The following is a 256,549-nucleotide window of genomic DNA, read 5'->3' as shown; positions in this document are numbered from 1 at the left end:
CATCCTTAATAAACTAAGCCTGGCAACCAATTTTGTATCCATGGAGAGTATATGCACTGTTCTTCACAACAAACAAAAAATAATTCACAAGTCTGAGACCATTATGCAATTATTACATAACAAAATTGCATTTTACCCTCCTAAGAATGACAGAATTTACAGAAATTCTTAAATATTAGGCTGATAATAAAATCTGCATCTGGTCAATTTATGTTCCAAATAAAGCCTAGGTACTTGTCTACAACCTGCTATGCAGAAGTTTATCTAAAAGCTGTGTTGTAACACAGGGCAGTCCAAATGATATCAGCATCTGGGGAGGTTCTGGACAGCTCTGATACTCCATTAAACTTGCTTTGATGATAAGAAAATGGAGAAAACAATTCAGATGTAATTTATTGTTGTGATTTATGTAACTGGCTTTCTCTGCAGACACAAATTAGCCATGAAATTCCAATTGAACATACATAATTATTCTCTTTTCATTCAATTACTCAGTAATTTCAAAGATGTTTGATGAATTTGCATGATTAATTCAAGATTACAGCTTTTTGTTTCACCAAATTTACATAAAAATTCAACATTTAAATTCAAAAATATAAATCTTAAACATTTTTATGGGTCTTAACACTTTTAAATGTGAATAAATGCAACAAATAAACTAATATCAGGCCATCCTCCATGATTCTTGGAGGTGGGTGGGTGTACAAAAACTGCTGATAAAATTTATAGGAAGTGACAAAAGAAGAACAGGGCACTTTATTAGCTGAATTATGGTTATTCTGATATTTTGATTGTGTAAATATGTCAAATTTCTTCATCACTTTAATTTGTAATTTATTAATATTTCAGTACATTAATGTGCTTGACAAATCATGCTAAAATAAACATCCTGACTGAGACTTAATTTAAAAGAGAGGGTCAACACCTACATAAAAGTGGTAAAATGACAAAAAACATTCTCCGGCAAACTGAAAAATCTTGAATGTCAGCTGCGAAAGCATGGAAAAAGTCTAGAGAACCATAACAGGCATACCATGGTGCTAAGTGACATTCTGCACTATATGTGTGATGCATGGTTGGGACTCAGAATAAGTATTCACTCTCATGCCCTGACAGTATTTATGCATTTTTGGTCATAAGCTTCTTATTTTTGAAAAATTCTTAATAAATTTTATTTGTACTTTACTTTTATTAGACAAATTTAACTCATTTCATTATTTCTATGCCTCCATTCCAGTAATAAATGAATCACTTAAGGTGAATAAAATGAAAGTAAACCCAGTCTCTGTAAAATTTAACACTTTTTAAAAACATGTTTTACTTCTTCACATTTTATCGCAGTTGTTGCTTTTGTTGAAAACTCATTCGCAAACCCAGAATTAGTTTTTTCTTGAAAAAATCAGCCTAAAGCGCTTTTACGGCAAAGTCTGTAGACACTATAATTGACTGCGGTCAGGTGGTGCACAGAGTTTAAAGTCATCTAAAATAAAAAACCAACATTTTCTAACTTCTTTCTACATGTCAGATGCATAATCCTACTTTGAAAGTCATAATTTGGAGTTCTGAGGGTAAAACATGACATATTATTAGTATTTTACATAGAAATCTGTATAAATTAATGTCAACCCTGCTTCTAAATCTAAAAATATGTGCTTTCACACAGAAAGTTAATAAAATGACATATTTTGTTGAAATATGCCTTCATAAAATTAAAATTGCCTTTAATATGGGTGTAGATGATTTTACACAATCACCTTCAAGGTATCACACCGGTAATTGTTTTCACTATGTAATTCTATATAGAATAAAAAATCATTAAAAATCAGGTATTCGAATTCATGAAAAAATATTTAGCAGAAAGTGTTAAACGTTACCAGTCACATCAGCTGACACCAAAAAATAGGGTACCTACACGGCATTTTCTGATTTTTTCCATCCGCAAACAGGAATACCCTCAAAACCACGTGTATTCAATGTGTTTATAAACATCCTGTGTGCACCCCAGGAAGTGGCCTCCTATGCCCCGAAAGAAATAGTTCCTGTCAAAAACCTTTAATATTTTACAAAGTACATAAAATATCCTAAGCACAGATACCAAAAATGTAAAAATAGAATAAGGGAAATTAAAAAAAATTCTCACAATAAAAAAAATATTTCTTTATTGTGTATGGAACTACAATTGACTAAGTTCATTTTGATTGGTCAATTACCGGTGTGATACCTTGAAGGACCTTTGAAGTTGTCAGATTTTTTTCATTTTTGCACCTGAGATTTCTTAAATAACTGTCACTAACATCCTGAAGTCTGGGGATCTAATTCCCATTATTGCTGGAGATATGATGCATTTATCTCCCTTACTCCAGAGCTGTCAAGAATACACACTGAGCACTCTGACAGAAGTTTTTTGTGCATATTTTGAAGCAGAATTTCATCCTTAATAAACTAAGCCTGGCAACCAATTTTGTATCCATGGAGAGTATATGCACTGTTCTTCACAACAAACAAAAAATAATTCACAAGTCTGAGACCATTATGCAATTATTACATAACAAAATTGCATTTTACCCTCCTAAGAATGACAGAATTTACAGAAATTCTTAAATATTAGGCTGATAATAAAATCTGCATCTGGTCAATTTATGTTCCAAATAAAGCCTAGGTACTTGTCTACAACCTGCTATGCAGAAGTTTATCTAAAAGCTGTGTTGTAACACAGGGCAGTCCAAATGATATCAGCATCTGGGGAGGTTCTGGACAGCTCTGATACTCCATTAAACTTGCTTTGATGATAAGAAAATGGAGAAAACAATTCAGATGTAATTTATTGTTGTGATTTATGTAACTGGCTTTCTCTGCAGACACAAATTAGCCATGAAATTCCAATTGAACATACATAATTATTCTCTTTTCATTCAATTACTCAGGAATTTCAAAGATGTTTGATGAATTTGCATGATTAATTCAAGATTACAGCTTTTTGTTTCACCAAATTTACATAAAAATTCAACATTTAAATTCAAAAATATAAATCTTAAACATTTTTATGGGTCTTAACACTTTTAAATGTGAATAAATGCAACAAATAAACTAATATCAGGCCATCCTCCATGATTCTTGGAGGTGGGTGGGTGTACAAAAACTGCTGATAAAATTTATAGGAAGTGACAAAAGAAGAACAGGGCACTTTATTAGCTGAATTATGGTTATTCTGATATTTTGATTGTGTAAATATGTCAAATTTCTTCATCACTTTAATTTGTAATTTATTAATATTTCAGTACATTAATGTGCTTGACAAATCATGCTAAAATAAACATCCTGACTGAGACTTAATTTAAAAGAGAGGGTCAACACCTACATAAAAGTGGTAAAATGACAAAAAACATTCTCCGGCAAACTGAAAAATCTTGAATGTCAGCTGCGAAAGCATGGAAAAAGTCTAGAGAACCATAACAGGCATACCATGGTGCTAAGTGACATTCTGCACTATATGTGTGATGCATGGTTGGGACTCAGAATAAGTATTCACTCTCATGCCCTGACAGTATTTATGCATTTTTGGTCATAAGCTTCTTATTTTTGAAAAATTCTTAATAAATTTTATTTGTACTTTACTTTTATTAGACAAATTTAACTCATTTCATTATTTCTATGCCTCCATTCCAGTAATAAATGAATCACTTAAGGTGAATAAAATGAAAGTAAACCCAGTCTCTGTAAAATTTAACACTTTTTAAAAACATGTTTTACTTCTTCACATTTTATCGCAGTTGTTGCTTTTGTTGAAAACTCATTCGCAAACCCAGAATTAGTTTTTTCTTGAAAAAATCAGCCTAAAGCGCTTTTACGGCAAAGTCTGTAGACACTATAATTGACTGCGGTCAGGTGGTGCACAGAGTTTAAAGTCATCTAAAATAAAAAACCAACATTTTCTAACTTCTTTCTACATGTCAGATGCATAATCCTACTTTGAAAGTCATAATTTGGAGTTCTGAGGGTAAAACATGACATATTATTAGTATTTTACATAGAAATCTGTATAAATTAATGTCAACCCTGCTTCTAAATCTAAAAATATGTGCTTTCACACAGAAAGTTAATAAAATGACATATTTTGTTGAAATATGCCTTCATAAAATTAAAATTGCCTTTAATATGGGTGTAGATGATTTTACACAATCACCTTCAAGGTATCACACCGGTAATTGTTTTCACTATGTAATTCTATATAGAATAAAAAATCATTAAAAATCAGGTATTCGAATTCATGAAAAAATATTTAGCAGAAAGTGTTAAACGTTACCAGTCACATCAGCTGACACCAAAAAATAGGGTACCTACACGGCATTTTCTGATTTTTTCCATCCGCAAACAGGAATACCCTCAAAACCACGTGTATTCAATGTGTTTATAAACATCCTGTGTGCACCCCAGGAAGTGGCCTCCTATGCCCCGAAAGAAATAGTTCCTGTCAAAAACCTTTAATATTTTACAAAGTACATAAAATATCCTAAGCACAGATACCAAAAATGTAAAAATAGAATAAGGGAAATTAAAAAAAATTCTCACAATAAAAAAAATATTTCTTTATTGTGTATGGAACTACAATTGACTAAGTTCATTTTGATTGGTCAATTACCGGTGTGATACCTTGAAGGACCTTTGAAGTTGTCAGATTTTTTTCATTTTTGCACCTGAGATTTCTTAAATAACTGTCACTAACATCCTGAAGTCTGGGGATCTAATTCCCATTATTGCTGGAGATATGATGCATTTATCTCCCTTACTCCAGAGCTGTCAAGAATACACACTGAGCACTCTGACAGAAGTTTTTTGTGCATATTTTGAAGCAGAATTTCATCCTTAATAAACTAAGCCTGGCAACCAATTTTGTATCCATGGAGAGTATATGCACTGTTCTTCACAACAAACAAAAAATAATTCACAAGTCTGAGACCATTATGCAATTATTACATAACAAAATTGCATTTTACCCTCCTAAGAATGACAGAATTTACAGAAATTCTTAAATATTAGGCTGATAATAAAATCTGCATCTGGTCAATTTATGTTCCAAATAAAGCCTAGGTACTTGTCTACAACCTGCTATGCAGAAGTTTATCTAAAAGCTGTGTTGTAACACAGGGCAGTCCAAATGATATCAGCATCTGGGGAGGTTCTGGACAGCTCTGATACTCCATTAAACTTGCTTTGATGATAAGAAAATGGAGAAAACAATTCAGATGTAATTTATTGTTGTGATTTATGTAACTGGCTTTCTCTGCAGACACAAATTAGCCATGAAATTCCAATTGAACATACATAATTATTCTCTTTTCATTCAATTACTCAGGAATTTCAAAGATGTTTGATGAATTTGCATGATTAATTCAAGATTACAGCTTTTTGTTTCACCAAATTTACATAAAAATTCAACATTTAAATTCAAAAATATAAATCTTAAACATTTTTATGGGTCTTAACACTTTTAAATGTGAATAAATGCAACAAATAAACTAATATCAGGCCATCCTCCATGATTCTTGGAGGTGGGTGGGTGTACAAAAACTGCTGATAAAATTTATAGGAAGTGACAAAAGAAGAACAGGGCACTTTATTAGCTGAATTATGGTTATTCTGATATTTTGATTGTGTAAATATGTCAAATTTCTTCATCACTTTAATTTGTAATTTATTAATATTTCAGTACATTAATGTGCTTGACAAATCATGCTAAAATAAACATCCTGACTGAGACTTAATTTAAAAGAGAGGGTCAACACCTACATAAAAGTGGTAAAATGACAAAAAACATTCTCCGGCAAACTGAAAAATCTTGAATGTCAGCTGCGAAAGCATGGAAAAAGTCTAGAGAACCATAACAGGCATACCATGGTGCTAAGTGACATTCTGCACTATATGTGTGATGCATGGTTGGGACTCAGAATAAGTATTCACTCTCATGCCCTGACAGTATTTATGCATTTTTGGTCATAAGCTTCTTATTTTTGAAAAATTCTTAATAAATTTTATTTGTACTTTACTTTTATTAGACAAATTTAACTCATTTCATTATTTCTATGCCTCCATTCCAGTAATAAATGAATCACTTAAGGTGAATAAAATGAAAGTAAACCCAGTCTCTGTAAAATTTAACACTTTTTAAAAACATGTTTTACTTCTTCACATTTTATCGCAGTTGTTGCTTTTGTTGAAAACTCATTCGCAAACCCAGAATTAGTTTTTTCTTGAAAAAATCAGCCTAAAGCGCTTTTACGGCAAAGTCTGTAGACACTATAATTGACTGCGGTCAGGTGGTGCACAGAGTTTAAAGTCATCTAAAATAAAAAACCAACATTTTCTAACTTCTTTCTACATGTCAGATGCATAATCCTACTTTGAAAGTCATAATTTGGAGTTCTGAGGGTAAAACATGACATATTATTAGTATTTTACATAGAAATCTGTATAAATTAATGTCAACCCTGCTTCTAAATCTAAAAATATGTGCTTTCACACAGAAAGTTAATAAAATGACATATTTTGTTGAAATATGCCTTCATAAAATTAAAATTGCCTTTAATATGGGTGTAGATGATTTTACACAATCACCTTCAAGGTATCACACCGGTAATTGTTTTCACTATGTAATTCTATATAGAATAAAAAATCATTAAAAATCAGGTATTCGAATTCATGAAAAAATATTTAGCAGAAAGTGTTAAACGTTACCAGTCACATCAGCTGACACCAAAAAATAGGGTACCTACACGGCATTTTCTGATTTTTTCCATCCGCAAACAGGAATACCCTCAAAACCACGTGTATTCAATGTGTTTATAAACATCCTGTGTGCACCCCAGGAAGTGGCCTCCTATGCCCCGAAAGAAATAGTTCCTGTCAAAAACCTTTAATATTTTACAAAGTACATAAAATATCCTAAGCACAGATACCAAAAATGTAAAAATAGAATAAGGGAAATTAAAAAAAATTCTCACAATAAAAAAAATATTTCTTTATTGTGTATGGAACTACAATTGACTAAGTTCATTTTGATTGGTCAATTACCGGTGTGATACCTTCAAATCAGAGAAGACAAAAGTAATTTGTACTAAGTAGATATATATTTGTTATTTTATAATTTCTCGATAAGAAATCATAAATATATATGAACAAAATATTTAGCAAATTCGAGTCTATTATTTTAATATAGTAGTATAGATAAGAAATCATAAATATATATGAACAAAATATATAGCAAATTTCCAATGAAAATTTACACGTTTCTGAGTTTATCCATGCATGGCCGTAGGAACCGGGGGGGGGGGGCCGTGCCCCCCCCCCCAATAATTTTGCCGATATATAGATTACTATAGTAAACATAGATACTATAAGCATGTGCCCCCTCAATAAAACCGCCTGATGACCTTTTTTTTTTTTTTTTTTTTTGCTTGTCAAGGAATATTTGGTAGTTGACGACCTTTTTTTTTTTTTTTTTTTGCTTGTCAGAAAATTTTTAGTAGTGCCCCCTCAACTGTCAACTGAAAAATGTTTGGCTGTGCCCCCCCAAACTGAAATTGCTTCCTACGGGCCTGCCATGCAAATGTGATATTATGGGCACGTGGGTAATCATTCGCCATCTCGGAGACACATTTATTATAATTATGTTATTTATGTCTCTGGCCATCTCAGCGGAGGCAAAAAGCTCATGATCGTAGAAGCAATATTAATGTAACTACCCGATTTTATTTTATCCTTCAATTCCTTTCTTTTATGCTTTTTTGAGGCGAAAAGGTGTGTGTGTGTGTGTGTTACAACTCCAGCTAGAATCACATTTTGGTGAAGTAGGCATTCTTTTTCCGCCAAAAATTACAATAACATTATTTTCATTTCTTAGCTTTGAAATAAATCGAAATAATTAAATAACGTCAATATAACCGATATTTTCAATTTGAAATGTGTCTAAATGATTGCAACTTGAATTTGTTCGCCATGTCTTCTATTACCTTCACAGCTGAGATTTATAACTTCACCTCCAAAAATTTCTTTAACTTTAAAAAAAAGTGGGTGAAATATGCAAATTATTGTTATTGATCTTCAGTACGTTATATAGAAGGGACAGCCTGTTCTAGGCTAGATCTTCAAAATATGTAAAGGTTGTCATGGTTACTACGCTTGATAGGTAGTCTGAAGTCAGCCCTTGCGGCCCGTACAGTTCATTCTATCAATGCTGCTAAAATATCGATCGTTTGAAAAATATAGGGTGAGTTAACCATGCATTCTCATTGGCTGTCCCAAAATAAAATCGGTCAAGGTCCGTAAACTTTAAAGTTTGCGCTAAACTCAGACTTTACTAAATATTTTGGAAAAATTTATGCTCTGAATAATTAAATAAGAAACATTTATTTTAAAATGTTTCTGATTACATTGTATGATTTCAATTAAAAAATGGAAATGATATTGTATGATCCAAAAAGAGTTGACCCCCCCCCCCCCCGGAAAAGACTTCATTATTGCAGCAAGAAGTACCTTCAAGTTCCTACTTTCCTACCTTTGCTTGGCTTATCTAAGATAATGATAATTTTGTATCCCATATATTTTACACTTAGCATAAACAAGAGGCCCATGGGCCACGCCGCTCACTTGAGCAACTGATTTTAATGGTCAATTACTCTAACCCAAACAGCTTTAACAAATCAGAAATATCTGTACAAATTTAGTTTTTTTATATTAAATTTTTGAAACATATTCTAACTTTTTTCTCCAAAGATTTTCATATGTAAAATTTACAGTAAATATTTTGCTCCCCCCTCTCCCATTGTGGTTGTACCCTATTATGACCCCTGTGATCGTCATCATCAAATTTGAATGTACATTATATGAATTTACATTTCAGAAAGCCTCTCTGGTCAAATAGTTTTGGAAAAGAAAATTACTAAAAAAATTTCCTATAAATACTCCCATGGATACCCCTCCCCCATTGTGGCCCCACCGTACCCCCAAGGGTCATGAAAGGTCATGATAAGATTTAAACAAAATTGAGAATGCTTCCACATAAGTTTCAACATTCCTGGCCGAAAGGTTCTTGAGGAGAAGATTTTAAAGAATTTCCCTATATATTACTATGTAAAATTTCACCCCCCCCATTGAGGCCCCACCCTACCCCTTGGGGTCATGAATTTAACAATTTAGAATCTACACTACCCGAGAATGCTTCCACATTAGTTTCAACTTCCCCGGCCAAATGGTTCTTGAGAAGAATATTTTTAAAGATATACCAAAAAATTTCAATATTTCTTAATTATCTCCCCTTGATAAAAAAGGGCGTGGTTGCTCATTTTAACAATTTTGAATCTCCTTCACCCAAGGATGCTTTGTGCCAAGTTTGGTTGAAATTGGCCCAGTGGTTTTGGAGAAGAAGTCGAAAATGTGAAAAGTTTACAGACAGACGGACAGACAGACGAACAGACTGACTGCAGATAAAATGTGATCAGAAAAGCTTACTTGAGCTTTCAGCTCAGGTGAGCTAAAAAGTAAAACACATTACATTTGTTGAATCATAAAAGATGAAAAAAACTTTCAAATTGGTTACTATTTATTTCGAATTTTCAATAACTATAACAGGTTTAAACACAACTGAAGCAAACATATTGTTTCCAAAAATCGAATCAAAATTATTCAAAAACTGAGGTTTGAATTTTAATCGAATCGATTCAAAATATTACTAATTCAAGGATATTAATACATTAATTTTTATCAAAACAGACAGTCATGAGAGCATTTTCTTATATCATATATTTGATAAAGTACATTCGATAATCTTAATTTTTATTATGATCTCTTGAACAACCAGTATGTTTTGGTTTTGTTTTGTTTTTTTTGGAAAGGGGGGGGGGGGTATTTGCAAGATAATCTATTCTGCTTCACATCTGCTAAATTGTGTAGAAATACCAGTATAGCACATTTGTCCATTTTCATTTCTGCTTTTACAGATTATATACATGTCTATTACCTGTGTATATATAAAGTATATGTAGTAGCAGTGCTTAATAACTCTTTTATTGTTGAGGTCATATTTTGAAGAAGTTGAGACCTGAGGTGTTAAAATTGTTACAAAATTTATTACACCTTTAGTTTAATAACTGATTGTGATACCAGCTTAGCACATTTCTTCATTTTCATTACCTTGCTTGATATGTATCAGCAGTGCTTAACTCTTTGTTGTCATATTTTCAATAAATATCCATCATTTCTTTTATTACATTTGTTTGGAAAGGTGAAATTAATGTAGGCTCCAGCGTGATTCGAACTCATCACTTGATTTATAGCTAACTGGGGGGTCAAACCCATTCTGCGCTACGCCGTTACCTAGCACATTTCTTCATTTTCATTACTTTGCTTGATATGTATCAGGTGCTCAATTCTTTATTGTTGTCATATTTTCAATAAATATCCATAATTTCTTTTATTACATTTGTTTGGAAAGGTGAAATTTATGTAAGCTCCGGCGTGATTCGAACTCATGACTTGATTTATAGCTAAACTTGGGGTCAAACCCATTCTGCGCTACGCCGTTACGCACCAATTTTATTTGTTTGTTTGTTTGTATATTGTTTAACGTCCTTCTCGAGAATTTTTCACTCATATGGAGACGCCACCACTTGCCGGTGGAGAGCTGCAAATTTTGTCCTATACTCGGCACTTATGGCCATTGAGCAGTGAGGGATCTTTTTCGTGCCAGCACCTACTGCGACACGGTACCTCGGTTTATACAGTCTCATCCGAAGGACCGGTCTCCACGTCCCACAGTGGGATTCGAACCCGCGGCGTAAGGATCAACTCCTTACTCCGCGACTCTAGAGCAGACGCTCTAACCACTGCGCCACGCGGGCGACTCGCACCAATTTTAAGAACAAAAACAAAAAAAAAAAACCAAAAAAACCAAAAAACAAAAAACAGAATTATATTCACATTCATTGTTTATTTCAAAAGTACCTTACAATATGAATGTGTCGATGTATCTATTTTGTAAATGTCCGATATGCACATGGATGCATTCATAACAATGTCAACCCGTGCACGCACGGGTCAAAGTCTAGTTATTTTTTAAAGTAGTCCTCTCCGATTTTAATGCACATCTGCCATTGTTCTGCCCATGCGCGAATCACATGATTCAGGCGGTCACGTGATATGCTTCGTAGCGGTCTCTTCACGGAAGGTAAGAGATTTTTCCGAGTCTTATATTTCTTACCATGCAAGTAATTTTTTATAACAAGAACAGATCATCTGTCAGAAATGGCCAAATCTCGGCAATAAGTTGGATGGATAAGGATACTCCTCCCCAGAATTAGCATGGCGACCATCATAACCCGAGTCCTCTGTCTCGGGAGCGTCGTTTATCCAATGTGGAAAAAGTATGGACGCCTTCATTTTTTCATATCTCATATGTTTAAAGTCTAAAGTAAACGATATTTTAGAGGTTTAATTATTATATTATTGCTCAGATATTCAACTATTTTTCTTACTGTAATTTGGCGATCTTTCAAAACAAATTGCTCAACTAAGGACATATCTTTTTACCTGTTTCATTTCGCTTGACAACAGAACAAACATCATTTTTAACCATCTCCCTGCCTTCACTAAAACATTCAATCCAATTAATGACTGAACTTCTGGTAAGTCTTTTGTCTTCATAAACCATGTACAAATTATCATATTCTACTGCAAAGGAATTTCCGAGATATACGTTAAACTTTACAGCCGTTCGTTGCTCGAGTACGACTGAGTCGATCATTTTTTTGTCACAAGTGACCTACATACTGACGTCATTTTCACATTGTGACGTCACAAACACTTAGCAAAACATTATTTTAAATTAACATCTGCTATTTATAGAACATGTGTATGCATGATATATGTGTGCCGAATTTCATTCTGATCTGAATTGTGTTTTTTTAAATATAGAGATAGTTCGCAAACTTTTTGATCACCCCTCGTACACATAGTTTCATCAGAATTCAGACTGTCATTTAATAATACCCGATCTAGGTTCATACATGTACGAGGTTTACGTGCAATAGCATACACTTTGAATTAATCTATACTTGATTCGTACCTGTAGACTATTTATGAAGTTATTTTCAGAGAATTATACGGGACACAACGCAACGTCGCCTTTGTGACGTAACTGACGTCATAATCAAATGTGCACAAAACAACCGCTCGAATCGTCGAAATTGTGTACCAAATTTGATGACAAAAGCAAACCCGCGACCTACCTTAAGGGAGCCGACAGGGGTTTTATTGTGTGAAAACTACTATAGAGAAACTCTTTAATTTTATACCATATGTACCTTACATTGACTTCGGTATACATGCCAAGTTTAGTGAAAATCTACCGTCTGGTTATTTTTCAGGGACCATCTCAAAATACAGGACTGGTACATTTAATATAGGATTATATAGGAAAATACCATTTTTTCGCACTTCGGAGCAAATTATACAAATGCTACTTTAGACTTTTTGCTCAAATTATATTATTTGATGGGTAATACTATATTGTACATTTTGTGCAAGAAACACAAAATTCTACCGTCTGGTTTCCAGAGGGGACATCTCAAAATGTCAAAACTCATGATATTTTCCTGTTTTTATGGAGTCCAACAAAACATGACAGATATCACAGATTTACATAACAAATGATAAAAATGATTGTGATATTCTCAATTTCCTATGTTTAAAATTTCAAGAGCACGTATTTTATACTTTTTATTTTATGGCATGATTAAGGACATTGCTTAAAGAACTTCGGTTATTCATAACGTCAAAAACACACTATTACGACGTCTATCTACCCATCATTCGAAAAATCGTTTAAAAATCAGTTATTTAAAACGTAATTACAGATTTTTTAATCTGAGATTTCCTAAATTTGTTAATTTTTATAAATTATCTAAAAATAGTTGCTTTAAAAGGGTAAATACGCTTTATTTTACTATGCTGCGCAAAGTATTGCGAAATTAAAACCCCAGTCGGCCCCCTTAAGGTAGATCGCGGGATTGCTGACGTCACAATAGGATTGGACGTAGAAAGCCTACCGCGTTTAGAGTATTAAACTACAAACAAGCGAAAAATATCTTCAGCAGTATACATTATAAAACGAAAGATACAGTAAAACTTGTGTGGTCTGTCAAATATTTTTATCATATATGATTAAAAATAAAGGATGGATTAATAATTAAATTAAGAGTTTTCATTTTGTTGGAAAATGCAAGGGTTTAAACTTATTCTGTTTATCAAAGTAAAACGCAATAATTCATCATTCTTTGCATATATAATTGTAATTCAAATTATTTTTGCGGAATTTAAAAATTACATCATTTTTAAAAGAAAAATTGCGTCACAATCAACAAAACATCAAAACCTTTTCGCAATTCGGGAAAATTATTTCCGGTATGGCTTTTTCTAATATAAAATATATTCGATCCCGATGTAATATACATATGTAAACATTATCGTTATGATTATGTGTGGTATCTACTGATCTAGTACGAACAATAAAACTATAATTGGAGATGCAATATTCAGGCGAATGGTCGGCTCTCATAATGATTGTTATATTTAGTGCTTATAACTTACATATAAATCAACAGATTACGTTTTATAGCCCAGTAATGATAATAGGCCTAATTAAACAGTTAAACTAGTAAGAATATAGTACGAAATAGATTTCTTTTTTAAATCTTATTTGAGATGTTAATCATCCTTTGGAAGATCCGGTAAGGCATGGGGGTACAAAATATCCCGCCCGTAAAGAAAGCATATAAAAAAAATTTAATGAACAGATGAGAAAATCTGAACTGCACTTGATCTGAAGGTTTACAAGAAGTAATAATTGTTTTAATTTGACACTTGTTGAAAACAGTAAACTGGTCACTGGACATAACCTGATAATGATGACATAAGCTAATCCCTGAACAACACAATCCAGTCACAGAAAAACATAACCCAGTCACAGAACAATTTACATACCCTACTCACAGAAAAACATAACCCAGTCACATAGAAACATATCCCAGTCACAGAGAAACATCACCCAGTCACAGAACAACAAAACCCCGTCATTGAAAAAAATAACCTAGTCCCTGAACAACATAACCCATCAGTCACAGCTAAACATAACCTAGTCACTGTCCAACATAACCCAGTCAATGAACAACATAACTCAGTCACAGAACAAGATAACCTAGTCCCTGAACAACATAATCCAGTCATGGAGAAACATAACCCAGTCATAGAACAACATGTTACCCTGTCACTGAGAAATACAACCCAGACATTGAGAAACATAACCTAGTCCTTGAGGAACATAACCCAGTCATTGGGAAACATAACCTAGTCAAATAGAAATATAACCTAGTCCCTGAACAACATAACCAAGTCACACTGCAGTGAAACATAACCCAGTCATTGAACCACATAACCCAGTCACTGAGCAACATAACCCAGTAGCTGAACAACATAACTCAGTCACAGAGAAACATAAACCAGTCACAAAACAACATAACCCAGTCACAGAACAAGATAACCTAGTCCCTGAACAACATAACCTAGGTCCTGAACAACATAACCCAGTCACAGAGAAACATAACCCTTTCACTGAGAAACATAACCCAGGCACGAGAAACGTAACCTAGTCCTTGAAGATCATAATCCAGTCATTGAGAAACATAACCTAGTCAAATAGAAATATAACCTAGTCCATGAACAACATAACCCAGTCACAGAGAAACATAACCCAGTCACTGAACAACATAACCCAGTCACTGAGCAACATAACCAAGTCACAGAATAACATAACCCAATCACAAAACAATATAACCAAGTCACAGAAAAACATAACCCTGCTATTGAAAAATATAACTAGTCCCTGAACAACATAACCCAGTCACTGACCAACATAACTCAGTTACAGAACAAGATAACCTAGTCCCTGAAAACATAACCTAGTCCTTGAAGAACATAACCCAGTCGTTGAGAAACATTTCCTACTCAAATATAAATATATCCTAATCCCTGAACAACACAACCCAGTCACAGAGAAACATAACCCTGTCACTGAGAAACGTAACCCAGGCACTGAGAAACATAACCTAGTCCTTGAAGAACATAACCCAGTCATTGAGAAACAATACCTACTCAAATAGAAATATAACCTAGTCCCTGAAGAACAAAACCCGGTCACTGAACAACATAACCCAGTCACTGAGCAACATAGCCCAGTCACTGAACAACATAACTGAGTCAAGTGAAACAGACTTAAGTCAAAAATCTGATTTTGAACATCTTGATTTTTATTTAACATATTGCTTAAGAACTTCGTTTTGTATAATATTTTAAATTCAAACATATGATGTAAATTTTTTCTCATTATCTTAAATATTTCAAAAGTTAAAATTGCTTGAAATTTTGATTTAAGTTTGATCTCAGTTTATGGTCTTGTGACCTAATCAACTAAATAATGCAACCCATTCACCAAACAACATAATCCAGACCATATCACCCAGTCATTTAACAAAATATACCTTGTAAAGTGAACCCACCCTTACCAAAATAAAAGCCTTCTGGCACACAGTTGCTGCAGATTTACTGCAAAGTTGCCGCAACCTTGCGGCAAATATGTGCGGCAAACTTGCCGCAAGTAAATTTTTCGTATGCAATTTTTTTTCTGGCACACAGTTTGCGGCATATTTGCGGCAAAGTTCTGGCACATTTGCGGCAAACAATTCGAATCCTTACATTATGCAGTTTGCTGCAAGTTTGCGGCACACACTTGTGGCACATTTCTGGCATATAGTTAACTGCAAGTTTGTGGCACACTTTTGTGGCACATTACTGGCATACACAATGCCATAAGCTAACATACCTTACTTAAACAAATTAATTTTAAAAGAACATAATTAAACATGACAGCTAATAAAAAAGAACATTCAAGCAAATTTTAAAAAATTATTTATGAAAATTTCTAGGTAACTATTAACACTAACTATAAACTCAATGTTTAAAAAAAACTTGCACAGCACGAGAACAAAATTTGTTCGTTGAACATTTGCACTGTATACATCAGAGAAAGAAACAGAACAAAAATAAATTAATACATTTACAACCTTTGGTGCATAGAAATCACTGAGTATGACACAAATCCTGCAAAATGAATACAGGATTTCTGGTTAACAACAACCATTAAACATTTTACAACAAAGAAAAGATTCACCTCTTACAATGAATTTCAACTGCACATATCAATGCAATAGTGCTGCACAAAATGAATAAAAATCACAGAGTATTTTAAAATATAAACTTGTTAAATTCTGACTTCCTCATCCTCAACTTTTTTGATTGTATACACTCAGAAGAAAGATCATGAGGGAAAAAATCATATACAAACTGTGATCTGTGAACTTATTAAAATATTAAATAAGCAATGCTATTCAATTCTTATTCTAGCACAATGCATGTATAATACAATCAGAACTGTTTTAGGGGCCACTTGAAATCAATGTCCACTCATGACCAGCAATAACTTTCAATTCCCCCTGACAACATATACTATATATTTAACTGGAATAAATGGTCACTTGTCCAACCCGGTCAGCGGCCACTCAAATCCTCACCCACAAAGTTATTTACACTGTAAAAGGCAGCCATTTTGTCCAGTGCCGTATTCTATCACTTTTTTTAAATAAAAAAAAGCGTTCGCTTGAAGAATCCATGTCATGATGAAAGAGTGTCCTTAGCCGTTGCATTTGCCGGGAATTTTTATTAACTACTTTCTTGGTACTTCAAGTTCACTCATTTCAACTAACTTCTCATAATTAGGAGGGGCTTCCTTTCCAACATCAAGTATCTGTTCAAAAGATAGAGAGAAATTACTTGCATTGCATTCACTGAAACCAAAATTTATTTAAGCAATGAATTTAACCTAATTTTGACCTAGTGATCCCACATTTGTATCTTGTTTTGTGTCACATCATGGCATTATACAGGTCTGGTACAATCACTAGATTTAGCTATGTAGCTTGAATTACCTACATAGCTTTATTTACCTACCTGAAGTAGCTTTATTTAGCTACCAAATCAAATGTATTTCTTAAATTGGCATTTTTCTCAGGAAGTGCAGAAAATTGCACTTTGATGCAGTAATAATTTTCAACTTTGATCTCATCTGAAAATAATTCATGAAAAAATCACTCTTAGAGATATATCTTTTTCTGCACAATTGCAATCAAAGTTCTGAAAGTTTTGGGGCTATATACAACAGTTAACTTGTGACCAAACAGTTACTTCCAGAATGAAATAACAAAGAAAAAAAGTGTTCAAATGCAGCAATGTTTAAACTGTTTGGACTGCCTTTTAAATAATCCCTAGAATAAATATTAGTAGATATTTACTTGTGACTTTTTGTCTTTTTAAAATAAAAAGCAAAATTGCCTTGAAATAGCTAAATAAAGCTACCTGAGGTAGCTAAATAAAGCTACCCGAGGTAGCTAAATAAAGCTACGGCAGGTAATTCTAGCTACGTAGCTAAATGTACTGATTGTACTGGACTTGTTATAGGACAGATTGACAAACAAGGATTCAAATACAACAATTGCATTATTTTAAAACCACATGCTTCTCTGATACATTACTAAAATTTTGTGTATTTTGTGACATAGACATTTAAATATGGACCCAATGATTAACTGTGATTTATTTACTAACACAATTACTTTTAGTCCATGTTCTCAGCTAGCAGAATCTTTGCCTGATAAATGCCCGTCTGAATATGGAGCAAGACATATCGCCGACTACAGGTTCTTCATCCCATCCAATCCCGAATTCTCATCATTTATCTATTCTAAGTGGAGTGCTTACTAATTCATCATACGGATTTAAATATAAATCCATCTGGATAAAACAAAACATTAAAATATACTGACCCATTTCAATATGAACAGGGACGTATATACTAACAACTGGCTCTGCAAATGCAGCCAAGTCTTACTTTTTCTTATGTAAAAAAGAACTCAGTGTTATGCAATGTACTTCAAAATAATCACCTCTATTCTTCATCCAAGTATTGTTGCCGATTTCTCCTTTCTCTTTGTTCATGCCATGACCAGGCTTCGGGGCCACCAACGCTGAGATTTTTTCAAATCTGAGATTTCTCAGAAAATCTGAGTTTTTCTCACCGAACTGTGCCACCAATGAAATATTTTCTCAAACTCAGACTTATCTTTTGAGTTTTTTCTTAAATCTGAGATTTTTTTCAAATCTGAGATTTCTCTGAAACGTGTGTGCCACCAACGTTTTTTCCGACTCAGCTGAGAAAAGAATCTGAGATTTCTCAGAAAATCTTGAGATTGGTACATAGTAGTCTCAAATAAAATCTCACAGAATTATTTTATGGTAAAATGGTTGCAAATGTTATGACAGTGCACAGGTTAATCCATGAATACATGAAATTAACGTGCAAGCACAGAGAGCATGTTAATTTCTCCCAAAACAACATCATCCTGATACCTATGTTTTTAAGGGGGGGGGGGGGTCTTACGCACGCGTAAGAAATGTTATAATATTGTCCATGCATTGAAACAATGCACTTGAAACTATATCAGGAAAAAAGAATAAAAGCAATATTCTTGTGACACGTTTTACATACTGTAACATGTATATCTTCATTCATACAAGAATTATTTTCATTTATTAATTAAATTCATATTAACTGTGCTATTTATGGTTAGGCAAATTTATTAATTCACAATATATATACATGTATATCAGAAAAGAAAATATGATTAGATAATATTAAACCTAGATCCACGGCCTCTTCTTTGTTCTTTCTCTGGTAGTTATTTTTTACTTGTACAATATACGTACCTATTCCTGTAAATTATACACAAATAATAAAAGATCACTGTCTAACATTCTGTGTAAAAATATTGCTATGCTTTCAAAATAATTTATAAATCACCATTTATTAATAACTGATGATAGCAATCTGTCTAATTTGGATCTTCACTAAATCTATAAAATTCTTAATTGAGAATAGGGATCCAGGAATTCTTTCCAGTGGGGGGGGGGGGTTCCATCCAAGTAAAAAAAATCCAACCCAGAAATTTCTTGACAAGCAAAACTGCTTTCCCAAAAGTATCAAACCCCGAAAATTTCTTGAAAAGAAATAAAAAATCCGTTTCACAAACGTGAAACAACCGGCCTATTTCATTGTGGTAGTGGTGGGGTCCACGTTTTCAGGGGGATGTGTCCAAAATCAATTTTTATTTGATTCAGTATTCTGCAAATTCCAGGGGAGGGGGCGACCACCTCCCCCCCCCCCTCTATATCCGCGTATGGGGATCTGCTATATACTCACTATGCATAGCACACAAAAATTCCTGACCGTTTATATTTAATTATTTGTAAGAATAAGCCTGACTTTTTTTTAATACGACCAGCTACATATGTACATTTTGAGATTAAAAAAAAAACAAGTATGGTCCAAAGTTTCAAATAGTACATGATTTCACCGTGAAACTTCAGTTAATCGTCACTTGATAAGTGATTGTTATATTGATTTAGGTTTCCAGTATAACAACGAATATTGCTCACTATATTCGTTGTTATTATCTATGAAATTAATTATATATATATATATATCATATCTGAAAAGAAGAATATTTTTCCTGTGACATTTTCTCACAGGGGATCGTGGAAAATGTGATGTATTATTTAGCCTCGTCCCTACATACACGTCCGTAGTTCAATTTCAGTTTTTTTTTTTTTGTTTCTTCGGGGGAAGGGGTGTGTGTACCTGAAATTACCTGACCAAGCATACATGTATATTGAATTGAATTGTAATTATGTTGCTCGCCCTGGACATTTTTTTCTGTCGCAACTTATGCACGAATTTTACGGAACACTCAAGAAAATTATCATGTGAGAAAATTAGCATTTAATCAGCTAGAAAAAAATTACTCGGTGTTTTCTTAATCACTGTAAATGCCGAGTTTGCAGTATTAAGATCATCATTTCGGCGGTAAAATTTATTTTCTTTCATCGCTTAAAATGATTTTTTCTTTTAAATTATTCTAAATAGGAACAAAAACTCCCTTATATTAAAAACATTTTAGCTATATGGAGAGTAAAATGTAATAGAGATATCTGACAGTGTACAAAATAAAATTAAAAAATGTGTAATCGGCCTGTAAATATATTTTAATCCCATACTACATGTTAAGTTCTATTTTGATAATATTCGGTCGGTAGCGTGGTGAATTCACCCTATATAATTATCCTAGTCACTGATCCGCCTAAATACTCTTTGCAATCTTTCGACACGTAACGTCACAATGGCGGAAGTGACGCCTCGGTGAATATTTTTGTGTGTTTATGTAGACAGACGAACCAAGACTATAAAGTTTGGATATGTTTTGTGTTTTTCTTCTGTAGGGATTACATGTATTTTACGGAGACTCGGTGGATATTTATTGTCGCAAAGATCGTAATAGAATCCTTTCCGCCGAGTGACTCGAAACAGCAAATAAAAGACGAAGGAAGTAAAGAATGTGTATTTTCGAGATTATACACCAAAATATTGTATAAACAACTATCTGAAAGGTGAATTCAATCATTGATTCAACAACTTCGTGCATTATAAGGAAAAAGAAGAGTGTGACAGACGGACGGACGGACGGACAGACATGAGTAACAACAATATACCCGAACTTTCTTTAGAAAGTGCGGGTATAATTAACACTATGTTGTAATGAAGGTTTCACATCAGTTTCAACTTTTTTTTGCCAATGGTTCTTGACTGAGAAGAAGATTTTCAAAGATGACATCAAATTTTCACCAATTCATAATTATCTCTCCTTGAAAGAGGGCATGGCCCTTTATTTGAATAAATTTGAATTCCCTTTACCAAAAGATGCTTTGTGGCAAGTTTGCTTAAAATTGGCCCAGTGGTTCTTGAGAAGAAGTCAAAAATGTGAAAAATTTACAGACAGACAAATGCAGACAAAATGTTATCAGAAAACTTCACTTGAGCTTTTAACTCAGGTGAGCCAAAAATGTTTGCTTGCTCTCTCCTGACTCAGGATAAAAAAAATGTGTAGGCACATAGGGGCAATATTTTTTAATTCAAAAAGTGATTGCGAATATGAGGTTCAAATAGTTCTTTATAACTGAGATAACTTCGAAATTAATTTTTTTTAAAAATTGTTTCCGGGGGGTTAAAAAAATTGAGTCAGTCCGTTTTTAGTCAGTTGGTTGGGAGAAGGCAAACAAACAATTTTTTTTTTAAAGATGGCCTATCATACTTAATTTCCAGTGCTGCCATCACCTTTCCATTTTTGGAGTCTTTCAAACTCAAAATCCTAAAGAACTGTGGAGAGTCTTCACTGGAGAGACCTAAAATAAAACAAAGACATCAAGTAAACTGAAGGATGCTGAGTGTTATACTTAAGCCTATCTGACTGCTAAAAAAGTAAGAGTGGCATTTGCTTTAAGATACAATGTCTATTTCACGAAATCCATGCATTAATTAGTTTCACTATAGTAGACAAGCATACAAATAATGATCTTACTCATATATACCGTATAACGGGTATTTTCTGCCTTTGTCCATTTTTTGCGGAATTTTGCGGATAGGACAAATCCGCAAAAATTACAATCGCAAATTTTTTTTAAAAAAAATATTTAATCAGATATTTTACATGTTTTATACATGCAATTATGATAGACCGCGGAACATTAACTGGCAAAATTGGAAATATGCAGCTTACGTCATTTACCTCTGTTTCAATTAAAACATTTAATGATAGACAATGGAATGGGCGGGTACAATTCGGCACGGACGTCCGAGAAAACATTGGATTGAAATTCTAGTTTGAAAATCATTTTCAATCCACCTCTGCTACGCTAGAAGGCAATGAGTTACTGATTGACCCAGAAGACAAATAATTTCAATTTCAGAATATTTTGAAGTTTAAATATATAAATCAGAATTTCTGACCAGTGTTTTTAAAGAAATATGAGGGGACAAATATTTGATTTCTGTTACAAGCATGTGTTGGAGGGGGGGGGGGGGCTGAACGATCTTGGAAATAAAAAAGAAAGATTTTTTTTTTAGTTTGGACAACCCTGTTTTTGTTTGTCAAACATTTTTCAGTGAAGACAAAACTAAAGGAAATACCTCTTGTCATCCTAGAAATAAATACATTTTGTCATGTGAAGGCATTATCTGACGCGACAATTTTACCCCCCCCCCCCTTCTAGAATCAAATAGCCATCCCCTGAAAAAATAATGTCTTCTATGACTTTTACGTGTCCTTAAAATTATAGGCTAAAAACTCATGTAAACAAATATGAATTTCAAACAACAGGTATTTGGGAATTGAAATTATTTGTCTTTTGGATCATACATTCACACCTCTACGTTTGAAAACAGCTCAGGTGGATTGAAAATGAATTTCAAACTAGAATTTCAATCCAATGTTTTCTCGGACGTCCGTGCCGAATTGTACCCGCCCAATTCATTGCCTATCATTAAATGTTTTGACTGTAACAGATGGAACAAGAGCCCCATGGGCCACATTGCTCACCTGAGCACATTGGCTTGGCAAAAACACAAATCAGTTCAGTATTGAAAAGATTACCGGGAGGGGGGGGGGGGGAGGCTTGTCAATATAACAAATGGCTTTGTTGTACTGGAGAAGATTTAAAAAAAAAAATTCCCATATATTCCTTTGTAAAAATTTGATCCTCCATTATGGCTCCTCCCTATCCCAGGGGTCATGATTTGAACAAACTTGATTCTACGCTACCTGAGGATGCTTCCATATCAATATGACTAAACAAAGCTTTTCTGTTCTTGAGAAGAAATATTTTTTCTATATATGTTCTTATGTAAAATTTTTGATCCCGCATTGTGGCCTGACCCTATCCCAGGGGTCTTCATTTTAACAAACTTGAATCTACAATACCTGAGGATGCTTCCATATCAAAATGAATAATCATGGCTTTGCAGTTCTTCAGAAGAAGATATTTTCCTATATATTTCTATTTAAGACTTTGATCCTCCATTGTGGCCCCACCCTATCCCCGGGGTCAAGATTTGAACAAACTTGAATCTACACTACCTGAGGATGCTTCCACATAAATATGATAAATCATGGCTTTTCTGTTTCTGAGAGGAAGATTTTTGAAATTGTTCCTTTATATTTCTATGTAAAACTTTGATCCTCCATTGTGGCCCCGCCCTACCCCCGGGGGTCATGATTTGAAAAACTTGAATCTACACTACCTGAGGATGCTTCCATATAAATATGAGTCATCATGGCTTTGCTGTTCTTGAGAAGAAGACTTTTAAAGGTTTTTCCTATATATTTTCTATGTAAAACTTTGATCCTCCATTGTGGCCCCGCCCTACCCCCGGGGGTCATGATTTGAACAAACTTGAATCTACACTACCCGAGGATGCTTCCATATAAATATGACTCATAATGGCTTTGCATTTCTTGAGAAGAAGATTTTTAAAGATTTTTTCCTATATATTTCTATGTAAAACTTTGATCCTCCATTGTGGCCCCACCCTACCCCCGGGGCTTATGATTTGAACAAACTTGAATCTACACTACCTGAGGATGCTTCCATATAAATATGACTCATCATGGCTTTGCTGTTCTTGAGAAGAAGATTTTTAAGGATTTTTCCTATATATTTCTATGTAAAAGTTTGATCCTGCATTGTGGCCCCACCCTACCCCCGGGGGTCATGATTTGAACAAACTTTAATCTTCACTACCTGAGGATGCTTCCATATAAATATGAGTCATCATGGCTTTTCTGTTCTTGAGAAGAAGATTTTAAAGGTTTTTCCTATATATTTCTTTGTAAAACTTTAATCCTCCATTGTGGCCCCGCCCTATCCCCGGGGGTCATGATTTGAACAAACTTGAATTTACACTACCTGAGGATGCTTCCACATGAGTTTCATCTTTCCTGGCCCTGTTGTTCTTGAGAAGAAGATTTTTAAAAGATGCTATAAATTTTTCAGTAATTCTTTATTATCTCCCCTTGAAAGAGGGCGTGGCCCTTCATTTGAACAAATTTGATTCCCCTTCACCCATGGATACTCTGTGCCAAATTTGGTTGAAATTGGCCCAATAGTTTTGGAGAAGAAGATTGTGAAAAGTTTACAACGACAACAACAACGACGACTACAACGACGACAGATAACGGACAAATTTCGATCAGAAAAGCTCACTTGAGCCTTCGGCTCAGGTGAGCTAAAAACGTAAGCTGTATATTTCCAATTTTGCCAGTTAATGTTCCGCGGTCTTAAGTAGGTCTTAAGTATGTCTGACAGGGTTCTAATTAACGCAAGAACCTGCGTACTGGACGTAGCAAAATTATTTGAAACGCAAGGTTTTTAAAATCGATGCGTCCGCAGACTCATGAGTGGCCACGTCCTCGTTAGCGAGAAAATCCGCGTGTCATCGAAATTCGAAGATTTTAAATGTCAGGATTTGTCCAAAACATATTGATTCAAAACCTTCCTGTAAATAATATCAATTAAATAAGTTGATACAAAAACATCTGTTCTTGTACCTATTTCGCAATTATTAGTCCAAACTCCGATAGCTGCAAACAACACTTGGTAGCTTTTCTTCTTTAAACACTTTTTTCAATCTTGTGTTTTATATTGAGACAATAATTACTGATTGTATATCAAATCCCACTGTGGGACATGGAGACCAGTCCTTCGGATGAGACCGTATAAACCGAGGTCCCGTGTCGCAGTAGGTGCTGGCACGAAAAAGATCCCTCACTGCTCAATAGCCGCAAGTGCCGAGTTAGGGCAAAATTTGCAGCTCTCCACCGGCAAGTGGTGGCGTCTCCATATGAGTGAAAAATTCTCGAGAGGGACGTTAAACAACATAAAAACAAACAAACTGATTGTATACACAATGTGGATCGATTGTCTCGTGAATTTCACCTAATGCATACGACTGACAGGATTAGTTACGCCTCAATCCACATGACACCTGTGATAGTTAAGGGTTTGGTTTTGTGTGCAGCCAAGTGAGACTCACTAAAAATAAAAACCTTAATATCTCAAAAATTAAGCCTTGCTAACACTTGAAAACTGGTCCATGTCATCTTCATAATGAAAACAATCTCCGGGTATATGCAGCTTAATTGACACTTGCAGTAGTTTGCAGCTATGAAGTGCACAATACACCTGCAGGACTGCGCAGCCACAGGTTTTAGTAGTGCACCAAAAAATACAAAAAAAATATGAAATAGTTAAACCAATTAAGTGGCTACAACTATTTGTGAAGAGCCCTTGTTTTAAATGTAAACTCACTACAATAGGTACAATTCTTTAAATGCATACATGTTAGTTCAACAAGAAAATGTTAGCCATGAAAGTAGTCCCAACCACATGGCAATGTGTTAAAAATAGAATTAAAGAGACTCACTCTTGATCTAAAAATAGCACTTTATATGAAAGCCCAGATATATCTAAAGTATTACTCTATGGTCTGTACAAAATACAGCTAAATTAATGTTAGAAAAATAATTTTCTACTTAAAAAATATGCCAAAGAAGATGTTAAAAATCTGCAGGTGGAATGAAAGTGTGCAATTTAAATAAGAGGCCTGGCCCACAATGTTCACTTGAGTCACCTTGGTGTTCTTCAGATTTCTAAGACATTCTTATCCCCCTTAATTCTCATAAAAACTTTGAGCCAATATTGTGGCCCCACCCTGGGGTCATAAAGCCATGTATAATCCAAAACTGATTCCACAACATGAGGATATTATCATTATCAATATGGCTAACATGGCTTATATGTTTTCTAAAGTTTTTTTTCACATGTATACATGCATTTACCAATTTATATATAAAATCTTATCTCAGATTTATTTGAAGAAGAAAAAAAGTGGAAAAAAATACAAATAGGAAATATTGTAATATTATTACCAGTATAATTACATTAGGTCTGGTCCATGATTTAGACCAACTTGATCTTCACTACTTGAGGATGCTTGCATTAAATTATGAGTAAATCATTACCTTGTTGTTCATTAATAGATGATTTTTTCCTATCTATTCCCATGTCAAACTTTGATACCCCTATTTTAGGGTTTAATAAGACAGATGGACAGACACCAGAGACTCTTTGATCAGAAAAATTCAATATAGCCTCTGTTCAGATGAGCTAAAATGTAAAATGTCTTTGATTATTGTAAAAAAGTCACCAAGAAGAACAAAAGAAAAGGATGATAAATGAACTTTTTTAATTCTTAATCACTTCCAGGATATATTTTTTCTTTTAACGTGCATATGCAAGTTTGACTACTTTTTAGAAAGTTTCTTTAAAGATATAAGGTATAATTCTATAAATAAGCTTCAATTCTAACAATATAACTAATATAACTTTAAGATATTTGAGACCTGTGTTCTAAGCATGTGTTTCACAAGAATGACTTTAAAACATTTTTTTGCATTTAATGCACTAAACAATAAATTAGATAAAACATTATCAAATATCTTGTTTCAAGATCCCAAAATGTTCCTCATTGTAAACTTGCGGAAAGTTCAAATATGTACTTTTGTTTATGGTCATCATGTTTTTTTCAGTGATGTTTGGAAAGTTCAATGTATTTGTACATACAACCATGAAATCAGAAATATCAATTTTCTCAAGTCATATCGTACGAAACTAAATCACAGACTTCACATGTTGCTGATATTTTCTCCAACACTGCTTTCCAAAAGATTAACTGTTGAGACAAACCAACATGGACCAAAACCACTATCGTTTGAATGATCTCCTTAACTTTGAAATCTGTAAAATATTAAATATAAATAATTTATAACATACCACTAAAAAACCAATACTGTTGATCACTCTCAAAGAAGGAACTTCATGACTAAGTAAAAAGCATGCAAAGATAGACATGTAAATTTCAGGGTCAAAACTACACATCCCTAAACAATGATGGTCATATTGTAAATGCTGGTCAACACTGATTGTTGCATTTAATATACATGTATCTCATTTTAATTTACAAATGTGTAGATCAGAGTAGTTTAATCCATATAAAGATAAATGAGTTTCATCTGTTTATAAAGAGGTCAACCATAAATAAGATCAAGGTAAACCCAAGTCATGGTCATGTCATCCTGCCTTGGGAAGTAGATGAGACAAGCATATAAGATCATAATTAAATAAAGCAAACAAGTATCGGTACAAAATTTGAAGCTTAAATGACAAGGTAAGGATTTGATGGCAGAATTTTAAAAACCTGATATGATGACATGTGTGTTAGTAAGCTACAAGAAGATGATCAGACACAGTTCCTTCCAAAAGAGATTGAAGTTTTCAATTATTTAAAAATAACCTCTGATGCGACTTTTCTTTTTTCAGTCACTGTTTACCTAACATTTGTTTTTTATCATTAAAGTCAACTGCAATATAAACAATTATTTTTATATCTATTTGGTTTATAACGTGACATCACACATAAGGTTTGATTATTCATGATTACGATACTTTATTCGCTCAAGCAGCCACGGGTAGGAGAGAGCTGTAGGCGGACTCCAACCATGGCTTGAGACAATGTGATGGACACATACACAACATTCACTTAAACAAGATTTTTCTTTTCATCCAACCGCATATATATTTCTCATCATAAAAATTGTGCATTCTTTCATTCATTACCCATAGAATAACATCTGAATCCAATCATACAAAATGAAAATGACTAGTCAGCTCACTGTGATTATACATTGTAACACCTACCTTATACCCTTATACACGTCTATTAAATTAACAGAATCATTTCATTGTAATATAAAACTCATCTTACAGAGGAGGTTCTTGGGAGGGCTCCAACACAGGTATCACATGAAATGCAGAAATTGGCAGTCCAGAGAAAATATCTGAGCAGTGTTCTTTTTTGTGAAACAAGGCATTCTGTAAACATGGTAAACATAATTACAATAAATTTTAGGAAAAAAAGTTCAAAAACAATTCTTTTAAATCTAGATATTAATATTAACCTTTGTTAAAGGTGTCAGTATTTTAACTGAATGGTATTTATTTCCTGAAACTGGCCCAATAAAACTTTTTTCTCAGACTTTATAAGAATTTTAATAGAGTTTAGCTTCAATCTCGAGAACATCAATAGATGTGAATTTCAATTTGAATTTGATTATAGTTTGTTATCTTCATATTTCATTGAAAGTCACTTTTTTCCTTTAAGCATTTTAATCTTAATGTGTCAAACTATCGGATATCTCGATATTTTTTATTGGTACCATATCAGGATAGTCAGGATAGAAATAACAAGGTTTATCTGTACCATTAAAATGCAGGTCCTCAAAATAAATAAATAAATAATAATAATAATAACCTTTGAGATAAAGTGGTGGCTACATGTACATTCATTAGTTTTTTTTTCAATTTTTATAGAAAAGTCTTAAAGGTTTCTACAAGAATAAATTCAATATCATGGTATTTATGGATCAATACCAAGATTTACCCCCCCCCCCCCCCAGCACCTTATCTCTTCCTTACTAGTGCAACCAACAACCTATGTCTGATTGAGCATATGAAAAACTTTCATAAAATGACCATTTAATAAAAAATAAATATGCTTGGTAGCATTTGATTCAGCATGCTCAATGGTAACTTAAGATCAGGTAAGACCCCCTTATTGCTCCCTATTTGATGAAATCAATGCAGTTGCAGAAATTCAATTTTCAATCTTAACCATTTCAACTAGAAAATAATACTTTACGCAATTTTCTTATAAAAAAAATAATTATTTTTCAATTTTGCTGCACTCTTCATTTGATAAACAATTTACATATCAAGCAAAAACCAAATTAAGTTGACATCCTTGAAAATTTTTATCATTTGATTTATACTTTTCCCCATGAAAACTTATATGTATACTGCACTAATCTGCAAATTAGAATGACCAAGTCCAAAATGCTGGTTTGTATACATAGTACAAACTTATGTGACTATTATTATATAAATGTAAATAATTAACTATATATATATATATATATATATATATATATATATATATATATATATATATATATATATATATATATATAAATAATATTAAACATTTCGATTGATACATTCTAATAGCTGGAGATGTTCTACGAGATGTATCTCTAATTGTAGCGTGAAATCTAATAATATAATAACAAATAGCAGAGGCGGCTGAATTCCCCCAGTTAACTTTCTGAGGACCTGGCAGGATCAAAATATACAAATATGTGATTAAGCAATATATACAGATAAATGTTTAGACTACTTGTCTTTAATCAATTAGGTACAATAAATCAAAGTGACGCTGACTCCTAAGCGATCGGCTCTTACAGCTCGGCTCTTCTGGTTACTAGCTCTTACAGCACGGCTCTTATGGTTACTGGCTCTTACAGCTCAGCTCTTATGGTTACTGGCTCTTACAGCTCAGCTCTTATGATAACCGGCTCTTACAGCTCGGCTCTTACTGGCTCCCTCGGTAGCTTTCTTGGTAATAAATAATATTTAAAGCCAGGAAAGACTTGTTCAGTCACGTCTAACGCTTTAAATATTTATTTATTATCATTAACTAAAAGTTACCTCTGATCATTAATGGTCCGCCGCTTGTGTTGCCACTTCAGCATCAACTTCGCAATTAACACAGCTCTGCCGCTTCACTTGTATTTATACCCTATGTGGCCAACAACGCCATCTAGCGGAAACATGACTAAAATACCGCTTGTACCGGAATAACTTTTCCCGGATTGTTTCACTTTGTGTAATTGGGGTACTAGAGACACCAGATTACGGAAATAGTCAGTAGGTTTCAATACCGGAATGGCAGTCAATAGATTTCGCATGGCGGACATGCCTAGTTGATGAAAAACAGACAGATATGGAAAAAGTACGCACAGAATTGCTAGGAACGAAACAAATAGTTGTACCCATGACGTTCAACTATCTGCACATATACAACAAATGTCGTGTTATTGTTCTGTTAGACCTGTAGCTGTGCAGTCCTGCAAGTGTAATGTGCACATTATTGCTGCAAGACACTGCAAGTGACAACCAAACTGCATACATGTCAAGACAGCTTTCACATGGAAGATGTCATAGGTCAGTTTTCAAGAGTAAGCAAGAAGTATTTATTAAGATATAGAGATTTTTATTTCATACGAGTTTCAGTTGGATGAAAAGAAAACCAAACCCTTAACCGTCAACTTTAGGGTACTAGATTATGCACCTGTTTGTTTTAGCTTAAAATGTAAACACCAAATTAATTTTGATGGCAATTAACTAGAAGTGTATTTTAAAATATGGCTTGGGTGCATTTATTATCATTATCTATATATTTAAATATTTTAATAGATCGCATAGAACGTCTGTTAGAATAAAGATTTTTATTGTTGTTTGGGTAGACTGACACTGGATTAATTCATTTCAATTGGTATACTCGACATATTTTTACAAAAACTAACTGAAAGATAGAAGCTTAATTAATCTTAATAGCTTAATACCAGTTCTCATGCACCTTTGATCAATATATCTTAATGAATTTATAAAACGTAAACATGACAGCGTTCTGATAATTCATAAAGTTTAGTGCATGGTCATACTCCGTAAATAAATTTTTGCGGTATAATGCAGAAATTGAAAACGCAGAAATTAATTTGCTTCCTTTTAGGGGTTAAATCGCAAAAATTTCCAACCGCAGAAAATACCCGTTATACGGTATTTATTTGAATGTTAATGACATTTACAGATACAAGAAGTACGACTTTTTATGAATTTGTCTACCAATCTTTATGACAATTTAGCTAATTCAAAGGCTAAGTTAAACAATTTTGTCTTCCATGTTTACTTGTTAAGTAGCTAACTAAAGAATTACAAATTAAGATAGAAATTTACATTATTGTATTTATAATTTATGTTCGTTTGAGTGAAACGAATTAGAACATAAAAATACGAATTCCAAGTGGGTAAGAATATCAGCAATTTAACTGATATATCTCTATGAATCAAAACATCATGTAATGTAATCTCATTGGCAACAGTGAGTACAATTTAACTTAATTTAAGGTTGCTTTCAATGTCTATCATTAATTTTCATCACTAAACTAATTCAAATATTTTTGTCAGGTTTGCTTTGAAATCTTTAGCAAACTATTAAAGAAGAAAAGTTTTAGGAACATTTTACTGACTCTCAAGCAAAGGACTGTCAAGGATATTATGTAGATATTATCTTCATATGTCCAGAGTGGTTTGACCTTGACCTTCTCAACTCAAAATTGATAGAGTTCAATATTTGTCAAGCACTATGTTTTGAGAATACTGAGCAGACAATATCTACCTATATGTCCATAGTACAGATCAGTGAATTAGTTATGTTGTTTAGTGACTGGATTATGTGTTTTGATTACTAGGTTGTGTTGTTCAGTGACTGGGTTATGTTGTTCAGGGACTAGGTTATGATTCTCTGTGACTGGGTTATGTTGTTCTGTGACTGGGTTATGTTTCTGTGTCTGGGTTATGTTATTCAGGGAACTGGGTTATGCTGTTCTCTGACTAGGTTATGTTCCTCTGTGATGGGTTATGTTGTTCTGTCTTGATATGTTGTTCTGTGACTAAGATATGCTGTTCAGTGACTGGGTTTTTTGTTCTGTGACTGGGTTATGTTGTTCTGTGACATGGTTATGTTGTTCTGTGACTAGGATATGTTGTTCAGTGACTGGGTTATGTTGTTCTGTGACTGGGTTATGTTGTTCTGTGATTAGGTTATGTTGTTTTCTGACTGGGTTATGTTGTTCTGTGACATGGTTATGTTGTTCTGTGACTAGGATATGTTGTTCAGTGACCGGGTTATGTTGTTGACTGGGTAATGTTGTTCTGTGATTAGGTTATGTTGTTTTCTGACTGGGCTATGTTTCTCTGTGACTGGGTATGTTGTTCTGACACTGGGTTATGTTTCTCTGCGACTGGGTTATGTTTCTCTGTGACTGGGTTATGTTTCTCAGTGACTGGGTTATGTTGTTCTGTGACCGGGTTATGTTTCTCGATGACTGGGTTATGTTATTCTGTGACTGGGTTATGCTGTTCAGTGACTGGGTTATGTTATTCTGTGACTGGGTTATGTTGTTCTGTGACTTGTTTATGTTGTTCTGTGACTAGGATATGTTATTCAGTGACTGAGTTATGTTGTTCAGTGACTGGGTTATGTTTCTCTGTGACTGGGTTATGTTTCTCTGTGACTGTGTAATGTTTTTCAGTGACTGGGTTATGTTGTTCTGAGACTGGGTTGTGTTTCTCTGTAACTGGGATATTCTGTGACTGGTTTATGTTGCATTTTGACTGGGTTATGTTGTTCTGTGACTGGGTAATGTTGTTCAGTGACTGGGTTATGTTATTCTGTGACTGGGTTATTTTATTCTGTGACTGGGGTATGTTGTTCTGTGACTTGGTTATGTTGTTCTGTGACTAGGATATGTTGTTCAGTGACTGGGTTATGTTGTTCAGTGACTGGGTTATGTTGTTCTGTGACTGGGTTATGTTGTTCTGTAATAAAGTTATGTTGTTTTCTCACTGGGTTATATTTCTCTGTGACTGGGTTATGTTGTTCTGAGACTGGGTTGTGTTTATCTGTGTCTGGGTTATGTTTTTCAGTGACTGGGTCATGTTGTTCTGTGACCGGGTTATGTTTCTCTATGACTATGTTATGTTATTCTGTGACTGGGTTATGTTCAGTGTCTGGGATATGTTATTCTGTGACTGGGTTATGTTGTTCTGGGACTTGGTTATGTTGTTCTGTGACTTGGATTCTGTTGTTCAGTGACTCGGATATGTGACTGGGTTATGTTTCTCTGTGATAAGGTATATTTTTTTTAAGTGACTGGGTTATGTTGTTCTGTGACTGGCTTATGTTGTTCTGTGACTGGCTTATGTTGTTCTGTGACTGGCTTATGTTGTTCAATGACTGGGTTATGTTATTCTGTGACTGGGTTATGTTGTTCTGTGACTTGGTTAAGTTTTTCTGTGACTAGGATATGTTGTTCAGTGAATGGGTTATGTTGTTGACTGGGTTATGTTTCTCTGTGACTGGGTTATATTGTTCAGTGACTGGGTTATGTTTCTCTGTGACTGGGTTATGTTTCTCTGTGACTGGGTTATGTTTCTCTATGCCTGGGTTATCTTGTTCAGTGACTGGGTTATGTTGTTCAGTGACTCGGATATGTTTCTCTGTGACTGGGTAATGTTGTTCAGTGACTGGGTTATGTTATTCTGTGACTGGGTTATGTTATTCTGTGACTGGGTTATGTTGTTCTGTGACTTGGTTATGTTTTTCTGTGACTAGGATATGTTGTTCAGTGACTGGGTTATGTTGTTCAGTGACTGGGTTATTTTGTTCTGTGACGGGGTAATGTTGTTCTGTGATGAAGTTATTTTGTTTTCTGACTGGGTAATGTTTCTCTGTGACTGGGTTATGTTGTTCTGTGACTTGGTTATGTTGTTCTGTGACTAGGATATGTTGTTCAGTGACTGGGTTATGTTGTTCAGTGACTCAGATATGTTTCTCTGTGACTGGGTTATGTTTCTCTGTGATAAGGAATATTTTTTGTAAGTGACTGGGTTATGTTGTTCCGTGACTGGGTTAGTTTCTCTATGACTGGATTATGTTGTTCTGTGACTGGGTTATGTTTTTCTGTGACTAGTATACATGTAACACACTAAATAGGATATACGGGGTCATAACTCCCCAGAGGTCATTCCCATCCCTAAAACCTCAAATGATCATATACATTGTATCTTGAAAATGGTTGAAAACTCTCCCCTTAACCATATATAATATTGTCCCTTGAGTCATTATGCATTAAATGGTATAAAGGTTATAACCCCTTGAAGTCATCCTCATCCTGAAACTGGAAATGATCACGATATGGCCTGCGTCAAAAGCGTGTTAGTGATAATCTGCTTGACATTTTATTCAGGACCCCCTAGGGTCAGTCCACCCTCCTAGAATTAGAAAATGAAAATCATTCAGAGACCCGCCATTATACTTTGTGTACATGTACATTTTTGTATTATTTACAATTTATTTTATACCTAAACAAGTTATAAGTAATTTGTATAAATAAATGAACCTGGGGCTGGGAAGTGAGAAAAGGGGAAGGAATTATGTCTGCATGGTCTTAAATGTTGAAAACTCCTAAAATTTGTGAATAATAACCCGACCGTTTCCCACTTGTCATCATTATTTACTGATCTTCTCACAACATACGTGTGTCTTTATTAAATCAATAGATCATGGACTTTTTTGGTCATATGCCTAGCTCTCCCTTAAATCAGGAATGGTGATATAAATATTTTAAGAATGATTAAGAATTAAAACAGGTCTTGCACAATTAATCTGTTAAAATTGATTAAGCTCTGTAGTTGAATTAGCTATACTGGTGTAGCTTAGTTTTGCTATTCAAAACACTTTGATTAAGCTATTTAATCATACTTTTTTTCATGTACATTTTTATCAATAAAGATAGAAGTTGCACTATGTTGACATGGGTATAAATTTTAAATTTTCAGCTTTGAGTTTTCTGAAAACAATGCATGAAGGAAAATTGCTTTTCAAAAATTGTTTCCTGAGAATTTGCTATCACAGATATATATATACCGGTATATATATATATATATATATATATATATATATATATATATATATATATATATATATATATATATATATATATATATATATATATATATATATGGAGTAATCTCTCTCTCTCTCTCTCTAACATCTACTTGAGTCAAAATTAAAGTGGAATTATAAGACATTTTTTTAATTGATGACTTTTTAGGATTTTACACTAATTCATACTGCAGCAAGAATGTTATCCCTCCCATAAAAAAATAAGTTTACTCACTATCTTGTCTTTGATCTATAGATATCTATAATTACAAAAGGACACAGCCAGAAGTCTTTTAACGTGATTTGTTACAAATTTCACTTGGAACTCCTATTAATTTGCTCAAGATCAGTATTTTCTGTAGGCAGAAATGAACTTGATCAATTATGCTTGAAAAGTACTCCCTGTGAACAATCACCTGACTTGTTGAAGACAGGTAAACATACCCCTCAGGGTATAATTATCATACAAAGGCCTGTACAAAATTGAAGTCATAATTAAATCATAATTATCTTAGTTAAAATAAGAAGAAACACACTAGAGGTGTGATGAAATATTTAGAAGCACAAAGAGTTAAATTTATGTCTCATGCAAAATATTCTTTCTTGCATAAAACAATTGTTCAAATGAAGGGCCAAACCTTCTTTTAAGGGGAGATAAGAATGAGTGAAAATTTAATGTTATTTCAAAAATCTTCTTCTGAAGAACCACTGGGCCAGAAAAGTTTAAAATTATGTGAAACTTCATTACTTAGTGTAGATTCAACTTTGTCCAAGTCATGACCTTCAGGGATAGGGTGCGGCCACATAGGGGATCAAAGTTTTGTAAACATGGGAATGTACAGTAAAACACGCTTATAACAAAGTGCCTCGGACGGACGATTTTGCTTTGTTATAAGTGTAATTGCTTATATCCATTAAGTTTCAATATATTTTAAAGTCACGGGGAATGAAAATCGCTTTGCTGTAAGTGTCAATTCATTATAAGCTTGTTTCGCTATAAGTATGCTTTACTGTATAAGAAAAAAATTCCATTTCAAGAACCACTAGGCAAGAAAAGTTGAATCTTATGTGAAAGTTTCATTACATAATGTAGAAACAAATTTGTTCTTTCAAAACTACTCCTCCTACAGGTTTGATGCAACCAGTAGATTATACTAGTCTACATATTGTTATTCTCAGTTTTCTTCTTCAATCAAATTTTGTCCAGCCTTAACTTAACAACCCTTTGACATTAAGACTTGAAACATGGAGAGGTGGTATGGAATTGGGGTTGAGGCCACCAAACTTTTTTACCTTGACCTTTCGATAAGGTCAAGGTCAATCTTTGCATAAAATATAGTCCAGGCTATAACCTGAGAACTCTTTGACATTAGGATTTCAAATTTGTAACATAGAAAAAAGACATTTACAAAAGATGCACTGCACTAAAATGTTGACCTTGACTCCTTTCTTCATTCAAGGTCAAATTGAGAAAAACACCTCCAAACCATAACTTAAGAAACTTCTGACATTAAAACTTCAATCTTGGAACATGGAGAGGTGGTATGGAGAAAGGGTGCATGCAAACAAAATTTTTTAGCTTGTTTTTATGCCCCACCATGAATTTGGCCGGTGCATATAGTGTTTGTTATGTCCGTCTTCCGTCCTTTCATCCTTCCTTCTGTCTTCCCGTCATGCTTTGCATTTAGCTCTGTTCAAAGCTCAGTTTCAAAGAAACTATGGAAGATATTTTTATCAAACTTCATATGCTGATAGATATTGATAAGAGCTATGTAACTGCATCAACATTTTTTGACATTGACCTTTACTTTGACCTTGACCTCACTTTTCTTAAGTTAGTGTTTAGCTCTGTTTTAAAGATACCATTCAAGATAGTGTAATTAAACTTCTTACGTTGATACACACTGATGTAAGCTTTTCAACTGCATCATTATTTTTTTTACTTTGACCTTTCCTTTGCCCTTGACCTCACTTTTTTAAATTAGTGTTTAGCTCAGTTTTAATAAAATCATTCAAGATATTTTTATCAAACTTCATATTCTGATATGCTGATAGATATTGATGAGACCTATTCAACTGCATCAATATTTTTGGCCTTAACCTTTCATTTGACCTTGACCTCACTTTTCTTAAGTTAGTGTTTAGCTCTGTTTTAAAGATACCATTCAAGATAGTGTAATTAAACTTCTTACGTTGATACATACTGATGTAAGCTATTCAACTGCATCATATTTTTTTACCTTGACCTTGCCTTTGCCCTTGACCTCACTTTTTAAATTAGTGTTTAGCTCAGTTTTAATGAAATCATTCAAGATATTTTTCTCAAACTTCATATGCTGATAGATATTGATGAGAGCTATTCAACTGCATCAATATTTTTGACCTTAACCTTTCCTTTGACCTTGACCTCACTTTTCTTAAATTAATGTTTAGCTAAGTTTTAAAGATACCATTCAAGAAAGTGTAATCAAACTTCATATGTTGATACTGATGTAAGCTATTCAACTGAATCAACATTTCTTGACCTTGACCTTTCCTTTGACCTTGACCTCACTTTTCTTAAATTTGTGTCAAAATTCATATGCTGATACATACTGATGTAAGCTATTCAACTGCATCAATATTTTTTGCCCTTGAGCTTTGCTTTGACCTTTAAAGCTTCATTTATTTTTAATTAGTGTTTAGCTCAGTTTTAATTTAACCATATTTTACATATAAATGTAAGAGGAGTTCATGGAACCAGGGCCTTTTTGCATAAAAATGTCATTTTTCGACCCCCATTTGACCCCCAGGGTGAAAATGAAAATTCCAAAACCTTACTGCACATCAACATGACACCACCAACCATCTCCCAAAAGATGATTAGGTTACTGGGTAAAATGTAAGGAGAGGTTAGGGAACCAGGGGCTTTTTGCATAAAAAAATGTCATTTTTCGACCCCCATTTGACGCCCAGGGTGAAAATGAAAAAATTCCGAAACCTTACTGCACATCTACATGACACCACCAACCATCTCCCAAAAGATGATTAGGCTACTGTGTAAAATGTAGGAGGAGTTCAGGGAACCGGGAGCTTTTTGCATAAAAAACGTCATTTTTCGACCCCCATTTGACCCCCAGGGTGAAAATGAAAATTCCGAAATCTTACTGCACATCTACATGACACCACCAACCATCTCCCAAAAGATGATTAGGCTACTGTGTAAAATGTAAGAGTAATTTGAGAAATAACAGTGTGACCGACGGACGGACGGACATGAGTAACAACAATATACCCGAACTTTCTTTAGAAAGTGCGGGTATAAAAATATGAATATATAAATATATGAAAATAATATCACATCCAATTCCATTTGAATTGGAGGCTTTTATCGAAGAAAGTGTTCATTTCCCATATAATACAATATATAGATCCGCCCGTTAAGTTTTATTAACAATTAGAGTTATTCCCCCTGAGTCTACTTCCGTTAACCCCCCCCCTTTCATTCAAAGACTCAATGAATGAGGTTGGTGCAAATTTAAAGGGCAATTTGTTGCAGATTAAGATAAGTTAGGAAAATAGTTAATGCATGTTATACAGGTATATGTTTTTGTTATCTATTCGGTTGTTGTCTGCTGCAATCATTTTAGGCGTATCTATTAATGATTTCCCGATGATCCTTGATTTTATCTCTGCCAATTTTGCTAGCGTCTGCTGTGGCCATCTTGTATTTAGTCGACCACTTGATAATTTAGTTATCACTTAAACAGTTTGAATCTTGTAAGTATGTGGCATTGTAATTATATTTCACCTCGATCGTCACGATTTAACAGATTGCAGAGTGGATATTTACACATATTAAATTATCTTAGTTTTAAATAACTGATCCGTCACTTTTTACATCAAGGGGAGGTAACCATTATTTAAAAAAAAAACTTAATTGTTGGTAAGTTATCTCTCGTTTAACAATATAATGGATAACTTTTAATTAACAAAACAGATATGTAACAATGAACGACCAATTAATTTAAGTCGTTTTTATACAAAGATAAATAAATATATTTTTTATAAAAATGTAAGTTAATTAGTTTTTCTTTTCTTTTCTTGCCCTAAATGAACACAATGCCACCGAGATCGAAGAAGCGAAGAATGGCCCAGCCATTAATGACTGTCTCAGGGCCGCCCAGAAGTACCTCTAGTAGTCAGGCACCAGTGACTTCCCAGACGCACTCGGCAGTTTCCACAAGATGCCCAGAACCAATCCCACCAACTCAGGCTCCATCAACTTCCGTTGAAGAGCAGGGTCAGCCAGTGTTGACAGCAAGTGCGGGGCAATCCATTGCACCAACCACGCAAGGAACATTAATTTCGACTTCCTCAGATGCTGGCACCACTCCTGTTCCTGTCCCATCAATCCATATGATTGGTACGCATGTTACTAATGCTATTAAGCAACGCATTATTGGTGGGCAGTTTATTGATTTGGCCACGTTAAGCACACCAAAATCTGGGTCTGATGAAAAGAAATTGGTTATCAATAGTATGGGTGAAATAATTTCTAAAGATGTTAACTCAAAAAAGGTAGAAACTATAGAACAATGACCTTATGCTCATATTTGCAAGTGTGTACTTGAGTGCACATCCCGTTAAGACTCTTGATTTGCTTAAGTACATTCAGACCGTTAGAATGGGAGTAAGCAGGGGGGCTATATCTTGGAAGGAATACGATACTCAGTTTAGGCTGCGTAAAGAGCAAAATCCTGCTTCTTCCAGGGGTGAAGTTGACTCAGAATTATGGTTGATGTATATGAATTCTGGTCCTGCTTGTAATGCAACAAATGCACCCAAACCCACTGTTGGTAAATGCTACAATTTCAATTTCAAGGGTTCTTGTGACAAATTCCCATGCATTTATAAGCACAACTGTATTCGTTGCGGTAGTAACCATCCAATGATTCATTGCATCACACCAGTCCCAAGCACTGTGTCTGCTCAAACATTTCGCCCACAAAATCCATACGGTCAATTCTATGGACAGTCAAGTTCTCGTCCATAAACCACCAATGCAAATGTCAACTACAAGGGGTATTCCAACAGTGGTACCCTGCGCCCAACCTCCTCAAGACCAAGATTCCGCAGCTCCCAATCTATGGCGTCTAGGTTCAACACCCATTAATGTATACGCCCTTAAAAAATATCTCGTCCATTATCCTATCAAAATCGGGGCAAATAGATTAATTCAAGGATTCTCTCAAGGGTTTAAACTTCATTATCATGGGCCTAGATTACCAACTCAGTGTAATAATTTGAAATCCGCGGATGATCATCCCAATGAACTGAAAGAAAAAATATACAAAGAAATTGAAATGGGGAGGATACAGGGTCCTTTCACACAAATACCAATATCTAATCTTAGGTTATCTCCAATTGGGTTAGTGCCTAAGGGGGATAATTCCGGCTGGCGTCTCATAACGCACCTCTCTTTTCCGAAGTTTAGTAGTGTTAATTCCTATATAGATCCTTGTGAAACTGCTGCACAATATTCATCTTTTGACTCAGTAATTCAGATGATTGCAAAATTAGGGAAGGGGGCCTTTATAGGAAAGCGGGACATAAAATCTGCATTTCGACTTCTCCCAATATTTCCCGGCGAATTTGATCTCCTTGGTTTTAAATTTCAGGGTAATTATTTCATAGACAAATGTTTACCTATGGGGTGTTCCATTTCGTGCAAGGTTTTTGAGGAATTTTCAACATTTTTGCAGTGGGCTACTATACAGCGTTCTAAAGCATCAACAATCGATCACTATCTTGATGATTTTCTATTTGCTGGAAGGGATGCCCTTTCTTGTCAGGAACTTATGTCAAATTTCCAAGGCGTTTGCAATGAAATAGGTGTTCCTATTGCCGAGGACAAATCTGAAGGTCCTACTACTGTTATGACTTTTCTAGGTTTTGAGATAGATACTTATCATATGCTAGTTAAGATCCCCAATTCAAAATGCTTAGAGCTACAGGGTATTTTACATAATCTCGTTGTTCAACGCAAGACAACACTTCAACAAATACTATCTGTTATAGGTAAACTGAATTTCTTTACAAGAGCTATAAGTCCAGGTAGGGCATTTCTGCGTCGGCTACATAATGCTACAATAGGAGTTTCAGAATTACATTATCACATTAGGATAACTCAATCAATGCGCCAGGACTTGTACATGTGGATTAGTTTTCTTGAGTCATTTAATGGGACTGTGTATTTTTTGGATAATGAGTGGACATCAGATAAGAACATTAATTTCTACACAGATAGTTCCGGTTCGTCTAACTTAGGCTGTGGTGCTTATTTCAATGGGGAATGGTGTTTTTACCCTTGGCCAGAAACTTGGGCCTCCACCGAAGTGCTTAAAGACATGACGTTTTTAGAATTAGTTCCAGTGGTCTTGGCCATTTATTTATGGGGTAACAAACTACCTAATAAAAAGATGATTCTCCATATAGATAATCAAGCTATAATTAATAAGCTCACCTCTAAATCAGAATGGGTAATGACTCTACTTAGATCATTTGTACTTGCTTCTATGAAATATAATATTCTGTTTCGTGCAGTTTACATACCAAGTAAAGACAATGTAGTAGCTGACTCAATTTCTCGTAAGCAGTGGGCCAGATTCCGACAAGCAGCTCCACATGCCAGGACACATCCTTGCCCAGTACCCCTTTCATTCCGCAATATCATCTCCAGTCTGAGTTTGCTAAACTTTTAGATGCTTCAGTATCTGAAAACACACATAAATCTCATCGTGCTGGAATGGCAGCTTATTACAAAGTATGTAGACTGCTTGATTGTACGCCATGGCCTCCTTCATTAAACTCGGTTGTGCAATTGTTTTGCATTCATCATCATCCGGTCTTGCATATTCTACGGTGAGGTCATATTTGTCTGCCATTTCATTTTATTGTAAATTGCAAAATGTACCTGATTCAACCCCGGAGTTCTTGGTAACAAAGTTATTACAGGGCATGAGACGTTTGAAACATAAAGCAGATACTAGATTGCCAATAACAAAAACAAGTTTGCTTAGTATTATTCAGGTTCTACCCATAATATGTACTAATGCTTTTGAAACTGCTCTTTTCTCTGCTGCATTCTCCCTGGCCTTTCACGGATTTTTAAGAGTGGGCGAACTAACAGTTAATACAAGCAAAGGTCGTCAACAAAACGCAATTCAAATAGACAATTCGTCCATAAATCATGAAACACAATCTCTCTTATTGACTATCCAGTTTTCAAAAACGGATCAGTTTGGTAAAGGTATAGTATTACAAATAGACAAGCAGGGTGGTGTAGCATGTCCATATCAGCTCGTTACCAACTACGTCAGCATCCGTCCAGAGGGTTCAGGTCCAATTTTTCGACATTTCGATTTATCCCCACTCACCCGATATCAGTTTACAGGGGTACTTTGTAAAGCAGTTAAGCACCTTAACTTACCTGGTAGCTCAGGATACAAATCTCACTCTTTTCGTATCGGTGCGAGTACTAATCTCGCTTTAAAGGGTTTCTCAACTGATGACATTCAGAGATCTGGCCGTTGGAAATCTTCTTCTTACAAATCTTACATTCGCATACGAAAGTTTTAATTCAATTTTAGATACACAGACAATATGGTTGCTGGGTTCATCAATAATTAAGCATGCCTTTTTGGAAGCTGTATTAAGACCAGGTGGTACAAATTTGACACTAGAAAGAAAACACATCTCCCTGTGGTGGCAGGGTTATAGTGGCCTCCAGTTAAGTAAAACAAGGCAAAAGATTAGAACACTTGAAAAGGTGGGTCCTGTACCGAATTTTATTTTTATACATTGTGGGGGGGGGGATGATTTGGGTAAGTTATCGATCAGGAAAATAAGAGTTGTTGCAAAGCAGTTGGATTTGTTTATAAGAAATCGCTTTCAAAACATCAAGATTATATGGTCATTTATCCTTCCGCGTCTTCAATGGCGCTATTCAGCAAACTTAAAAGCCATGGAAAATGCACGCAAACGGCTAAATTCTTGCATAGCTTCAATTGTCTTGCAATCTGGGGATGCAATAATCCGCCATACAGATATAAAACCTGTTCCAGCTTTGTTTTTACAGGATGGGGTACACATGTCCTCGTTGGGGAATAACATTTTTCTAAACTTCCTCCAGGGGGGACTTGAGGCTATCGTTGTGCATGGCCAATCCTGCTTTCCCAATTAGCAAGGGTCCTGGGTACGGCTGTTCCTATATGCCGCTTTACCCCCACCATGGTGGCGGAGTTCCCTGGATGAGTCTCATTCTGAACCTTGTCTCAGGGAACTTGTGGCGTAAAAGCGGCATTCTGGTAGTAAATATTATAAAGTGAGCTTTGACCTCTGCACCTCCCAGGGTCAATGCTTTCTATATATACGGTGAAATTTGAACTTTGATGTTGTTGTGAACTTTGAACTTAGTTGGTTACACTAAAATGTGAACTTTGAACTTTGATGTTGTATGAACTTTGACCTACCATTATGAACTTTGACCTTTGGTCATGACCTACCTATATGATTGTATTTGTTGCTTAAATGTTGAATGTTGTTGTATATGCATTTGTTTTGGGGCATGCTCGTTGTTGGCGGCCCATTGCCCATATTGTATTTCATTTCAAGTTATTCATAACAGCCGTGCCCATAATATCGCCACACTTATTAAAATAAATTTAAAGTTACCATTTGTTTGAGTTACACTTTTCTGAGATAATATTTACTGACGTACCTATTTAATTCATTTTAGAAAACATAATGAAGCGTTGCTTTTTAAATCAGAACATCACATTGATTTCTGTTCTTGTAAAATTAAAATGCATCCATCTATAAGAATTATCTTTCTTCGGATAATTTTAAGAGAAAAAATATTTATTTATTGATTATAAAAATTCTTCATCTGAAATGCCTTAAACACTTAAAAGAATTATGTTAAGAGATAGAAATATATGAATTTAAACAGTTTATAGAATTGAGTAAAAATGTTATAGGCAAACTATTATAAGTAATTTATAAAAATATTGGCAATAGAAAATAGAGATTAAGATTTGTAGTTCAGATTTGATCAAATTTACTATTATAATATAATTGTCCTCATTATTAAACTCTGGTACATTTAAGACAATTCATTGAATTGCTACGAATAATTTCCTAGGACAGTTATCTCTCTTATCAGAGGGACATGACACCTTAAATCTTTAAAAAAAATCTACAATACGCAATAAAAATAAACTCCCTTTAAATATATTCAGAATTTGTGTTCCTAACTGCGTCAAAATACACTGAAATTGAACACACATCTGAAATAATTTACTTGTTATATAAATAGAAAAATTCTATTCCCCGAAATTCAGGGGAAAACTATATCTCGAAATGTAACAGTTTAATTATTTTCTATAGGGACAAAGAAACATAACACAAAATGTTTAACTCAAGCGAAACTTATTCGATTAATAGAAACTATTATTTTGAAGCATAAATGTGGGACGATGATTAAAAGCATGAAACCCTCCCAAATTCTGAAAACATGGTTATTATTCAAACGAGTAAAAACAAAAAGTAAAAGATTTATGTCATTTTGTATCGATAAACATTGCCTTGAAATGAATGCAAAGCGTACAGGGATTACATGGATATTTTAGATAAGGGAGTTTGCATTTAGAAAACTCTCTTGCAATTGATTGCAATAATTTATATTATCCATTTCCAAGCAAAAAGGCATTTATTTATGTAGCTAAAGACGTTTATTAAATTTTTGTTTTGTTTCTTTTTTAGGTAAAAGTCCCTTGGAGAATTTTTCACTCATGTTGAGATCCACCATTGCCGTTGACAGACTGCAAATTTAGGCCTGTATTCGGCATATAGGAACTTTGATTAATGAGGAATCATTTTTCATGCCAGCATCCACTATGACATGGGACCTCGGTTTATACGGTTTCATCTGAAGGACTGATCTCCACGTCCCGCAGTGAGATGCGAACTCGCGACATAAGCTTAAGGATCAATTTCTTCCTATCTGCGACTCTAGAGCAAACGCTCTTACCACTGATTTCACATGGTGTCTGATAGCTGTGCATAATGTAATAACGCAAAATTAAATGAACTTATCTTGACATTGGAATGAAGTGTAGGACTTTATATATGGACGAAAACACTCCTGAAAGTCTTGAACTCGCGTTCTGTTTGATACTAACTTGTGCGCAAGAACAATTTCCGGAAGTAAGGAATTCCAATCGGCTTCAGAGTTCGCTGTTTTCTGTAATGAACTTTTCAGGGTCTCGTGTGAACGTTCAACTGGGTTAGCTTGTGGTCGTACGATAGGAGTAAAACTTTGTTTTACATTCCAACTGTTGCAAAAAGATGCAAAGTCATTCGCTTTAAAAACAGATCCGTTGTCTGAATGTAACACACGAGGTGGTCCCAGAATGGAAAACAATCCATCCAAAATTGTTATAGTCATATAGAGAGTAGCAACACGCAAAGGCCAATGACGAATCGGGTAAGGTCATCCAATAATGTACGTAAAAATGTATTCGTAAGCTGTCTTAGATTTAGGAAGCGAACCAGCAAAGTCACTGTGAAGAACTTTCCATGGGGTAGATGCTGTAACGGTCACACCTAAAGGACTCTTTGGAACATAATGTGGTCCCTCTACGCAAGTTTTTCACTGCATAATGTATTGTTAGACTTCCAACAGAGTGATCCTATCATTAACTTATTTGGTTTGTTCCCAAGTTCTTTGAGCACCAAAATGTCCTAAGGAATGACATCGCTCAAGTATTTCCTGTTTTGCTCGCATCAAACGGGTCACTGCCAAAAGAGGTAACTTGGTCTCATGATCTTCTATTCCTGCACGACTCAATGCCTCACTGACAGCATTGTCACATCCTTTCGCATGCTCTATATCAAACTGATATTCACTTAATTCTAGTGCCCAACGAGAACATAATAAAAGTCAATTGTTTGTGATCGGTCCGAAGGAGAAACTTTCGGCCATACACAAAATCTCGAATTGCCAAGATAATAGCCAGTGCTTCACGGTGTATGGTAGAATAATTGCGTTCTGTCTTTGTGAGTTTTTTTAAGCATATGTTATTGCATGTTCAAGTCCATTGTCATCTGCCTGCGTGTAATAAAACACCAGTAAGTCCAGTATCACTAGCGTCAATCTGAACAATGAGTATCACTAAAATCTGGATGTTTCAAAACAGGTGACGACATCAGACACTGTCTGAGATTTTGAAATGCTGATTCGATGGACGAATTCCAGGCATATCTATGGAACGCCACAGCTGTCTTAAGGGTACAAAATATGCATCATAGTGTCAATTCGATATAACATTAAGGCTATCCTTTATATCATTAAGTCAACATTATATAATATGTAGTCTTTTCTTTATATCATTAATCCCACTTTATATATTATGTAGTCTATTCTTTATATCATTAAGTCCACTTTATATAATATGTCGTCAAATCTTCATATCATTAAGTCCGCTTTATATAATAAAGCAGTCTATTCTTTATATCATTAAGTCCGCTTTATATATTATGTAGTCTTTTCTTTATACATGTATTATTAAGTCCACTTTATATAATACGTAGTCTATTCTTTATATCATTAGGTCCACTTTATATATTATGTCGTCTATTCTTCATATCATAAAGTTCACTTTATATATTATGTAGGCTATTCTTTATAGCACTAAGTCCACTTTATATATTATGTAGTCTATCCTTTATATCATTAAGTCCACTTTATATATTATGTAGTCTATCCTTTATATCATAAAGTCCACTTTATATATTATGTAGTCTATTCTTTATATCATTAAGTCCACTTTATATATTATGTAGGCTATTCTTTATATCACTAAGTTCACTTTATATATTATGTAGTCTATTCTTTATATCATTAAGTACACTTTATATATTATGTAGTCTATCCTTTATATCATTAAGTCCACTTTATATATTATGTAGTCTATTCTTTATATCACTAAGTCCACTTTATATATTATTTAGTCTATTCTTTATATCATTAAGTCCAATTTATATATTATGTAGTCTATTCTTTATATCATTAAATCTGCTTTATATTATGTGTAGTACAGAAGCTTTACTATGCTGACAAATCAATGTACTACAAAGTCAGATGCAAGCAGCCAAAAAGCAAAAAACAAAAAAAAAAAAAAAACTAAAAAAAAAGAAAGAATTTTTATCATTTTTGACCATTAAAGAAAAAACAAACATTTTGGAATGGTTTACTTCCGGGAGAATTCTTTTTAAGCTCTTTGACGGGTCTCAGGAACATCACAGGCCCAATTAGCTAACCTGAAATTTGCTTACTCTTAGTATTGAAAACTGAAGGTAAGCTATTACTCAGCTTAATTCTCGTTGACTGGTTATCGGTACAAAGGTGCCATACGACTATTATATACGGCAGTTTGAGGTTGTAGTGGTACCATCAAGTGGTGACAAGGGCGGGTACATATTTCAAGCAGTTATTGTACCTCTAGTCTTTGAAGTGTGTTTTTCATTATTGCTGGGAGTTTCTTACCTAGTGTTGGTTTGCAATATTATTCAAAGACGGTGGAGAAAAAAGGTGCTTGAAACAACAATTGGTGGAAACCCTACAGCTCCAACTGAAGAGCTGGAATGCCCTATAGCCCCTAATTCTGCCACAATAATTGTGTTTTCATGCACGCTTCGAGGGAAAAGGGGTAATAAGCGAAATTTAAAGATGTGCGTATTTGGCGTGTGATATACAAGAATCATTTTACTAAACATTTATATATAGTTTAAATGTCCACGATTTCACTGACCAAAGCTGGACACACTTTACAGAGTAACAAGCATAGGAAAAAAATGTTAAATTTAGATTGAAATATCTTTTAAAAATGTTATATTAAAGTCCGCTTATCTTTAAAATTACTAAGACATAGTAACGCTTCCCAAAAATAAACAACACTTATCAGACAATAGGGGATATTTAAATGCAATTTTAAGTACATGTGCATATCAAAATTTCAGTAGGATGGAAGAATTGCTTTCGCTCTCAGTAGAATGGGACCGAAATTCATCCATTTAAAAAAATAAATCAGTACATAAAATTAAATTGCTAAAAGAATGGAATGATTGTATTTTTTTTAAAATCTCAATGCTACATGCGAGGGTCGAACCAAAAATTTTCTTTTCCATTGCACTGGTCGGGTAACGCATCTTCTAAGCCACCATCGCTACACACAATGTGGATTTTAAAAGAACAATTACACATTGGAATTTGGGGGGAAAAGTTCATTTTTTGTAGTCCCTGTGTCTTCTCTCCATTTTTTAACAAATGTTTGTTTCTTGGAATTAAAACATACAAAAATAACGATTCAAATTCATGGGGAGATGACCCAGAGATTGAAAATTTTTTGAAAGACATGTTTAAAAATTGTAACATTTGGTACCAAATTTCTCATCTAGCCACTTTTCAAGTTATCTTTTAGCAAATCAAAACAAAACATCGAGAAAATATTTCCCTTTCCTATTTCACAGGAACCTGATACATCATAAGAATGTTAAAATTTCATGTGACAGATCAATGACATTTTCACTTTTCAAGTGCGCCCAGATTCCTGCCGAATACCAATCAAAAGCGCCCTCGTTCTTTCTGGGAAAATGAACATGAAAAAGAATAGAGTTTCTGTCAGTATATTTCCCCTTCAAGTATTTGTTTTATTAAGTAATTAAGCGTTGCATTGATTCTTGAAGTATTAATTATTAATTGACAAAAAATATTCCACCTGAGTACTCTCAGTCTTTTAATGAATTTCTTAGTGGCTGTTGTTATTGGCTGCTAACTTCAATCTTGTATTTTGACTGGATGCTATATGCATCCCACTTTATAGTACATTGATTTGTCAGCATGTTATAGCTTCTATACTACATATTATATAAAGTGGACTTAATGATATAAAGAATAGACTACATAATATATAAAGTGGACTTAATGATATAAAGGATAGACTACATAATATATAAAGTGGACTTAATGATATAAAGAATACACTAAATAATATATAAAGTGGACTTAATGATATAAAGAATAGACTACATAATATATAAAGTGGACTTAATGATATAAAGAATAGACTACATATTTTATAAAGTGGACTTAATGATATAAAGAATAGGCTGCATAATATATAAAGTGAACTTAATGATATAAAGAAAAGCCTACATATTATATAAAATGGACTTAATGATATAAAGGATAGACTTAATGTTATATCAAATTGACACTATGATGCATATTTTGTACCCTTAAGACAGCTGTGGCGTTCCATACATATCGTCTCGACTCAACAATCTTGCTCAATGGTAACGCAATGTCTAAGAAATTTGGTATAAGACACATAAAGTAGGTACAACGACCTAAGAATGATCGGACCTCTTCCCTTGTCCTGGGTATTGGGTAATCTTTGATTGCTGTCAGTCCTTTATCTACAGGTTGGATACCTTGTTCAGATAACTTGAATCCTAGGTAATTCACACAGTGATATCCATGAAAAATGGAACTTGTCTGGCCATAATGTAAGTCCGGTATGTTTAAAACAGTTAAAGTTTGGAGATGTTCCTCAAATATTGAGGTGTGGATGAGGCAGTCATCCAGGTAGATGAGTACAAGCTCGAATCCTAAGCCTCGAATTCTCTAGATCATACAAATTCTATGGATGTAATTTTGGTCACATTATAGCCTGATAATAAAGAAAACATCGTTGTCAATGCAATTTTTGAAAGCCAAGAAATTGCCGTGCGCCGACCAACGATACTTAACACCCTTTAAATGTTGTTTCTTAATGCAAATAAAATTACAACCTTATATTATAATATTTAGTCAAAATGATGAAAATATCTGTTCCCAACATTGTGCTTAAAAGGAATAATTTTTGTCAGGTAATTTATGAAATATTTAAAAAGTTCGCGTTTTTCTGGGACAAGCCTCGTATTGTTATTACAAATTTACACAAACTTTTTTCAGCAATGTTCTGAATCTGTACATTATCATATGAATATTCTACAATATATTGATACGTGTTCAAAGATGATTTAACAAAATTATACAAGGAATCTTTGTTACAAGTTGTATTTGTTAATATACACTTCATCTTATGTTTATTTTTTTTTTGAAAGCAATGAAGGATATTAATATATATTCATACCATCAGCAAAATCTATTTTCATAAAAACCTATTACAGTATGCTTCCAACTTATCTTGAAACCTACAATTGAACTTATTTTAAGCCATATAAAACTTGAGTCATTGCAGTTAAATAAAAGTTGTATTATATTTTCTACATCTCAGTTATCAGAAGATTTTTGTACATTTTGATTCCATTTCCTCACACTCAGGCTATTGTTTAATAATTTATGAAGTAATTTATATTTAAATTCTGCAATATGCTTATCAGACATTTTTCGCGATTTTCATATAGTAGATAGAAGTCCATAGATCAAACAATTCACTCCAGTAATTATCCGTTATTGGTCTTAAATATTTTTTCTCAATGACTATATTGTAAAATACAGATGATTTTATTTTATTTATATGAGTATATCCGTTTCCTTTTAAGAGAACATAATTAGTGCTTCTTATATAAATATATTGTGGCTTTTCACAAATATACTCGTATATATTTGAAAATTTATTAAATATAGTCTTCATAACGATGTATTCACACAAGATATTATTCGTGCATAAAATTTGATTATAAAAATACCTAATATCATGGAACAGACCATTTTCATTATAAAGGTCTCTTGTGTACATAGAATTCCTGATTTAATCCAATTTTCAAAATAAATTGATTTGTTTTTATGTGTAAAAAGCTTGTTTTTCCATATTGGTAAAGATAAAAAATCGTCTGTGGACAGTTTTTGGAAAATCTTTAATCATTTTACAGGCATTGAATGCACAAATTGATTCTTTGTAAAAGATAGAAACGCTTTTTAGTTCTTTGTAATAATCTACATTTATTAGCTTAGCTTTTAAAATGTATTCTAATGACAATGTATCTCTATCAAATAAATGGTTTATGAATGATATCAGACTAGATTTTGTATTAAGTAACCTTGGAACCCAAGATGCCTTGGATGCCTTGAGTTTAGATTCAACGTTTATAATGTAAATACCTCCTTGTTTTTCATCTCCAATACGTGTATTTCTTTTTATACGGTCTTTACTATTCCATACAAAGTGGAATATTAATTTATTTATTTGTTTAATAATTTCCTCACGTGGATTGGAAAGAATCGTTGCATTATACTACAGTCTGAAATACACAATGTGTTAATTATTTCTTTTTTCCAAAAATTTTCTCTTTTCCATGATTCAGATATTTTGGTCATTTTATCAATCCTGCAAATTTTCTTTCTAAGCATATTTTTTTTGGTGCCCTACATATATCCCTAATGTTTTTAAGGGTCATTGGTCACTTTTATCCCCTCTATACTATTGTATGGATTTCTTAAAGGTCCTAGTAATATACATTCCGATTTATTAATATTAAGATTTGGCAAAGCTACTTTCGAAAAATTTTGTACTACTCTAATCACATGGTTTACAGATTCTATATCTCTAAGAGGATTTGTAGAATCGTCTGCATGTTGTAACATTTTAATCTCACTATTATTCTCAATTTTAAAACCGTGTACATGTATGTCATCCGAAGAGTTGATGCGTATAGCTAACATTTCAACTGTAACAGTTATAATAAAAAGTAAAGCAGATATTGGACTGCCTTGTCGTATACCTCTAGTCATATTACATGTTTTGGAAATAAATCAATTATTTTTTACTCTAAATTTGGGATTGTTATACAGTATTTTTATCCATTTCATAAAATTCGGTCCAAATTTTAGAGCTTTTATTGTCTCAAACATAAAGGTCATTCTATAGTATCAAAAGCTTTTTCAAAGTCTAACAATAGAAGAATTCATTTTGATCTTCACAATAGTCAAAAATATCCTGAATTAATCTGGCGTTACATCCAATATATCTACCTTTTATGTAAGCTGATTAGTCATTGTTGATGAGTTTTGAGATAACTTTTTGTAGTCTTCTAGCTAGTACAAATGCTAAGATCTTGTAGTCACAGTTAGTCAGACTGATAGGTCTATAATTCTTGAAAACAAATCTGTTCTCACCTTTTTTTGTGTATGAAATATTGATAAATTTTGTGATGTAGTAAGCTCTTCAGCCTCAATTGCAAATAATTTTAATAATGCATCATAAAAGTATGTTTTTATATAAATCCAAAATAGTTTATAAAACTCGACAGGTATCCCATTTAACATTCTTTCAAAGTGGGAATATCATCATAATAACTTTTTTACTATCTGTTAATTTTGATGAAATTTCTGTTTCCGAAATATAGCTTGTGATTTCTTCTTTTTGTGGGATTTGAGATGAATAAAGGTTTTCATAAAAAGAACTACGCACGCTAACTCTCGATTCCCGCCTACATTTTACACCCATTTAATTCAATACTAATGACAATTTGGCCGTAAAATCTATGTTGAATGCAAAGAACAGTTCAATGGTAATTGACTGATAATATTAATACCAGTGTTAAATAGATAATTTCTCCTAATTCCACCTCTTTAAATAAGGGGGATAGACAATTTTTTCATTGAAATCCGACTCTAAAGCATCACCACATTTTAAAGTATTCTTGGATTTGAATAAATGTTCCTCAAATGTTTTCTTATATTTTACTCATATAAAATTAATCATATATTATTAATAAAATAAAATGTTTTACTAGTAAACCCCTTTGAAATTGGTGAAAAAATAAACATTTCTTGTTGTTGTTTTTTTTGTCTGTAAACATATGTTCCCCCCCCTCCCCATGAAATACAAAAAGCTTTGGTCAAATTTGTGAAATGACAGTCCATATTACCCGTAAAAAGGAATTTTTGTTATACGGGGTGGGGGGTCGGGGTGGAAGATGTTTCACCAAAATTATAGAGTTATCTCTCTTTGTTTTACCAAAGAAGTAATGTTTTATGAAAATTCATATAAATATCTATATGAAAAATCATTTAAAAGCGTTAACTTTTGAAGATTGACTTAGAGATAGGCGAGAGAACAATACTATCGTTCTCAGTTCTTACATAACATTCCTAAAATTTCATTGTAGTTATATGAATTTTTTCCCTCTTCAGTTATTTTTTCAATACATTATTTTGCTGTCGCTTGATCTAAATGCAATAAGTATGGTGTACACTTTTCACCATGTTTGATCCTATTAGCTCTAGATCTGATATATGCACATTGTGATTTTTCTTTTTCAAGCTTTTTTTTTTTTTTTTTTTTTTTTTTTTTTTTTTTTTGTTATTTATTTCATAAAAGGGTCGATTTTCGATGTCTTTGATTTTTCTTTCTATCGTCTGAAATTTTTGTTTCAGGCTGCCTTTTGTTTAGAAAAGTCTATTGAAAATTCATTTATTAAGTATTTTAAGGTTTCCCATCGCTCGTGCGGACAACCAATCTCTTTTATTAAGGTCTTCCGTTCCAACGGAAGACCTTCTACTGATTCTGCTGGTTAAGATTATCATTCTTTTTAAGGTCTTCCGTTTCCAACGGAAGACCTTCTACTGATTGTGATGATTAAGATTAATAAGGTCTTCCGTTTCCAACGGAAGACCTTCTACTGATTGTGATGATTAAGATTACTCTTATTATTCTTTTTTTTTTACCTAGACACCAACTTTGACGCTTCATATCTTCCTCATTTTTAAACAGATTTTGTTCAAATTTTCAGAGCTTTTAGACTTTACAAAACACTGTCAGAATACAGTAATACAATTCGAAAATTACCTTCTGTTCACGAGTTATTCCCCTTTGATTGAATTTTGCATGCCTCCGATTTCCAGACAAAGGCTCAGAAATGGTTATAATTGGAGCACAAAACCCTTTGAAATTGAAAAGAGGAAGCATTGAAGTTGTGCACATCGGTTTTTGTTTTTTGATTTTTGCATTAAAAATGGCGCTAGAGAGGGGTCAAAAGTTAGAACGCGGAAAACAGCAAAAAATTTGACATATTTTCCTTTATATCTCGAAAACTAGAAATATTTTGTTAAGACATTAGAACAAAAGTTGTGCATAATTGCAAGGGCTTTCATATTATACTATTTAAAAGGGGCTGGCCCCTATGATTAGGGATCTTGGGCCCTTAAAAGTTTTTGCTTTATAACTCAAAAACGGTAAATATTTCGATCTGGATCTTGGGAACAAAATTGTTCTTTTACACCTTTTGGATCTAATGAAAATGTTGTTTTGTTCGAGTATACCATGGGTATTGCGTAATACGTATTAGAAAGCAGGCCAGGTACACAGGTAACGTTTATTTGATTCGGCAAGGAAATCAGACCTCTTCATGTGTATAGCTTAAACAGACTTGCTATCAATAATATACCCTGCGGTATTTAATGTTAATTTTCTTTTTAATAAGGTTTAAAACGTGGTTTATGGTTCACTATTAAATTATTTATTACAACTAGTCTTTCTGTTCTTCTTTTTTAAATTAGATTAATAGTGTTCAAAAGCGGAGAATATTAAATCTATCTTTCTACATTTATTATTACAACAAACTTTGTAAGTGATTTTAAACTGTATGCATTGAATAATTCACGGTCATTAGCTGTATGCATATTACGGTCTCCATGTTCAGCTCGATGTTTAGTTATGTAACCCAACGCGCGAATCCCACGCTGTTGATCGAGGTCACCAGTGTACTAGCCACCTGTGGCCATAAACAAAGCTAGTATTTGTGATCGCGTATAATGTCAATTTTGTACAAAGAGCTATTAATTAATGGAAAGTTATGTTTTTAATTATATCGAATCAGTAAGATTACTTTACCGATCTTTTATAATCTTAATTCCAAACACTGGTGCATAAAAATCATTTTGAATTTTAATCGCTGTTTTTGTCTGTTCACGCAACAATACATTTAAAAAAAAGTATTGCTCTATCCCGTGTTGTTGTATTTTAATTCATCTGCAATTGTAATTGAATGGGGACTTCGGTAAATAATTGTAATTACTACGCATGCTACGCACATATTATTTTTACCATCACTCTTGTGAATGTCCATTTATTATTTATAGAATTAAATAAACATTAGCTAAACATAAATAAAAATTCCTTCAAATATACATGTACTATAATTCAAGTCTTTGTAATATAGCAAACAGTTTCATCCATCTCTGCCGCTTTGTGTCTTTAAGTGTTGTAGTCCAGTCCTCGTTTACATACACGTGGCCACAGAGAGCCGCGGGCACCTCGATGTTGAAATACATTGTGTACTCTGAGAGTTGCTCTACACCGCACAAACAACTAACGTGTACATGCAGTGTAGTAATTGGCAAAGATTGTTTGAAAAATATAAACTCGCATGTGTTCGCTACGAAGCATTCATTTTAAAATTTTATTTACATGTAGATACCTTATAAGAACAAAATAAAGTAAATGTATAACACCTAGAACAATGTTTAAAAATTAAAATACAAATATCGTGTGCTCGGAAGGGAAGATGGCTTGAAAGGGTGTGTCTGTGAATGCTTAGATCTAGCAACACACTTCGCAAAGTTAAGCATACTTGTGTCCAAATCCTTTAAAAGTGGGGCAATCCCCAATCCTCGCACCCTTCCTTTTTGAATCTAAAAATATATACCATACTGAGAGTTGTATATAGAGCGGGAATGTTATTTTATTAGTCCTTAAAGGCACAACTTAAGAAATGACTTATAAATTTTTTTTAGATAAGATTGTTTCGCGATACAGCTGTGATAAATCTTAGGAACTTCTAAAGTTATAACTTAGGCATATCTTAAGATAACTTAGGAAACGTTTTTGAAACAGGCATGTCAAGCATTCAGTCAGATCTATTACGACGTCCATATTACCATATAAGAGAATGAAATTTTGTTTTGTATATAAAGTGGTTATTATAAATATGCGTGTTACAAAAATGTATGTTGAAATCTTCAAAAGCTATCGAATTATTTGCATACGTGTACTCGTACATATGAACATTGATCAACACTGATCAAGTGTATATCGGGACCCGGGATAGTCTAATTATAGCTCTTGCTTTGTCAAATCATTACTTTCATACCCCTTGCATTTAAGAAAAACAATGTTATAAAAAAAATAATAATCTGACATATAACAAGTATACATGTAGCGTGTGCAATTTATTTGGCTAGGGGCATGTACACACGTGGTTCGAAACTGTAGGGGGCTACAAATGCGGCCATAACTAGTATATTTTTGAGGTGTTATAAAAAACAAATAATACTCACAAAAGCTTATAAAATTGCCGTTCTATCGATACCTTATATGCCATGTTTCATCCACCAACAACGCCACGACATCGATGAGAAATACGTTTCTACACGGGCATTTTCTTCGAAAAGGATAGGAAGTTAATGAATTAAAATAATTAATTCTTTTAGTTAACGCATTATGTTTACCTCTTTATTTGTTGTATGCAATAAGTATAGACCTTACTAATAATGACTGTTTGGTTGTCACACCTGTGCATGTGTCGTGCGAGGTACAGCGGTAAGGTAAATTACCGAGAGTCGCGATGTGCGGGGTGATTCGGAATACCAATATATAATAACGATTTGATATCAAACAAATATATTATCCGTGTTATCGGAGGAAGATAAAAAAGATTGTGAGAATTTCCCCACAATGCAAGAATTTTCAGAGGCAGTACTTGGAATGAAAAATAACAAATCACCAGGTCTCGATGGGTTGCCTGTCGAGTTTTATAAAATATTCTGGAAAAACATTCGTTATTTCCTACTTGAAGCTATATCTGATATATATATAGACGAAGAGCTGACTTCAACACAGAAATGTTCAGTTCTCTCTCTTATACATAAAAAAGGTGAACTAGATAAGTTAGAAAATTACCAACCAATAAGTCTCACTAATTGTGATTACAAAATAATTGCATTTGTATTTGCAAAAAGACTACAAAAAGTGATTGATAGATTAATAAGTAGAAATCAATCAGGTTATATAAAAGGACGGTACATAGGTAACAATGCTAGACTTATTCTTGATATATTTGAATACTGTGAAAACACAAATACGGATGGAATTCTTTTATTTGCTGATTTTCAAAAAGCGTTTGACTCAATCCAGTGGAATTCTTTATTCAAAACATTGGAAAAATTCAACTTTGGAGAAAATTTTATCAAATGGATAAAAATTTTATATACAAATCCGCGATTCTCTATAAAATATAATGGCTGGATTTCGAGAAAATGCAAAGAGGAATACGACAAGGATGTCCTGTTTCAGCTCTATTATTTTTATTTGCAATGGAAGTTTTAAATGAAAACATAAATAGTTCAATGCTAGTTAGAGGTTTTAAGCATGAAAAGATGGAAAACGAAATAAAATGCATACAACATGCAGATGATAGTACTTTTCCCTTAAAAGATAAAAACTCTTTGAAAAATGCCATTAAAATTATAGAGAAATTTGGAAATATATCAGGAACAAAACTTAATTTATCAAAAACGGAATGTATATTACTAGGAGAGCTAAAGAACATGTTTAAAGATTGATTGATTGTATATTGTTTTACGTCCCATTCGAGAATTTTTCACTCATATAGAGACGTCACCATATACCGGTGAAGGGCTTCAAATTTTGACCTTTACTCGGCACTCAGGGCCATTGAGCAGTGAGGGATCTTTATCGTGCCAACGCCTGCCGTGACACGGGGCCTCGGTTTTTAAGGTCTCATCCGAAGGACCCGCAACTTTCACTTCAAAGTGCCGAGCGCATGGCGAAGGAACAGTTGCTACCTATTTTTTATCGACTTAGGTCTGTCGCGGCCGAGATTCGAACTCACGACCTCCCGATCACGGAGCGAGCGCTCTACCAACTGAGCTACCGTGAACGGTGCACATGTTTAAAGATAAAGCATTTATAGGAAATGTTAAGATAAATCTAAATTCTGTAAAATGTCTTTGAATTCATATTGGGCACAACAAAACAGAGTGCAATGAAAGAAATTGGCCATGTAAACTGAAAGAGTTTGAAAAAATCTTAGACTCTTGGAGAAATAGAAAATTGACGATTTTCGGAAAATGTCAGATAATCAACTCCCTTATTGTTTCTAAACTTTTGTATGTGGCAACTATACTTGAAAATCCAGATCAAGATATTACAAAGAAGGTAAATAAAATCATTTTCTCGTTTCTTTGGGGGGAAAAAAAGAAAGAATTAAACGTAAAACGCTTATCAGAAAAGTATCAGAAGGGAGAATAGGAAAAGCTTTAAAAGCATCATGGGTTGCAAAACTTGTTGAGGAAAATAAGGATTCAAATCAATTATTAAGTGCTTGTTTAGGAAGATGTAATTTAGATATCCCATATTTGTTGAAGACAAATATCACTAGAATACAAGATCTCAATATCAAATATCTCCCACAATTTTATAAAGAAGTTATATGTGCATTTAATGAATGTAAACAAAATAATCAAGACAAATTCCAGTTACAGAATATATGGTTTAACAAAAACATAACGTACAAAGGAAAATCACTTTTCCTTCCAAACTGGATCAAAAGTGGTTATGAATATGTGAATGATCTTTTTAATGAACACGGATTTAAAACAATAAATGAAATCAAAGAAAATTTAATATGTTCACAAAACTACCTTTGTGAGTACGTGATTGTAAAACGTGCTCTTAAGAAACATATTCCAAAAATAAACCTACAGAATAAAGCCAAAGCTAGTAATTCACAGCTCTGCTTCAACTTTCACGGATATTTTGAATAAATTGAGGGTAAAAAATCTAAGTTCTTCTACAATATCTTGTTACCCAAAACATAAAAAAAAACCTTTAATGGAAAGATTTTGGTCTGAGCTATTCTGTATTGACGACTCCCACTTATGGGAAAATATCTACCAGGAAAAAGTGAAAGAAATATTTGATAAGAATGTGTCCGAGTTAACTTTAAATTGATGCATAACTTACTTACTTGTAACAAGTATGTAAGTAAATGGAAAAAAGACTTAGATAAAAACTGTTCGATTTGTAATGCAGAAGAAGACATAAAGCACCTTATTTTTGATTGCCGTGTAGTACAACCTATTTGAAGTAAAATATCATTGTTTCTAAATATAGATGTGTCATGGAAAGTTATTGTCATTGGTTTTCCAGCATATTGTAACAAAAGTACCTTTATTTTAACAATATATTGTCTTTCATTGCCTACAAAATTTATAAATATAAAATGAAATGCAGACTTTTAAATGAGAGTGTTACTAATGAGAGTTTAATGTGTTTCTTAAAAAATGCACTTACTCAGTTTTATTTCATAACAAAATTAGCAAAAAGTATTGCATGCGATTTCAAAATCATCAAAGAGTTGTCTGAAAAATTGTGATATTTTTTATTTATCCAAAGGTGGCCTGGCCTTTGGAGTATACAATCGTAGGGGGGGGGGGATTGTGGACTCTATGCGTTGCGGCTTGGTGCCCCCTACGATTATCTCTTGTGAAATTGCTATAGTTTTTTCTTTTCTTATATATAACGCTAAATATCTATGAATATTCTTTTTAAAACAATGTGCTATTATCTATACATGTAGTTGTGTATTTTTCCTATCGTTTTATCTTATTGAAGTGCACTTTAATACATATTTATTAATTTTGATATGATGTAAAAATCTCAAAATATATGTACACCTAGATATATCATATATCAAATTTTTCTATCTGATCTAGGGAGCTCCTGGCACCCCAGGTGATGATATATTTGTGAGGGCCTCTGAGGAGGCATTACCTCTACCTTTTTGTTAAAGGGTTATTGTAATATATATATATATATATATATATATATATATAAAACTTTCAAAAAAAAAAAAAAAAAAAAAAAAAAAAACTATTCAGAAGTTTCGTTTTGTTTTCGAGATATGTAGACTTGAAATTTTTAGGGGCCGTCCCTTCAAGTCCTTATAGGGGCTGTTTAGGAAAAATTAAAAGGATGCACATTGTTGAGAACATCATTCTAAACAATTTTCAATATTGCTTTTCAAAATGTTTCCCTATTTCGAGATATAAAGCGTCAAAGATTAAGCATTCTGGCCCTTTGTGGCCCCTATTTATGTGACCTATGACGTAAAAATCATAATATATAGTTGTAGTTTATTAAAATAAATATTTTTCCTTCAGTAATGTATACAAGAATATTGCTTGTTTAAGAGTTATCGATTAAAGACTTTTGGCCCATAACGGCCCCTAATGTGATGAGTCAGTGCTTTTTTCTTGATATCATGTTAAAGGTCTTGTCATTGTGCACAAATATTGTTCAATATGTTTGAACAAAAATAATTATACTTTAAAATATATGAGACAAAATGTCTCAAAAGTTCATTCATGATTGGTGTCCTAAATTTTTACCCCTATCGAGCTTCCATACTAGGCACTTCCGGAAAATATCTAAACCCAGGTGCATAATGGCAACATGTCCTCTATCATCGCTGAAAATTTCAGTGCTCTAGCTTAAGCCGTTTTTGAGTTCCATCGCAGACAAGGAGGTCCTCTGAATTTTGATAAAAGGGAGATAACTTCCGACCGAAAGTGATTTTCAAAAAATTGAGAAAAAAATATACGGTTTAGATAAAGATACATCTTCCCTGAAAATTTCAAGTAAATCGGTCGAGCCATCTCCGAAAAATTTTCTGCACAAAAAATTGTAAAGAAAAAAAAAGAATAATAACTAGATGGTTCTCGTTGCGATCAACGAGTGGGTCTTTCGTCTGATTTTGGATAAGATTAAGATCTTGACTGAGATATTCGTCTATAAAAATTGAAAGGGTGCATATTGATTAAAACATTATTCTGAGCATGTTTTGTTCAATATATCAAAATATTTCCCCTTGTTCAAGGTGTCAAAGATTTTGCATTCTGGCCCCTTATAACGCAACATTTCATCAAAATTTTATAATATATAGTTGCAGAATGTTAAGATGAACATTTTTGCTTCAGTAATTTATAACAAAATATTGATAATTAAAGAGTTACAGATGAAAGACTTTTCCCCTTCTGAGCCCCTAATTTGAGGGGTCAGCCCCTTTTTCTTGATATCAAATGAAAGGTCTTCTTATTTTGAAGACTTTTTGTTCAACATGTTTTAACAAAATACTTCTATTTAAAATGCTATTATAAATTCACTCATAAATTACGTCCTAAATTTCGACCCCTACTGAGCTTCCATACTTCGCACTTCCGGAAAATTTGAAAACCAAGGTGCACATTTAGAACATGTCTTCTATCACCACTGAAAGTTTCAACACTCTAGCATTTGTCGTTCTTGAGTTTTTGTGCAGACACAAAGTCTATCTAAAAATCGATCAAAGGGCGATAACTTCCGACCGGAAGTGATTTTTCAAAAACTGAAATACCATTATAAACTTCAGATAGCAACGCATTAACCATGAAAATTTGAAGCAAATCGATCGAGCAATCTTCGAGAAATCTTCTGCACAAAATCGGAAGAAAAAAAAAGAATAATAACTAGATGCGATCTCGTTGCGAGCAACGAGTGGGTCTTCCGTCTGACTTTTGATAAGATGAGATAAGAATTTGATTGAGATTTTCGTTCAAATATAATGATATAAATAAATTGTTAGGACAAACAATTTCGCCTCAGTGACGTGTAACAATATATTGATCATTACAGAGTTATAGATTAAAGACTTTCAGCCCCTCTAGGTCCGTATTTTGAGGGGCCAGCACCTTTTTCTTGATATCACCTTAAAGCTCTCATAATTTGGAACAATTTTTGTTCAACAACTGTTCAGAAATTCTCTTTTGTTTCCGAGATATTTGCAAAAAGGAATATTTAGGGGTCGGCCCTCCAACTCCTTAATGGGGATATTTAGCAAAAATTAAAAGATAGCATATTGTTCAGAACATTATTTTGAACATCTTTTGTTCAGTATTGCTTATCAAAATATTTCCCGCTTTCGAGATATAAAACATCAAAGATTTAGCATTCTGGCCCCTTATGGCCCCTAATTCCGAAACATATGATGTAAATATCATAATATATTATAGTTGTGGATTGTTAAGATAAACATATTTTCTTCAGCAATGTATTACACAATATTGATCTTTAAAGAGTTATAGATTAAAGGCTATTGGCCCCTTTCGGTCCATAGTTTGAGGAGCCAGCCCCTTTTTATTGATATCACCTTAAAGCTCTCATGATTTTAAACATTTTTTGTTCAAAAAATATTCAGAAATTCTTTTCTGTTTCCGAGATATTTGCGAAAGAAATATTTAGAGGCCGGCCCTTCAACTCCTTTAGAGGGACGTTTAGCAAAAATTGAAAGGTTGCGTAGTGTTAAGAACATTATTTTAAACATCTTTTATTCAATATTGCTTATCAAAATATTTCCCGCTTTCGAGATATAAAGCGTCAGAGATTTAGCATTCTGGCCCCTTATGGCCCCTAATTACTAAACATATGATGTAAATATCATAATATGTAGTTGTGGACTGTTAAGATAAACGATTTTGCTTCTGTAATGTATTACACAATATTGATCGTAACGAGTCATAGATTAAAGACTTCTGGCCCCTTTCGGTCCATAGTTTGAGGGGCCAGCCCTTTTTCCTTGATATCACCTTAAAGCTCTCATGATTTTAAACACTTTTTGTTCAACAACTTTTCAGAAATTCTCTTTCATTTCTGAGATATTTGCAAAAGAAATAATTAGGGGCCGGCCCTTCAACTCCTAATGGGGGCGTTTAGCAAAAATTGAAAGGTTGCGTAGTGTTAAGAACATTATTTTAAACATCTTTTATTCAATATTGCTTATCAAAATATTTCCCGCTTTCGAGATATAAAGCGTCAGAGATTTAGCATTCTGGCCCCTTATGGCCCCTAATTACTAAACATAAGATGTAAATATCATAATATGTAGTTGTGGACTGTTAAGATAAACAATTTTGCTTCTGTAATGTATTACACAATATTGATCGTAACGAGTCATAGATTAAAGACTTCTGGCCCCTTTCGGTCCATAGTTTTAGGGGCCAGCCCTTTTTCCTTGATATCACCTTAAAGCTCTCATGATTTTAAACACTTTTTGTTCAACAACTTTTCAGAAATTCTCTTTCATTTCTGAGATATTTGCAAAAGAAATAATTAGGGGCCGGCCCTTCAACTCCTAATGGGGGCGTTTAGCAAAAATTGAAAGGTTGCATATTGTTAAGAACATTACTTTAAACATCTTTTATTCAATATTGCTTATCAAAATATTTCCCGCTTTCGCGATATAAAGCGTCAGAGATTTAGCATTCTGGCCCCTTATGGCCCCTAATTACAAAACATATGACGTAATTATCATAATATATTGTTGTGGATTGTTAAGATAAACATTTTTTGCTTCAGTAACGTATAACAAAATATTGATTGTTAAAGAGTTAAGGATTTAAGACTTTTGGCCCCTTTTGACCCTTAATTTGATAAGACAGTCCTTTTTTTCTTGATATCATATAAAAGATATTGTAATTCTAAACAATTTTTGTTCTATGTGTTTTTAGAAAATATTCATAGTTTTAAAAATACGATAAAAAATGTCTTGAAAATTCCCTCTTGATTCATGTCCTAAATTTTGACCCCTACCGAGTTTCCATACTAGGCACTTCCGGAAGATTTGAAAGTATAGGTGCACAACTACACATGTCGTCTATTATTGCTGAAAATTACAGCATTCTAGCTTTTGTCGTTTTTGAGTTTTTGTGTAGACAAAATGGGAACTAAAAATTCGATAATAGGGCGATAACTTCTGACCGGAAGTGAATTTTCAAAAATTAAAAAAAAACGGATAAGGTTTAGATCATGATACATTATCCCTGAAAATTTCAAGTGAATCCATCAAAGCATCTCTGAGAAATCGTCTGCCCAAAATATGTAAAGAAAAAAATAATAAAAGTTAAAAAGAAACAATAGAATAATAGAAGGGTCTTCCGTTGAAGACGAAAGACCCTAAAATAATAATAACTAATGAGATCTCGTTGCGAGATTTTCGATAAGATGAGATAAGAATTTGACTGAGATTTTCGTTAAAAAATTAGTTATATAAATAAATTGTTGCGACAAACAGTTTTCCTTCAGTAATGTCAAACAAAATGTTGATCATTAAAAAGTTACAGATTAAAAAATTTCGGCCCGTCTTGGCCCCTTATATGAGTGATCAGCCCATTTTTCTTGATATCATCTTAAAGCACTCATAATTTTGAACACTTTTTGTTGAACAACTATTCAGAAATTTTTTTTCGTTCCCGAGATATATGCAAAAGAAATATTAAGGGCTGGCCCTTTAAGTCCTAAATGGGGACGTCTATCAAAAATTGAAAGATTGCATATTATTAAGAATATTATTTTGAACGTGTTTTGTTAAATATTGGTTATCAAACTATTCTTCCTTTTCAAGATTTATTGCGCCAAAGATTATTCAATCTGACCCCTAATGACCCCTTATTGCATTAGATATGATGTAAGTACAATGTCATATAGTTAAAGAGTGTGAAGATGAACTATTTCGCTTCAGTAATTTATTACAAAATATTGATCATTAAAAAGTTATTGATTAAAGGCTTTCGGCTCCTCTAAGACCCTATTTTGAGGGGCCAGTCCCTTTTTCTTCATATAACTTTAAAGCTCTTATGATTTTGAACACTTTTTGTGCAACAACTATTCAGAAATTCTTTTTCGTTTCCGAGATATATGCAAAAGATATATTTAGGTCATTTTTTTGAACATCTTTTATTCAGTATTTCTTATCAAAATATTTCCCACTTTCGAGATATGGAGTGCCAAAGATTTGGCCTTTTGGCCACTAATTATGTAACATGTGATGTGAATATCATAACATATAGTTGAAAATAGATGAGATAAACATTTTTGCTTCAGTAATGAATTAAAAAATATTGATCGTTAAAGTGTTATTGATTAAAGACTTTTGGCCCTTCTCAGCCCCTCTTTTGAGGGGCCAGCCCCTTTTTCTTCATAACACATTAAAGCTCTTATGATTTTGAACACTTTTTGTTCAACAACTATTCAGAAATTCTTTTTTGTTTCCGAGATATTTCCAAAAGATATATTTAGGCGCCAGCCCTTCAACTCCCTAATGGGGACGTTTAGGAAAAATCGAAAGGTTACATATTGTTTAGAACATTATTCTGAACATATTTTATTCAGTATTGCTTTTCAAAATATTTCCCACTTCTGAGATATAGAGTACCAAAGATTTGGCATTCTGGCCCCTTATGGCCCCTAATTATGTAATACATGACATAAATATTATAAAAATATAGTTGTAAATTGTTAAGATAAACATTTTTGCTTCAGTAATGTATACCAAAATATTGATCGTTAAAGAGTTATTGATTTAATACTTTTGGCCCCTCTCGGCCCCTAATATGATGAGTCAGCCCTTTTTTCTTGATAACATATTAAAGATTTTGTCATTCTGCACAAATATTGTTTAGTATGTTTTAACAAATAATTATACTTTAAAAGATATGATACAAAGTGTCTCAAAAATTCACTCATGATTTGTGTCCTAAATTTTGACCCCTACCGAGCTTCCATACTAGGCACTTCCGGAAAATATCCAAATATGCAATATGGCAACATGTCCTCTATCATCACTGAAAATTTCAGCGCTCTAGCTTAAGCCGCAGACAAGGAGGTCCTTTGAATTTTGATAAAAGGGCGATAACTTCCGACCGGAAGTAAATATCTCTTAACGGAATTGCTGGAATTAACTTCAGATGTCAACGCATCCACCGTAAAAATTTGAATGAAATTGAACAAGCCATCTCCGAGAAATCGTCTGCACAAAATTTGTAAGAAAAAAAAAAAACTAGATGAGATCTCGTTGCGAGCAACGAGTAGGTCTTCCGTCCGATTTTCCGATGAGATAAAATTTTGACTATGATCTTTGTTAAAAGATAATAATATATAGACTTCCCTAATCAGATTTCATTCGTTTGATTTATATAACATTGTCAAAGAGCTATAGATGACATGCTTTTGGCCCCTCTGAACCCCTAGTTTGAGGGGTCAGCCCCTTTTTCTTGATATCAATTGAAAGGTCTTGTGATTTTGAAAATGTTTTCAAGATATATTCAGAGATTTCCTTTTGTTGTGGTGATATGCTGAATGGAAATATTTAGGGGCCACCCCTCCATGTCCTTAATGGGGCCGTTTGACAAAAATTGAAAGGGTGCATATTGTTGAGAACATTATTCTGACCATCTTTTGTTCAGTATTGCTTATCAAAATATTCCCCCTTTTCGAGATATAAAGTGTCAGAGATTTAGCATTCTGGCCCCTGATGACCCCTTATTAGGTAACATATGATCAGAATCTTATAATATATTGTTGTAAATCGTTAAGATAAACATCTCTGCTTCAGTAATGTATTACAAATTATTGATCGTTAAAGAGTTATAGATGAAAGACTTTTGGCCTCTCTCAGCCCCTAATTTGAGGGGTCAGTCCCTTTTTCTTGATATCAAATGAAAGGTCTTGTGATTTTGAAGACTTTTTGTTCAACAACTATTCAGAGATTTCTTTTCGTTGTGGAGATATGCTAAATGGATATATTTAGGGGCCACACTTTCAAGTCCTTAATGGGGCAGTTTGACAAAAATTGAAAGGGTGCATATTGTTTAGAGCATTTTTCTGACCATCTTTTGTTCAGTACTGCTTATCAAAATATTCCCCCTTTTCGAGATATAAAGCGTCAAAGATTTATCATTCTGGCCCCTTGTGACCCCTTATTACGTAACATATGATCAGAATCTTATCATATATTGTTGTAAATCGTTAAGACAAACATCTTTGCTTCAGTAATGTATTACAAATTATTGATCGTTAAAGAGTTAAAGATGAAAGACTTTTGGCCCCTCTCAGCCCCTAATTTGAAGAGTCAGTCCCCCTTTTTCTTGATATCAAATGAAAGGTCTTGTGATCTTGAAGACTTTTTGTTCAACAACTATTCAGAGATTTCTTTTCGTTGTGGAGATACGCTTATTGCAAATATTTAGGGGCCACCCCTTCAAGTCCTTAATGGGGCCGTTTGACAAAAACTGAAAGGGTGCATATTGTTTAGAACATTATTCTGACCATCTTTTGTTCAGTATTGCTTATCAAAATATTCCCCCTTTTCGAGATAAAAAGCGCCAAAGATTTATCATTCTGGCCCCTTGTGACCCTTATTAGGTAACATATGATCAGAATCTTATCATATATTGTTGTAAATCATTAAGATAAACATCTTTGCTACAGTAATGCATTACAAATTATTGATCGTTAAAGAGTTAAAGATGAAAGACTTTTGGCCCCTCTCAGCCCCTAATTTGAGGAGTCAGCCCCTTTTTCTTGATATCAAATGAAAGATCGTATCATTCTGCACAATTTTTCTTCTATATGTTTTAACAAATTCTTAACATGTATGAAGATATGAGAGAAAAGGTGTATAATTTTGTGAGATGTTTCTGTGACATTTTTTGAGCCCTACCGAGCTTCGGCGCCTTTTGCGCTAGAGAGATTTGGACACCTGCCTGCAAATCTACAAACCTTCCCCTACCTTCACTTAAAATCTTGACTCAATATCTTAACATGCATTCTCTGTAAGCACCAACAAATTTACTATAGGGCTTGGAAATGACATGTCTCGGATTTTGATGAAATTTGCACCACAGGTGTGTCTTGGTACAAAACTAGCAAATATGGTGTCGGAAGTTCCACACGTGCACACGGTTGCCATGGAGACGGATCCATTGAATTTGGCCATTTTTGACCCTTTTGACCAAGCGAAAACATGAAAATTGAGGATATGTAAACGAATTTTTTTCGGTATCTAATACACTGTAACAAAAATCATTGGATCATATGATAACATGAACTTTTAAGGTACACAGGCCGTATAGTCATTTATTCTAAAAAGATTCCCATTCTAGGAAAAAGGTCATGCAAACTGACATGGTTTCTGAAAATTTGAAAAATGGGAAAATTAGTATTTTTCAAGATCTTTAAGGCTATATAAGAAAAATTGTCCGTGGAAAATTTCAAAAACATATGTGTATTTTTATACTTGACAACTAGTAGTGTCATCTCATGAAAAAAATCGGTGGGCTTTTAATCCTATTTTTAGTAACATGTATCTATAAATAGATAGATTTTAGAAAAATGTAAAAACTCAAATTTTGGCAAAGTTTTAGATGTCATTGCTGGATAAATAGGACGTATATTGTAAAATTTAAGATATTAATGACAGCAGCTGGACACCCCTAGCTAGAGTGGACAATGGTTGAGGGGTATTCCCATTTTTATTTATAGTATCAAGCACCTAAATATAGATATGTCTCTGAATATTAGGAAAAATGACAGTTTTATGCTAATTGGAAGCTTTATAGAAAAAGTATTAACAAATATAAAGCTCTCTACAATATGCCTTCATAAAGAACAAGTGTTTGTACAATAAATGATACAATATTGAGGGTGGACTCTTGTTTCCTGTTATAGCAACAATGGTCTAAAAATAGATTCCTCGAATAATCGAGAAAATGTAGATCCTTGCACTTTCTCGGGGTAATGTCGGATGGAAAAAATGCAGACTAATTGTTATAAACATATTATAACTGACATGTACTGGAAACCATTTACTGAAATACACACTATCTGAAGGGGGTTCCCTTTTCTATTTATAGCACCAGACACCCATAAATAGAAACATCTCAGCATATGAGGAAAATGACAATTTTCCACCAGTTGTAAGCTTCATTGAAAAAGTATTTACAAAAGATACTGCTGTATACAAGATTTCATGAACAAGAACATTTGAGCAATTAATAATTGACACAATATTGAAGATGGACTCTTTTCTTTTTAAAGTAACAGTTGTCTAAAAATAGATGCAGTGAGCTATTTAGAAAATATACATTGCAATATTTTAGAGACATTATGGATTAAAAATTTTAATACTCTCTATTATAAACATAATGTGACTGACAAGTACTAGAAACCAATGACTGAAATGCAAAATGTTTCAAGGATTGCTATCTACAATATTTTAACAACAGGAACTGACAAGTACTAGTGACCATTCACTGTTATGCCCTGTATTTAAAGGGGGGTTCCTATTTCTATTTATAGAATCAAACACCTTCAAATTTACATATCTCAATATATGAGAATAAATAACAATTTCCCAGTAAGAACCTTCACAGAAAAAAATATTAACAAAATAAACTGCTCTCTACAATATGTCATTAACAAGAACAGATAGTCAATTAATATTTTAAAACTATTTATTTTGACACTGTTTTAGGGGTGAACTCTCTTTTTTATAATAGCAAAAATTGTCAAAAAATAGCAAAATGTTGTGAGTTATTCAGAATATATAAATTATTGCATTATTTCACACATAACAGATGAAAACTTTGCATCCTAACAGTTACTGTTATAACCATTATGTGATTGTCAAGCACTAGTGACAATTTACTGAAATGTACACTATTTGAATGTGGTTTCTTTTTCTATTTATAGCACCAAACACCTAAAAAAAATTCTGTCTTAGCATATGAGAAAAAATGACAAAGTTCCACCAATAATAACCTTCATCTTAGAAGATATTTACAAAATAATACAACTGTATATATACAATCTGTCATGAACAAGAACATTTTTTATTTTCATTTGTTTTTATGGCAACAATTTTCTGAAATTAGAAACCCTGAATTATCAAGAAGATGTAGATTCTTGCACTATTTCAGACATTAATTAGGATAATTTTCCACCAATCAGAAACTTCAAAGAGAACGTGTTTACAAATAAACTGATCTTTACAATCTGTTAACATCAAGAACATGTGGTAAGACAACACTTTGTATATTATTGAAGCTATGTTCTCAATTCTTTTTATAGCTATATTTGTCTGAAAAGAGATGCTGTGAATTACAGAAAAAATGTAGATTCTTGCACTATATCAGATATTGTTAAGGGCAAAGAAGAAGGTACAGTTTAAATACAAATTTAGCCATGTATTTTTAGCTCACCTCGACGAAGTCGAGATGAGCTTATGCTATACTCCCGGCGTCGGCGTTAGTGTCGGCGTCCCGGTTAAAGTTTTAGGAGTAAGTCCCATTCCTAAGTAACTATAAGCCCAACCAGGACCAAACTTGCATGGATGATGCATCTAGAGATGGACACTACCACACTTGCTTCGGATGCTGGATCTGACCTAGATTTTCCAGATGAGTGACCAGGTTAAAGTTTTTGGAGCAGGTCCGTTCCCAAGGAATTATAAGCCCAACCTGGACCAAACTTGCATGGATGATGCATCTAGGGATGGACACTACCACATTTGCTTCGGATGCTGGATCTGACCTATATTTTCCAGATGAGTGACCAGGTTAAAGTTTTTGGAGCAGGCCCATTCCCAAGGAACTGTAAGCCCTACCTGGACCAAACTTGCATGGATGATGCATCTAGGGATGGACACTACCACACTTGCTTCGGATGCTGGATCTGACCTATATTTTCCAGATGAGTGACCTGGTTAAAGTTTTTGGAGCAGGTCCATTCCCAAGTAAGTATTGGCCCTACCTGTACCAAACTTGCAAGGATGATGCATCTAGGGATGGACACTACCACACTTGCTTCGGATGCTGGATCTGACCTAGATTTTCCAGATGAGTGACCAGGTTAAAGTTTTTGAAGCAGGTCCATTCCCAAGGAACTGTAAGCCCTACCTGGACCAAACTTGCACGGATGATGTATCTAGGGATGTACGCTAACTAACCTGCTTCGGATTCTGGATCTGACCTAGATTTTCCACATGAGTGAATTTTAGCCATATTTTAACCAAATTAGCATGGATGATGATGTATCTAGAGATAGACACTTCCAGACTTGCTTTGGATTCTGAATCTAATATTGATGGATATTAGTCTTGGGATGTACACTAACTAGGAAAAAAATATGATGTAAGATTTGCCTTACTTATAGATAACATTCGTCGAGGTGAGCTTAGTAATCTTTGATTACCTATGTTTTTTAATATGAAATTGTGGTCAGAAACTAATGCTTTCTCAACCCTTTAAATTCTCATGCAGAGAGATCATGCAGTTTTTAGGTGAACTGGTCAGAGACCAGAAGAGCTTATGCGATAGTAAGGTGTCCGTCGTCTGTCCATATGTCTGTCCGTCTATCAGTCAACAATTTTTCAAAATGCTACTACTCTTACAGTTTTGGTCTGATTTCAATATAACTTGGCACACAAGTGGACTACTTTAAGATATATAATTCTATTTATCAGTTTTTGATTTCGATGAACGGTGTTGCCATGGTTACTAAAAATAGAAATTTCTTTGAAACACTTTCAAAACGCTGCTCCTCCTACTGTTTTGGTTTGATTTCAATATAACCTAGCACACAAGTAAATTACACTAAGATATATACAATTCTATTAATTGGTTTTTGATTTCGATGAACAGTGCTGCCATGTTTAATAAAAATAAAAATTTCTGTTAAATACTTTCAAAATGCTACCCCTCCTACAGTTTTGGTCTGATTTTCTTATAACATGCAAGTAGACTACACATAGTACAAATTGTCTTTATCCTTTTTTGATTTTGATGTTGCTATGTTTACTAAACATAAAAAATTCTGTATATTTTTCTAAAGGCTACTCCTCCTACAGATTTATAGTCTGATTGCGATAATTCTTGCCACAAAAAGAGACTAAACCAAGGATCATTATTCTACAGAATGCTATTCCAATGTTTCATGTCAAGGTGCTTCTTGCCTCTTCCTTTGTTATAAGTATATACCGGGAGAACTACATGTACAGTGTAGAAGTTGAAAATGTGAAAAGGTTACAGACGGACGGGCAAACAGCTAAACAGACAGACGGACAAACGGACGGACGACAGACAAAAGAAGAACCACTGGGCAGATAATCACCAAACTTTAATTATATGCTAACATGGATGAAAATATATTGTAGATTAAAAATAAATTGTTTAAGGTATCACCCTGGGGCATCATTATATTGCCCAATATAATGACTGGAATTACGATTTTTTTTTTCAATTCATGCATCTTAGGACCTCATGTCAAGTTGACTCAAAAGTAGATCATGATGACCTTTTTTTTTAATTTTGCAGGTATTCATCTTTCAATTGATTTTGATGCATATCTCGGACACTTTGAAGCCTATAATCATCAAAACCTACCGGTCGATGTATCATGTGGCTTTAAAATGTGTCAACGAAAGAGTAGAAAATTAAGTCACCGTGACCTACTTTCTGACTTTTATGGTAATCATTTTCAAAAAAAAATTACTGTCATTATTTTAGATACTGAGAGGTTTAGACTCATTAAACCTTGTAAGTTGATGCATTTGAATTTTGCTGGTATTTATTTTCAAATCATTTTAGAGGCATATTTTGGACACCGTGAAACTTAAAATCATCAAACATTGTCAGTTGTTGCATCTCGGGTCCTCGGAATGTATCAACTAAAAGGTAGATCACCGTGACCTACTTTTAGAATTTAAATATTTCAGAACCAGTTCGCTTAGTTTCATCAAACTTTGTCAGGTTATGCATTTTTAGTCCTCAGGATGAGTCAAACAAAAGTAGGTCACTTGTAGTTTTAAGGGAATATCTTAATATTTGAAATAGTAAAAGGCTAATAATCATCAATTTTCTAATTTTATGCATTTGGGATCACGGACTATGTTAACCTAAAAGTAGGTCACAGTGAATTAATTTTGGAATTTCACAGCTAAATCTAAATATTTCTGATAATAAGAGGCTTAGACTCATCAAACTTTGTCAGTTAAAGCATCTTGGGTCCTCAAAATGTGTGCAAAAAATGGGTCACAGTGACCCAGATTTGAATTTTTAAGGTTGCTATCTAAAAGTAGGTCACAGAGCTACTTTTGGGATTTCAAGGCTTACCTAAATATATAAGATGCTTAGAAGCTTAGAATAGAAGTGATATGGTTGTAAAATTTATCAGGAGAGCGATTCTGGCCCTTGGGTCTCTTGTTAAATTGCCGTTTCATTGATCCGTTACAGGGTTATTCTCAGATGACTGTTAAAGCCCTCTGGTCTCTTGTATTATTTTGTTGCTATAAATAGAAATGGAAATCCTCATTGATTTTGTGTATTTCAATTATAAATAGAACTGAAAATCCTCATTGTTTTTGTGTTTGTCAGTAAATGGTAACTAGTACATGTATTTGTCAGTCACATTATGTTTTCAACATTCAGTTAGTCTGCAAATTTTCCATCCTTGATATCTCAAATAGTGCAAATTTACAGCATCTATTTTTAGACAATTCTTGCTAAAAAAAAAAAAAGAATTGTGAGCCTACCTTCAATAATACATATATGTATGTGGATATTTTTTATTTTACCTCATATACTAAGACGTATCATAGTTTTTATTTTTTGTGCTATAAATAGAAATGGGAATCCCCTTGAAACATTTTGCATTTCAGTCATTGATTTCTAGTACTTGTTAGTCACATTATGTTTATTATAGAGAGTATTCAAATTTTCAATCCATAATGTCTCAAATAGTGCAAGAATGTATATTTTCTAAATAACTCACTGCATCTATTTTTAGACAACTGTTGCTATAAAAAGAAAAGAGAGTCCATCTTCTATATTTTTGTAAATATTAATTGCTCAAATGTTCTTGTTCATGACATATTGTAGAAAGTAGTATATTTTGTAAATACTTTTTTCAATGAAGCTTACAACTGGTGGAAATTGTCATTTTTCCTCATATGCTGAGATGTTTCTATTTATGGGTGTCTGGTGCTATAAATAGAAAAGGGAACCCTTCAGATAGTGTGTATTTCAGTAAATGGTTTCCAGTTCTTGTCAGTCACACTATGTTTTTAACAATTAGTCTGCATTTTTTCCATCCGACATTACCTGAGAAAGTGCAAGAATCTACATTTTCTCGATTATTCGAGGAATCTCTTTTTAGACCATTGTTCTATAATAGGAAACAAGAGTCCACCCTCAATATTGTATCAATTATTGTACAAACACTTGTTCTTTATGAAGGCATATTGTAGAGAGCTTTATATTTGTTAATACTTTTTCTATGAAGCTTCCAATTAGCATAAAACTGTCATTTTTCCTAATATTCAGAGACATATCTATATTTAGGTGCTTGATACTATAAATAAAAATAGGAATACCCCTCAACCATTGTCCACTCTAGCTAGGGGTGTCCAGCTGCCGTCATTAATATCTTAAATTTTACAATATACGTCCTATTTATCCAGCAATGACATCTAAAACTTTGCCAAAATTTGATTCTTTACATTTTTCTAGAATCTATCTATTTATAGATACATGTTACTAAAAATAGGATTAAAAACCCACCGATATTTTTTCATGATATGACACTACTAATTGTCAAGTATAAAAACACACATAAGTTTTGGAAATTTTCCACGGACAATTTTTCCTTTTTAGACTTAAAGATCCCCAAAAATACTAAATTTTTCATTTTTCAAATTTTCAGAAACCATATCAGTTTGCATGACTTAGAGTGGGAATATTTTTAGAATAAATGATTATATGTCCTGTGTACCTTAAAAGTTCATGTTATCATATGATCCAATGATTTTTGTTAGAGTGTAGTAGATAGCGATAAATATTCGTTTACATTTCCTCAAATTTCATGCTTTCACTTGGTCAAAAAGGGCCAAAAATGGCCAAATTCAATGGATCCGTCTCCATGGCAACCGCTGTGGAACTTCCGATATCATATTTGCTAGTTTTGTACCAAGACACACCTGTGGTACAAATTTCATCAAAATCCGAGACATGTCGTTTCTAAGATTTTTTGGTGCTTACAGAGAATGCGTGTTAAGTCGTTTTGGAGGAGTTTCCAGGACAAGCCGACTCTCTAAAAATCAGAAAATCCTAAATATCTCGAGATGGAAAGTGACATCATCAACGAAAAAAATTTCCAATAAGGTTCAGATCAATACCTATCAGATCTGAAAGTTTCATGAAAATCGACCCAGACGTTACCGAGAACTTGCGTGCACAAAATCGGTAATAATAATAATAATAACTAGACTCTTGTTGCCATGGCAACAAAAAAGTCTTCCGTTCTTCTAAATCTGTAAGAATTTGCTTTTTTTCTGTTTAAAAAACATACATATCATATTTACTGTGAAAGAAAAAAGTAACTGGAAAAAAGTCCTTTCAGTACTTAAGGTACTTTGATTTTCATGATCAATCTTGTATACTGCGTTTGGCACCTATAAGAGATATACGTATATCATAGAGCAAGGATAATTAGCAATTAAAAAAAAAATGTTTGCAATCATTTCTAAGACAAACAAACAGACGAACAAACACCGCACTATCATAAACTTCTCTGTGTATACGTTCTGGCATAATTGTGATGGTGTTATAAAAAAATATAATGAATTAAGTTAGTATCACATTAAACGTAGAGTCACTGTGTTTTGTAAAGTTATAATATCAAGATTTGACAGCATACCTGTAAGAAAGATTATTCAGTTACAGTTATTATTCAGCAATCGATTGATTGATTGATCATATGTTGTTTAACGTCCCTCTCGAGAATTTTTCACACACATGGAGACGCCCTTACTCGCCGGTGGAGACTTAAAATTTTTGTCCTATACTTTGGCAATTTTTGCCATTGAGCAGTGTTGAATCTTTTTTTGTGCCAGCACCTTCTGCGACACGGGACCTCGATTTATGCGATCTCAAAGGACCGGTGTCCACGTCCCACAATCGAAGTTCATAATACCGAGATGTTTTATTTTGTATTTTATTGTATATTTTCACAAGTTATTTGCATCAGATTTACTTAAAGATCATACTCCAAGATCATATCGAACTCAGGCTACTTTATTGCAGTGCATAGAGCGTCAAGTGATTTTGATTGACAGGTCAACACAAGTGCACTTCGTGCGATACTTTTTAAGCAGAAAAATAAACAGGATGTGACCATGACTGACTGTGAAATCAGAAAACATTTAATAAAGAATGGGTGTGACTGATATAGAAATATATTTGGGTCTATGTAAATGGATAGGAGGATCGGGATTAAGAGGGAATCTCTCTATCTCTCCCTCTCTCTCTCTCACAGACATGTAAATTGAACATTTCAGTGTCATAATGACAAATGTACCATTATAGAATATGAAATTCTGTACACATGACATGTAAATGGTAATTATAACCACGTTCCAGATTTAAATCTAAAACGAATATATAATTCAAATGCCTAGCTGCACGAACGTCTCCAAATATTAATCAAGACAGGGGGGTTCAAAGGAATTAGATAGTTTTAAGTTTTATGAATTATAAGGAAAAGTAGGGACGTCAGTTGCATGTACATAATTATATATCATTGCATAAAATTGTGCTCATTCAGGTATACTTATCCCACATATCAACAGACCTGTGCAATTTTTTTTATCATGTTTTTTTTTTTTTAAAAGAAACATATAGCGTAGCATTATTTCACACAGAATCGCGTTTTCACATATTTTTTTGTTTAACTCTGAGTATTTCACAAGAATGCAAGAATCGCCTTTTCACATCTTTTATAACCTTGGGTATATAGAGTATAGATCATGTGTCATAAATAATTTAACTTTTTATCAAATATACATGTAAGAACCAAATCTAATCTATAAATTGATTTTCTTTCTTTTAAGTGGCAGATATCAATTTATTTCCAAAGGCTTTAAAACAGTACTGTATTACGATTTTCAATCGCTCAGTTCCTTTTCGAGTGTATGTAATATTTCTTAATATTAAAAATAAAACTCGGAAATCGAGATTAATTTGCATTCAAATAATAGAGAAAAATAAATCGTCTGCATTTTAGAAGGCTTAGTAACTATCTTATTCTGACCTTACTACTATACGAGATAAATAAATCTGCATGCCTGTCCATTACTATAAATGTATATTCAGTGCTTATAATATATTTACTTGAATTAGCTACCTAGCATATAATATAGTAATTTTTTTTAGATATGGAAGCGGTAACTAACGTATTCTTACATTTAGAAGAGTGAATATGGAACGTCTAAATATGTTGATATGGAGAGTGTATATGTTTCTAACGTCATCAATACTATTTCCGTCTTAATCTCGAAAGTTCTATTCTCACTTACAAGTCAGAGTTATCATTCTTTGCCCACTAGGTAAATAGGGAAAATGACTGTACCGAAAATCTACAAAATGTGGAATCTGATTTCAAAACAAATTATATATTAAGTATTTGTAGAATAACCTCTGTTATACATAATAATATCTTGAAAAAATTTTAAAAAACAAAAAAGTTAAAAAATTGACCAAACACAAGTTCACTTCCGGTTCGGACAGGAAGTACCGGAAACACATGAAAACAACTTCGAAACAAAGAGAATGTCATGATCTAATACTCCTGTAAATTTCACATCTTTACCTCAAACCGTTTCCGAGAAAAACGCCGGACAAAAGTCCATTTTAAAATTTAAAATTCGGCCATAACGTCGGACCGGAAGTGAATTTTTCAAAAAACGGAATTTTATATAAACTTCACATATCAACCTATTATCCTGTAAAAAATTGTGAAAATCTATCCAGCCATCTCTGAGTAATCGCGCTCACAAAATTTGGGAGGAATAATAATAATAATAATAATAATAATAATAACTAGACTCTTGTTGCCATGGCAACAAAAAAAGTCTTCCGTTCTAAATCTGTAAGAATTTGCTTTTTCTGTGTAAAAAACATATATATCATATTTACTGTGAAAGAAAAAAATAACTGGAAAAAAGTCCTTTCAGTACTTAAGGTACTTTGATTTTCATGATCAATCTTGTATACTGCGTTTGGCACCTATAAGAGATATACGAATATCATAGAGCAAGGATAATTAGCAATTAAAAAAAAATGTTTGCAATCATTTCTAAGACAAATAAACAGACGAACAAACACCCTACTATCATAAACTTCACTGTGTATACGTTCTGGCATAATTGTGATGGTGTTATAAAAAAAAATATAATGAATTAAGTTAGTATCACATTAAACGTAAAGTCACTGAGTTTTGTAAAGTTATAATATCAAGATTTGAGAGCATACCTATAAGAAAGATTATTCAGTTACAGTGATGTAATGGTTATTGGAAACTGAAAACGCAAAGAAGACCCAGATGTAAGGTTAGAATGGAATAACCTGTCCTCCCTTAAGCTTAAAGTAGACTAGTCCAAAGGGTATAAATAAGACTGCATTGAGAGATTCTGAGTCTTTTGGGGAATGCAGAGCTGCAGTTAAGTAGAAGCAGGAGAAATATTTGGGTAAGAATAACGGATAAGAGAAAGGGAAAATAAAAGAAATAGATTTGCACCAGTGATAAGAATCTCGGGGAATTGAGGCGAGATACTGGGGGCTGTAGATCTGTATAAGAACGAAACTCCTAGTATCCGCTATCAATAGGAACCTGGGGCAAGGTACACGGTGCTAAGTCTAACAGTTACCAAGTCATAAGAATTCATCCCACATTATATATTCTTTGATTAAATATAATAGAAAAACCCAGATAGGTTTAAGAAAAATTATTATACTGTACATAGTCAAATTATTAGATCATAAACTCAGGTAGAGTAAGAGAAAAATTCATCCCCTGAGAACCCAACGCAGGGGTACACGTTACAGTAATTATTCAGCAATCGATTGATTGATTGATTGATCATATGTTGTTTAACGTCCCTCTCGAGAATTTTTCACACACATGGAGACGCCACTACTCGCCGGTGGAGATTTAAAATTTTTGTCCTATACTTTGGCACTTTTCGCCATTGAGCAGTGAGGAATCTTTTTTGTGCCAGCACCTTTTGCGACACAGGGCCTCGATTTATGCGATCTCAAAGGACCGGTCTCCACGTCCCACAATCGAAGTTCATAATACCGAGATGTTTTATTTTTTATTTTATTTTATATTTTCACAAGTTTGTTGCATCAGATTTACTTAAAGATCATACTTCAAGATCATTTCGAACTCAGGCTACTTTATTGCACTGCATAGAGCGTCAAGTGATTTTGATTGACAGGTCAACACAAGTGCACTTCGTGCGATACTTTTTAAGCTGAAAAATATACAGGATGTGACCATGACTGACTGTGAAATCAGAAAACATTTAATAAAGAATGGGTGTGACTGATATAGAAATATATTTGGGTCTATGTAAATGGATAGGAGGATCGGGATTAAGAGGGAATCTCTCTCTCTCTCTCTCTCTTTCTCTCTCTCTCTCTCACACACACAGACATGTAAATTGAACATTTCAGTATCATAATGACAAATGTACCATTATAGAATATGAAATTCTTTACACATGACATGTAAATGGTAATTATAACCACGTTCCAGATTAAAATCGAAAACGAATATATAATTCAAATGCCTAGCTGCACGAACGTCTCCAAATATTAATCAAGACCGGGGGTGGGGGGTGGGGGTGGGGGGTCAAAGGAATTAGTTAGTTTTATGTTTTATGAATTATAAGGAAAAGTAGGGACGTCAGTTGCATGTATATAATTATATATCATTGCATAAAATTGTGCTCATTCAGGTATACTAACTCACATATCAACAGATCTGTGCAATTTTTTTATCATGTTTTTTTTTTTCAAAGGAAACATATAGCGTAGCATTATTTCACACAGAAGCGCGTTTTCACATATATATTTTTTAACTCTTTGAGTATTTCACAAGAATCCAAGAATCGCCTTTTCACATCTTTTATAACTCCTTGGGTATATAGAGTATAGATCATGTGTCATAAATAATTAAACTTTTTATCAAATATACATGTAATAAACAAATCTAATCTATAAATTGATTTTCTTTCTTTTAAGTGGCAGATATCAATTTATTTCCAAAGGCTTTAAAACAGTACTGTATTACGATTTTCTATCGCTCAGTTCCTTTTCGAGTGTATGTAATATTTTTTAATATTGAAAATAATACTCGGAAATCGGGATAAGTTCGCATTCAAATAATAGAGAATAATAAAATCGTCTGATTATAGGAGGCTTAGTAACTATCTTATAAATATTCTGAACTTACTACTATACGAGATAAATAAAACTGCATGCCTGTCCATCACTATAAATGTATTTTCAGTGCTTATAATATATTTACTTGAATTAGCTACCTAGCATATATAGTATTTTTTTTTTTTAGATATATACATGTGTAAATCAATTAACTGTCAATACAGACTTACACTACACTGGTAACTTTAAACTATACATGCACTGGAAGCGGTAACTAACGTACTCTTACATTTAGAAGAGTGAATATGGAACGTCTAAATATGTTGATATGGAGAGTGTATATGTTTCTAACGTCATCGATACTATTTCCGCCTTTATCTCGAAAGTTCTATTCTCACTTACAAGTCAGAGTTATCTTTCTTTGCCCACTAGGTAAATAGGAAAAATGACGGTACCAAAAATCTACAAAATGTGGAATCTGATTTCAAAAAAAATTATATATCTAGTATTTGTAGAATAACCTCTGTTATACATAATAATATCTTGAAAAAATTTTTAAAAAACAAGAAAGTTAAAAATTTACGAAACACAAATTTACTTCCGGTTCGGACAGGAAGTACCGGAAACACACGAAAACAACTTCGAAACAAAGAGAATGTCATGATCTAATACTCCTGTAAATTTCACATCTTTACCTCAAACCGTTTCCGAGAAGAACGCCGGACAAAAGTCCATTTTAAAATTTAAAATTCGGCCATAACGTCGGACCGGAAGTGAATTTTTCAAAAAACGGAATTTTATATAAACTTCACATATCAACCTATTATCTTGTAAAAAATTGTGAAAATCTATCCAGCCATCTCTGAGTAATCACGCTCACAAAATTTGGGAGGAATAATAATAATAATAATAACTAGACTCTTGTTGCTATGGCAACAAAAAGGTCTTCCGTTCCTATATGATACCGTTTGCATTGATTTTTGTTGTAGAGAAACGTGTACAGTATGTAATATTTAAGTTGTAAAGAATCTAAAATTTGTCCCTTCGGTACTTGCAGTCCATTGATTTTTACTGCAAAAATGAATGTATCTGTTGTCCTTACATAAGATATTCTATGCATGTTTTTTTTCATTAGTAGAAGTATATTTAAACTATTTTAAATTTAAAAGTTAAAATGGGGGAGGGGGTTTTATCTAGAAAACAACTTGTCAGTTCTTACAGTACTTTGATTTTCACTACAAAAATGAAAGTATCCACCGTCCTTATATATAAACATGACAAATTTAATACATGTAGTGTATGAATTGAATTTTGCATTTAGAGAAACATCTATATATAAGTCGAAGTAAAAAAGAATAGTAAATATCCTTTCAGTCCTTGCGGTACTTTGATTTTTATTGGCTAATGAAAATACCTTCCATAGGTAACTTATTCTATGCATTGATTTTTATGTATAGAAAAACATGCCTGTTTATACTACATTGTAGTTTGAAAAAATTGGGTATCTAAAACAGTCCTCTCAGTACTTCAGGTACTTTGATATTTACTGCAATTAAATGTAGTCTTCATTCTTATATATGATACTGTATGTATTGATTTTTGTATGCAGAGAAACATGTAAACATAACCTTCATGTAAGTTAAAGTAAGAAATGCGCTATCAGTACTTTTAGTACTTTGATTTTTGAAAGGAAAAAGAAAGTAGCTGAAATCTATAAAACGGGTGACCTGATTTCAAAACAAATTATATATTTGGCACTTATAGACCTATCTCTATTACGCCTAAAAATATCTTGAAAATATGTTTAAAAACAAAAAAGTCGAAAATTGACCAAAACACAAATTCACTTCCGGTTTAGACAGGAAGTTCCAGACACAAACGAAAATCACGTAGAAACAAAAAGAATGTCATGATCTATCATTCCTGTAAATTTCACATCTTTACCTCAAACCCTTTCTGAGAAAAACACCGGACAAAAATGCAATTTAAAATTTGAAATACGGCCGTAACTTCGGACCGGAAGTGAATTTTTCAAAAAACGGAATTTTATATAAACTTCATTTATCAACCTATTATCCAGTGAAAAATTGTGAAAATCTATCGAAACATCTCTGAGTAATCGCGCTCACAAAATTTGGGAGGAATAATAATAATAATAATAATAATAACTAGACTCTTGTTGCCATGGCAACAAAAAAGTCTTCCGTTCTTCTAAATCTGTAAGAATTTGCTTTTTTCTGTGTAAAAAACATACATATCATATTTACTGTGAAAGAAAAAAATAACTGGAAAAAAGTCCTTTCAGTACTTAAGGTACTTTGATTTTCATTATCAATCTTGTATAATACATTTGGCACCTATAAGAGATATACGTATATCATTAGCAATTTAAAAAAAAAATGTTTGCAATCATTTCTAAGACAAACAAACAGACGAACGAACACCGTACTATCATAAACTTCACTGTGTGTATGTTTTGGCATAATTGTGATGGTGTTATAAAAAAATATAATGAATTAATTTAGTATCACATTAAACGTAAAGTCACTGAGTTTTGTAAAGTTATAATATCAAGATTTGACAACATACCTATAAGACAAATTATTCAATTACAGTAATTCTTCAGCAATCGATTGATTGATTGATTGATTATACGTATGTTGTTTAACGTCCCTCTCCAGAATTTTTCACTCACATGGAGACGCCACCACTCGCCGGTGGAGACTGTAAATTTTTGTCCTATACTTTGGCATTTATCGCAATTGAGCAGTGGGGAATCTTTTTTATGCCAGCATCTTCTGCGACAAGGGACCTCGATTTATACGATCTCATCCAAAGGACCGGTCTCCACGTCCCACAGTCGAAGTTCATAATACCGAGATATTTTATTTTTTATTTTATTCTATTTTTTTCACAAGTTTGTTGCAGCAGATTTACTTCAAGATCATACTTCAAGATCATTTCGAACTCAGGCTACTTAATTGCAGTGCATACAGCGTCAAGTGATTTTGATTGACAGGTCAACACACGTGCACTTCGTGTGATACTTTTCAAGCTGAAAAATATACAGGATGTGACCATGACTGACTATGAAATCAGAAAACATCTAATAAAGAATGGGTGTGACCGATAAAGAACTAATTTTTGGTCTGGATCGGGATTAAGAGGGAATCTCTCCTCTCTCTCTCTCTCTCTCTCTCAGACATGTAAATTGAACATTTCATAATTATAAAATATGAAATTCTGTATACATGTAAATGGTAATGTTATTCACATGTTCCAGATTTAAATCTAAAACGAATATATAATTCAAATTCAAGACGGGGGGGGGGGGGGCTTCAAAGGAATTAGATAATTTTATGAATTGCAAGGAAAAGTACGGACGTCAGTTGCATGTACATGATTATATATCATTGCATAAAATTGTGTTCATTCAGATATACTTATCCCACATATCAACAGACTTGTACAATTTTTTTATCATGTTTTTTTTTTTTTCAAAAGAAACATATAGCGTACCATTATTTCACACACTCTTTAACTCTTTGAGTATTTCACAAGAATCCAAGAATCGCCTTTTCACATCTTTTATAATTCCTTGGGTATATAGAGTATAGATCATGTGTCATAAATAATTTAACCTTTTATCAAATATATATGTAATAACCAAATCTAATCTATAGATTGATTTTCTTTCTTTTCAGTAGCAGATATCAATTTATTTATAAAGGCTTTAAAACAGTACTGTATTACAATTTTCTATCGCTTAATTCCTTTTTTGAGTGTATGTAATATTTTTTAATATCGAAAGTAAAACTCGGAAATCGGGATAATTTCGCATTCAGATCATAGAGAATAATAAATCGTCTGCATTATAGAAGGCTTATAACTATCGTATTCTGAACTTAATATACGAAATAGATAAAACTGCATGCCTGTCCATCACTATAAATGTATATTCAGTGCTTATAATATATTTACTTGAATTAGCTACCTAGCATATATATATATTATTTTTTTTTTTAGATATATTCATGTGTAAATTAACTAACTGTCAATACAGACTTACACTACACTGGCAACTTCAAACTTTACATGCACTGGAAGCGGTAACCAACGTCCTCTTAAATTTTGAAGAGTGAATATAGAACGTCTAAATATTTTGATATGGAGAGTGTATATGTCTCTAACGTCATCGATACTATTTCCGCCTTTATCTCGAAAGTTCTATTCTCACTTACAAGTCAGAGTTATCTTTCTTTGCCCATTGTCTACACACTAGGTAAATAGGGAAAATGAGGGTACCGAAAATCTGCAAAATGTGGAATCTGATTTCAAAACAAATTATATATTTAGTATTTGTAGAATAACCTCTGTTATACATAATAATATCTTGAAAAAATATTAAAAAACAAAAAAGTTGAAAATTGACCAAACACAAGTTCACTTCCGGTTCGGACAGGAAGTACCGGAAACACACGAAAACAACTTCGAAACAAAGACAATGTCATGATCTAATACCCCTGTAAATGTCACATCTTTACCTCAAACCGTTTCCGAGAAAAATTCCGAACAAAAGTCCATTTAAAAATTGGAAATTCGGCCGTAACTTCGGACAGGAAGTGAATTTTTCAAAAAACGGAATTTTATATAAACTTCATATATCAGCCTACTATCATGTGAAAAATTGTGAAAATCTATCCAACCATCTCTGAGTAATCGCGCTCACAAAATTTGGGAGGAATAATAATAATAATAATAATAATAATAATAATAACTAGAAGCGATCTCGTTGCAAGCAACGAGTGGGTCTTCCGTCCGAATTTTGATAAGATGAGATAAGAATTTGATTGAGATTTTCGTTCAAATATAATGATATAAATAAATTGTTAAGACAGACAATTTCGCTTCAGTAGCGTGTATCAAAATATTGATCATTACAGAGTTATAGATTAAAGACTTTCAGCCCCTCTAGGTCTGTATTTTGAGGGGCCAGGCCCTTTTTCTTTATATCATCTTAAAGCTCTCATGATTTTGAACAATTCTTGTTCAACAACTGTTCAGAAATTCATTTTTGTTTGCGAGATATTTGTAAAAGAAATATTTAGGGGCCGACCCTCCAACTCCTTAAGGGGGATTTTAGCAAAAATTAAAAGATAGCATATTGTTAAGAATATTATTTTGAACATCTTTTGTTCAGTATTGCTTATCAAAATATTTCCCACTTTCGAGATATGAAGCATCAAAGATTTAGCATTCTGGCCCCATATGGCCCCAAATTACGAAACATATGACGTAAATATCATAATATACAGTTTTGGATTGTTAAGATAAACAATTTTTCTTCAGTAATGCATTACACAATATTGATCTTTAAAGAGTTATAGATTAATGGCTTTTGGCCCCTTTCGGTCCATAGTTTGAGGGGCCAGCCCCTTTTTCTTGATATCACCTTCAAGCACTCATGAATTTAAATACTTTTTGTTCAACAAGTATTCAGAAATTCTTTTTCATTTCTGAGATATTTGCAAAAGAAATAATTAGGGGCCGGCCCTTCAACTCCTGAAAGGGGAAGTTTAGCAAAAATTGAAAGGTTGCATATTGTTAAGAACATTATTTTAAACATCTTTTATTCAATATTACTTATCAAAATATTTCCCGCTTTCGAGATATAAAACGTCAGAGATTTAGCATTCTGACCCCTTATGGCCCCTTATTACGAAACATATGACGTAAATATTATTATATATAGTTGTGGATTGTTAAGATAAACATTTTTTCTTCAGTAATGTATAACAAAATATTGATTGTTAAAGAGTTAAGGATTTAAGACTTTTGGCCCCTCTTGGCCCTTAATATGATTAGTCAGCCCTTTTTTCTTGGTATCATTGAAAAGATCTTGTAATTCTACACAATTTTTGTTATATATGTTTCAAGAAAATATTCATAGTTTTGAAGATATGATAAAAAATGTCTCGAAAATTCCTTCCTGATTCATGTCCTAAATTTCGACCCCTACCGAGCTTCCATACTAGGCACTTCCGGAAAATTTGAAAGTATAGGTGCACAACTACAACATGTCGTTTATAATCGCTGAAATTTACAGCACTCTATCTTTTGTCGTTTTTGAGTTTTTGTGTAGACAAAATGGTCACTTAAAATTCGATAAAAGGGCGATATCTTCTGACCGGAAGTGAATTTTCAAAAATAAAAAAAATTGAATAAGGTTTAGATCATGATACATCATCCCTGAAAATTTCAAGTGAATCCATCCAAGCATCTCTGAGAAATCGTCTGCACAAAATATGTAAAGAAAAAATAATAATAACTAGACGAGCTTGTTGCAAAGCAACAAATAAGTCTTCCATCTAAATTTGAAGGAGATGAGATTGAGATCGAGAGACTTCTACGATCATATGTGCAAAAATGAGCCATTTACCATTACTCTCAGGGTGACCGGAAGTGACGTCATTTTGACGACTTTTAATGGTCTCCTTAGCTGCTACTTATCATTTTGAACAACTTTGCTTCTATGATGCTATACAAACTCTCAATACTTTTTGAGATATCAGGAACACACTTTTGGCCCCTCTAGCTCCCTAATGATAGAGGCCAGGCCCTTATTGTTGGTATCTTTTGAAAGATCGTAACATTCTACACAACTTTTGTTCTATATGTTTTAACAAAATATTTACAGGTGAAAAGATATTATAGAAAAAGTGTAAGAAAATTTAAAATTCCCGATAGGACTTTTTTCGGGCCATAGCGAGCGCCGATGCGCGGCACTTCCGATAAAAATGAAACGCCTTCCGCATATCTACAGAGATAGGTCTACCATACCTGAAAGTTTCACGTTTCTAACTAAAGCCGTATATGAGAACATCTGCGGACAACCCGACCCTTCGAAAACCATTAAATCGGCAATATCTCCGGACCGGAAGTGACGTCATCAAAACAGAAAAAAACGCATAAGGTTCAACTGATGTTACATATGTCCTGAAAGTTTCATGGAAATCCATCGAGCCGTTTTTGAGAAATCGCGTGCACAAAATCGGTAAGAAAAAAAAACAATAATAATAACTAGATGCAATCTCGTTGCGAGCAACGAGTGGGTCTTCCGTCCGATTTTTGATAAGATGAGATAAGAATTTGACTGAGACTTTCTTTCAAATATAATGATATAAATAAATTGTTAAGACGAACAATTTTGCTTCAGTAATCTATAACAAAATGTTGATCATTAAAGATTATAGATTAAAGACTTTCGGCCCGTCTTGGTCCCTATTTTGAGGGGCCAGCCCTATTTTCTTGATATCTTCTTACAGCTCTCATGATTTTGAACACTTTTTTTTCAACAACTATTCTACATTTTTTTTTTCGTTTCCGAAATATCTGCAAAAGAGATAATAGGGGCCGGCCCTTCAACTCCTTAATGGGAACGTTTAGCAAAAATTGAAAGGTAACATATTGTTCAGAACGTTATTGTGAGCATCTTTTATTCAATATTGCTTATCAAGATATTTCCCACTTTCGAGATATAAAGCGTCAAATATTTAGCATTCTGGCCCCTATTGTCCCCTTATAACGTAACATATGATGCCAACAACGTTATATAGTTAAGGAGTGTGAAGATGATCTATTCTGCCTTAGTAATGTATTACAAAATATTGATCGTTTTGAGTTATTGATGAAAGACTTTCGGCCCCTATCAGCCCTTATTTTGAGGGGTAAGTCCCTTTTTCTTGATATCACCTTAAAGCTCTTATGATTTTGAACACTTTTTGTTCAACAACTATTCAGAAATTCTTTTTCGTTTCCGAGATATATGCAAAAGAAATATTTAGGGGCCGGCCCTTCAACTCCTTAATGGAGACGTTTAGCAAAAATTGAAAGGTTACATATTGTTCAGAACATTATTGTGAACATCTTTTATTCAATATTGCTTATCAAAATATTTCCCACTTTTGAGATATAAAGCGTCAAAGATTTAGTATTTCTGTCCCTCATGACCCCTATTTATGTAACATGTGATTTGAATAACATAATATATAGTTGTAGTTTGCTCAGATAAACATTTTTGCTGCAGTAATATTTTACAAAATATTGATCGTTAAAGAGTTATTGATGAAAGACTTTCGGCCCCTTTCGGCCCCGATTTTGAGGGGCCAGCCCCTTTTCTTGATTTCACCTTAAAGCTCTAATGATTTTGAACACATTTTGTTCAACAACTATTCAGAAATTCTTTTTCGTTACTGAGATATATGCAAAAGAAATATTTAGGGGCCGGCCCTTCAACTCCTTAATGGGGATGTTTAGCAAATATTGAAAGGTTGGATATTGTTTAGAACATTATTTTGAACATCTTTTGTTCAATATTGCTTATCAAAATATTTCCCACTTTCGAGATATAAAGCGTCAGAGATTAAGCATTCTGGCCCCATATGGCCCCTAATTATGTAACATATGAGATTTTTATTATAATATATAGTTGTAGATTGTTCAGATAAACATTTTTGCTTCAGTAATGTATAACAAAATATTGATCGTTAAAGAGTTATGGATTTAAGACTTTTTGCCACTTTTGGCCCCTAATGTGATGAGTCAGCCCTTTTTTCTTGACATCATATAAAAGATCTAGTAATTCTGCACAATTTCTGTTCAATGTGTTTTAAGAAAATATTTATAGTTTTGAAGATATGATAAAAAATGTCTCGAAAATTCACTCCTGATTCATGTCCTAAATTTTGACCCCTACCGAGCTTCCATACTAGGCACTTCCAGAAAATTTGAAAACTGAGGTGCACAACTAGAACATGTCCTCTATTATCACTGAAAATTTCAGCACTCTATCTTTTGTCGTTTTTGAGTTTTTGTGTAGACAAAATGGTCACTAAAAATTCGATTAAAGGGCGATAACTTCCGACCGGAAGTGAATTTCCAAAAAATAAAAAAAAATGAATAAGGTTTAGATCATGATACATCATCTCTGAAAATTTCAAGTGAATCCATCCAATCATCTCTGAGAAATCGTCTGCACAAAATTTGGACAGAAAAAAATAATAATAATAATAATAAAAGTGAAAAAGAAACAATAGAATAATAGAAGGGTCTTCCGTTGGAGACGGAAGACCCTAATAAAAAGAAACAATACAATCACTATAAGTCTTCCGTTGTGAACGGAAGACTTAATAAAAAGAAACAATACAATCACTATAGGTCATCCGTTGTGAACGGAAGACCTAATAATAAAAAGAAACAATACAAACACTATAAGTCTTCCGTTGTGAACGGAAGACTTAATAAAAAGAAACAATACAAACACTATAAGTCTTCCGTTGTGAACGGAAGACTTAACTAGATGCGATCTCGTTGCGAGCAACGAGTGGGTCTTCCGTCCGATTTTCGATAAATGGGATAAGAATTTGACTCAGATTTTCGTGAAAAAATAATGATATAAATGAATTGTTAAGGCAAACATTTTTCCTTCAGTAATGTGTGACAAAATATTGATCATTAAAAAGATATGGATTAAAAACTTTCGGCCTTTCTTGGCCCCTTATATGAGTGGTCAGACCCTTTTTCTTGATATCATCTTAAAGCTTTCATGATTTTGAACACTTTTTGTTCAACAACCATTCAGAAATTCTTTTTCGTTTCCGAGATATATGCGAAAGAAATATTAAGGACCGGTCCTTTAAGTCCTAAATGGGGACGTCTAGGAAAAATTGAAAGATCGCATATTATTAAGAATTCAATGTTATTTTGAACGTCTTTTGTTCAATATTGGTTATCAAAATATTCTTCCTTATCAAGATTTATTGCGCCAATAATTATGCAATCTGACCCCTAATGACCCCTTATTGCATAAGATATGATGTAAACACCATGTTATATAGTTAAAGAGTGTGAAGACGAACTATTTCCTTCAGTAATATATTACAAAATATAGATCATTAAAGAGTTATCCATGATTAAATACTTTTGGCCCCTCTGGACCCCTATTTGAAGGGATCAGACCCTTTTCCTTGATATCACATTAAAGCTCTCATGATTTTGAACACTTTCTGTTAAACAACTATTCAGTAATTCTGTTTCGTTTCCGAGATATATGCAAAGTATATATTTAGGTGCCAGTCCTTCAACTCCTTAATTGGGACGTTTAGCAAAAATCGAAAGGTTACATATTGTTCAGAACATTATTTTGAACATCTTTTATTCAATAATGCTTATCAAAATATTTCCCACTTTCGAGATATAAAGTGCCAAAGATTTGGCATTCTGGCCCCTTATGGTCCCTAATTATGTAACATGTAATGTGAATATCATAATATATACTAGTTGAAGATTGTTGAGATAAACATTTTTGCTTCAGTAATGAATTACAAAATATTGATCCTTAAAGAGTTATTGATTAAAAACTTTCGGCCCCTCTCCGCCCCTATTTTGAGGGGCCAGCCCCTTTTTCTACATACCACTTTAAAGCTCTTGTCATTTTGAACACTTTTTGTTCAACAACTATTCAGAAATTCTTTTTCGTTTCCGAGATATATGCAAAAGATATATTTAGGGGCCAGTCCTTCAACTCCTTAATGGGGACGTTTAGCAAAAATCGAAAGGTCAGATATTGTTTAGAACATTATTTTGAACATATTTTATTCAATATTGCTTATCAAAATATTTCCCACTTTCGAGATATAGAGTGCCAAAGATTTGGCATTCTGGCCCCTTCTGGTCCCCAATTATGTACCATACGCCAAAAAAAATCATAATATATAGTTGTAAATTGTTAAGATAAATATTTTTGCTTCAGTAATGTATGCCAAAATACTAGTAATGCTTGTTTAAGAGTTATCGATTAAAGAATTTTGGCCCCTATCGACCCCTAATGTGATGAGTCAGCGCTTTTTTCATGATATCATGTTACAGATCTTGTCATTCTGCACAAAGTTTGTTCAATATGTTTTAACAAAATAATTATACTTTAAAAGATATGACACAAAATGTCTCAAAAATTCACTCACGATTCGTGTCCTAAATTTCGACCCCTACCGAGCCTCCATACTAGGCACTTCCGGAAAATATCTAAACCCAGGTGCATAATGGCAACATGTCCTCTATCATCACTGAAAATTTCAGCGCTCTAGCTTAAGCCGTTTTTGAGTTCCATCGCAGACAAGGAGGTCCTCTGAATTTAATAGAAGAGCGATAACTTCCGACCGGAAGTGATTTTCAAAAAACGATATTGCCGGAATTAACTTCAGATGTCAACGCATCTACCATGAAAATTTGAATAAAATCGAACAAACCATCTCCGAGAAATCTTCTGCACAAATTTTGTAAAGAAAAAAAAGAATAATAACTAGATGCGATCTCGTTGCGAGCAACGAGTGGGTCTTCCGTCCAATTTTCGATAAGATGAGATAAGAATTTGACTGAGATTTTCGTTAAAACATAGTTATATCAATAAATTCTTAAGACAAACAATTTCCCTTCAGTAATGTGTAATAAAATATTGATCAATAAAAAGTTATAGATTAAACACTTCCGGCCCGTCTTGGCCCCTTACATGAGTGGTCAGCCCCTTTTTCTTGATATCATCTTAAAGCTCTCATGATTTTGAACACTTTTTGTTCAACAACTATTCAGATATTCTTTTTCGTTTCCGAGATATATGCAAAAGAAATATTAAGGGCCGACCCTTAAAGTCCTAAACGGGGACGTCTAGCAAAAATTGAATGATTGCATATTATTAAGAATATTATTTTGAACGTCTTTTGTTTAAATATTGGTTATCAAAATATTCTTCCTTTTCAAGATTTACTGCACCAAAGATTATACAATCTGACCCCTAATTATCCCTTATTGCATAAGATATGATGTAAACACCATGTTATATAGTTAAAGAGTGTGAATATGAACTATTTCGCTTCAGTAATATATTACAAAATATTGATCCTTAAATAGTTATTGATTTAAGACTTTCGGCCCCTCTCGACCCCTATTTTGAGGGGCCAGCCCATTTTTCTTCATACTACTTTAAAGCTCTTATGGTTTTGAACACCTTTTGTTCAACAACTATTCAGAAATTCTTTTCCGTTTCCGAGATATATGCAAAAGATATATTTAGGGGCCAGCCCTTCAACTCCTTAATGGGGACGTTTAGCAAAAATCGAAAGGTTACTTACTGTTTAGAACATTATTTTGAACATCTTTTATTCAATATTGCTTATCAAAACATTTCCCACTTTCGAGATATAAAGTGCCAAAGATTTGGCCTTCTGGCCCCTAAATATATAACATGTGATGTGAATATCATAATATATAGTTGGAAATTTTTAAGGTAAACATTTTTGCTTCAGTAATGAATTGCAAAACATTGATCGTTAAAACGTTATTGATTAAAGATTTTTGGCCCCTCTCAGCCCCTATTTTGAGGGGCCAGTCCCTTTTTCTTCATACTACTTTAAAGCTCTTATGATTTTGAACACTTTTTGTTCAACAACTATTCAGAAATTCTTTTTCGTTTCCGAGATATAAGCAAAAGATATATTTAGGGGCCAGCCCTTCAACTCCTTAATGAGGACGTTTAGCAAAAATCGAAAAGTTAAATATTGTTTAAAACATTATTTTGAACATCTTTTATTCAACATTGCTTATTAAAATATTTCCCACTTTCGAGATATAGAGTGCCAATGATTTGGTATTCTGGCCCCTTATGGCCCCTAATTATGTAACATATGACATATTTTTTATAATATATAGTTGTAAATTGTTAAGATAAACATTTTTGTTTCAGTAATGAATTGCAAAATATTGATGGTTAAAAAGTTATTGATTAAAGACTTGTGGCCCCTCTCGGCCCCTATTTTGAGGGGCCAGCCCATTTTTCTTCATACCACTTTAAAGATCTTATGATTTTGAACACTTTTTGTTCAACAACTATTCAGAAATTCTTTTTCGTTTCCGGGATGTATGCAAAAGATATATTTAGGGGCCAGCCCTTCAACTCCTTAATGGGGACGTTTAACAAAAATCGAAAGGTTAAATATTGTTTAGAACATTATTTTGAACATCTTTTATTCAGCATTGCTGATCAAAATATTTCCCACTTTCGAGATATAGAATGCCAATGATTTGGTATTCTGGCCCCTTATGGCCCCTAATTATGTAACATATGACATACATTTTATAATATACAGTTGTAAATTGTTAAGATAACATTTTTGTTTCAGTAATGAATTGCAAAATATTGATTGTTAAAAAGTTATTGATTAAAGACTTTTGGCCCCTCTCAGCCCCTATTTTGAGGGGCCAGTCCCTTTTTCTTCATACCACTTTAAAGCTCTTATGATTTTAAACACTTTTTGTTCAACAACTATTCAGAAATTCTTTTTCGTTTCCGAGCTATGTGCAAAGGATATATTTAGGGGCCAGTCCTTCAACTCCTTAATGGGGACGTTTAGCATAAATCGAAAGATTAAATGTTGTTTAGAACATTATTTTTCCACTGTGGTCACATGACATATGACCTCATTCCTAATGTAAATAAACCAGACGACAACAAATATGCCAATCAGTTGTAAAATGCGCCTATAAATTGACTGTTTGTGACATTTTTACAATGCAAGGTATGAGGACTGTTACAGGTAAAGTTTAAAAATGTGTCCATCCAATGTAATTTTTGATAACTTACAAGACTTTGCAACATTTTAAGATCTAAAGCAAAAGTAATGACAACGAGGGATAACGAATCTTTTTCTAAAAATTTCTGGCCACCAGGCGTTGCCTATAGCAAGTGAATTTATGAATAAAGGGATACCCCGGTACCGTAGAACCACCGGTATCGTAGGAATGGAGTATACAAAACATTCGCAAGGTTCAGTATATTAAACTTTTTATCTATATAAAACAAATACTATTAACTGCAAACTTTGATTCAAATATGTACATGCCAATTGCAAGTCATCCATGGAAGATTCCATATGTATATCGTCCATTTTTTCATTGTTTATTGACAATACGTCGTCGATATATCTAAATGTCGAGTTCAAGGCCACAGCAAGTGTTTTCTTTTCACGTACAAGATTTTGAACAAATTCTGCTTCATATGAATACAAAACAAGAGGCCCATGGGCCACATCGCTCACCTAAGTAGCTTTGGCCATGCTGTTCTTTACCAGATTTCCCCCTTTTAATATACCTATTGTGGTCCCGCCCTACCCCCGGGGTTCATGATTTCAACAATTTACAACCTGCACTACCTCAGGATGCTTCCAAATATTGGTCCAGTGGTTCTTGAAAAGAAGATTTTTTAATATTTTTCTTATATATTTCAATGTAATACTTGGATTTCATATTATGTCCCGCCCTACCCCCGGGGGTCATGATTTGAACAATGGATGCTTCCACTTAAGTTTCAGCTTTTCTGGCCAAGTTGTTCTTGAGAAGAAGATTTTTAAAGATTTTTCTGATATATTTCAATATAAAACTTGGATTCCCTATTGTGGCCCCGCCCTACCCCCGAGGGTCACGATTTTAACAATTATCCCAATTAACTATTTTAACAATTATCCCAATTAACTATCCCAGGATGCTTCCACATAAGTTTCAGCTTTTCTGGCCCAGTGGTTCTTGAGAAGAAGATTTTTTAATGACCCCACCCTATTTTTGTCTTTTCTTGATTATCTCCCCTTGTAAAGGGAAATGGCCCTTTATTTTAACAATGTACACCCCCCTTCACCCAAGGATACTTTGTACTAACTTTGGTTAAAATTGGCCCAGTGGTTCTTGAGAAGAAGTTGAAAATGTGAAAAGTTTACAGACGGACGGACGACGGACAGACGGACGGACGACGGACAACGGGTGATCAGAAAAGCTCACTTGAGCTTTCAGCTCAGGTGAGCTAAATAGGTCTGCTAATAACGGGGCGCAATTGATACCCATGGAAATTCCAATAAATTGTTGGAAGACCTGATCTCTTAAAACCATATATATATTGTCAATCAGAAATTCAAGCATCTTTTAATATCAATTTCAGAGTACATGTGTTTACAATCAGAATGTTTTTTAACAAAATAATTTTGCAAATGACCAATGAGAAGATAAGTAAATTTACGAGTTCCATTTTTATTGAAAAAGCAGCTGTTAATGATATCAAAAAGCCTGGACTTTAATTTATCGTGTGGAATGGTTGTATATAAAGTTGAAAAGTCGTAAGTTTTTATGTTGTTGATTTTGGTAAAATTTTGTGATTTAAAATTTTCCAAAAGTTCCATGGAATTTTTAAGTATCCACATCTGATTTAACCACTTCTCGAATATATAGTTTCACAGTACTCCTGAAGTTTCTCCTTCACTGCTGTTAATATTTTAGTGAGGAATAAAGAAAGAGGCTTGGTAGAACATTTACTGGAACCCGCTAAGTATCTTTGTTTGTTAGGATTTGTATGAAGTTTCAGAATCAAATATAAATATGGTAATTCAAATTCATTTTGGTTGTTGGGAATATTAAAAATATTCCAGTTTGTTCAAATCATGTCCCAGGGGATAGTGAGACTACAATAGATATGGAAGCACCCTCAGGTTATATAGAATCAAGTTTGTTCAAAACATGACCTCAAGGGGTCGGATGGGGCCACAATGGGCGTTCAAAGTTTTACATTAAAATGCACAGGAAAAATCTTTTTAAATCTTTTTCTCAAGAACAGCAAAGCTTTGATTAGTTATAATGAAATGGAAGCATCCTCGGGTAGTGTAGAATCAAATTTTTCAAATCATGACTCCCAGGGGAAGAGTGGGGCCACAATAGGGGATCAAAGTTACACAAAAGAATATAGAAGATGTATCAATAAATTTTTTTTCTCAAGAACATCAAAGCTAGGATGTCATATTGATTCAGAAGCATCCTCAGGTAGTGTTAACGTTCAAATAATGTCCCCTAGAATAGGACAAGCCCCCCCCCCCCCCAAAAAAAATAAAACAACCTTGCAATACCATACTGATTTTTGCCAAAATGCTCAGGTGAGCGATGTTGCCTATGGAAGCAAAATAAAATTCTCAAGGATCTGCATATGTCAAAATACAAGTGATATCAAATCACTATAATATAAATTACTAAGTGAGATCAAATGATATATTATAAGGTGGGCTAAAGTGCTAAAAATGAAAAGAATATTGAACAAAAGAAGTTCAGAATTATATCTTGACAATAAACTCTTCAAATTTTGCTCAATAATAATGGTTCTATTTAGGACTTGAAAGATACATACCCCTGATCTTCCTCCACCGAGACAGTCATTCACACCATCCAAATTCAGGTCGGCGTTACAGTTTATACCAAACAATTCATGATCGGAATAATGTCTCCATAATTCTTTCCCGTTTCTGCCATCAAGGGCAATCATGCCACCAAAGCAAGGATACGTACCGTTAAAATAGATATCACAAACAATTCTCGGTATAAAATATCCATCCACGCCTGTTGCAAAACCAAATGCAATGTCCAGAATTCCATCTTGATTAACATCTAATAATCTAAACGCGGATTCAGTAAGCAGCTTTGGTAATGATGTTATCCACACATCTTCAACCTCAATATGGTTACATCCTTTAATATTTAACTTTTCGATATAAATTTCTTTCGGTATTTTTTTTAAATGAATTTTTTTCTGCAAGAAGTCAACAAATACAAGCGTCAGGATGATGACAGAAATGCTACAGATCAAAAGGATTATATTTCGAAGATTTATTCCTTTGTATGAAGTGGACTTTTTATTTTTGGGGAAAACGAACATTTTTGGTAAATTGTTGCTTTTTGCCGGATTTTCCTGAAAAACTTCGTCTTTCTCTACATCTCTTTGCGTCTGCCAGTTTCTTAGATTTGGTGGGAGTTCACAACTTTCCGCAAAATTTCCACCCGATTTGTCTGTTTTGTTTTCTTTTGCATGCTTTGAATTGGAATATGAATGAGCTGAAAGAAAAAAAATCTTAATATATATGTAGCTTAAATAAAATACACATTTGGAAATTATGAATTAGCTGATGGGATCCCGAAAAGCTATTTCAAATTTTTGATATTCAGTCAAGCCTTAGATGTACTGAGATATGGTTTAATTTGACCCCACTAAATGTTTTCAACAAGGAAAATATTTAACAATAGACCCATGAGTCATAAAGCTCATCTGATTAAACTCAGACCTAATTTTTAGAGAAAAAACTTTTTTTCTCCTTATCCCTACAAATATTGTGGCCACCATAGTTTAAAAGGCTCAGGACATAAGGATGTTTTAAGGATGAAAATTTAAGATGCCAAAATATTTTTTTGAAAAAAAAAATCACTATTCAGTGGGGATGGCAATCGAATACAAAATTGGTTAACCGCAAGACGTTCCGACCGATTAGTCGGTTAATCGTATCAAAATGCACATGTTTTTAGTAGCCTAAAAAACTTTGAAAGTTTGAAACTTTCTGTTTATCTTGATCTGGAAACTACTTGTTCATGTATTTTATTTCAATTTTAATAGACAAGAAAAAGACTAGGGTTGCTCTTAGATGGACACCCAAGGGAAAAAAATAGAGGCCGGCCAAAGGAGTCATGGAGAAGAACTGTCCTCAAAGACCTGAAGAGCAGAGGTCAGACCATATGGAGACAACACCACGAGCAGCTGCAGATCGAGCCAGATGGAAATCCCTTGTAGCCGCCTCAAGCACCTGATTGAGTGAGTGAGACAAGAAAAAATTAAGGAAAACATGAAACATGCATGCCTGTAAATTCAGACATTGATAATTTTCCAGAGTCACACAAGTTCATTCTGCATTATCACTATAATCAAGACTATGTTTGAACTTACACTTAATTTACAATGTTAGTCTTATAATATAATTTAATAGATAACGGCAAAAGTTAGACATACTAATTCAGTGCTCAACGGTGATTAATTCTATTTAAGAAGTACAGGACTGTCGGGGGTAAGGGCATAGTGTTTTTAAAAACAGTAATTAACACTTCGCATACTTACCAACCATCCTGAGAGACATAATTAGCTCCAAATTAGCTTAAATAGATATCTGGAAAAGCTTAATTATCAACTTGTATGCAGAGGTTTCCTTTTATTTTTTCCGACTAACCGATTACAGATTTTATAACCGATTACCATCGTTCCGACCGAGTAATCGGTTAACCGGTTACAAATTGCCATCCCTACTATTCAGTAGGGGGGGGGGGCTTTATTTACAAATTTACACTTCATTATCTATCATCCTTTTTGTTATAACACTGATTGGTATATGCACTGCGTTGACAGATCTACGTGTTGTTTATCTCCATGTAGAATACTTACACATATTGACTAAATATTTCCAGATAATTATCTATTAGTATTTCTTCTTTTTTAAAATATTCTTAAAAATGATAAAATAAAACCAACCTAATGGGAAAGGGGGTGTATATATTAACGAAAGTCGTGATAGGCTTTTTAAAGGTTTATCATAAATCAAAGTGGAGGCACCAAACTTCGATGAACATTTGATTTCGTAGATCGACTTAACAACAAAATCCAAGAAAATTGGCGTTCCACGAATAAAGATGAAACCACAGTATTTTGTATGCTGTTGAACCTTTCCTTTGCGTCGATTTGGTCCTTCCCTTTGCTCAGTACCAAATCTCATGGTTCTTAGGAAAAGTTTTCCAACATACATTTATCCTATGCATCCAAATTTTGGGAAGGAACATGAATTGAGTATTTTGTTAGGCAAGTGCTCCATCTAAAGTCATCCCCACCACGCCCCCCCCCCTCCTTTAGTTTTAGCTCATCTGAGCCTAAGGTTCAAGTAAGCTTTTAATCCTGATCAAAATCTCTGTCAATATTGTTGTCTTTGTCGTTAAGTTTTCAGAATATCATCTCAAGAACTACTGGTCCAATTTTAACAAAACTTCCTCAAAGTGTCCTTTGGTAAAGTGGATTAAAGTTTGTTCAAATGAAGGGTCAAGCTCATTTTAAGGAGAGATAAGAATGGCTAAAAATTTCCAAAACTTTCCTCTCAAGAACCAATGCGTCAGAAAAGTTTAAACATATTTGAAAGCTTCATTACATAGTGTAGATTTATTTGTCCAAAACATGATCCTCCAGGGAAAGGGGGGGGCATAAGAGGAGTTAAAAGTTTAACATGGGAACCTTAAAATCCGAGGTCCCGTGTCACGGCAGGCGTTGGCACGATAAAGATCCCTCACTGCTCAATGGCCCTGAGTGCCGAGTAAAGGTCAAAATTTGAAGCCCTTCACCGGTTATGGTGACGTCTCTATATGAGTGAAAAATTCTCGAATGGGACGTTAAACAACATACAATCAATCAATCAATCATTACGCAGTGTGGAATAAATATTGTTCTTACAAAACAATACTCCTTCCGTTTTATCCGATTTTGAATAAGACATCATGAGTACATATTACTAAGATACATTATTCTGTTTATCTTCTTTGATTTCCTTGAACAATGTTGCCAACGTTACTAAAAAGATACATTCAAACCTTTTATCTGAAACTAGATGGGTGGTAAAAGTGGTAAAGTTTAAGATATCAGATGATTCGAGATAACCTTGAATTATACATGATATAGGTGGATTCTGGAAACCACAGGAACCCCTATTTGACCCCTAGGGTGAACAAGAAAATTTTAAACTTTATTGCAAATCTTTAGGACACTACCAACTATCATCCAAAAGAATATTAGGCTACTGTGTAAAATGTTACAGGAGTTCTGGGAACCAGGGATTATAGCATAAAATCATCATTTTCAACCCCATTTGACCCCCAGGGTGAAAATGAATATTCCTAAACCTTATTGCACATTTGCAGACACCATCAACCATCTCCCAAAAGATGATAAGGCTACTGTACTGGGTAAAATGTTAGAGGAGTTCTGGGAACAAGGGGCCTTTTGCATGGAAAGCGCTATTTTTCGACCCCCATTTGACCCCGTGGTGAAAATGAAAATTCCTTAACCTCATTTCACATCTACAGGACACCACCAATCAACTCCTAAAAGAGGATTAGGCTACTGTGTAAAATGTAAGAGGAGGTCTGAAAACCAGGTCTTAGTAGAAAAACATCATTTTCGACTCAAATTTGACCCCCATGGTGATAAATGAAAATTCTGAAATCCTATTGCACATCTACAGGACACCACCAATCATCTTCAAAAAGATGATTAATCTACTGCGTAAAATGTTATAGGAGTTCTGGGAACCAGGGTGTTTTTGTATAAAAAATTTTTCGACCCCAGTTTCGCCTCCAGGATGAAAATGAAAATTCCATCTTATTTCACATCTATAGGACTCCACCAATCATCTTTGAAAAGATGATTAGTCAACTGCGTAAAATGTGATAAGAGTTCTCGGAACCAGGGTGTTTTTGTATTAAAAAACGTCATTTTTTGATCCCCATTTGTTCCCAATGGAAAAAAAAATGAAAATTTCGAAACCTTATTGCACATCACCAGAACACAGCCGATCATTTTCCAAAAGATGATTAGTCTACTGCATAAAATGTAATAGGATTTCTCAGAACTAGTTTTTTTTGTATAACCTGGTGAAAATAAAAAATCCTTAACCTTATTGCACATCTACAGGACACCACCTATCATCATCCAAAAGATGATTAGGCTACTGCGTAAAATGTAAGACGAGTTCTGGGAACCAGGTTTTTGTGGGGAAAAAAGTCAGTTTTGGCCCCAGTTTTGCCCCTGGGGTAATATTTAAAATTCCAAAACTTTACTGCACATCTACCATATTCCAGAAGATTAATTGATTACTGCTTAAAATAAAAGAGGAGTTTGAGGAAGAAGAAAGTGTGACAGACGGATGTACGGACCAAGGTAACATTAATATATACCCGAACTTTCTTTAGAAATTGCGGGTATAAAAAGAAATCCTCTAGCAACCATTAATTGTGGAGCGACAATATGTTCAGTGAGAGTACAGAACTGTAGGCAATAAGGCGACAGTACATTATTTTTCAGTCGGCAACAATATGTGCAAACAGAATAAGTGATGCACAGGACGTCAATATGTACCGTCACATATATATCAGTGTGACTTTAAGATCAATTCAAGAAAAAAAAAATGGTGTTGCATTCCTCCTTTAAGAAACGAGCAACCATCTGTCCAAAATTTATAGTAGACTCAGAGACCGTAAAAATGAACTTTTCCCCTAAAAAGAACGTGACATTTTTAAATTCTCTGATTAATTGTCGTTTTAAAACCAAATTCGGTGTGTTGCAACGAAAGCACGGTGATACATAGCTATGACCATGAAAACAGTTAGGAACTGATGCGTTTTGGTTTGATCCTGGTTTTCGGCGAAATATTTTTTTATAGACTATTCATTGTTTAGTTTTATTTTATTTACTGATTGATGGAATTTGAATTTGATTCTGTTGCAGCGAGAGCAAATGAAATTCTTGTCACCCACTTTTTATTTTATACATTTACATTAACTATAACATTTCAATTTTTTTCTCCCATTTTTTCCATGTAACATAACGTTTTGCTAACTGCATGAAATATATGGAAATAACGAACAGTATTCAAGCTCAAAAGTCCATTAAACAATACAAAATAGGAGCAGAGCAAACACGGACCTCTAAACATCAGAGGTGGGATCAGGTGCCATGGAGGAGTGAGCATCCCCTGCCGACCGGTCACACCCGCCGTGTGCTCCTTGTCATGATCGGGAAATAACGGAAAAATCCGTCGAAAATTCAGTGTGTAAATAATGGCCTAACAATTAGTATGAAAAACGTCAGTCAGCATTTGACTCAATGATAAATTGTATTTGCTGACAAGGTCATTGTATCGACCATAGAACTTACGAAATGATGACTTTAAACGAGACAGCTGATATTCTTGTTTCATCAACTTGTTTGTCAATAATTTACCTCGTTTTAGAAATTGTTCATACGTAGAGCATGCTCTTGCGTATCGAATCAACTGAGAGATATATACCCCGTATGCAGGTGATGAAGGTATATTGCTGCATAAGTAAGGGAAGTTGACGATTGAAAAGTTAAAGTCATCACGTTTATCATAAAGCTTGGTTGTTAGATTACCATTAAAGTCTTTTTCAAGTAAAATATCCAAATATGAAACAGATGTGTCAGACTCTGTGGTATCCTTTATCTCAAGCTCACCAGGATATATCGTATCGACATAAGAATGAAAATAGCCATTGTTAATTGACAATACATCGTCGATATATCTAAATGTCGAGTTGAAGGCCACACCAAGTGTTCTCTTCTTTTCACGTACAAGATTTTGGACAAATTCTGCTTCATATGAATACAAAAAAAGGTCTGCTAATAACGGGGCGCAATTGGTACCCATGGGAATTCCAATAGATTGTTGGAAGACCTGGTCTCCAAAAACCACATAGATATTGTCAATCAGAAACTCAAGCATCGTTTTAATGTCAACTTCAGAGTACTTGTGTGTACAATCAGAATTTTTTTTTAACAAAATAATTTTGCAAATGACCAATGACAAGGTAAGTATATTTACGAGTTCCATTTTTATTGAAAAAGCAGCTGTCAATTATATCAAAAAGCCTGGACTTTAATTTATCGTGGGGAATGGTTGTGTATAAAGTAGAAAAGTCATAAGTTTTTAAGCTGTTGATTTTGGTAAAATCTGGCGATTTCAAATTTTCCAAAAGTTCCTTGGAATTTTTAAGTATCCACATCTGATTTACACCACTTCTCGAATATATTGTTGCACAGTACTCTTGAAGTTTCTCCTTCACTGCTGTTAATATCTTAGTGAGGAGTAAAGAAAGAGGCTTGGTAGAACATTTACTGGAACCCCCTATGTATCTTTGTTTGTAAGGATTTTTATGAAGTTTCGGAATCCAATATAAATATGGTAATTCAAATTCATTTTGGTTGTTTGGAATATTAAAAATAATCAAAACTGACATATGATTTTCCTCCTTAGAAAGGGAACTACGAGTATAAGTTGGATTACCACTTGTAGAATTAAATCCAAGTTCCTCTAAAATACATTTAATATAATGAGCCTTACAAACAAAGACAATGTTGTTACCTGCTTTGTCAGCAGGGACCAGTACGTACTGATCATGTAATCTATCTAATTCTTTTTTCACATCATTCCTAAAGTCTGCTGAGCTGTGGTTAACCGACCAAATCGTCTTTAACCATGTTTGATCCTTACACATGATGACTGCAGATCATCAAATACACCCATCTTTTAAGAAAGTGACATTGAGAAAAAATTGCACATACACTTTTCGGGCATAGGTGCCCCTTGAAACCCTTTTTAACACTGAGTATCGTTGTAACCTCGCGAATATCTAACATATATATAGCTCTTTTGCGATGAAGCCAAGAAAGCTCTAAGTCTCGCGTTATTTTCAGGGCATAACAATATTGCTCACGCTAGTGACAATCGAATGATTCGAACAATGAGTAACCGAAAGCACAATGCATTGCCAGAGTTTACACCCCAGAAAGCAAGTCATCTTATAGGAATATTTAGACTTCCAAACTAAGATATTTCACCAGGAATTCTTTCTTTTATGTCCTTTACAATCAGTAGTGATCGGTTTATTGTATTTTAAAGCACATTGTGTCCAGCTAATTAACGTTTCCTACCTCCACAGCGAAGGAGTTCCGTTAAATTAAGTAATCGCGTGTAGTTTGGTAATGACGCTACTTGGGTATTACGGGATGTAAATATCAGTGTTTTGATAGCACAGTAGGTTTATTAATTTGGAGTGGAACGATCAGAAACATTCTGCAAATTAGCTTACTAAGACTGGATATAAATTACATTCGAGTAGAATATCTTGCATATAGCATAACCCAACTACACTTGTTTACAACTATAAAGTGCGTGTCGTGAGTTAAAACATATCAAATAATACTGACAAAAGATGGTTATCATATCCTCAGACATACATAATTCAACTACATGCAGGTCAAAATAAGAAGATTAATGTGAAGACGCCCAGCAATGACGATAAAAAACATGTACTCACGATCAACATATTGGTTTGGATGGAGCGGTAACCTGCAATGAGAGAAAAAACACACTCATTCTCTTCTTCAGTATTTGAGACGCATCGATTATTTCCTACGCACATCAAACATATTGCTGTCACAGATTTACGATCAATCTTTTTTATATTCAATGTTCAAAGAAAGCTATCAGATATTTTGCCGTGGAAGATTTATTTGCCCGCAAAATCAATGGGTAGATAGAATTTTATGTACCCCGAAGGTACGTCAATTATTAAAATAATCAACGACATATAAAATATTATCTGCTATTTCACCAAATGAAAAAAATAAGGCAACTTAATATTTCAGAACCTCTCTTATAAAGGGGCAATTGTATTCTAAAAATCGAAAAACAGTGTACCGAAAAATGTCCGAAAATATGGAAACTGTACGTGTATTTAAGGAAGCTCTAAGCACTGCACACTAAAGAGTACGGTACTATTTGTAGGGTAGTTTTATTGAGTTAGAGTGCCCTTAGAAGAAAAATAGAATAAATGGGAATCTCAAGTTAATGACACAATTTGTTATGAATTAAGGACAGACGATACGTTCCTCAACAATATATAATTTTTTTCTAAGATTTTGTCATTGAAATATTGCTACTTTAACATGTTTACTCACAAAAAATTGAAGTATCTTACCAGGAATTTGTGCAAGATACCAGAGGATAATTTTTCTTATATAATCCTTTTGGAAAAAAATTAATTTGACAATATCAATTCTTTTAGAGCTTGGTCTTAATAAAGACAATTAGAAACTGGTTTAGAAATCAGAAGGTAATTAAAATTTTGAATATTTTTCATACTTTACGAAGATATACATAACAGATATTTGAGGAACGTATCATCTGACCTTAAAGTATTCTTAATGTTATGTTAGACCAAGATTAAGTAAGTGAATACATCATTTCCATTGATTTTCCCGATGTAAGTAAACAACAGTGATTTCTGTTCACAGATAGTTCATTGTCTTTGAACATTTTTCCTGCAGAAATAGGGCAGGTACCCTATGTTGAAAATGAACTAGATACACTAAAAATGTGCACCTTTATATGATATATTTTTTTCAAAGTCCAAAAAGCATTTTTGATTATAGTGTTTAGAGCTTCCTTAAGATGATAAAATAACATGTGTCAGGAGTTATCTATATTTTTGTAGAATACATAATTAAGCTTTGTCAATGACAATGACAGTGAATTTATTCTCATAAATTGACATTAAGTACAGTGCAGAGAAAGATTACAGATAAAGTTAAATATATGTTCATGCGTAAAAATGAAATAAAGTACCAAGACAAAATACTTACAATGAGCAAACCAGGAGAGCCAAACCTCTCAGTGATATTTTTTACAAAAATAAATTTACACAGTTTTATAATTTTAACTGTATTTTTTTTAAATGTTGATCAAATTTATACACATTTGGATATAAATAGTACTTTGATATTAATGATAATCTTGATTTCAAAATAAATGATTCATTACAATTAAATAAGTAATGATATTCATCACCAATTTCATTTTTGGAACATAACTTACAAATTCTATTTTCTCGTGGTACATTTTGCCTTCTCCCAACTTCAATCGGTAATTCATTATTACAAGTTCTAAACCTACAAATATTTCCAATACTTACAGGCAAATATATTAAATACGTTTCTAAACAAAATGAATTTTTATATAATTATTCTATAATTTATAGACTTTTAGATGAATTAAACATTTCACTGTACCATGACTGTTTAACCTGATCGTACAGAGTGTTAAAAACTACCTTCTTTAACTGGTTGGAAGTTTGCCAGATATAAGAAAGCCCAATCATTCAGTATAATAGATTTGATAAAGTTACACTGTGGATTATTGTAGTTCTTTAAAACACTTAACAGATTTGATGATAATTTATCATCTTGTAAAAAAGATCATTTACACCAAAAACTTATCATTCTTACCTTTACATATTAAATGAAATAAGGTATCTACCTAATTCACTGTATACCATAAAATTTGGTGTAGATGATTTTACATGCATAATATGTTAACAACATTTTAAATGCAATTTTTCAAGTAATGGTGACCGATTATAACCCCGTACTTCACATCAATTATATGGAATATTTTCTATGTTGGATTCACTAATTCAGATGCAGTATATATATATTCTCATATTTACCGTTATTTGATTATGCACATCTGATTACAATGTAGAAAAAGGTAAGGCAGACATTTCTGAAACATGTATCATCAGGTCTTATGGACCCTCTGATATATTTCAGAATAAACTTTATTTAATAACAATTTGAATAATTTATACTTTTTTTTATTATCAATATTTAATTTCCATTTGACATCTTACAGAGCTTTCCTCATTTAACCCTTTCTTTATTTTGCAAAGAACCGTTTACACTTATTTTTCCCCGGTGATAATTTGTTGGAGATATCCTAAGGGTATAACACCCGGGACTGCTGCATATATTTTGTAGCAGTTGGATCCTGAGTATCAGCAACTGAAGCGAGTTTCCCCAAGACGGACAATAACTTCAACCTAAAGAATACCATGTAACCCAGGAAGATCGGTCACGTGACGAGCTCCGAGACGGGCGTGATTATGTGGGCTCTGTCTTTTTTACAAAATATTCTATTAAACTCGGGATTTTAATCGAGTTTTTGCACTATTAAGTGCTATTCTGTTTTTAGCTCACCTCGACGAAGTCGAAATGAGCTTATGCTATACCCCCGGCGTTGGCGTCCCAGTCAAAGTTTCAGGAGCAAGTCTATTCCCAAGTAACTATAAGCCCTACCTGGACCAAACTTGCATGGATGATGCATCTAGGGATGGACTTATCCAGACTTGTTTCGGATGCTGGACTTGACCTACATTTTCCAGATGAGTGACAAGATTAAAGTTTTTGGAGCAGGTCCATTCAAAAGTAACTATAAGCCCTACCTGGACCAAACTTGCATGGATGATGCATCTAGGGATGGACACTATCAGACTTGCTTCGGATGCTGGATCTGACCTACATTTTCTAGATGACTGACCAGGGCAAAATTTTTGGAGCCGGTCCATTCCCAAGTAACCAGAAGCCCTACCTGGACCAAACTTGCATGGATGATGCATCTAGGGATGGACATTAGCAGACCTGCTTCGGATGCTGGACCTGACCTACATTTTCCAGATGAGTGACCAGATTAAAGTTTTTGGAGCAGGTCCATTCCCAAGTAACTACAAGCCCTATCTGGACCAAACTGGCATGGATGATGCATCTAGGGATGGACACTAGCAGACCCGCTTCGGATGCCGGATCTGACCTACATTTTCCAGATGAGTGACCAGATTAAAGTTTTTGGTGCAGGTCCATTCCCAAGTAACTGTAAGTCCTATCTGGACCAAACTTGCATGGATGATGCATCTAGCGATGGACACTACCAGACTTGCTACGGATGCTGGATCTGACCTACATTTTCCAGATGAGTGACCAGGTTAAAGTTTTTGGAGCAGATCCATTCCCAAGTAACCAGAAGCCCTACCTGGAACAAATTAAACTTGCATGGATGATGCATCTAGGGATGGACATTAGCAGACCTGCTTCGGATGCTGGATCTGATCTACATTTTCCAGATGAATGAATTATAGCCATACTTTAACAAAATTAGCAGGGATGATGTATCTAGGGATGGACACTTCTAGACTTGCTTTGGATGCTGAATATGACCTATATTTTCCAGATGAGTGAACAGGATAATTTTTGTAGTAGCTCTATGATTATATGGCTTGTTATGACTAAGCTTGCATGGATGGTGCTTCTAAGGATGGACACTTCCAGTCTTGCTTCAGATGTTGGAACTGGCCTACATTTTCGTGATTAGTGAACAAGTAAAAGTTTTTGGAGTAGGTCCATTCTCAAGTACCTACAAGTCCTACTTAAACCAAACTTGCATTGATATTGATCCTGGGATGCACACAAACTAGGAAAAAAATTTGATGTGAGATTTCCAGGTACTGAAAGATTTCATTCGTCGAGGTGAGCTTAGTAATCTTTGATTACCTATGTTTTGTGTATATGTTAAATTACCTTTCTTCATATTTTTGTGTATTATTGAATGATTCAGTGATTTCTTCATTTTTCCATTGTGTATATAATTTTGTTTACCCCGTTATCGAGTGTACGGGTGAGTAACTTCTCATTTGTGTTTACCTGTCTGATCAGCGTGATCATTGTGATCACTGAACAATGGATAACAAGACAGATAAACCGATGTATTTCAAAAACAGTAAATTGCTTGCTGACAACCAAACTATAATAGACTATGATATTCTTCAGTCAGTTATAAGGAGTGTTGGAGGCAATGTGAAATGTCTACAACTAGATAGAGATCTTTGGCGTATCTACTTAACAAAGAATGCAGACAAAAACTGCTTCGCGAGGGTTTCCAGTTCAAAAACCAAACCGTTTCAGTGTACGTTTCAAACCCATTTTCTTCTGGTGCTATGAATCCAAGTGATCCTTTGCTGAAAGAAACAGTGTCTGGTATTCCTCTGTCAGTACAAGACACAGAAATCATAAAAATACTACATGGTTTCAATGTTGAACTTTAAAGTAAACTACTTTATAAAAATACAAGAAATCCAGTTACAGAAAAAATGACCAGCGTTCTTAACGGTAATCGTTTCGTGTATATTGTACCGTTATCTGAAGAAACCCTTTTGCCTAGGATTGTATACTGTGTCGGTCACAATGCCGTATCTATCACTACGGTCAAAATAAGTCAAAATAAGATATAAAATGTAAAAACTGTTGGGAAACCGGCCATCATGCGCGCAACTGCAAAAATGAACAACGATGTAAAGTGTGCAAGCATGCAGGCCATGAACCAGGCTCGGAGGACTGTCAATACCACGGGAAACAAAATGATCGTGTCGTGGCTTTCCACGACCATAAAAATGTTCTTTCAAATTTCTATACAACAGATATAAAAGTCAACAGTGAGACCCAAAGATTCGCCAAACACGCATTCCAGTCACGAGGGGTGATCAAAAAGTTCGCCAACTAATTGAATTGCTTCCATAAAAAGATATAAAATTAGATTTCAGTGTTTATATTTTTTAAACTAGTCCTATCCGATTTTAATGCACATCTTCCAACGTTCTGCCCATGCGTGAATCACGTGATCCAGGCAGTCACGTGACATGCTCCGTAGCCTGCTGTTCACAGAAGCTTAAAGATTTTTCCGAGTCTTATATTTCTTTCCCTGAAAGTTATTTTTAATAACAAGAACAGTCCATTTATCAGAAATGGCTTTGTTTCGGCAATAGGATGGGTGGATAAGGATATCCTTTCCCAGAATGAGCATGGTGACCATCAAAACCCGAGTCCTCTGTCTTGGGAGCGTCGTTTATCCAATGAGGATAAAGCATGGGCGCCTTCTTCTCATCATATCTGATATATTTAAAGTCTAAAGTAAACGATGTGTTAGGGATTTAATAATTATATTATTGTTAAGATATTCAACTATTTTTCGAATTGTAACTTGTAGATCTTTCGTAATGGATTGCTCAACTAAGGACACATCTTTTCCCGAGCTTGCTTTCACTGGGCAACAGAAAAAAACGTCATTTTTAACCATCTCCCTTCCTTCACTTAAACAATCAATCCAATTAATGATTGAACTTCTGGCAAGTCTTTTTTCTTCATAAACTTTGTACAAATTATTATTTGTTTCTGCAAAGGAATTTCCAAGATATACAAAAAACTTTACAGCCGTTCGTTGCTCAAGTACGACTGAGTTAACCATTTTTTGTCACAAGTCGTCTACACATAGACGTCATTTTCACATTTTGACGTCACAAACATGGAGCAAAACATCACATAACAGCTGTTAAATCTATCTAAAGAATATTTGTATGACTGTACGTGTACTATATTTCATTCTGATCCAAATTGTGGTTTTGTAAATACAGAGATAGTTTGCGAACTTTTTGGTCACCTCTCGTAACAAAAGCGTTACGCAGTGGCGACGTTATCGCCGCAGAGAGAGTAAGAACAGCGACTACTTTCCTTGAAGCAAAGCGTATTGGTGATACTGTAACAACAAATTCAACTTGGGAAGCTGAAAAGACGTGGGTCATGTAAAACATAATTGAAGCCAAATTCAGCCAAGTTGAGATGTTTCGTGAGAAAATTACAAAATGTGGATCGAAGCGACCTATGACGACTTCTGGGGAAGTGGACTCGATGAACATGCTACACTGAATACTAAACCCAAAGCATGGCTTGGCTTAAATAAGTTGGGTCAGATAATCGTGTCTGTGGCTTAGACACACCGTCAGAAGACTCGCCCTAGTCGCAGCTTCTCAGGCCCGAAACAACCTGCACGAAAAGCATCTAAAAAATATACAGCAAGAGATCACTACTTTCGTCAGTCGGCTGAAAGATGGGCCTACCAAACGCTTACGCGATAGCCTCTGTGCAGATGATGACAGCCAGCATCCTGACAGCGAGTAAGGTATCTCTGTGAACTCAGTCTAAGTAAATCTTTTATACCGAATAATGAACACTGACCTATTGATATTTTTTCCCTCAATCTAAGGGGTATGAATGATTATAAGAAACGAACAATTTTGTATGATGGGCTACAAAACCTAGATATTGATATTGTTCTCCTACAAGAAACTCACTATATTGAATCCAGGGATGGGGTCAATTACTTTAAAAAGGTAATTAATTAAAGTACAATTACTTTGACTAATTCTCTTCAATTAAATTACAATTAAATTAGAGGCTTTCTAAGATGTGTAATTAGGTCTTCCGTTTTCGACGGAAGACCTATAGTGATTCTACTGTTTCTTATTAGGTCTTCCGTTTTCAACGGAAGACCTATAGTGATTCTACTGTTTCTTATTATTATTATTTTTCATTTTTATTTTTTTGACCTTTTCAAATCGCGATATCTCAAAAACTACTCATTCGTTTTCAGCCAAATTTTCAGGAATGATGTCTTATCTCATGCCATTTTGAAATATTGAAAAAGTTTGGAAAAAGTTACTTCCGGTCGGGAATTATTACGATTTTTCACTTTTTCCACTAAAAATCTGGTCCGTGAATGTTCTCAGAAACTGTTAAAGGTAAGATTCTGAAACTTTCAGGTATGATAGAATTTGGTTTGTAGATGTGTGATGGAAACATTTCGTGTGTCGTCGTCACTTCCGGTCGTCACAGGAAGTGATTTAAAAAGGGTAATTTTTTTAACTTTTTTGTTTTTCATTATTTTTTTATGATGTTGATATGCTAAATAAAGAGTCTTACAAGAATGCTAAATATGCAATTTGTTTAAAAATTGATTAATCAATACTGTAAATATTTATCATTTTTCAATTTTAAGCGATGATGTTTGATAGCATAATGGTTAGTATGTTGAATTTTCACGTGGGCGATCCGAATTCAATCCAAAGAATGTCCGAATTTTTTTTCTCACTTTTTGGGGCTCAAATATAAGATTTTATCTTTAAGGGGGGGGGGGGGGAGGGCGCTATGTCGTTCGACGACAGAGCAGCGGTGTTTGACGGCACAATATCAGCGTGTCTTTTTACTCCCTCATAAAGAGTTTGCAGTTGAATTTTGCACTAATCAATGTGCATAGATGCAATTGTGATATGACAAAACGAGGAACACATGTTGGTACAAATGTATATGTACATGTAGCTAGATAACTATGCAATTGTATCATAAATTGGAGATTTGCCGAATTGTATTTTGAAAGTAGAATTTGTTACTTTCTCATGTTGATTGAATAACATATAGCAATTTCAAATGAGAGAAAAATAAACTTCAATGATATTTTTCTTTGATTTTAGTAGGATAATATTCCTTTATAGATGCAAGTTACTGAACATAATAGGTATCAGATTCCTTGAGCGTCATATGGCGAGAAGTGTTTTGTTGCGAAACATTCCAGTCTTTTCATTAATGTGTTACTAATCGGAATAATTCACTTTGGGGGTAAAGAGGAATATAACATGCGTAAGAAAACTTAGCGCTGCCTTTATGTTACTTGCTCGTATACGATATGTTATATGTACAGTGTGATAAATATACATTCTTAGGCTCGAAAATCAGGCTGATAGCAACATATTTTTTTTCTTTTGAATTTCATTGAAGCTATCACGTACACTTATTCAATTGAAGACGCATTCCAAAGAAAAAGCGCGAAGATTTACTCGTGACGTTTAGCGCGAAATAATGTATCTTGACTCGCCTTTCACAAATGGTCTGATGCAGTAGTGTAGAAGTACAGAAAAAGATTACACGGATATGTCTGTATTTGGAATTGCATAGAATAGAAAGTTGAATGCATAAAGAATAAAGGAAATAAACACAACAGGTTTTTTTTTTTTTATAGTTTTTATCAGTAACAGATTATTTTCTCTGCTATCAGTTATTGTTAAAACTCAAGTAACAAATCCGATGTAAATCTACTAGCACTTGCACAAAATTTAGCTGGCTAGTTTTCATCCTATAAGTCCGCACTATAAGAAAAAAAAATAACCTGCCCGACACTCGTTACTTGAGGGAATGAGTGCAAGGTAAACATCGATGATGGCTGGTACATTGCGCTAGTGTAGTGGTTTCAATATTAAAGAACAAGGTTCGCTTAGGGCCTTTTTTGGCCCTGTGAATTTCAGAAAAACTGAAACTGCTTGGTTTTAGTTGACAATGCATTAAATATTAATTAGACCTTTGATGACTGCGTATATATAAAAAATGACGTAATTTTCTGGCTACCCTATGCATTATGACGTCATGAAATGTGTCATTTTCCTCGTATCTGAAAATTTCTACAAAACAGCCAATTTTTAAAGCTATTTTTCGATATTTAATATAGGACGTAACCTCTGATCTTAAATATGCAACTATTAAATGATAGAACTATTTCTGAGGATTACAAAACCTGTTTTATTTTTTAGAATCAGAGGATGCGCTCATATTATTTCTCTTCCTTTTTTTAACTAGAATTTGCATCACTTTATTGCCTCTCTTTCGCTGTTTTGAAATATGTTAGATTCCACCGGGAAAAAAACGTCAACTTCCGGTCTATTGCTCGGCAACAGTAAACGACTGAAGTCTAAAACTTTCAGGACTGATAGTCAGTCACCAGTTTATTTGAATCGTGACAGAATCCTTGTATCGCCGTTATTTCCGGTCGTGACAGGAAGTGATGCAAAAAAGGAATGGTTAATTGTTAGCACGTTGGACGACCAGGGTTAAATCTCCAGAGTGTCTGAATTTCTGTTATCACTTTTTCAGCTTGAGTTTTCTTTTTTTCAGAATCGGACGGAAGACCTCTCATTGCTCGCAATGAGTTTCTAGTTATTAAGGTCTTCCGTTTCAGTCGGAAGACCTTATAGTGATTGTACTGTTTATTATTATTATTTTTTTTTTCCCCATTTTTTGTCCAAGCGATTTCTCAGAGATGGCTCGATGGATTTTCTTGAAACTTTCAGGGATTATGACAAATAAAATAAACTAAAAACATTTTGAAGGATTTTGCAAAATTCACTTCCGGTCGTCAGATATGTCCGATTTCCGTTTTTTCAAAAGAGTTCATGTCCGGACGTTTTCTCAGAAAGGGTAAAAGATTAAGACACCAAACTTTCAAGGATTATAGATCATGACAAGTACGTTTGTGGAACATGTTTAAATTTGTCAGCCGTCACTTCCGGTCGTCACAGGAAGTGACCAAATAAATCGAAAATTTCAACTTTTCTTATTTTAATTAATTCTCGCATCACATTATTGCATCTGTTTTGCAGTTTCGAAATATGTTGGTCTCACCGGAAACAAAAACGTCAACTTCCGGTTATAAGCGAAAAACTACATAATTTGAGTATTTAACTTTCCCATAAATATCGCTTATAGATGAAGTATTTGAAATGATTTTAAGATATGTTATTTAGACTGCAAATGTCTAGAGTAACGTCAAATATCTTGGTAAAAATCACTTCCGGTCGCGTGTTTTACTGTCCGCAAAATAAGAACTTGTCAAAGTGAGATCTCAGAAACGGTAAGAGATTAAGACACCAAACTTATATAAGTAATAGAACTTAATGAGTAGGCAAAACCCTTTGAATTATTAGCGTCAGCCGTCACTTCCGGTCGTTACAGGAAGTGATCAAAGAAATCAAAAATTTCAACTTTTCTCTTTTGAAATAAAACTTGCATCATATAATTGAATTTCTTTCACAGTTTTAATATGTGTTGGTCTCACTGGAAACAAAAAACGACAACTTCCGGTTATAAGAGAAAAACACGCGACCGGAAGTGCATTTTCCTAAGATTGTTGACTTCACACTAGACAATTGTAGTCTCAATAATATATGTAAAAATCATTTCAGAAACTTTATCAATAGTGATATTTTTGGGAAAGTTAAAAATAGCAATTCTGTCCTCAAATTGAGATTTTGTTCACCTAATTGCTCAAAAACAGTACTTGACTGAAGTCTAAAACTTTCAGAACTGATAGTCAGTCCTCAGTTTATCTACATCATGTAAAAATCGTACGTTGCCGTCACTTCCGGTAGTGACAGGAAGCGATGAAAGAAAGTGAATTTTTAAAGTTTTTTTTCTTTTTACAGAAATGTTTGGCTAATGCGGATGTTAGATAGACCATAACCTTGCAATTTATTTTCAGCGGAAGTGCTAACCGAAAAACCGGAAGTTGTCTCAAACATGAGTAGTTTTTCATGGAAACTTTTAGGGAGGATCAGTTGTGAATAATTTAAGTGTAGAATGAACATTTTATTCGTTTGGAGCACTTTTGTTCATGATGAAGTACATAAAGAAAACAGGAAAGTATATCCGTTTGTTTTTATTTGTATTTACATATCTTTGGAAGCCTTGAGATAACTTTTGTTAATTATTTAGAGTAATTTTATTGACAAGATTGTGGTTTTTTTTCGAAGAAGTCAAGAAAACGGAAGACCTGTTATTGCCTACGCAATAAGTATCTAGTTATTATTATTATTATTATTATTTTTCATTTTTATTTTTTTGACCTTTTCAAATCGCGATATCTCAAAAACTACTCATTCATTTTCAGCCAAATTTTCAGGAATGATTTGTTATCTCATGCCATTTTGAAATATTGAAAAAGTTCGGAAAAAGTTACTTCCGGTCGGGAATTATTACGATTTTTCACTTTTTCCACTAAAAATCTAGTCCATGAATGTTCTCAGAAACTGTTAAAGGTAGGAGTCTGAAACTTTCAGGTATGATAGAATTTGGTTTGTAGATGTGTGATGGAAACATTTCGTGTGTCGTCGTCACTTCCGGTCGTCACAGGAAGTGATTTAAAAAGGGTAATTTTTTGAGCTTTTTTGGTTTTCATTATTTTTTTATGATGTTGATAGGCTTAATAAAGAGTCTTACAAGAATGCTAAATATGTAGTTTGTTTAAAAATTGATTTACCCATACTCTGAATATTTATCATTTTTCAATTTTAAGCGATGATGTTTGATAGCGTAATGGTTAGCATGTTGAATTTTCACGTGGGCGATCTGGATTCAATCCAAAGAATTTCCGAATTTTTTCTCACTTTTTGGGGCTCAAATATAAGATTTTATCTTTAAGGGGGGGGGGGGGCTATGTCTTTAGACGTCAGAGCAGCGGTGTTTGACGGCACAATATCAGCGTGTCTTTTGACTCCCTCATAAAGAGTTTGCAGTTGAATTTTGCACTAATAATGTGCATAGATGCAATTGTGATATGACAAAATGAGGAAAACATGTTGGTGCAAATGTATATGTAGCTAGATACCTATGCAATTATATCATAAATTGGAGAGTTGCCGAATTGTATTTTGAAAGTAGAGCTTTATGACTCATGGGTCTATTGTTAAATATTTTCCTTGTTGAAAACATTTAGTGGGGTCAAATTAAACCATATCTCAGTACATCTAAGGCTTGACTGAATATCAAAAATTTGAAATAGCTTTTCGGGATCCTTTTGCAAAGGCATAATAACGCCTTTTGAAAAGGCGTAATAACGCCTTTTTGATAGGCGTAAAAACGCCTTTTTGATAGGCGTAATAACGCCTTTTTCTTTCAGCTCATTCATATTCCAATTCAAAGCATGCAAAAGAAAACAAAACAGACAAATCGGGTGGAAATTTTGCGGAAAGTTGTGAACTCCCACCAAATCTAAGAAACTGGCAGACGCAAAGAGATGTAGAGAAAGACGAAGTTTTTCAGGAAAATCCGGCAAAAAGCAACAATTTACCAAAAATGTTCGTTTTCCCCAAAAATAAAAAGTCCACTTCATACAAAGGAATAAATCTTCGAAATATAATCCTTTTGATCTGTAGCATTTCTGTCATCATCCTGACGCTTGTATTTGTTGACTTCTTGCAGAAAAAAATTCATTTAAAAAAAATACCGAAAGAAATTTATATCGAAAAGTTAAATATTAAAGGATGTAACCATATTGAGGTTGAAGATGTGTGGATAACATCATTACCAAAGCTGCTTACTGAATCCGCGTTTAGATTATTAGATGTTAATCAAGATGGAATTCTGGACATTGCATTTGGTTTTGCAACAGGCGTGGATGGATATTTTATACCGAGAATTGTTTGTGATATCTATTTTAACGGTACGTATCCTTGCTTTGGTGGCATGATTGCCCTTGATGGCAGAAACGGGAAAGAATTATGGAGACATTATTCCGATCATGAATTGTTTGGTATAAACTGTAACGCCGACCTGAATTTGGATGGTGTGAATGACTGTCTCGGTGGAGGAAGATCAGGGGTATGTATCTTTCAAGTCCTAAATAGAACCATTATTATTGAGCAAAATTTGAAGAGTTTATTGTCAAGATATAATTCTGAACTTCTTTTGTTCAATATTCTTTTCATTTTTAGCACTTTAGCCCACCTTATAATATATCATTTGATCTCACTTAGTAATTTATATTATAGTGATTTGATATCACTTGTATTTTGACATATGCAGATCCTTGAGAATTTTATTTTGCTTCCAAAGGCAACATCGCTCACCTGAGCATTTTGGCAAAAATCAGTATGGTATTGCAAGGTTGTTTTATTTTTTTTTTTGGGGGGGGGGGGCTTGTCCTATTCTAGGGGACATTATTTGAACGTTAACACTACCTGAGGATGCTTCTGAATCAATATGACATCCTAGCTTTGATGTTCTTGAGAAAAAAAATTTATTGATACATCTTCTATATTCTTTTGTGTAACTTTGATCCCCTATTGTGGCCCCACTCTTCCCCTGGGAGTCATGATTTGAAAAATTTGATTCTACACTACCCGAGGATGCTTCCATTTCATTATAACTAATCAAAGCTTTGCTGTTCTTGAGAAAAAGATTTAAAAAGATTTTTCCTGTGCATTTTAATGTAAAACTTTGAACGCCCATTGTGGCCCCATCCGACCCCTTGAGGTCATGTTTTGAACAAACTTGATTCTATATAACCTGAGGGTGCTTCCATATCTATTGTAGTCTCACTATCCCCTGGGACATGATTTGAACAAACTGGAATATTTTTAATATTCCCAACAACCAAAATGAATTTGAATTACCATATTTATATTTGATTCTGAAACTTCATACAAATCCTAACAAACAAAGATACTTAGCGGGTTCCAGTAAATGTTCTACCAAGCCTCTTTCTTTATTCCTCACTAAAATATTAACAGCAGTGAAGGAGAAACTTCAGGAGTACTGTGAAACTATATATTCGAGAAGTGGTTAAATCAGATGTGGATACTTAAAAATTCCATGGAACTTTTGGAAAATTTTAAATCACAAAATTTTACCAAAATCAACAACATAAAAACTTACGACTTTTCAACTTTATATACAACCATTCCACACGATAAATTAAAGTCCAGGCTTTTTGATATCATTAACAGCTGCTTTTTCAATAAAAATGGAACTCGTAAATTTACTTATCTTCTCATTGGTCATTTGCAAAATTATTTTGTTAAAAAACATTCTGATTGTAAACACATGTACTCTGAAATTGATATTAAAAGATGCTTGAATTTCTGATTGACAATATATATATGGTTTTAAGAGATCAGGTCTTCCAACAATTTATTGGAATTTCCATGGGTATCAATTGCGCCCCGTTATTAGCAGACCTATTTAGCTCACCTGAGCTGAAAGCTCAAGTGAGCTTTTCTGATCACCCGTTGTCCGTCGTCCGTCCGTCTGTCCGTCGTCCGTCCGTCTGTAAACTTTTCACATTTTCAACTTCTTCTCAAGAACCACTGGGCCAATTTTAACCAAAGTTGGTACAAAGTATCCTTGGGTGAAGGGGGGTGTACATTGTTAAAATAAAGGGCCATTTCCCTTTACAAGGGGAGATAATCAAGAAAAGACAAAAATAGGGTGGGGTCATTAAAAAATCTTCTTCTCAAGAACCACTGGGCCAGAAAAGCTGAAACTTATGTGGAAGCATCCTGGGATAGTTAATTGGGATAATTGTTAAAATAGTTAATTGGGATAATTGTTAAAATCGTGACCCTCGGGGGTAGGGCGGGGCCACAATAGGGAATCCAAGTTTTATATTGAAATATATCAGAAAAATCTTTAAAAATCTTCTTCTCAAGAACAACTTGGCCAGAAAAGCTGAAACTTAAGTGGAAGCATCCATTGTTCAAATCATGACCCCCGGGGGTAGGGCGGGACATAATATGAAATCCAAGTATTACATTGAAATATATAAGAAAAATATTAAAAAATCTTCTTTTCAAGAACCACTGGACCAATATTTGGAAGCATCCTGAGGTAGTGCAGGTTGTAAATTGTTGAAATCATGAACCCCGGGGGTAGGGCGGGACCACAATAGGTATATTAAAAGGGGGAAATCTGGTAAAGAACAGCATGGCCAAAGCTACTTAGGTGAGCGATGTGGCCCATGGGCCTCTTGTTTTGTATTCATATGAAGCAGAATTTGTTCAAAATCTTGTACGTGAAAAGAAAACACTTGCTGTGGCCTTGAACTCGACATTTAGATATATCGACGACGTATTGTCAATAAACAATGAAAAAATGGACGATATACATATGGAATCTTCCATGGATGACTTGCAATTGGCATGTACATATTTGAATCAAAGTTTGCAGTTAATAGTATTTGTTTTATATAGATAAAAAGTTTAATATACTGAACCTTGCGAATGTTTTGTATACTCCATTCCTACGATACCGGTGGTTCTACGGTACCGGGGTATCCCTTTATTCATAAATTCACTTGCTATAGGCAACGCCTGGTGGCCAGAAATTTTTAGAAAAAGATTCGTTATCCCTCGTTGTCATTACTTTTGCTTTAGATCTTAAAATGTTGCAAAGTCTTGTAAGTTATCAAAAATTACATTGGATGGACACATTTTTAAACTTTACCTGTAACAGTCCTCATACCTTGCATTGTAAAAATGTCACAAACAGTCAATTTATAGGCGCATTTTACAACTGATTGGCATATTTGTTGTCGTCTGGTTTATTTACATTAGGAATGAGGTCATATGTCATGTGACCACAGTGGAAAAATAATGTTCTAAACAACATTTAATCTTTCGATTTATGCTAAACGTCCCCATTAAGGAGTTGAAGGACTGGCCCCTAAATATATCCTTTGCACATAGCTCGGAAACGAAAAAGAATTTCTGAATAGTTGTTGAACAAAAAGTGTTTAAAATCATAAGAGCTTTAAAGTGGTATGAAGAAAAAGGGACTGGCCCCTCAAAATAGGGGCTGAGAGGGGCCAAAAGTCTTTAATCAATAACTTTTTAACAATCAATATTTTGCAATTCATTACTGAAACAAAAATGTTATCTTAACAATTTACAACTGTATATTATAAAATGTATGTCATATGTTACATAATTAGGGGCCATAAGGGGCCAGAATACCAAATCATTGGCATTCTATATCTCGAAAGTGGGAAATATTTTGATCAGCAATGCTGAATAAAAGATGTTCAAAATAATGTTCTAAACAATATTTAACCTTTCGATTTTTGTTAAACGTCCCCATTAAGGAGTTGAAGGGCTGGCCCCTAAATATATCTTTTGCATACATCCTGGAAACGAAAAAGAATTTCTGAATAGTTGTTGAACAAAAAGTGTTCAAAATCATAAGATCTTTAAAGTGGTATGAAGAAAAATGGGCTGGCCCCTCAAAATAGGGGCCGAGAGGGGCCACAAGTCTTTAATCAATAACTTTTTAACCATCAATATTTTGCAATTCATTACTGAAACAAAAATGTTTATCTTAACAATTTACAACTATATATTATAAAAAATATGTCATATGTTACATAATTAGGGGCCATAAGGGGCCAGAATACCAAATCATTGGCACTCTATATCTCGAAAGTGGGAAATATTTTAATAAGCAATGTTGAATAAAAGATGTTCAAAATAATGTTTTAAACAATATTTAACTTTTCGATTTTTGCTAAACGTCCTCATTAAGGAGTTGAAGGGCTGGCCCCTAAATATATCTTTTGCTTATATCTCGGAAACGAAAAAGAATTTCTGAATAGTTGTTGAACAAAAAGTGTTCAAAATCATAAGAGCTTTAAAGTAGTATGAAGAAAAAGGGACTGGCCCCTCAAAATAGGGGCTGAGAGGGGCCAAAAATCTTTAATCAATAACGTTTTAACGATCAATGTTTTGCAATTCATTACTGAAGCAAAAATGTTTACCTTAAAAATTTCCAACTATATATTATGATATTCACATCACATGTTATATATTTAGGGGCCAGAAGGCCAAATCTTTGGCACTTTATATCTCGAAAGTGGGAAATGTTTTGATAAGCAATATTGAATAAAAGATGTTCAAAATAATGTTCTAAACAGTAAGTAACCTTTCGATTTTTGCTAAACGTCCCCATTAAGGAGTTGAAGGGCTGGCCCCTAAATATATCTTTTGCATATATCTCGGAAACGGAAAAGAATTTCTGAATAGTTGTTGAACAAAAGGTGTTCAAAACCATAAGAGCTTTAAAGTAGTATGAAGAAAAATGGGCTGGCCCCTCACAATAGGGGTCGAGAGGGGCCGAAAGTCTTAAATCAATAACTATTTAAGGATCAATATTTTGTAATATATTACTGAAGCGAAATAGTTCATATTCACACTCTTTAACTATATAACATGGTGTTTACATCATATCTTATGCAATAAGGGATAATTAGGGGTCAGATTGTATAATCTTTGGTGCAGTAAATCTTGAAAAGGAAGAATATTTTGATAACCAATATTTAAACAAAAGACGTTCAAAATAATATTCTTAATAATATGCAATCATTCAATTTTTGCTAGACGTCCCCGTTTAGGACTTTAAGGGTCGGCCCTTAATATTTCTTTTGCATATATCTCGGAAACGAAAAAGAATATCTGAATAGTTGTTGAACAAAAAGTGTTCAAAATCATGAGAGCTTTAAGATGATATCAAGAAAAAGGGGCTGACCACTCATGTAAGGGGCCAAGACGGGCCGGAAGTGTTTAATCTATAACTTTTTATTGATCAATATTTTATTACACATTACTGAAGGGAAATTGTTTGTCTTAAGAATTTATTGATATAACTATGTTTTAACGAAAATCTCAGTCAAATTCTTATCTCATCTTATCGAAAATTGGACGGAAGACCCACTCGTTGCTCGCAACGAGATCGCATCTAGTTATTATTCTTTTTTTTCTTTACAAAATTTGTGCAGAAGATTTCTCGGAGATGGTTTGTTCGATTTTATTCAAATTTTCATGGTAGATGCGTTGACATCTGAAGTTAATTCCGGCAATATCGTTTTTTGAAAATCACTTCCGGTCGGAAGTTATCGCTCTTCTATTAAATTCAGAGGACCTCCTTGTCTGCGATGGAACTCAAAAACGGCTTAAGCTAGAGCGCTGAAATTTTCAGTGATGATAGAGGACATGTTGCCATTATGCACCTGGGTTTAGATATTTTCCGGAAGTGCCTAGTATGGAGGCTCGGTAGGGGTCGAAATTTAGGACACGAATCGTGAGTGAATTTTTGAGACATTTTGTGTCATATCTTTTAAAGTATAATTATTTTGTTAAAACATATTGAACAAACTTTGTGCAGAATGACAAGATCTGTAACATGATATCATGAAAAAAGCGCTGACTCATCACATTAGGGGTCGATAGGGGCCAAAATTCTTTAATCGATAACTCTTAAACAAGCATTACTAGTATTTTGGCATACATTACTGAAGCAAAAATATTTATCTTAACAATTTACAACTATATATTATGATTTTTTTGGCGTATGGTACATAACTGGGGACCAGAAGGGGCCAGAATGCCAAATCTTTGGCACTCTATATCTCGAAAGTGGGAAATATTTTGATAAGCAATATTGAATAAAATATGTTCAAAATAATGTTCTAAACAATATCTGACCTTTCGATTTTTGCTAAACGTCCCCATTAAGGAGTTGAAGGACTGGCCCCTAAATATATCTTTTGCATATATCTCGGAAACGAAAAAGAATTTCTGAATAGTTGTTGAACAAAAAGTGTTCAAAATGACAAGAGCTTTAAAGTGGTATGTAGAAAAAGGGGCTGGCCCCTCAAAATAGGGGCGGAGAGGGGCCGAAAGTTTTTAATCAATAACTCTTTAAGGATCAATATTTTGTAATTCATTACTGAAGCAAAAATGTTTATCTCAACAATCTTCAACTAGTATATATTATGATATTCACATTACATGTTACATAATTAGGGACCATAAGGGGCCAGAATGCCAAATCTTTGGCACTTTATATCTCGAAAGTGGGAAATATTTTGATAAGCATTATTGAATAAAAGATGTTCAAAATAATGTTCTGAACAATATGTAACCTTTCGATTTTTGCTAAACGTCCCAATTAAGGAGTTGAAGGACTGGCACCTAAATATATACTTTGCATATATCTCGGAAACGAAACAGAATTACTGAATAGTTGTTTAACAGAAAGTGTTCAAAATCATGAGAGCTTTAATGTGATATCAAGGAAAAGGGTCTGATCCCTTCAAATAGGGGTCCAGAGGGGCCAAAAGTATTTAATCATGGATAACTCTTTAATGATCTATATTTTGTAATATATTACTGAAGGAAATAGTTCGTCTTCACACTCTTTAACTATATAACATGGTGTTTACATCATATCTTATGCAATAAGGGGTCATTAGGGGTCAGATTGCATAATTATTGGCGCAATAAATCTTGATAAGGAAGAATATTTTGATAACCAATATTGAACAAAAGACGTTCAAAATAACATTGAATTCTTAATAATATGCGATCTTTCAATTTTTCCTAGACGTCCCCATTTAGGACTTAAAGGACCGGTTCTTAATATTTCTTTCGCATATATCTCGGAAACGAAAAAGAATTTCTGAATGGTTGTTGAACAAAAAGTGTTCAAAATCATGAAAGCTTTAAGATGATATCAAGAAAAAGGGTCTGACCACTCATATAAGGGGCCAAGAAAGGCCGAAAGTTTTTAATCCATATCTTTTTAATGATCAATATTTTGTCACACATTACTGAAGGAAAAATGTTTGCCTTAACAATTCATTTATATCATTATTTTTTCACGAAAATCTGAGTCAAATTCTTATCCCATTTATCGAAAATCGGACGGAAGACCCACTCGTTGCTCGCAACGAGATCGCATCTAGTTAAGTCTTCCGTTCACAACGGAAGACTTATAGTGTTTGTATTGTTTCTTTTTATTAAGTCTTCCGTTCACAACGGAAGACTTATAGTGTTTGTATTGTTTCTTTTTATTATTAGGTCTTCCGTTCACAACGGATGACCTATAGTGATTGTATTGTTTCTTTTTATTAAGTCTTCCGTTCACAACGGAAGACTTATAGTGATTGTATTGTTTCTTTTTATTAGGGTCTTCCGTCTCCAACGGAAGACCCTTCTATTATTCTATTGTTTCTTTTTCACTTTTATTATTATTATTATTATTTTTTTCTGTCCAAATTTTGTGCAGACGATTTCTCAGAGATGATTGGATGGATTCACTTGAAATTTTCAGAGATGATGTATCATGATCTAAACCTTATTCATTTTTTTTTATTTTTTGGAAATTCACTTCCGGTCGGAAGTTATCGCCCTTTAATCGAATTTTTAGTGACCATTTTGTCTACACAAAAACTCAAAAACGACAAAAGATAGAGTGCTGAAATTTTCAGTGATAATAGAGGACATGTTCTAGTTGTGCACCTCAGTTTTCAAATTTTCTGGAAGTGCCTAGTATGGAAGCTCGGTAGGGGTCAAAATTTAGGACATGAATCAGGAGTGAATTTTCGAGACATTTTTTATCATATCTTCAAAACTATAAATATTTTCTTAAAACACATTGAACAGAAATTGTGCAGAATTACTAGATCTTTTATATGATGTCAAGAAAAAAGGGCTGACTCATCACATTAGGGGCCAAAAGTGGCAAAAAGTCTTAAATCCATAACTCTTTAACGATCAATATTTTGTTATACATTACTGAAGCAAAAATGTTTATCTGAACAATCTACAACTATATATTATAATAAAAATCTCATATGTTACATAATTAGGGGCCATATGGGGCCAGAATGCTTAATCTCTGACGCTTTATATCTCGAAAGTGGGAAATATTTTGATAAGCAATATTGAACAAAAGATGTTCAAAATAATGTTCTAAACAATATCCAACCTTTCAATATTTGCTAAACATCCCCATTAAGGAGTTGAAGGGCCGGCCCCTAAATATTTCTTTTGCATATATCTCAGTAACGAAAAAGAATTTCTGAATAGTTGTTGAACAAAATGTGTTCAAAATCATTAGAGCTTTAAGGTGAAATCAAGAAAAGGGGCTGGCCCCTCAAAATCGGGGCCGAAAGGGGCCGAAAGTCTTTCATCAATAACTCTTTAACGATCAATATTTTGTAAAATATTACTGCAGCAAAAATGTTTATCTGAGCAAACTACAACTATATATTATGTTATTCAAATCACATGTTACATAAATAGGGGTCATGAGGGACAGAAATACTAAATCTTTGACGCTTTATATCTCAAAAGTGGGAAATATTTTGATAAGCAATATTGAATAAAAGATGTTCACAATAATGTTCTGAACAATATGTAACCTTTCAATTTTTGCTAAACGTCTCCATTAAGGAGTTGAAGGGCCGGCCCCTAAATATTTCTTTTGCATATATCTCGGAAACGAAAAAGAATTTCTGAATAGTTGTTGAACAAAAAGTGTTCAAAATCATAAGAGCTTTAAGGTGATATCAAGAAAAAGGGACTTACCCCTCAAAATAAGGGCTGATAGGGGCCGAAAGTCTTTCATCAATAACTCAAAACGATCAATATTTTGTAATACATTACTAAGGCAGAATAGATCATCTTCACACTCCTTAACTATATAACGTTGTTGGCATCATATGTTACGTTATAAGGGGACAATAGGGGCCAGAATGCTAAATATTTGACGCTTTATATCTCGAAAGTGGGAAATATCTTGATAAGCAATATTGAATAAAAGATGCTCACAATAACGTTCTGAACAATATGTTACCTTTCAATTTTTGCTAAACGTTCCCATTAAGGAGTTGAAGGGCCGGCCCCTATTATTTCTTTTGCAGATATTTCGGAAACGAAAAAAAAAATGTAGAATAGTTGTTGAAAAAAAAGTGTTCAAAATCATGAGAGCTGTAAGAAGATATCAAGAAAATAGGGCTGGCCCCTCAAAATAGGGACCAAGACGGGCCGAAAGTCTTTAATCTATAATCTTTAATGATCAACATTTTGTTATAGATTACTGAAGCAAAATTGTTCGTCTTAACAATTTATTTATATCATTATATTTGAAAGAAAGTCTCAGTCAAATTCTTATCTCATCTTATCAAAAATCGGACGGAAGACCCACTCGTTGCTCGCAACGAGATTGCATCTAGTTATTATTATTGTTTTTTTTTCTTACCGATTTTGTGCACGCGATTTCTCAAAAACGGCTCGATGGATTTCCATGAAACTTTCAGGACATATGTAACATCAGTTGAACCTTATGCGTTTTTTTCTGTTTTGATGACGTCACTTCCGGTCCGGAGATATTGCCGATTTAATGGTTTTCGAAGGGTCGGGTTGTCCGCAGATGTTCTCATATACGGCTTTAGTTAGAAACGTGAAACTTTCAGGTATGGTAGACCTATCTCTGTAGATATGCGGAAGGCGTTTCATTTTTATCGGAAGTGCCGCGCATCGGCGCTCGCTATGGCCCGAAAAAAGTCCTATCGGGAATTTTAAATTTTCTTACACTTTTTCTATAATATCTTTTCACCTGTAAATATTTTGTTAAAACATATAGAACAAAAGTTGTGTAGAATGTTACGATCTTTCAAAAGATACCAACAATAAGGGCCTGGCCTCTATCATTAGGGAGCTAGAGGGGCCAAAAGTGTGTTCCTGATATCTCAAAAAGTATTGAGAGTTTGTATAGCATCATAGAAGCAAAGTTGTTCAAAATGATAAGTAGCAGCTAAGGAGACCATTAAAAGTCGTCAAAATGACGTCACTTCCGGTCACCCTGAGAGTAATGGTAAATGGCTCATTTTTGCACATATGATCGTAGAAGTCTCTCGATCTCAATCTCATCTCCTTCAAATTTAGATGGAAGACTTATTTGTTGCTTTGCAACAAGCTCGTCTAGTTATTATTATTTTTTCTTTACATATTTTGTGCAGACGATTTCTCAGAGATGCTTGGATGGATTCACTTGAAATTTTCAGGGATGATGTATCATGATCTAAACCTTATTCAATTTTTTTTATTTTTGAAAATTCACTTCCGGTCAGAAGATATCGCCCTTTTATCGAATTTTAAGTGACCATTTTGTCTACACAAAAACTCAAAAACGACAAAAGATAGAGTGCTGTAAATTTCAGCGATTATAAACGACATGTTGTAGTTGTGCACCTATACTTTCAAATTTTCCGGAAGTGCCTAGTATGGAAGCTCGGTAGGGGTCGAAATTTAGGACATGAATCAGGAAGGAATTTTCGAGACATTTTTTATCATATCTTCAAAACTATGAATATTTTCTTGAAACATATATAACAAAAATTGTGTAGAATTACAAGATCTTTTCAATGATACCAAGAAAAAAGGGCTGACTAATCATATTAAGGGCCAAGAGGGGCCAAAAGTCTTAAATCCTTAACTCTTTAACAATCAATATTTTGTTATACATTACTGAAGAAAAAATGTTTATCTTAACAATCCACAACTATATATAATAATATTTACGTCATATGTTTCGTAATAAGGGGCCATAAGGGGTCAGAATGCTAAATCTCTGACGTTTTATATCTCGAAAGCGGGAAATATTTTGATAAGTAATATTGAATAAAAGATGTTTAAAATAATGTTCTTAACAATATGCAACCTTTCAATTTTTGCTAAACTTCCCCTTTCAGGAGTTGAAGGGCCGGCCCCTAATTATTTCTTTTGCAAATATCTCAGAAATGAAAAAGAATTTCTGAATACTTGTTGAACAAAAAGTATTTAAATTCAAGAAAGGTGATATCAAGAAAAAGGGGCTGGCCCCTCAAACTATGGACCGAAAGGGGCCAAAAGCCATTAATCTATAACTCTTTAAAGATCAATATTGTGTAATGCATTACTGAAGAAAAATTGTTTATCTTAACAATCCAAAACTGTATATTATGATATTTACGTCATATGTTTCGTAATTTGGGGCCATAAGGGGCCAGAATGCTAAATCTTTGATGCTTCATATCTCGAAAGTGGGAAATATTTTGATAAGCAATACTGAACAAAAGATGTTCAAAATAATATTCTTAACAATATGCTATCTTTTAATTTTTGCTAAAATCCCCCTTAAGGAGTTGGAGGGTCGGCCCCTAAATATTTCTTTTACAAATATCTCGCAAACAAAAATGAATTTCTGAACAGTTGTTGAACAAGAATTGTTCAAAATCATGAGAGCTTTAAGATGATATAAAGAAAAAGGGCCTGGCCCCTCAAAATACAGACCTAGAGGGGCTGAAAGTCTTTAATCTATAACTCTGTAATGATCAATATTTTGATACACGCTACTGAAGCGAAATTGTCTGTCTTAACAATTTATTTATATCATTATATTTGAACGAAAATCTCAATCAAATTCTTATCTCATCTTATCAAAATTCGGACGGAAGACCCACTCGTTGCTTGCAACGAGATCGCTTCTAGTTATTATTATTATTATTATTATTATTATTATTATTATTCCTCCCAAATTTTGTGAGCGCGATTACTCAGAGATGGTTGGATAGATTTTCACAATTTTTCACATGATAGTAGGCTGATATATGAAGTTTATATAAAATTCCGTTTTTTGAAAAATTCACTTCCTGTCCGAAGTTACGGCCGAATTTCCAATTTTCAAATGGACTTTTGTTCGGAATTTTTCTCGGAAACGGTTTGAGGTAAAGATGTGACATTTACAGGGGTATTAGATCATGACATTGTCTTTGTTTCGAAGTTGTTTTCGTGTGTTTCCGGTACTTCCTGTCCGAACCGGAAGTGAACTTGTGTTTGGTCAATTTTCAACTTTTTTGTTTTTTAATATTTTTTCAAGATATTATTATGTATAACAGAGGTTATTCTACAAATACTAAATATATAATTTGTTTTGAAATCAGATTCCACATTTTGCAGATTTTCGGTACCCTCATTTTCCCTATTTACCTAGTGTGTAGACAATGGGCAAAGAAAGATAACTCTGACTTGTAAGTGAGAATAGAACTTTCGAGATAAAGGCGGAAATAGTATCGATGACGTTAGAGACATATACACTCTCCATATCAAAATATTTAGACGTTCTATATTCACTCTTCAAAATTTAAGAGGACGTTGGTTACCGCTTCCAGTGCATGTAAAGTTTGAAGTTGCCAGTGTAGTGTAAGTCTGTATTGACAGTTAGTTAATTTACACATGAATATATCTAAAAAAAAAAATAATATATATATATGCTAGGTAGCTAATTCAAGTAAATATATTATAAGCACTGAATATACATTTATAGTGATGGACAGGCATGCAGTTTTATCTATTTCGTATATTAAGTTCAGAATACGATAGTTATAAGCCTTCTATAATGCAGACGATTTATTATTCTCTATGATCTGAATGCGAAATTATCCCGATTTCCGAGTTTTACTTTCGATATTAAAAAATATTACATACACTCAAAAAAGGAATTAAGCGATAGAAAATTGTAATACAGTACTGTTTTAAAGCCTTTATAAATAAATTGATATCTGCCACTGAAAAGAAAGAAAATCAATCTATAGATTAGATTTGGTTATTACATATATATTTGATAAAAGGTTAAATTATTTATGACACATGATCTATACTCTATATACCCAAGGAATTATAAAAGATGTGAAAAGGCGATTCTTGGATTCTTGTGAAATACTCAAAGAGTTAAAGAGTGTGTGAAATAATGGTACGCTATATGTTTCTTTTGAAAAAAAAAAAAACATGATAAAAAAATTGTACAAGTCTGTTGATATGTGGGATAAGTATATCTGAATGAACACAATTTTATGCAATGATATATAATCATGTACATGCAACTGACGTCCGTACTTTTCCTTGCAATTCATAAAATTATCTAATTCCTTTGAAGCCCCCCCCCCCCCCGTCTTGAATTTGAATTATATATTCGTTTTAGATTTAAATCTGGAACATGTGAATAACATTACCATTTACATGTATACAGAATTTCATATTTTATAATTATGAAATGTTCAATTTACATGTCTGAGAGAGAGAGAGAGAGAGAGAGGAGAGATTCCCTCTTAATCCCGATCCAGACCAAAAATTAGTTCTTTATCGGTCACACCCATTCTTTATTAGATGTTTTCTGATTTCATAGTCAGTCATGGTCACATCCTGTATATTTTTCAGCTTGAAAAGTATCACACGAAGTGCACGTGTGTTGACCTGTCAATCAAAATCACTTGACGCTGTATGCACTGCAATTAAGTAGCCTGAGTTCGAAATGATCTTGAAGTATGATCTTGAAGTAAATCTGCTGCAACAAACTTGTGAAAAAAATAGAATAAAATAAAAAATAAAATATCTCGGTATTATGAACTTCGACTGTGGGACGTGGAGACCGGTCCTTTGGATGAGATCGTATAAATCGAGGTCCCTTGTCGCAGAAGATGCTGGCATAAAAAAGATTCCCCACTGCTCAATTGCGATAAATGCCAAAGTATAGGACAAAAATTTACAGTCTCCACCGGCGAGTGGTGGCGTCTCCATGTGAGTGAAAAATTCTGGAGAGGGACGTTAAACAACATACGTATAATCAATCAATCAATCAATCGATTGCTGAAGAATTACTGTAATTGAATAATTTGTCTTATAGGTATGTTGTCAAATCTTGATATTATAACTTTACAAAACTCAGTGACTTTACGTTTAATGTGATACTAAATTAATTCATTATATTTTTTTATAACACCATCACAATTATGCCAAAACATACACACAGTGAAGTTTATGATAGTACGGTGTTCGTTCGTCTGTTTGTTTGTCTTAGAAATGATTGCAAACATTTTTTTTTTAAATTGCTAATGATATACGTATATCTCTTATAGGTGCCAAATGTATTATACAAGATTGATAATGAAAATCAAAGTACCTTAAGTACTGAAAGGACTTTTTTCCAGTTATTTTTTTCTTTCACAGTAAATATGATATGTATGTTTTTTACACAGAAAAAAGCAAATTCTTACAGATTTAGAAGAACGGAAGACTTTTTTGTTGCCATGGCAACAAGAGTCTAGTTATTATTATTATTATTATTATTATTCCTCCCAAATTTTGTGAGCGCGATTACTCAGAGATGTTTCGATAGATTTTCACAATTTTTCACTGGATAATAGGTTGATAAATGAAGTTTATATAAAATTCCGTTTTTTGAAAAATTCACTTCCGGTCCGAAGTTACGGCCGTATTTCAAATTTTAAATTGCATTTTTGTCCGGTGTTTTTCTCAGAAAGGGTTTGAGGTAAAGATGTGAAATTTACAGGAATGATAGATCATGACATTCTTTTTGTTTCTACGTGATTTTCGTTTGTGTCTGGAACTTCCTGTCTAAACCGGAAGTGAATTTGTGTTTTGGTCAATTTTCGACTTTTTTGTTTTTAAACATATTTTCAAGATATTTTTAGGCGTAATAGAGATAGGTCTATAAGTGCCAAATATATAATTTGTTTTGAAATCAGGTCACCCGTTTTATAGATTTCAGCTACTTTCTTTTTCCTTTCAAAAATCAAAGTACTAAAAGTACTGATAGCGCATTTCTTACTTTAACTTACATGAAGGTTATGTTTACATGTTTCTCTGCATACAAAAATCAATACATACAGTATCATATATAAGAATGAAGACTACATTTAATTGCAGTAAATATCAAAGTACCTGAAGTACTGAGAGGACTGTTTTAGATACCCAATTTTTTCAAACTACAATGTAGTATAAACAGGCATGTTTTTCTATACATAAAAATCAATGCATAGAATAAGTTACCTATGGAAGGTATTTTCATTAGCCAATAAAAATCAAAGTACCGCAAGGACTGAAAGGATATTTACTATTCTTTTTTACTTCGACTTATATATAGATGTTTCTCTAAATGCAAAATTCAATTCATACACTACATGTATTAAATTTGTCATGTTTATATATAAGGACGGTGGATACTTTCATTTTTGTAGTGAAAATCAAAGTACTGTAAGAACTGACAAGTTGTTTTCTAGATAAAACCCCCTCCCCCATTTTAACTTTTAAATTTAAAATAGTTTAAATATACTTCTACTAATGAAAAAAAACATGCATAGAATATCTTATGTAAGGACAACAGATACATTCATTTTTGCAGTAAAAATCAATGGACTGCAAGTACCGAAGGGACAAATTTTAGATTCTTTACAACTTAAATATTACATACTGTACACGTTTCTCTACAACAAAAATCAATGCAAACGGTATCATATAGGAACGGAAGACCTTTTTGTTGCCATAGCAACAAGAGTCTAGTTATTATTATTATTATTATTCCTCCCAAATTTTGTGAGCGTGATTACTCAGAGATGGCTGGATAGATTTTCACAATTTTTTACAAGATAATAGGTTGATATGTGAAGTTTATATAAAATTCCGTTTTTTGAAAAATTCACTTCCGGTCCGACGTTATGGCCGAATTTTAAATTTTAAAATGGACTTTTGTCCGGCGTTCTTCTCGGAAACGGTTTGAGGTAAAGATGTGAAATTTACAGGAGTATTAGATCATGACATTCTCTTTGTTTCGAAGTTGTTTTCGTGTGTTTCCGGTACTTCCTGTCCGAACCGGAAGTAAATTTGTGTTTCGTAAATTTTTAACTTTCTTGTTTTTTAAAAATTTTTTCAAGATATTATTATGTATAACAGAGGTTATTCTACAAATACTAGATATATAATTTTTTTTGAAATCAGATTCCACATTTTGTAGATTTTTGGTACCGTCATTTTTCCTATTTACCTAGTGGGCAAAGAAAGATAACTCTGACTTGTAAGTGAGAATAGAACTTTCGAGATAAAGGCGGAAATAGTATCGATGACGTTAGAAACATATACACTCTCCATATCAACATATTTAGACGTTCCATATTCACTCTTCTAAATGTAAGAGTACGTTAGTTACCGCTTCCAGTGCATGTATAGTTTAAAGTTACCAGTGTAGTGTAAGTCTGTATTGACAGTTAATTGATTTACACATGTATATATCTAAAAAAAAAAAATACTATATATGCTAGGTAGCTAATTCAAGTAAATATATTATAAGCACTGAAAATACATTTATAGTGATGGACAGGCATGCAGTTTTATTTATCTCGTATAGTAGTAAGTTCAGAATATTTATAAGATAGTTACTAAGCCTCCTATAATCAGACGATTTTATTATTCTCTATTATTTGAATGCGAACTTATCCCGATTTCCGAGTATTATTTTCAATATTAAAAAATATTACATACACTCGAAAAGGAACTGAGCGATAGAAAATCGTAATACAGTACTGTTTTAAAGCCTTTGGAAATAAATTGATATCTGCCACTTAAAAGAAAGAAAATCAATTTATAGATTAGATTTGTTTATTACATGTATATTTGATAAAAAGTTTAATTATTTATGACACATGATCTATACTCTATATACCCAAGGAGTTATAAAAGATGTGAAAAGGCGATTCTTGGATTCTTGTGAAATACTCAAAGAGTTAAAAAATATATATGTGAAAACGCGCTTCTGTGTGAAATAATGCTACGCTATATGTTTCCTTTGAAAAAAAAAACATGATAAAAAAATTGCACAGATCTGTTGATATGTGAGTTAGTATACCTGAATGAGCACAATTTTATGCAATGATATATAATTATATACATGCAACTGACGTCCCTACTTTTCCTTATAATTCATAAAACATAAAACTAACTAATTCCTTTGACCCCCCACCCCCACCCCCCATCCCCGGTCTTGATTAATATTTGGAGACGTTCGTGCAGCTAGGCATTTGAATTATATATTCGTTTTCGATTTTAATCTGGAACGTGGTTATAATTACCATTTACATGTCATGTGTAAAGAATTTCATATTCTATAATGGTACATTTGTCATTATGATACTGAAATGTTCAATTTACATGTCTGTGTGTGTGAGAGAGAGAGAGAGAAAGAGAGAGAGAGAGAGAGAGATTCCCTCTTAATCCCGATCCTCCTATCCATTTACATAGACCCAAATATATTTCTATATCAGTCACACCCATTCTTTATTAAATGTTTTCTGATTTCACAGTCAGTCATGGTCACATCCTGTATATTTTTCAGCTTAAAAAGTATCGCACGAAGTGCACTTGTGTTGACCTGTCAATCAAAATCACTTGACGCTCTATGCAGTGCAATAAAGTAGCCTGAGTTCGAAATGATCTTGAAGTATGATCTTTAAGTAAATCTGATGCAACAAACTTGTGAAAATATAAAATAAAATAAAAAATAAAACATCTCGGTATTATGAACTTCGATTGTGGGACGTGGAGACCGGTCCTTTGAGATCGCATAAATCGAGGCCCTGTGTCGCAAAAGGTGCTGGCACAAAAAAGATTCCTCACTGCTCAATGGCGAAAAGTGCCAAAGTATAGGACAAAAATTTTAAATCTCCACCGGCGAGTAGTGGCGTCTCCATGTGTGTGAAAAATTCTCGAGAGGGACGTTAAACAACATATGATCAATCAATCAATCAATCGATTGCTGAATAATTACTGTAACGTGTACCCCTGCGTTGGGTTCTCAGGGGATGAATTTTTCTCTTACTCTACCTGAGTTTATGATCTAATAATTTGACTATGTACAGTATAATAATTTTTCTTAAACCTATCTGGGTTTTTCTATTATATTTAATCAAAGAATATATAATGTGGGATGAATTCTTATGACTTGGTAACTGTTAGACTTAGCACCGTGTACCTTGCCCCAGGTTCCTATTGATAGCGGATACTAGGAGTTTCGTTCTTATACAGATCTACAGCCCCCAGTATCTCGCCTCAATTCCCCGAGATTCTTATCACTGGTGCAAATCTATTTCTTTTATTTTCCCTTTCTCTTATCCGTTATTCTTACCCAAATATTTCTCCTGCTTCTACTTAACTGCAGCTCTGCATTCCCCAAAAGACTCAGAATCTCTCAATGCAGTCTTATTTATACCCTTTGGACTAGTCTACTTTAAGCTTAAGGGAGGACAGGTTATTCCATTCTAACCTTACATCTGGGTCTTCTTTGCGTTTTCAGTTTCCAATAACCATTACATCACTGTAACTGAATAATCTTTCTTATAGGTATGCTCTCAAATCTTGATATTATAACTTTACAAAACTCAGTGACTTTACGTTTAATGTGATACTAACTTAATTCATTATATTTTTTTTTATAACACCATCACAATTATGCCAGAACGTATACACAGTGAAGTTTATGATAGTAGGGTGTTTGTTCGTCTGTTTATTTGTCTTAGAAATGATTGCAAACATTTTTTTTTAATTGCTAATTATCCTTGCTCTATGATATTCGTATATCTCTTATAGGTGCCAAACGCAGTATACAAGATTGATCATAAAATCAAAGTACCTTAAGTACTGAAAGGACTTTTTTCCAGTTATTTTTTTCTTTCACAGTAAATATGATATGTATGTTTTTTACACAGAAAAAAGCAAATTCTTACAGATTTAGAACGGAAGACTTTTTTTGTTGCCATGGCAACAAGAGTCTAGTTATTATTATTATTATTATTATTATTATTATTCCTCCCAAATTTTGTGAGCGCGATTACTCAGAGATGGCTGGATAGATTTTCACAATTTTTTACAGGATAATAGGTTGATATGTGAAGTTTATATAAAATTCCGTTTTTTGAAAAATTCACTTCCGGTCCGACGTTATGGCCGAATTTTAAATTTTAAAATGGACTTTTGTCCGGCGTTTTTCTCGGAAACGGTTTGAGGTAAAGATGTGAAATTTACAGGAGTATTAGATCATGACATTCTCTTTGTTTCGAAGTTGTTTTCATGTGTTTCCGGTACTTCCTGTCCGAACCGGAAGTGAACTTGTGTTTGGTCAATTTTTTAACTTTTTTGTTTTTTAAAATTTTTTCAAGATATTATTATGTATAACAGAGGTTATTCTACAAATACTTAATATATAATTTGTTTTGAAATCAGATTCCACATTTTGTAGATTTTCGGTACAGTCATTTTCCCTATTTACCTAGTGGGCAAAGAATGATAACTCTGACTTGTAAGTGAGAATAGAACTTTCGAGATTAAGACGGAAATAGTATTGATGACGTTAGAAACATATACACTCTCCATATCAACATATTTAGACGTTCCATATTCACTCTTCTAAATGTAAGAATACGTTAGTTACCGCTTCCATATCTAAAAAAAAATTACTATATTATATGCTAGGTAGCTAATTCAAGTAAATATATTATAAGCACTGAATATACATTTATAGTAATGGACAGGCATGCAGATTTATTTATCTCGTATAGTAGTAAGGTCAGAATAAGATAGTTACTAAGCCTTCTAAAATGCAGACGATTTATTTTTCTCTATTATTTGAATGCAAATTAATCTCGATTTCCGAGTTTTATTTTTAATATTAAGAAATATTACATACACTCGAAAAGGAACTGAGCGATTGAAAATCGTAATACAGTACTGTTTTAAAGCCTTTGGAAATAAATTGATATCTGCCACTTAAAAGAAAGAAAATCAATTTATAGATTAGATTTGGTTCTTACATGTATATTTGATAAAAAGTTAAATTATTTATGACACATGATCTATACTCTATATACCCAAGGTTATAAAAGATGTGAAAAGGCGATTCTTGCATTCTTGTGAAATACTCAGAGTTAAACAAAAAAATATGTGAAAACGCGATTCTGTGTGAAATAATGCTACGCTATATGTTTCTTTTAAAAAAAAAAAAAACATGATAAAAAAAATTGCACAGGTCTGTTGATATGTGGGATAAGTATACCTGAATGAGCACAATTTTATGCAATGATATATAATTATGTACATGCAACTGACGTCCCTACTTTTCCTTATAATTCATAAAACTTAAAACTATCTAATTCCTTTGAACCCCCCTGTCTTGATTAATATTTGGAGACGTTCGTGCAGCTAGGCATTTGAATTATATATTCGTTTTAGATTTAAATCTGGAACGTGGTTATAATTACCATTTACATGTCATGTGTACAGAATTTCATATTCTATAATGGTACATTTGTCATTATGACACTGAAATGTTCAATTTACATGTCTGTGAGAGAGAGAGAGGGAGAGATAGAGAGATTCCCTCTTAATCCCGATCCTCCTATCCATTTACATAGACCCAAATATATTTCTATATCAGTCACACCCATTCTTTATTAAATGTTTTCTGATTTCACAGTCAGTCATGGTCACATCCTGTTTATTTTTCTGCTTAAAAAGTATCGCACGAAGTGCACTTGTGTTGACCTGTCAATCAAAATCACTTGACGCTCTATGCACTGCAATAAAGTAGCCTGAGTTCGATATGATCTTGGAGTATGATCTTTAAGTAAATCTGATGCAAATAACTTGTGAAAATATACAATAAAATACAAAATAAAACATCTCGGTATTATGAACTTCGATTGTGGGACGTGGACACCGGTCCTTTGAGATCGCATAAATCGAGGTCCCGTGTCGCAGAAGGTGCTGGCACAAAAAAAGATTCAACACTGCTCAATGGCAAAAATTGCCAAAGTATAGGACAAAAATTTTAAGTCTCCACCGGCGAGTAAGGGCGTCTCCATGTGTGTGAAAAATTCTCGAGAGGGACGTTAAACAACATATGATCAATCAATCAATCGATTGCTGAATAATAACTGTAACTGAATAATCTTTCTTACAGGTATGCTGTCAAATCTTGATATTATAACTTTACAAAACACAGTGACTCTACGTTTAATGTGATACTAACTTAATTCATTATATTTTTTTATAACACCATCACAATTATGCCAGAACGTATACACAGAGAAGTTTATGATAGTGCGGTGTTTGTTCGTCTGTTTGTTTGTCTTAGAAATGATTGCAAACATTTTTTTTTTAATTGCTAATTATCCTTGCTCTATGATATACGTATATCTCTTATAGGTGCCAAACGCAGTATACAAGATTGATCATGAAAATCAAAGTACCTTAAGTACTGAAAGGACTTTTTTCCAGTTACTTTTTTCTTTCACAGTAAATATGATATGTATGTTTTTTACACAGAAAAAAAGCAAATTCTTACAGATTTAGAAGAACGGAAGACTTTTTTGTTGCCATGGCAACAAGAGTCTAGTTATTATTATTATTATTACCGATTTTGTGCACGCAAGTTCTCGGTAACGTCTGGGTCGATTTTCATGAAACTTTCAGATCTGATAGGTATTGATCTGAACCTTATTGGAAATTTTTTTCGTTGATGATGTCACTTTCCATCTCGAGATATTTAGGATTTTCTGATTTTTAGAGAGTCGGCTTGTCCTGGAAACTCCTCCAAAACGACTTAACACGCATTCTCTGTAAGCACCAAAAAATCTTAGAAACGACATGTCTCGGATTTTGATGAAATTTGTACCACAGGTGTGTCTTGGTACAAAACTAGCAAATATGATTTCGGAAGTTCCACAGCGGTTGCCATGGAGACGGATCCATTGAATTTGGCCATTTTTGGCCCTTTTTGACCAAGTGAAAGCATGAAATTTGAGGAAATGTAAACGAATATTTATCGCTATCTACTACACTCTAACAAAAATCATTGGATCATATGATAACATGAACTTTTAAGGTACACAGGACATATAATCATTTATTCTAAAAATATTCCCACTCTAAGTCATGCAAACTGATATGGTTTCTGAAAATTTGAAAAATGAAAAATTTAGTATTTTTGGGGATCTTTAAGTCTAAAAAGGAAAAATTGTCCGTGGAAAATTTCCAAAACTTATGTGTGTTTTTATACTTGACAATTAGTAGTGTCATATCATGAAAAAATATCGGTGGGTTTTTAATCCTATTTTTAGTAACATGTATCTATAAATAGATAGATTCTAGAAAAATGTAAAGAATCAAATTTTGGCAAAGTTTTAGATGTCATTGCTGGATAAATAGGACGTATATTGTAAAATTTAAGATATTAATGACGGCAGCTGGACACCCCTAGCTAGAGTGGACAATGGTTGAGGGGTATTCCTATTTTTATTTATAGTATCAAGCACCTAAATATAGATATGTCTCTGAATATTAGGAAAAATGACAGTTTTATGCTAATTGGAAGCTTCATAGAAAAAGTATTAACAAATATAAAGCTCTCTACAATATGCCTTCATAAAGAACAAGTGTTTGTACAATAATTGATACAATATTGAGGGTGGACTCTTGTTTCCTATTATAGAACAATGGTCTAAAAAGAGATTCCTCGAATAATCGAGAAAATGTAGATTCTTGCACTTTCTCAGGTAATGTCGGATGGAAAAAATGCAGACTAATTGTTAAAAACATAGTGTGACTGACAAGAACTGGAAACCATTTACTGAAATACACACTATCTGAAGGGTTCCCTTTTCTATTTATAGCACCAGACACCCATAAATAGAAACATCTCAGCATATGAGGAAAAATGACAATTTCCACCAGTTGTAAGCTTCATTGAAAAAAGTATTTACAAAATATACTACTTTCTACAATATGTCATGAACAAGAACATTTGAGCAATTAATATTTACAAAAATATAGAAGATGGACTCTCTTTTCTTTTTATAGCAACAGTTGTCTAAAAATAGATGCAGTGAGTTATTTAGAAAATATACATTCTTGCACTATTTGAGACATTATGGATTGAAAATTTGAATACTCTCTATAATAAACATAATGTGACTAACAAGTACTAGAAATCAATGACTGAAATGCAAAATGTTTCAAGGGGATTCCCATTTCTATTTATAGCACAAAAAATAAAAACTATGATACGTCTTAGTATATGAGGTAAAATAAAAAATATCCACATACATATATGTATTATTGAAGGTAGGCTCACAATTCTTTTTTTTTTTTAGCAAGAATTGTCTAAAAATAGATGCTGTAAATTTGCACTATTTGAGATATCAAGGATGGAAAATTTGCAGACTAACTGAATGTTGAAAACATAATGTGACTGACAAATACATGTACTAGTTACCATTTACTGACAAACACAAAAACAATGAGGATTTTCAGTTCTATTTATAATTGAAATACACAAAATCAATGAGGATTTCCATTTCTATTTATAGCAACAAAATAATACAAGAGACCAGAGGGCTTTAACAGTCATCTGAGAATAACCCTGTAACGGATCAATGAAACGGCAATTTAACAAGAGACCCAAGGGCCAGAATCGCTCTCCTGATAAATTTTACAACCATATCACTTCTATTCTAAGCTTCTAAGCATCTTATATATTTAGGTAAGCCTTGAAATCCCAAAAGTAGCTCTGTGACCTACTTTTAGATAGCAACCTTAAAAATTCAAATCTGGGTCACTGTGACCCATTTTTTGCACACATTTTGAGGACCCAAGATGCTTTAACTGACAAAGTTTGATGAGTCTAAGCCTCTTATTATCAGAAATATTTAGATTTAGCTGTGAAATTCCAAAATTAATTCACTGTGACCTACTTTTAGGTTAACATAGTCCGTGATCCCAAATGCATAAAATTAGAAAATTGATGATTATTAGCCTTTTACTATTTCAAATATTAAGATATTCCCTTAAAACTACAAGTGACCTACTTTTGTTTGACTCATCCTGAGGACTAAAAATGCATAACCTGACAAAGTTTGATGAAACTAAGCGAACTGGTTCTGAAATATTTAAATTCTAAAAGTAGGTCACGGTGATCTACCTTTTAGTTGATACATTCCGAGGACCCGAGATGCAACAACTGACAATGTTTGATGATTTTAAGTTTCACGGTGTCCAAAATATGCCTCTAAAATGATTTGAAAATAAATACCAGCAAAATTCAAATGCATCAACTTACAAGGTTTAATGAGTCTAAACCTCTCAGTATCTAAAATAATGACAGTAATTTTTTTTTGAAAATGATTACCATAAAAGTCAGAAAGTAGGTCACGGTGACTTAATTTTCTACTCTTTCGTTGACACATTTTAAAGCCACATGATACATCGACCGGTAGGTTTTGATGATTATAGGCTTCAAAGTGTCCGAGATATGCATCAAAATCAATTGAAAGATGAATACCTGCAAAATTAAAAAAAAAGGTCATCATGATCTACTTTTGAGTCAACTTGACATGAGGTCCTAAGATGCATGAATTGAAAAAAAAAATCGTAATTCCAGTCATTATATTGGGCAATATAATGATGCCCCAGGGTGATACCTTAAACAATTTATTTTTAATCTACAATATATTTTCATCCATGTTAGCATATAATTAAAGTTTGGTGATTATCTGCCCAGTGGTTCTTCTTTTGTCTGTCGTCCGTCCGTTTGTCCGTCTGTCTGTTTAGCTGTTTGCCCGTCCGTCTGTAACCTTTTCACATTTTCAACTTCTACACTGTACATGTAGTTCTCCCGGTATATACTTATAACAAAGGAAGAGGCAAGAAGCACCTTGACATGAAACATTGGAATAGCATTCTGTAGAATAATGATCCTTGGTTTAGTCTCTTTTTGTGGCAAGAATTATCGCAATCAGACTATAAATCTGTAGGAGGAGTAGCCTTTAGAAAAATATACAGAATTTTTTATGTTTAGTAAACATAGCAACATCAAAATCAAAAAAGGATAAAGACAATTTGTACTATGTGTAGTCTACTTGCATGTTATAAGAAAATCAGACCAAAACTGTAGGAGGGGTAGCATTTTGAAAGTATTTAACAGAAATTTTTATTTTTATTAAACATGGCAGCACTGTTCATCGAAATCAAAAACCAATTAATAGAATTGTATATATCTTAGTGTAATTTACTTGTGTGCTAGGTTATATTGAAATCAAACCAAAACAGTAGGAGGAGCAGCGTTTTGAAAGTGTTTCAAAGAAATTTCTATTTTTAGTAACCATGGCAACACCGTTCATCGAAATCAAAAACTGATAAATAGAATTATATATCTTAAAGTAGTCCACTTGTGTGCCAAGTTATATTGAAATCAGACCAAAACTGTAAGAGTAGTAGCATTTTGAAAAATTGTTGACTGATAGACGGACAGACATATGGACAGACGACGGACACCTTACTATCGCATAAGCTCTTCTGGTCTCTGACCAGTTCACCTAAAAACTGCATGATCTCTCTGCATGAGAATTTAAAGGGTTGAGAAAGCATTAGTTTCTGACCACAATTTCATATTAAAAAACATAGGTAATCAAAGATTACTAAGCTCACCTCGACGAATGTTATCTATAAGTAAGGCAAATCTTACATCATATTTTTTTCCTAGTTAGTGTACATCCCAAGACTAATATCCATCAATATTAGATTCAGAATCCAAAGCAAGTCTGGAAGTGTCTATCTCTAGATACATCATCATCCATGCTAATTTGGTTAAAATATGGCTAAAATTCACTCATGTGGAAAATCTAGGTCAGATCCAGAATCCGAAGCAGGTTAGTTAGCGTACATCCCTAGATACATCATCCGTGCAAGTTTGGTCCAGGTAGGGCTTACAGTTCCTTGGGAATGGACCTGCTTCAAAAACTTTAACCTGGTCACTCATCTGGAAAATCTAGGTCAGATCCAGCATCCGAAGCAAGTGTGGTAGTGTCCATCCCTAGATGCATCATCCTTGCAAGTTTGGTACAGGTAGGGCCAATACTTACTTGGGAATGGACCTGCTCCAAAAACTTTAACCAGGTCACTCATCTGGAAAATATAGGTCAGATCCAGCATCCGAAGCAAGTGTGGTAGTGTCCATCCCTAGATGCATCATCCATGCAAGTTTGGTCCAGGTAGGGCTTACAGTTCCTTGGGAATGGGCCTGCTCCAAAAACTTTAACCTGGTCACTCATCTGGAAAATATAGGTCAGATCCAGCATCCGAAGCAAATGTGGTAGTGTCCATCCCTAGATGCATCATCCATGCAAGTTTGGTCCAGGTTGGGCTTATAATTCCTTGGGAACGGACCTGCTCCAAAAACTTTAACCTGGTCACTCATCTGGAAAATCTAGGTCAGATCCAGCATCCGAAGCAAGTGTGGTAGTGTCCATCTCTAGATGCATCATCCATGCAAGTTTGGTCCTGGTTGGGCTTATAGTTACTTAGGAATGGGACTTACTCCTAAAACTTTAACCGGGACGCCGACACTAACGCCGACGCCGGGAGTATAGCATAAGCTCATCTCGACTTCGTCGAGGTGAGCTAAAAATACATGGCTAAATTTGTATTTAAACTGTACCTTCTTCTTTGCCCTTAACAATATCTGATATAGTGCAAGAATCTACATTTTTTCTGTAATTCACAGCATCTCTTTTCAGACAAATATAGCTATAAAAAGAATTGAGAACATAGCTTCAATAATATACAAAGTGTTGTCTTACCACATGTTCTTGATGTTAACAGATTGTAAAGATCAGTTTATTTGTAAACACGTTCTCTTTGAAGTTTCTGATTGGTGGAAAATTATCCTAATTAATGTCTGAAATAGTGCAAGAATCTACATCTTCTTGATAATTCAGGGTTTCTAATTTCAGAAAATTGTTGCCATAAAAACAAATGAAAATAAAAAATGTTCTTGTTCATGACAGATTGTATATATACAGTTGTATTATTTTGTAAATATCTTCTAAGATGAAGGTTATTATTGGTGGAACTTTGTCATTTTTTCTCATATGCTAAGACAGAATTTTTTTTAGGTGTTTGGTGCTATAAATAGAAAAAGAAACCACATTCAAATAGTGTACATTTCAGTAAATTGTCACTAGTGCTTGACAATCACATAATGGTTATAACAGTAACTGTTAGGATGCAAAGTTTTCATCTGTTATGTGTGAAATAATGCAATAATTTATATATTCTGAATAACTCACAACATTTTGCTATTTTTTGACAATTTTTGCTATTATAAAAAAGAGAGTTCACCCCTAAAACAGTGTCAAAATAAATAGTTTTAAAATATTAATTGACTATCTGTTCTTGTTAATGACATATTGTAGAGAGCAGTTTATTTTGTTAATATTTTTTTCTGTGAAGGTTCTTACTGGGAAATTGTTATTTATTCTCATATATTGAGATATGTAAATTTGAAGGTGTTTGATTCTATAAATAGAAATAGGAACCCCCCTTTAAATACAGGGCATAACAGTGAATGGTCACTAGTACTTGTCAGTTCCTGTTGTTAAAATATTGTAGATAGCAATCCTTGAAACATTTTGCATTTCAGTCATTGGTTTCTAGTACTTGTCAGTCACATTATGTTTATAATAGAGAGTATTAAAATTTTTAATCCATAATGTCTCTAAAATATTGCAATGTATATTTTCTAAATAGCTCACTGCATCTATTTTTAGACAACTGTTACTTTAAAAAGAAAAGAGTCCATCTTCAATATTGTGTCAATTATTAATTGCTCAAATGTTCTTGTTCATGAAATCTTGTATACAGCAGTATCTTTTGTAAATACTTTTTCAATGAAGCTTACAACTGGTGGAAAATTGTCATTTTCCTCATATGCTGAGATGTTTCTATTTATGGGTGTCTGGTGCTATAAATAGAAAAGGGAACCCCCTTCAGATAGTGTGTATTTCAGTAAATGGTTTCCAGTACATGTCAGTTATAATATGTTTATAACAATTAGTCTGCATTTTTTCCATCCGACATTACCCCGAGAAAGTGCAAGGATCTACATTTTCTCGATTATTCGAGGAATCTATTTTTAGACCATTGTTGCTATAACAGGAAACAAGAGTCCACCCTCAATATTGTATCATTTATTGTACAAACACTTGTTCTTTATGAAGGCATATTGTAGAGAGCTTTATATTTGTTAATACTTTTTCTATAAAGCTTCCAATTAGCATAAAACTGTCATTTTTCCTAATATTCAGAGACATATCTATATTTAGGTGCTTGATACTATAAATAAAAATGGGAATACCCCTCAACCATTGTCCACTCTAGCTAGGGGTGTCCAGCTGCTGTCATTAATATCTTAAATTTTACAATATACGTCCTATTTATCCAGCAATGACATCTAAAACTTTGCCAAAATTTGAGTTTTTACATTTTTCTAAAATCTATCTATTTATAGATACATGTTACTAAAAATAGGATTAAAAGCCCACCGATTTTTTTCATGAGATGACACTACTAGTTGTCAAGTATAAAAATACACATATGTTTTTGAAATTTTCCACGGACAATTTTTCTTATATAGCCTTAAAGATCTTGAAAAATACTAATTTTCCCATTTTTCAAATTTTCAGAAACCATGTCAGTTTGCATGACCTTTTTCCTAGAATGGGAATCTTTTTAGAATAAATGACTATACGGCCTGTGTACCTTAAAAGTTCATGTTATCATATGATCCAATGATTTTTGTTACAGTGTATTAGATACCGAAAAAAATTCGTTTACATATCCTCAATTTTCATGTTTTCGCTTGGTCAAAAGGGTCAAAAATGGCCAAATTCAATGGATCCGTCTCCATGGCAACCGTGTGCACGTGTGGAACTTCCGACACCATATTTGCTAGTTTTGTACCAAGACACACCTGTGGTGCAAATTTCATCAAAATCCGAGACATGTCATTTCCAAGCCCTATAGTAAATTTGTTGGTGCTTACAGAGAATGCATGTTAAGATATTGAGTCAAGATTTTAAGTGAAGGTAGGGGAAGGTTTGTAGATTTGCAGGCAGGTGTCCAAATCTCTCTAGCGCAAAAGGCGCCGAAGCTCGGTAGGGCTCAAAAAATGTCACAGAAACATCTCACAAAATTATACACCTTTTCTCTCATATCTTCATACATGTTAAGAATTTGTTAAAACATATAGAAGAAAAATTGTGCAGAATGATACGATCTTTCATTTGATATCAAGAAAAAGGGGCTGACTCCTCAAATTAGGGGCTGAGAGGGGCCAAAAGTCTTTCATCTTTAACTCTTTAACGATCAATAATTTGTAATGCATTACTGTAGCAAAGATGTTTATCTTAATGATTTACAACAATATATGATAAGATTCTGATCATATGTTACCTAATAAGGGTCACAAGGGGCCAGAATGATAAATCTTTGGCGCTTTTTATCTCGAAAAGGGGGAATATTTTGATAAGCAATACTGAACAAAAGATGGTCAGAATAATGTTCTAAACAATATGCACCCTTTCAGTTTTTGTCAAACGGCCCCATTAAGGACTTGAAGGGGTGGCCCCTAAATATTTGCAATAAGCGTATCTCCACAACGAAAAGAAATCTCTGAATAGTTGTTGAACAAAAAGTCTTCAAGATCACAAGACCTTTCATTTGATATCAAGAAAAAGGGGGACTGACTCTTCAAATTAGGGGCTGAGAGGGGCCAAAAGTCTTTCATCTTTAACTCTTTAACGATCAATAATTTGTAATACATTACTGAAGCAAAGATGTTTGTCTTAACGATTTACAACAATATATGATAAGATTCTGATCATATGTTACGTAATAAGGGGTCACAAGGGGCCAGAATGATAAATCTTTGACGCTTTATATCTCGAAAAGGGGGAATATTTTGATAAGCAGTACTGAACAAAAGATGGTCAGAAAAATGCTCTAAACAATATGCACCCTTTCAATTTTTGTCAAACTGCCCCATTAAGGACTTGAAAGTGTGGCCCCTAAATATATCCATTTAGCATATCTCCACAACGAAAAGAAATCTCTGAATAGTTGTTGAACAAAAAGTCTTCAAAATCACAAGACCTTTCATTTGATATCAAGAAAAAGGGACTGACCCCTCAAATTAGGGGCTGAGAGAGGCCAAAAGTCTTTCATCTATAACTCTTTAACGATCAATAATTTGTAATACATTACTGAAGCAGAGATGTTTATCTTAACGATTTACAACAATATATGATAAGATTCTGATCATATGTTACCTAATAAGGGGTCATCAGGGGCCAGAATGCTAAATCTCTGACACTTTATATCTCGAAAAGGGGGAATATTTTGATAAGCAATACTGAACAAAAGATGGTCAGAATAATGTTCTCAACAATATGCACCCTTTCAATTTTTGTCAAACGGCCCCATTAAGGACATGGAGGGGTGGCCCCTAAATATTTCCATTCAGCATATCACCACAACAAAAGGAAATCTCTGAATATATCTTGAAAACATTTTCAAAATCACAAGACCTTTCAATTGATATCAAGAAAAAGGGGCTGACCCCTCAAACTAGGGGTTCAGAGGGGCCAAAAGCATGTCATCTATAGCTCTTTGACAATGTTATATAAATCAAACGAATGAAATCTGATTAGGGAAGTCTATATATTATTATCTTTTAACAAAGATCATAGTCAAAATTTTATCTCATCTTATCGGAAAATCGGACGGAAGACCTACTCGTTGCTCGCAACGAGATCTCATCTAGTTTTTTTTTTTTCTTACAAATTTTGTGCAGACGATTTCTCGGAGATGGCTTGTTCAATTTCATTCAAATTTTTACGGTGGATGCGTTGACATCTGAAGTTAATTCCAGCAATTCCGTTAAGAGATATTTACTTCCGGTCGGAAGTTATCGCCCTTTTATCAAAATTCAAAGGACCTCCTTGTCTGCGGCTTAAGCTAGAGCGCTGAAATTTTCAGTGATGATAGAGGACATGTTGCCATATTGCATATTTGGATATTTTCCGGAAGTGCCTAGTATGGAAGCTCGGTAGGGGTCAAAATTTAGGACACAAATCATGAGTGAATTTTTGAGACACTATGTATCATATCTTTTAAAGTATAATTATTTGTTAAAACATACTAAACAATATTTGTGCAGAATGACAAAATCTTTAATATGTTATCAAGAAAAAAGGGCTGACTCATCATATTAGGGGCCGAGAGGGGCCAAAAGTATTAAATCAATAACTCTTTAACGATCAATATTTTGGTATACATTACTGAAGCAAAAATGTTTATCTTAACAATTTACAACTATATTTTTATAATATTTATGTCATGTATTACATAATTAGGGGCCATAAGGGGCCAGAATGCCAAATCTTTGGTACTCTATATCTCAGAAGTGGGAAATATTTTGAAAAGCAATACTGAATAAAATATGTTCAGAATAATGTTCTAAACAATATGTAACCTTTCGATTTTTCCTAAACGTCCCCATTAGGGAGTTGAAGGGCTGGCGCCTAAATATATCTTTTGGAAATATCTCGGAAACAAAAAAGAATTTCTGAATAGTTGTTGAACAAAAAGTGTTCAAAATCATAAGAGCTTTAATGTGTTATGAAGAAAAAGGGGCTGGCCCCTCAAAAGAGGGGCTGAGAAGGGCCAAAAGTCTTTAATCAATAACACTTTAACGATCAATATTTTTTAATTCATTACTGAAGCAAAAATGTTTATCTCATCTATTTTCAACTATATGTTATGATATTCACATCACATGTTACATAATTAGTGGCCAAAAGGCCAAATCTTTGGCACTCCATATCTCGAAAGTGGGAAATATTTTGATAAGAAATACTGAATAAAAGATGTTCAAAAAAATGACCTAAATATATCTTTTGCATATATCTCGGAAACGAAAAAGAATTTCTGAATAGTTGTTGCACAAAAAGTGTTCAAAATCATAAGAGCTTTAAAGTTATATGAAGAAAAAGGGACTGGCCCCTCAAAATAGGGTCTTAGAGGAGCCGAAAGCCTTTAATCAATAACTTTTTAATGATCAATATTTTGTAATAAATTACTGAAGCGAAATAGTTCATCTTCACACTCTTTAACTATATGACATTGTACTTACATCATATCTAATGCAATAAGGGGTCATTAGGGGTCAGATTGAATAATCTTTGGCGCAATAAATCTTGAAAAGGAAGAATAGTTTGATAACCAATATTTAACAAAACACGTTCAAAATAATATTCTTAATAATATGCAATCTTTCAATTTTTGATAGACGTCCCCATTTAGGACTTAAAGGGCCAGCCCTTAATATTTCTTTTGCATATATCTCGGGAACGAAAAAAAATTTCTGAATAGTTGTTCAACAAAAAGTGTTCAAAATTATGAGTGCTTTAAGATGATATCAAGAAAAATGGGCTGATCACTCATATAAGGGGCCAAGACGGGCCGAAATTTTTTAATCTGTAACTTTTTAATGATCAACATTTTGTTTGACATTACTGAAGGAAAACTGTTTGTCGCAACAATTTATTTATATAACTAATTTTTTAACGAAAATCTCAGTCAAATTCTTATCTCATCTTATCGAAAATCTCGCAACGAGATCTCATTAGTTATTATTATTTTAGGGTCTTTCGTCTTCAACGGAAGACCCTTCTATTATTCTATTGTTTCTTTTTAACTTTTATTATTTTTTTCTTTACATATTTTGGGCAGACGATTTCTCAGAGATGCTTTGATGGATTCACTTGAAATTTTCAGGGATAATGTATCATGATCTAAACCTTATCCGTTTTTTTTTAATTTTTGAAAATTCACTTCCGGTCAGAAGTTATCGCCCTATTATCGAATTTTTAGTTCCCATTTTGTCTACACAAAAACTCAAAAACGACAAAAGCTAGAATGCTGTAATTTTCAGCAATAATAGACGACATGTGTAGTTGTGCACCTATACTTTCAAATCTTCCGGAAGTGCCTAGTATGGAAACTCGGTAGGGGTCAAAATTTAGGACATGAATCAAGAGGGAATTTTCAAGACATTTTTTATCGTATTTTTAAAACTATGAATATTTTCTAAAAACACATAGAACAAAAATTGTTTAGAATTACAATATCTTTTATATGATATCAAGAAAAAAAGGACTGTCTTATCAAATTAAGGGTCAAAAGGGGCCAAAAGTCTTAAATCCTTAACTCTTTAACAATCAATATTTTGTTATACGTTACTGAAGCAAAAAATGTTTATCTTAACAATCCACAACAATATATTATGATAATTACGTCATATGTTTTGTAATTAGGGGCCATAAGGGGCCAGAATGCTAAATCTCTGACGCTTTATATCGCGAAAGCGGGAAATATTTTGATAAGCAATATTGAATAAAAGATGTTTAAAGTAATGTTCTTAACAATATGCAACCTTTCAATTTTTGCTAAACGCCCCCATTAGGAGTTGAAGGGCCGGCCCCTAATTATTTCTTTTGCAAATATCTCAGAAATGAAAGAGAATTTCTGAAAAGTTGTTGAACAAAAAGTGTTTAAAATCATGAGAGCTTTAAGGTGATATCAAGGAAAAAGGGCTGGCCCCTAAAACTATGGACCGAAAGGGGCCAGAAGTCTTTAATCTATGACTCGTTACGATCAATATTGTGTAATACATTACAGAAGCAAAATTGTTTATCTTAACAGTCCACAACTACATATTATGATATTTACATCTTATGTTTAGTAATTAGGGGCCATAAGGGGCCAGAATGCTAAATCTCTGACGCTTTATATCTCGAAAGCGGGAAATATTTTGATAAGCAATATTGAATAAAAGATGTTTAAAATAATGTTCTTAACACTACGCAACCTTTCAATTTTTGCTAAACGCCCCCATTAGGAGTTGAAGGGCCGGCCCCTAATTATTTCTTTTGCAAATATCTCAGAAATGAAAGAGAATTTCTGAAAAGTTGTTGAACAAAAAGTGTTTAAAATCATGAGAGCTTTAAGGTGATATCAAGGAAAAAGGGCTGGCCCCTCAAACTATGGACCGAAAGGGGCCAGAAGTCTTTAATCTATGACTCGTTACGATCAATATTGTGTAATACATTACAGAAGCAAAATCGTTTATCTTAACAGTCCACAACTACATATTATGATATTTACATCATATGTTTAGTAATTAGGGGCCATAAGGGGCCAGAATGCTAAATCTCTGACGCTTTATATCTCGAAAGCGGGAAATATTTTGATAAGCAATATTGAATAAAAGATGTTTAAAATAATGTTCTTAACACTACGCAACCTTTCAATTTTTGCTAAACGTCCCTCTAAAGGAGTTGAAGGGCCGGCCTCTAAATATTTCTTTCGCAAATATCTCGGAAACAGAAAAGAATTTCTGAATATTTTTTGAACAAAAAATGTTTAAAATCATGAGAGCTTTAAGGTGATATCAATAAAAAGGGGCTGGCTCCTCAAACTATGGACCGAAAGGGGCCAATAGCCTTTAATCTATAACTCTTTAAAGATCAATATTGTGTAATACATTGCTGAAGAAAATATGTTTATCTTAACAATCCACAACTATAATATATTATGATATTTACATCATATGTTTCGGAATTAGGGGCCATAAGGGGCCAGAATGCTAAATCTTTGATGTTTTATATCTCGAAAGCGGGAAATATTTTGATAAGCAATACTGAACAAAAGATGTTCAAAATAATGTTCTGAACAATATGCTATCTTTTAATTTTTGCTAAATATCCCCATTAAGGAGTTGGAGGGCCGACCCCTAAATATTCCTTTTTGCAAATATCTCGGAAACAAAAGAGAATTTCTGAACAGTTGTTGAACAAAAATTGTTCCAAATTATGAGAGCTTTAAGGTGATATCAAGAAAAAGGTGCTGGCCCCTCAAAATACGGACCTAGAGGGGCTGAAAGTCTTTAATCTATAACTCTGTAATGATCAATATATTGTTACACGTCACTGAGGCGAAATTGTTTGTCCTAACAATTTATTTATATCATTATATTTGAACGAAAATCTCAATCAAATTCTTATCTCATCTTATCAAAAGTCAGACGGAAGACCCACTCGTTGCTCGCAACGAGATCGCATCTAGTTATTATTCTTTTTTTTTCTTCCGATTTTGTGCAGAAGATTTCTCGAAGATTGCTCGATCGATTTGCTTCAAATTTTCATGGTTAATGCGTTGCTATCTGAAGTTTATAATGGTATTTCAGTTTTTGAAAAATCACTTCCGGTCGGAAGTTATCGCCCTTTGATCGATTTTTAGATAGACTTTGTGTCTGCACAAAAACTCAAGAACGACAAATGCTAGAGTGTTGAAACTTTCAGTGGTGATAGAAGACATGTTCTAAATGTGCACCTTGGTTTTCAAATTTTCCGGAAGTGCGAAGTATGGAAGCTCAGTAGGGGTCGAAATTTAGGACGTAATTTATGAGTGAATTTATAATAGCATTTTAAATAGAAGTATTTTGTTAAAACATGTTGAACAAAAAGTCTTCAAAATAAGAAGACCTTTCATTTGATATCAAGAAAAAGGGGCTGACCCCTCAAATTAGGGGCTCAGAAGGGGAAAAGTCTTTCATCTGTAACTCTTTAATTATCAATATTTTGTTATAAATTACTGAAGCAAAAATGTTCATCTTAACATTCTGCAACTATATATTATAAAATTTTGATGAAATGTTGCGTTATAAGGGGCCAGAATGCAAAATCTTTGACACCTTGAACAAGGGGAAATATTTTGATATATTGAACAAAACATGCTCAGAATAATGTTTTAATCAATATGCACCCTTTCAATTTTTATAGACGAATATCTCAGTCAAGATCTTAATCTTATCCAAAATCAGACGAAAGACCCACTCGTTGATCGCAACGAGAACCATCTAGTTATTATTCTTTTTTTTTCTTTACAATTTTTTGTGCAGAAAATTTTTCGGAGATGGCTCGACCGATTTACTTGAAATTTTCAGGGAAGATGTATCTTTATCTAAACCGTATATTTTTTTCTCAATTTTTTGAAAATCACTTTCGGTCGGAAGTTATCTCCCTTTTATCAAAATTCAGAGGACCTCCTTGTCTGCGATGGAACTCAAAAACGGCTTAAGCTAGAGCACTGAAATTTTCAGCGATGATAGAGGACATGTTGCCATTATGCACCTGGGTTTAGATATTTTCCGGAAGTGCCTAGTATGGAAGCTCGATAGGGGTAAAAATTTAGGACACCAATCATGAATGAACTTTTGAGACATTTTGTCTCATATATTTTAAAGTATAATTATTTTTGTTCAAACATATTGAACAATATTTGTGCACAATGACAAGACCTTTAACATGATATCAAGAAAAAAGCACTGACTCATCACATTAGGGGCCGTTATGGGCCAAAAGTCTTTAATCGATAACTCTTAAACAAGCAATATTCTTGTATACATTACTGAAGGAAAAATATTTATTTTAATAAACTACAACTATATATTATGATTTTTACGTCATAGGTCACATAAATAGGGGCCACAAAGGGCCAGAATGCTTAATCTTTGACGCTTTATATCTCGAAATAGGGAAACATTTTGAAAAGCAATATTGAAAATTGTTTAGAATGATGTTCTCAACAATGTGCATCCTTTTAATTTTTCCTAAACAGCCCCTATAAGGACTTGAAGGGACGGCCCCTAAAAATTTCAAGTCTACATATCTCGAAAACAAAACGAAACTTCTGAATAGTTTTTTTTTTTTTTTTTTTTTTTTTTTTTGAAAGTTTTATATATATATATATATATATATATATATATTATTACAATAACCCTTTAACAAAAAGGTAGAGGTAATGCCTCCTCAGAGGCCCTCACAAATATATCATCACCTGGGGTGCCAGGAGCTCCCTAGATCAGATAGAAAAATTTGATATATGATATATCTAGGTGTACATATATTTTGAGATTTTTACATCATATCAAAATTAATAAATATGTATTAAAGTGCACTTCAATAAGATAAAACGATAGGAAAAATACACAACTACATGTATAGATAATAGCACATTGTTTTAAAAAGAATATTCATAGATATTTAGCGTTATATATAAGAAAAGAAAAAACTATAGCAATTTCACAAGAGATAATCGTAGGGGGCACCAAGCCGCAACGCATAGAGTCCACAATCCCCCCCCCCCTACGATTGTATACTCCAAAGGCCAGGCCACCTTTGGATAAATAAAAAATATCACAATTTTTCAGACAACTCTTTGATGATTTTGAAATCGCATGCAATACTTTTTGCTAATTTTGTTATGAAATAAAACTGAGTAAGTGCATTTTTTAAGAAACACATTAAACTCTCATTAGTAACACTCTCATTTAAAAGTCTGCATTTCATTTTATATTTATAAATTTTGTAGGCAATGAAAGACAATATATTGTTAAAATAAAGGTACTTTTGTTACAATATGCTGGAAAACCAATGACAATAACTTTCCATGACACATCTATATTTAGAAACAATGATATTTTACTTCAAATAGGTTGTACTACACGGCAATCAAAAATAAGGTGCTTTATGTCTTCTTCTGCATTACAAATCGAACAGTTTTTATCTAAGTCTTTTTTCCATTTACTTACATACTTGTTACAAGTAAGTAAGTTATGCATCAATTTAAAGTTAACTCGGACACATTCTTATCAAATATTTCTTTCACTTTTTCCTGGTAGATATTTTCCCATAAGTGGGAGTCGTCAATACAGAATAGCTCAGACCAAAATCTTTCCATTAAAGGTTTTTTTTTATGTTTTGGGTAACAAGATATTGTAGAAGAACTTAGATTTTTTACCCTCAATTTATTCAAAATATCCGTGAAAGTTGAAGCAGAGCTGTGAATTACTAGCTTTGGCTTTATTCTGTAGGTTTATTTTTGGAATATGTTTCTTAAGAGCACGTTTTACAATCACGTACTCACAAAGGTAGTTTTGTGAACATATTAAATTTTCTTTGATTTCATTTATTGTTTTAAATCCGTGTTCATTAAAAAGATCATTCACATATTCATAACCACTTTTGATCCAGTTTGGAAGGAAAAGTGATTTTCCTTTGTACGTTATGTTTTTGTTAAACCATATATTCTGTAACTGGAATTTGTCTTGATTATTTTGTTTACATTCATTAAATGCACATATAACTTCTTTATAAAATTGTGGGAGATATTTGATATTGAGATCTTGTATTCTAGTGATATTTGTCTTCAACAAATATGGGATATCTAAATTACATCTTCCTAAACAAGCACTTAATAATTGATTTGAATCCTTATTTTCCTCAACAAGTTTTGCAACCCATGATGCTTTTAAAGCTTTTCCTATTCTCCCTTCTGATACTTTTCTGATAAGCGTTTTACGTTTAATTCTTTCTTTTTTTCCCCCCAAAGAAACGAGAAAATGATTTTATTTACCTTCTTTGTAATATCTTGATCTGGATTTTCAAGTATAGTTGCCACATACAAAAGTTTAGAAACAATAAGGGAGTTGATTATCTGACATTTTCCGAAAATCGTCAATTTTCTATTTCTCCAAGAGTCTAAGATTTTTTCAAACTCTTTCAGTTTACATGGCCAATTTCTTTCATTGCACTCTGTTTTGTTGTGCCCAATATGAATTCAAAGACATTTTACAGAATTTAGATTTATCTTAACATTTCCTATAAATGCTTTATCTTTAAACATGTGCACCGTTCACGGTAGCTCAGTTGGTAGAGCGCTCGCTCCGTGATCGGGAGGTCGTGAGTTCGAATCTCGGCCGCGACAGACCTAAGTCGATAAAAAATAGGTAGCAACTGTTCCTTCGCCATGCGCTCGGCACTTTGAAGTGAAAGTTGCGGGTCCTTCGGATGAGACCTTAAAAACCGAGGCCCCGTGTCACGGCAGGCGTTGGCACGATAAAGATCCCTCACTGCTCAATGGCCCTGAGTGCCGAGTAAAGGTCAAAATTTGAAGCCCTTCACCGGTATATGGTGACGTCTCTATATGAGTGAAAAATTCTCGAATGGGACGTAAAACAATATACAATCAATCAATCTTTAAACATGTTCTTTAGCTCTCCTAGTAATATACATTCCGTTTTTGATAAATTAAGTTTTGTTCCTGATATATTTCCAAATTTCTCTATAATTTTAATGGCATTTTTCAAAGAGTTTTTATCTTTTAAGGGAAAAGTACTATCATCTGCATGTTGTATGCATTTTATTTCGTTTTCCATCTTTTCATGCTTAAAACCTCTAACTAGCATTGAACTATTTATGTTTTCATTTAAAACTTCCATTGCAAATAAAAATAATAGAGCTGAAACAGGACATCCTTGTCGTATTCCTCTTTGCATTTTCTCGAAATCCAGCCATTATATTTTATAGAGAATCGCGGATTTGTATATAAAATTTTTATCCATTTGATAAAATTTTCTCCAAAGTTGAATTTTTCCAATGTTTTGAATAAAGAATTCCACTGGATTGAGTCAAACGCTTTTTGAAAATCAGCAAATAAAAGAATTCCATCCGTATTTGTGTTTTCACAGTATTCAAATATATCAAGAATAAGTCTAGCATTGTTACCTATGTACCGTCCTTTTATATAACCTGATTGATTTCTACTTATTAATCTATCAATCACTTTTTGTAGTCTTTTTGCAAATACAAATGCAATTATTTTGTAATCACAATTAGTGAGACTTATTGGTTGGTAATTTTCTAACTTATCTAGTTCACCTTTTTTATGTATAAGAGAGAGAACTGAACATTTCTGTGTTGAAGTCAGCTCTTCGTCTATATATATATCAGATATAGCTTCAAGTAGGAAATAACGAATGTTTTTCCAGAATATTTTATAAAACTCGACAGGCAACCCATCGAGACCTGGTGATTTGTTATTTTTCATTCCAAGTACTGCCTCTGAAAATTCTTGCATTGTGGGGAAATTCTCACAATCTTTTTTATCTTCCTCCGATAACACGGATAATATATTTGTTTGATTTAGATATGTTTGGATATTAGCAATTGGTACATCGTTAGAGGAGTATAAGTTTTCATAAAAAATGCATAACTGGTTTGAAATATCATTAGGTTTTACAAAAGTAGTCCCCGCATTCTTAATTTTATTAATGACGTTTTTGGACTGATGTTTATTTTCAAGTCTTAAAAAGTAAGATGAATTTTTCTCTCCTTCGTCTATCCATTTAGCTCTTGATCTTATTTGCGATCCTTTTGCTTTGTTTTCATATAGTTTATTGAGTTCATTTTCTAATTCCTTTTTATGTAACATATTGGTATTTAAATAATGTTGATTTTCTATTTGTTCAAGTTCACTTTCTATTTTTTGTTTTATGTTTCTACTTTTTTCCTTGCAATAGCTAATGCTAAGGTTTTTTTTATTTTTAATTTAATTAAATCCCACTTAGTTCTCGAATTTTCTTCTATTTTAATATCATTAGGTAAGTTCGTGAAAAAAGAGTTTATCATTTCACAATAATTTGGTTCAAGAAGTACAGATGTATTTAGTTTCAGATATCCCTTTCCCTTACTGTTCGATGAGATTTCACATTTAAATATAATTGCAATATGATCACTCATCCTTGTATTTGAGACGGATGGTGGCCTACGTAAATAAAGATTTTCAGGTTTATAACAAAAATTTTGTATTAAAAATACATAGTCTATTCTGCTTTTCGGAGTGTTACTTCCATCACACCAAGTGAAACCATTTTTTTCTGCTTTTAGAGTTTTCCACAAATCAACAAGATCAAAATGAAAGTCTAAATTTTTCAAAACGCTTGAACTTTTGTCGTTATCTTTAATAATAGAGCAATTAAAATCGCCCACTAGAATTATGTTTTCGTCATTCATAGAATATTTAGAAATCCACTTATATATTTTTCTGAAAAAATCAACCCTACAATTTTCAGTATTCGGTGCATAGATATTTACCACTGTAATGATTCTACTATCATGTTCGATGTTTAACAATATCATTCTACTGTCTGCTGATTTGTGCTGATTTAGGAGCTTAAAGTGAAATTTATCATTTATCAAAATTGAAACACCTTTACTGTGTGACGATGTGGAAAAACAGTGAAAAGATGTACCATTCCACCTTGAGTTGTATATATACTCTCTTTCTACTACAAAATGAGTTTCTTGCAAAAATGCGATGTCACAATTATTATTATTTAACCAATCATAAAATTACTCTTTTTTTATAATCATTCAAACCTCGGCAGTTCAAAGAAACAAATTTAACAGAAGACATGAATAGTTATAAGTCTGACTGATAGGGTTATTATCTTAACTCATAAAGTTTTCAATACCTTGTTGTCTGGTTTTTCTGGATCTTGGGAGGGAAACAGAGCGTGGTTTCGTTTTTCGTACCTTGTCCGCAAGGCGCTGAATTATCTTACCGAACTTATTCTGCCCGGGCCAAGCATCTGGATCAGTGTGAGCTGTTTTCAAGGAATCCAAACCGGTACCCCAGTATAGATCGTAAACAGAATGGGAAAACACTGTGTCCGGTCTGAAAGATGTAAGCAGATCTTTCATATCTTTGAGTTGGTCGATCTTTGCGCACAAGATTTGCTCCATGACCTCGTCAGCATCATTTTTCCATTGCGGAGTACTGGTAAGGGTATTGTCGATTAATTTGCATTGTAGAGCTGACTTGGCTTCACGAATCCTTTCAGCAGCAACAAGGTTTCCGGTGCGGACGGCTTTGGTGAGTTGATATGCCTGCTCTGCGGAATTGAAATTTTCCCCAAACACTTTTAGATCACAGGGATAGAAATTTGATAGATCATTTTTTTCTCCTTGTATATTCACAACATTCTTTTGATTTTGAACAAATTTAGGACAAATTTCTGAGCCCGGTTCATGTCCTGGCGTTTTACAAGCAGTACATTTTTTTTCGTTCGAGCAGTTTCGGGCATGATGGTCGCTCTCCCAGCACTTTGTACAGGCTAGTGGGGGTTTCTCAGATTCTTGCCCACGATGTAGAATTTTACATTTTAGCCCAGCACAGTAGCTAAATCGTGGGAGTGGTTTGCACATAAGTGGCTCGACATAGATGAAGCGATTGCCATTTAAAACATTTGTCATTTTATTATTGGAGGGGTTTCTGATTTTCTCGTACTTCAATGCACTTTTTGGGCGTGCACCTAATTTTGTCAACATTTCTAGTATTGCACTGTCGTCTACTGACAATGGAACACCGCAAATGGTAGCTTTTAGGGCCTCATCACTGGGGTTTTCAAGACCAGCGGAGTATGGGTTTGTGTCATACACCTCAATGTGAAGGTTTTTGAATTCAAAGCCATCAAGTAAAACAGAATCCCTGTTTTGCTTGTCATTAAAATGTATTCTCCACAAATTTCTGTCAAGCTGAATGCATTTTATCGCGTCTGCACATACGCTGTGGCTGACGGCATCCAGGTCAAAATTGGTTACCCGCTCGTTATCTTCTTTGGGTAGATCACTCTCTTTTAAGTAAACGGGTTTTAGCATTTGTGCCATTTTGTAATAAAAATGAAAACAAACAAATCTGTTCAAAGTTGAACGTATTCACAGGTAAGAATCTATATACACAAAAGATATTCACAATAGCCGATGAATGAGTAGGACTGAGTACGTACTCACTGTTCAGCGCAGATTTAAATTATTCAATTTAATCCATAAATCCAAAAAACACCACAAAAAAACACACAAAAATGCATCCAGATCACACCGAATCCCCTTCTTTCAATAATTCGATTAAATTTTGGATACACAGATTGCAAATAATGCAAATGGTCAAAAATGACTGAGAGCAGTGAAAACACGTCCACTCTGCTCAGTGCCCCGTGACCTTCTTTGAACTTCTGAATAGTTGTAGAACAAAACGTCTTCAGAATTACAAGACCTTTCATGTGATATCAAGAAAAAGGGGCTGACCCCTCAAATTAAGGGCTCAGAAGGGCCATAAGTCTTTTACCTATAACTCTTTAACGTGAAATATTTTGATATTAATTGTTGAAGCAAAAATGTTCATCTTCACAATCTGCAACCATATATTTTAAATTTTTTATCAAATATTACGTAATAATGAGCCATAAGGGACCAGAATGCTTAATCTCTGATGCTTTATATCTCGAAAAGTGGAAACATTTTGAAATGCAATATTGAAAAAAAAGTTGTTTAGAATGATGTTCTCAACAATGTATTTCCTTTTTATTTTCCTAAACAGCCTCTATAAGGACTTAAAGGGACGGCCCCTAAATATTTCAAGTCTACATATCTCAAAAACGAAACGAAACTTTTGAATAGTTGTTGAATCAAAAGTCTTCAGAATTACAAGACCTTTCATGTGATATCAAGAGAAAGGGGCTGACCCCTCAAATTAGGGGCTCAATGGGGCCAAAAGTCTTTCATCTATAACTTTTTAACGTTAAATATTTTGATATAAATTATTGAAGCAAAAATATTCATCTACACACACAGCAACTACGTATCTTAAAGTTTTCTTCAAATATTACGTAATTAGTAGCCATAAGGGGCCAGAATGGTAATTTTTTTATGCCTTATATCTCGAAAAGTGGAAACGTCTTGAAAAGCAATATAGAACAAATGATGTTAAGAATGATGTTCTCAGCAATGTGCATCCTTCTAATTTTTCCTAAACAGCCCCTATCAGGACTTAAAGGGTCGGACCCTAAATATTTCAAGTCTACATATCTCAAAAACGAAACGTAACTTCTGAATAGTTGTTGAACAAAAAGTCTTCAGAACTACAAGGCCTTTCATGTGATATCAAGAGAAAGAGGCTGACCCCTCAATTGAGGGGCTCAGAGGGGCCAAAAGTCTTTCATCTGTAACTCTTTAACAGTAATGTTCATCTTCACGATCTGCTACTATATATATTTTAAGATTTTCATCAAATATTACGTTTTAGGTGCCATAAGAGGGTCCAAAAACCTTTTTATTTATAACTCTTTAATGATCAAAATTTTGTTTAACATTGTACGTTTTGACTATTTATATATTTATAAACGGAAATCTCATTCAAATTCGTATCACATCTTATCAAAAATCGGACGGAAGACCCACTCGTTGCTCGCAACGAGATCGCATCTAGTTGTATTTCTTTTTTCCAAATTGGACACTGTTTAGAAGACGCCATATGGTTTCCTTTGCAGTTTTTACATTTTGGGTTCCCCTATTACAACTGTTTCCGTCATGTTCCTCTTCACCACACCTGAAACAAGCATCAGAGCCTTTACAATTATTTCCATGCCCAAATCGCTGGCACTTAAAACAGCGCAGTGGATTTGGGACAAACATTTCATTTTCATCCGGTATAACCCAACTTTGATGTTTGTTGATCTAAATATATATATTATGTAGAATATAGAAAACAAATATATGACAGAAAAATAACGAATCATAGGGGAATCGAATGCCATCAATGGCTGAAGAAATAATAGATGAAATGTATATTTATTTTCTCCAATCATCAGCAGAAATAAATTAGCTACTTCCGAAGATGTTCTTTCTTGCCGTTTTAGTTCATCAATGCGAGGTACATGGAACAAACTATCCAGGAAGTTTTTTTTTTGGGGGGGGGGGGTATCAGTAGTCTGAAATTATGTGTATATCCGAGGTCTGGTTAAAGTGTAGAAATATTCTACGTCCCCAGTGGCCTATAATCGTTTCTTTGGCTAATGTGAAGTAGAAGACTTCGCATGAGGCTTTTAGAACTGAATATCCCCCCACCCAGGTGTGTTGAGGGGGGCTCTCCCGAGAATTACACAATCTTATATGATACAAAATAAAGTGAATTTGCTATGTTATGATTTTTCTTGTCTTAGTACCACAAGAACAAACAGTTAATAGCAATTTTGATTTTTTTTCTGCACACTTGAAGACATCTATAATTATCATTTGACCAGTTATTTAAAAAATAAATTTATTTTTCTTTACTATGCTATTAATCTTAAGTAGCCATAAATTTTAACCCCGCATAGCTGAACCCTTTTACAGTGCTTAGTAAATCATGGAAAAGATTCTTTTTAGGCTATATACACAAATATGATAGAATGTATACTTCGGCTTGTGCGTGTAATACAGTTTATATTTGTGTGATAGAATTACAATTCATAGTCCGTTGTCCAGCTAAGGACTTCGCTGCTGTTGATTTTTTTTTAAATAGTCTGATATTGCTTTATAATAATATTTCAATGTCACTATAAATGACTTAACAGTATCCGAATTCGGATAAGCAACTGTATAAAATGCAGGTTGCTAAGAATACTTTTTTGGAATTGGGTGGACAAAATTTGAAAATCTTTTTTCCCCTTTAAAAAATGTTTTTATATTTTAAAAAAAAGGATTTACAGGCTACAACCTTTTTGCCTATATGGAATATACGCCACTGGCCCCTATTGTGGTGAAGGAAAACTCAATGATACTTACTTCCTTTATAGACCCTGTTTGTTTATACATGAAACATTTCAAAGAGTATATTTTCTTTTTTCAGAGATAAGTTTCATCAACTGCTTAACTATATTATCTCTTGTTTGATACTCGGGTATTATATATTTGACTACATACAGGTTTTTGTTGCGGTGAATGGACGAACTGGAGATTTACTATGGAAGTTTGAGAATGAAAACGTGAGAAACCGAATCATGAATCTGTATACTGCTCACATTATTGACGATTTAAACGGGGATTCTGTAGTAGACATACTGGCAATTCACGGCGGTGATCCTCTAAGTAAACCAGGTATGTCTTTTGATAGAGAAAATAAAAGTCATATAGATGTATATGTTGATCAACATAATTCATTATGTGCCCCAAAAAAAACAGCCTTACTTTTGAACAAGAACTTGAAATTCAAACTGGTATTTATTAGCACATTTACAAACTTGAAATTTCAACTGACATTTATTAAAGACTTCATTTTATCTTTTTCTTACACATCATACAGCTCCGTTTCATTGGTAGCTAAGCCATTGCTGTCTCCCTGTTTTCATAATGAGGACTACATTTTACGCGAAAGTATAAATCATTAATAATTTATTTTTTTACCAACTAAACTAGCTTAAGTTTATACATTAAAAATATATATCAATTTTCTTCCTTCATTTCTAAACTTTAAAGTTTAGCAGACTTCAGCAGATGTATTGATATATTTTCTAGATAGATACATGTAAAAAAAAAAAAAAAAAAAAAAAAAAAAAAGAGAGAGAGAAAAAGAAAAAAAAAACTGATCAGAAATCAGATGTTCCCCAAATTGCTCACATCTTCCCCTTTTGGTACTCTATTCCATTGCTTAGTTATGCAAAATTCTGCATTATATATATATATATATATATATATATATATATATATATATATATATATATATATATATATATATATCCCCGGGTTGGAGCGGAAGTGGGTATCCTTGAAAAACTGAATTTCTTTGTGCTTTCTACGTTAATATTTTTTCCACTTAGGAGACGTCTCTATATGAGTGAAATTTTCTCAAATGGGACGTAAACAACATACAATCAATCAATCTTCACTTAGGGAAGTTATGTTATTTTAAGAGTTGTCGTAAAATGTGCTTTACAAATAAAATCAATTCATTACAATGTGTATCGGTAACGATCCTCTAATAAAACTAATGTTCAAATAACTGTATCTCACTTCCATTCTCGTCGCCCGCGTGGCGCAGTGTTTAGAGCGTCTGCTCTAGAGTCGCGGAGTAAGGAGTTGATCCTTACGTCGCGGGTTCGAATCCCACTGTGGGACGTGGAGGCCGGTCCTTCGGATGAGACCGTATAAACCGAGGTCCCGTGTCGCAGTAGGTGCTGGAACGAAAAAGATCCCTCACTGCTTAATGGCCGTAAGTGCCGAATTTAGGACAAAATTTGCAGCTCTCCACCGGCAAGTGGTGGCGTCTCCATACGAGTGAAAAATTCTCGAGAGGGACGTTAAACAACAAACGAACAAAAACACTTCTATTCTCAATGACCGCGTAGTGTAGGACAGCGCCGCGAGAATTCCATCGGCATCGAAAGCAAGTTTTATGACGCCTAGATGGCCGAGCGGTCTAGCGCGCTATTATTGTACTGCTAGGAGACAGATTCCGTAGGTCGAGAATTCAACCCCGGGTTGAGACGGAAGTGGGTATCCTTGTAAAAGTGAATTTCTTTGTGCTTTCTATATTAATATATCTTCACTTAGGGCTGAGGTTTTCTGATAATAATAAGCATAACACATTGGTTCCAGAAACAAGTATGCGTATAAGTTGGGCAATAAAAAATCCACAAAAGCAGCATACAGAAATCAACTTTTACTCAGATTTTTTCGAGGGACTTTCAGCATATGCTCTTCAAATATTCCTGAAATATTTACATTTTTTTAATGTTTCAAGAAGTTTTTTTATCATGGTATCGATGTCAATTTTCTATATTTTCAGCGGTTCTGCGATAACTAAATAGTTTCCTCATTTATAATATCAGGATGTATTCAACTAGGAAAAGATAGATCATACTTTCTCATCTCTCCTTCTTGAATAAATAAACCAATCAACAACCTGCTTTTGCATGCGCTCTGGGACACTCTAAAGATTTTTTTTTTTTGGACAGGTAGTCAACATCGCCTATCTGGTCGAATAATCTTCTTCTGTGGGAAATCAGGAAAGGTCCTCAGCTGGTCAGGGGTGCCTGATGAAAAAGAATCTTACTACTCACCACAAGTCCTTACTAGAACAGACGGGACAAAACTTGTTATGTTCGGGACAGGAGGGGAGACACATGGAGGGGGTCTTTGGATAATCAAAATTAATGATTTGTTCTATCACCGGTTAGAAAAAGTAAAAATGATGAAGAAAATTGTTTTCGAACTTCAATTAAAATATGGATATATATATATATATATATATATATATATATATATATATATATATATATATATATATATATATATATATATATATATATATATAAGCACTAAAAACCAACAACACTGTATTTCCTAAGTGTTGGATCTACTAAGTAGCTAGATACAAGGTCAAGGATGGAAATTTATATAAAGCACTAAAAATGACCAACGACACGAACAATAAAAATTGTCAAATTTTCGGGACGACCTGTCCTATATATATATATATATATGTGTGTGTGTGTGTGTGTGTGTAAGAGTCCAAAGTCCGATGGTGACGCCAAAGTCCGATGGTCTCGCCAAACCCCGATGATCTGCGCCAAACCCCGATGGTTTGATGTCGGTACGGACGCCAAAGTCCGATGGTCACGCCAAAGTAGGATGGCTCTTTTCATATGAGACGCGCTGCGCTAAAGTGCGATGGTCTGACACGCCAAAGTCATCCGATGGTACCAAGAAACAATCAAGGTTTATGACGTCACAATATTCCGACGTCAATCCTTGACGCCGTTGTCCTGCATTCAAAAGCCATCAGTTCGGTATTCGTCCTCGCATACAATTTTACTGATTTTGCTTATTTCTTGCACCCACAAGAGATATTAGGGTTAGTCCTCGCACACAACTCGACTGACTTGAGTTAGTCCTTGCTTCGCAACAACCCGAGAGATTTAGGGTTTGTGACGCCAAAGTCCGATGGTCTCGCCAAACCCCGATGGTTTGATGTCGGTACGGACGCCAAAGTCCGATGGTCACGCCAAAGTCCGATGGTTCGTTTCCTATGAGACGCGCTGCGCTAAGTGCGATGGTCTGACACGCCAAAGTCCGATGGTGCCAAGAAACAATCACGTTTATGACGTCGCAATATTCCGACGTCAATCCTTGACGCCGTTGTTCTGCATTCAAAAGCCATCAGTTCAGTATTCGTCCTCGCATACAATTTTACTGATTTTGCTTATTTCTTGCACCCACAAGAGATATTAGGGTTAATCCTCGCACACCACTCGACTGATTAGGGTTAGTCTTTGCTTCGCACCAACCCAAGAGATTAAGGGTTTGTCCTCGCACACTAGTCGAGTGATTAGGGTTAGTCTCGCACCCACCCAAGATATCTAGGTTATAGTTGTTACACACTTTTCAAGCGATTAGGGTTAGTTTCGCACCTATCCGAGAGATTAGTTTTCGCATAATGATATTTATTTATACTTATTTAAGACCTTGGCATGGCGCGGCATTGCAGTTTGGCGCAGTAGTACTATGACGTCACAAACGTCAATTGTTTTTCCGCACCATCGGACTTTGGCGTGTCAAACCATCGGGTTTTGGCGTGACCATCGGACTTTGGAGTTCTATCGCACTTTGGAGTCCTACATGTATATATTTATTTACAAGTCCCCTACCGGTAAAACCGGAGGGGACTATAGGTTTCCTCTGAGTCTGTCCGTCCGTCTGTCTGTCCGTGTGTCCCTCTGTCTTTCTGTCAGTCTGTCCCACTTGATTTTCCGCACTTTTTTTCTAAACGCTTGCAGATATTGAGCTGATTTTTGGTATGTGAGTGTATCTTGATATGAGTTACAGATCAAGTTTGAGTTTTGTTCCGCTTCGATGATTTTTGACGGAATTACGACCTTTTCAATTTTTCAGGGTTTTCCCCAACTTTTTTCTAAATGCTTGCAGATATTTTTCTGATTTTTGGTATGTGACTTTACCTTGATGAGTTATAGATCAAGTTTGCATTGATTTTTGACGGAATATGGCATTTTCAATTTTTAATGGGAACCAGATTACACTTGCCGGTAGGGGACTAGTATTGTTAATGCAATACTCTCAGAATGCTTGTTTGTTTATTAGGGATGGCAATTTGTAACCGGTTAACCGTTTACTCGGTCGGAACAATGGTAATCGTTTTGAAAACGTGTAATCGGTTAGTCGGGAAAAAAATGAAATATGTGTAGATTTGAACGCAATTTCTTGAAAAAAATTATATTAAAAATTGTACAAATAAAAAATTCTGAAATGGTATATATATATATATATATATATATATATATATATATATATATATATATATATATATATATATATATATACCCCTTGGTTCTGGGGGGAAATCCTATATCCTTTCATGCATTAAACTTTTGTGGCATTAGTTATATTCTAGCAATTGTGTACTTTATATATAGGCATTAAATCATAAACTCTCCTAAAATATTAAAACAGGATCATATATAGATCCTCGGTTAAAATGATGAAAACGCCAATTTACGATTTCACCCAATGTTCACGCCAATACTGTACATAGCATTTTCCAGTTTCAGGTTTGCTGTCTTCTTATACATATTATAATATTAATTAATTGACTACTGTAAAAGTATACATATAAAAACTTACCTATAGTGGTTTTGTTGTTGATATCAAAAACGCCCTATGAGTTGCGTTTTCCAGTGGTCACTTTTGATGGAAAGGCACTGGGAACTGACACACTGAATATATAAAAAAAACTTCCCAGGCCACATATCTTCTCACCAACATTGACAAGTGAAGGGGATGGATGCACTTGTCGCTGAACATTTGGTCTGCTAAATGTTTTATTTCAATTATGCGCCGCCCGTCTTTCCACGAAATTTCGCCTTCTGTTTCGACACACAACTCCGACGGCACTATGTCTACTATCGTCTGGAGCGGATCATCTGCCTCTTCTTGTTTGTAATACGAATGTTCTGGGCGCCCGGTTTTTCGCAAATCAGTATTAACATTGTTGAAATATTTTAAGCTCTTTGATTTACCTTTCTTGACAAATTTCCCATTTAATCTATGACATTGTGCTGCAGCCTTTTCGTCCGCGATATATATCGCGCTCATGCGCGTGGCTTATTCCGGAAATGGTTACCGTAAACAATTTTATTTTATGACGCCTTGCAATCTCTTCCTTAAAGTGATTTGATAATCTTCATTCTTTTGGGAAATCACTTCATTGGCGTCGCCGGTATGATTTCTGACGGTCTTTTATGACCGCTGCGGTGCCTAGGGGACACTGTGCGGTTTGGCCACATGTAATTGACAATATTCTTAATTTATTTTTAAATGAATGAAATAAGGAATTATTAGTGAAAATTGTCAGAAATCCGTGATTTTAAATATGTCTTTATGTGAATTGATTTTTCTGTTGAGCTTTGATGGTTTTGTGTACTAGGGCAGTAGGTCAACCCAAACTTTAATTTGTTGTCAGTTAAGTGCTGAAAAGGAGTTAAGAGTGAAAAGCAATGGTCATTTGGTTGATGTATGGAGAGTCCCGAGCTCATGAGTGGCATGGGTGTCCTGGGATTTGGAGAGGGGCAATGTAGCTAGGCCATGTGGTTTGCCAGGGGCCCATGGGCAGGATGTTAATGGCTGTGGTGGATCTCAACCTGACAGGTTGGACCAACTTTTTGGGTTGTTGACTCCGTTTAGACCACCAGTATTTAGTACCCCAGGCATTAGGGAGGGTGAGAACAGTACTGTAGTTGCGGAAGTAGATATATGTCCCTCACTCTTCGGAGTAGTGATAGGCCTGTAATAAATACAACCACTACCATGGGGACAACCGGGGTGAACAGTGCCGGAGTCTGGGGGCTGTACCAAGCAATGATGAGGTCATGGCCAGGTTGGTAGAGGTTAAAACGCAAATAAACGCTCAATTGACCCAAATACTGATGAGAATGTCAGATTCAGCTGGTGGTTGCCACTCCCTGGAATCTAGTTTTAGGGAGGATAGCTGGAACACTGCAATGAGCAGGCACAATATTATAACCCCCTTGAGTAGTCCCAGGTCAGGTGTCCCCACTTATTAGACAAGTGTACCCAGCAACACTCAGGTTACATGTACCAGTAGCAGTGTAGTTTTCTCACTAGGAGGTCAATTGCAATCTGAGCAGGGGAATTAAAAGTGTCGGGTTTCCTTTTCAAGTGGGTATGGCAGTAACCCAGTGGTAGTTTCTCCCAGTGAAAGTGTTAGTCAGGTGAGTTGGGTTAGCCATGCCTTGAGCATTAAGAAAGTCAAGACACAGTCACACAACAGTAAGGGGGCAGTGTCCTTGACTGAGCCTTTATATGGTGTTGAAGGTTCACCACTTCCGTGTAAGTCAGATTACTCTATGTCTCAGGAGGCATATGCACATACAAGTAGGGGATACCACGGGACTCAGAGCCGCATATGCACATACAAGTAGGGGATACCACGGGACTCAGAGCCACTCATGTTCTGCCTCGGGACAGATGTATCGTAGGCATCAGACAGGAATTGAGGCTGTGCCAGTTGTCATTTGGGGAGTCCAGCTGTGGAATTGAGGCCAAAGGAGAGTAATGTCTTATTTGGTAGAGAAAATGCTTCTCTAGGAACCCCTGGAAGACTCTTTGGATCATCTCATAATGAATCGTTAAGGTTTTGGCGTAATATCCCAGCAGAGGCTAAGAGTCTAAAATACACTGGAAGCTTAGAGTGGGGTTTGTTCTATGCTAAGTTTAGGACATTGGCTAGGTATTATGGGTGGAACGATGATGACAGTCTGTTAGGTCTTAGCATCTCAGTAGAGGGGCCTGCACTTATATTTTCACCTTCTCTCCTCGCGTGGTGAGGATATGACTTTTAGCTAAATAGCATCCCGAATTGAACAACGATTTAAGAAGGGCACACTGCAAGTTTCCTCACATGTTGAGTTTAACTCCATGACCCAGAAGACCGAGGAGAGTTTAGAGCAGTGGAGTGATCGACACATGGAGACAGCGCAACAGGCTCTAGGGGCGAAAGTTCCGGGACAAGTGCTCCAAGAGCAGGCAGTCCTGCGGTTCGCGATGGGCTGTCAGGATGCACTGCCGGTTGGAGACTGATAGACAGTCCTCCTGTAAATTTAGATGAAGCTGTTCGGCGTGTTAAGATCTATCAGCTAAGCCACCAAACCCTTATCCCTCAGCATAGAGGGGTGCGCTCTGTCTTGTTAGACAGTCAGTTGTGAGGTGCGGAGCGGTCAAGGTCTCCCCAAACCAGCTCCACATAGGACTACCTATGAAACCTGTAGCCGCAAGAACTCGCCGAAGTCAAAGCTAAGTTCTTATGATAAGTCGTTACGTAGTAATGAGCAAAAGACCTCTCAAGGCAAGCATGTGGGTTCCTTTCCCAGGCCACGTAAGCGTCGACGACGGTGTGGTTTATGCTTCAAATGCCATCGGCCTGGGAGTGCCCAGACCGATTCAGGTCTGTGTCTTCAGCTCCTTCTTTTGAAGGGTGACCATGGCGGTAGGCGCTCTGGGTTCTTGTATTAACAAGAGCACCGCTAAGCGGAGCATCCCCTCGCGCCAGGAACTTCACCGGTAATGGCAATGTCTCAATACAAGAGAAAATTCTCCAGAGGGACGTTAAACAAGATACAATTATCTAGGCCTAGTAATCAAGGGTACCCAGTATTACTCTATAAAGATTAAAATAAGGTAAAGAAATTAAAATGTATTGCAACACTAATTAGATTTTAACAAAAGTCAAGGTTGATATCGTCGGGGGGGGGGGGGGGGAGGTTGGGTCATAACAAGCATACGTGATTGGGCAGTTTCCCTTATTCCTAGCAGAAACATATCACGTATGCTCTAAATTTCATTAATTTACTTACCTAAGTAAACCTCACAGTAGCATGCAATATGCATCAAATCTGAAAATACCAATGGAAGTAATATTTTTGTAGTGAAAAATGACAATATACCCGTGTTGAGATGTCAATGAAACTTGTGAAACTTTATATTTATAGCTTTCAAGAATTACGTGCCCCTCAAGATTAAATTCCACAGGCCCCTATTGTAAACACACACGTGTGGTAATTTGGTATTGAAACCGCGACGTCCATCAGATTATTTTAGTATTCAGTGACAGAGATGACACTTTTATTTCATACAAACTTTCTCAAGATACGCACAATAATATTACAATACGCAAATACAAAGTAGAACTTGCCGAAGCGGCTCTATCGAAACGACCCAAATTTTAACCTGGACAAGGTATGGTAACGGCCGAATCTGGCCCCTTATTTGATGTAAAAATCAGAACACAGTTAAAATTGTGATAGTCTGTAATTAAGAACTTAAAATGAAGCTTGTTTTAAAATCAGGACTAATTTTGATTCAAAGCTTACACAGAGGCCACAAGAGGGTGCAGAAGTAGGACATTTTCCTGAATTTCCTCAATTCTGGTGGAATTTTGTCAAATTTCAGATACTTTACACTTCGGGAAAATTAGAGCACAAGCTTGCCTATCTGAGATTTTTATACATAAGATGCATCTGATACTAGTGTGTGAAATATATAAATTTGGTAGATAAGCAAGCTTGTGCTCTATGTTTTCTGAAACAAAATGTGCTGTAAAATAGATGAAAATTTGCATAAAAATGAGAAAATTCGGAAATAGACATATTTTCTGACCTTCTTGTGACCTCTGTGTATCCAATAACTTAAAACCAATACTCATTTTGTGGCAGGGGTAACAACAGGATTCTATTTAGAAAACTGTTGCATCATTCTAAAACAAACCCCAAACCAGGGGCCAGAAAGGGGTCTTAGCCTATCTTGTCCTTTACCGGAAGTGAGTATTGTCAACTCGTACATAAAATTGCAGGGTTTGAAGGTAGTAAAAACGCGATATTTTAAGAACTATTTCATCGATTAACTTGAAAATGAACAAGGTTCGTTCTTTTACATTGCCACATAAGTATGTGAAGCTGAAAGATGATAGTGCAAAGGTTTTCTTTAAATCTTGCCCACAAGCTGTAACGGACACACTAACACACACATACGCACAGTAGCGATGCTATATCCCCTCCGCAACTAGTTGCGCGAGGGGATAACAAGGGTACTGCAAAGCGTATCACCCCCTCGCAAAGAGCAGATCTATAAATCAAGGGAACATTCTACATCGATCCCGATGCAGATTACGTCACTTCCGTTTCGCACAGGACAAACTAAAACACACACGAGCGCGTTACTTTATCTCCTCCGATTCCGTTCCGAGCTCGAGGGGATAATAAAATTTAGAAATGCTGTAAATGAAATTCAAAAATATTTTGTCTGACTACCTCTCAAATGAGGGATGGGGTTGGGGGTTAAATGCCTATAATTATGCTCTGTAAAGCTACAGGTTAGCTTAAAATATATTTTTCATGCAGTGTATATAGTCGTGACCGTTTGACACCACTTCCGCGGTTGTGATTAGATGTTTTATTCCATCTTTTCCTCATTTTCATTCTTAGTGAGTTTAATATGAGGATCAATATAAACACTTGCAATTTTGTAAAGTTTTCTTAATACACACACAGGAATATTAAAACTCATTAAGAAAATTTTTCATCATATACATCGCACAAGTACCGGTACTGTATTTCATCAAATAATTCACATGCCATAATTAATGAATGCAGGGTAGAAGATTAAAATAATAATAAAGAGATCATGATCAAAAAGAGTAGAAATACAAGACTCTTATCATCCAAATATTTCTTGATGATGTTGTTCATAAATGATATTTTGCAGAAAATTAAAATATTTTCTTAATCATTGCCAGCATTTAAATATTTAATTTGTCCTAACAAATAATTATTTCGTCCGAACAAATTTATGATTCGTCCTAACAAGTATTTAATTCGTCCGAACGAATTTCTAATTATAATTTGTCCGAACAAATATCCAATTCGTCCGAACGAATTTCTAATTTGTCCGAACAAATATCCAATTTGTCCAAACGAATTTCTAATTTGTAATTTGTCCGAACAAATATCCATTTCGTCCGAACGAATTTCTAATTTGTCCGAACGAATTTCTAATTTGTCCGAACAAATATCTAATTTGTCCAAACGAATTTCTAATTTGTCCGAACGAATTTCTTTTTCGTACGAACAAGTATCTAATTCATCCGAACAAATTCAATTTTTTTGGCCCTCCAGCGGCGCTGTATAGATGTAAGATATGTCAAATCACGGAAATGTCATAAAATGATAAAAGTTCTTATGGTTAATGTGATGCTTGTACACCTTTAATCTGGAATCAATACAGACATATAAATGCATGTACTTTTATTATTCGTAAACCGTTTCCATAACGTATACTATGTAAAATTTTATTGTAGGCAATTTGTATTTTCTCTGACAATGAAAAGGGTGTGATGACACCGCCTGTTTTACTTGACGTCAATGGAGATGGTGAGGAAGAAATCATCATGTCTATGTTCAATTCCATTGTAACAGCATTTGATGGAAAAACTTTCTCTCAGCTTTGGAATTTTTCCTTTCCATCTTCTGAATCCTACAAGTAAGAAAAAAAGTTGTAATTTAAGTTTCCATGGATTCTTGTCCTATGGCTGCTTTTTTAGTTGATGTTTCATGACTAATAGGGTGAGTTCAGTATGCATCGGACATCCTCCTACAATGTACTTCAGGAAGTCCTAGCGATATCGCTCCCGATCGATTATTATCAAAGAGGAGCTTGACATGTAGTATGGGATAAGACTATAAATTTATGATACAATTGTATGCTATTTATTGAGAAAATATCATTAAAATGATTTTTTAAACGAGTGTGAATTCATGGACCGGACAATATTCAACATGCATCGGACAAACGGTATTTTAAACCGGAAAATGTCAAACCTTCATCTCGGTGCATTTAAACTAGTAAAATGAAACTATTTTTATCTTTTATTAAAATCAACTCTGGTTTAACTGACGATATCGACCCACAATTAGTTGCATATGGTAAATTCACCGGACGAGTTAAAAAACTTTAAGTAGTTCGAAGCAAGGGATGTGTCCGAGGCTTTTTAACTCACCCGGTGAGTTTACCTTACATTGGAAACCCTCGTACTTGAACAAGTTCTAGCGATATCGCTACCGACCGAATATAATTGAACGGAGCTTTTTTGAATTATGAATTTGTAACACAGATTAATGATATTTATTTAGTTTGTTTGTTGTTTAACGACCCTCTTGAGAATTTTTCACTCATATGGAAACGCCACCACTTACCAGTGAAGAGCTGCAAATTAGACCTATATATACTCGGCACTTAGGGCCATTGAGTAGTGAGGGATCTTTTTGTGCCAGCACCTACTCGACACGGGGCCTCAGTTTATATAGTCTTATCCGAAGTATCGGTCTCCACGTTCCGCAGTGAAATTCGAACCCGGGACGTAATGCCTGCGACTTGGCGGTATATAGGCATAGCATAATAAAATATAATATTTTAGGACAAAAACTCATGCGGTTTTTATATATAAAAAAAAAATCCCGTCACTCAGGTGTCCTTTTGCTGTCTATAGGTATCTGTGGTGAACACATATAACTTCTCCGAAACCTCTGAACCAATATCAAACAACAATATCAAAAGCCAGTGTTCCAGCTAGGGAGAAATGGAGGGGCGCAGCGCCCCGCCCTCAGATCAGTGCGCCCCTCTGCCCCCACAGGCGCTCCTGTGTCCTCTGTTTGTGTCAAGTATTATTCTGACTGTCCTTTTCCCTCATTAGAATAATTAATGTGTTCCAAAGCAAATTACCCAAGGACAATCAGCAATTCACACCTGCTGCAATGGACGATTACGCTATGAAACGCATTGCGGTACCTCTGTACACTGCATGCATGTACAGGTGCCCACCTTCAATTTCAGGTGATTCGGTAATTACTCTGATCACTTGACAGTCTGAATAGGGGTTAAAAACTGAAATACTTTGAGAATGTCCAAGCTATCCGTTTTAATATAAAATCTTATAGCGTTCTAAAAATAAATCACGAAGTGAAAGTAGCATTAACATTGACCTTCAATTCTATTTATAAATTGTTGACTTTTTTCCTGAAAAAATGAAGGAATTTTAAATTAAATGGCACAGAAACAAGTAAAAATATTCAATTATTTTCTCCTTAATTATGATTTTTGACACTCTGGAAGGTATTATGAAAGGTTACAGATAATATTGTAACTGCATGTGTTCCATTTCCTTGCAGAAGTTTTAATCTAAATTTAATTAATTAGTTATCTGCCACTAACATGACCATATATGATAAATAAAGCAAAATGGATATTGTTTTAAATTGTAAGTTTAAAACTAATATTTTACTTATGACCTACAAATACTGTATCTATTTTATACAATCTGCCAAAAACAGACTCGATTAATACATGTAGATCTACATGTACTGCCATAATGTGAGACACCAGCTAGTTTATATGAATTATGGTGCTATTATTGAAAAATAGGAAATTAGAATAGAAAATGATTGAAAAAGAGGGGGGAAAAGTAACATTTACGTTAGTTTATTTTTTTTTAAAATTCTTTTATAATATATGTTTACTTATTAGCTATAGATTAGTGTACATGTTTTTATAGAACTTTCAAATCAATAAGATTAAATAAGTTAATAATATTTGAAGGAGATCATTATTATAAGGGTGAAGTAGGCTAAATGAGATACGCTTATGTAACAAAAGCTTGCGACAAACGGTAAGTTGCGAAAAAGTGCTCTTCTTTTGCACCCCTCCATTTTCACATCCTACAACTGTAGCTGGAACACTGAAAGCGAACAAAAATAACTTTAAAACTTCTTGGTTAAAATCTTCTTTTCTTCTGGATATCAAGCAGCCAAACTTTTGGCATGAATTTAATAGAGCCCTGTAAAGTTAAAAAAAAATTCGAGTCAATCGGAGTAAGCATTATTACATCATATACTTGTATCATTACAATTATGTTTTGTGAAGTCCCGTCCTGTTGCAAGAAGCCTCCGTTTTTTACTAGATTTGCGTCAAAATGTTTTTTGTTGTCCCTGAGATAATGAAAATAAATATAAAAGTTAGTAGCATGCATTCATGTTAAGTCTAAGAATTATCTTTTATTTGTAGTACACCAGCTCCTGGCTTTTACAACAGCGATGATACACCGGATTTTTTGGTAAAATTTGCCCATGGACCAGGTTTTCCGGTCTATTATTACTCAGAGGTATGACAAAATGTTGAAGAACATAGATAATTAGCTGAAGACGGAAGACCTTGTTATTCTTAGGTTTCTTTTCCACTGTTTTTATGACTTTTCGCTTTCAGGCAAAAAGCCCTATTGTTTTCGTCTTGTTCTGTTATTATTTTTAGATCTTTCCACCTTTCTGTGGAAAGACCTATTGAAATTGTTCTGTTTATTAGGTCTTTCCACCTTTCTGTGGAAAGACCTATTGATTTTCTTCTGTTTCTTTTTAAGGTCTTCCGTCTCCAACGGAAGACCTTATTGTTTTCCTTCGGTTTCTTTTTCCCTATTATGAGGGTCTTCCGAACTTCCTTCGGAAGACCTGTTATTCTACTGTTTCTTGTTATTAATTTATTTTTTTTTCCCGCCGATTTTCAGCAGGCGATTTCTCGGAGACCTTTTGTCCGATTGCTATGAAACTTTCAGGGTAGATACAATGTATTATTGCCTAAAAATGGTTTTTTCAAATTTTTGATATGTACCTCCGTTCATGAGTTATTGCCCTTTAATCGATATTTGGAGGGTCTCTTGTCCAGCAGAAATCTCAGTAACGACATATGATATTTGCATGAAAATTGGAGAACTTGTAACTAATACATTGTAGAGGTGCAGAACATTAAAATTGTAGGCTAATTGTTTTAAATTCGGAAGCTTTGTGACGGCAAATTTTAAGAATTATTTTTCCATGAAATTTTGCTGCTTTTTGTTTAATAACTTTTAAACTGATAAAAATTTGGTAAGACATATTGAATAAAAGTTGTGTCTAATTACGAGAGCTTTCAGATAACATCAACAAAAAGGGGCTGGCCCCTACATTTAGGGAACAGCAGCTCATAAAAGTATTTTTTGGATAGCTAAAAATATTAAAATATTATGAAAAAGTTTGAATGACATAATTTCTAACATATTAAATCTTGTCATCTGGTATAAAGAGAAACAAGTTCAGTGCTATATTTTATTCTATTTTATAAAATAATTATTTGAGAATCGTACACGAACAAGTTGTCTACAAACTAGCCACGCCTTTTGGGGCATCGTAGCACATGCTTGTACGGTTTTAGATAGCTGTTGTGTTTTAAATAAATTGTTTTGATTCGATTTCTGTTTTCTTTTATTTAAATCATTTATAAATGCAAGTTATTTACACCAATAAAGGTAAATCAACATGTAATAATGCATCCGTATAGAAAAAGTCTTAATTGGGGCCTCTTGTTTGTAACCTGGATGTGAACAATCACGAGCGACATTGTGGGAAGGAAGATACTAAAGACCTGATATACGAAAACGAGATGTGATCTGAAGCTTTGTTAGTAAATATTACAAAAAAGTGTAGTTTAGTATACCATATTATGCTTTATAATCAATATTTTTTTAAAAATAAATCATGTATAACACTCAATCTGACGGAATTACAGTGTACAGAAAATGAGAAATTATGTGAAGTTGACAGTTGTACATTTTCTCAACGTACGAGCCGTATGTAGACATGCACATTTAATTCACATCTACGAAGCACATGAAATCCTTGGCTGCGTACAGGGGGCATTAAGTCTTAAGGGGATACATATATTCTTGCGCAAATTGTTTACGAGGAAATTCTGACGATCACATTAACAGCGATGAACAGTCTGTGTCGGAGTTTTCAGTGATAAATATACAGCGAGTGATGAAAGAGTTCACGGTGACATTTTAATTAATATGTGATTGGCGTGGACCTTGGAAATGAAGGTTAGAATTTTTCTTATCTAAAATCTAATAGCTGCTTACAGCACTGATGTTTACCTGTTTACATGTTAATCCGAGATTCCTCTGACTCCTGCTTTTATATTTTGACATGTGGCAGTTGTGCACATGTCAAAATATAAAAGCAGGGGTTAGAGTCAGAGGAATCTCGGATTATTTACACCATGCCAGCCACTGTATAAATGTACGCACAAACACTGATGTATGTTATCTATCTTATGGTTCAGACTCTGTCTATTAGCCCTGACATGACATTGTCAAATCCCCATTGATTTACCTTATATTTAAATACATGTGAGCATGTAATTTCACCAAGACTTATTTTTTTGATTGAAACAGAAAAATGCAAAAATTCAACAAATATTACACTATCTAGCATACTACATGTGTAAACATGATAATTATTGTTATATATTCTTCAACAAGTATAACTAGCTGTTAGAACTAGGGCCTTAATTAATATTACAATTTTTTATACCTTAAATTTGTTCCTAATATTAATCTATACCAGCTGTATACTTAAAATGTCTAACATTTCCAATGTTTAAATAGTGGTCATAAAATGATTTCATAAAATCATAAAATGATGTTGGATCGCGAAGTGAGATATTGAACCTGTCGATGAGATCATTGGACCACTTACATCACACAATGGGGGGGGGGGGGGGGATTAGTTAAATCTCATTTGCATTCCTTGGTGTTCGACAGCTACGGAATTGACGGAGTTTAACCTCAGTGCTGGTAAAGGAAATTTACATCACGGAAGCCAGCACAAAATACATGCATGTCAAACAAAAAAAAAGAAAATAAGAGGTATAACGAAACATTTATTGACTGTGTTCTCGGGGTAAAATGCAATTTGCTGTGCCTTTGAACGAAACTGTTTTCCTTCCTTCGGCCTACAGCCTCAGGAAAACAGTTTGGTTCTTGGGTCCGACAAAACACATGTTGCCCTTGAACCCTGTTAATAAATGTATTATTATTGGAAAATCTCAAAAATGTCGCACTGTTAAATTGCAAAAGAAATTTGGAAATATTTTTATACATAAAAGTTTGAATTATTTCTGTGATGAGACTTCAGGATAGGTTTGTGTTTTGTTTATTGCCCCTTCAAAATTTTTTTTAGTCATATCTTTATGCCACCACTTGCTGCCAGGTGGAGGCCTGCAAATATAGTCCTTTAATTGACACTTGTGGCCTTTTGGAAGTGAGGGATCTTTTTCGTGCCAGGACCTTCTGTGACACTGAACCTCGGTTTAAACGGTTTCATCCGAGGAACCTATCTCCACATCCAGCAGTGGGATCCAAACTTGCGACGTAAGGATAGATTCTTACTGACACTTTGATTGATTGTATGTTGTTTTACATCTTATTTGAGAATTTTTTACTCATATAGAGACATTACCACAGGGCTTCAAATATAGACCTAAATACTTGGCACTCAGGCCCATTGAGCAGTGAGGGTTCTTTATTGTCCCAACATCTATTGTGAGGTTTTTAAGGTCTCATCTTAAAAACCTTTGACTTTCACTTCTAATGCTGGGCGCTTGGTAAAGGAACCTTCACTACCTATATGTTTATGTCTTAGGTTTGACACAGCAAATGAGAATCAAGGCCAGGCCTCCTGATTACAAAATGAATGACCTACAACTAGGCTACCATTACAGGATAATGAACTAGATTAATTACCATGTAAAACATTGTTTAGTAAAAAATTAGTTCTTGAAATTAGAAAATAGAATTTTTTTATGACTGGGGTATGTAAACTTAGTGTGGTATCTGGGTTACACAGTAAAACATGCTTACTGCGAACATACTTATAATGAATTGAAACATATAGTGAAGTGATTTTCATTCCCTATGGCTTTAAAACATACTGAAAACTAAACTGAAAAATGAATACATTTATAATGAATCAAAATTATTTGTCCCTGGCACTTATAAGCATGTTTTACTGTAATGACAAAATAATAGGGATTTGTTTTCACAGTGGCTGTATATTGTGAATAATTTAATTTGTCAATTGCGAATAATTTAATTAGTTGGTTGCAACTTTTCAGTTTTAAACTAATCTCGTTCAAGCAGATGTTTGTCTGTCTCTGTAAACTCCAACGAGCAGGAGGTTGTGGAGACAGTCGAGCATCTGCTTGAATGAGACTTCTTTTTAATATTCTATCTACATGATCTAAGTGGTAATTAAAAAAAAAAAATATGTATACTGGTATATTATTTAAAAAGTACGTATTATACAAAAAATACTGACTAACGGGTTATGAAAATCATAACCCGTCAACCCATACTAAACCGATTTCCATATTTCTGACTGATTAGACGGTTACCCAGTTGACCATTGCCATCCCTAAGGCCATCATTAAAAATATCTTTGTTTCCCCTAATCCGACCCTCAAATCACAAGTTGGGTAGGTAGGTAGGTAAATAATTTTTTTTTTAGATAGCAGCTTTGAAAATACCTTCTAAAATTTAATGGAATAATACCTTTATAAATAAGAAGAGTATAAAAGAAAGCGATTTGTTAACAGATTAATATCGCACAAAGGCCGTTGGAAAGTTAAGTTTAAGGTAAATTAAATTCACAGGTATTTTTCAATTGAACTTGTAAAATATCTCAAGCCAGTGTAAATTTATTGAAATCGAATATTTAAAAAGACGATTCTCAGATACGCAAAGACAGGGCATTCGAGTATTTTTCAAATCTACTATCAGCTTCCAGTGCTTAATGCAATGTACTTTTTCAATATTTAATTGAACCAAACCATATCTAAAAATTCCATATACAATGTCATAGTCACAAAGTTTAACCCATGAATAGAAGGCATAAAGAAAGGACATTCATCAGGATGAAATATGCAGACATATTACATCTCCTATGGAACATAGTTGAACTGTATATTAGATCAAAACTCATATTAAATAAAACGCAATGAAATTGATTTATGTAGGATTCGGGTAAGGTAAAGGCATAAGGTTGATACATCGCCGTTGTTTTATAACACCGTATATAGTATTCTTCTGTTACCACATGATATGGGCACCAATTTTGTTTCCAGCAAACGCTTGAAAATCACAGTAAAACAATATCGACCTTTCTGATAAAAACGGGTTTTTATCAAATTGTATTTTATAAAAATTAATAGTCATAAAAAAAATGTTTGAATAATCTTATTAAAAAACTTTTCAGTCGGCGCTATTTAATCGGGTCGGTTGCATTAGGGGAAACAAAGGTATCCCTATATATTAATTTATTACGTCCTGAAATGACTGCATGTAAACATCTATTTAATAGAGGACTTTTTATAAATAATACACGGAAAATGTGACAGTATCTTTGAACTCTGTTTGATGATTTCATTAGGGATGTCAATAAATATTCGAGTACTCGACTATCTCATATAATGCAACTACCAATTAATGAAGAATGATAAAACAGCTGATACATATTTATAAATACATGTAAATTGGGGGACAGTTATGAGTGTAATTTAAAGGTGTTTCTTTCTGATATTAATATCAATCATTTTAGAATTGAATTGATTGTTTGCAAAAATTTCATAATTAAAATTTATCGCAAGCTCTCTTTGTTTTTATAAGAGTAATCAGTTACAATTTAATTGTTTAACAATCATGGGTCACTGAAAAGACAAATTCAATTGGCTTCATGTCAGAAATCAATAACGGGTACATGTACTAGCAGCAGGAAAAGAAAGGATAAATGCGAGCATTTGATGTTCTGTTTATAGATTAAATGTGCAGTAAATATTATATTTGAATCAAATACATTTGATACATATATTTATTACTACGTAAATGTTAATGATTCAATAATTTTGTTGTCTAATGGTTATAATGTAGATTAAATATTGTACAGGCTAGCTGTCTTAAAGACGAATAGGAAAATGACATGAAAAATTAATTTAAATTTCAACGGGTACTCGACTATCATTCGACTAAAGCCTCTGACTGTTCGACTAAGCTGTCCGAGTAAAATTAACATCCCTATTTTGCACAGTTTTTTTTTTTTAATTTTAAATGAGAAATTTCAATTTCTTTTTGATAGGTATGACTGCCATCTGATAACTGAAATTTGATACCAAGCATGACCATATTTGCCAGAAGAGCATCTGTTGGGAGATGAAAAAGAATATATAAGCAGCATATTGAAATTTAAACAGTCACACAAGGATAAAAGTCCTTCCATCTATGATTATGGACACATCAGGCCTTAATACATTAAGAACTTTTAATATATGCATTTTTACAAAATAACTTAGAGAGAGCTGCTAATTTGGCATATACAACAACATATGTGCATGTTTCAAATGACTTCAGTGCTAAGGGCATGTACATGAATGAGGGTTGTCAGAAAAGTTTGCGGACACATTGATTTGCGGAAAATTTACTGTGCACTTTAAAAAATGACATTTGTCTGATTAAATTCTTCTATTTTGTTTATCTGTTTATTAGTATGTAAAAAATCAGGTTCATTTACTAAAATTTTGAAAATATACAACGATTTTTACTGTGCAGTCATAGGATTCTCGGAGCAATCATTTGATGTTTTTTTGACGTTAGGTGATGTGACAACCTGATTCCAAACCTGTTAAGCATTTCACAGCTATAAGTACCTTTCAGTTCTATCAATTTACATGTCTTTTCCCTACTTTAAAATTGAATAACTCTAGCAAGTCATGTTACTTTTTTCTATTGTTGCGTATCAAATATTAGTGAGATCTTAAAATCTTTGTCTACGCAGTAAAGCAATAGGTATGGAAACAATGCAAAAACCATAGGCGCAATGTCCATGCGATAAGCGGTGTACTGGGATATCGCATGGACTGGGTCATCAAAAATGTTAATCCTTCCATTAACAAAGCTACTACTATTTGAAAACTTTTGTCCTAGATATGTATAAGCAATCCCTGAAGCATCTAAAAACAATTAGTTTCTTTTGGGTATTTTCCTGTCTGAAAAAATAATTATTAACAGCTCTTGCTCTCCAAGACTTTCAATGACATTTCAATTCTCAACTTTGTTTTTTTTGCATTGATCATCTATAATTAGCGATGAAACAGTCATAACCCCTCTAATTTTAATAAAAATTTTGCAACATGACCTCTCATGAATATTGTAGCGACATGTAAAATATCATTAATCTTTTTGCACTACAACATTGCAATTTTTAGCTCTTCTGAGCCAAAGGCTCAAAGAGCTAATGCTATGGCCATTTGTGCGGTGTGCGTAAACTTTTCAGAATATGCGTTATAATTCAAGAACCCCTTGACCAATTATTGTCAAATTTACCACAGAGTATTCTTGGCCCAAGGTCTCCCGTTTATACTAAAACTAGGGTTGTGACCCTTAAACAAGGGGATGTAATTAGGAAAATAGAAACAAAAGTACTGGTTGCTAAAAAATCTTCTTTTCAAGAACCACTGGGCAGATTATCACCAAATTTACACAAAAGGATGAGGATATGTTGTAGATTAAAATTTGCATGAGGATTTACCCTGAGGCAAAGGGCGTGGTCTCAAGGTCACTTCAAAGTTGACCAAATATTAAACTACATTTTATTAAAATGTTGATATTTTGCTTACTATAAGGACTAGGATCATCAAATCTTGTCAGTTGATACATCTAAGGACTTCATATCATGTTGACTCAAAAGTAGGTCATAGTGACCTACTTTTTAAATTTTGCAGCCATTCTTTTTCAAAATTATTTAGAGGCATATTTTGAACAATTTAAGGCCTATGATCATCAAACTTTGTCAGTTGATGTATCTTGGGAACTTGGAGTACATCAAATAAAAAGTAGGTCACTTTGACCTACTTTTTTGAATTTTATGGCTAATCTTTTCCAAAACAATTTAGGTCATTAATTCAAATACTGAGAGGTTTAGAATCATAAAATCTTGTAAGATGATGCATCTTGGGGCCATAAAACATATTTATTAAAAAGTAGGTCACAGTGACCTACTTTTTGAACTTTGCAGGCATTCGATTTCAAAGCGTTTTAGAGGCATAATTTGGACATTTTAAGGCCTATGATCATAAAACTTTGTAAGTTGTTGCATCTTGGATCCTCAAAAAACGTCAACTGAAAGGTAGGTCATTGTGACCTACTTTTCAATTTATATGACTTATAATTAAATATTTCAGGTACAAATTTGGCTTAGAATCATCAAACTTTCTCAGTCAATGCATCTTGGGTCCTAGGAGTACAACAACTGTAAAGTAGGTCACTGTCACCTACTTTTGAAAAATTATGGCTTTAATTAAATATTTCAGGTACTAATTGGCTTAGAATCATTAAACTTTGTCAGTTGATACATCTTGGGTCCTTGGAGTACGACAACTGAAAAGTATGTCACCTTGACCTACTTTTGAAATTTTATGTCTGTGTTTAATATTTTCGGGTACTATTTGGCTTAGAATCATCAACATTTGTCAGTTGATGCATCTTGGGTCCTCAGAGTAGGTCAACTGAAAAGTAGGTCACTGTGACCTACTTTTGAAATTTTATGGTTATAATTTTAGAAATATTTTAGGTATTAATTTGCGTAGAATCACCAGACTTGGTTGATGCATCTTGGGTCCTCAGAGAATGACAAGTGATGAGTAGGTCACCATGACCAACTCTCAGGTACTAATTGACTTAGAATCATCTTGGGTTCTCATAGTGTTTCATCTAAAATGTAGGTCATGATGACCTCCCTTTGGAATTTCAAGGGTTTATCTAAATATACAGGATACTTAGAGGCTTCAAATAGAAGTGATAGGTTGTACAGTTTATCAGGAGAGTGATTCAAGGCCCTTGGGTCTCTTGTTTATTTCAAGAAATTGGTCTGATTTCAATATAACTTTGATTACAAATAGACAACCCTAAGATACATAATTTTTTTTTTTATCTTTTTAGCTCTTGTGAGCCAAAGGCTCAAAAAGTTAATGCTATGGCCATTTGTGTGGTGTGGGTAAACTTTTTAGATTATGGATCATAACTCAAGAACCCTTGGCCAATTACATGTATTGTCAAGTTTGTCACAGGGTATTCTTGGCCCAAGGGCTCCCATATATACTAAAACTAGGGTTGTGACCCTTAAACAAGGGGATATAATTAGGAAAGTAAAACCAAAAGTACTGGTTGCTAAAAAATCTCAAGAACCACTGGGCAGATTATCACCAAACTTACACAAAAGGATGAGGATATATTGTAGATTAAAATTTGCAAGGGGAATTGCCCTTGGACAAAGGGTGTAGTCTCAAGGTCACTTCAAAGTTGACCAAAAATTAAACTACATTTTATTAAAATGTTGATATTTTGCTTACTATAAGGACTAGGATCATCAAATCTTGTCAGTTGATGCATTTTAGGACCTCATATCATGTTGACTCAAAAGTAGGTCATAGTGACCTACTTTTTAAATTTTGCAGCCATTCTTTTTCAAAATGATTTAGAGGCATATTTTGAACAATTTAAGGCCTATGATCATCAAACTTTGTCAGTTGACAAATGACAGAATGAGACCACTATTCCCTAAATTTGCTTGTTGTGTCTTAGGCTCATAATTCACATTCTATCCACTGCAATCAACTTCAATGAATTCAAATATTTTTAATGAATTCCTATAAAAAAAATTACTTGAATATATGTGTAATATACATGTACATGTGAAAGATTATTTAAACATGTTACAAAAATTTAAATATTTGTCTTTTTCCCCTTGTAAAACATTTAAATAAATGAACCCAAGAAGTACATTAAAATCATTTTATCTCAATTTCAACTGGAGCAAGAATAAACATCAAGATATTCAATGACCCCAGATAACCATGTAGGGTAAACAACTTAAAGAATAAGCAGTTTGGAGTACCAATTCACTTCAACATATAAATGGTATTTAGATATCAGTTTTTGAAATAATGAAGTTTAACTTTAAGTTAAAGGCTAAAAAAAGGTTATGTTAAAATTTTCCACAAGTGACACCGTGTCTTACTGAAATCATCCTTGTGCATTTCTTGTAAGAGTATTTTTCTACTTACTGATTGTCAAACAATGGATATCATCAATCAGTAACACATTTAGATTACTTACTATCTAGTTATACTGTGTTAATGTTTTGTCAAGCAATTATTATGACAGTGATGTAGCAAAACACTGTTGATGCTCTAGTATGGGACGATTTACTAACATGATTGCATCAAAGATGTTAGATAAATAGAAGAGAAAAGTCTAGGACTTAAAAATCAAAACTCAAAGTTCAAGAAATGAGTGTCTGGGAGTATTAGTGTTGTGGATACAATTTTAACTCCAGATTCAGAGTTCCGGAGATGAGGTCTCTTGATATTTCGGTCAAAGAAGAAAGAGAATGTTAGCAAAGTTGACAATTTAAACAGAAAAATGTAATCATTAGGTGGAAATTAAACAAATATTTATCCATTTATTACGTTAACTTACAAGCTAATCGCTAAGAAGGAAGACCCACTCGTTGCTTTGCAACGAGCTTTGCTCTAGTTATTAATTTTTTTCCCAACCGATTTTGTGCACGCTATTTCTCGGAAACGGCTGGGCCGATTTACATCATCCTTTCAGATATAAAAGATATTGTATTGATTTTGATAGGTTTTTTGTTTTTGGATGACGTCACTTCCGGTCGTGAGATATGGGCGATTTCCTGATTTTCAGAGGGTTGGCTTGTCCTGGGGTGTTCTCCTAAACAAATAGAGATAAAGAAATAAGATTTTCAGTGAAGATAGAGGAAAGATTGTAGATGTGCCATTTTGCTTCCATATCTTTCCAGCTCAAAAGGCGCTGAAGCTCGCCTGGGCTCGAAAATAGGCTCACAGGCATCTCGAAAAATTTGACACGTTTCCTTTTATATCTTTTTACATGTAAATATTTTGTTAAAACATATATTACAAAAGAAGTACAAAATGACAAGACATTTCATTTGATATCAAGAAAAAAGGGCTGATCCCTCCAATTAGGGGCTCAGAGGGCCAAAAGTCTTTTATGTATAACTCTTGAAAGATCAGTATTTTCTTATAAATTTCTGAAGCAAAAATGTTCATCTAAACGATTTGCAACTATATGTTTCAAAATTAAGATCATATGTTACGTAATAAGGGGCCAAAAGGGGCCAGAAGGCTAAATCTTTGGCGCTTTATATTTCAAAAAAGGGAAATATTTTGAAGAGTAAAATTGAACAAAAGATGTTCAGAATAATGTTCTAAACAATATACAACCTTTCAATTTTTGCAAAAAGGCCCCATTAAGGACTTGAAGGGCTGGCCTCTAAATACTTCAATTCAGCATATCTCGAAAACGAAAATAAATTTTTGAATAGTTGTTGAACAAAAAGTCTTCAAAATCACAAGATCTTTCATCTGATAAAAAAGGGCTGACCCCTCAAATTAGGTGCTGAGAGGAGCCAAAAGTCTTTCATCTATAACTCTTTAACCATCAATATTTTGTTATCAATTACTGAAGCAAAAATGGTCATCTTCACGATTTGCCACTATATATTATAAAATTAAGATAATATGTTGCGTAATAAGGGCCAAAAAGGGCAAGAATGCTATATATTTGACGCTTTATATCTAAACAAGGGCAGATATTTTGATAAGCAATATTGAACAAAAGATGTTCAGAATAATGCTCTGAACAATATGCATCTTTTCAATTTTTGCAAAACGGACCCATTAAGGACTTGAAGGTTTAACCCCTAAATATTTCTATTCCACATATTTCGAAAACGAGAAGAAACTTCTGAATAGTTGTTGAACAAAATATGTTTAAAATCACAAGTCTTTTCGTTTGATATTAAGAAAAAGGGGCTGACCTTTCGAATTAGGGGCTTAGAAGGGCAAAAAGACAAAATGTAACTCTTCAATGATCAAGAATTTGTTATAAGTTACTGAAGCAAAAATGCTTGACGAATCAATATGCGACAATATGTTGTAAAATTTTGATTTTCTATTGCGTAATTAGGGGCCATAAGTGGCCAGAATGTTAAATCTTTTACGCTTTATATCTCGAAAAGGGGAAACAATTTAAAAAGCAATATTGAACGAAAGATGTTCAAGTTTATGTTATAAAAATCAAAAGAATGAAATCTAAGGAGAGAAAACTTTATATCATTATCTTTTAACAAAAACTTAATCAAAATCAAATCTCATCTAATCGGAAAATCGGACGGAAGACCTACTCGTTGCTCGCAACGAGATCTCATCTAGTTTTTTATTATTATTTTTCCGCCGTGTGATTTTGAGTTTTAATTTATATCAAAAGAATTTATAGTCCATAAGAATGTACTTCTTAAAAGATTTTTGCAGTTGACCCTGCGAATATGAACTGTGACTCCTCAAGGAGTTATTACCCCTTTCGCAAAAAAGCTTGCTATCGCTACTCCTTCGAAACCGTAAACCGTAGAGATACGAAACCTTCACCAATGTCTTCGACTAATTAAGGAGACTCTTCAATCTATTCATTGCGAAAGTGTTCGTCGACCCCTTCAATGAGTTATTGCCCCTGAAAGTTTTTTATGTTTACAAATAATTAAAAAAATTCAAAACGATAAGTCATAAAGACATGAAACCAACTGCATTAGATTTTTTGACCTTAGACCTAGGTCAATGGTCAAGATCATTCCAAATATGAGAAATTTAGTTCTTTTTATAGCTCTTTTGTATTTCAACATATTCTATATATCTTTGCATCTTTAATATGTCCTCTTAAAACTATTCCAAAGGTTTCATTCTTGTCTTCTAAGCTTAACCCCTTTAAAAGTTATTGCCCCTTGTGCCAAAAACCTTGTTATCGCTACTCCTCCAAAACTGTAAACCGTAGATACACCAAACCTTCACTAATGTCTTCAGGTTCTTTAGACACAACTTCAATATATGCAGTGCGAAAAGATCTGGTGAACCCTTATATGAATTACTGCCCTTTAAATTTTTTGCGCTTACTATTAAACCCTATAACTTTAAAACTAAAAGACGTAGAAGCATGGGGTTAATTGCAATGTGACCTTTTACCTTGAACATTTCTTAAAGGTCAAGGTCACTTGATTTTTAAATTTTTTTTTTCATTTTTGCAAACTTTCATGCCATTTCTGGTTTTTTTTTATTCGAAATTTAACTATAGGGGGTTAAATATAAAAAATAAACAAAATTTAAAGAAGGTGGAAAGACCTCTAATTGTTCGAGAACAATTAGTCTACTAATTATTATTTTTCCACCGAATGCGTTTTTGAGTTTCAAGATTTATTGAAAAGATTTATAGTCCATAAGAATGTACTCCTTAAAAAATTTTTGCAGTTGACCCTGCTTAAATGAACTTTGACCCCTCAGAGAGTTATTACCCCTTTCGCAATAAAAGCTTGTTATCGCTACTCCTCCAAAACCATAAACCTCAGAGATTCCAAACCTTCATCAGTGTCTTCGACTGAATTAGAACACTCTTAAATCTATTCATTGCGAAAGGGTCCTTCGAGCCCTTCTACGAGTTATCGCCCCTGAAAGTTTTCGATGTTTACAAATAATTGAAACTTTCAAAAACGACAAGTCGTAGAGACACAGGATTAATTGCACTAGACCTATTTTTCTTAGACCTTGAAACTTAATTAGGTCAAGGTCAAAAGGTCAAGGTCATCAAAAATGTGAGAATTTTAGCCCTTTTTCTATTTATTGATTGATTGATTTATTTTTTTGTCTTTTAACATATTTTTAAAAATCATTTCACTATTAATATGTCCTTCCAAAACCAATTTTGACGTCTCTATATGAGTGAAAAATTCTCTAATGGGACGTAAAACAACACACAATCAATCAATAAAACCAATTTGAAATTTATTTTCTTTGACCTTAAGTCTGATCCCTTTAAAAGTTACAACCCCTTTCACCATAAACCGTGTTAACGCTACTCCTCCGATACCGTAAACCGAAGAGATACCAAACTTTCTCCAGTGGCTTCGACTACTTTAGAACTCTCTCCAATCTATTCATTGCAAAAGGGTCCTTCGATTCCTACTATCAGTTATCGCCCCCGAAAGTTTATTTCCTGTTTTCGTTTAATGAATTTTTTTCTAACGATAATTCGTAGAGCCATGGGACTAACTACATTAGAGTCTTTAACCTTTTACCTTGAAATTCAGGTCAAAGTCAAAGGTTAAGGTCATTTAAAAGTTGGCCCTTCTATACTCATTAAAACATCCAAATATGAAACAGATGTGGCAGTGTCTTTGGTGTCTTTTACGACTTTATTTACTGGAATATATCGAATCGACATATAAATGAAAGTAGTCGACATTGTAAATAGCTGAGGGGAAGAAATATCAAATAGGTGGGGACAAAGGTCAATTAAGAAAGAACTGTACTTATCCATTTTTTTTCATTTTTAACCTATATTTTGATCATATCTTTTCCCAACATCCGGTGGTCATAGTATGAAATAATTAAATGTTTTCTACTTAATTTTTTTTCTTATTTTAGCCTGTTGATGCTTTGCATTGTATTAGTTAATTTGTCAATATTTGCCAGTTTATGCCCCAACTAAAGACAGGGATGAGGAAAAAATATTCATAGTGTTCTCATCAATGAGATGTTTCAAACCCAGTTTGGAAAGAATAGGTCATGCAGTTTTCAAGCATGTTTTATAAAATGTGTGTGTTTTTCTCCCCTGTATTTTAGAATATATAGTATTTTAAAAATTATGGATATATTAATTACTTTTCATGTGATTTTTAATTGAAAAGCATTGAAATGGCTCTAATTTTTACATACTAATTATTAGACTTCAATTATAGCTATATGGGAACAATTAAGGAATGAAGTTAATAACTACCCAAGTGATATTCTGTAAGAAAGCTCCCCCTTTTTGTATTCTGAATTTGCATGTTTCATTTTGGACAGTAGTTTAGTTTCAGCAGAGAAGTTGTAAAAGTAAAATCAACAAGGATTTTCCAAAAATTTAACAAGTACGGTTATTGGGATATTAATGTACGTGAATCGCCGATCTCGTATCATTGCAGTGTAAAATCGATTAGAAATATTAATTAAATACAATGTATGGTAATAATAAATAGTTGTTTAGCCAGTTTAAAAAAGGGGGAGGTTAGAAAATTATTTTTTTTAAAAAATCCCGTGTTTTTAACGTAAATACAGGTGTTTGAAACTAAACAATTAATTTAATTAATTAAAGCTGTTATTTTTTATGTCCTAAAGGACGAAACAATCATCACGGCATTAAAGTTTTAGAAAATATTCAAAGTTATATGCTGCACTGTAAAATGATTATTTTTAAACTATGAAGGCAGCTATCACGGAGAAAAAAAATCAATGCCGTTTTTTCCGTTTCAAAATATATAAAATCTAATAATTAATTAAAAAAAAAAGACCATCTTTTTCTATGAAATAATCTCCCGTCATACATGTACATGTATAAAACAACGTAATTATTCGTTGATTTTTATGCCCCTGTATCGAAGATTCAGGAGTATATAGTTTTTGCCCTGTCCATCCGTCTGTCTGTTTGTCCGCAAAAACTTTAACCTTGGCCATAACTTTTGAACGGTTGGTGCTAGGGCTTTCATACTTCACATGTGTAATTCTTGTGACAAGAACTTCCTTTTGATACCAACAACTTTGACCCTTTGACCTTGGATTCTGACCTACTTTTGGAAAACTTTAACCTTGGCCATAACTTTTGAACAATTGGTGCTAGGGCTTTCATTTTTCACATGTGTAATTCTTGTGACAAGACCTTCCTTTGGATACCAACAACTTTGACCATTTGACCTTGGAGTTTGACCTACTTTTTGAAAACTATAACCTTGGTCATAACTTTTGAACGATTGGTGCTTCAGCTTTCATATTTTGCCTGTGTATTTCTTGGGAGAAGGCCTTTCCTTCTTTGCCTACTTTGGAAACCAACATATTTGATTTGCATTTGAGAAAGTTTAACCTTTGCTATAAGTTGCCATACGAGGGCATCAGTGTTTCACAAACACATCTTGTTTTTCCCCTGGATTAATTTTTAAATTATAAAAAAGTTTTACTAAATATGTAAAATTACATTTTTAAATAAATATGGTTGAATATCGAAAGTTGGGTTTTATTTCTTATTTCTTTTTGTGTACGTTTTAGGAAAAACAAGATATAGGTAACAACTGCATTGTCTGGTCGGTTGAAAGCCGTACACGGTGTATAAAATGTGTTAACACCTCGGGTCGTAACATAAAGCTTGCTACGTGTTTGACTTAAGTACGGTCATAAGTATGTTTAGGTGCAATCTTAAGACCTGTATGGGCGGCGGAAAGGGTAAAAAAGATGTTAATGCAAAACTAACAACTAATTTTAAAAACATACTGAAATACAAAACAGACCACCTTCAAACAAAATCAACAGACTCGTTTGCAGAATCAACAGACTCCGATGCAAAACCAACGATCAGCGATGCAAAACCAACATTTATTCACTGAATTGACGCTAGATGGCGTGCAAAGAGGCGCGCGAGATGTAAATTGCTATGAACGTCATGATTATGAGGGTACTTTCTTATGATATGGCGACCAACAGAATAGACGAGGAAGTTGATGTTGTAAAAAAGAATTTTATCGCTCGCTTGACCCATATCTTAGCCAGACTACACCCACTTATATACTCTAGTGACCCTAGTGTTCAATTAGAGTATGTTATGCATCAAATGCACAGTTTATGCACAAGTACTTGTGGACAGGACCCCCCCCCCCCCCCCCGATATTCAACCCCGAGGTTGTTGGACATTTTTTTTCAGAAATTATATTTATTACACTTATTCATCATGTGTACCATAGGAAAAAATCGTGAAATCCCCAAAATAATCGTTCCACACAAAAATACCCCACTATACATTATAAGAGAGAAAGGTATGCCACTCCGGTTTGTTTACGTTGTACCCCGACTGGTCTTTCTGGGTTTGAAAACACGTATTTATTTAATTTTAACCTAAAATGTTGGTTCACACTGTCTCTTCATATATTTCTGTCTTACTTCATGCTATCGGATTGACTCTGCATCTCGTAAGAATCCCACATTTTCTCCTTAAGCAGCATTGCAGTCAGTGCGTTGAAAATCCTTATCATTTATCATTTACTGGTAATAACGGTAAATGTTGAATACAACACTAACTAACCAGTCTCGTGTTAACGTATGGTCTTGGCCGTGGTTGCATGTTGCGGCTGAATAACTGCCTATGTTCAAGGACGCTCGAGCTCATCTGCTGGTTCCCTGTCGGTGTAGACCTTATCCTACCACTGTTACTGGTTTCTTGTAATAAATTTACAGCCGTTTGTAGAAATCTTGCTGCCTCTGATATGTTTGAATTTTGAGAGTCCGACATGATGCTGTCATCCGGGGTTTGCCAAATGGATGCTGATAGACAATTTCGCGAGATTTTACGTTCCTATGAAAGTACACATTTAATGATGACGTAGAAAAACTTGTGCGCCCTCTAGCGTTATTTCAGGTAATGTCTGTTTTTTTGCACGCCATCTAGCGTCAATTCGGTGAATAAATGTTGGTTTTGCATCGGTGATGCGTTTTGCATCGGAGTCTGTTGATTTGGCAAACGAGTCTGTTGATTTTATTTTAAGGTGGTCTGTTTTGTATTTCAGTATGTTTTTAAAATTAGTTGTTAGTTTTGCATTAACGTCTTTTTTACCCTTTCCGCCGCCCATAGACCTGCCTAAGTACTACTTAAGTATGTCTTAACCGTAACATAAATTAGACTTAGCTAAGTCAAACTTAGGCTCAAAATATTTGTATGAATCATCCTAGTTTTTCAATCTATCTATATATGTATTTGTAAAAATGATTTAGTTACATTTTTTATCACATGTATATTAAAGTTGACGTCCTTACCTATCGGTTTTAGCGAGGTTAGATTAGATTTCTTAATTAAGTAAAATCAATTCTGTTTAAATAGTTCTGAATATTTGAAAACATTTGAAAATATTGCACGCTTACAAAGTGGCAATAGAGGTTCATTGTAAATGCGTGAATATTGTTTATGAGTCGAGACTGTGATGTTTTCAGTTTACCGTTTGTTGTTATTCTTTCGTTTGACAAATGTTCACTTGCTTTCAAATTGTCTTTCTCGCAGACATGGCGCGATAACCGAAGGTCTATATACTTGAAACTCTTAATAAAAAAAGTAAAAGTTGAATTTTGTTCCTCCCATATCAGGAAGCAGAGACTACAGACGTTTTATGATATACTTATTTACAATTTAATGAAGGATGGAAAAGAATTGTTTTCAGAAAAAAATTTTTCGTATATCTCCAACTTACATGTATCAAGAACTCGAACTCTCTCTCGTACGTTAACGGTAGTGAAGCCTGTCTGAATCCTTGCTTGTTGCGTTCTACATTCAATCTAATTTACAGAAAATCTTTATTAGTTTTCTAGTCATCATCCTTTAATTCACCTACAAGGGGCTGGGCTTTCTTGCCAACTTGGGTTGGAACAGTTTACATATTAAAAACCGCGAAGCGCTTTAAAAAAGCGTAAACTGTTCTAACTCAGGATATACAATAACTTTGATAGCTATTTAATCTATTCCCTATAATTTTTTCTATAATTAATAAGTGTAAAAAAGAAGTTAGACAATTTCTCCATCAGAAGGTATACATACTTTACATGTAATGTCAAGCGGATGGATACGTTTTTGACATGTCATTGTGACGTAGACAACACAGATTATACAATATAAACAAATAGTAATTAAATTATACAATTAAAAATCAGTTATATATTGAATCTAACTTGTAACAGTCTAAGCTAAATTTACTAGAGATTCAAATTAATTTATATAATGGCTATTTCAGACTACAATTCTGGATGGTAGAAGTGGCAAAAGTCTACTTAGCTCTCCTATCCTGGATACGATTGGTGCGCAATCCTCTCCCCTGACAATAAGCATGGACGGTTACGGAAATGACATCTATTTATACTGGATATCTGATTGTGAAAAACACGAGGGACAAGAAGAGGCATTTGAATTTGTAAAAGGTATGTGTACTTATAGAATACTTTAAATTAAAAAGGAAAAATGTAAAAACAATTACAACTTATTCCATTAATTTTAGTAAATACTGTGAAATCGATAATTTTCGAAGGGTTTAACGTGTTGAAGAGACACACGAATATGAAAGTAATTTTCAAACATCTAAAACAGCAACCCCTAAACCACGAAATTAAATCCCCATGAATTTTTTTTTTCTTCAAACCACGAAATTATCTGATTTTACAGTATACAAGATGGGTTTGTGAATTTTTATGCCCCGTATGGCTTAATTTTCCAAAATAGTCAAACTCAGAAGTCAAGGTAATGATTAAAAAATATTGAATATTTTTTCAATGGTTTATATTAAAATGAATTATGCAAGGAAAACAAATTAATGTGGCTGATTTATGCTGGGAAGTTGTGGCTCTGTAAAGGTTACATGAAATAATTCAAATGCATATGAGATCAGAAACGTCGAAAGACACCTGAAAATGTGATAGCAATCAAAGATTTTGGGTATATACTTTCTTATCTGTCCGTCCGTCTGCCTGTCTGTTTGTTCGTCCGCAAAAAACTTAAACTTGCTTATAACTTGTGGTTGGTTTGAGCTAGGATTTTCATATTTCACAAGTAAATTTCTTTTGTCAAGAGCTTCCTTGGATACCAACAACTTTGACCCTTTCACCTTGACCTTGGAGTTAGACCTCCTTTTGGAAAAAACAAGATGTGTTTGTGAAACACTGATGCCCCCGTATGGCAACTTATAGCAAAGGTTAAACTTTCTCAAATGCAAATCAAATAGTTGGTACCCAAAGTAAGGTCTTGTGTCGAGGAACATACCTGTGAAATATGAGAGCCCTAGCAGCAACCATTGAATAGATATGGAAAAGGTTAAAGTTTTTTCAAAAGTAAGTCAAACATCCAGGTCAAGGTCAAATTGCCAAAATTAATGGTGCCTAAGGAAAGGCCTTTTCACAAGAAATATACTGGTGAAATATGAAAGCTGAAGCACCAATCGTTCAAAAGTTATGACCAAGGTTTAAGTTTTTCAAAAGAAGGTCAACTCCAAGGTCAAGGTCAATGGATTACAATTGTTGGTTTGCAAAGGAAGGTCTTGTCAAAAGGATTATACATGTGAAGTATGAAAGCCGTGGCACCAACGGTTCAATAGATATGACCAAGGTTAAAGTTATTCAAAAGTAGGTCAAACTCCAAGGGCAAAGGGTCAAAGTTGTTAGTATCCAAAGAAAGGTCTTGTCACAAGGCTAACATGTGTGAAGTATGAAAGCCCTAGCTGCGACGGTTCAAAAATTATGGCCAAGGTCAAAGTTTTTCAAAAGTAGATCAATCTCCAAGGTCAAGGTCAAAGGTGTTGGTATCTAAAGAAAGGTCTTGTCACAAGGATAACATATGTGAAGTATGAAAGTCCTAGCTGCAACGGTTCAAAAGTTATGGTCAAGGTCAAAGGGTCAGAGTTGTTGGTATCCAAAGGAAGGTCTTGTCACAAGGATTATATATGTGAAGTATGTAAGCCTTAGCACCAAACGTTCAAAAGTTATGGCCAATGTTAAAGTTTTTTTTAAAGTAGGTCAAACTCCAAGGTCAAGGTCAAAGTTGTTGATATCCAAAGAAAGGTCTTGTCACAAGGGTAACACATGTGAAGTATGAAAGCCCTAGCACAAATTGTTCAAAAGTTATGGCCAAGGTTAAAGTTGGGTAAAATTTTGCAAAACTGCGCAAACTCTAAGGTCAAGGTCAAAAGGTCAAATATGGTGGTACCCAAAGAAAGGTCTTGTCACAAGGAATACACAAGTGAAATATGAAAGCCATAGCTCCAACCAATCAAAAGTTATGGGCTATGTTAAAGTTTTTGCGGACAAATAAACAGACAGACAGACGGACGGACGGACAGGGCAAAAACTATATACCCCCGAATCTTCGATACGGGGGCATTAAAACATTTCTGGTACTTACTGCTTTGACGTTTAGACCTTGTTCTTTGAGTCTGACCTACTTTTGAAAAAACTTTAACCTTGGCCAAAACATTTTACTGCTAGAGCTTTCATATTTCTCATGTCTTTTTCTTATGACAAGATATTCCCTTTGTTACCATTAATTTGGACCCTTTAACCGTGACCCTTGAGTTATACTTTTGAAAAAACAAAATTTTTGCCATAACTTTTGAACGGTTGATACAAGGGCTTTCAAATTTTACAGGTTTACTGCTTGTGACAAGAGCTTTCATTGTTTTTTTGGCCCTAACCTTGGTGTTTGAGAAACATATCTTCACCAAGAGTTGTCATACGGAGGCATTAGTATTTTACAAATACATCTCGTTTTTTTAAAATAAAACTATCTGGGGATCATGAATAAACTTTCTGGGGTACTTTCATGTAGTATAGGAAAAGTGTTCACAATTCTGTGAAGATGGTTGGTGATAAGAAGCTTTTCACTGAGATATCAAAATGATATTTCTGTCAAACTTTGATTGCAAAAAGAAAAGAAATATTAAGGAGTATGTAAAAGGTGAGGATAACAAAGAGTGATCGATCTCAAACAAAGAGTGATCGATCTCAAACAAAGAGTGATCGATCTATAAACAATACAAATATGTGATGAGGGCATGAAACATGGTGTTCTTTTTATTTAGAATATTTTATCAAAATAAAATCAATATAAATAATATTTACAACATATTTATACGACTATTATGTATAATAAATAAAATCTAAAGTCTCTAGATAGGCCATTCTAGTGTTAACGTTCTACCCACCCACGTCCCAACACCCCCCTTTTACGACGGACTTCCGCCAACTGGCTCCCAGTGGGTTTCCGGTCTGAGTAACTTTGTTGCCACGTGTACCACACAAAATGGCTGGAATATAGTTGGAACCTTTAAATTAACATTTCTAAGACACAGGTTACGTATACCTTAAATAAAACCAGTCATCATTGCACTAATGGCACACCATACAAACAGTAAATATGTAGACAGCGTTAAGAATATACAATTTCTTAACACAAGTGGTTTCAACAGCTAAACCCACAATACCGACTTTATAAACGGCAAAACAAAATACACTGCGTGTGTACAAAACTTCGTACATTGCACAAAAACATAACAATACATGCATGAGTAACTCTACTCAGCAAACCCTGTATAATAAACAGAAACATTACTTAAAGAGACAACGTGACGGACAAACGGGAAAATTGACAAACGTATAATTTTTGGAAGACACATGCAAATTTTATTCAGTTCTTGAAAGTATTAGGTTTCAGAAAATTACAGGTTTCAGAACCTTAAAAAATCTACTTTTAAGGAGAAATATGTAAGTAAAAATAATTTTAGTTTGCTCCAAACAAATATTGCTTCACTTCTTCCTCTTTAAGGTGCGCATGCGCAGAAAAGTTGAGGTAAGTACCATGGTGTCAATTCCATAGATATAAATGTCGGATGACCGAGGATTTTGATATAATCTTCAAACAAGAGGCCCATGGGCCACAATGCTCACCTGAGTAACTTTGGCCTTGCTGTTTTTTCACCTGATTTCCCCCCTTGTAGTACTTATTGTGGCTCCGCCCTACCCCAGGGTCATGATTTGAACGATTTAGAATCTACACAACCCCAGCATGCTTCCACATAAGTTTTAGCTTTTCTGTCGCAGTGGTTCTTGAGAAGATTTTTTAATGACTCCCCCATTTTTGTCTTTTCTTGATTATCTCCCTTTTGAAGGGGACTTGGCCCTTCATTTTAACAATTTAAACTCCCCTTCACCCAAGAATGCTTTGTACCAAGTTTGGTTAAAATTGGCTCAGTGGTTCTTGAGAAGAAGTTGAAAATGTGAAAAGTTTACAGACAGACGGACGAATGAGTGATCAGAAAAGCTCAATTGAGCTTTCAGCTCAGGTGAGCTAAAAAGATGATCAGAACTTATTCCTCGCTTTTGATTGCTCCAATTCAATGTTGTTTACAAGTTTCACGCTAAAAATAAAAGACTTGTGACTTTGACATTGACGATAACAACCACGCCATAGATACAACTTTTCTTTTTCCGGCACTTACATTTTACAGTTTTTTTTGCTTTTACCGTGCAGTTCAGATCTCAAAACTTCGCCTTATTCATATTTCTCATAAATCTTTAGCTTTGTGATACAATTATCTTAAAAGAAACGCATGCAATTGACTCACTATGTAACTTTAACCCAAGTTCTTACAAAGTTTTACGTCTTAAGTGTAGCATCCAAAAAAAAAAACAAACTAAATTATATAAGAAAAAAATAACTAACCCCTTATGGAGAAATAGTTACCGTACAGAAATTAACAACACATCTAGGACTGTAGTACCTCAAGCATGTAAAAAGTATGAAAACGTGGATCCCGGCTACGTGGTCAGCAATGCAGCGATTTAAATACCCCTCATACAATAGTCCGTAACTGACCAACGCTTGCAAATTCTAAACTTAAGGCTCATTAAAAGTAACAACATAAAAAGGTCCAGTAAAGGAAAATAAGTAAAACCATAAACATAAAAAACAATCATGATTAAATATTGATTGTGACACATGGACCCCTGGAAATTCCAGAGGGATCAGGTACAAAGGAGAAGCATCCCTTTCTGACCGGTCCCCCCGTGAGCCCTATGTATTAATCAGGTAGAAATCATTGTTTTATTTAATGAATGTTTAAGACATTCCTTTTAAAATATGGTTTCAGCTTTAATCGTCATGTCCGTCCATCTACCTGTCTGTTGTCCGCAAAAACTTTAACCTTGCTTATAACATTTGATTGGTTGGAGCTATGGCTTTCGTATGTGTATTTCTTGTGATAAGACATATCTTTGAATACCAACATATTTGACATCTTGGCCTTGACCTTGAAGTTTGAGCCATGTTTGCAAGAATTAACCAGACTTTTAATATTGACCATAACTTTTGTACAGTTTGTGCTAGGGTTTTCATATATAGATCATGTGTTTATTCATTGTGACAAGACCTTTTCATGGATATAACTATTTTTGACCTTGACCTTTTAGTTTAACCCACTTAAGAACTTTAACCTTGGCCATAACTTTTGAACAGTTAGTACTCAGACCTTCATATAACACAGGTATTCATTGTGACAAGGCTTTCCTTTGGATACCAACAATTTTGACTTTGACGTTGGAGTTTGACCAACTTTTCAAAAAATTTAATCTTTGCCATAACTTTTGAACAGTTAAAATATGAGTTACGATTTGCAAAAAGATAGGTAGTAACGATGTTCATAATATTCAATTCTCGTTCGCTGCCCCGCGTCAAACCTTACACGTTAACATGTGTTGGCACTTTTCTTTTGACAAGCGCCCAGTATAGTTGAGACCTTAAAAGCCGAGGTCTCGTGTTACGGTTGGCGTTGGCACAATCAAGTATATGTTGGTAAACTTTTTCCCGAGTACCATGAGATTTGGTGCCCAGCGAAGCGAGGGACCAAATCGAATGGCAAGGGAAAAGTTAAAAAAAAACATACTTAGTATATTTTTCACACGAGAAATTAAACTCTTTGTATTTCTATCTATTTCATTACAAATCTTTGTGTGTTTCTTGTATTTTTATCAAGATAACGATGATATGATCCTGACATTTGCCATATTGTACAGGCCCAGATGTGATAATTATACCCTTAGGGTTATAGCTACCTGTCTGCAACAGGTCAGGTGATGGTCTACAGTGAGTTGTTTTCAAACACAATAAGGTTCATTTCAAAATCTCTGTAATAGGATATTCATGTCATTTTTAATGGATTTGAGTCAGGAGCTTAGGAATCTTGTGGACATTAGTAAAATGGATATATTGCTAAAAAAAAATCCACAGAATACGAAAACAGAAAAAAAGAAAAAAAAATCTATCTATGGTTGGATTGTCTCAGCTTACAACAATAACAGGGAAGGTTTACACTCTTCTTGAGCAATATAGGACTATCCTCGTGTATTTGAACTATGTAAAAAATCATATAATGACTTCTTGTTGTGTCCTGTTAATCTGTTAATTATAAGATTCGAAGACAAGATCGTGAGTAAACTTTTTCTTCAGCACTTTTCGATGAGATATAATTCCAGTTGAAGTATCAGTATAAATAGTAACTCCTAAATATCAAAGAATTACTAAATCTTTCTTAAATTTCCTTCTTAATTTTGGTTTTTTATTTCATTTGTTTTTTTAAATTTTGATTTTTTATTTCATTTGTTTTTTTTTAATTTTGATTTTTAATGTTTTGATTTTGGCAAAAGTTGATTAATTCAGAAAGAAAGACAAGGGCAGAGAAAAAGATTTTTTTTTTCTTTACAAAATTCTGTAGATTTTATTGACTGTTAAGCACATCAGGTCCAACATTCATTTTTTTAATAAGATTTTAAATTTTACTGAATATAGTAATAATAATAATGACAAATGTGATAAATATGATGGACATATAGAGAATACAATATATTCCCATGTTAGCATGATGGGCCATCTTCCACACTTTCAAAAGTTCATATTGTCCCCATGCTAACTCACAGACTCCAGAACTGATTTTGTGGACCTGTTGGCAACATATATTGTTATTTACAAATTTATACAAACTTTTTTTAGCAATATATTGATACGTGTAAAAAGATGATTTAACAAAATTATACAAGGAATCTTTGTTACAAGTTGTATTTGTTAATATACACTTCATCTTATATTTAAATTTTTCTAAAGCAATGAAGGATATTAATATACTCATACCATTAGTAAAATCTGTATTTTCATAAAAACCTATTACAATATGCTTCCAACTTATCTTGAAACCTACAATTGAACTTATTTTAAGCCATATTAAATTTCAGTCATTACAGTTAAATAAAAGTTGTATTATATTCTCTACATCGATATCTCCACAGTTATCACAAAATCTTTGTACATTTGTATTCCATTTGCTCACACTCAAGTTATTGTTTAATAATTTATTAAGTAAATTATTACTTACATGTAATTCTGCAACATGCTTATCAGACATGTTCGTGATTTTCATATAGTAGATAGAAGTCCACAGATATCTGGGAGTATCAAACAATTCACTCCAGTAATTTTCCGTTATTGATCTTAAACATTTTTTTCTCAATGAATATGCATATATCGTAAAATACAAATGATTTTACTTTATTTATATGAGTATATCTGTTTCCTTTTAAGAGTACATAAGTACTGTCTGCTTCTTATATTAATATATTGTGCCTTTTCACACACATATATATTTGAAAATTTATTAAATATAGTCTTCATAATGAGGTATTCACACAAGATATTATTTTTGTATAAAATTTTATTATAAAAATACCTAATATCATGGAACAGACCATTTGCATCATACGGGTCTCTTGTGCATAGAATTTCTGATTTAATCCAATTTTCAAAATAAATTGATTTGTTTTTATGTGTAAAAAGTTTGTTTTTCCATATTGATAAAAAATCGTCTGTGGATAGTTTTGGAAAATCTTTAATCATTTTACAGGCATTGAATGCACAAATTTATTCTTTGTAAAAGATAGGAACGCTTTTTAGTTCTTTGTAATAATCTACTTTTATTAGATTAGCTTTTAAAATGTATTCTAATGACAATGTCTCTCTATCAAATAAATGGTCTATGAATGATACCAGACTAGATTTTGTATTAAGTAACCTTGGATCCCAAGATGCCTTTAGTTTAGATTCAACGTCTTTAATGTTAACACCTACTTGTTTTTCATCTCCAATAAGTGTATTTCTTTTTATACGCCTTTACTATTCCATACTAAATTTAATATTAATTTCTTTAATAATTTCCTCATGTGGATTGGAAAGAATTGTTGCATTATACTGCAGTTTTGAAATACACAATGTGTTAATTATTTCTTTTTTTCCAAAAATTGTTAATTTTCTCTTTACCCATGATTCTAATATTTTGGTCATTTTATCAATTTTATCCTGCCAATTTTTTTCTAAGCATATTATTTTGTTATGTCCTACATATATCCCTGATGTTTTAACTGGGTCACTGGTCACTTTTATCTCCTCTATACTATTGCATGGATTTCTTAAAGGTCCTAGTAATATACATTCCGATTTATTAATATTAAGATTTGGCCCCGCTACTTTCGAAAAATTTTGTACTACTCTAATTACATGTTTACAGATTCTGTATCTCTAAGAGGATTTGTAGAATCGTCTGCATGTTGCAACATTTGAATCTCACTATTATTCTCAATTTTGAAACCGTGCATGTCATCCGAAGATTTGATGCGTATAGCTAAAATTTCAACTGTTATAATAAATAGTTGAGCAGATATTGGACAACGTTGTCGTATAACTCCAGTCATATTACATGTTTTGAAAATAAATCTATTATTTTTTTACTCTAAATCTGGGATTATTATTAATACAATATTTTTATCCATTTCATAAAATTCGGTCCAAATTTTAGAGCTTTTATTGTCTCAAACATAAAGGTCCATTCTATAGTATCGAAAGCTTTTTCAAGTCTAACAATAGAAGAATTCCGTTTTCATTTTGATCTTCACAATACTCGTCACCCGCCTGGCGCAGTGGTTAGAGCGTCTGCTCTAGAGTCGCGAAGTAAGGAGTTGATCCTTACGTCGCGGGTTTGAATCCCACTGTGGGACGTGGAGACCGGTCCTTCGGATGAGACCGTATAAACCGAGGTCCCGTGTCGCAGTAGGTGCTGGCACGAAAAAGATCCCTCACTGCTCAATGGCCGTAAGTGCCGAGTATAGGACAAAATTTGCAGCTCTCCACCGGCAAGTGGTGGCGTTTCCATACGAGTGAAAAATTCTCAAGAGGGACGTTAAACAACATACAATCAATCAATCAATCACAATACTCAATAAATATCCTGAATTCATCTAGCGTTACATCTAATATATCTTCCTTTTATGAAAGCTGATTGGTCACTGTTGATGAGTTTTGAGATGACTTTTTGTAGTCTTCTAGCTAGTACAAATGCTAAGATATTGTAGTCACAGTTAGTCAGACTGATAGGTCTATAATTCTTGAGAACAGATTTATCACCTTTTTGCGAATGAGACTTATTATTGATAACTTTTGTGTTGAAGTAAGTTCTTCAGCCTCAAATGATTTTAATAATGCATCATAAAAGTATGTTTTAAAATCATTCCAAAATAGTTTGTAAAACTCGGCAGCGATACCGTCTAACCCTGGTGATTTATTATTTTTCATATTTCTGATAGGTTCTTCACATTCTTTCAAAGTGGGAACATCATCATGATAACTTTTTTCACTATCTGTTAATTTTGATGAAATTTCTGTTCCCGAAAGATAGCTTATGATTTCTTTTTCTTTCTTTTTTGTTTTGTGTGTGTTTTTTTTTTTTTTTTTTTTTTTTTGTGGGATTTGAGATGAATAAAGATTTTCATAAAAATTACACATTTCTAAAATTTCATTGTTGTTATATGAATTTTTTCCCCCTTCAGTTATTTTTTCAATACGTTATTTTGCTGTCGCTTATGTTCTAAATGCAAAAAGTGTGGTGTACACTTTTCACCATATTTGATCCAATTAGCTCTAGATCTGATGTATGCACCTTGTGATTTTTTTCTCATAAATTTAGTTTAATTCTTTTTCAAGCTTTGTTTTTCCTGGTTATTTATTGTTTAGAAAAGTCTTTTGAAAATTCTTTTATTAAGTATTTTAAGGTTTCCCATCGCTCGTGCGGACAATCAATTTCTTTTATTTCATAATCTTTTTCTTCAAGTATTTTTCTAGGTTGAATAGTATATTCTTTACCTAACAAATAAGATGTATTCATTTTCCAATATCCTGACCCTCTTTTATTTATATTCAATATAAAATCTATTCTCAGTCCAAGATGGTCACTCATTCTATTTTGTTTTACTTGTAGACAATTTATTACAGTTAATGAGTCAATGGAGAGAAAAAAAGTTAACTGAGATCAAAATATAATCAATTCAACTACTTGGTATATGTTGTACATTGCACCAAGTGAATCCAGATTTACTTTCATTCAGATTTCTCCATGTACATGTATCAATCAAGTGAAATTGTTTAATTAAGGAGTAGAAATTGATGTGTACTCGTGTCAAAACAATTTATTGCGCGCATGATGGCCGGTTTCCCAACAGTTTTTACATTTTATATCTTGTTTTGATATATTTTGACCGTAGTTATAGATACGGCATTTGGAAAAGGTTCCCTCGGGTAACGGTACAATACTGTGGTTTCATCATTATTCGTGGAACAGCAATTTTCATGAATTTCGTTGTTGAGTCGATCCACGAATTCAAATCAAATGTTCATCGAAGTTCGGTACCTTCATTTTCATTAATGGCGAACCTTTAAAAAGCCCATTCCGACTTTCGTTACATGTAATATATGCAAATACCCCCTCCTTTTTTCCCCCAACAGGTTGACTTTATAAACGTATTTTATCAAAAAACTTTAACATAAAATTATCTGGACTTTTTTTAGTAAAAATGTTTGAATATTTGCACGGAGATAAACAAACAACACGTAGATCTGTCAACGTGGTGCATATATACCAATCAGTGGTATTATCCCAAATGATAATAATCAGGCGTAAATGTGTTAAATTTGTTATTCTCAAACAATCTAATGGTCCAACCCCCATTATCATCTGCACAGTAAAAACAAATTATTGTTAAATAAAAATTCCATTAGAAATAATCAATTGTCTCTGTTCAAAACGGCCTAAATTCATACAAATTATTAATATAATTTAATGCTAATTTGACTTTATCTGTTCGTTTAGAAATATATTTTTGTTAAACATAAGACACGGGTAAGTATGTTACCAAAGTACTGCCGATTGTATGTTGTCCATTTTGCATGTTTAACGCGTGAAGTCGTATCCAGCGATCGTGGATGTGTTTGTTCGGAGATCTGCAAACAAGGGGGTCTGGATGTCTCTGTCAAGTCCAGAAACACACGATTTGCATATAAAAATAAGTATCTAACATCATTTTTTTAAATTGAAATGCTTAATTTTTGTTTCTTTTAATATCCTGTTGCCACACTTAATTATCGTCCGTATGTGTGCCTAAAAATAAAAATCGAATTGTCTTAATATTTTGAGATACTTGCAAATCTTTTTCCCGAAATGTTGATTAAGTAAAACTCTATTAAATTTTAATTATTTCTTTTTAATAATCTGTTTCAATATCCGATATTTAATTGGTCCATCGAGCTCACAGTATTACAGAGGAGACAGTTTCCGACTTGTAAAAATACAGATGAGTTTTCACCTTCTAATAATTGTTTTTAAATATTTATGTACTCTCAATATTGTAAATGACATGAAGGTTCCCGCTAAAGCACATGCGAGAGAAAAAAAAACTGAAAAGATGACAATTTTTGCTGGACCATTATCCACGAATTGACGTACCCTCGAAACTGTTATTTTTACTAAATCCACGAAAATGGATGCCGACGAACAATAATGAAACCACAGTATACACGAAACGATTCCCGTTAAGAACGCTGGTCATTTTTTCTGTAACTGGATTTCTTATATTTTCATACCGTAGTTCACTTTTAAGTTGAACATTTTTATGATTTCTGCGTCTTGTACTGACAGAGGAATATCAGACACTGTTACTTTCAGCACAGGATCACTTGGATTCATAGCACCAGAAGATAATGGGTTTGAATCGTACACTAAAACGGTTTGGTGTTTGAACCGGAAACCCTCGCGGAGCAGTTTTTGTCTGCATTCCTTGTTTATTAAGTAGATGCGCCAAAGATCTCTATCTAGTTGTAGACATTTCACATCCATCACTCCTTATAACTGACAGAAGAATATCATAGTCTATTATAGTTTGGTTGTCAGCAAGCAATTTACTGTTTTTTAAATACACCGGTTTATCTGTCCTGTTATCCATTGTCCAGTGATCACAATGATCACGCTGATCAGACAGGTAAACACAAATGAGAAGTTACTCACCCGTACACTCGATAACGGGGTAAACAAAATTATATACACAATGGAAACACAATGGAAAAACCAGAAGTCTCTGATGAGACTATAGCTCTACTGGTTGTACTTATAAAGGAAGATAAAAGTAGCACTTGGACTTGAAACTTTGCAACAGCAATAAATAAAATAATGATCCTTGGTTTAGTCTGTTTTTGTGGCAAGATTAATTGCAATCAGAATAAAACTGTAGGAGGAGTAGCCTTTTAAAATAATTTTACAGAATTTCTATTTGAGTAACCATGGCAACATCATTCAACAAAATCAAAAAGCAATAATGACAATTATGTATCTCATTGTAGTCTACTTGTATGCCAAGTTACATGTATACTGAAATCAGACAAAACATGTAGGAGGAGTAGCGTTTTGAAAGTATTTCAAAAAATTTCTATTTTTAGTAACCATGGCAACACCTTTCGTCAAAATCAAAAACGGATATTTAGAATTATGTATCTTTGTGTAGTCTACTTGTGTGCCAAGTTATATTGAAATGAGATCAAAACTGTAGAAGGAGTAGCGTTTTGAAAGTATTTCAATGAAATTTTTATTTTTAGTAACCATGGCAACACCTTTCGTCAAAATCAAAAACGGATATTTAGAATTATGTATCTTTGTGTAGTCTACTTGTGTGCCAAGTTATATTGAAATGAGATCAAAACTGTAGGAGTAGTAGCATTTTGAAAGTATTTCAAGGAAGTTTCTATTTTTAGTAACCATGGCAACACCGTTCATCGAAATCAAAAACGGATACACAGAATTATGTATCTTAGTATAGTCTACTTGTGTGCCAAGTTATATTGAAAAGAGATCAAAACTGTAGGAGGAGTAGCGGTTTGAAAGTTTTTCACAGAAATTTCTATTTTTAGTAACCATGGCAACACCGTTCAATAAAATCAAAAACGGATACTGTAGATTCCTAAATATACGCGAGGAATTAATTATCGCGTAATTACGCGAGAAGCACTACTCGCGAAATAAAATTACTCGCTTTTATTTTTATGGTGCTTTTAATGTATGTAAAATCTGTAGATAAATCACCTATTCGCGAATTATTGTTCTCGCGATTTGACGCCTTTGGGCCATTTCGCGATATTAAGTACTCGCGTAAAATAAGGAATCTACAGTATACAGAATTATGTATCTTAGTATAGTCTACTTGTGTGCCAAGTTATATTGAAATCAGATCAAAACTTTAGGAGGAGTAGCGTTTTGAAAAATTGTTTACAGACGGACGGACAGACAGACGGACGGACGACGGACACCTTACTATCGCATAAGCTCTTCTGGTCTCTGACCAGTAGAGCTAATGAAGAAGTCACAGAATCATCCAATAATACGCAAAAATTTGAAGAAAGGTAATCCAACATGTATATAAAAAAAACAGAGGAGCACTTGCTAGTGCAATAAACCCGAGTTAAATCCCGAGTTTAATAGATTGATAGATTGATTGTTGTTTTACGTCCCATTCGAGATTTTTTCACTCATATAGAGACGTCACCATAACCAGTGATGGGCTTCAAATTTTGACCTTTACTCGGCACTCAGGGCCATTGAGCAGTGAGGGATCTTTATCGTGCCAACGCATGCCGTGACACGGGACCTCGGTTTTTAAGGTTTCATCCGAAGGACCTACAACTTTCACTTCAAAGTGCCGAGCGCATGGTGAAGGAACAGTTGCTACCCATTTTTTATCGACTTATCGAGATTCGAACTCACGACCTCCCGATCACGGAATGGGCGCTCTACCGACTGAGCTACCGTGAACGGTCCGAGTTTAATAGAAAATTTTGGTCAAAAACACAGAGCCCACATTAAACATTTTCGGAATTTCAGCTACCCGACAACTGACTTCGGACTTTTGACACTGAACATTTTCGGAATATCAGACACCCGACAACTGACTTCGGACTTTTGACTTAAAGGGAACGTGTCAAAAAGTAATTTGAATTATACGTATATATTTTATTGAACTCGATAATCACATTTCGTTCTTATTTGTATGAGTTATACATTGTGTACACAAACACATAGGAAGGGGGCAGGCGGCGTGTCTCCACTTTTCGGAGAATACTTTTTTGCTCCCTTTCCCGAAAGCTTGTTTCATTTTACAAATTAATAACACCAAATTCAGAACGACAAATAGATCAACAGAGATCTCAAGGAGCAAAGAAAATTTTATAAACTTTTGTATCTTTATATTAATAATTGTATGACACTGAGCGCACAATCTGTAAATTGAAAATAGAATAAAATTTTGTCAAAGCAGTTTATGGCGTCACTCGAGAAAAAAGATTATGTAATATTGTTTCAGAAATTGTTTGTAGACATACAGAAAGTTCCTTGTCGGAATAATCAGAGCATGCAACAACATTACCGGTGTAATTTTGTACAACATACCACCAGTACAACTCTTTTCATACTCGACGTATTAGGCGCAGAGAAGAAAACCTAAACATAAGGATTAAAATGACACCCGATTTTACATCTCTAATGCACAATCACGTTCCCTCCTAAACATAACATAAAAACTCAATATTGACGTCGCGCACGATGTTGCTGTCAATTTCGGTAACGTCAAAATGACGTTAGATTACGTGACGTTAGAATATTAATTTGACGTTACTTTTTTGGCCTACATTTTCTAAGAAGAAAAAAATATATAACCTAGTGTGTTGTCAAATATGTGCATAATTTGCCTCATTTAATGAAAAGCTTGGTAGAAGTTCAAAATTCATTTGACATCGTATTTAAATTTATCTGCTTTTTATTGTATTGAGATACATTCAAAACAATTCCATGTCATATCAGTAGGCCCTAGAACCAGCCCTCTGTTTTCAGTATAGTCTAGATATGTTGCTGATTTAGCATTGAATTTAATTTTTTTCATTCAAAGCCCCTTATCCCCACCTCACCTTTAACCCCCCCACCCTCGCATAGACACTTACATACTGAGTACTTCTTTTTGTTACAGTAGATCTACATGTAACTATTTCAAATAATTCATTTAAAAAAGGAGAGGAAACAAAACCGATCGAACCCCCCCCCCCCCCAACTTTCTCAATGAAAAGGATTTTCGATGTTTGAGAATTTTGAAGGTTTTGTATTTATTTAAAAAAGATATTTAATTTTTTTCCTCCCCCCCCCTTTTTATATGCGTTGCAACGTGCCTCACAGATTTGGATAATGATCGTAGGTTCGTACTCCTTGGGATACAGTTTACCTGTTTCATGCGTTTGCATACTTTTTTTTTGTTATGCTCGTAAATTTTAGAAAAGAGTGTTTCGGAGACCGTTTTGTACATACTTTCATCGAGATTCAGATTTGAATCTTTACACCAAACCTGTAAGTCATGAAGGATAATACTTTGAACATTTTTTTCAGCTCATTTCATATTAGAAGCTTATAAAAAAAATCAGAAATTTATATATATATTTTTTTTTGTAAATTTAGAATAGGTTACTTTAAGATTTTCAAAAATATTTTATTAATTTTGCCAAATTTCTGCATTTCAATTTCAAGAATGAAAGAAATAAAAATATTATCGACCAGCTCATTTCAAATTCCTTCAGCGTGTTTTATACCAGTTGACCCCCTCACTTTTTTGGTCAGTATAGGGTTTTTTTCGTGCTTGTCAGATTTTTTGGGAAGCCCCCCCCCCCCCCCACTTTTGAAACCGGTTTTTGAAAAGTGATGTTTTAAAAACTTTTTTATAGAACAAAATTGGAAAATTATACGTATCAATACACATCATGATAAACATGTCAAAATATTGATATATGTATGATAGTTTTTTTTTTTTTCTCTCGATACTCATATCTTGTTTACACCTTTTACATCCAATCCGTGGATAAATTATAATGAGGTCCATTCGGCAAACCTCGGATGATTCCGTCTTTCATCAAACTATTAAATTATCAAATTAGATGAGGTACATGTACGAATTGGCAAAGGTGTGCCGAGTGTGATGAGGTCTTTGGGTCCGTTCCTAGGTTTCTGGAAAGGCTGTACAGGGGATTGTATAGAGGGAGTATCCTTTCCCTAAATTGGACTTTGTTTATATAAATGGTTACCATTTTGGTCGGTTAAGATGCATCTGGAAGTTTTTTTTTAAACAAAGAAAAATATGAAACATTACTAAAATAGATAAATAATGAAAAGATGAAAAAAGGAAGGGCCAGTTACTTATATATCCAAATATTGTCAATATTGAGTTCAAATGAAAAACAAGAGATTTGTAATTAAAAGAAATAGCATAATATACCCCGATCTCGCTTATTCTGTTTCCATGACAACGTCGGCCATTTTGAATGTTGTTTGCATACCTTTTTGTTCACGGTATCATAATAAAATTCAATTTTGTTTTATTTCAAATGCTGCCGGGTTGATGACAAAAAGAAATAATTATCAATATGCTAGTGAAAATCTGAAATTTAAGTCAAATCACAACCTCCAACTAACCCCCCACCCCACCCCAACCCTTAATCAATATTCGACTACCCAATGTAAAATGCTTTCCAATGCCCCATGTACATGTAGTACGGTTTGCCAACAGCAAATAGACTTGACACACTTTATTGTCAGGAAATTCATATTTGATATTTTATCCTTACGTAATTTTTTGTGTATGTGCTTTTTTTTCTCTATTCTAAAATTCAAACTGCGAGCGATGAGTACTTTTGGACAGATTCTGACAAGGATATATACTGATACAGTGTATACACTGTACATGTTTTGCTTCTATATATAAATACACCTGACATAACTTTAAATTGTTCATAAAATTAATCATTATTGGTACGTTTTTATTTCATCCATATCAGCAAAAAAAGTAAGTTTTTGGATAAAATCATTAAATGTTTTGGATGGTATTTTATGCAAGTGCACGTAATAACGTCAAAAACGCCTTATTTTTACGTCTGTGACATAGCATGTTGACATTTATTTTTTGTTAAGATTTTGTCACCATTCTATTGATATTAATTTGGAATATACTAATATGTATTTATTTAATGACTACATATATGATTTATCCAACCACAGTTGTGCCATGGTAATTAGATTTACTAGTTTTGGACAATGTGTGGCATTCAATGTTGACATCGCAGATAGCCTCTAAAACACACACTTCTATCAAGAATCAATTCAATTTTATATCTTATTGAAGTTTTGATTTTGCACATTTTGTATTTAATGACGTATGGTGCCAAATTATAAAAAAATAATTCAAATAATGAAAGCAATTTATTGAGTGTCGTATTTAAATGTGACGTTTTTGCCGTCAAATTTCATTGTGACACATAGCTACTTGTTGTACATATATGTGACACGGCAATTACTCTTAACATTTACGACATCCCAAATTAAAATTCTGTATAGATATGTTTTTCTTAATAACGTGACAACGTTTTTGTAGAATTTAAAAAAATGTTTTAACATTGATTTTTCACTCAGTATTACAAAATTAACCATTCTACGGACTTAAAAACTTTGTGACACGGAACTTCCGAACTTTGTGACACACTATCTTATTCAATATCCTCCCAATGAATCTTCTAAATATCAGGTACCCAACATACATATGAACACACAATATCATTCTATTCTTAAAAATAGTTCTTTGCACACCAAAAGGATTATCGAGATGTAATATCTAGCTTATTTCATATTTTCTAAGAACCCAAAGACATTTCATGTTCATTCCGTATTTCTCCGCTTAACGCTTATCTACATCTCTGTCTTACATTTTGAGGGACGCGTTCACAGCATACGGATTAAATGACATCACAATTGTAAGAATTTACATCATTTACAACATATTTTGACTTGTTCTGCTAAATTTTATGTGTGTATTGTTTGTTTTATGGAAGTTATCAACATTTTCTTCTGCATGTGCGACGCTCCTGTTACCTGTCTGCATGTGTTTTGGACGTAATTGACGGAATAGTTGAATTCATATATTTGATAAATGGAATTTTTTGACCAATATATATATCAAAATGTATCAAGTATACAATTACCGACCGAATGATATATAGTTTTCATACAGTTAACTGTTTAAAAATTATAAAAATAGCGCAAATGCTGTCGCAATGGAAATTTTGACTTTTTGACACCAACATCGTGCGCGACGTCATTATATTCTCATTGGAAAAGCCAGCCACATTATAGGGAGATCTGGTGTCTGTGGCCACCTTAAGGCTTCCAGTGGGTACAGGGAAGAGCCTTGGTGGGGTCCAGAAATTATAAGCTTCTAGATTCTGGGAAATTGAGAGACAGACTTTTTAATAAAAACGCATTAATTTGAATGGTGTTTTTATAATAAAGATTTTGTATTTAGATCATGCCCAAGATAATAATTATGGAGGAAATTATATGAACACTATGTATTAATTTCAAAAGTATGCATACGAGTTCATGTTCAACAAAGAAATTACTTAATTTACATATGCTAAAATTATTTAATATTTTGCACTTAATATGTCTCAATTTTTTTATATCACCTTTAAAAGATGAAGGGGAATCTTTAATAATTGTTTCTTCTCATTTTGAGATTAAAATCGACGAGTAGAATCAACTCAAGCAATATACGAGTACATTTGTATTTTTTTATGCGTAGTTCTTGAGGAAGCCAAATATTTATAGCATATATGAAAACGTTTTATCAATATTTTGTTGTTGATGTATCCTATTATTATAAAAAAAAAAAAAAAAAAAAAAAAAAAAAAAAAAGAAAAGGTTAGTTTCTATATCATTTTAAATGAACCTATGTCTAAAAAGTGTTGAAAAAAAAATTTCCATATGTACTCGAAAAAAAAAACGAAATTTTTGAACGACTTCATAATACAGAACAAGTTCTTGATAATTCTTAAATACCGTTTACATGGATATGTCTACATACCTCTCGCTTTTTCACCTATTTTAACTTTTTTACAATGCTTATCTAATTTTTTTTTTACCAAAATCAAATGATAGGGTGCATTGCAACCCCCATATCCCCCTTTGAATCCGCAACTGAAATATCATGCATAGATACATGTACATATTAATTATTTTCAATTCATGCAGTGATTTGTTTGTAAGATTCCCTATATCGATTTTTTTTTAAATTTTTATTAATCTTGGTAATGATGATGTCTTTTATTGTTGTCGTCATTCATTTCTAACAGATATCAGAGATAACGAGAAAAAATTCTCAGTACATCAAACATGCTGTGTAAGTGTGAAAACGTTTCTATACGCTCCCCAAACGTTAGGGTTTGTTTTCAAGTCCGCTGTCAGTAGTACGATGTCAGGTGTCTGATATTCCGAAAATGTTCATTAGCACGTCCCTCTCGGAGCTCGTCACGTAACTCTTCCAGGTCCAACATTCATTGTTTAGTGACCTTGCCCTGTGTCCATGACTGTAACTTATTATTGATAGTGATAAGTTTAATAATAAATTTTATTATGCACACAATGGCATAGTCATCCAACCATGACGCTTGGGCTTGGAGTGTACCAAGTGATTTGGTAGCAGCAAAAACCCTTTATTCGAGAAGTGAAACACACTAAGAATCCTTTTTGCTTAATGGTGCCGAGTATATAGCTCTTTTGAAGTCATTCACAGGCATGTAATGAAAATTCTCTGATGGAAAAAAATTCCATTGTGCTTAGACGTTAACAATTGACATTTTCTATAAAAAAAAATTAAAAAAAAAAACTTTCAATTCATATATATATATATATATATATATATATATATATATATATATATATATATATATATATATATATATATATATATATATATATATATTCTGCTGGGGCCTTCAGAAGCAGTCAAACTGTTTGCACCATTGAAATATTTTGCATTCAACATAGTTATATATATATATATATATATATATATATATATATATATATATATATATATATATATATATATATATATATACATGTTTATATATATATATATATATATATATATATATATATATATATATATATATATATATATATATATATTATAGTAATGATAATAATGAAACGTCATATTATGTATGAACATGTGTTGTATATTTGTTAAGTCACATTCTGTGTGTGGGTTTTTTTTTTCTGTCTTTAAGGTACAAACATTCATGAGCAAAGCAGGTCCGATTTTTGTCGTCTACGTTTCAATTCTGAAGGATTTTCAAAACTACTGGCAAAGAATCAACATATAGCGTCACATGGAATCCCCATTTATTATTCAGGTTTGTAAATTTATGGCATGCAAAACAATACTAGATTTATTCTTAGGTCACATGAGTCATTTGGTAACATATTGCTATCTGTTTTCGTTGTCGGTCGTAAACTGTTGAACATTTTAAGGATCCTCTCTTAAACTGCTGAACCATTTTTGTCATAAGGGTAAAGGGTAACGAAAATCGTAAAAGATATAGTCCCTGCCTACTGGGGCCTTGGGATTGAGCTGAAACCACAAAAAAATGCAATCTTTAAAAAAAGAAGCAGTCAGACTGTTTGCACCATTGAAATATTTTGCATTCAACATAGAATAAAGAAGGCTTTTTATAAAAATATTTTAATCAATTTTAAACCAATCTACGAGGGTTGGTATTAACAATGTCTTTTTCTGACGTTCCCTGTGACCTTGATCTCATATTTTCCTATTTTGCGTTTAGCTTAGTTCCAAAGCAATTACTGGGTATATTTTTACAAAATAAATTATCTTACACTGACACTTACATCAGTGGGAGCTGTTTATATGTGCTATAATTTTCAGACCTTGACATTTCTTATGGCCTTAACATCATTCCTTTTTAGCGCAACCGACCTTAATGCTCAAGTGAGCTTTTTTGAACACATTTTGTCCGCATTCCGCCCATCTGTCTGTAAACTTTTCACGATTTCAGTTTCTTCTCAAGAACTACTGGGCCAATTTCAACCAAACTTACCACAAAGTATCCTAGGATAAAGTGAATTCAGGTTTGTTCAAATGAACGGCCACGCCCTCCTTGGGGAGATAAGAAGTCCCCTACCGGTGAAAACGGAGGGGACTATAGGTTTCCTCCCCGTCTGTCTGTCTGTCCCTCCGTCTCTCTGTCAGTCAGTCCCACTTGGTTTTCCGCACTTTTTTCTAAATGCTTACAGATATTGAGCTGACTTTTAGTATGTGAGTTACTTTGATGAGTTACAGATCAAGTTTACATTTCGTTCCGCTTAAAAGATTTTTGACGTAATTACCGCCTTTATAATTTTTAAGAGTTTTCCGCATTTCTTTCTAAACTTGCCGATAGTGAGCTGATTTTTCGTATGTTTATTTACCTTGATTCTAGATCTAATTAATTTTGCATTTTGTTCCGGTTCAATGATTTTTGACGGAATTATGGCGTTTTCAATTTTAAATGGGAACCATATTACATTTGCTGGTAGAGGAATAATATTGCTAATAAAATGCAAAACTCAGAAAACTTGTTGATATGTCTAGTTTTTGAGTATCTGTTTCATATAACACAAAACAGAAACGAACTTAATTATTAACCATTATGTTCGCATTTTTGCACTTAATTTATGCACTTACCAAAAAAAGGGAATTGAGGAACACTAAAAAAAATCGTTTTTGATGTCGCCATGTGTAAGCACTTGCTTCAAGTAGTCTACAAACAAAAATAAAAATCCATGACATGTTCTTTTTATGAACTGCCTCTTAATTATTTAAGATTATTCAAATGCAGGAGAGTCGCCTGCTTGGCGCAGTGGTAAGAGCATTTGCTCTAAAGTCGCGGAATAAGCAGTTGATCCTTTCGTCGCGGGTTTGAATCCCACTGCGGGACGTGAGGACCGGTCCTTCGGATGACACCATATAAACCGAGGTCCCGTGTCGCAGTAGGTTCTGGTACGAAAAATATTCCCCACTGCTCAATGGCACTGAGTGCCGAGTATACATGTACACTTTAGGTCTAAATTTCCTCAACCGGCAAGTGGTGGCATCTCAATATGAGTGAAAATATTCTTTAGAGGGGTGTTAAACAAACAGACATAAATCAAAAGCAGGAGAAAGCAATAAATAAGACGAATCGTTTTTTTATTTGGATGGAGTATTTTAGAATCCGTTAAAAGAATTTTAACTAAATCTAATGAATAAAGACAAACAGGATAATGAATGAAATTTATTACAGGTGACAGAAAACTCATCGAACACAGACACTGGGTAAATACTACAAGAGAGTCCATTCACTACATTGAAACCCATCCAAATGTGTATGAAACGTTTTTAAAAAATACAGAAACGAAAAGAAAAAAGAACCGAACAAAACAAAAAAAGGTAAAAAAAAAAAAAAAAAAAAAAAGGTTTGATTTTAAAAAAGGACAGAAATGAAATTTATCAAGAGAGACGAATGAAGAATTTACAATTTATATACATGTATCAATGAATACAATTCACAATATAATTATAAGATTATGTAAGAGCGTGCGAGAGAGAGAAAGAAAGAGAGAGAGATAAAGATCTCAATCAAAGGCGTACATTATTAATATATTTGTAGATGACTAACTATGCCAAAAACTATAAAGATTTGAATCCGGTAGGAGAGGCCTTCAATTCTTCAATGGATAACAATTCCATTAAATGGAATAAATTTCAAAAAGATAAATTCTTGAAATATATGCAAAAGTATCATGAAAGTCAAGAAAAAGAAAATAATGAAAATATTGGGACAAATTATGTCATTGATCCATATTCGAAGCATACAAACAAGAAACGTCACGTAGGTCCTCATGACAACGATGGGATTCAAAGATTGCTGTCCACCGGAACTTTGGCACCTACAATGCTCTCTCCAAGTCATCCAATGTACAATCATTCAATCGACATAGTCTTTGCTACGTACTGGTTTTTCCCGGCGAAGACACAAGCTATTCTTCCAGAGGATCAAAAGTGTATAATGCAAAAAATGAAAGAGGAAAAATCACGCTTTGATTCGAAAGGTATGTGCTTCTTCTAACTGTGATGTTACCCAAGTGACCGTCACGATAGCTCTGTCGGTAGCTATAGAGCGCTCGCTCCGTCGTGTATTCGAATCACGGCTGCGACTGACCTAAGTCGATAAAAAATGGGTAGCAACTGTTCCTTCGCCAAGCAATATTATTGGCACTTTCGAGTGAATGTTACGGGTCTTTCGGATGAGACCTTAAAAACCGAGGCCCCGTGTCACGATAGACGTTGGTACGATAAAGAACCCTCATTGCTCAATGGCCCTGAGTAAAGATCTAAATTTGAAGCCCTTCGCCGGTATATGGTGACGTCTCTATATCAGTGATAAAATTCTTGAACGGGACGTACAACAACACTTGTACACAATCAATCAATCATTATTTTACCCAAGTCGGTCAGTTGACCTTTGGTTCACCATTAACTTCTAAACATTTTCAGCTTTTCTGAAAAAGTCCTTGCCAATGTCAACCAATTTTGGTACTATTTATGGGGTGTAAGGTACCAAAAAAATAATTTCAAGTTCTCTGCCTCCCTATAACATGGGATGTGTCGCCAAACATTTAACTAAGTCAGGCCCGTAGGAAGCAATTTCACTTTAAGGGGGCACAACCATTCATTTTTAGTTGGGGGCACTATCAACAACCAAAATTCCTTGACAAGCAAAAAAAAAAAAAAAAAAAAAAAAAAAAAAAAGAAAAAAGAAAGAAAGAAAGAAAATAAAGGTCAACAGACATTATTATTGAGGGGGCACAAGCATACAGTACCTATGTTTTCGATAGTATCCTATATATGGGCATAATTATTGGGGGCACGCCCCCCCCCCTCGGTTCCTACGGCCATGTAAGTGAATGTTTCTGATGACCAAGGGTTCCTCATTCAAATTGTAATATTCATGGCTCGGGGTTCAAGTGTTAGGCCATAACTTTATTGATCATATAGTGAAAAGGTAATCAATTAAAATACTTCTTCGAATTTTTCTGCCCTGTAGCCTTTTTTACAAAAATTCTTACGACTAAGATTAAAATTTGATAACTCTGTAATTTCTTGTTTAATAAAGAAAATTATTATTTCAGAATAATAATTCACAATATACTGTAATGTAATAGAAATATAAGATTTTTTGTAACCTACAACAATTTAGTTATATATAGAATTGGAAATTTTTAATCTTAGTCGTAAGACTTTTGTGAAAAGGGCTACTGGTATATTACAAAACCAAGCTTATAATTTTGACGCACAAGGGCGCATATAGCTTATTTGTTAATTTCATAGCCTTCAGACTAGGGTTGTTGTGTTAGTTTGGGGCTCTATTGACCAGACATTACATGTATATTAAAAAAATAATGTAATTTTTTCTTTGGGAATTTTTTTCCGGGCAATAGCAGGCAAACCAGGAACAAAATTGTTATGAACTACAGAGCCTTTACCAGTTTTGTGAAAAAGTGTATTGCAGTTCTTTTGTTATTTTCCCTAAAGCTGTAGCAGTTTAAAAGAAAATTTTTAAGTAACAGAAAACGTTCTTAATTTTTTTCAGATACAACAGTATATACAGCACAATGTAGAACAATATTTGCAAAATGCATATCGACTACCAATTTGCCATTTAAAAGAAGTGTAAATTAGTCACATAGCAAAATAAGTCAAGTTTTCTGTTTTTCAAATAGGGAATCCCCATTGTTCTGAAAAACTGCCTCCTTGAAACAGAATGAATTTGATATACGCATAAAGAGACAGGAATTTTCTTCAAAACTGCCATTTCCGATTTTTGTTTCAAAGAGGCATATTTTTGAAAATCACAAAAATCGAAGAAAAATTATTATCCACCCGAAATGAAAAGTGTGTACATAAAATAGCACACTATACTTCAGTGTCGGAGCTGGTCTAGTGGTAAAGCGTGTGGCCTGTATGCGAAGATTCTTTTTTACCTGAGAATGGGTTCGAATCCTGGAATGGCTGGTAGATACATTTTTTTCTTATACACTATAATGGAAGTACAATGTAACAACTCTCTTGAGAGAGAGAGAGAGAGGGAGATAATGTCAGAAAGTTAATGGGTAATATTTTAAATAAATGCAGAATTAAAATGTTTTCTTTGATATTGTGTCTAAAACTAATAAGACATACATTTAATGTTATTATTTAGTGGCAATGTATTAAAAAATAAAGTACTATCATTTAAAATAATTTAATTTATTCATATGCATTTCGTTTCATTATTGTTCTGTTAATTAGTGGCTCAGATTTGACTTGAAACAACTAAATTGAAATGACTCAATGGAATTTCTTGGATATTGCATCAATAGCGTAATTATTGGACACATTTGTATATATTGAAAAATATTAACGCACTCTTTTTACAGTACATCTTTCAAAATGATGTGCGAGTCTATTTAGGAAAAAAATATGCATGATATTAACATAAAATGTGAAATGTTTCGTTATAACAAGCTGGACATACCCGCTGTATAAATAAAGCCACGTAGCATTATCTATATTTAGAGATAACTCTTCATGCGTCGTGGGTATTTAAATGACCTTCTCGATTTAGGGAATAATCACGAGTTTCTGCAACACCCTCTTTATTTCCACTGTTTCAGTGGTTCCGGTGCTAGGACATTGACCACTTACTGAAAATACGACGGGTTTGACCGGATGGCAGGGGACGCTTACTCCTCCATGTCACCTGATCCAACCTCTGATGTTTTGGAGGTTCATGTTAACTCTGCTACTGATTTGTATTATTTGAATGGACTTGAGCTCGAATACTGTTCGTTATTATCGGCCGTCAGGAGGCAGACAATTATATGTTATGCTTTTCGAAAGATGATATGATTTACTGCGGACCTATATTTAATATAAATTATTTGATCCGAAGTTTTCATCATTTTCAATTTAATCAAAATTCTTTTCGCCCGCGTGGCGCAGTGGTAGAAGGTCGCTCTAGAGTCGCAGACTAAGGAGTTGACCTTTACGTCGCGGGTTCGAATCACACTGTGGGACGTGGAGACCGGCCGGTCCTTCGGATGAGACCGTATAAACCGAGGTCCCGTGTCGCAGTAGAAGCTGGCACGAAGAACATCCCTCACTGCTCAATGGCCCTAATTGCCGAGTATAGGTCAAAATTTGCAGCACTCCACTGGGCAAGTGTTGGCTTCTCCATATGAGTGGAAAATCTCGAGACATTAAACAATACCCAACGAACAAGAAACAAACTTTTAATTACCATTTTGATAAATGCGATCCTTGAATATATAATATATTAAGTAAATTGTACTCTATATATAGAAGTTGCGATTGTATCATCTTTATTTGTCACTGTCATTTTCGCACTGTAGGATATAATTAATTTGTTTTCATTTTAGCGATAAAATGACCTTTTTTAAATAATTAAAAATCCATATTTTTTTCTTTTTAATATATCCGACGTAGAAATCGTTAGGGCGAGCGCAGTTTCATTTTTTGTAATAATTATGCCACAATTTTATACACCTCTTCAAATATCGTTCTGCATTCTGATTATGACATCCGTAACAAAATTTACTATAGTTCATTAAAGGTGACTACATGTGGTATCCAGTCAACTCGTACCCATTCCGACTCGTACCCAAACCGAGTCGTACCCAAAGAGTCAACTCCATGTATAGTGAACTATAGAAAAACTGATTCTTTGATTTACTATGAATCTTTACTCTGGAACTTTTTTTTGAGATTTCAAATCTTACAATCTCTTAAACTCGATGACACTGATGTAAAGTTTTGAAATGATATGTGAATTTAGAAGTAATCGTCCCAATTAATATTAAATATATACATGTATGAAATGGAGAACATAAAAATAACAATCTGTAAATCCATTATATAGTAAAAATACTTGGATTTACTATAGTAAAAACTTTGAAAATATAGTTGACTTAAAACGAATTTGTTCACGTGGGCCCATAAACTTCTTTGTACAATGTGTAAATTCTAACCCGAGTTTCCTTCGTTCATACACTATAACACGCTGTCTATAGAACTCGCTGCGTTCGCTCTTTTATACACACACACACACACACACACACACACACACACACACAAATATATATATATATATATATATATATATATATATATATATATAAAGCACAATTTACAACAACTCGTAAACTAACATAAAACATAATATTTACATTTCCAATGCCTTTGTCCGAGATAAAATTACAAATTATAAAAATACTTTATTTTTACATAAATCTACTGGTTCATCGATAGGCGCGGTTAAAAAAAATCACGTGCGGGGCGGGACAAATAGAGACAGAAGCGGGGCTATTAGCACGGGAATTTGCAGAATCAGGAGCATGTAAATATAAGGAATAACTGTCAGATTTTTTGGATTCATGACGATGATCAATCGATTGGCTTGCGTGATAATTTTATGCATAAACGCCTTCGGCGTTTATGCAAATTATCACGCAAGCCACTCGATTGATCACATCATGAATCCAAAAAATAAGACAGTTATTCCTTAATTTAACACCAATTGTTCTATACCTAATTATCAAATGTGTGCAAAACGGGAACACATCATAGGTATTTCTACCCTCACAATTTATGGGTTTCAAAGTAGAAAAACTGCATTCAATATCACTTAATATAGTTTAAATTAATCAATAATCGCAAAAGATATATAAAGTGCCATATTTTTTTCTAAGACGTAAGACATAAAAAACAAAAGTGTATGTTAATTCAGCATAAAATCGTACATTTTTAGTAAACATTATAAAAAATTACATTAAAACTGGTTCGAATGGGTAATTCGGATGCTGAAAGTTCCAAAATAATTGTCACTTTCCAAATATGTACTGATGCTAAAGGTCCAAAATAATTGTTACTTTGTAAATATGTTTGAATTGTGAATATCAAGGAACCATTATACATTAGAAATACAATAAATAAAAAACCTGAATGAAGATACATGAGAAGGGGTTCTTGCCCTAAGCAACATTTTTTAAAGAGTGAATTGTTGATTAAATAAAGAAAGTATTCTTTTTTTAAAATTATTTTCGTAAAATATTTTTTTCCTTACGCCTATTGCAAAGCATTCTTCCAAAAGATGTATTTCTACAGGGTAAAAATTAAATTAATAATTAATGAATAACAGTTTTGTAAAAACATATGACAGGAAGGTGGAAATACCTTGACAAGTATTAACTTCCAGGCACGAAGTTTCAGGGTGACTGTCTCCCCCCCCCCCCCCTTTTTTTTCAAACATAATATACTAACATACTTTTTTCTTGTGGCAGTTAAGTTATGGAGATTAGGTAATGTATTTTTTTAAAAAGTTGAGAAAAAGTTGGACCCCCCACTTCAAGTTCAAAAAAATTCCCATCAATAGTATGTCACAGGGTGAATTATAATTAATAGTACTAATTATCATTCATACTATTTTCGGTGTGTTCCCGTTTTGCACACATTTGATAATTAGGTATAGAACAATAGGTGTGAAATAGGTTTTGATAGCAATTATAGTCTGTTCTCCGTCTGGAATTTACCTTGAATTACCTGTATTTTACCAATGCATTATAACACATATTTAAGAGAATAAATTTGGAAAATTTAACTTGTCCAACACAAATGAAGATGAAGTTGATAATTCAGACAGATATCCTTACATGTGTATCGCAGTTCAACCTTTTTTTAAAATTGTTATTTCATAAAGATAAAATGAATGAGTAAATGAATTCAATCTTGATTAATAAACAGAGAGAGAGAGAGAGATCATATGAATATAATTATAGCTTTAACTAATAACTTTTGATATTTTTTAATGTTTTAACATAGTTTTTTTCTTATTATGAAATAAAAAAAAAAATAAATCAAAATATCAAATGCAAAATTTAATCATTTTTTCTTCCTATTCTTTCCGTAAATTCTCTTTTTCCTAATTCACAACTACATGCATATGTATGATATAGGCTATAGCAATTAAGTAATTATCTTACCTGGACAATTTCCCGTTTTGCGCACATTTTTTCAATACCTGAAATTCAAATGTGTGCAAAACGGGAACAAACCCTATTTTCATACATTTTTCTAAGGCATTAAAGTATTATACATGTAGTAACTAGTGAATTCCGTTCTCACTAAGGAATTTACTATGTTCATTCATTCCCTTATTCATTCATTCATTTAAATACGGGTGAGGGGTCAGTGATTTTAACAGTTTGAAAAAAAAATATTAAAGGTATAATAATATTAAAAGTGGAATAATACACAACAATGTGTAAAATATGTTTTGAAAATATTTTGAAATTTTTTCGTTAATAAAACATTAGTTTTATTAGAGGATCGTTACCGATACACATTGTAATGAAATTAATTTTATTATTCATGAAGCACATTTAAGCACAACTCTTAAACTACCATGACTGCCCTAATAAAAGAAATATCAATATAGAAAGCACAAAGAAATTCACTTTTATAAGGAAACCGACTTCCGCCCCAGCCCGGGGTTGAAATATCGACCTACGGAATCTGTCTCCTAGCAGTACAGGAACAGCGCGCTAGACCGCTCGGCCATCAAGGAAAGTCTAAAATTTGCTTTCGATGCCGATGGAATTCTCGCGGCGCCGCTAGACTACACGGTCATTGAGAATGGAAGTGGAACAGTTATTTGGACAATAAGTGTGGTTGCATGAATTGCGCGTTACAACAAAAGGGATGTCGCTTTTTTCACTATTATCCTTGCGGCGAGTGTTTCTTAGTATAGAGGTAGGAATGTTTTAGCTGAAAGCTCAAGTGAGCTTTTCTGATCGCACGTTTTCCATCCGTCCGTCCGTCTGTAAACTTTACACATTTTCAACTTCTTCTCAAGAACCACTGGGCCAATTTTAACCAAACTTAGTACAAAGTATTCTTAGGTAAAGGGGGGGGGCTTAAATTCTTAAAATAAAGGGCCAAGTCCCCTTACAAAGGGAGAAAATCAAGTAAAGACAAAAATAGGATGGGGTCATTAAAAAATCTTCTCAAGAACCACTGGGCCAAAAAAGCTGAAACTTAGGTGAAAGCATCCTCAAGTACTGTAGATTCTAAATTGTTAAAAACATGACCCCCGGGGGTAGGGCGGGGACACAATAGGGAATCCAAGTTTTACATTGAAATATATAGGGAAAATCTTCAAAAATCTTCTTCTCAAGAACCACTGAGCCAGAAAAGCTGAAACTTATGTGGAAGCATTCTGGGGTAGTAAAGACTCTTAATTGTTGAAATCATGACCCCCGGGGGTAGGGCGGGGCAACAATAGGGAATCCAAGTTTTACATTGAAATTTATAGGAAAAATCTTCTTCTCAAGAACCACTGGGCCAGAAAAGCTGAAACTTATGTGGAAGCATCCTGGGGTAGTAAAGATTCTAAATTGTTAAAAATCACGACCCCCAGGGGTAGAGCGGGGCCACAATAGGGAAACCAAGTTTTACATTAAAATATATAAAAAAAAATCTTTAAAAATCTTCTGCTCAAGAATCACTGACCCAGAAAAGCTGAAACTTATGTGGAAGCATTCTGGGGTAGTAGAGACTCTAAATTGTTAAAATCGTGACCCCCGGGGGTAGGGCGGGGACACAATAGGGAATTCAAGTTTTACATTGAAATATATAGGAAAAATCCTTTAAAATCTTCTTCTCAAGAACCACTGGGCCACAAAAACTGAAACTTATGTAGAAGCATCCTCAAGTGGTGTAGATTCTAAATTGTTAAAATCATGACCCTTGGGGGTAGGACGGGGCCACAATAGGGAGTCCAAGTTTTACATTGAAATACATAGGAAAAATCTTCTTCTCAAGAACCACTGAGCCAGAAAAGCTGAAACTTATGTGGAAGCATCCTGGGGGTAATGTAGATTCTAAATTGTTCAAATCAGGACCCCCGGGGGTACGGCGGGGTCACAATAGGTATTACAACGGGGGAAATCTGGTAAAGAACAGCATGGCCAAAGTTACTCAGGTGAGCGATGTGGCCCATGGGCCTCTTGTTTACTTTATCAATTCCGGCATTTATAAGATTCTACGGATAATGTTTTTTGAGATACGATTTCAATTCTTCTAATCTTTTCGACCGTAAAGATGAATCAATTACTATTGTGCATATGCGTCTTGCCATGTTGTATGGAATATTACGTGTAGTATGCCATCGGTGACATGAATGAAAATCCAAATACTGGTGCAAGTCTGTTTCTTTGCAGTAAAAGTTTGTAATTTTTTGGTATCATCCTTAATTAGAAGGAGGTCCAAAAATGGTTGTTGGCTGTCACTCATCTCCAAAGTGAACTGCATTGATTCCTGTTATGATTAATTACGTGTGGAATTTTTGTATATCATCTTCAGTTTCATCCTAAAAATGAAAATATCATCAAGGTACCTTTTCCAGTTTTGGCGAATATATTGTGCAAAAGTTTCGTCAAAAATTTCCGGAAGTTTATCACACAGCTTTTCTTCCAAGGAACCCATTACTAGGGTGGCATATGTTGATGCCACTTCGGTACCCATAGCTGTTCCTTTAAATTGAAGGTAAAATTGGTCATCAAAATGAAAATGATTATATATATATATATATATAGATATATATGATTATATATATCTATATATATGATTATATATATCTATATATATATATATATATATATATATATATATATATATATATATATATATATAATGATTATATATATATATATATATATAGATATATATATATAGATATATATATATATATATATATATATATATATATATATATATATATATATACATATAATTATATATGCAAAATAGCTCTTTTGCTCACCAGAGCCGAAGGCTCAAGAGGGCTTTCCTAATCACTTTTTGCCGCCATCTGTTTAGCTGTCCGTCTACTAGTAAATTTTCCTCATTTTCGACTTTTTCTCGAGATCCAAGGCGCAAATTTCAATCAAACTTGCCACAAAGTATTTTTAATAATGGGAAATAAAGTTTTGTCAAATGAAACGCCACGTCTTCTTCCAACAGGAGATAATTATGAGTTAGTAAAACATTAATGGCATCTTTTAAAAACTTCTCAAGAATCATTGGGTCAGACAAAATGAAATTAAAGTGAAAGCATCATGAGGTAGTGGAATTAAAATTTGTTCAAATCAGGACCCCTGGGGGAAGGGTGGAGCCAAATGGGCGATCAAATTTATACATACATTAAAATCTTCTCAACAACAGCAAAGCCATGATCAGTCATGTTAAATCAAAGGCGTCCTCAGATAGAGTAGATTCAAGATTGTTCAAATCATGTCCCTCGGGGTAGGGAGGGTCACAATAGAAGATCGAACGTATAGAAGATAAATCCTAAAAAAATATGATTAGTCAAAGAAATATTAATGTAGGACCTAAAATATTTAAATTTTTCTATACTGGACTGATTTCTGCTTTTTCCTAGTCAATGTGCTGAAGAGAGCAATGTGGTCGATAGGCATCTTGTTCAAAAATTTGTTTTATGATTTAACAAGCTAATTCAGAGAATTTGTGTCCCCCGCTTAGGGAAAAAAGAAGAGCATGCGCAGTTCGGGGGGGGGGGGTGTCGGACTCCCCCCCCCCCCCCCTGGATTTGTAGAATTATTAAATGTATACATGTATATTGAAGCAAATAAAAAATGCCAATATGGATATAAAGCAGGAATGGGGTAATTGAAAAAAGTAATTGTAATTGACTGTAATTATAATGTAATAATAATTTTTTGAAGTAATTGGATGCAATTTGTAATTGAACTTTTTTCCCATTACATGTAGGGTTGGATACCGTTAAGGATGAAACGGTACGATACCATACCGGTATTTTTGAAACGATATGGTATTTTTAACGATACGGTACTATACCTTGATGAATGAGAATATTTAAGGGTTCATTTCATAACAAATATGCCTTCACCAGTCATCAACCTTTCAATGTTATAACCTAAAATGAGCTTATAAAATATGTTTATATTTCAACCTTTTAATAAATGACCAACAAAACAAATAAATTGAATCTCAAACAAATTAACTTGAATAGATACATAATCACAAGTATACACAACTTCCGTCTTTGCTAGGACCCATTTGGTCGCACTAAAAAACGAAACATTAGAAGATGGATAGAAATGCACATCACATTTTTGCGACATTTTGCCTTTTTAATTTACATTTATTATCAGTTTTTATTGATTAAGTTAAAACTTGATTAATCTTAATGTATTTAAATTTTTTTTTAATAAAAGAGATATTCGTACTGATTAACCTCGAATATCGGCAGTCGAAAGCAAGCATCCATTTCGTTAATTAGCCTACCCTTTCAATGTGCGGAGAATTCTATTTTTAGTTTAAATCATTTTGAATGTATTAAAATGTTTTTAAGATTAAGAAATAGTACCGTTATTAGAACCGGTATTAAATGAAACGGTATTTTACCGGTATTTTTGAAGTAACTATTCGGTACGGTATTGGTACCGAGTACCGGTATCCAACCCTAATTACACGTAATTGTAATGTAGTTAATTACACTGAAAAAATACCTTGTAATTTCAATTACTTTTCAATTACATTTCATTTGCTTTACATAATACATATTTATAATATTACACCTCCATTACACCCTCATTTTACTTTTTTTTAAATCATAAAACAATAAGAAGGTCCTCATTTTTCAGTTATACAAAATCTTAAGTTATTACATTTCCATGCAAATAAACGATTGGCTTGATATTAATAATCTAGATTGCAAATCGTTTATTTTCATATGTTTTATGTTTATTTAAAATTTCGTACCACTTATCTATTTATCTATGAAACATTTCATTCTTTGTTATTATATCAATATTAAAGAATAAGAATGTGTTTAAGATCTCTCTCTTTGGCTAGAGATAATTGCCCTCCAAATCACTGCTGTAAATTGCAATCAAAACAAACCAACAGTGCAAAGAGTAATTCAGCCCATGATTTGGAAGATAAGAACAGTAAAAGTGATTATTTGATTCAATTAAATCGCTCCACTAATTTAGGAAAGGAAAACTTTGAATTCAACAATTATTTTATGAATTTTTTTTTGGAGTTTTGTAAGTATTATATAGATGTAAAAATGTTCAACATTAAAAGCAACTTAGGAAGTTCAGGTTATCTACAATTGAATATACATATAATCTGAGAGGTTTCGGTTGTAACTCATTCACTCTAAATGTCCACTTTTAATCAAGTCTCACAGGCATGTCATTTGTGTTCATGTACGGGTTTTGTGTAGAGGAAATGGCGTCAAGCTGATCACGAATAATTCTTAAATGTTTGTAACTAAAAGTTATAATACCACAAAGATACACAATGCCTAAAGAAATATAAATTTATTCCTTGTATTGTTTGTGCAGAGGCTGTATAAAATTATACACTGACATTTTGTACATATTTATTCATTCACAAGATAATAAAAGTTTGAAAATAAGCCAAAATTTAAAATGTAATTTGTAACTTAATTAATTACTTTTGCAAAGTAATTGTAATTTAATTAATTATATGTCTTAAAAAGGATGTAATTTAATTGAAGAAAAAGTCAAAGTAATTGTAATTTAATTAATTACTTATAAAAGTAATTGACCCCATCCCTGATATAAAGATTTGATTGCTTATTCTTTAATATGTGTATAGAAGATTCTTTTTACATAGAATATTTATCACACTGTAATAATGATTTTATGAGTTTGTACAAGCCAGACGTCATAACTGTTTCATTTCACATGCTGAATACTATCATTTAGTAAAAAAAAAAATCAACAACAACAACAACAAAATCAAAAAAAAAAAAAAATGATCGTGCGGGATTTGAACCCGGAACCTCTCACCTGTTAAGCGATAGTCATACCCCTAGTCCACTGAGGCCCTTGATTTGATTGCATAGCAAATTAAATGCAAACATTAGGTCACATATAATGTTTATATTCACATTCGATATTGTCAAAATTTTACACAATACGTGGTGTCTAATTTAGCCTTTACTAAACAGTTCTAATAGATGTAATAAGAATATAAAGTCCGCTGACAACCTGTATTGTACGTTATAACTCTCCACATGCCCCTGTGCTAAAAATAGTGCCAAGCGACTTTCAATACAATAAATAATATAATGAAAAAAACGGGGCGGGACACTTTGAGAGGGGTGAGAGAGGCCCTAGGGAGTTATGGTATAAAATTTCATTGGAAAAGCTCAAAAGCTTCTTGAGATATCGCCCGGAAACGAAAGTGTTACATACTGACGAAATGTATGAATTTACGATCTTGAACTTTGACCTTTTGACCTCAAAATCAATAGGGGTCTTCTTAGGCCAAGGGAGTGGTTATGTAAAATTTCATTGCAAAAGCTCAAATGATTCTCGAGATATCGCGCGAAAACGAAAGTGTTAAAACAGACAGAATTTATTACCTTTGACCTTTTGACCTCAAAATCAATAGGGTTCTTCTTTAGGCCATAGGGAGTTGCTATGCAAAATTTCATTGCGAAAGCTCAAAGGGTTCTCGAGATTTTTCCCGTAAACGAAAGTTTAACAGACAGACAGAAATACAGACGGACGGACAGACAGACCCAAATTAATACCCCCCCCCCTTTCAGTAAAAGCAGGGGACAATAAAATTACAAATGTGTATAATTTTCTTTTTATGAAAACGGGAACAACATAATGGCGAGTGGATATTCTGCCAGAAAGCAGAGCAGTGAAGTTCTATAGATAAAATATGCTTCAGTATGGAAATACATGATTGTATAAAAATGTTATCATGATTTGTCTTACAAAGTGAATTTAACTCTAAATGGGGTTCTGTATTACTTGTTCATGTTTAATAGTCTTTGATGGATACCAAGATGTTGCGGCCAAATTTGACGCTTGCGTCATTAAGTTTTTCTTGTCTCCTATAGGTTTCTTCTGAGTCTGTCCGTCTGTCTGTCTAGCTGTCCTTCTGTCTGTCTGTCAGTCTCTCCCACTTGGTTTTCCGCTCTTATTTCCTAAATACTTGCAGATATTGAACTGATTTTTGGTATGTGAGTGTATCTTGATGAGTTACAGATCAAGTTTGCATTTCGTTTCGCTTCATTGATTTTTGACGGAATTACGACCTTTTCAATTTTTAAGGGTTTTCCGCGATTGTTTTCTAAACGCTTGCAGATATTGAGCTGATTTCTGATATGTGACTTAACCTTGATTACTTATAGATCAAGTTTGCATTTCGTTCCGCTTCAATGATTTTAAACGGAATTATGGCATTTTCAATTTTTAACGGGAACCAGATTACACTTGCCGGTAGGGGACTAATATTGCTAATGCAATACTCTCAGAATGCTTGTTAGTCCCCTAGCGGTGAAACCGGAGGGGACTATAGGTTTCCTTTGCGTCTGTCCGTCCGTCTGTCTGTCTGTCTGTCCGTCTGTCTGTCTGTCAGTCTGTCCCACTAGGTTTTACGCACTTTTTTCCTAAACGCTTGCAGATATTGAGCTGATTTTTGGTATGTGAGTGTATCTTGATGAGTTACAGATCAAGTTTGCATTTCGTTTCGCGTCATTGATTTTTGACGGAATTACGGCCTTTTTAATTTTTACGAGTTTTCCGCAATTTTCTTCTAAACGCTTGTAGATAATGTGCTGATTTTTGGTATGTGGCTTTACCTTGATTAGTTATAGATCAAGTTTGCATTTCGTCCCGCTTCATTAATTTTTGACGGAATTATGGCATTTTCAATTCTTAACGGGAACGGAACCAGATTACACTTGCCGGTAGGGGACTAGTATTGCTAATGCAATACTCTCAGAATGTTTGTTTCATTGGAAGATTTATACCGGGTCATAATAACGAAACTTTTCTTGAATCATTGTTTTTGTACATGGTGTGATTCTTTCATTACACACTGTCAGAATACTGCGAGGGAAAATCGATTGATGTATGTTAATTTTACTCCCCGTTAGTGAATTTTTCACTAATATAGAGACGTCACCATAAACTGGTGAAGGGCCTAAAATTTTATACCTTTACTCGTCATTTAGGGCCATTGAGCAGTGAGGGTCCTCTATCGTGCCAATGCCTACCGTGATACGGGGTCTCAGTTTTTAAGGTCTCATCCGAAAGACCCTCAACTTTCAATTCAAAGTGCCGAGCGCTTGGCGAAGGAACAGTTTTTAATTGACTAAGGTCAGGTCGCGGCCGTGATTCGAACACACGACCCTCCGATCATGGAGCGAGTGCTCTACCGAGTTACCGTGACTGCGAGGGGAAAAAAACAAGCCTTAAACGCTTTCAGTTCCTATCATCCTTTTAGATATCTCCATCAATTCATGTGATACTACATGTATAAAGCCCAAACAATACAAGAACCAGTACACTGTATTTTTAAACAAAACACCAATTTTATGTACATTTATTTTTCATACTACTAACACTACCCCAAAATAGTGTAGAAATCTACACCACAGTATTCTATAGTTGACTGAATCATCCACACACATAGTATTGTATTTACCACAGTAAATCAAGGTAGGAAAATTTCACTTGAGTTTATGGAAATATTTTTACTTTAAAATTCTGATTGTTATATATCATTAATCTCAATTTTTTATATTAAAAGAAAAGATAACTTGAGTACTAGTATACCTTTCTAAAGTCATTTTCAAATATGAAACTAAAAAATATACTGCTAGAAATTATTCTTGTATTTATTAAAATTATGAATTTTACAGTTAAATACATGTAAATCGAATTTCCATAGTAGAATTTGAAGTATGTACCTTAGTAAACCATTATGAAAGTTTACTTCAATTAAAATCCGAATTGAATTACGTCTATTAAAATTCCATTTAAATATAGTGAAAAAAACGAGACAAAATTCTAATGACTGTAAAGCCTCTTTGATGGTTCCTACAATTCTACTTGATCTTCCCTAGGCGATACACCTCCACTGTAAAAGTCAACTACGCAATTTGAATTTACAGGAGGAATTTATATAATTTTTTCTTACATTTTCCTTGAATGGCCATCAAGATTCAGTTACTATATATTTGTGATATTTAAGTTTCCTTTTTCGGTTCTTAGGTAAATACTTTGGTTTGGATCACGATGGATACGAGCAGGTTATTACTAAAGAGTGTATAAAAAAAAGTGGGCACAATTTACCTGATGATGAAACATACGAGTCCCAGTCTACCTACAATCCGTACAATGTACATATGGGCCAGATGACTATTTACAGGTAGAATTTGCGAACTTTTTTTTAGTTTGTCCAATGCACGTATAATATATAAGCATGTTTATTTTAAATGGTATTTTAATATTAGTTAACACAATTTCACTCGCAAAATAATTGGACCAATAAAGATTAATTATGTTACATATTTACCGAAAAGTTAAAAATCACGCGGTGTTAATAATAATTATGGAAGCCCGTTTAAGATCTATCGAAACGATGTTTGAATTCCAAATACATGTAACTAATTTGTTAAAACGAATTTAATTCATTTTGGCATTTTTTTTTTTTACATTTGTTGTTAAGAATTAAATTTGTTGTAACAAATTTGACAAATTTGTTAAAACGGATTTAAAGAATATGTTTTAACAATTAAATTTGTTGTTATAAACGAAGTCTAGAATTTGTTAAAACGGACTATTAGTAAATTTGTTTTTTTTAAAAATCTTAAATTTGTTTAAACGAATAAAATTCGTTTAATCCAATTCGACATTAAGGGCTTTAAGAAAAATATAAATTTGATATAACGAATTATCGAAAACATTATATGAATTTAATTAGTTATAACAAATTATTATTCGTTTACACAAATTTCATTCGTTATTACAAATTTTGAATTCTTTTTAAGGAAATCATAAAATTTGTCATTACAGATTATATTCGTTATTATAACAAATCCAAAAAAGTTTTTAACAAATTAAATTCGTTAAAAAATTTCAAAGTTTCATCAAATTCAAAATATTTTTGACAGTTCCTACATTGGCTTCCGTAAATGATATTTTCACGTCACAATGCATGTATAGATATAACTATCAGTAGAAAATTATAGCAACGTGATGGCACGTACAGAAGATGACATTGTGTGTAGGAAGTCAGGAGCTATATGAATATGATATAGTGATAAACTAAAGAACTATCCTTATAAGGGCAAATTACTTGAATATGGTCCTATACCTTTCATAGCTTTTTTATGTCCCCGTATCGAAGATTCGGTGGTATATAGTTTTTGCCCTGTCCGTCCGTTTGTTCGCAAAAACGTTAACCTTGCCCATAATTTTTGATTGGTTGGAGCTATGACTTTCATATTTCAATTGTGTATTCCTTGTGACAAGACCTTTCTTTGGGTACCATCATATTTGACGTTATGACCTTGACCTTGGAATTTTTTTGAGACTTTAACCTTGGCCATAACTTTTGAACGGTTGGAGCTTGGGGTTTCAAACTTCATCTGTGTATTCTTTGTGACAAGATCTTCCCTTGGATACCAACAACTTTGACCTTGGAGTTTGACCTACTTTCGAAAAACTTCAACCTTGGTTATAAGTTTTGAACAGTTGGTGCAAAGGCTTCATTTAACATGTCTATATCCTGTGACAAGACCTTCCTTTGGATACCAACAACTTCGACCCTTTGACCTTCACCTAGGAGTTAAACCTACTTTTGAAAAACTTTAACCTTGGTCATAACTTTGAACGGTTGGTGCAAGGGCTTTCATTCTTCACATGTGTAATTCTTGTGACAAAACCTCTCTTTGAATACCAACAACTTTGACCCTTTGACCTTGACCTAGGAGTTTGACCTACTTTTGAAAAACTTTAACCTTGGCCATAACGTTTGAACAGTTGGTGCTAGGGTTTTCATTCTTAACAAATGTAATCATTGTGACAATACCTTCCACTGGATACCAACAACTTTGACCCCTTGACCTTGGAGTTTGATCTACTTTTGACAAATTTTAATCTTGGCCATACCTTTTAAACATTTGGTGCTATAGCTTTCATACTTCATATGTGCATTCCTTAGGACAAGACTTTCCTTTAGATACCAACAATTTTGGCATTGACCCCGACCTTGGAGTTTGACCTACTTTTAAAAAACTTTAACCTTGGCCATAATGTGAACGTTTGGTTCTAGGGCTTTCACATTTCAGGAATATGTGTATCACTATTGACAAGACATTCCCTTGGGGCCCCATTTGACCTTGACGTTTTACTTACTTTTAAAAAATCTTTAACCATCGCCATAATTTTTGAACAGTTGGAGCTAGAGCTTTCAGAATTCACAAATATATTCCTCGAGACAAGACCCTTCTTTGGGTACCAACATTTTTGATCTCTTGACCTGGAGTTTGACTTGCATTTGAGAAACTTTAACCTTCGCCATAAGTTGCCATACGGGGGCATCGGTGTTTCACAAACACATCTTGTTCTTAACAGCAATAAACGCAGATTTAATTATTTTTGTTTGAGAAGGAAGGGTCTGAAGCAATTTAATTATGTCAGATCCTTGATTCGCTCCTAATTAAATAGTGACAAAAAGAAAGTAGATTGAGAATCTGAAATATATCGAATTGGTTCAGGAGGGGTTGAACCTAGTGGCAGTAACTTGACTATTAGTATGAATGTAGTGTCAACTGTAAGAAGTCCTTGGTTGCAAAACATTTATGATTTTATATTTACGAGAGAGAGAGAGAGAGAGAGAGAGAGTAATCATTTGCATTTGAAAACTGACATAAGAATATTTGTGATTTGGGTGTATCTTTTTAAAAGCTCGCTCAAAATAATCAGAGAGCCGGAGATTCCCTTGGGAATCTTAGATTAAGTACGCTTTTCTTATTTTTTTTTAAATAGATTGAGGCTGATAATGAGTTGTAAGGAATGTAACCCAACCGAAAAATGTTCCCGTGTTCTTCCATTTGAAAAGCAACAATGGACGTCGTATATGGGGAATGCTGGTGACAGTCACTGGAAGTCTCGGGATGAGAAATAAATGTTGGTTTAACAATCAGTGTTGTAATGTATAAACTTTGTTCATATAAAAATCCCTATCTATTCTTAGGGGTCATGACTTTAACTGTCCTTATCTACTCTACAAATAAATGCTTTACTGATAATTCAAATCTTCAAAAATCTTCTCTTTTTTTGTTGCTCATGGACTTCTAGGAAAGCTAGAATTTTTGCAGGATTTTGATCACCAATGAGCCAGACTGATTCCATGATTAGAATGAGTATCAAGCTTTTACCAAAGTCATGAAATGCTTTTCTCTGGTGTTACATGGTGACCTTATTCGTTTTCCTATAGAGTCTCGAAATGTTGTTTGAAATATGACAGTCTCGATTTTTATATTTTTAGGTTATCCTGCAATATCCATGAAAACGCAGACTTTATTTCTTAGATCTTTATTCATGTGCATCTAGGCAAACTTGTTTTTCATCATTATAATGGATACTCAGTTTTTTAAACCGAAATCATGAAAATTATGGCCCTTGGTTAAGGCGTTAGGATGGGGCTTAATTGGTCTTAATTGAAAATACTTTGAACCTTCAACCCATGGTTCAGGCCCAGGGTGAGGCTAAGTAAATATATACATGTGTATTAGTACCGATGACAGACAAGAACCGTTCACAGTTAGGCCTACCTCATGAATTTATCAAACAACATGTAGATTCCATATTAAATGCAGCAATTTCAACAAATTTAGCCCAAACTTATCGAAGGGGATTGGAATAATTTTAAGTATATCGTAATAAATACTCTCTACCTTTAAACTCATCGCTTCCTGTAGATCAGGTAATAAACCACATGGTTAACCTTGCAGATACCTCTGTAGACATACAACCGTACGATGCTATCTTCGTAAAATAATGTACTGACTCCAAATACACTCTCAGATTGATACCACTTAATTACTTATTGTAAAAATGCTATATGTAGAATGTTTGCACAGGTTGAAGCCCTCTAAGAACACCTGCTCTCAAATTAGCGATTTTACAGATTCAGTTTAAAAAAAAAAATCTGTTGGCCATGGAGGATTTCAAGTCACAACAAACTAATATCGAGATACATATAAAGGGCTCAGAAATAATCAGCATGCAAAAGGATCTGTACTACACACTTCGTTTTGCAGATCAATTTGCTTATTATTAATAAAGCAATGACAGAAACTGCCTATCTTCTATACTTACATGTATAAATGAATGTTTTGCAAATAAACTCCGAAACGCCTGCACCAGAGTTCATACTTAATCCTCTTAAATTACAGTAAGTATGAAATGATGTCGTAAACGATATTCAGATTACATTTGCAAGCTAATTATAATTATAAATTTTATCAAGAAAGCTACTTTCATTTTTTATAAAAAGCCGTGCAATAGCAAGAAAGAGAGTAGGGTGGTGGGTACCGTTGTCGGATCTAAGTTACTTGCAATTTTTACTGAAACTGACAATAAGAATTCGTTTAATATATTTGATAAAACGTTATTAATGATTTATTCAATGAAAACTTGAATCAAGCGATACAGAAGCAATTGGATACAATTACTAATAAAAAAATAAAATGTGCTAGTCTTTTTCTTCACCAGTGTCCGATTTTATGGTCATCTGAGTCACTCAAAAATCTTCTTCTTTACTCCTGGACATCGAGCAGTCAAACGATTAAAACGATTGTAATAAGTATCGAGTCCTCTACCAAAATTGTGAAATTCATGGTCCCAGGGTCAGGGGTTCTGGTGCTAGGAGGGGACTATGTTCACTATACAGTGAAAATCTTCTCTGCTCTTGGGTATTAAACAAAAAAACAAAATGCATATTTATGACGAAGAAAGGTGCCTCTTTCAAAATTTTGAATTCCATGGTCCCTGGGTCAAGGGTTCTGGTGATAGGATGGGGCTCTAATCATTGTATAGTAAAAAAGTGCATTAATTCTTTGAAAATCTTCTCCTCTGCTCCTGTGTTATTAAGCCGATGAACTAAGTACATAGTTATGATAAAGAAGGGAACCTCTTCCAAAATTGTGAATTTCATGGCCCCTTTGAAAATCTTCTTCTCTGTCCCTAGTATTAAGCATACGGACTAAATACAATAATATAAATGTAAATGTATAAATATAAATAAGTAATTGTGCCTTTTCTCTGTTCCCGGATATCTTAGAGGCAAACAAAGTACAAAATTGTAATAAGTGAAGCAAATGATGAGGGTTACTCCCCATTGTTAAAATTGTGTTAAATCAAGAAATCCTTCTACATAATATATTTAAGGTCAAGATCTAGTAAATGAAAGGTGCCTACAGATTTCTCAAATTTGAGCAATAAATTCCTTTAACGATGCTTTATAACGATGGCTTGGTCAAATAAGGTGTATCGGGGTATAATTTGTAGATAAACAAGATGAAAAATCGTATTTTAATGTCATTTTCAATGAAAAATTAAGAAAATCAGTCAAGAATATTGGAGTTTTTTTCCATATTAGACAAAGGAAATGTATAAAGATGGCCTACAGTCTCTCAGAAAACAGTAATTTGTGTGTTCTTAGACTCTTCTTTAAAATTATATTAAATTGAATATAGGTATCCGGATTACTTTTCACATGATTTCAAATTAAATTCCATGAAAATATTTTATTTTCTACTTAATTCTATTAGAGCCGTAAAGTACGGGAAAAGGAAAGTTTAAACTGATTGTGACGTCATTATGGATCTAGCACCAAAAAGACAGTCTAAAGTCATTCACTAAATCTTGACCTTAACAGGTTATTTGATTGAATGAGAATACAAAAAAGAATGTTATATATTTAGAAACATAATAAAAATATTTGGTTTAAATGAGCAAAGCATGCTCAAAGTCAGATTATTTGCTGTAAAGCATTATTATTTATGTAGCAAAATAGTCAACTGTACAGCGTATGTGTCTATTGTCGTGTCCTGATTGTCATTTGATGAGTTTTTGTCGGGTAAAGTCATGGAAACCATAGATTAGTTGGTATAAGTGTGCATAAAGGTGTTTTATACTTTATCAAAGTGACCACGTGATCACACAGAGCCAGGGTGACTAGGGGACATATTGTAGTTTGTGACAAATTGCAAATAGCCACGTTGTATAGCCAAGTGGTGAGTGCTGATAATAAGTATTACCAAGTTGTTAGTATACCCAAGACGCAAGTGTTACCAAGTGACAAGCAGCTGTTTGTGTAGCAAAGAGGCATCATCTCGGGTAAATATACAGGCGTTAGAGATTTCTCTTTGTGTACTTAATTGTAGCACTAGGCAAGTGACAAAAACATATCGGTATATATTGAATACCTTACACACTAGGTATTTGTATATTTTGCATTCATTATCATCCCTGTTAGACTTGCGGAAACCAAATTCGATCCCACGGAGATCGCTCGGGTCTCGCAAGTTACATAAGCAATGGTATTTTTACTAGATTTTTGAAGTTCTTGGGGACCATAGCTTCTTATATCAGTTTATTTTGTTTTATACTTCTATGGATCCTTTACAGTGTTGTATTATACTCATGTTACCGTTAAGGCCCTTGGGCCTCTTGTAGTATCTTCAGGGAAATTTCTAGAACATCAGATGACATCGAAAACGATGTTCAAAGATAAACGAGGCGATTAGCACTACACGAATATAAAAAAGCTCCTGATGTTAATAGACATATATATATATATATATATCGAATGACTATTAGTAAGTTTTGCTAATAAGTAGACCAGTAAAATGTGCATATTCGCCACTGAGAACACCGTGGCAACGACCCTAAGTACAAATCGTCCATAGTAATAAACCTGAGAAAATTTTAATTTATGAGCATGAAGAACATGGTAATGTTCAAATATATGAAGTAATAGGGGAACATTCTAAATTTTGTAATTTACTACAAAGAAGGGTCAAAATATGCCCTGTAAAATGTTCAAAATGATATTGAAATTCTGGCCAAATATTTTTTGAGTCTAGGTATTGTAGTTTATCAAAGTGGAAAAATCTTGGAGTTCTGTACTTGTGTACCTGAGATCTACAGTCCCAAACTACATGAGATACAGGAATTCGCTTAAATTTATCACATTTTTTGGATGAGATATCAAATTTTATATACAGCACAAGCCTTCCCCAAATTTATTTAGAGTTAAGTTTAAAAAAATAACATCAAGAAGTTTCTATTTTTGATAAAAAAAAAATGTGGGGCCGATGTGTGCTATTACCTCAAAAAGAACATTCTACAGATATCCGAATTTCCTCATTTTCAACCCTTTTGCCCATTGTAATTTATATTATTATAAATTTTGCTAAAAAATCAACCATTTTTCATAATTACCATTCTACGATTTTTTAGTTGTTTACTAAGATTTTAGTGGGTGTATAGGTCCAATATTTGTTTTATTTTGGGAAACAAGATTTACTGTAATTAGTTGAATCCCACACTAGAGGTAAATAAACGTCTTCTGTGAATTGGAACCTTCCTTCGAAGTATAAAACCTCTGTATCATGTAGGAGCAAACGAAACGAATACATTAAAAAAACACAAATAAGAGCTACATTACTTTGTTCCGAAAACCATTAATTTTAAAGTTATGAACAGATACTGGGAATGTATTCAAAGTCTATACTTCATGTTCTCTATTGTTATTGTTCGCCATTATTCAGTAAAATGGACAAAATGAAATACGCACGTGTAATTATAACAAGTATAATTCTATATCTCATCCTTAATTAAAATCATGGCTTTACATAAACCATCTTTGTATACCATGATATATCAGCCTATACTAACTACCATCAAGAAGATCGATCTACAGCAGGTACATCAGGTGCGATGATGCCCACAAGGCCCTGCACTGTATAGGAAGAAGGAGAAGTGAAAGTAAAGGTTTCACTAAATTCAAGAAACGATATAAAAAAACGTACTAAAAAAGAATTAAAGACAAATTCATTTTCTTTTTATTTAATACTTGAAGATTAGGGTAAATTTTTCAAGGAATGGTAACTACATGTACATGTAAATCCTCTTTTTAAGGCATTATTAGGGCTATAAAGATCGTAGGAAGAAAAACTGGGGTGGGGGGTTGCACCCACGACCCCACAACAAATTCCTTGACTAGCAGGGGAGAAAAAGGTAAAGGTACAAAATATTGTTCAGGGGGTAAAGCCCCGATTAATTATTATTTATCTATCTTTTAGTGTAAATTGGCATAAATTGGACATAAAACACCCTGGTTCGGATTTACTGACCCTCAAATATGTAATTTTACACTTAAAACTACTAAGTCATTTTAAGAGCCCCCTCCTCCCTCTTGGACGGTACAAAAGGCTGGACGTAAATGAATACAGTAAAAATGTTTTCTGTAATATTGTCATATTCCCAAAACACAGTTGTAGGTGAATGGTTTATGGGCCTAAATAAACATTACTTTATACTTTAGGTACCTTGTTGCATTGTATTGCAGTTTATTTTTTTTAATTCTTAAGATAGAACTCATGACTCTAAGATCTGGATTTGTGAGAGATTGTTTCTAAAAAGTGACTTTCTTCCTCCATCAGGCAATAAGTTCATGATATAAAATGTCTACCAATTATACGTTAATATACTGCAAGTTTTATGAGACATCCTACCTCAGTCAACAAAATAGGATCGTGGTTTTTCTGATGATGTTTAATATCTAGCCCCCCCCCCCCAATTGTTAGTATTCTTAGTTTAAAAGTGCCCTCTTATTCAGTATTAATTGTTAGCTTTATAGTTTAAAAACTGACAATAATAACAATAAAGTTCCCCTAAGATTTTTCAGTGACTCCTGTTAGATAATGCATTCAATTTGTTCCTCTACAGTTTTGGTATTACAAGGGGGGGGGGGGTATTTGTTTACTGGAGAGGGGGATATACGTATTAACCCTCGTATCTATCTATTATACATGTATTTAACACATTTGTATACTCGCTTGAGGTTGCCACTACTGTCTTCATTAGTAAAAGCTTCTTTACACACAAAAAGAGACATTTGGGCAATGTAAAACTGTCGGCTTATTACAAGTTAATGATTTTTCAAGCTCAAGAACACACTCATCATACTCACAGGTGTGCTGTTCCCTAGTAAATTGAGTGATGACTTTGTCATAACAGTCCATTATCATAAGTTTGTAGTAAATTTAATGATCTTAGAATGTCTGGAAACTTTCAGCGATCTTTTAATTTTTAGGTCACCTGAGTTTACTCTGGTGACCTATTGCTATCTGTTTTCGTCCGTCAGCGTGCGTCGTTCGTCGTCCGTTAACATTTGAACATTTTCAGCTTCTTCTCTTGAACCACTGAACCAATTTCAACCAAATTTGGCATAAAGCATCTATGTGTAAAGGGGAGTAAAAAATTGTGAAATTCGTTACCCTACCCCCCTGGGGCCTGAGGGGTGGGCATAAAACCATTAAAATTAATGCAATCTTTAAAAATCTTCTTCTTTACTCCTGGACATCGAGCAGGCAAACTGTTGGCATGAATGTAATGAGCATTGAACCCTCTGCATAAATTGTGAAGTTCATGGCCCCAGGGTCAGGGTTCTGTTGAATTTATAGTGATAATGCATTATTTCTTTAAAAATCTTCTTCTCTGCCCTTGGATATTATACAAACAAAATAAATACAAAGTCATGATGATGAAAGGTGCCTCTTCCAAAACTGTGAATTTCATGGCCCCTGTGTCAGGGGTTTTGGAGTTAGGGCAGGGCTCTGTTGAATATATAGTGAAAATGCATTATTTCTTCAAAAATCTTCTCTGATCCAGGGCAAACATACTAAATGCATAGTTTTGATGAGTAAGGGTGCCTCTTCTTCCTATATTGTGAATTTCATGGTTGGGTTCTGGTTTTAGGGTAGGGCTTTAATGATTACATAGTAAAAAAGCAATAATTCTTATGATATGTAAGGGTGCCTCTTCCAAAATTGTGAAATTCATGGCCCCTGGGGTCAGGGGTTCTGGTGTAAGGGCAGGGCTCTGTTGAATATATGGTGAAAATGCATTATTCCTTTTTAAAAAAAAATTCTTTGATCCTGGGTATTTAGCAATCAAACTGAATGCATAGTTATGAGTAAAGGTGCCTCTTCTAAAATTATGAATTTCATAGCCCCAGAGTCAGGGGTTCTGGTGTTAGGTAGGGGCTCTAATGATTACATAGTTAAAATGCAATAATTCTTTGAAATTCTTCTCCTTTTCTCCTGGGTTTTAAGCCGTTGAACAAAGAGTATAGTTATGATATGTAAGGGTGCCTCTTCCAAAATTGTGAATTTTATGGCCCCTGGGTCAGGGTTCTGGTGTTAGGACAGGGCTCTTATGATTACACAGTGAAAATGCATCAATTCTTTGAAAATCTTCTGCTCTCTTTCTGGGTATTAAATAAGCTTACTAAATGTAAAGTTATGATGAGCAAGTGTACCTCTTTCGAAATTGTGAATTTCATGGCCTCTGGTTTAAAACGTGAATCCAATTTAATTGTGGCAAAGTTGTTGCATGATATTCAGGTGACCTATAAGGCCCGTGGGCCTCTTGTTATTTTTACATTTGTTAATTTCTGAACGGTATGACTTGGGACATCGCTCATGAAGATGATTAACACGTCCCAAATTTTTTACGCGAAATTTCAGAAGGAACATTTTGAAAATTATGATTAAATGGCGATTGACCAAATCGTATCTGTCGACGATGCGTGGGTATAGTTTATGGTTTCTGCATGTTAATTTTTTGTGGAGGTTGCCCCCTCACCTTTCAAAAACATTGCTACGGGCCTTGCATTGTTAAGATCGCACAAAATATGACTGGTCATGTACTTGGTATTCAATTATTATACTCATAATATCATACCTAGTGGTCAGTTATCCAGTATCAAGTCATTTATCTTTTTACAATCACATGATAATTTTTGCCCTGTGACGTTACATCAAGTTATACAAATTATGACGATCCTATCGCAATTTTCTAGTAAAACACTGCCATACTGCAAACTCTCTTTAAGAAAAAGTGAAATAGATATCAAAAAAAAAAAAGAGAAAACAGTTCCATAGAGCTTGAAACCAACGCCATCTGTTATCAAGATTTCGTTAAATTTTTAGATGAGGCCGTTTTTGACCCTTCGTAGGCTTACCTCTTTAAAAAAATTATGCTTTAATCAACTTTTTGCATACAGTCATTTGTATTAAATAAGGGCTATACATAAGGTGTTAAAAGGTCATTTTAACAACAACAACCCCCCCCCCCAAAAAAAAATGTTCTGACAAATTCAGTAAAATATGCATTCACTCTTTGAAGAAAATAGAAACAGAGCATGCTCGAAGTACATTACGTATAACATAATACATCAGGTATCAAACTAAATTTAACAAAGTAAAACTGATGCTAACATGTTAGGAGAAAGCTTCAAGTGGTGAAATTGGGATTTTCAAGATTAAAAAATAAAAGCGGGGGAAGGGGGTATCTACTTTCGCTCCTAAACCAACTGCTTCAAGCCTGTAATTAACTGAAAGAAACTAGATGCTGTCATAAGACAGTAATACCTGCACTTTGGTGTTTGCCTCTAAATGCACTCCCCTTCATAATTAGGTAACCAGGAAAAAAGCCACAATAACTCTATAATTTACCCAAAATTTATACATGTATTCGTCAAGTCAAGCAAAAATGCTCAGGTGAACATATGGTCCATGGGCCTCTTAATTAAGTATTTCATATACTTCAATTCATTATCAGTCTGAAATAAGAATTTAATGGGGTAAATTCTGTTTAAAAGAGAATTTTGAAAGAAGACTTGCTTATGGCAGCACATGGTGCAGTTTTAACTTTCTCGAAAGCAAGTCAAACTCCAAAGTCAAGCTTTAAGAGATCAAAAATATTGGTACCCAAATAAAGATCTTGTCACTAGAAATGCACGTTAAATATGAAAACCCTAGTACCTAGTAAAGTTTTTCAAAAGTAAGTCAAGGTCAAAATCAATTGTGCACTAGTGAAGGTCTTGTCTCAAGAAATACACATGTGAAATATGAAAGCCCTAGCACCATCCATTGAAAAGTTATGGTCAAGGATGAAGTTTTTCAAAAGTAGGCCAAACTCCAAAGTAGAGGACAAAAGGTCATACATGTATGTGTTGGTTTGGTACTCTAAGGGAATGCCCTGTCTCAAGAAATACACATGTGAAATATGAAAGCCCTATAACCAACCATTCAAGTTAGAGCCAATGTGAAAGTTTTTTTAAAAGTAGGTCAAACTCATAGGTCAAGTTCAAAGGGTCAAAATTTTTGGTTCCCAAGGGGAAGGTCTTCACAAGAAATACACATGTGAAATATGAAAGCCCTAGCACCAACTATTAAAAAGTTGTGGCCAAGGTTAAAGTTTTTTTTTCAAAAGTAGGTCAAACTCCAAGGTCAATCTCAAAATTGTAGGCACCAAGGGAAGGTCTTGTCACAAGGAATACACATTGTGAAATAAGAAAGTCCTCTTACTAAACATTCAAAAGTTATGGCCAAGGGTAAGGTTTTCAAAAGTAGGTCAAACTCAGAGGTAAAGGTCAAAATTGTTGGTATTCAAAGAAAAGTCTTGTCACAGGGAACACACATGTTTAATACAACAGGTCCAAGGGCCTTAACGGTCACCTGAATATAATGTAATGATCTATAGATTGAAACAAAATAAGCTAATAAATAAAGCTTTGTTGCCCAAAAGCAACAGAAATAGGACGATCAGGGATCAGCAACATATTAATTTTATTAGTTCTCAACAAATTTTAAAGTTGATCTATTCATTTGCCTGTACTTTTCCCATTTGTCACTATCCTCATGCAGACTAAACAAAACAACAGTTCTAGAGCACTATTAGTTAACACAATTCATCCCCCCTCACATTGGCCTCTCTTGATCTTTAAAGATTATTTATTGTACAAAGATATGGTAATTCTGTCCCATTTTCATCTATCTATTATTTAAAAGTTTACCCGACCATTAAAAACTATGAAAGTACTTTTGTATTAAATATTATAAAATTTCTTGTATAATTCTGTTATTCAATTGACCTTTTAAGTTACAATATTTACAGTGAATAACTATTATAGGTGAATAGCAAAGGGGAATAACTTCTTTCAGTAGAAATAAATAAATTGACCAAAGGGTACAGAATTTCAAAATTTGGTAAAAATATCCCTGCTTATTACAACTTTATATACTCTATTTGCCTCCTACAAGCCAAGGAGCAGAGAAGATTTTCAAGGAAATAATCAATTTTCACTATAGATTCAATATAGCCCCACCCTAATACCAATGCCCCAGACCCAGGGGCCAAGATATTCACAAATATGGAAGAGGCACTCTTGCTCATCATGTAACCATGTACTTAGTATATTTCCTTAATAACAATGGGCAAAGAAGATTTCAAAGAAATAATGCATTTCTTCTATATATTCAAAAAAGCCTCACCCTAACACCAAAATCCCTGACCCCTGGATTATGAATTTTAACTTTTTTGAAAAGATTTCCTTGCTTGTCATAACAATGCAATTAATTCTTCTGTTAAAATTCTGTGGCAGAGAAGATTTCAACAAAAAAATTCATTACACAATACATTTAACAGACCCCCCCCCCCCCCGCAACATGAACCCTGGGGCCACATATTTCACAATTTTGGAAGAGGCATCCTTAATCATCATACCCATGCACCTAGTTTATCTGCTATATACCCAGGAGCAAAGGTTTTCAAAGAACTATTGCCATTTCACTACATATTTTTTTTTTTTAATTCATAGATTTTATTTGTGCTTTCACATATACAGACTATACAATATATTAGTTAACATTCAATACATACTTTCATTTCTACTGCCTGATACTTCATATTAAATATAATTTTTTTGTAGTAAATATATGTTGCATTTCAAAATCACATTAAAATTGTATATGACATATTGTACATTTTAATGAATATTCACTGTGAAAGCTTTATATACAGAGATAAAATTAAAGAAAGGAAAAAGGGGGTGAAAGGGTGCAAAAAAGTGAGGTGGGGGGAACAGTATTAAGTATTTTAACATACTTGTACATTTGTATATAAACTTGAGAAAAATAAATACATTATATCATATCACAAATAATTTTCCAATATTTTTCATATTCTGAAAATTTACAGTTTCTTAAAAGTATAACTTTTTCGACTAATATTCTATCCACAATATTTTTTTCTAGCATTGAGATGCTTAGTTTAGGCACATTTTTAAACCTACTAGCAAAAATAAATTGCTTAACAGTAAGTATTAATATATTGTGTAGTCTAAACATGTTTTTGTTGTTGAATTTGCCAAAAAGTATATCCTTTCTATCAAAATTAATGGTAAAATGAAACTTATTTATAAACCATTCCTCAATGTGACACCATATTTTTTTAACGCAGAAACACTCAAAAAATAAGTGTTCAATCGTTTCGACATCTTGTTTACAAGAGGAACATACAGGTGAATCAATTAGTTTGAGATTGTAAAGGTATTTATTTGTTGCAATAATCCTATGCAGAATTTGAAATTGCATCCACTGAAATTTTGCTTCTTTTGTTACTTTAAAAGGAAGTTCAAATATTTTATTCCAGTCTATATCGCCAAAAAATATTCCATTATTTTCCCATTTTTCTAGTGCCTTAATTGCTTCCTTTTTCTTCTTAATGAGTAAACTATACATGTCTTTACAGCCTTTTGTACTTTTATAAAAAATATAAAGTGAATTAGGGATAAAAGGTCCAGTTTCTCTTTTTTCAATATCAATACTTTTCAATGTTTTTAAAACAGCTACTTTTAAACCTGCATATTCTACAAAATTTGTTTTTACGTTAAGATTTGTGAGGTACTCAAGGCTTACAAATTTTCCTTCAGAGTCAAACAGATCTCTTACAAAAACAAAGCCTGCATCGAAATAACTTTTCAAAAATATGGATGAGTTGTTCATTTTAATTCTTGAATTAAACCATATATGTTCATGAAGAATTTGCATATTATTTTGACCAGAGTCAATGATCTTTACCCAATTAAGTAAAACCTCTTTCCAAAACTTGTTACTTATTTTATTACACATATTAGCAGTAAAGTCTAAACCTCTTACCCATAGAGATTCAACTTTTATTCCTAATTCTGATTCAAGAAGTTTTAGCCATTTTGTATCTGAGTTAATTAGTCTTCGGATCCATGTTGATTTTAATGCACATAGAAAATCTACATATTCAATCATTTTCAACCCCCCATTTCTATAATCATTTCACTACATATTTAATAAAGCCCCGTCCTAACACCAGAACCGCTGACCCAGGGACCAAGATATACATAATTTTGAAAGAGTTGTCCTTCATAACTATATACTTCGTTTATCTGCTAAATACCTAGGAGCAGAGAAGAAGATTTGTAAAGAAATATTGCACTTCGCGATCGGTTTTACTACATAATCAATAGAGCCCCCCCCCTCACAGAACCCTTCACCCTGGGGCCACAAATTTCACAATTTTGGAAGAGGCACCCTTGATCATCATAACCATGTACCTAGTTTATCTTCTTTATATACAGTGGGAGAGACGAAAATTTTTAAAGAATTTATGCATTTTCACTATATGATCAATAGAGCCCCACCCTAACACCAAAACCCCTGACCCAAGGACCATGAAATTCATAATTTTAGAAGAGGCACCCTTCTTTATTATAACTTCATACATCGGCTTAATACCCAGGAGCAAAAGAGAAGATTTTCAAAGAATTAATGCATTTTCACTATATTATCATTAGAGCTCCACCCTAACACCAGAACCATTGACCCAGGGGCCATGAAATTCACAATTTTAAAATAGCCCCCCCCCCCTCATCATCATAACTATTTTCTTAGTTCATCGGCTTAATACCCAGGAGCAGAGAGAAGATTTTTAAAGAAATAGTGCATTTTCACTATATAATCATTAGAGCCCCGCCCTAGCGCCAGAACCCCTCACCCTGAGGCCATGAATTTCACAATTTTGGTAGAAGACTCGATGCTTATTATAATCATGCCAACAGCTTGACTGCTTGATGTCCTGGAGTAAAGAAGAAGATTTTTAAAGATAGCATAAATTTTTAGTTATTTGGCCCCACCCCTCAGGCCCCAGGGGGGCAGGGACCATGAAATTCATATTTTGCCCCCCTTCACCCATAGATGCTACATGCCAAAATTGGTTGAAATTGGTTGAGCGGTTTCAGAGAAGATGCTGAAAATGTTCAAACGTTAACGCACGTCGCACGCCGACGGATGAAAACGTATAGCAATAGGTCACCTGAGTAAACTCGGGTGACCTAATAAAAGCACTAGTTCCAGCCATTTAAAACTTATGACCAAGCTTAAAGTTATGGGAACCACCATTTGACCCCTAGGGTGAAAATGAAAATTATGAATCCTTATTGCATATCTACAGGACACCAGCAATCATCTTTATAAAGATAATTTGGCTATTGAGGAGAATTGAAAAGGAGTTCTTGGAACGAGGGGTTTTTATTTAGAAAAAAAGTCGAATAAGACACTTACGGACACCACCAACCATCTTCCAAAAGATGATTTGGTTACTTCAGTGTAAGAGAAGTTCTGAAAACAGGTTTATTTAGAAAAACGTCCTTTTCGACCCCCATTTTACCCCCAGGGTGAAAATGAAAATTCCGAAACTCAATTGCACATCTACAGGACACCACCAATCATCTTCCAAAAGATGATTTTGGCTACTGGGTAAAATGTAAGAGGGGTTCAGGGAACAAGGTTTTGTAGAAAAAACCCGTTTGAGTCCCCAGGGTAAAATTGTAAATTCCAAAACCTTATTCCACATCTACAGGACACCACCTATCATATTCCAAAAAATTAATTGGTTACTTCTTAAAATGTAAGAGGAGTTTGAGGAAGAAAAAAGTGTGACAGACATACATACAAGGGTAACATACATATATGTTTCTAAAGAAAGTTCGGGTATATCTATAAGATATATTACTGGAATTAATCCGTCAGCAGTAGTTAAATTCATTTCCCAGGTTTTCAGCTAGTTATTCATCTATTTTTTCAACATATTAATAAAGACATGACAAAATGTCAATCATTATAATCTATTTTGCGCTCTAAACGTTTAATTACCGGTACTGTTTGCTGCTTTTGCAAAAGCGCGGAGATATTAAATTTCATTAGTCTGTGCGTCCGTCAGTCAACTTCCGTTGGTCAAAAATGCTAAATTTGGTAATAATTTGTGAATGAGAGAAGATAGATTTTTCATAGTACACGTAAAGAAATGCAAACTTTGCACGAGGCAATGATTAACTGGGTACATTCAAAAAGTGTTTTCCAGTTTTCAAATGTTCATGAGAGTATACCTGTGTGAGAATTTTGAAGTTCTTCAGTTACAAGGACTCATGTTTTATTGTCTTTATCAATATGCATTGTACATAAAGAAGATAACGTCAAAAGTTTTTAAGAGAAAAAACATACATATAAACATCTTGCTACTTTGTTTTACTTGAATAAAAGTTGTCATCCCCACTGCAGTAAGAATTAAAAAATATATCTGGATATTGCTGTTTGTTTGCTGTTTCTTGCCTTTCCATTCTAAATCCGCCAGAAAGGACCTGCAAACATAATCGTAATGTATACTGGAAATATAGGGCAATTGATATTGTTATTTCATAATACAAACTAATGATGAAACTTTATAGGGTTTATTTAAAAAGTATCTATTTTCTTTAACATGTCACAATCGCCATTCAGAAACTAGTGCTGGGTCAATAAAACAGTATAAACTGTGTTTATACAGAATAATCCTTTTTTCTTCGTCACACTGCATCAAATCTCAGTGACTTAATTCTGATTAATTTTTTTCAGAAATGATGTATTTTCTGAGCATCTAAAACGATTGATACAAACAAAGATAAACAAGACTGATGACAGCAAGGAAACCTAGAGTCAACTTCGGTTTCACTTCGGTTGAGGACTTGCAAGGCAAATTGGCTCATTATAAAATTGTATCAATACCTTTGGTGGTGAAAATTAAATTCAACAAGCAAAAATTTTGTAAATGGAGAGAGAAAAAAGGTCAACCTTTACCTTTTGGCCTTAGAGTCAATAGGAGTCTTTTTAAAGAAAAGGAAATTCATGACCTTAAGTTCCATTGCAAAAGCTTACATAAGAACTAAAATTATTATATGAAAATTATATATGCAATATATATCTCTGACTTTAACATTTGACCATTTGTATTCAAAATCAATATGGGTTTAATAAGGTCATGAGGAGTCGTGATATTAGATTTCATTGCAAAATTTTACAGGTTTTTTAAGATATAGTTTAGAAAAAGGTGTTTCACAGACAGAATGTATAATTTTATGACCTTGCCTTTTGACCTTCTGTCCTAAAAATCAAACATAAAAAGTTGTTGAAATATAATTACATTGCAAAACTCAAACTTTTAAAGATATTATCCGGAAACAAATGTGTTACACACAAACAGAATGTTTGAATTATGCTTTTGACCTTTTTGCCTCAAATGAAATAGGGTCTTCTTTACGTCATAGGCAGTTTTGAAATTAAATCTTATTAAAGAAACCTCAAAGAAAAGTTATTTGGAAAATCTTATTTGTAATGTATGAATTTTTTGGCTTGACCCTTGAACTTTTGATCTCTAAATCAATTAGGGCCTTTTTGAGGAATGTCCTTGCAAAAGCTCATTCAAAGACTTTAAAGATATCGTCTGGAAACGAAATTGTTATACACAAACAGGATAAATAATTTTTTTACTTAACCTTTGACCTCAAAATCTATAGGGGTCATCTGTTAGGCCATAGGAAGTTGTGGTATAAAATTTCATCGCGAAAAGCTCAAAGGTTTTTTAAGATATCGTCTGGAAACTAAATTATTACACACAAACAGAACATTTTAATCTATGACCTTGACCTTTGGCCTCAATCCAAGAGGGGTCTTCATTAGGCCATATGGGGTTGTGGTATAAAATTTCATTGCAAAGTTCAGAGGCTTCTTGAAATATCGTCCGGAAACGAAAGTGCTAAACACACAGAGAATGACAGACATTCGGACAAAAGGACAGACAGACGCAAATTAAAATTCCCAACTTTCAGTGAAAGCGGGGGACAAAAATTATCGATCAATGCCTAAATATTTTAGCAATTAGCCACACTAAGATTCATACAGCATGAATTTGAGCTGTAATATTTAAAATATGTATGGCATATATATAGTACTAAGTTACAAAAACGATTTTGAGGTGAAAATCACGAGAAATGCTATTTGTTTAATGTTGATGTGCTATTCTACAAAGTCGTTATTACATTACATTAAATATGTAATTTAGGTCCAAAAAAGATACATGTAATATTATCTAACCTCTCATGTATCTATCTAGTTACCTCAGGATTTTTGCCCATAGTTTCTTTCAACGGTTTAATTCCTTTGTCTTTTACCGCTTCCTTGTTGTGCTTTTTACTTTTCTCATATGTACTTGAAGGTTCCTCGCTGATTTTGTCCAAAAACGAAGTCTTTTCATGTGAACGTCTAAGCTGACCAAATTATAAGTAATCATTGTACAAGCCATTAGAGATTGTAATTTGAATTATACGTATATATTTTATTTAACTCGATAATCACATTTCGTTCTTATTTGTGAGTTATGAGTTATACATTGTGTACACAAACACATAGGAAGGGGGCAGGCGGCGTGTCTCCACTTTTCGGAGAATACTTATTTGCTCCCTTTCCCGAAAGATACACTAACGAATAAAGAATCAGAAAATATAGCATACCAATTTCTTTTGTTGACGGTTGGGTGGTTGTATACCAAGGACTACAGTCTTCGTTCCATATGATACGATAGATTTCTAAAAAAGTATAAAAACATTAAGGTTGCCAAAAGGTGTCGCTTGGGAAACATACAACTAAATGTAAAATTGTTTTAGTCTTTATACATGTTAAAGTAAATATGTGAAATCAAGAATTTCATGTATTTGCTAAACTGTACAGTAAATGGTCGATATAATAACCTCGTCAGCAAATACAATCTATCATTTAGTCGAATATTGACTGACTTTTTTTCATGAAAAATTGTAAGGTCACTGTTTTCACACTAAATTGTCTACGGATTTTTCCGTTTACCCGACCATGACGCAGAGCACACGGCGGGTGTGACCTGTCGATAGGGGATGCTAACTCCTCCCTTTTGAACACTCCAAACACTGGAAATGGCTAGGCACGAACTTTTTTAATGTTTAAGATAAATGTACAAAACATTAATATATTGATACACTTTATTTTGATATAATGCAGAAGAATCCTTGCATCTAAAATCTGAAGTCCAGACACATGTAAAGTATGTCTGATAAAATTTTCATGCTAAAGCTTATCAAATTTAACATATTTCTTTAACAACTAACCAAGGGCTTTCTGCTTGAGATTCGTGAATCGTTTTTTAAACTCCTAGGCGTCAACAAGCTATCCCTAACAGAGCTCCTGGAACGTCTTAATCGGAATTTTTTCCGAAGTGTTTTCTTCATTTCCGTTTTCGTTTTCATTGTTCTTCTCAAATCCGTTGTGTCAACACCTATTGTATTAAATTCAGGATCTCCAAACGAGTCTTTTATTTGTGAAGATGTTGACTCATTGTCTGTTAATTCTTTTACACTTTCTTGAAAATTAAAACTCTGATTTTCAACACATTCCTCTTTTGTATGGGTGCGTGGAACACTTATTAATAATGATGTCAAACTAGATGGTCTAGTGTTAGAGTCATCACTCATATCAGATGGTATAGTTGAGGAGTGAAAGCCATTCCCAGTTTGGTGTGAGATATTTTTTCGCGTTTGTTTACTTTCTGCTTGGAGTGCTCCTTCATATTGAACATTGAGTCGTCGATTTCTAATTTCGCCATGGACAAACTTGGGATCTGGTTTTGGCTTTGTATTCTCTAACTTTCTTTGGTACATTTTCCATATACAGAAGCATATACCTCCTGTAATTATGAAGAGGACAATGGGTGCGATTACACCCAGTGCAATATACGCCTCAGATGTGTGTTTAGTGGGAGATGGTATCTCTTTCGTTGACGAAGTCGATTCATTTGATGGTGGTAGTGTTGAAATAGAGACCTCTGTTGAGAAAGATGAAAAATGACAAATCACAATCAATCATTCAAAATACATCGGGTTTGGTTTATTATTTAAGAGATATATAAAATTAATCGTTTCTAATTTTGGCTTAAGCATCCGAAGACTTTCGAATTACTTGGTTTAATAGTCACATATAGCTCGCCGATATCCTATGCGCGACGACTTCCAACAATTGCTGAAAGCTCAAAAATACAGTCAGGCAACAGTAGGGTTTTGTAGCTATAAATTATGCATAACATAAATAAAACCATATGGTAAAATGAATTCTTACTTTTAATTAATATGAACAACAAATCGTAGAAATACCTGCAAACATTTTGGCAGGTGGCAATTATTTCGACTGAAAACGTGCTTTTACATATGGTTTTTTTTTTGTTTTTTTTTTTAATTCAAAGTATGCAAATGTACATGTATGTAGGCTTTCAATCAAATTATTTCACGCGCCTTAAATATCTATATTAATGAAAAGCATGTGTATTACAACATATACAATTGCAGGTACATAAAGCTATTCTATTGCAACTTCAGGCCAATATTCAAAATGGCCAACGTTTCAACTTATAATTATCTTTAATATTTGTTGAGCTTTTTTTTTCTCCATCTAGATCTTCGCTAGCCAAGGGTTTTTGATCCGCTGCTCTCCTCACAAGCCCTTGGCATACGGTGCTATTAAAAGTTGGGGGTTTTTTCTCGAGAAGTGATTGGAGTTGATCGACATCGTTCGACCGAGCAGCAATTGCTTTTGTAAATGATGATATCTGCCTTCTGGATTTATTTTGATTCTTTAGTCTCGAGAACGTAAAACACAAGTAAACAACGATTCGTAAGATAACATGCCACTTTATAAATAGATATGGTGTCATCAAATCTTAAGCTGATGTACAAATATTGATTAGGAATCTTATTGTAGATGTAGATTAGTACGATAAATAACAAATAAACATTGCTCGATATCTTCTTGTTAATTATTCTTTGAAAACTTACAATTTTCAAATACGCCTTTTGTTTTTGTCGATGACGCAATTTGTGCGTATGTTGGAAGATTCGAGATCACGTGTCGTAAAAAATCCCACTTTTGACTGCACCGTATGCCAAGGGTTTGTGAGGAGAGTAGCGGATCAGAAACCCTTGGCTAGCGAAGATGTTTTTTCTCATAAATTTAAAACTGCACTCAATACGTTCTACAATACTTTCATGATACACGTTACTTTGCGATTTTAGACATGTGCATGTACTTGGCACATAAAGCCTTGAAGCAGTGAAAGAATTTTTCGTGCCAGCACCTACTGTGACACGGGGCCTAGATTTTTACGGTCTAAGTCCACGTCCCACATTGGGATACAAACCCGAAGGATCAACTCCTTACTCCGCAAGTCTGGAGCAAACGTTCTTACCACTGCACCACGCAGGCGCCTTTCATACAAGTAAAACCTTCACAATTAACTTTAGAAAAACGTGTGCAAGACTTCATATATATATATATATATATATATATATATATATATATATATATATATATATATATATATATATATATATATATATATATATATACATTGTATATATATATTCCATATGTATTTTGCTTAAAAAGTGTGTGGAAAGCTACGACATTCAAAACACATTCAGGACACGAACGGAGGCTCAAAAGGTATGAGTTTTATTTTGACGACAGAAACGTTGAACGCTGTGTAAGTGCAACGTCATAAGCAACGTCAAAATTCACGAACACATTGATCAGACGCTGTTGCAGATGCTCTTTCATGAACTTACCCGAAGTATAATTCATGGATTTTGAAATTCAAATCACATTTGCAGACAAGGCAATACACTAAAAATGTAAATATAAGCATTGAATCATTATTTTTTGAAAGATATAGTCTCATAACTGCAACGGCGTGTACAAATTGGGTAACGCGCGTTAGTGATATTTATTTTGGCTGCTTATGTAAATTATGCTTCATCAGAGTACACGTCACAGGGGTCAGGAATCATGTCATAAAACTTGGTTTTGACGTCAAAATAAAATCAGTAAATAAATATTTTTAAGTAATTTAGTTGGAATGCTTAGTATTTTGTTTTTCATTTTCTTTATTTATGGTGTTCTTACTTTTTTTGTCCTGAGGAAGTGTTGCGTAAGATACATTCCGACCGGATTCTTGTATTCATAATTTTGGTTCCGACTTTGATGTAATATTGGTTTCCACATTGAATTTAAGGTACCAATCAGAACATTGATTAAGAATACTAATTCTGTCAGATATATGTAACATTATTTTAATTTTCTGAGTCTTAAAAACAATATTTCATTTTGTCTCTAAGCCACTGAATTACTGTGTTTTATTAAGTACTAAGAATTTCATTACAAGTAAAAACAACCACTGTTGTATTAACTTAAAGACACACCCACCAACAACGACTTCTGGTATAGATTGTTTTCATTTTGTTAGGGCTTTTAATATTTCAAATCTTTTTTTCCATGTATATACTTATACGCTAGGGTGAGTTAACCATGCATCGGACACATACCTTGCTTCGGACAACTTCAGGCAATAAACTTTCTTTAAATCTGAGTGTTCCCGTGTTTTTACTTGTTTCTGTCTTGAAGCTGAAGATTTAAACTTTTTATTGATGCCGATCTTTATTATCATGTTGCGATAAAAATACCCCGAGAATGGCCTTGAAGTTACGTCATATTTTACATCATCAAAGGGGAGTAACCAGAATTTTATGATTTTGCAAATTTTTAGAGTTGTCGTTCTCTAATTAGATTTCAATGGAACGAGTCGGACTTGGTTGAAATTTGTCAATGATTGGTGATTTTACAGAACTTTTAAAGAAATTTCACTTACATGTTTGTATATTTTTTTTAGAGTTGTTTTTTACTAGTACATGTATGTTCATTACACCGTACATCGGACACAAATTAACCATGCATCGGACACTTTCCGATGCATGGGTAATCACTTCCATTTTCATACAGAACCCAAC

At 33.7% G+C, this 256,549-nt stretch overlaps 2 protein-coding genes, 1 long non-coding RNA gene and 1 pseudogene across 3 annotated transcripts; all 4 read left to right on the top strand.

The window, feature by feature from the left end:
* Positions 1-38,884: 38,884 nt before the first annotated feature.
* LOC133192344 (uncharacterized) lies at positions 38,885-39,826 on the top strand (annotated as a pseudogene).
* Positions 39,827-41,883: 2,057 nt separating this feature from the next.
* On the top strand, positions 41,884-43,232 carry LOC133192649 (uncharacterized). The gene has a single exon (XM_061328648.1). The coding sequence runs from the start codon at positions 42,333-42,335 to the stop codon at positions 43,005-43,007; it is 675 nt and encodes a 224-aa protein (XP_061184632.1). The 5' UTR covers positions 41,884-42,332; the 3' UTR covers positions 43,008-43,232.
* A 26,857-nt stretch (positions 43,233-70,089) lies between these two features.
* LOC133192061 (uncharacterized) lies at positions 70,090-107,574 on the top strand. The gene is made up of 3 exons (XR_009721777.1): positions 70,090-70,507; positions 106,968-107,132; positions 107,260-107,574. It is a non-coding gene; the product is annotated as an uncharacterized LOC133192061 (long non-coding RNA).
* Positions 107,575-116,196: 8,622 nt separating this feature from the next.
* Positions 116,197-235,495, top strand: LOC133192057 (uncharacterized). Its single transcript, XM_061327896.1, has 11 exons — positions 116,197-116,874; positions 162,247-162,418; positions 164,275-164,501; positions 172,704-172,885; positions 175,463-175,559; positions 194,200-194,383; positions 214,512-214,637; positions 216,564-216,709; positions 216,930-217,371; positions 232,471-232,627; positions 235,252-235,495. The coding sequence occupies exons 1-11, from the start codon at positions 116,350-116,352 to the stop codon at positions 235,388-235,390; spliced, it is 2,397 nt and encodes a 798-aa protein (XP_061183880.1). The 5' UTR covers positions 116,197-116,349; the 3' UTR covers positions 235,391-235,495.
* The last annotated feature ends 21,054 nt before the right edge of the window (positions 235,496-256,549 follow it).

The sequence above is a fragment of the Saccostrea echinata genome, unplaced genomic scaffold, assembly GCF_033153115.1.
Source record: "Saccostrea echinata isolate AGI-Se365-2 ecotype Australia unplaced genomic scaffold, CSIRO_AGI_Sech_v1 ptg000025l, whole genome shotgun sequence".
NCBI classification, from domain to species: Eukaryota; Metazoa; Mollusca; class Bivalvia; order Ostreida; family Ostreidae; genus Saccostrea; species Saccostrea echinata.
Note: the sequence above shows the minus strand (reverse complement) of the source record. Positions and strands in the feature narration are given on the sequence as shown.

Bases quoted from the DNA above. Each gene is read 5' to 3' on its own strand.
- LOC133192649 (XM_061328648.1), top strand. From the start codon at position 42,333: ATGACATTCAGAGATCTGGCCGTTGGAAATCTTCTTCTTACAAATCTT.
- LOC133192057 (XM_061327896.1), top strand. From the start codon at position 116,350: ATGTTCGTTTTCCCCAAAAATAAAAAGTCCACTTCATACAAAGGAATA. The intron at 164,502-172,703 runs GTAAAAATGATG...ATTTTATTGTAG, and splicing joins TCTATCACCGGTTAGAAAAA to GCAATTTGTATTTTCTCTGA. The intron at 232,628-235,251 runs GTAGAATTTGCG...TTTTTTAAATAG, and splicing joins GGCCAGATGACTATTTACAG to ATTGAGGCTGATAATGAGTT.